The 250,768-nt window shown below is 31.0% G+C and overlaps 6 protein-coding genes and 1 pseudogene across 30 annotated transcripts; 4 read left to right on the top strand and 3 right to left on the bottom strand.

Moving 5' to 3' along the window:
- The first annotated feature begins 10,640 nt into the window (after positions 1-10,640).
- LOC130895608 (acetylcholine receptor subunit beta-like 1) lies at positions 10,641-30,229 on the top strand. Its single transcript, XM_057803013.1, has 10 exons — positions 10,641-10,966; positions 17,334-17,470; positions 18,594-18,638; positions 18,693-18,802; positions 19,471-19,561; positions 21,620-21,967; positions 23,683-23,876; positions 26,526-26,687; positions 26,864-27,104; positions 27,786-30,229. Exons 1-10 carry the CDS (start codon positions 10,891-10,893, stop codon positions 27,948-27,950), a joined length of 1,569 nt encoding a protein of 522 aa, XP_057658996.1. The 5' UTR covers positions 10,641-10,890; the 3' UTR covers positions 27,951-30,229.
- A 14,005-nt stretch (positions 30,230-44,234) lies between these two features.
- On the top strand, positions 44,235-82,560 carry LOC130895442 (putative autophagy-related protein 11). Its single transcript, XM_057802723.1, has 16 exons — positions 44,235-44,630; positions 45,052-45,317; positions 45,499-45,614; positions 67,662-67,846; positions 68,514-68,611; positions 69,219-69,332; positions 69,681-69,943; positions 70,228-70,654; positions 70,710-70,781; positions 70,861-70,937; positions 73,376-73,461; positions 74,095-74,475; positions 76,529-76,676; positions 78,677-79,237; positions 81,054-81,755; positions 82,126-82,560. Exons 1-16 carry the CDS (start codon positions 44,430-44,432, stop codon positions 82,302-82,304), a joined length of 3,876 nt encoding a protein of 1,291 aa, XP_057658706.1. The 5' UTR covers positions 44,235-44,429; the 3' UTR covers positions 82,305-82,560.
- A 3,921-nt stretch (positions 82,561-86,481) lies between these two features.
- On the bottom strand, positions 86,482-114,710 carry LOC130890674 (uncharacterized). Its single transcript, XM_057794892.1, has 3 exons — positions 114,465-114,710; positions 91,286-91,372; positions 86,482-89,779 (listed from the first exon to the last, which is right to left on the bottom strand). The coding sequence occupies exons 2-3, from the start codon at positions 91,361-91,363 to the stop codon at positions 87,983-87,985; spliced, it is 1,875 nt and encodes a 624-aa protein (XP_057650875.1). The 5' UTR covers positions 91,364-91,372; positions 114,465-114,710; the 3' UTR covers positions 86,482-87,982.
- An 11,032-nt stretch (positions 114,711-125,742) lies between these two features.
- Positions 125,743-168,111, bottom strand: LOC130900911 (actin depolymerising venom protein gelsolin 1-like). Of its 4 annotated transcripts, none has more exons than XM_057811906.1 (9): positions 168,043-168,111; positions 158,006-158,128; positions 143,037-143,280; positions 132,924-132,998; positions 132,795-132,863; positions 128,862-129,279; positions 127,114-127,525; positions 126,224-126,470; positions 125,743-126,127 (listed from the first exon to the last, which is right to left on the bottom strand). In XM_057811906.1, the coding sequence occupies exons 3-9, from the start codon at positions 143,268-143,270 to the stop codon at positions 125,969-125,971; spliced, it is 1,614 nt and encodes a 537-aa protein (XP_057667889.1). In that variant the 5' UTR covers positions 143,271-143,280; positions 158,006-158,128; positions 168,043-168,111; the 3' UTR covers positions 125,743-125,968. The 4 variants fall into 4 exon arrangements, with proteins under 4 accessions (XP_057667889.1, XP_057667855.1, XP_057667878.1 ...); XM_057811872.1 differs by lacking the exon at positions 168,043-168,111 and adding an exon at positions 164,978-165,179; XM_057811895.1 differs by lacking the exon at positions 168,043-168,111 and adding an exon at positions 161,434-161,574.
- Positions 154,397-158,223, top strand: LOC130900909 (polynucleotide 5'-hydroxyl-kinase NOL9-like). The gene is made up of 3 exons (XM_057811856.1): positions 154,397-156,212; positions 157,279-157,722; positions 157,778-158,223. The coding sequence occupies exons 1-3, from the start codon at positions 154,813-154,815 to the stop codon at positions 158,139-158,141; spliced, it is 2,208 nt and encodes a 735-aa protein (XP_057667839.1). The 5' UTR covers positions 154,397-154,812; the 3' UTR covers positions 158,142-158,223.
- LOC130894662 (uncharacterized) lies at positions 161,228-162,953 on the top strand (annotated as a pseudogene).
- Positions 168,112-168,402: 291 nt separating the features above from the next.
- On the bottom strand, positions 168,403-250,366 carry LOC130900794 (twitchin). Of its 22 annotated transcripts, XM_057811843.1 has the most exons (60): positions 250,132-250,316; positions 242,882-243,237; positions 239,739-239,760; positions 238,371-238,533; positions 230,668-230,809; positions 229,609-229,747; positions 229,273-229,476; positions 228,916-229,217; positions 228,471-228,694; positions 226,622-227,200; positions 226,341-226,520; positions 225,832-226,113; positions 225,648-225,779; positions 225,385-225,435; positions 225,275-225,325; positions 224,124-224,285; positions 223,292-223,333; positions 222,630-223,208; positions 221,501-221,536; positions 217,754-217,888; positions 217,076-217,249; positions 216,208-216,456; positions 216,035-216,079; positions 213,962-214,000; positions 209,237-209,387; positions 208,845-208,909; positions 207,490-207,661; positions 205,971-206,107; positions 199,563-199,688; positions 198,186-199,236; positions 196,915-197,262; positions 196,561-196,728; positions 191,866-193,062; positions 190,837-191,445; positions 190,466-190,768; positions 189,661-190,409; positions 189,451-189,586; positions 188,506-189,393; positions 187,830-188,411; positions 187,464-187,766; positions 185,625-187,394; positions 184,306-184,587; positions 183,925-184,230; positions 183,568-183,870; positions 181,739-183,511; positions 180,967-181,684; positions 180,165-180,910; positions 179,806-180,108; positions 179,409-179,687; positions 179,101-179,206; positions 178,670-178,875; positions 178,151-178,611; positions 173,450-178,019; positions 171,726-173,199; positions 171,434-171,660; positions 170,947-171,237; positions 170,203-170,871; positions 169,839-170,138; positions 169,324-169,700; positions 168,403-169,135 (listed from the first exon to the last, which is right to left on the bottom strand). In XM_057811843.1, exons 2-60 carry the CDS (start codon positions 243,192-243,194, stop codon positions 168,878-168,880), a joined length of 26,649 nt encoding a protein of 8,882 aa, XP_057667826.1. In that variant the 5' UTR covers positions 243,195-243,237; positions 250,132-250,316; the 3' UTR covers positions 168,403-168,877. The 22 variants fall into 22 exon arrangements, with proteins under 22 accessions (XP_057667826.1, XP_057667652.1, XP_057667669.1 ...); XM_057811669.1 differs by lacking the exon at positions 213,962-214,000 and having other exon boundaries at positions 250,132-250,366; XM_057811686.1 differs by lacking the exon at positions 216,035-216,079.
- Between the last annotated feature and the right edge of the window lie 402 nt (positions 250,367-250,768).

Genomic DNA, 250,768 nt, shown 5'->3' with positions numbered 1-250,768 from the left:
TTTTTTGTTCTAAAATATTTGGAATAGAACGATTTCAATATTTGCAAATAAAATATCTTCTCAACAATATCGTTAATTTATCAAGTACAATAGCGTAAAATGAAATCTCATATTACGAATAATCTTTTTTTAGATTGGATTATGTTTCAGAATATATATATATATATATATATATATAATTTTTTTTAATTTCTTATTTATATATATATATATATACCAGCATCTCAAACAATTATGGAATAAAAATTATCCAGACCATCAATGTAAAACTGTTTTCTATAAATTTATGAAAGTCTGGGAATACCGATAATTCTATCCTGAAATCCAAAGCAAAAATGATTTTTGGAGTTATTATGTTTCCACACGAATCCCCACTTCCTATTACTCCAACTATCATATCTGATCTGGACTCAATTTCAAATCTATATAAAGCATCCACAGATCTCCACTCATATCGTCACTTTTCTTTAACATTCATAATTTGTAACCTAATGGATAAAATTATCAATGAAAGGATACGTTGGTATATATGAAGACACAAAATAATCTATCTAGCTCAGTCATTGCAGATTCCTTCTTCCTCTCCTGCTGTAATCCATGAGAATGAACTGCCAGATAATATTGCAAAAGAATCTATGACAATTAACCTCTACAGTGAGTCAATACAAATTAACAATAGCCTGATAACCAAGAGAAGACGATCCATACGCAACCGTTATGCAAATCACTGGGCAAATTGGAACAATAAACTAAACTAACTCATCATTGATATTGTTAAATAGTCATTTGGTGCGATATAGATTGCGAAGAAAAAATAATGTACAATTTTTGTAAATGGTGAAGAGTTTGGATTTTAATCTTCAAATATTCTGATGTAAGTGTTATATTCAAAATGCAATGAAGAAAATGTCGGTGGAATCTATTTAGAAAATAGCAGATTATTTAATTTTTGATGAAAAATATATCCAAAATTTCATCAATAGATAAACCTGCATAGTTTTCTTGGATAGTCGTTTATATTTAGCTGCAATAATAATCTCATTCATTTTTCTTTGGATATAGATAGTGTTAAACAAGTTTATTTCATTTTTTAGATCATCACTATCAAAGCCAATTCTTTGTATAATATATATAATTTTTTAACGTTTTTCCAAAAAGCGATATTTGAACGTTGAGCTGTAGCCTTCTTAGAATAAAAATGATTGAACTTTGTTACGAGGATGAGGAAAATCAATTGGGGCCCCTTGAATTATTCTCCATAATTCCGTTTCAAATAATAATGTCCGTTTTCATATGCCTATGATAGTCAGTCAGTGCTGGATACACATCAAAAACGACTTGCCAGCGAATGCTCCACATGTTCCCGATCGCTGCCGCTATTGGTAGGTAGTATCAGCGCTAAGCGCTTCGTCCGCTGATTGCGACCAACGAATATGATAACCACGGTTACCAATCATCCCGGATTTCTCGGGTCAGTCCCTATTTCCTTTCCCTTGTTCTGTGTCTCCTTTGTCTTCCCCTGGGACACGGATTGTTCCGGATTTGGGAGTTAAACAGCAAAAATGTAATAGAAGAATTGATGCTTTGTTACTAAATCGAAATCACTTTCAACAAACTGCCCTCTAGAGGGAAAGTTTGAAAAAGTTCGTAGAGGAAGCCGAAATACAAAGGCAAGAGCTTGTTAAACATATACCAACTAAATAGTTGTTATTAGGCTCAGCCCTTGAGAAGATTATAAAATTTTATTCTGCTCTTGTTTCGTATTTTCTCGCTTTTGGAAGACTATTGCCCAAATGCGTTGAAACGCTTCTGGGCTTAGAAGATTTGGTTTTAGATCAACCAGAAACATTTGAACACTTGAAGCTGCCAAGACTTCTCCAGAAAACTCAACCAAGCGCTACTGAACTCTTTGCAACTATGAACAAGAACAAATTATTGCTGGGAAAGAAAAACATTTTTTGTTCCAATCTGAGAATGACCAAGAATCTAGCAGATGTGCAGTTTCCGATTTCCAAGTCAGTCAACATTCAATATTCGTTCAGGAGAAATCGAGTCAGTGCCAATCGCTAGTGCCAAAAAAGCAAATTTTTAAGCACTAAAAAGGCTGTTCAAATGGTCTAGACACTACTAAACATATTATTTATAGATAAGTTGAACTGATTTTTTATCTAATTCTAAACAAGATAAGATCTCGATAACAGCTGCAAAAAAATATCATTTGAAAAAAATAGTGGTAGATGAAGAATAAAGAAAATACTACACTTAATCCTTTTTTTTTTGTGTTTATAAAAACTTATTTATTGATTTATTGTCTCGGAGTTGGCAACCATGACGATAACAGTTTACATTCAGTACTGAAATTGTATGATAATCGTTATACCATTCCATATTTTTGCTAGATATCTAGTTTAAGGGATTTTTAAAATGTTTGTAAGTGTCCAAATATCAATACATGACATTTCCCAATTAGATTTTCCTTGAAATTTGAGGAGTGAAAGTTGGATAATTGACAGTCAGAAAAATAGCTATTAAAATGACCATTTGGCTATTTAACAAAATCAATAATGACGTAATAACATCATATATATTAGATAGTAATATTACTTCGTTTTCAGGGTAAACCTTGCTTATATTAAAATTCCACCTAATTGCATTCAGTAGTCTAATTCGATGGAAGAAAACACTACCAATTCCTATTAACACCAACAAACCATATTTTTATTGTTAGACCTTTTCATAAAAATTTTGTTATGCAAATTTTCTTTATGTTGTTGTACTTGGAAATATTTTCGACTTTTCATTTTAGAAGAATTAGCTTGATTTATTAGCTTTATAAATGACTCAACTCAACCGTGTCATCATAAACATTCAACCAAATATTGAGAAAACAAAAAATTCGAATTCATTTGAGGAAAACTTTGGATATCATAATTTTGTAAGGATTTTATATGTAGTACTTACTAGTTATTTTCATACGATTTACCGGGCCGAATTATCAATATTAGAAAGTATTTTATATTTTGTAATAAATTGTGGGTTAGTTCGCGAACAATTTTGAACGTGGTCTGAATACAATTTGTTTATTTATATTTAAGGCTGGATTTAGAAGATAAACAATGAAATAAAACAATTTTAAAACGTGTCGGATATAGTCCAGCATTATTTCTTGTTACTTAGTGAATAAATATTCTTAAAATAATAGAGATAAAAAATTTCTGGTAAAAATAAATAAAAGTCACACAGTGTTTATAGTGACGTTATATCTAAAAAACTATATCTAAAATTTATGACGCTCTGTAGCGTCCATTAAAGTAAAAAATTTACCTTACTGTTATTTAGTCTATAAATTAGAAATAGATTTTTAATCGATATCCAAGTGAATGGTAAATGAGAGTAATCTTATCAAATATATTTGACAAGAAAAATAAGCGGTAGGAATTATTTTAAATATGTCAATAGTATGTCTTGATCAGTTTTTTGCTAAATAATATTAAGATGAAAGTATAACGTCTATTGCACTTTACTTTACGCTGTTTTAAATCCAGACCTGAGTAAATGAATTATCTAAACTAAATACGGGTAATTCTAGTAGTGAACTTACCAATTTTTTGTTAAAACAATGCAATTGAAAATAATGTATGTGAACATATAAGCGCTTAGTGCAGTATCTCCTAATGACTGAGAGTAAAAGGTACTAACGCTTGTCGATTTGACAAAATTTCTTCTATAATGAACGCGATTTGATTGTAAGTTTTTCGATAATGTTCGTAAATTATAAGAGTTATTTTATGAAATACTTCTTCCAATAATATTAATATTAACTTAAAGATGATCGGATTAATAAAAAAATCTTTGAATATGACAATCCACTACTGGTCTCTAACCAATAACTTATAAACATAGTTTGAACTGAGTTGTTGAAATTTTAAGCGTGTGTCAACATCTAATCAACAGGGACAATACACTTTCAGCGAACCATGAACAATTGGAAGAAACGATTGTCTGCTTCAGCTTCTTATAAATTAATGAACCTTTCAATATTACATTCGAAGTGGACATAATTATCCAATCATATTTGTTTAATTTTTTAGTGGTTGACGCTGCCAGTTTAATATCCTTTTTGCATAGATTCATAAATCCGCTCTTGGCTAGAATAGGTTACGGTTAGCGATATAGGTCTAAGAAAAAATGACGACGAGAAAGAATCGTTAATTTCAGCATAGTTATACATCACTACAGAAATGTTGTAAACTTCATAACATAGATTGAACTTTGTTAAATGATTTCAATTAAAGACTCAGAAGGAAATTGATTGTTTTATTTAAATATCTATGATTAAATAACTCCTTATACAAATACACTTTGATATTCATTCAAAAATAGCGACCCCAATCCAGAAGCAGAATAACAAATATCATCTAAAAGAATGATAAGAACAAATTGGTCCCAATTAGCAACATATGTGTCGTCTTTACATATTTTCTGCATGAGGCCAATATGTCTTTATATCAAATATGTACCTACTCATATTTCATTTGAGTGGCATTAAAAACGGTCAATACAATAATGGAATAGATCAAATAAAATGTACAAAAAACAAATCACAAATAATGCCGTTTGTGAAGTTCATTTAATTGGAAAATGAAATTTGAGATATACATTACATCGTTCGTCGCATCTATACCATTGTTAAACACATGAAATAAGTTACCAGATAATCCAATTAGTATCGAAATCAGAATGATCAATTTATTTTACTGTTCTTACATACATAAATTACTGCGTGCTATTATGAATATATTATAGCAGCTATAATAAATAAAAATATTTCTAGACACAATACGTGGTGTGGTCAGTTATACGCTCATGATAATTTCTAATTAACGACTTACCAGTTTCAAATTTGTGTATAAAATTGTTCTATTATTAGATAAACATAATTTAAAACTATATAAGTATGAAAATTTTATTTATTCAACATTCAAAAATGTTGATATGAGTAGTAATGAAATTGTGATAAGTAATGTTTTGCCATATTAGAAGTAGACTGCGATAGTAATTTCCAAATATATGCGAAGAGGTAATAATTAAACGCTATAGAAATTTTGAATATAAACACTTTATGGAAATTCCTTGAAAAAGATAAGGTACTATATGTTTATATAATCAATAACATTGGAATCCTAAGATACAGTAAAAACTATATTATTTCTTTCATAATATGTAAATAAATGGAATTTCACTCCAGTCAGGTAAGGATCATCATTATTTCTACCAATGGCTGAAGCCCCAAAACTTCTTATACAATCCCTTATGGATATAGGCATAATTGAATGTATCTCATTCAATAAGACCTCCATTTCATGTGGAGGAGTCAGCAGTGTTTGAGGATGTCGCTGTAAGTTTCTCAATTTTCTACCGATTATATGTGCCATTGTGTAGAAGATTGAGTTGACCCTCGTCTGATTATATGTGATCAAGCGTCATCTTATTGAAAAAATGTATTTTGAAATATCGGGAAATGAAAAATCATAACGATAGTGTTCCATTCCTAATTCAATGCTAGTCGTTCTTGGCACCACTGAAGTCACGTAAACAACCATTCAATGGACACTAATAGTGGTGGTGTCAATCTTTCTATTAGGAGTCATCTCATTAACAAAATATCGCTTGTCTATTGAATGTAACGAAGAACCGAACCGATATTTCTTCTATGACAATTTTGAATTGCATGCTTTGTCCAGGCATTTACTGGTAATTTTTGAAGAAAGCGGCTATGGATGTATTTTCCATGACTACTCGTACAATCGATAAAAGATCGTGTTTGTTTAGAATGTTTTCAAACCTTTCTTCACCCACCGACGACTTCAGCTCTTCTTGATATCCTTTTTATTCAGATACTAGAAGGTTGCTATAAATAAATCAGTGAAATGAAATAAACCAACCTTCCATAAACACTTTTTATGTTCTTGGTTGCCAATCTTGGAAAAGGGTATGGCTTTCGTTTAAACAAGTTCTATCCAAATGTATATTTGCTTTCCTTCCCACCGGAATGTTACTACTGATCGAATATAATTTCTCGGCCAACAGATAATTTTCATGTGGGAATATTGACTGCAAAAATCCTTGTTATTTAAGATATTATACTTCTACATTTTTTTGCCTAATATTTTTTTAGAAGTAGTTTTTTATTTTAATAACATCTGGGAAACACATTTTCAACCTTGTGAAAGAATATATTTCAGTATTTCCTAAAAATAAAGATCAAGGTGTTCGAGCTACAAATCATAAAACCAGGTATACGGTAAATATAGACTAGATAATAAAAACCTAAAATATATTAAGTTGAGCGTTAACCATAGTACAATAATTGTGAGTAGTCGGTGATCTCCGATCCTTAGCATTGTAAGGACATACCTTCGAAACTCTAATAAAAATAAAATAATCTTTCTTATTAACGTATTTAATTATTTTTCATAAATACACCGTTACCGAATCCATAATTCCAACAGGTTATGGGCGCAGTTTACGTTTTTGATTAATGAAAAAATATTAAAATACAAATTAAATTTCAAAGTGCAATTGATAATCAGTGGTTAGGTGATTCTCAGTGAAAATAACTGTTTCCAATTATTAAAATTATTGTTTAATACACGGTATGAAAGATTTTAAATCGAAATGAAACATACAATATTTATAACAAATGGTATAGAATCGGACTTCTTATAATGGTGTGAAACGCCTATCCAAACTTAATCGGAAGACAATATCACGTTGAAATTCATAAAATTGAGATTATTAGATCAAGAAATTAAGCTAGTGAATGAAAATATTCATACAAGTAAAAAGTTTCTTTATGTGGAGCAGAAACTGACATCAAACGGAATAATATTGATTTTAGAAAACCGTGGAAAAATAATCGTGGAATCATCAAGTCAAAGGGACATGGTGCAAATAACAAGAAGAGTTCGAAGTATCATCATTGCAGAAGGAGAGGTAATTATAAAAATGAATGTCGTTACTACTTGCAAATTTTAAAGCATAAACCAAATAAAGAAAAACCGAAGACATTTGAAACCATCCAAGCTGATCCACAGAAAGGAGATGATATGATAAATCGCGAGGACCTAGGTCTAACCTTTTCTGACCTGAAGACACCCATCAACATTTCTATTGCATACAATGGTGCTTCCATTACTGCAATTAAGATGGGAACCATCGCACTGACGAGCAATACAAGTGTTCAAGGAACAATCGAGAATGTACTGTACAGTCCAGATGTACCGTATAATTTGTTGTCAGTGTAAAAGATGCAACAAGCAGGGTACTTGGTAAACTTCAATGAATCTGAAGTAACAGTAAGCCGTAATGGTAAGACGGTAATGACTTGTAAGCCAAAGAAAATTCTATTTACTCGGGAATTTTCTGTAAGTGAATACTTTAAATTATTTAAATAATGTATCTAATTCTGATTACAAATTATAGCATCAGCGATTTGGCCATATCGGAAAAGATTAATTTAATGAAATAAACAATAAGTGAATGATGTTGAAAAATTAAATATTATAATACGTTATAATTATTTAGGAGAAGCTAGCATAAATGGTGAACAAGCGTTCCTAAAAATAAATATTGAATTACTTTGTATTGTTCGTTGATGAATTTAGTCATTACTTTTTAATTAGACATAAATCTGTTGTATTTGCAAGTTTTAAAGATTATACAGCAATGAGTGAATCCAGGTTTAATTTAAAAATAGTAAGTAAATTTATATTCAGATAATAGTGGAGAATATTTATCTAACGAGATGAATGATTATTGTGGGCAAAAAGGTATAAGTAATCATCTCACAATACCCCGAATTCCTCAGTTAAATGGTGTATCTGAAAGGATGGTCAGGACCATGCCAGAGAAAGCGCGAACAATGATATCTGGTGCGAAATTGTATAACATATTTTGGGGCGATGCAGTTTAATATGACATCAACTAAATCATTGATGAAACATCACATGAAATGTGACATAATAAGAAACCGCAATTAAAATATCTAAAGGTTTCTAGTTCAATCGTATATTTAAAACCAGTAAAAATAAATTTGATGAAAAGTCATCGAAGATAATACTGGTAGGTTACGAGCCAAATGTATATAAAATGTATGAAGTGGAAAATGACAAATATGTGGTAGAGATGTAATTGTAGATGAGGCAAATTTTGTTGAGTCAAAATAAAGATTAAAAGTAGTTGAAGGTGAGGTCGATCCAGGTAGGAAAACTGTGGTCCCTAATGATGCGTTAACCTCAAGAGACGACTTTTGTAATAAACTTGACAATAGTGAGACAGACCGTAATAGTAGTAGGGAAAATACACAAAATTCAGTAACTCAATTTAACGACAAATAGATAAAGTTGAAAAACAAACCGATAATTATTTATGTCAAGATAATGGTAGTGTAGTTTTTGGCATTGTGTTATCGCATAGCCGCTCTATTACTATAGCTATTTCATCTGCTAGTTTTTATTTCCTCCGCCGGCTAGTTAGGTTAGCCGGGATATTGGTCATTGGAGCCGGTGCAGCCATTATTTTATCAGAGAATTTCTGTAGGTCTAATTTTTTAAGGCTCCATCGCGGTATCTGTTGGGTCCTCGTTCCTCGCATTGTCGTTGTACTGCGTTCGTACACAGTACAACGATCATGTTTGAGCCACAGTGGGTACTGTCACTTACGTCAGTGTTTACCTGACCCTATAGTAGAATAATTGTAAGTAATCAGTTCTCTCCGATACTTAGCATTGTAAGGAATCTCTTAAACCATAATAGAAATAAAATAATCTTCCATTATTTTTCATAAATACGCCGTTAAATAATCAATAATCCCAATATTCTATTCTATATTCTATCCACCCTAATAAAAAATGAACTTTTGAATTCGTCAAAGTATTTTTGATCCATATTTGGCATATCAGTCTCTTGAATTAGTATCTCCGCGTAGTTTAAACAGTTTGCTCATTCTAACGTTGGATGTAATTCTTTATAGAGCATCATTTCGAACCTCTCCAATTTCCAAGTCACCATATTATTCAAACTGCTCAGCATACTTGGTTGAATTTATTTTCATTTTTGTTCAACTTTAATGCTTCGTATGCATTCAAATTTCTCGACCATTTAACTCCATTTTCTGCAGATTTTTGATGCAATAGAAATGAATCTACATATTTAAGATAAATGAGTGGAAATGTTATTAGATAGTATTAATCATCCTATGAAACGAAGTATGTATTTAGAAATCTTTAACATTTATTTGTTGAATTGGACCACGGGGTACTTGTATTTTTTAAAAGTATTTCTTTTGTTTATTTTATAAGTTTTTGATATGAAATAATATCAGAAAGTAAGATATTTAATTAAAAGTGAGAAAATAATATCTAAATATAGGTGATTTAGTCGTGGTATTTTTACATCCTGGCACAAAACACGATTTATATAGTTTAATAATAATGGTTATTTTAGAATAACCCAGAGAATAACTGATGTATTTACTTTGTATCATATGTTTATGTATTTATTTTATACCTATTATACTGCAATATGGCGTCCTTACTAAAACGTTTGAAATACTTACAAAATATTTGAGTTTTCAATAATTTTTTTCGCTATGAATGTTAATCAAACAATTTAAAAAATATATAATAAAAGTTGTATATAAATTATCCAAAACTATTTTTTTCTCAAACTATGCAAGTACCCTATTTCAACGTCAGCGTACTACACATAAGGACTTCGCATATATGTTAGGTATTTTTAGGATAGTTCTGATTTAGTCTTTCATACATACTCCTAGAGACAAAATTACAGAAAATCTATACATACGATTCATCTTCTAGCTGTTCGTTTCAAACAAAAAAAAGTTTTCATTAACCGGAATAAAATATTTTTATTACTATCTAACAAATAAACAAATAAAAGTCATATTTTGAAATTTTTCCAGAAAGTAAATTTTCCGAATCTATTACTTATACGTGTATTCTAATATCAATACAACGCGCAGGATCCCTTGGAACAATCAGTCGATCAATATTGTTTTAAATCGCTGCGCTGCGTTGCGCTACGCTGGGAGGACAGGTGTAGGGGTGCACCTTGGGGTGCCGTCTTGTGTTTCGGTGGTGCCATCTAGTACAAAACTAAGCATAGTATAAATCAGAGCGGACTTCATTCTGGATTTTTTTGATTTGGCAAGTAGATCTCACTTAGCCACAAACAATGATTCTGGATTAAGAAGGTTTAATGAAGTTGAATTGAATGTAGCATTATTTATAATAAAAACATAAAAAATTATATTAAAAATGTGAGAAAAAATTTAAAAAAACTAAAAAAAGAGTTTTTCAATCATTATATCACAAACATATTGTTTGGTATTTTAATATATCACTATTACTTTTGGAGATATTAGTTACTATAACTTTTAGTTACATTTACACAGATCTTTTACTTTCATGTTTGGATGATATTCAGTATCGATAATTATATGAAAGTGATTTGGATTAGAGAAAACTGAAAATATTCTATTGAATTTTGTTAGGCTAACATGACGTATCGATTGGCTAGTTCAGCCCTCTATCGCGAAAGCAGTATAACTTCGACGTTAATATCCTGAATCACGTTCTTCTCTCATAATAACAAGGAGGGTGTGAAACTTTGCCCTTGAGTTCCAAGAAATGTTGTTACGGCTCTATTAACATGTCGAAATTAAACTTGCGAGAAATAAGTGCGGAATGTTTGCAGCTTAGCTTACAGTTTGAACTGTTGAATGCCGGTGACTACCATGAATTTAATAATCGCGCTCAAGTAATGGATTTGAGATATAGAGGCCGATGTCGATGATCCTGTGAAAATCATGTGTCTCATTTTATGGAAGGCTGTGGTGGCCCGTCTTCGAGTTTTGTTGATAATTTCTTGTCTTATTATTGTAGGTAAGTAAATACGAGAGAGCACACCCACTGTCATGTTGAAGTTAATTTGTAAACATAGCCCCTCCCCTTTCACACTTACTTTTAAACAAAGGATGTATACAAATATAAAATTAACGTTCAATAAAAATTATAACCATTACTAAGAATTTTTTTAAACTGTCCACTCACTCTCACAGTTATAGATTTAATGGTTAGTGTATATAGTATTTCATAAGTTGTATTAAAAAATAACACATAAAAATATATCTTTTCCATATATTTTCACACACTTGTTAAGTAATAGATTACGTAGGTATATTCTCTGGTATTTGCGTGCAATGAGGATTTATATGTCTTGTCAGCATCACCATACTTTTTTAACATTCATGTTAAATATGCAAAAAAATTGGTTTGTTCTAGCAATAACTACTTTGGAACATAATATTTTACTTTGAATATTTTCTCATTTGCAAATAAAGGGTCATAATTCGGTAAATGAATCCAAGAGATCCATTGTATAACAAAAAGAAAGAATTGAATTTCAAATTTGTAAAAATATTTATTTTAGCTCATCCTAACTTATATAATGCATACCATTAGTTATATTTTTTAATGGGAATTATATATATATATTTAAGTTTTGAAACTTTATTTTTAAAAATTTTATTCACAATTAAAACACAAGTTACAATTTTACAAAATGAAGTTAATTAATCTCGACAGTCGAATTAATAAAATTCGTTGAAAGGTGTTTACAACAATTCCTTATAATAAAATAAATGCTGATCAAGTGTTAATGAAATATAATCATTTTACATTTTACTTCTTAAAATAGCCCAGAATTTTCTAGATATAACTTCTCAATCCCTAAAAATGAAAAATAATGAGGTTATTTTTCAGGTTCTATTTTCCTTCTTCAATTTCGAATTTTTGTTTTCTTCAATCTTCTGGTTTCCTAAAAATCTTCCTTTGAACCAAAATATTAAAATAACTGCAAACTATTATTATTACTGAAAATAGTTCATTTATCATATGGCTTTGTGGATTTCCTAGTTCTTGAATTGGTTTTATAATTTAAACAATTTTATCAATTTCATAAAGTTTTTCAAAATATATTTTACTTAAATTTGGTTACTTGACATTTGACTATTTAAAAATTTAAAATTCCATTTCGACAAATTTATTGATTTTCCTTTTTAATTTGTACTTTAGTTGAAAAAATTTCGTTTTCTATTTGAATTAGGAATCACTAAAATTTGTTAGTCACTTATTCTACTATAGTTTCTTGAAGGTTCACATCACTAATATAATAGCTTTTAGGAGAGCGGCCATTTAACAGTTCTAAAGTATCTAAAATTGTCTTGACAAAAATAGGACATTCTCCTTTAATTAATCTAGCTTCTTCTGGAGTCTTGGTCAAATAGGGATGTGAAGGAATAAATATTTTTTGATTTTGGATAATAGGTTATAAATGAAAAATTCGGTAATTTGCGGTTTTATTATAGGTACATGGGTAGCAAATATTATTTTAGATTTCGATAAGGTTACTTGACAGCCCACAAAAAGATAAAATGTCAAAATATTGCCGAATCTTGTAATTTGTTCTTTTTTATAAATAGTTTGTAATTATCTTATTATTTCTGAAATTTCTTGACTCGAGTTACTGAACTATGAATTGTATTAAATTAGGAAAATGTAATTGCATTTTTAATATTATCAATTAATGTGATTAGATTTTGACAATCCAGATTAGTTTTTGAAATTGTGCTACAAAATATAATGAAATTATTTTCATTATATAGTTTTTGTTGGTTAAGCCATAAGTCGTTATTGATTTATTATAATGATCTATTAATTTTCTATATAATGATATTTGCATATTTACTTCTTAAATTATTTGTTTTTGATTTTGTTGTAAAATATTTATTGCATTATTATATCTTTTTTCATCATCTGAATCAAGAGTTCCAAAAAGCCATTTATCTATTTTTCCTACAGCATTTATTAATCCTCTTTTTGACCTAATATGTTCGTTACATCATTTATTCAGCTAGGTTATGGTACGAAAGCATATTTTTATATACTATATAGATCTAAGTGTAGTAGTAGTAGTAAGCAAATAGGAAATTTAAAGCAATATTTTTATAATTTAAAAAATAGTTTAACATAACAAATGCAACAAAGCCTATGCTTAGAATATATAAGTTTGCATAATCTTAGATTAATTGGTAATAATAGATTATTTACTTGTGTAATTTGTATATATTCTGCCTTGGTGGTCTGGTAAATCATTAGGAGTATTATTAACGTTGTCAATTTCATTTTTCTGTAACAATTTTCCTTTATTAACTTCAAGTTTTCTAATTTTGTTTTTGTGATAAATTCCTTTGTCTGTTTCTAAAATTATATCCAGGTCTTTTATAAAATCAGCTTTTTTACATTTAGGTAATTTTGTTCTAATTTATGCTACATCTTTGTTTGAATATGAAGGCGAAACTTCTTTTCTCGTATCTTTTATTAATTATTTTTCTTTAACTTCAGCATTTTTATCTCTAATTTTATCCAAGTGATCATCTAAATCAAAAGGATCTGGATTATTTATATGTCCTTTAATTATTTCATAAAGTGTAAATTGAGTAACAGAATAAATAGAATTATTGTATGAAAGAATTGAATATTTCATAAGTTAATTGGGTGTTCAATCTTTATTGGTTTCATTCAAACAACTAAAATGCTCAATTAAACTGGAAATCTTTCATCATATAATTTATTAGGTAATCTACAACAGAAACACCATTTATACTTGAAATCGGATATGCTTGATACTAATGTGAGATAGGCGCATTTTCACATTGGTTAGTAATGTCGTAATAATCTCCAGTTATTCTTCTACCCTTATCCAAAAAATCAATCATGATTACCCCATGGCAATACCAAAAAACTAAAGCAAGAACATTCCATCGATTGCTGCTTTGTTTCTGGATCTTAGAAATATATCCAAGTCTCATCCATAGTAACAATTCGGTTTAAGAAGTCTACATCGTTTTCAAATCGAGCACAGATCGAACACGATGCTTCTACCCTTGCACGCTTTCAAACATTTGGGGATCCATTTTGCAGCAATTTTTCTCATGTCCAAATTGACATGAACTATATGATGAAGGCGTTCGTATGAAATATTCAGTGCTTCAGATATCAGTTTTAGCCCAATTCGGCGGTCTGATAAAATCATGTTATGAACTGCAAAGATATTTTCAGGGACTGACACAAAAACTAGCCTTCCCGATCGGTCATCATCTTCGATGGAAAATTTACCTCTTTTGAAGCTTCCCCTCCAATTTTTCACGGTCGCATACGAAGGACCATGATCACCAAGGGTATTAAGCATATCTTCGTAAATCTGCTTACCTCTTAACCCTTTTAAATACAGGTACTTGATGATGGCTCGATACTCCAATTTTTCGATTTTCACAATTTTGGTGGACATCTTTTTTTCGTTTAATTTATTGCGTAGCTCTGGTTTACTTTTTTGACGTCAAACTTCACACTGACACTTCTAATAAGTTATTGTTCATTGCTATGGTAACGAAAGATTTTGTTTACACATGGATCTGGTCTAGGCTAACTAGATATCAATACATCATCAAGCTTATTTAATTTAAATGCAGAATTTCTAAAATATTTTTGTACAGTAGTACAAATATAATGCATATATGTAATTGTCCAGGGTCAATAAATTCTTGTATAAAATGAATTATGTTTTGTTCTGATTAATTTACTTAAGTATGACGCAGTTTAATATTTTTTTTATTCTTACTTCAGTTAAATAAACAAATTTATGAATTTCTTATATACTCTAATCAATAATAATTTCTTTACATTAAGTATTTGAACTATTTTACGTATTATACTTAATTTGATTCCTATTAATTATAAATCTAATCTATTCTTATAACATAATAAACAAAAATGAAAAGTCTTATTATAAAAATCCATTTAATAATTTCTTGAACTGTGTACCACTTCAAATAACGATACTATCTATGTTTCCAAAATAGTTCTTCTATTATCTTCACGTATGCCATAAGACTTTTTATTGAAATATTTTAGACTTATTTTATCATATTTCTTATCAAATTCTTTGTTAATTGTTTCGTAATTTTCTTATTTGCATCGTTCATTTCTCTATTATCAATCATATAATTTCGATTCTGTATATTCAATATATTTGTATTTAATTCAGGTTCTATAATATCAAATTCATTCTCTAATATTTCATTATCCATTTTGATCACTTCATTCTCTTCCAGTATTGTATCATTATTCATTTCAATTATTTTTCTGTCTAATTTCATTGCATTTTCTTTCACTTAAATTTCTGTATCATTTTCATTTATATTTAATTCATCTAAAACTGTATACTGTAATTCTGGGTCTAGCTTCCCTTTTTCAAATAATTCTATTTCCTTTTATGTATATTGATACATTCCTTTTTCCTTTATAATCTTTTCCTCCAAGTTCTTTTCTGTTACATTCAATATATCATCTTCAAATAATCTACAGAGATCTTTCGTTTTTGTTTTCATAATGATTTAATTCAACAAAATTTTCAAAACATCTAGTATTTCTTCTATTTCCTCATTTTTGTCATCATAGTTATTATTATACAATTTTTCTGATATTAAATTTGGTTTTTGTTTTTGCCCTTAGAAATATCCATTATTTTTGGTATTGTTATTTCTAATAGTTATATGTACCAGTAAAATTTCTCGATGTCGTAGACATCGGTTCCGGTTTAGGTAATTTATGCGCAGGTATTAATTTTTCACATTGGTTAATAAGCTTGCTTATAGTGTTACTATCTCCGTCATAAGGTTTAATGTGCTCTAAATTTAATTTAAACATTTTCCAATTCAGGCATTTGAGACTTACTGTAGCTGTTTTAAATGAATCTGAATTATTATTTTCTTTAATATTTAACTTATTATATGTATTTAATAAATTTTCTAATTCGTTCATAAAAATTCAATATCAATAAATTATCTCTTTCCCACTCTTATGATAGATAAGGATAGAGTAAAATACAAGAAATAAGAAACTTAGCACTTACAGAGATTTGAAGGTCTGAGTCCTATTCTTTGTCCCTCGTAGATCGTAGGTCTTTGTACTATGTATTAAAAGTCGAGTTTTTATCTAGGTAGATCGTAAAATAACACGATCGGACGAATCCTACAACTGCGCCAATTATATATTTAACTTTCCAAACTTTATTTTTAAAAATTTTAATCACAATAAAAACACAAGTTACAATTTTACAGAATGTTGAACTTAATTAATCTCAACGATCGAATTAACAAAATTCGTTGAAAGGTGTTTAAAACAATTCCTATTAAAAATAAAATCAAGTGTTTATGAAATAAATTTTTTTACGTTTTACTTTTTAAAATAGCCTGGATTTTTCTAGATATGACTCAGGTATATATTAGTGATTTATTTGTAAAAGTAACAGTTTGATTTTGTACAGAAAAACAATATTTTCTACATCACAATCTAAGGGCACTTTTGGGAAATTTCATACATCTTATGGTTTCTCCTTCCATTTCGTATTCAGTACTCTATCTTAGCGTGTCCACAATTTAATTATTTACGTAAATCAACACACAGAATCTATTATTTCATTTGTTTATTATTTATTACATTTCTCATCATCTTCATAGTAAACACTAAAAACGCTAAAAAATAAAAGTTGTATCACTCTCATTAGCATATTCCTCTAGCTACAGACAGTCTATTTAAGAGAATATTTTGTACAATAATATTTGCAATACCTATTGAATAATATATGAAAATACTAAAAGGTAATTCTGATATTTAAAGTCAACGAGAACATTTTGATCTTTTCATATTTGGGTCTACCCAGGATTTATAATAAAAAACGATTCTTTGTTATGGCGTTCCCAACATATAGTAGATATATTGTGTTAATACATTCACATTATTTGATTTTCACACACAATGAGAACCACGTTGTTTCTTTAAAGACGTTAAAGACATTAACAATTGTAGTAAATTAAGTTTTAAACTTTTCATTTTGTCATATATTCTAATTTAAATGTTATAAATATCCTAAGAATTTGTTAACTAGGGATTAAAAAACTGAAAATACAATAGTTATTTCATAATTTTATACTATAAAATTTCGTTTGTCTGAGAAAAATCTAAGTCTAATCAGATTTGGTTCGATCTAAAACCTCACAAAAAATATGAAGGTACAGTACTTCTAGATATTACGTTGTATTTAGTATAAAATAAGAGTATCAATATAATATAAGCAATATTTAATAGTATAGTCGCTAAATATTCAAATTGATCAATTATTTTGATTTAGGAAGTTGTTCTGAAGATGAAGAGCGGTTAGTTCGTGATCTCTTTAGAGGTTATAATAAACTTATTCGACCTGTACAGAATATAACTGAGAAAGTGGATGTCAGATTTGGTCTAGCATTCGTGCAACTTATCAATGTCGTAAGTACTAAAATTGTTTAAAGTCTTGTCCTTCAGTTGAAATCAAATACATAACATTCTAAATAAAAATAACATTATACTCGTTAATACGATAAAATAAAAGAATTGGGGAAATTTAAATATCAATTTATGATAGTATTAAAATAGGTTAGAATGGTTAGAAACCTTTTAAACAGTGTCTCTAAAGTAATATGCTTCGAGACCAAGTATAAAGTCAACTCAAGAGAACATTGTCAAAATGCATAAATGTATGTGACAGAGTTTAAGTAGTTTTAAGAGTTATATATATATATATATATATATATATATATATATATATATATATATATATATATATAAATATTATGATAAAGAATTTTTAAAATAATAAAGATTTCATCTAAAAAAAAAATAATGAAATAAGCAAGTTTCGAATTAACAGGCAATCTTTTGATACAAAATTGCTCTAATGTCAAAAGATGGAAGTCATCTTTCATATACGAATCAGCCTTCATTTCTAGAAACTTTCCTGAACCACTTCTGGTAACTGTAACATATCGACAACAAATGGATTTCTTGTCATGTGCCATATTGGTGACTCGGAATTTATGTTTCGATAGTATTCAAGGCACCAAATATGTCACTTAAATAGTTGGGAACTCCTGCTCTAAATGTTCTTGATTTTAAGCCTCTTCTGTTTTAAAATTAGATTTAGATTTTTTTTATAATTTTTGAAAGAAAGATAAAATTTGACGTTTCCCCTTTTTTTCAGTCTTCATCAAAATATAATATTGACACCATCAATAGATCCCCTACATCATGAATATCAAAATAAGAATAAACCAAAATAGAAATTTGTTCTAATAAGAAAAATTATTTTTTCCTCAGCCCTTAAATCTCAAATATATAGCAGTAATCAATTAAATTCATTAGAATTAACAAAATATAACTGTAAATTATAATTGAATTATTTAGGTCTTTTTTATCATTTATAGTTTTTTTGTTTTTATGAATGTGAACCATTCCAATTAACCACATATACAGTAATATATAAATGTCAACTGACAAATAAGGAAAAATGGAAAAAATAATTGCATAATTTATCAAAATATTCAGAATAATTTCTGATATACTTTTTTTGTAGAACGAGAAAAATCAAATTATGAAATCAAACGTCTGGCTGCGATTGGTAAAGTGGATGTTTTTAATGTTCAGTCCCTCCATACTCATGATATTATTACAGGTTTGGAATGATTATCAGTTGCAATGGGATGAAGCTGACTATGGAGGAATTGCTGTTCTTAGGTTACCGCCTGACAAAGTCTGGAAACCGGATATAGTCTTATTTAACAAGTGAGTAATTTCCTACTAAGTTAATAAGAAATACCATATACTCGTAGTTTCGGTTGATACCAATACTTTAAAAGTGCGTCTATGGAACAATTCAAATAATATGCTGCTGAATTCGTTCGTTCCACTTAGTCCAGAGCGTTGTAATTGTAAACCCAAGTGGGATGGATTATGCAGCGTTTTGAGCGTTGGGGTAAATAATAACAAATGGCAAAAAAGAAAAAATAAAGTGAAAGCTTTTAGAGGTATGTTAGAATTTTTCATTGTCATTAAATTTTATAGTGGAGTGTTTTACTAATTGACATTAGTAAGATTTGGTGATATGTCACAAGAATGCTTCAAAAATACTTGTAATATCCTTTACCGCATAATGAGGTTAATTCTCATGGTTGCAATATTTGTTGCTTTCAGCTTTGAAAATTCCACTAACAACGCTCACTTCGACCCACCTCTTGACATAGGTCATAATGAGCATAAGTTATGATGTCATTAGTGACGTTTCCGCCGCGACCACAATGATCGTAGTCGCCACGTGAACGTCCAAAAGAGTATTTCAGGCGCTGTGAACGCTTAGTGGAGTGCGCCTTTTTATGTCTTAATGGCAACTTTTGTGAAACTCGAAATAGTTATTTTATAAATATGCTTAAATATAAATGAATCATTATTTTTAGTGCTGATGGTAACTACGAAGTTAGATATAAATCGAATGTATTAATTTATCCTAACGGTGAAGTATTATGGGTTCCACCTGCGATATACCAGGTATGTATGGAAAAATATGAAAATGAATATAAAAAAAAACACGTTATACTACAGACGGTCGGTCATAAGTAGTGTCAGTTTTCATAATATATGGTGAAAATTCCTTCGCCTCAATTTAAACATGTCATAAATTGTTAAATTAGTCTTTAATTCTATGAAAAGTATAATGGCTTTGCCTTCTTTTAATCATTCTCTCTTTGTTTATTAACGACAAAATACATTTATATGAAATTGAAGGGGATGACACAGGTAATGAGCGAATGACACAACGTTAGTTTAATCGTTTTGATAGTGGAGATCTGATGCTTGAAGATCGTTCACGCTAAGGTCGTCCACTTGCGTGAGATATTGAGGTTGCAAGGGAGGCAGCAGAAAACCATCCCAGTACAAGCACTTGCTGATTTTTGGACTACTTTGTATCTTCTAAAGATACCTTCTCCTATCAAAAAATTATCGTTTTATTAGACGCTTTGTTATTTGCGATAAAAATGGATTAATCTAAACAACCCGAACATGAAAAATTAGAGGTTAGACAAAGGAAAATTACCAGAACTTGTCACAAAGAGAGGTCGATTGGAGCGGAAAGTTATTGTGTACCTGGTAGAATTATGAAGGTTTATCGTACTTCCAAATCATTGCAGATGGTTGAGTTAACAATGCTGAAGTATATAGTGGACAGATACGAATGTATGAAGTTTTATTAGAGAAATTAATAAAATAAAATTATAAACTTCAATTAATTTGTTTAGGTCTTCTTTATTATTTCCAGCTTTCTTGTTACTACAGATGTGAACCATTTCTAAAAGAGACCTCGGGCACTGAAATTATAATTTTTTGACACCAAAGGCTTTGCACCTCAGACCTAATAAAGGTATCGCTATACTAAAAAAAAATTAAACTACTTAGTAGGTATAATAGATATAAATATGTATACATCGAAGTATAAAGATATAAATTACTTATAGACATACTTACATTAAAATGATCTTCACAGATTTTTAGCTCAAAATGAATCCCACCTCTTCAAAGCTTTTATCAATTTCTGCATTTGAGCAATCTTTGGAACGTGGAAAAACAACTTTTTAGATGTCTTGGTGATTGTAATTATATATTTTCGCACAACACCATCTTGATTTTCTAGCAAGTAGATTAGAAATTTTTAAACTTGCTAGAAGTATGGGCGACGCAGCCTTACCGGGGCGAGCGAGAGGACTGATCGAGTGTTACGATGTGCTGTGACGTCATCTTGTCGAGCGCCGACCTGGTGAAGTCCTGAATCGCACACGTATCTTAAAATTGAATATTTTTCCACTCATGTTTTTTTTATTTCCAACAGAGCTTACAAAGAGCTAGAATATAAAATTCTTCATTGGCGTAAAAAAATTATAATACAATATTAAATATGAAAATTACAAATAAACATCTTACTTGCTGAACACATATGATATGAGACCATTTGTATGCATTATCAATTTGCCAGAATTTTAACTGAGGAAAATAACTACCAAAAACAACATATATTGCCTTAGATATATCAACATTAATAATGATTGCATTAATGAAAAATTGATTTAAATAACTTGAGTGCAATCTATCCATATTTTTTGGACTTTTAAAAAACAAATATAAAAAAATTCAACGTCATTCGTATCCACCTGTTTTATACATGCATTTGATTATAACAAGAATACTTGCTGAAAGCTTGTAATTACAATTTAATAAAGTGTACGGCCAAATTTGCTGCAATGCCCAAAAGTTCAATTGTGGGATTGAAGCAAATCAAATACCCAAGTGTACTTTTATAATATAAACCTATTAGGTAAATATATCTTTCTTAATTAAAACTTCTTGAGCTTTTGGGTTAATTTTTATTTGGATTTTATTTTATCTTCTGACTAGCATTATTAAAAGAATTATAATTAAAATATTTAAAAGATAATTAAAAATGTGATATAAATTGGATAAAATATGAAATCAAATGTTTGTCTCATGGTTCGTTAATGCAGTTCTATTTTTTTTATCGTATTTGTTGCCATTTTTATTTTTCCTATGTTTCAGAGCTCCTGTACTATAGATGTAACATATTTTCCTTTCGATCAACAAACATGTATTATGAAATTTGGATCCTGGACATTTAACGGAGACCAGGTTTCATTAGCCCTGTACAATAATAAAAACTTTGTAGACTTATCAGACTATTGGAAGTCTGGAACCTGGGACATAATCGAAGTGCCAGCCTACCTCAATATTTATGAAGGAAATCATCCTACTGAAACAGACATCACTTTTTATATTATTATTCGTCGGAAAACGTTATTTTACACCGTAAATTTGATACTTCCTACTGTACTAATATCTTTTCTTTGTGTGCTTGTCTTCTATTTACCAGCTGAAGCCGGAGAAAAGGTATGTTCATTTATTTTTCACTTTATAAATATAAAATATATATTTCTTAAGTCTACGATCTTTCTATAGGTTTTCGTTAATAAATGATCTTGAATTTGGATCTCCATTGATCAATAATCTATTTTTTTTTTCAAATGTTTTTGACGTTTCAGCATTGAAGACTTGTATAATTATATCAATCAATGTATGCAGCAACATGAATATCAAAATAAAATATTTTTCAATGATATAAAAAAATTTATCCTTAGTTTCACATATAGTTTATAGTTTAGTTATATTGATTTATAAAATATAATTATAAATTTTGTTAAAATTATTTATCCCCGAGTATACATAAATTTCTTACTTCCTAGAGCCTTTTATATGTTTTTGTTGTTAAATTGTTTTTAGTTAAGGGTCTCTTTTGATGAACAATCAGTTAATAAAAACAAGTAAAAATGATGTTTTGACATATTTTGATATCTATCAAAATATACATAAATTTTTTACTTCTTAGAGCCTTAAATATGTTTTTGTTTTTAAATTGTTTTTAGTTAAAGGTTTCTTTTGATGGACAGTCAGTTTTTAAAAACAAGTAAAAATGACGTTTTGACATATTTTGATCTCTATCAAAATATATTTTGATAAACGAACATATTTATAAAGGTTGTTAAACAGGCTCTTATGCTAAATCCTAAACGTTGCATTATTTTCTATCTGACTACGCTCGTTATTACCTGCTCATTATACAACACGAATATTTTATTATTTCCCTTCATCTGTTTTTGTATTAGTATATTTCTATTGACGATTTATTCTACTTTTCAATCACATCTTCTAAGGCCGCCCATGGTGGATAGCGGATCTCTTTGTCTCGCTTTATCTCCAATTTTCTTTATTCTCCAACATATCTAATAACATTTTTGTGTCCCTATGTGTTGTTGGTATTTTCCTAAAAGGATTTCTCATTTGAACTTTAATAATATTTTAGTTTGGTTGTGAACTAAAGTTGTCCTCCTTATTTTTCATATTAGGTAAGGAACTTTTTCTCTTCTTTGCTGTAGTATGATTATTGTCTAGATTTTTGGTATTTTTCTTATTATCGTTTTTCCTGAATCCTTCCACTTCTCTATTTCATATTTCAAATATCTTTTCATGTTCATTATACTCCCAAGATAATAAGAAATAAACATAATATTCAGTTAAAATTTATTATTTGAAAGAATGTAATTAATCTGAACTAACTCAACATATTCTGTAGTACCTTATAGCGTAGGAAAAAGACTCCAGGTTTAGAATTCTTCAGATTTTTGATAAAATTTATTTTATTTATCATTCCCCATACCATTACTTCATAGTAATATTAATTTTGCGAGTTTTATGAATAATAATTTTGTGCTTTTATGAATTCTACTAACAAATCAAAGAACTGAAATTATTCTTACTTATGGGAAATATGGAAGATGCGCAAGGAAAACATCAACAATATTAAATGAAATATGTCCAAATAGTAAATTAAATCCTAAATATATACTAAAATTAAAGAAACCTCTATACAAGTTTCACTGAACAACGATTGATATGCACTTAAAAACATAAAAGTACCGTAAAAAGCAGACTTGTATTCAAATAATTCTGTCGTTTTCTCAAAACTTGAAAAAGAACTGCGCATTTGTTCTCATATTCGAAATAGAAATAGACCTGTTATCTGTGTTAATTGTTTCAATTGTTTTCAGGTAACACTGGGTATCAGTATTTTGTTGTCACTGGTTGTATTTCTTTTGTTGGTATCAAAAATTCTTCCGCCAACATCACTTGTATTGCCACTTATAGCAAAATACCTTCTCTTCACTTTTATAATGAACACTGTCAGTATTTTAGTAACAGTCGTGATAATAAATTGGAATTTCCGAGGACCTCGAACACATAGGTAACTTTTTATTAGCACTCACCTAGATGAATAATTTTGTATATTAAGCTTAGCTTTTTCAGTAGAATAGTTTACTCATTATATAAGTAATTCAATAATCATATAATATCAGTGAAATATGCTGAAAAGAAAATTAACATATTTAAAAGAGACATGGGCATTACGTTGTATTAATCAAGCATAGTAACTTTCCGTTATGAATAAAATATTTTACAAACAGGTAACGTTAACGATAAATGTGTGCTAACTAGCAAACTTTCTGTGCCATTTTTGAGTGTTTTCTTTAATTTTACATAGAGAGAAGTCAAGGAAAGAATTATAAATTCGAAGGTTAGTTCATGATAACAAATATTTATAAAGATATATTTATTATTATTATATGCTTCAATGCCATGGTAGCTTTGTCAGACTAAAATTAATTAAACCAAAAGATATAGGAATAATGTTTTTTACATTTCTGAAAATTGAAAAAACCTGTTAATTTTCCTGATATGTTCGTCAAATCAAATCAAAAATTATTTTTGTTCAAGGTTTATGAACAAGTGTCTGTTTCTTTAGGCATTAGTTCTGTAGTGCATTGTTAAGGAGAAAAAATGTCCTCAAAAAAGAGGCCTAAAAGTTGGAGTTTCACGTTTCTGAAAAAATGTTACTTTGAAACATATTCACGGAAAATTCCAATCTGAGCTAAGGAAGGAATGCTCAACAACGATAAATATGTGTACTTCAAAAAGGGCAATTGTCTCAAATGATCATCATAGGTTGAGCTATATCAATAAATAATGTACATTAAATATTAATTTTCAAAACAACACTCTTTTTACCAAATATTTTTTAATTGGATAATATATTCGGTTATTAAACCATTTAACTACGTTGGAAATGAAATGAGTGAGAAACTAATAATTAGAAAAAAGTTAAACAATTTGTGTTACTGATTATCACTTTTGGCAAATACATTAAAACCATGTTAAATTCACACATTATCTTTTAAAACTAGGTTTGGTCCTTCGCCTTTTGAAATGAATTATTAGAAATTGTTAAAAGATTCATTTATTAGAATCTTCACTATAAATATAAAAATGCTTTGTTTGTAAATAATAAATTTGATTTTATGTACCATCGTGTTTCTCGATTGTTGATTTTTAGCTTGAAATTAAGAATTTTTGTTTAATCTAGGTTGTCATATTTCTTATGATAGAATTGATTATTTGAATTATTGAAGTAAAAAACACCAATTAATATCAAATTTACAGGGGCGGTCTCACAAATTACGGATTGATAAAGTGGAGTTGATAAATATGGAATAAGAGTGAATTGTTAAAATATTTGCTATTATAGATAGAGAACAATGAAAAACAAAAGCAATCAGATTTTGTGATTGTTGGTATAGTGGTAGTAGTAAATAAGTGTTTCTAGGGGAGAGTTGGATAAAATGGGGTACTTATTATATCGTGTTTGTTAATTTAAAAAGTAGTGAGAATACATTCATGTTTCTAATATCAAGGTACACAGTTATATGAGTGGATTAATAACGAAAACGAATTATTCTTAGATTTCAATACTTTTGTGAAAAGAAAATGTGTTATAAAAAAACGTAAGCCAAATTAATATGAATTACGAACAATTTCAAATGTTAATTTTTGTCTTTTTTGTCCATAAAAACTTGAATTTATTAAAATTTCCCTCTTTCAATCACGCATACATATTTAAAACAACACGATGATAATAAATATTCAAATATTTGTGTTGTACTGTAGCAAAAGATTTCTGCTATAAATCTTCTCGAACTGTCGTTTCAAAGAACTTAATAAATATTTCCTTTTATTGGTTTTATCTATTAGACGTACTCGTCGTTCTGCAAATAGTTTCAACCAAACTAATAAAATTTGTGCTCTGCACACGAAAAATTGGTAACAAGAAAAAATGTTATCAAGCAATTTATCTATACATGGTGTATTCCACATAGTCGTTCATGACCACGGTATTTACAGTTCTACTTAGTCCAGAGCGTTATAATAAATTAAAAAACAGAAAAAATAAAGCAAAAGCCTTAAGAAGTTACAATTTATAAATCTTTGAATTTTTTAGTGAAGTGTTCAACTATTTCCATTCAAATAAAATCAAACATCTTTTGCAGCGATATTGGGACTTTTTCAAAGTTGTTCCAATTAAATATTTTCCTTGCCAGTTTGATGCAGCATTGCTAACTAGGACGAGTACAGGTGTATCTTTCCAAATATTTCCAAACTAGTATTCTGAGAATGATGCGATATAACAATTTACTTAATAAAAGAGAACAATTTTATTGTGGGCCCAGAAATTTTAGAATCTCGCAATTCAGCTCTCTTTTATGTCATTACATTGAATTTAGATATGCTATATATAACCGTGTTGTGACATTTGTTTTGGATTGACATAGAGTAGGTGCCAGTAGTAAATGAAAAATATCTAAATCCATTTTGAGTAATGAAAATAGATGTTATATGACTGTTTGGGGTAGAATGTCATTTACCTATTATTGTTAAATTGGATAATTAGTTTCAATTATTGACAAATACGAACAATGTATTTAAAACGAAATTAATTATTCATTTTTATACTTCTAATAAAAATTTAAGTATTACAATAAAAATGTGCATGTTCTTGCAGAATGCCTTCGTGGATTAGGTCCGTTTTCCTTAATTATCTCCCAGCAATATTACTTATGAAACGACCTCGCAAAACCAGATTACGTTGGATGATGGAGATGCCGGGTATGGGTGTGCCGCCACATCCATATGGATCGCCTACAGACATTCCCAAAAATATAAGGTGAGTAACGCGAGACTCCACATAAACATCATTTATTTCTTTTGTCTTCATCAGTATACCAAAAACAAACTTATTAGGTTTTAAAACTGGAAACAAACCAAGAAAAATTTTTTAAAATTCATTCATTAAATCTAGCTTCGTAACCACAGTGTAAATCAATTTTTCATTATTTTTAGTTCCATAGAATCTCAAAGTAAAGTGGAAGTAATGGAATTGTCAGATCTACATCATCATCCTAATTGTAAAATCAATAGAAAACCGACCGCAGCTGACTTAAGCGTGGGAGCTGGGGGTGACAGTTGTAGAAGAGAGAGTGAAAGCTCTGATTCTATTTTATTGTCTCCAGAAGCATCGAAAGCAACAGAAGCTGTAGAATTTATAGCAGAGCATTTACGCAACGAAGATTTATATATACAGGTAAACACCTTAGCTAAAACTGATTATTTCACCTGCTCTATCAAAAAACATACAACAATTCAATTATAAATTGTACTTACAAATCTCATACACAACTACCTGACATTTGAACAGTTTACTTCTCTACACCTACCAAATGTTAACAGTACAGTACAGAGTAACAGAAAAAGTTGCTTTAAACTTGCATAATATTTCAATTTACTGTAACGGACATTAATTTTTCCTCGAAGAATTGAACTGTTTAACATCATGCTGCGTTGCATATTGTAATGCCATAGTATCTGTTGTTAACAAAGTTTAAAAATACAAATATTTAGAATCGGGAAATATTCGAAAAGTTCTGCACATAAATAAATAACTACAATAGCATAATTAACACATACCTAATAAAAAATATAATCTGCAGAAATATGACTAAAAACCAAACGAAAAATAAAAATACCAAATACCGTGTATGTAAGATGTTTCTGCGGCGTTCCAGTCTACTGAAAACTAATAATTAAGTAGTAGTAGTAGTAGTAGTAGTAGTAGTAGTAGTAGTAGTAGTAGTAATGTTTTTCGTGAAACTGTTCGTATTGTATTGGTTATATAACAAAAAATCCTTAAGTTCAACACAGGTATACAACAAACTTATAGTCATCTTACCAGACTGTATGTTGTTATCATTATATAATTTTTCAGACTAGAGAAGATTGGAAATATGTGGCGATGGTGATAGACAGACTTCAGTTGTACATGTTTTTCATAGTAACTACAGCAGGAACTGTAGGTATCTTAATGGATGCTCCTCATATCTTTGAGTATGTTGATCAAGATAGGATAATAGAGATATATCGTGGTAAATAAGATAATCACCTTGGCTAATGAATAATGTGGATTCCACAAAATGGCCTACGAAGCTATACTAGAAAGTGATTAAAATATATATAGTTTGTGCATAAGAGACAGTTTCCTACTAGTAATTGAATAGAAACTAAAAGATTAATAAAACTGACGAAAAATTCGAGGAAAATAGTATAGTTAAATCAAAATAACTTTTAACCAAATTAGGAGCTCTTGATGTTATCCATGATATTTTCTTTTTAAATAAAATTAGCATCATCCCATTGTACAATACAGTATTATGCAAAATATGTTACTATTGTTGAACCTCAAGTATTTCAATCAGGATAAAATCATGTGTTCTCTACTTCCAGCTCAACTTTTAATATAAATATTTTCATTTCATTAATTGAAATTATATTTTTAAGAAACACTTTTTTCTTAATAACTTTTTTTTGTTATCTTGGTACGAAATGAATAATTTCAAATTGTTACTAAATTTATCATTGAGATTAGCAAAATATAAAGTTAATTCAAATATTTTTGGCAAATGAGATTATTATTTGCTTTGTTTCTTTTTTAATATATTTTAGCTTTCAGTTGAAAATGACACATTGCCTATCACATGGAAAACTCGCTTGCATACCCAGCTATAGTATCAAAGTTATAATTTACAAATTGCACAATTAACTTTATCAATCTTAAATTCGAAAATATACTTAGATATTCAAGGGAGGTTTTTTCAGTGGTAAAGCAATGTTTGTGAACCGTTTTGTACTTTTGTACCGAAAATAATATAATTGCTTGCACACTACGCTTTAGAGACAACTAATCATTCGAGTCATAACCAGCTTTTTTTCTTAATTCAAATATATTTGGATGACATAAAGGTCGGACTTACGGTTCATTATATTTCAAATATATGTACGAGGGCGGTTTGATGGAAATGTAAATTTTCAAAGATTGACAATAGTTTCGCTAGAGTGATTTAATTATTAGTTTCTGCTATGTTTCTAAAATCATCTGTCAAGATTTCACATGGATCATTGATAGTCAAATAGAATATAAAACTATTGAAGAAACCAAGGGAGAGTCACGTAAATATTGTCCTATTAACACAGACGATGTTTAATACCTTCATATGCTATAACTACTCCAAAAATGCTTAAAAAATTCCCTACCTTGTATTTGGCGATCGTGGTATAAAAGTATATAAAATTATGCATGAAAAGTTACATATAAAAAAGTTATTTAGAAAGTGTGTGCCGCGATTGCTTGATGCTGATGAAAAGATTACTCGCATTAAAAATTCAAGTATTTAGATATCTTGAAACGTAATCAGTCCATAGATCACAGTAAATGAAGCTTTGCGGATGGTTTTTGGAATGCCTGGAAATCCGTTGGAATAGAATATTTTTCACATTCATTTTTCTCATGGAAACCTCACAAATTCTCATGAAGGCAAACTTTATATATAAAAGTTATAGAAAGATAACTCGAGTTGATTCTAGTTTATACATTATCCAATATTTTTTCTAACCATAAAGTTTTGATATCTTCCAAAGAGGATGAAATAAATGGTTGCAAGCTGATACAAGAGTAGCCTACATCGAATGTTTAATGTTCCCCTATATAAATTATTATGGGAATGATCTTATGTTTTAGTCAATTTTTAATCACGTACAGGTGTCAGCTAATGTAGATTATACAATAGGTCAATTTATTCGCATTTATGTATGTATGGTTCTATATTAATATCTAGCACTATATAAGTATGCCTACAGTAAAATATTGCAACGGCAGTAAGTTAGTGTATAGTTGTTAATACTAAATTTAAACACAAAGAAGAGAATGAAATTCATATAATCCCAGGTAGAGTAACAGTAAATCAAATTTATCTCATTATAATACCCAAGAAAAGAAACAGAATGATCCGCGAGGTAGGTTTATACAGATATATCACATTCTGGTGCTAGCATAGCTATGCCTAAACGTGATAGAAAAACAAAATAAACAGGAAAAGACGAACATATGCAGATGTTTCACGATGTTGACAATATACTTAAAAATATTTATCCAAAATTTCTGTCAAGTGACACGTTCACATTTGGGTTGCTTCGCTCTCGTTGGAGAACCAACCGTTGAAAGTACTTTATTCACATTTTTGGCCAGGGACACATCTATACTGATGCTGCTTCCTAGACGTTCCTCTAGATCTGCACGAGATATTTTACTCTATGTAATCAAATAGTTTAATTCCCGTATTATATATATATATATATATATATATATATATATATATATATATATATATATATATATATATATATATATATACATATATATATATATATATATATATATATATATATATATATATACATATATATATATATATATATATATATATATATATATATATATATATATATATATATATATATCAAAATAAAGAATTTCTACTATTCCGCCGTTCTTCAAAGGGGAAAACAAATACTTTCCTGGCTAATGCCTCGACGAATATTGAATTACAACCCCCCTGAAGAGCGTGACATCCCCAACGGCTCGCAATTGCGAGGAGAGGGTGTAACAACTGACTAGTTTCGACGTTATTTTGTTAACTATTATGTCTAACTACATGTACCAAATGCGACTCTCTTTAACGTTGTTTCAAGCCCGATCAAAGGGTGTTAAAATGCTCTGATGAGACGTAATAACGTCGGAACTAGACAGTAGTTACACCCTCTCCTTGCAATTACGAGGCACTGTGGATGCTAATATCAACAAAACGGTCTATTTACATCACGCTCTTCAGGGGGGGTTGTAATTCAGTATTCATCGATGTATCAGCCAGGAAATTAGTTGTTTTCCCCTTTGAAGAACGGCGGAATACATTTTCGAAATATTGTATTCGAAATTATTTTAGAGGTTAATAGTAGAAATCCTTTATTCAGATATTAGCCATCTGAATTTAATGAATTTACATTTGTTGAAACCAATAACACAAACTATTTATGCCTATGCCAACAGTTTACAATTGTTATTTTAACTGGCACTATTGGTTACCATGTTTTTTATTGTAAGCGAGAATTACAGAGCCCCTTTTCCTGGGAAAAGAATATTGTAGATATTTTCCGACCCATCATAACAGGCTGAAGTGCACTGTATTTCTAAGAAATCCGACAAGAAGCGACGATAATTTATTGCATTTTCATCAATTTGACGTATTAAATTATGTATTGGATAATATATCAGATTAACAAAATGTTTCTATTGAATTTTAATTTTGTATTCACAATATTACTCAATTTATTATGTAAATAATGTATTAAATTGAACTTGGATGAGATTCCTAATAGATTAATTTTATTGGTAGCCGCCTTATAAAATTTATGAATAAATTACTCTGTAACATTTTTGTGAATTTCATAAGAAATCAGAATAATCACATCCAAGGAGCATTACAATTGATTTTAATAAAATTTTTAGTAAACACAATTCTAAAGTTTTTTCAAGTCCTTTTTTACTAATCAATGGAAATATAGAGAAAATTAGACATGGTAGACATAACTATCGGGATGAAAAATATCTAGGTACTACAACATTTATTTTATAAAAATATACATATCAAAAATTTGATACATAAGTTATTTACCTAATTTTTACCTTTCCTCATTTTTATCCATTGTGAATCTTAGAGCGAGAAAAGTGTGAACTTCAAATCATACATAATATAAAATGACAATTCACAAATGAACTATGAAAGTTTCTGCACAAGTAGCGCTGGTCAGTGTTATATTTAGTTCGAATTCGAGATGCTGAACGAGAAAGTTTGGATCGCTTTTATGACAATAAAATAAATCGAAATCGATTAGAGATTTTGATTCCTCTCTGCATGCCATTGTGAGCCATAAGAATATTGATATATTTGACTTCAACATGAGACAAGTTTGCAATCTGGGGATACTATATCTAATAATACTATACATATTTCCTATTCAGATTTTTTTACCATATATAAAATCGGTAATACAAATTTTCCGGAATCTTGTTGAGGAAATAATTTGAATCGAATCTAGTTTCTACATTGTTCGATATTTTGTTTCAATCATATATGATTAAATACCTTCTATTGGTGCTGAAATAAGTAGTTGTCAGCTGATACAAGGGTAGCCGTGGTTGATCTGTGGGTAGCCTACATCGAATCTTTAGTAAACCGCAAAGTACGTTCACCTAAATAAATAATGTATGTTTAAATTACTTACAGGTGTTTGTTATTAATGTAGTTTGTATTTAGGTCACTTTATTTGCATATAAGTAAATATGGTATGCCTACAGTAAAATACTGCAACAGCAATAAGTTAGTGAGTATTTGTTGGTACTAAATTGGAATGGAAAAAAAAGTAACATAAAAATTGCGACCCAATAATACCTTACAATCCATACTAAACACACGCTACACTACATCAACAGCATTATTTCGGTAATTATTATCGACTTCAGAGACGGGAGGTAAACCGCTTAACATTCTCTATAAATATAAGATCAAGATGCCTAATGTAATATTGTGGTTATTGCTATAACTATTTTTAATAGACTACAGGTGTGTTGACGTCACACACTGTCATTATTAGGGCAGTCAGGGATCTCTTTCCAAACTAAGTTTTAACTGCGTTGACGATCGTATATGTACCTTCTGGAACAAAACACATTACCATCTTATACTACAGTTAACTAATTACAGTCTATTTATAGAAGAAAAATAGTGAACCAAAACAATGATCAGTGCATGACCATCATGTAAATATCCTAGGCAAAACGGGGCGCAACATCGTTATTGGTCCACATCAAAGGCACCATAATATACCACAAATAAAAAGCCGCGTGAGAGGGGCCACTAGATCGGGTGTAGTACAGGGACGGAATTCGACATCGCATTATCGGAATGCAGTGAGATTGTTTACTTTTGTCTGTTGTTTAATTTTTTGAACATGTCTGATACAGACACAACTGATGAAGTTGTTTATATTAGCTATACTCCGCCCAAGAAAAGAGCTAAAAAGTTTCATTTTAACGCTAGTAATAAAGAAATGATTATGAATATTAAAAAAAAATGAAATGCAAGAGAATGATGACAGACTGCTGATGACATTATTTCCAAAGCGGCAAATATTTCGGGAGTACCTTTTTCAAGTGTCTACCGAATCGTTGGTGAGTACAGAGCTAATTATTCAGCCTCCGACCCAAAAAGTATCTATTAAGAAAAAAATTAACATTTCAATTGATGATTTCGACAGGAGTGCCATCAGAAGAATTATGTACAATTTTTTCTTTCAAAATAAGTTACTTACAGTGGATAAAGTTCTGAGAGTAGTTAATGAAGAAAAGATCAACATTTTATAATTCATTAAAAGAAATAGGATTTTGATACAAGAAACGAGAGAGGAACAGTTTATTATTAGAAAAAGCAAAAATAATTGCTGAAGGCGAGAATATAATAAAGAAATTTCGTGAAGAAAATAGAAAAATGTACTACCTATATGAGACATGGGTAAACGCTGGACATACTAGGGATAAAGTTTGGGCGGACTTTTCCATATAATCCTGAAACAAGCATTCTTTGAAGGACTTTCCACCGGATTAAAAAAAACCATCAGGTAGGTAGGTAATATTTCAAAAAACTATTTTACAAGCGTATTTATTTCTTTATTTATCTGTTAATTTTGATTGACATATAGAGGAAATTTAATTTTAGAAAAAGGACAGAGACTAATTGTCAGATCGGTAGTGAAGATGGTTTTCTGCCAGATGCTTTATGGGTATTTGAATAAAAAAAACCGGAGACTATTGCGAGGAATTGGAACGGGTCTCTTTAGAAAATTGATTCTTGACAGCTTTTTCGAAGCTTGAAGAGAATGGTGTTGTCGTATTAGAAAATGCTTCATATCAAACATATCACAAACTTGAGAAAACTCCAACAATAGAAATAAGTAAAGCAGGTATTCAAGAATGGCTTACTTCTAAAAATATCAATTTTGATGAAACGATGGTTAAGGCAGAGCCTTTAGAAATTGTCAAAACCATATAAATAAATATAATTGAAACATTATTGGTGAAATGGCCAAAAAACAAAATAAAACCTTTTTACGATTACCGCCCTACCATTGTGAACTCAATCTCCTTGAATTAATCTGGGCAGATGTGAAACAATATGTTATAGCAGAAAATGAAACTTTTAAATTTTTTGACGTTAAAAATATTTTTCACGAAGCTATTCAGAGAATTACATCTGATAAATAGAAAAAGTGTATGAAACATGTTCAGGAAAAGATTTAAACCAAAATGTGGGATATAGACACTGTCATTGATTTGCAAGTTGAGTCCCTTATTATAAATGTTGACTGCAGTGGAAGCTCAATATAATTACGAAACCACAAATTTTTTCTCAAATGCGGTCCTGTTAATTTCTCTGCTTTGGCGTTTTTGACTCTCATCTCGTGCACTATGCGTGAATATGTTTTGATTTAATATTTTTCTTCGATAAATAGAATATAAATACTTAAAAGAACACACACCACCTCACAAAGTTTGATTGGAAAGTGAACTATAACAATATGACGACCGTGACGTCACGCGCCGATTGTTTATTTGACTATACATTACACCTAGCTTTCCAGCTAGAATCAAGCTTGTAGTGAGAGTATTTTTGTACATAGCTTTCCTTCTCGATGGAATTTCAGGGAATCAACCGGGGATGAGTAAGCAAGTTCAGACCACAGAATCGGGTTAATCCATTACTCCCATTCACTTTTGATTTGGCTTCAAAGTGAAAATAGATACGTCTTGAAAAATTCTCCTTATTTTTGGTCTATTCCAATAAACATGCTAATTTTAAAGAGAAAGTTCACAAACCAGAAACAGTAAAGGTACATGACTTCAGCTTCAAAGTAGTCCACACCATTAATGCATGCAAGATATGGTGAATATAGTGAAATAAAATTGCTAAAAAAACCCAAATTAAAACTAAAAGTGCAATAAAACTATGGAACTAACAAACAAATGACGATATGACCTCTCACACAAACAGTATAACCTGTATATACATGATGTCAACTGTCTATGAAAACAGTTTCATCTGGTGCCCTATTATTTTAATTTATGTTACCAGTTCTGCAACTACTCATGTCCACCGCTACTAAGTAGCTGATGGTCGATTTACTTATTAGTTATATAAGATCAATATGAAAATTAGCTGGATTACAATGACTTTTTCATTTGTCTTGTGTCCCTCAAGCACATTTTCACGGACTATAGACAATACTCTACTATATATCACAGTTTCATCTCAACGCCTTTTGTATAAACTATTCTGTAATTTCCATATTTTTTGGCATATTTTTTACAAAAAAAAATAATTACTAGCGTTTTGTCTGTCCCTTCCAGGAAAACAAAAAATTTATTTATCAGAATCACACAACAAATGTATTTTTGACAAAAAATAGTAGGTTTGTGGTTATATACTCTGTATATTGGCCTCAGTTGATTAATAACTCCTTGCATTATGCATTTTGAATCACACTATTCGAAATGTTTTTGAAAATTTTCCGGGAGTTTTTCGTAGGCAGAAGTGGAAGATACGGGAGTTTCCTCTTTGGTTTAAAAGAAAAGGGTCTTCTAGTGGTAATCGACGGGGTGAGTGTCGTTGGTAGAGGTTGAGTTCGTTCGAATTTTCCACCGAGTGCCTTGATGAAACCGATCCACCTACGTGCTCTTTTCAGAGTATCATTCAGATCGAACCAGCTGAGAGTGTGAGTGAATCGCACCACCAAATAGACGGCTTCTCTACGGGACTCGAGGAGTTCTCCTCAAAGTCCTAAATGGAAACCTTCCGCTCACGATATTGTGATGTCTAAAGAAGATGGCTTGAGTTTTCTGAGAATTAAGAGTTACCCTCCATTTCCTGTGCAGCTCCGAACATTTTGTCAGAAGATTTATCTCACATTTTTCGTGTAATTAGAGTGAAAAAATTTAATCAATAACTGAAAATTTTACAGGTAAAAATGAAAAAACTCGGTTTTTTTAATTTTTCTCATAAATTTTGAGATTGTATGAAAAAAGTGATAATACCAAAGCCGTAGATCTTATTACCTAAAACTTTGCTATTTCACTATTTTCCATAACACTTGTAGTTTCACGGAAAATTGAAATAAACTAATTTTTATTCTGAAACACTCAACCCCTTTCCGTTCCCCACCTCAGATCGCCCGTAAATTATTTTTTCTTCCATTTTTATTATATTTCCCTGCTTTTCCAATAGGTTTCAGCCTACTATAATTTTTTGTCACTTTCTATTATTTTTAAAGGCTTCTACCCTGGTCTATGAAAAGGGAAAATATTTATAAATAGAAATGCCCGGAAAAAAGCAGATCTTCGTAGCCCCTAAAAAATTCCCGAACACTTTTTATGGCACTGTTCACAGGAGTTCACAAAATTCTTTTCTTGGAATATGTGAAGTGAGATCTAATTTGGTGTCAAGTTAAATGGTCGGTCTTGAATTTTTTTTATAACAACATAAAATATAATTTCTTCTTATAACTCAGGATAATATATTTGGCTAGTTTTCATATACGAATACGAATACTGTTACTTGTCGGTTCTTATTTCATTATTCCGAAAATTTGTTTTGCTGGTAGAAACTAGCCATCGAATATAATAATGTGAATATGAGAACTAGCCAAATCAGATCTTAGGCCACAATATATTATAGTTATATGAAGAAATGATATTTTATATTTTTATAAATAAATTTCAGGACTGACCATTGAACTTCGCACTCATTTAGATCTTATTTTTTTTGTCGTTAAAGTCAACAACCAAGATATATATCATAGTATTAAACTTCACTGCGTAGGTATTTACAAAATTAATAACAAATGATGACGGATGACCCTACTCAGTACAGATCTATCACGTGCCTACCCACTTTATATAAAATACTTACAGCTTGAATCACTAACAGAATTTATCTATTCTTATTATTCTTATTCTTATTATTATTATATATTTATTTATTCCTCTTAGCAGAGGAATAGAAAGGTTGCAGAAGAGATCATCAAGGACGCAAAGAACAGCTTATCATGGACTCAGTGATACATCGGCAAGCACAGAAAGATCGCCGGAATATACACACTCCTTTCATGGACTATAAGAAAGCGTTTGATAGTGTACCTCATTCCTGGCTTGTGGAGGTCTTGCGGATTTACAAAGTTCACCCAACTATTGTGAGCTTTCTTTCAACAACGATGAGGAAATGGCGAACGAATCTACATCTTCAAATCGGTCCAAATTCCCTCAGTACTGATGAAATACCCATTCGTAGGGGAATATACCTAAGCGACTCCCTGAGTCCGTTGTGGTTCTGCCTTGCAATGAATCCCCTATGTACCATGCTCATTGATACAAAGTACGGATTCAACATTAAAGCGAACAGAGACACCAACTGTACCATCTCCCATCTTCTCTATATGGAATTTGGACTGTCTAAGTGCAAGACTACATATCGAGAAAGGTATTATCATGAACGGAGATGTGCAACTTCCCAACGGAGATATCGTACAGGCAATGGAAAACGAAGAAATCTACAAATACCTAGGATTTCAATAGGCTAAGCTGCTGGACCACAAGCAGGCAAAACCTAGAATCCAGGATCAATAGACCAAAAGACTGAAGTCACTTATGCAATACGAATTAAATGCAGGCAAATTAGTCCAGGCAATCAACACCTATGCCATACCTGTTTTAACGTACTCTTTTGGAATCCTGAAGTCGACGAAAACAGAGCTATAGGGTATTCAAAGGTTGACACGAACAATGATGACGGAGTACAACAACCACCACCCGAAGTCATCCACTATTAGAACAACATTATCCCGAAAGGAGGGTGGAAAAGGCTTGATCGACCTTATCAACCTGCACTCTCGACAGGTAATGGAACTACATGAATTATTTCATATTAAATCGGAAGTCTCAGCTCTACACCGGATTATATCCAAAGCGGATAAGAATTATTCACCTCTCAACCTCGCATCGCCAGAATCTGACTTAAATATAGTATTGGACACCGAGAAGCTGGAACAGTGGTCACGAAAGGCACTACACGGTAGACATCATCATGACCTCAACCAACCGCATGTTGACAAGGAAGCTTCAAACAGATGGCTTACTAGCGGCAATCTCTTTCCAGAGACTGGAGGCTTCATGATGGCTATCCAGGATCAAGTTATTAACACAAATAACTACAAGAAAAATATTATTAAGGATCCGAACACTCAATCTGACAAATGCAGAAAGTGTCAACAAACATCAGAGACCATCCAACATATATCATCTGCTTATAGTGTGTTAGCTAATATCGACTATCTACACCGGCATAACCAAGTGTGCAACATCATCCATCAGAAACTGGCCAACAAGTTCGGTCTTCTTAATATGTATACACTGTATTACAAGTACCAGCCGCAGAAGGTGCTCTGCACGATAGCATAGTCAAACTGGGATTACCAAAAAATACCTTCGCCGACATCCAGAAGCCTGTATCATTGAATACTAGCCACACAGTGCGCAAGTTCATTATGTGAACCGAGCCTAATCCTTTTGATACTTTGTATCCGGGATAGGTATAATAATCTTTCAAACTTTCAAAATGTCAATTCAATCAATACCTCGAAACAGAAGAACCATCGCTTGTCAAAATCCCAAAAAACTGCGAATTATGGATCAATAATTAACGATACATCAATGACGACGAAATCAGTTATGGTAAACTATTTGTCTCGCCTAAATTGGAAACAAACAAATTATCAACTTCAAAATACTACGAAAAATATAACAACAGATTTCAATATCGATTACCTTTTCCAAATCAACGAATTGTCAAGAAAATTGAAGTCGATCCAAGAAATTTCCAATACACAGAGTCATACATCAATAATCGAAAGCCTTTCAACTTGTAATTGATTTAATAAATAAACTTCTTGAAACGAATTTTTTTAAGAAAAATAAAATTCAGGAATATCGTTTCACAGGTAATTAATACACAAAGTATGCATCCTTAGATTATAGGTAACCTTTTATTTCATTGTTTGAAAATTATTTGAACTGTGACAAAAATATATTATACCTACTAAACATATGAAGATATTGAAGCTACTTTCATTTCATTCAATAATATTAATTCAGATCTTTATATTTATCTTGTGGCATTAAAGAAGTATACCGGTGGCGTAGACACAAGTCGTATCCTCATTGCATAAAATACTATTATTATTTTGTATTTGTAATTGTACCTGTTGCAGTTTATGGTGAGTTATATAAATAATAATGTATATTATTACTTTTAAAAATATCTTATAATGAATGTGATATCTCATTTTAACATTATTTAAATGTTACAGCTGTCCTGAAGATTTGGAAATAAAAAAAAACGTATCCAACGGTAGATTGTAGAATATACTTAAAGCATTTTGACCAAATGTGATTCTACAATACAATACTACTTTGTCAAACGTTGTTTAGTCAATGAAGCAGTCCCCACTATTTTTTCTGAACTGAATAAATATGTTCAACCACCAGTGGTACGTAATTACTTATAAAATTCTAATAATTTATTGCACTGAGGTTTCGATAAAAATGTATGTTGAAATCAATAAAATTCTTTACACTTCAGGCTCCTTAAATAAAACGATCTATTTCTTAGGAGCCTGGATATCTTCAACATCACCCTCAACTGTAGTGATATCCCCAGAAACCCCTGAAAAAAGATTTGGAGGAGAAAAGACTCAAAAAAATTATTAGAAAAAGAAAAGGGGATGCTACTGTACAGGAGATTCCTGATTACGTTATTTTTTAGTTCATTTGTAATGGCAAATAAAACACTAAACTTTCTTCTTATTCACCTTTACTACATCATTAAACTATAAACCAATAAGTAGTGGACTGTATTTACTGTTTATCTAAATTGTACATTGAAACTAAAACATTTATACACTCTTGCTAATTGACATAAACCAAAATACATAATATATAAATATATTATATAGATAGTAGCGCGATAATAATCACACGCACACTACCAATGCCAAAAAAGCAAGTGTTACATTTCTTTTTCTATTTATCTTACGGCCTAGCGTTAGCCGACTAGACAAGCAAAAAAAGGTCTAAAAATAGAAACCATAATACGGCTTGTTGCCACGGAAACAAAATTCAGTATATGCGGCGAACAGATTAATAACACGAAAGAAATATACATATATACGAGATGCGTTCACAACAGCTACTAAACATTATGTGTATCGTCAATAAAGAAATTCTTCATAGATGATGGGAAAGCGAAAAAAATATCCACCAACGTAGCATAATGAGAAGAGCTAAACGTGTTAAGCTAGTGTTGTAGTGAAAAATCTGAGCGCTCTGCGTTATGTAGTGTAACAGAAAGAAAAACTAAAAACATAATTAACTAGTAATATTTTCGTTTCCAATTGTAATGCCTTGATACGCTACTGCACTCGCACTCGCTTTGGGCTAAATAAAAAAGGCAAGCTTTGAAGGATACGTGTCCTCTTGTTTTTCCTAATCAAAGGTAAGAATGCAACAGAGTTACAAATAATAATAAGGATCGGTTTTTGAAAATGCCGGTACTACGAAATCAATTCCCTATAAGTAATACACTATAGCGATAATTCGATCATTGATATAATTACTGCATAAGTCAAGCTACAGTGCGTCGAAGACAGGTAGAAAGCGATATAACTCCACTAATTATGAGTTGGAAATGTTTGTGATATTCATTCTGGACGAAACCAGTAGTATTAGTATATATAGAGCAGCAACTGGTCCTCTTTTGACTGTAAACCATCGCAGGCAACGTCTTCAGATGTAATGTTTAGACTACGGATGAGTCACGATTCTGTTTGTTTTATGATCGTCGCACATACGTAGATTTCTAGGAATTAGGAGGCCATAAGTCGAAATTCCAATAATCGACTAATGACAAACAATTTTTTTCCTGGAATAGTAGACTACCTGACGAACAATAGCCAACCCCACACACATCCCTAGACTGCGCGAGCGCGCCGCATTACTAGTCGAAACTTGATTGTCGCACTTACTGCACGTGAAAGTTCTTGAAGCCCTTTTCGTATATCATTTTCTTCGGTGAATATTTTATGTGTCGTGTCATATTTGCTTGTTTAAGTGATGGATACCAATAATACAGATAAGCCTTTATTAAATTAATATGAAATTGTATTAAATATATCGTCAATAAATGACTTAATGAGCCGTCAATAATACCCTTTTTTAGAAATGTTTTTTCTTTATTTTTCAATTTCAATCGAGAATAACTTTACTTCCGCATCTTTCCGAGTTACATTTTTGATTTCATTATATAGTATAAAGTCTTATAAAGAAAACTGCTTAAAATCAGCTGCTAGTTTTAAAAATAAACGAGTTTGAAATTTTTTTGACAAAAGTAGGAAAAAATCGGATTTTATGTTTTTGTGTTAATATTATTTTTTTATTGTTATAGGTTCACCTGGCTGCTCAAGGATGGAAATTTTGACTCGTAAATACCTCTTCGATAAAATGAACGTGCAACATTCATTACCGATAAATAAAAAAATTAAATATTTAGAAAATTATTTACTCGTGTGTTATGGGGACACAGAAGAACATAAAAGTGTGATAAAAAAGAAGTTTTCGTATTTTAAATGTGATTTGATTAAGAGGTGGTCTCGGGCGCATAGAATACTTGAAAACTTTTTGGCGGCCAATAATTCTTGGTTGGAAGGAACATTTGAGATCCCCGTAGACACGCATCAAAGGCCAGGACGACCTACCAAATCTTTTACCGAATCTAGCGAAAGAACAGAGAGAAGAAAAACTGAAGGAGTCCGCTCATCTTAAGCCGAAGAAGTAATTGTTCACGCGGCACAAGTAATTTTACAAACAGAAGGAAAAGGAAACGCGTCTACTGTTTTAAAAGACATTACAAATTCTTCTGCGTCTGCCAGTGATTGTAAAAACAGACATTCAAAGCCTAAAGAAATAGAGCCCCTTACTCCTCTGTAAGCACTGACAATGTTTGTTGAAGCCGATATGACCAGAAGACAGTACGAAATTATTCGAACAAAGAACAAAAGATTCTATCCACATTATGAATTATTATTGAAGGCCAAAGAAGAAGGAAACCTACAATCTTTGTTGGATCATAATGTAACCAGATTATCCCTCTTCTTAGAAGAAGTCTTACTCACACTTGATGCCGTTGAAAGGAACTCGTTACTGTTAATCTGCAAATGGGGTTGTGACGCCTCTCAAAAAGCCCAGTTTAAACAAAGACTCTTAAACGAAGATGAATCTGATGCTAATATTTGCAACCCTGAATTGGCTGCAGAAATCACTGGGATAAGTTATGACTTGATTATTAGATTAAAAGTGATATTAGAAGCCATATCAAGCGGCCATAAGATTGACGTAGCAAAATATGATAAATACGCCATGGAAACTGCGAAACTATATGTTGAGTTATATGGCTGGCATCCTATGACTCAAACGATGCATAAGGTCTTAATTCACGGAGCTTCAATAATAGAAAATTCGTTGTTGCCGATAGGGCAACTTTTGGAAGAAGCTGCTGAGGCCCGCAATAAACATTTTAGGTCTTATCGCCTAAACTTTGCCCTTTCGAGGGAAGAATGCAACTTAGATATTTATCATAGGTTACTATTAACATCCGACCCATTTATTAGTTCCATGAGAAAGACCAAAAAAACCGCTTCAAAATTATTTTCCCCTGAGACCATGCAGCTAGTAATTCCTGCTGAGCCAAACCGACCAATGGAAATTGATGAAAGCGGCGAAAATTTAAATGTAGATGAATAAGTCTCCAATGTATGATTGATTATTTTTAGTGATTATCTATTTAGCTTATGTATCTTTAATATTGTATAACGAATGTAAAGATCCTTTTAATAATATAATATATTCACTTACTTATTAGAACAAAATAAACTTTGTTTTATTTAATAATACATACCTGAAAGTATTACTAAAACGTAGACAGCTGTCCCTCCTTGGGGAAAGCCGTGAGTATGTCATATGTATTTTCAATATAATATTAAAAAACACTTTGAAATCAACTATGATCTCGAATAAAATATTTTTTGATAAAAAAATCACAAGTAGGTGCGCCTAACCACCGTGCACCAACAAATAATTTCGATAAGTTATTCCAAACACAGAATTCTTTTTATGTAATTATTTTGTAATATGAATATCACATAAAATAATTTTGGCCACCTAAATCCTGAAAAACAATCTATGTGCGTCGTGCGATAAGATCCATGTAATAATACAGAAAATGTCAGCTATGCTGTGGGCCTGTCATACCACAGGGTGGCAATACTTTGGAGACTCATACATACCACCTTTTAGAACCTTATGTAGTAAATAAAACATAGTAAATAAATAAAAAATAGTAAATAAAATTACCTTCAAGACCTAGATAACGATATTTTTGGTTGACCAGTCGAGTACTCATCGAATTGAACATTTATGGGACAATTTAAGTCAACAGGCTAGAACTGTACAAGATCCACCTAGAAGTCTAGGTGAACTGTCATTCAGACTAACCGGAATATGGTATCAAATGGATCAAATTGCAATCAGAAACATAAATTAAAGTATGCAAAAAGATGTACAGCAATAATCCAAGACAGAGGACGTAAATAAGTGTTATTTTTTGAGGTTGGTTAACACATTATTCAATAAGAGTTTGGCTTGAGGCTTCGTTCATCCAGTACTTTTTATTAAAAGTTATTAAAGAATTATCATATCACCGATTTGCATAAATTTCACTACGAGGTATTTAAAATTTTCCATAAACATCGTAACAAGTTCAAATAACCTGTAAAATGTAAGATAAATTCGAGGATCAAGATCCATTGCGCGGCCTAAGCTTTAGAATAGTAGTAAAAAATCTGGAAATTTATTTATTTCGTTAATATTCATTCAATCTGATACAGAGTGAATTAAAATACTAATACATTATTTTCTCGGTTGTTTGAAATGAATCATCCTATATTTTATGTACGTATCGAAAAGTACTACCATTGTATAAAGAATAGGATTCTTTATACAATGGTATCACATATATGATTTATTTATATATAAATACTTCTTCCAACCAAAAGATAGCGCTCTTTTGAGCTAAAAGTTGTGATGAAAAACTTCTATGAAATAGATTTTCTCTATATCTGAGGGAGACGTTGACAAATGAAGTATGAAAAAAAAATAACTTAAGCCTAACGCTAAACTTTAGTACAGTGTGTTTTAATATCAAAAGAATACTTCAATTTGAAGAAACTATATGTTATGATGTGTTAAGTTAAACACTGGTGAAAATTCATTATTATAATTGACCAATCCGATACTTGAAAGAACATCATGAGCTCATTTTCATCTTTTATAGAACTTTTAGTTAAACAAACGTGTCGTCGAGCTTCACATGAATTTGAAATGGGATCAAAACATTCATCAACACCACAAATTGTTACCAATGAGGGAGATGCCACTGGAATATATTCCCTAGAATTCCTTAAATGTCTTTATGATAAGCCTAGAGACAACATTTTTAAGCTATTGAAGGTATTTGCTCTTGCATTACAACAACACATTTACAGATTGATATAACTTGTTAGCGATATTCTGTATACTGTGCTATCGAAATCTCGTTTTTAATGAATTATTACAGTTACGATTAGACAAAACTTGATATAACTGTGTATTTATGGTTTCAACTTTAATAGAGTGTCAAAACTTCTAAATTGTCTCAATAATAAGTATGCCATGAATTTTTAGTATTTCATTTCTTATCTGTCTTCATATCGTGAAAATAATACACCATAATTATATTAGTAATGAAAAATTAGAATAATTAATTTATATGTACTATGATTATTGAAACCTAGGTATAGATATTGAATAACCGTTCAATTTAATAGAATATTATAAAGCTGTATATTGCTTTAGTTGAAAGTGCTAAATATAAAAATTGAATTTGTTTTAGTCAATAGATAATAATGATCCAAATAACATGAAATGTAATGGTTTAAACTGGTTAAATAGCAAAGAATTTTCAAATGCCGAGAGAAGAACTCTGTTAGAATTCCTTTCCAAGGTGAAAGATATGTCACCGTGTAATTCAAAAAAATGGATAGATTTACACCATTATATGCATTATGTGTATAGAAACTTTGCTAGTATAAATCCTGATCCATCTACAGAAATATTATCACCCCTTTTTATTGGGGAAATGAGAGACTTAGTTAAAACGTAAGTTGCCTACAATATCTCCAAAAATTATAGTTAACATAAACATCAATAGTATTTTTTGGGGGTAATAATTAAATTGTTAATATTATAAATCCTGTAGACTTCCATAACCCAAACAATAAGTTGACTATATTATGACATATTTTAAAAGTTTCTGTCATTTTATCCTCAACTCTTGCAGGTTGTTAGAAGAGGACGAAAGCCAACTATACCTAAGGGTATTAGCTCTACTAAGGGAATATTGTATTTTTGCACAATGGAATTACAGTAAATCAGAAGGGAAACGCCTTATAACCAGTAAGTTTAATATGTTTTTACCCCAGCCTGATAATAATAATTTTAAAAATATCTAAGTAGCTTCTTTTCTATTCTTTTGCTGCTCACTGTTTTAGGTATGAAATAATTGTGTTTCCTTTTAGAAAATTAATATTTTTTATATGCACATGCATTATCACTCTTGAAATACAAATTATTCAATTTCCAATGTAAGGGTGTTCATAAAGTAATATTGATAATACTTGTATTGCTATTATGTTTACAAAAAAAATATCAGTCAATTAAAAGTATATAAGATGCACTGTTATTCCAAAACAACCTATTCACTTATTTTTTTCTCACAACACTACAGCTTGATTAAATTTTAAGTTTTCCATAATATATTAAATTATATGTTAAATCTGCCTAATACTACCTTTAATGGTTCCAGAATTACGGTCATTTCAAATTGAAAACTAAAAAATTGTATATTTCAAAAAAGTTGTAGGTTTTTCTGTTATTAATTTTGAATATTTCTATTATATTTCTTATTGTCATTTGTGAAAGTTGTTTACCTTTGAATTTAACTATGTTTATTGAACAGGAAAAAATAACAATTCTTATAGTGAGAGGCTACGTCGTGTTTCTAAAAAATGTATGATGATATATCTCACTTATTTAATGACAGTTACCCAAATTGCAACTGAAATTAGTATGGACAGTTACTGATAATGAAAAATCATTGGTATAGGATTCATCCATAACATCATTAAGAAGATAAGTTCCATCCTTAAAGAAAAGAATTATTTGAAGATGATAATTACTGCAAAATTGTGAAATCATACAAAAAAGAGTAAAGCTCTTATTTCACAGTAAGACTTTGCTAATGAATCTAAGTTTATTTTAGATGGTACTGTCAAACGACAAAAAGGAAGAAACTGCAGTGATACTAATCTTAGATGGATGGAGAAACACAACTTTGGAAGGTAATGTTTGGGCAGGTATTGGTACCACTGTTATTGGTCCAATTGTTGTAAAAAGCAATTGAAGCGAACAAAAGTATTTGCATTTGTTGAGAAATAAAATAGTTCCTGCAGTAAGAAGTGCAGTTGGAAATAATTTGAATATTTTTCAAAGACATATTATTGAAAGAAGGAACCCAATAGAGTGACCAGCCATATCTTTTTCAAACTACTTTCTGATGATATCTAAAAAACAATTATGTTCAAGACACCACCTGATAATGGTATGAAATGATAAATAGAATTCTGATAACAGCCTGTTAAATCACAAATCAGCAATAATATAATTCCATGACAGCTTCTTATAATAGACTTACTGCCAAATAGAAGGAGGAAAAAAATTAGAACAACTCATTGAATAATATTAATAAGTTAATTATTTCTGTTGAGCATTTCTGTAAAAGCCGTTTTTATAAATTATTATTTCCAATAAAAGAAAGAAGAATATTAAGAATTGCATGCAATAAACTTTTAATAGATCTCTCTTTATAACACTTAGAAATGATCGATTGTTAACTTTGCAGTTGGACAGAGGAAAAATAATAAATGAAATTCAGCATCAACTTAAAAAAGACAAATCATTATAGACACTTTAGTTATGACAAAGTCTAAGATATCATACAATTGACAGTTTAATAAATATATATTGAAAATGTATATGTACAAGCTAATTTGAAATTTATATTTGAAGGAGTATACATAAATTGGAACGAAGTCTTTGCCAAATTGATTAGTTGAAAATTGTGGTGTTTTAAATTTTGTAGTTTCTTTTAAAAATGATTAAATTCATCGATTTTTGAAATAGATGAATGTATATAAACTATATATAATGTCTTAGACCTTTTAATATATTATTGCATCTAAATGTTCTTGATTTTAGGTTTGTTTTGTTTTAAAATTAGTTTTTTTTTGATAATTTTTAAAAGAAAGATAAATTTTGACGTTTCGACTTTTCTTTGAGTCTTTATCAAAATATGATATTGACAATGTGCTTATTTATATTGAGCTATAGATCACCACTATCATGAATATCAAAATAAGGATAAAATCAACTTAGAACTTTGTTCTAATAAGAAAAATTAATTTTTTCTTGTTCCCTACATCTCAAATATATAGCAGTAATCAATTAAATTATTTCTAGTTTTATTAGAATTTACAAAATAGAGCTATAAATTTTATTAAATTATTTAGATCTTTTTTATCATTTATAGCTTTTTCTTTCTTATGAATGTGAACCATTTCTAAAAATTTCCTTTTTTGTGTATTAGATTCTGTTTCAAGAAGTTTTGAATCTTTATAATTGAATTTATGTTTTTTTGATATTTGATGGTTCGTTAATGCAGTTCTATTTTTTTTATCATATTGATGACCTCAGTTTATTTTCTAAATACTGAGATGTTTGCCCTATGTGGACAGTGTCACAATTAGTACAAGGCACTTGATATATAATATTACTTCTTTTGTTTTTTTTGGTGTTTTAGATTTCAATTTAGTCAAATATTTGGATAACGTATTATGCCCTTTATGACTTACTTATACTAATGTCATATTTGAAATAATTTGATAGTTGTTGAGAAAGTCCTTGTACATATGGTAAGGAAAATGTTTTATGTTTTGTTTCTGTTCTGTTTTTTAATTGATTGTTGTATCTGCTCATCCTTTTATTGAAAATTTACTTCTTTTGAAGCTTGCAGTCGAATTTGTCACGGTCGAATATGAAAGACATTGATCACCAAGGGTATTAAGCATATCTTCGTAAATCTGCTTACCTCTTAAAGCTTTTAAATACAGGTACTAAACGATGGCTCGATACTCCAATTTTTCGATTTTCACAATTTCGGTGAACATTTTTTTTTCTTTCAATTTATTACGTAACTTTGGTTTACTTTTTTGACGTAAAACTTTACACTGACACTTCTAATAATTTATTGTTATTTTATTTATGTGTTATGTTATTATTTTGTTTATGCATGGAATACATCCTCGTATATAAATGCATCTAAATGTTCTTGATTTTAGGACTCTTCTGTTTCAAAATTAGTTTTTTTTGATACTTTTTAAAAGAAAGATAAATTTTGATTCGACTTTTCTTCAAGTCTTTATAAAGAAGATTTATTTTTTATCTTATTAATTATAAGATATATTAATTATATCTTATATTGATTTATCTTTCTTTTAAAAACTATAAAAAAAAATATGAAACAGAAGAGACCTAAAATCAAGAACATTTAGATGCATTAATATATCAAAAGGTTTAAGAAATAAGAATTTGAAGAAATTTATATATATATATATATATATATATATATATATATATATACATATATACATATATACAGGGTGTTTCATTAAGAATGTCAAATCTCTGAACTGTAGATTCTAGACCTCAAAATTTGATGCCTCAACATGCCTTATGCTAGTTTCCGAGATATCGGAATAATTTTTTATGTTTTCATAATTTCTCTTTGAAAATTGGCAATTTTACGTTTTTTGTCATGAGGATTCATAATTTGCACTCTAATTCAACATTGCTAATAGAGGGCGCTAGTTACACTTTTTTGTGTTAATTAAATCAAAGTAAACTTTTTTTGGGCTAAACTTACAACTAAAATAATGAAAAAATATTAAAAAGCGTTAAATTCCACAAAAAAAGTTACTCTTCTTTGATTCGTGTAACTCAATCGGTTATCGAGTTATTTGCTTCTAAAAAGTTCAATAAATTTTAATTTTTCCATAAAAAAATTATTATTCCTTAAATATGTAACAATAACAAATTTGTAAACAAAAATAAAAAACTTCAAAGCAAATGCTCAAAATGCTAACCATTTACTTCAATACACTTTATGATCCGCTTTCGTAAAGATCTCTTAATATCAAATAATCCTTGTATATTATTTTTAATTACATCCGCGACTTCTTCTATTTTCCGTCGCAGTTGTGGAAGAGAAGTAATTTTTTCTTTGTAAACTAATGCCTTCATTTGCGACCAAATTGAAAAATCCAAAGGATTTAAATCAGGGCCCCTTCCACGACCAATCCATCGATGCGGAAACTGTCCGTTTAAGTAATGACGAACCTGTAAAGAATAATGTGGTGGTGCTCCATCGTGCAAAAACCATATAATTTGTCTTAAAGCTAGAGGTATATCCTCTAGTAATTCGTGTAAATGTTCTTGAAGAAAATCTAAATAAAGAGGTCCATTTAAATTGGTTCGCAGTTCAAAAGGACCTATTAAATAACCACATATTACACCACACCAAATTTTAACCTTAAACTCGTGCTGAAAATGTGTTTTTCTCATAGCATGTGGATTTTCAGAGTCCCACAAATGATTATTTTTATAATTAAATATTCCTCGTCTGGTAAATGTTGCCTCATCAGTAAAAAAAATTGTATCCGGAAAATCTGGGTTAACATTTTATTTACATTGCAAAAAATGGGCAAATTGTAGACGCTTAGGTAAATCTTGAGGTAATAAATTCTGAACAGGAGTGTAATGATATGGATGCAATTTTTCCCTCTTCAATATTCTAAAAATAGATGATTGGCTTATACCTGTTTGCAGACTTAATCGGCGAGCTCTGATATCTGGATTCTCCGTGATACAAATTAAAATTTCATCTCCTTCATCGGCAGTGATGTTTTTCGTAGTACCGTGCTCAGTATTAGAGCGTAAAGACCCCGTTTCACCTAAGCGGTTGTAAAGATTTCGGTACAGTTTGTAATTGGGTTGCCTTCGATTTGGGTATAATTGTGAATATCTTCTAGCCGCAGCTGGATCACTATAATTTGACTGAGCAAACACACAAATCATATCGCGCATCTCATTATTGGAAAAATCGTTATTCCTAGGCATTATTTGATAAATAACTTTTACACTTGTTAATTACTAAATTGTTAATAAATGGTATGTATACTAATGTATTACTTATTCTTATTATTATCCAATTTTTGCTTCTACACAAACTGTCTAATAGCGACAAAAGCCTACTGGAAAAGAAAACGAAAAATTAAACCGCGGCTTAATTCACGAATGTGATTTTGATATTAAGAGATCTTCACGAAAGCGGATCATAAAGTGTACTGAAGTAAATGGTGGGCATTTTGAGCATTTGTTTTGAAGTTTTTATTTGTGTTTACAAATTTGTTATTGTTACATATTTAAGGAATAATAAAATTATTTTATGAAGAAATTAAAGTTTATTGAACTTTTTAGAAGCAAATAACTCGATAACCGATTGAGTTACACGAATCAAAGAAGAGTAACTTTTTTTTGTAGAATTTAATGCTTTTTAATATTTTTTATTATTTTATTTATAGAGAGAAAGAGAAATTGTGAAAACATAAAAAAATATTGCGAAAATTTAAATTTAAACTTTGAACACCCCGTATCTCGGAAACTAGCAATATTTGCATAAGGCATGTTGAGCAGAATCATCATAATTTGAAGACTAGAATCTACAGTTCAGAGATTAGACATTCTTGATGAATCACCCTGTATATATATATATAAATTTGGGGTTTTGATTTTTCTTTACATCTTTATCAAAATATGATATTGACACTGACAATCCATAGAACATGAATATCAAAATGAAAATAGGAAATGATCTAATAAGAAAAATTAATTTTTCCTTAGTCCTTACATCTTAAATATGTAGCAGTACTTGATCAAACAAATTATTTGTAGTTTTATTAGAATTTACAAAATAGTGCTATAAATTTTACTCCAATTTTTTAGTTTTTTTATCATTTATAGCTTTTTCGTTTTTATGAATGTGAACCATTTCTAAAAATTCTCTTTTTCGTGTATTAGATTCCGTTCCAAGAATTTTTGATTATTTATAATTGAATTTATGATTTTTTCATATTTCATGGTTCGTTAACGCAGTTTTATTTTTTTTATTGTATTGATTTCCTTTAAGTCTATTTTTTAAATACTGAGATGTCTGCCCTATGTAGACAGCGTCACAATTAGTACAAGGCACTTGTTATATAATATTACTTCTTTTGTTTTTTGAGTGTTTTAGATATCAATTTAGTGAAATATTTGGATAATGTATTATGTCCTTTATGACTTATACTAATATCATATTTATTAAAATAATTATATATTATATTAAAATCAAGAATAAAATAAAAACTAAATACAGTAAAAGCTCTTTATTCGCGGGTTATATGCTCCAAAAATATGCCGCGAATATAGAAATCGTGAATACGGAATGGTAATTTGTATGGGATTATGGGGGATATGTTCCTAGGCGACAAAATAAATAAATAAATACATAAAAAACAAATATATAAAAAAATCAATTTTATTTAAGTTTTTGAACATTTTGATTAAATATCTTTGGGCTTAGGCAATGGTTTGAAGAATTTTGTAATTTTCTCTTGCTTGGCAGTTTTTAAAAGCTCCTTCAATTCAGACTGATACGGAGCAGTCGTATTAGCAAGAAATCGCAAAGCTCATTTGTCATTCTTAAACCTTCACTAAGATTTTTCAAATTAAATGTCACGTTTCCAGTACTTGTTGAAGCCTCTTCTTCAATAGGCTGTGAATTTAACATTTCCTCCCAAGTCGGTTTCAGTCAAATCTTCATTTTGCAATTCAAGTAATTCCTGAATGTCACTTGATTCTATCTGCTCGAACCCACCTCGTCCTCGATCACAATTTTTATTACGAATGTGAAAAAGGAAAAAATAAAACACGCAAAGCGACTTCTACAATAGAACGTTACAGCAACATTTAAAATATGTATATGTACTTTATCATTGAATAATAAAGTTGCTTTCATTCTGTTTATTTACGTTCTAAAAAACTCCGATTGCGGCGAAGGCGGCTTATGTCAAAGTCGTCGGCAATATCATTTAACAACATACTTTAGGCAAAGTTTTTATAAGATCTATTTTACTTTTTTCTAGTCCATTTGACGGCATTTACAAAGGATATTGGGTTGGATACCTATTGAAATCCTTTTATTATTATGTACTTATTAGATCCGCGAATGAAGAAATTTTTAGCCGCGAATATAGGAATTGGGTAACATTTTGTTACTCCGCGAATAGTTAAAACGCGAATGAAGGAAGCGCGAATAAGGAACTTTTACTGTATTATAAAAAAATAGCCTGGAAGATATCTTACTATAACTCATGCCATCCCAAATCATAAAAAACAGCGTCGTTATAGGATCAACAAATAGAGCATTAAAATAAAATCTCCAGAATATCACCCAGAAGTGATAAAGAAAATCATAAAAACTTTGAAAAATAATCAATATCCAGAAAATAAAATTAGTAAAATCATCCGACAACGTAGTACACAATAAGAACAATATAAATCCAACTACACAATTAAATTCAAGTAAAGAAATACAGAAATATAACACATTATCATAATCTCTATTCACTACACTAAAAAACAAAACTAAAGACTCTAATAAATCAAATATTATATATATCATACAATTTCTAAATTGTTCTAAAAATTAAATAGGAATAACTACACAATACTTGAAAATACACCAAAAATGCATCGACTGCTCTACACATGAAAAAAAGTAACATCATGAATTTGATTTTAAAAAAACAAAAATCTCAGGCCAACACACGAACTACCAAAAATTATTAATCAAAGAAATGATATACATCAAACAAGATGAATGTTCAGTGAATTATAGACAACATATAAAAAACTCCATAAATTTATTAATTAGTTTATTTCAATCTACCTGGTATAATACCATTTTATTGAAATTTCGAAATTTCCGCACATTTATTACCCCTCCCGACAATAATATACTTCCCATGCGTGCCAAAACCCCCAAATCCGCCAACAGGTCCCCTATAATTACGAAGTACAGGCGACTAGCTTTCCAGTTAGCTCAAGACCAGCACTGAGTGTTACTGCCAACAGTGTTCTTGATGCTTTCCATTTCCTCGGTGAAATTCAAAGGAGTAGGTAGATTGAGGCCTTGGAATCAACCCAAAAATGGGGTGATTTGTTGTTTGGAGTAGATATATTGAGACCACGGAATCAGATCACTTACCAATGAACGAATAACCATCCTATCCCTACCCTTCTCTTGATAAAGGAATAAATTAGTTATTTCGTAGACCGGCGACGTTAAGGAAAAATCCTGAAACCCGTCGATTTTTATTTTAAAAAGGGCTATTCGTAAGGATACCTTTTTATTTTTGACGACATCTGTGCGAGCGTGATGACGTCATAGCTAAAATCTTTAAATGGAAATATGGGAGTAATACATATTTAATATGTATTACTCATTAATTACAACGAAACTTAAATTAAATACTCAAATTGTTTACCTTCAGCTAAAATACAATGATAAAGACGTGCCGCGAACTCTTCTCGAACCTCTATGACTTCCGGAGTTATTTGTGCAATCTCAATACGTATCCTTTGGGTTCGTTGATATGGTGTAGTCTATTTTTGTACACTTTACTTTTCAAGTATCCCCATGACAAGAAATCAAGAGGAGGCGGCCATTTTATTGTTCCTGTTCAACCTATCCACCGATTTGGAAAGACGTTGTTCAAATAGTTGCGCACTAATACAGCATAGTATGGAGGCGCACCATCTTGCTGCAGCCATAAATCATTTCTGTTTGGAAACAGCCGGTTCAATTCAGTTAGGAAGAAGTTTTGAAGAAATTCTAAATATCGAGAACCTGTTAAGGTTTCTTCGAAAAAGTATGGCCCAATAATCCTATTATCTATTATTTCCGCCCAAACATTAACTTTATCTGGGTATTGAGTACGGTACTTCCAGTGCATCCAGTGTGGATTTTCTGTAGCCCAGTACCGATAAGTTTGACGATTGACATGACCGTTTAGTAGAAATGTAGCTTCATCCTAGAAAAGAACCTTTTTTAAAAATATCGGATCTCTGTTATTTTGTTCTATCAAAATTTCACAAAACTCAATTCGTCTATCAAAATCATTTTCCATAAGCTCTTGTACCAAACTTACTTTGTAGTGATGCCACTTTTCCTTCTTTAGCTTTCTAAAAACTGTTGAATGGTCCATGCCATTATCTAATTATCTAATGCTACTTGCCGTGAACTGGTATGGGGATTATCTTGAAAGGCTAACAGAACATCTAGTTGTTTGTTTTCTGATATTGGTTTTCTACTACCTTTAGGGAGGTCTTTGACATGACCCTTTTCTCTGAATTTCTTCTCAATTTTGTTTATAGTGGATTGTGAAATTGGTTCTCGGTTGGGGTTTTATTATCAAATAACGTACATACTTCTTTCTGCGTACGTCCTTATCTCCGCAACCAATCATTATTAGAATTTCAATTCTTTGCATTTCAGTCAGCTTCATGTTGATAGATACAAAGACTTTTTGAATTCGTCTAATACAATAATACAATCAATCATTTGACAGAAAGTTAATTATGTCCAAGTGTTAATGTTGATGTTGATAATGTAACTAGATTTTTAAAAAAGGTAAAAAGTAGGTAGATAAGACATTTCGTTACCAATAACGGCCTTTACAAAATTTATTTTTGTGTGTCAAAAAATACATCATGCCAATACTTAATACATTTTATTTAGAAATCTGTTGAAATTTCATAAATAATATTTGTGACAATACGCAAATCAATTACTGTAAATATTGATATGGCTGAATAGGTATTTAAAAGACCTTTCAAATAATGTATTATAACACCCACATTTCCATTTAAAAATTTTAGCGTTCATATAGATGACGTCAAAAATAAAAAGGTATCCTTACGAATAGTCTGTTTAAAAATAAAAATCGACGGGTTTCCTTTCATTTGCACCATACTGTATATATATATATATATATATATATATATATATATATATATATATATATATATATATATATATATATGAATTTTAAAGAAGCTATATTATGAGTAGTTAATATAACAAAAAACTACTAATAGTAATTCCATTTGACATTAGCGTTATGATGGAGAAACAACAATATTTAGATTTATCCAGAAAATTAATTGACAATTATACATGGTATAAAAAACTTACCATTGATCCAACACTAGAAACAACTGTAATAAATTTATAAAAAAATGTTTAACAAAAAAACAAAGAAACCAAAGAGAAAGTAACGAACTATAATGGTATTTCTGCTAAATTCTACTGTTTACCAAAAATTCATAAATCTACTCTTATCAGCTAGACCAGTGGTCGGCAAAATTATTTTCCAGAGATATGAACATTATAACAATGTTAAAAAAAAATTGGAGCCGAAACGCTTATTTAGTAAAATTTTATTACACCAAATAAAACTAAATTTAATTCTTATTAAATATTTGTGTGAACAATGTGCTTGCATCCTCCTTGGAAAGTTTGAGTAAGTAAGGTTTGTATGTTTTGTTTTTAATTTTAGGTATGATTCTAAGCTCTTATCAATAAGGCGATTTCTGAGTTTAGTCTTGATAATATTCATGCTTTAAAAAAATGTTCGCATATACGAGGGCCGTTTTTTTTAAACTGATCGCTTTGTGCAGACGCTACGCGAGATGAAGAAAGCGGGCATGCACTGTAGGCGACTGCGATGCTCTCGCACTACACACTCAGCCATTATTGACATTCAGGCGTCAGTTGGCATTGTGCTACATCAACGTGAACATGTCCGCTATTATTGATGCTTCTGCCAAGTGTGATTCGTTTTCTACAGGCTGAAGGCCATACTGCTGCAGAAATTCATCTTTGTTTACGGAATTTCCAGAAGTTTTGTTTGGTACTCTACCTGAATTCATTGATGGCAAGTTTCTTTGAACAGGGTATTGAAAAGCTTGTCCACAGATATGACAAATGTCTCAATCTCTTCGGTGATTATGTCAAAAAGTGACCGTAAGTTAACTAATTTTTTGGCAATAAAATTATTATTTTCTATGAATTTGTCTTTTATTTATAGCCTATCGGAGGTTTAAAAAACGGCCCCTTGTATATGTAGAACTGAAAAGGGAAGAACAGCAATCGTAAGTTTTTTCAGCTGATCGTAAGAGTCAGGAATATTATTCCAAGAGTTGAAAATGATCATTTCTTCCTTCTTCAGGTCATTCAAAAATGAATTGTGAACTAAGATCACATTTTTTCTTCTCCATTATTTCCAATTAATCAATGTATGCACTGAACGACTCAAATGGTAACTGCACTAAAAAATTTTTATTTTCCATCATCAGAAAACCAAAACTTGATATGACCAAAAATGGGAGAAAACTTTTGGACAAATAGAAGTTATCGAAAAATGTATTACAAATTTTGTACCGAATCCACAAACATACATCATATAATAATACTTGTAAGATGTGCAGCTAGATTAAAAAGTAAAAGTTTTAAATAAGACAATAAAAGGAAAGATACGGTAGATAAGAGTAAACTGTTCACACTACAACTGCTAGTCTGTGATGCCAATTAATACCCAATTACTTTAGAAAGAGTATGCGCGCGAATGCTTGTGGTACCTTTGAAACACACCGGAGTATGCCGAAAACAGACGAACAATTTCAGATGGTAGCTAGTACATGATTTGGGTTTACGTTTACAAAAATTAATAAAATCATACTCGATGTTAGTCGTGTATCTTTACAACAATTTGAATTTTTAATTACTATCTATCTTTCAATTGAACAAAAAATTATACATGTTCTCGATTTATAGAAGAATATTAATTTATCAAAATAAGATGTAACTATTTTTTTAGCAAGTATTTTTAAATGAAACTATTATTGCGCCTTCCATGGCAGAGCCTCACTTAATGATACAGAGAGCCACATGTGGCTCTGGAGCCGCACTTTGCTGACCACTTAGCTAGACCTATTGTAGTATCAATTAACACTCCAATTGAACCTCTCAATAATTGGTAAACTGAAATTTTGATAAAATCTTATGATTTTAACAACTTTTATCATATCAAAGACTTTGAAGTTAATGAAACTTTTGATTATATGATATTACCACAGAATTAAGTTTTATTCGGATCATAAGTTATATGCCTCTTTAGTAATTTCCACTTAAATATGTCTTACAGCTCTACAACTTAAATGGAGTGATGAATGAAGTAAACATCACAAACTTAATAAAGAAACTCTATTAAAATTAATAAAATTCATTTTTAATTATACATATTTCTCTTATAATTATAAAAATTACCAATTACCAACAAAAACAAATTACACTAAGGTTATTTAAATCAGGTAAACTTATTAAAAATTGAATGCACCCTATTAACCTGATTTAAATAACCTGTAATTTATGCATATCTTTTAGATTTTGAGAAAACAAATTCTATAGAAAAATTCAACGCCAATAACAACTAACTAACCTCACCTAACCTATTTTATATTAATTATAAATTAATTTTACCTTAGTTTCTACATCCCTAAAATATGTATTTATTTCATTAGATGTAATTTCTCTAACTACAAAGGATACGATAACGAATTCATAAAGCTATAGAACTAATACTTACAATAACATACTTCAAATATGAAAATGACATATATAAAAAAAATGATGGTTGCTTAATGGGAGCTGCCATTTCAAGTGTTATAGCATAATTAGTAAAGGAAGTCTTGAAGAAACTGTCTTATGCATAAGTTTGCTGATAGATCTATCCAACTATCAGATATTTTATTTAAAAGCTTAGCCATTCAAGAAGCAAAAACTGAATTGAAAGAAAATAATTATTTCCAAAAAAAAGTTAAAAAACATATTCAAGAAAAGGACTAACAGATTCTATAATCAATATAGAAACAAAATATAAAACATTTTTTTTTCACTATATGTACAAGGATTTTCCTGACAACTATCGAATTATTCTAATAAATATTATATTAGTATAAGTCATAAAGGATATAATTCATTATCCAAATATCTCACTAAGTTAAAATCTAAAAAACCCAAACACAAGAGAAGTAATATTATATATAAAGTTCCTTGCACTGATCGTGACGCTGTCTGCATAGGGCAAACATCTCAGTATTTAGAAAATAGACTAATAGGTCATCAATTTGATAAAAAAAATAAAATTGCATTAACAAACCATGAAATATAAAAAAAAATCATTGACCTTTCTTTTATAATGGATGACACTTATATGATTTCCGAATTGCAAAATGCATCTCCGCATATACTCCTAACTCAAGAAGAAACTGGCAAATTTCGCACTTTTGTACTTTATTTTTATTAAACGTTGTATCCTAAGAATTTTTTTAAATTCCCTCAAAATTTACAAAATAATTTTCCCTTGTTTCTCCGTTCTCAATAAATTCCCAACTTTTTTTTGTTTTTCCAACAAGCACAGTTTCCAAGCTTATTTTTCCAGAAATCTAGAAATAAATTATAGGTTTATGATTTATAAGATTCATTGTCTTTCTCTATAGTTCACATATTACATAGTTACTTATACTTATAATAAAATAAAATACTTATTATATTTTGATTGATTTAAAGTCGATATTAGTTCATATTCATTCTAATAACTACATTTCTACAACTACTCAATTTTTACACATTAATATAAATTATTGTAAATAAACTCCTATTTAATACGTTTCTTTGAAATTATGAAACTTCTTTAAACAAAAGGCACTATCAAAATCCTGACTGTTTATTAAAGGCAATAAAAAAACTAATATTTTCCTTTTTTTTAAGTTATACATTTAACTTAATGCATATATGGAGGCTGATCATGATAATGATTACCACAGACCTAATAACACAATTGTGTTATTCGGTCTATGATGATTACCTGTTTTGGGTATTATCAGTTTGTGTTGAAAATATTCTATTATATATTTACGGGTTCAAAGCATATAAATTGATTAAAAAAATTTTAAAGTTTGAAGTGTCTTTCTCTATTAAAAGGCGGCAATACTAAAGATACAATGCCTCTATTATCGAATATAAAAAATCGTACTCCATATATTATACCATCGCCTGATTTATTGGATATTTGCAAAACTTGCGAACATATACGAAAATACCAATCAGAACTAACTAAAGAACCAAAAATCAAACAGTTTTTGATAAATAAATTTTTTAACCATATTGGAATGTAATTTGATAATAAAGTTATGAATGATCAAATTTTGGCAAAGGATATTTTGGATAACAAAGTTATGAATGATCAAATTTTGGCAAAGGATATTTTGGATAACCATCGAGTTTTATTCAAATACACGATTACATTACGAATTTGAAAATGTCTGTAAAAATGTTTTTATTAGGCAAAAACATACAAAAATTTTATTATTAAAACATCAATAACAATTGTAATGTGTATTTTTTACTGTCATACCTATGTATATAATAAATTGATTTTTCTAAATATATTCCATGCTTCAGCCTATTACTTTGTAATCTTGATGTAATAATTATTATACCCTATTTTTAAACTAGGAAGACCGTTTCAGGAAACCTGAATCACACCACTAGAAATTACTAGAAAAGTTACTAGATTGGAAGCGATGACATAAAATACTAGTCATACTAAAATTATACGGCTTGGAAATAATTAACCACAAACTAAATTGGTAAAAGAGCGAATGCATATTGAAAACAAAAAAATACAACGAATTGTGAAATGAAATCTTTAAAGAATTTCAAATTCTACGTTTGTAATAAGGTCAATAATAGTAGTCAAATTGGGTGGCACAAGAAATTTTGTATATATTATTGACACAAATTTTCAAACGATGATAAGATAGTGAGTTATTTCTGATCAAATGTAAAAATTCAGAATGAAGGTTAGTTTGTTTTTCAAAAATTGAGCTATATGAGAAATGAAGATCAGTTGAATAAAAATTTGGTTGAGTATGAAATATAAGAAAATGTTTGCAATTACAAGAACTTATTTGATTTAAAAATACCTGAAATATTTTTTTATTCTATATAGAAAGAAATCAAAAATATCTTAATGAGATACACTTTAGCAGAACAATGTATTTGTCATCACTTCTTTCATAGATTTCCCTTTTGGACCATTTAGTAGTAGAAAATGAAAATTTTATGGGATTCGATTCATAATAATTTGGTGGCAGTCTAAGAACAATTTTATTATTTTGTTGGGCCATTTTATCAATAACATGAATTATATTTAAACTCAAAATATCAATTATTGTACAGAATCCATAGAGTTAATATTAAAGTTAAAGTGTATCACCATTTTCTATCTCTCTCTACTCGCTATTAATTTTTATTTTCCTCCTTTGCCGATTTCACCATTTCAAACCTTCATTTAAGAGTTTCTTATTTTAAACAAAATAATACTCGTACAACTTAACTGTTATTTTATTTGCCACTAGTTACATTCGACTTGTATCTTGTCAAGAACTAAAATTCTTCTTTTTTTTTACAACTTAACTAGTAAAGTTTCTAAAACGAACATTTTAATCTTCTTCTTTTTCCTCTTTAACCGAGGCTACGGTACATTGACAATCAGGGCCTTCGTAGCAATCAACTGCCAATCCTTTCTATCCTGAATATGGTGCCTCCAACTTCGAACCCCTAGCTGGATTAGGTCCGTCCCAACGTCCTCCAATCAGCGAAAGCGGTGTCTTACTTTCAGTCGCCGTCCTTCAGGAACTCCATATATGACTATGCGTGAATATCGATCAGAAGAAATCCTCTCAACCTGTCCCAGTCACCTAAGACGCGCCAGCCGGATGAATGCCACCAAATGTGTCTCAGCTCAGCATTTCTTCGGATCCTCCACGCATCGTTGTCTTTAACAGGGCCAAAAATCTCTTGTATGTGACTACGGGATGCATGCTCTGACCTTTGTGAGAGCCCTCTAAACTTGAGCGATCTCTGAACTGCCCAGAAACATCTGTTCCCCCTAGCAACTCTTGCCTTGTCATTATCTTCAGTTATCAAGGCCCCAAGGTATTTGAATTGGTGGCACACAGGGAAGCGATGTTTTCTGACTTGGAACGTAGTTTGGGAGGTCGGGGTTTTACTTGAGGTTCTCATGTACACGATTTTCTGTTCATTGATTTTGAGTCCTCTTGCTTCAGCTGCTCGCTCGAACTCCCCAACCGTTTTTGAAAGAGCCGAACTGATTCGTGCAATGATATCAACATCACCGTATTTATAGAGTTCGGTAGTATCCTAGGGTACTTGTTTTTCAGTTTTTTGATGATGCCATTTGTGGGCTGCTTAAAATTTATTTCTCTTTATGTAATGATGAAAGAGAAATGTATAATAAATCTGGGCATTTTTCTATTTCAGTTAAAATTTTATTCAAAGTTGGTGCTTCATTTTTAAAAAAGAAACTGTGTACAATGCATCGAATTATATTTTTTTGTATATCGTTGATTGATTCTACAACTCCTAGACGACCTTCTTAATGGTTAGAAAAGACAATTATTCCAGTGTCTCTATATTCTTCAATAATTCGGAACACAATGGATCTAGCAACTCCTAAAAAATTAAATTTGGATCTGGATGTTTCATACCAAAGAGCTATTTTGATAACTTACCCAACGTTCATACAATTTTAAAAATAATGGCATTCACCTTTATCTCTGGTTCATGATTTGAGATTTGTTTATACTGCTTCTGTGTAGATCAGGGGTAGGCAACGCGGAGCCCACGAGCGCCATGGGGCCCCCGATCGGTTTTAATGCGCCTTCGCTGAACTAATGTAATTGTATGATAGCCAGAGCGATTCACTTACTCTTGTCAAACGGCGTTAAACAGCAAGTAGTCAGTTGAGTTTAGGATTGTGCATAGATAAGCAGTTTGCTAACCTTGAGCGTATCTAATAACACGCACGTATTTTTTGTTAGTGTGTGATCGTATCTCGAATAGACCACGCGTAGACCGTGCATTTAAAATTACCAAGTAAACCGAAATGATTATTTTCTTTCAAAACCCTCCATGGATAAATGTAAAAGAAAAGAACATATTATTTTAACGATGAATGGGAACATCTATATTGTTTCGTTGATAACAAAGTGTATTTGTTTGTTGTGTAATAATAGTGTTGCGATTCCCCAGAAAAGTAATATTGAATGACATTTTAAGACCGTTCATACCAATTTTGATAGTGACTATCTAATGAACTCTGAAGTTAGAAGAAAAAAAATTATTTATTTAAAATATTCAATAACTAACCAAAGTTTTTTTACTAAACCACTGCATTTGCTAGCTAAGAATAAAAAAACATTTACAGATGGAGAATTAGTGCCTTGTTGAAGAATTTAAAAATAAAAAGGAAACAGTTTCAGCTATAAATTCGTTGCAATTATCAGCACAAACTGTTACTAGAAGAATTGCAGTAATGATGCCGAAAATTATATTTTCTTTTCGCTACAGATGGATGAATCGACAGATGTGACCAATATATCACAATTGGCAATTTTCGTGAAGATGGTATTTTCTGATTTTACAACAAGAAGAATTCCTTAAAGTTCTGCCATTAAAAGGAAGCACCAGAGGTGTAGATATCTTTTCTACTTTTAAAAAGTATATAACAGATGTAAAATTATCTGTACAAAAGTTATCGTCAATTAAAACAGACGGGGCACCAGCGCTGACGGGTAATAAAAAAGGATTTATTGCCTTATGTAGACAGGATTCCTTATTCCCGAAATTTATTTCTTATCATTGCCTCATACATCAGGAAATATGCTCAAAAACAATCGTATTTACGATAGTAACAAAAATTATTAATTCCGTAAGATCGGGAGCTATGCGACACAAATTGTTTAAATTACTTTTAGAAGATGAGGACGTTCAGTTAAGATATTCTTTTACATACTGAAGTGAGGTAGCTGAGAAGAGGTACAATACTTGAGCAGTTTATCATGCTTTTGCAACAAATAAAGGAATTTATTGCATCAAGCGGCGAATTTTACGAGCAATTAGAAAATATGGATTGGTTAATCAACCTCGGCTTTCTGACTGATATAACAGCAATTGAATGAATTAAATTCAAAAATACAAGGGAAAATCAGCATATCGCTGACATGAATAGTGCAGTAAATTTATTCAAATGTAGGTTAGTGATGTTGAAATCCCATATATTGGAAAAATCATTATCACATTTCCCAAATATAAAATATACTGTTGAGAGTTAAAATTTGAATATTTAAAATTTTACTGCTACATCATATTTAGAAATTATAGATAAGCTAATAGAAAAGTTTTCTTCTAGATTTAAAGATTTTGCAGCATTAGAACCCGTTCTAATATTTTTAATAAATCCATTCAATATTACTGAAGATGATGTCCTTCAAAGAGTTTCAGTGTATTTCAAGCTTCATAATATCGAAGACCTATAATTAGAAATAATAAAATTGCAAAGTGATATTATTTTAAAAGCCCATAGTAATGATAAAATGTTTTGGAACTTAGTCGATGAAAATAAACGTCCTATTTTAAGGAAATGTTCGCTAAAAATTTATTCAACAACATACAATAGCGAGTCTTTGACCAATCTGGAATATACAGAATTGCCAATTTAAATTAAAATCAGTCCTCCTAGCTTAATATAGTCGACTATGTAATAACTTCTCAGAAGCTTTAAGAATACTCATGAATTAATTCAAGAAATATTTGTTATCTTCATTTGACTCAAAATGCTCATTTTTAATTGAAACATTGATATTTTCATAATTTTATGTTTATTATGTTTTTCATTTAAATTATTAAGCAAAGCTCAGTTCCACAATGCATTCATAAATAATGGTATTATATATTATATAAATTAAATTTAAAAATTTTAAGCTGCAATAGAGAAGTGGCTTATCCTTCTCTACTTGCAATTATATTCGCGACGCTTGCGCACAATACTTACTTATTGAATATTCTTATTATGTATCGAGTTATTTCAAAATGATATATGTGAAGAACAGGCAAACATCTATTATATTGTATTATCAATGTTAAAATTTATGGTAATTATGCATCATTTTATTAACAAATCAAGCTAATCTATAGTTTCTAAAAGCCCCTATCATTACAATATATATTCAGCAATTATGAAAGTTGTCATTTTGATAAATACTGAAATGAGTCAAAACGTCAATTATTTACCTGTTCTAAAAACTAATTTTCAACCAACAACGATTTGCTTACAAAAGATAGAAGCAATTACTCATTCAAATCTTGGATGATTATAGAATAGACGGTATTAAAAATACGAAAAAAAGCTTACTTGTCGCTTTAAGTAAAGAATTTTAAATATTAAAATAACGTGTACTAATGTAATTTTGAAATAAGAATATCAATTTAATTTTAATAGACTAAATAAACTGGAAAGTTTTTAAATTGAGATTTTTGTTTATTGTGTCTCTTCAGAGAGAGAGAGAGAGAAGAGACCTAAAATCAAGAACATTTAGAAGAATAAACATATATAAAAGAAATAAGAAATTAAATATATATATATATATATATATTTGATTTTTTATCTTTCAATTGAAACTTCCTTAACGTTTCCATCGATTGAGGTCTTTATTTTATAATTTTTTATACATTTTTATAATTGTACAATATATATATATATATATATATATATATATATATATATATATATATATATATATATATATATATATATATATAATTGTACAAGATTTTTAAAATAAAAATTATTTGTTACTTAAAATAAGTAGTTACGTTGGCATTTGTAAAATAGAATTGTAAATGTCATTTGAATTGTTTAGGTTTTTTTTAATTCTATGTATGTGTAACATTTCTTAAAGTTCTTTTTTTCTTGTATTTGAATATGTTTAAAAAAATTTCGAACTAATATAGATTAGAGTTAGTACACCAAAGTGTACTATACACTTTGGTGTACTAACTCTAATATATTCCGAACTTTTGAATACTTATGTATCCATTGTCTGAGAATTAATTAGTTAATAATGTATGTGTGAGTGTGTGTGTGTTTTCATTTAAAGGGTAGGAAAATACTTCTACCTATCCTAAGGACCTGCTGTTCTGCCTGGTATGTCGAACTCGGAATCCTTCTTCCACTATCTACTTCCACTGTCCCGATTTTATTCCTTCTTTATTTTTTTATTTTTTTCTCCAGCGCGGAGTTCTTTCAGCACCTCAGCTGCGAACGTGCTCGTTGCTGTCCACACAGTTCCTGATAAGAGAATAGCTTCCAACATATTTTCAGGCGTGATCTCTCCTCGAAGTGCTATTTCCCAGTTACGACGAAGCATGCCGAAGCGCATGTGAAGAAAATGTGCTCCGCATTTTCTTCGACTCCTGCACAGGTTGGGCGGTTTGGGCAATCTGTTTCAACCTCTAAAGAATCAATGTCTGAAGAGCATTTTGGTCAGATAATATTTAACCTTTCTATCGGGTTGAGCTAGATATATATATAACAGCGGGATAAGATGGTGAGTCCATCTTCCCTTGATCGAGACGTCCTATAACATTTGCCAACAATCTATGCTATTTTTCCGCTCATTTCTCGTAACCTCTGTCGGGCTCAGTGTGGTCGATCCTCTCTGCCGATAAAGGGATCTCCTATCTTCCGCCAACACTCCAATGGGCAGCATTCCTACAATGACACATACTGCATCCTCGCACACTGCGCGAAATGCGCTGGCAACTCTTAGGGCACTCAGCCGATACACCGATGCTACTTTCCGTCGTGATTCCTACCTCTGCAATACGTCGGCCCATATAGCAATGCCATACGTGATCACCCATGTGACTACTATTGACAACAAAGCTCCATTTATCTGTTTTGGACGTTCGGTGTAAGTCGAGATAATATGTTTCTCACTCCAGAAGCCTTTATACATACGAACCTTGCTGCTTGATGTTCATCGATGATGTGGCATCGATAATCACTCCCAAGTTACGAATGAACGGTTGGGATGTGATCTCGTATTCCCCAATTTCCTGCTTGTAATTAGCACCGCCTCTGTTTTGTACTGTGCTAGTATCAGGCCAACTGAGTTCATCCACCTACAAATCTTCTGGAGAACCTTATCAAAAGTAAAATTGATTCAGGTGCTCCTTTACTCCTGTTTATGGATAACTCCAAGAGTATCGTGCTATGATCAATGGTAGTATACATATCAGACCCCTATCAGGATTAGTTACCTCTAACGAGGCTGCTGCTCACGAAAGTGGGGTCCACTATTGAGCTCGCCTATCTTCTGATAAATATATCGGATATTGCTTTTTTCAATTCGTGGCCTGTGTCAATACTCCCTTTAGTTAGGGTGATTAACATATTCCCTGTGCTTTCCTGCGGATTTTGTCCACGCAAGACCTGCTCAACAGAAACATCCTACTTTACTGAACTAAGTACCTTAGAATACTAATCCTTTTCCTTCGGGCGAATAATAATTGCGTTTGGTTGTGTTGCTATTTTCTTCGGCTCTATCTTTTGCGGCTTTTTTTATACCTAGTCTCCAGTTAGAGGTATTATTTAGCTCCGCCTTTTTGATTGGTGGAGTTGTGGTTTTTTCGACTATTTGGCCGTTTTGCTGTCCAGCTCAAATAAGTTTCGCTTTCTTCCTGCGTACGTTCATATCCGCTGACCTCCATTGGATGGCACCTCCTCATCATCGATCTCCGTGACCTCTTCTGTTGTTTCAGAATAAGTTCGGATATGCGCGGTTAAAAGGTTTGCACCAGTAATGTTGGCGTGGATGTGGAAACTCACCTCACTCTGTGTACATTAATTTTGAGTTGAACGAACTCATGCAACTCATTTATAAGCTTCTCGAGTCTGTCCCAATATTTCGTTCTCGTTATCTCCTTATTTTCTTTTGGAAGGAGTACAGCCATTCTCTATGCGGTAGACGCGTCCTGGCGATCTTTGGCCTTCTCGCGTAGATGTTTTCGTCTCTAGTTGCTTCCCACAGAATGGGGCAGCCTCCCTACCTTAGCAGGAAGGGATTATCCAACTAACGTGGGACCCTCCTGAGGTAATATATTTTTACTTTCCGACATTTTATATTTTTTACATTTTTTACAATGGTTTGTTCGAGAGTGTGTGTGTGTCTATGTAAAATATTTAGTGCTTTAGATCTGTACACAAGCATTATATCTAAAACCTCATATTTTTTTAGGATTATTCTACTATTACGAGGCTATGTTATCAGCTGCCAAAAATCTAAGTACAGTATTCACTGAGTTTGAAGTAATAATTTATAAAAATTATTCGGTATGCTGGATAGACTTCAACACTTGTGTTTTCATAAGATATTTTTTTGATACAGATTATGTTCAAGACAGAATTCACCAATGTTTAGAGGTAAGCTATTCAGTCTGAAATTTTATTATGAAAAATTTCTACATTCATACGATTTAAATGATATACCACATTACTTTTTGAAATCAATAAATTCTTCTCATTTGCTGACTAAAGCCTTTCACTTCATTTAATATATATTTTTTTCCAACTCCTATTATTTTTATTATTAAACATCTGCTATCTCCTCGATTTAAATTCAAAAATTGATATTCATAGTTTATGCACTTTATCTAAAATACCTAGTCTTCATTAGATGCTAGAGAGAGAGAAACCATGACTAAGTATTGTAGATAACGAAAGTGCTTGCATGCAAAGATAGATAAATAAGCTGTTGCAAAAGATACTGAGACTTCTACTTATACTTGCTACTAAAATGGTTTATTCAGCTAAAATGCCAATTTAAAACACTACAGAATAATTGAACATCTGTACTGCCCCTCTGTTGTATGACATTTTCAATGAAATTTCTAACTTCACTCCAACAAAAGATGAGTTCACGTAACATCATGTTATTAACCAAGATCTGGAGTCATATTAGTTAATACTTTATGTTGTGGTTTATAATGTTTCCAATATTTCTGTTATTGTGGTAATTTTATAATTCAATGAATGTAAGAGGCTTATTTTAAGAAGTGTATACGATTATTATAGATAACAAATTTTCTAGACTCAAATTAGTCCCGGTGATACACCTGCCATGTTTGGACTCCTAGACGATTTAAAGAATTTGTGGATAAGGGAACAAAAAAGGATCAGAAAAATTAAGTAAGTCAGTTTTTTAAATTGGTAACCTCTTGTTATTTTCTTTGACCATTTTCAGTTAAGGTCTCTAGTTTCTCTTGAACCCATTTCCTTTTACATTTTCAGATGTCAGTTGGAGGGTCTAGGCACTCACGCATCCATTACAACCGCTCTCTTTTGCCATCTTCTAAACTCCAGTTTTTCTTGTTTTTGGCCCCAGTGTTTTTTATTTGGTCTATCTATTACTTTATTGCTCTTTTTCTGTATTGTTACTATATCTTGTGCAACTTTTTTTCTTTAGTGGTCCATTTCCATTGGGCTTATTCTGTAGTTTACTTTTCTCTTAATTTCACAATGTTTTGCCCCCTATATTATAATTGGCAGATGATATATTTTTTTCATTTTAACATCCATCTGCATATATTCTTAACCCCATATTGTTTTATTTAAAGCATAGTAAATTCTTGTAATGGTTTAACTGTCTTCTTGTTATTTGACTGTCCATTATAGAAATCTTCGAAATTTGTCTTGTTAAATGTTGTGGCGAATTTTATTACATTGTAATATGTGAATAAAATATACAATTTATCTAATTTTGTTAGAATAATCTTGAAGTAAAAAAATATTTTAGCGATGATCATAGTTTGGTAGAGGGCACTGTTGCATATTATATTGAAGAAGCTATGATTGGAAATCATAAAAAAGTATTAACTAGCAACTTTTGGATGGAAAGATCCCAACAAGAGTAAGTAATAATGTTGCTTCATTCAAGTTATTCCATAACTCCATATAAATTTTATTGTTATTTTTTGTTAAAAAATTGCCAAAAAGCTTCTCAACAAACAGACAAATGACTCACAAATTATTTTCAAAGAAACTTGGAGTGATTTTGGAGAAAAACTTTTATTAAAAAATGTTAATGTTTAATCAAAATTTTCAATAGCTTAAATTAAATCAAGAAATGATTATCCACATTGTAAACCATTAAGTGAGAGTTTTGTAAATTAACAAAAAATATGTATCCTCCAAAAATTATTTATTGAATAGGATTACCCTCTCACTTTATTATCAACTTTACTGTGACAATTTTTAGGAAGAACGACTTAGATCTAAAACGGCTGGATCATCACTTTTTTCGATTATTAGGAGATCCATTTTTTCATCCAGCTGGTCCTATATTGGATAGAAATGGACAATGTATCTGTGAGGAATGTCTAATTGCAAAGTATGAATGTATGCTAGACGCAAATGGAGATCAAGTAAATGAGATGGTTTTGAAAAGTTCAAATCGTTTAACATATTGCAGAAGGTGTAGATGCCTTGTGGACCTGAACTATTTTCATCGACATATCAACAGTTAGTTTTAAATTTCTATGATAGTGTTAATAAAGTTAATACAGTAACAGTCATTATCAAGTGAAAAAAAATAATCATTTTATTTTCACTTCATTTTTTAATATATTGTTATGTTTGATATATAGAAAGTTTTGAATTTAAATATTTTGTGTTCTACACGTTTGTCTGATCCTTATTATTTTTGACTTCCAGTCTATATGTCCATATGTCATATACTTCAGTGTTGTTGACCCTACTCCCATTGGTGTTTGCTTTAATAATTAATTTAATTATACTACTTTTAGATCACGCCAATACTGATGATAACAATAAGTTAATGGTCAATGGCATCCATAGTTCTAGGATACTAACAGAAAAAACTAATTGTACAAAACTGAAGAATGGTGGTGTAGCTATTTATGAAGATATTTCTAAAAAGAATATTGATGAAAAAATATCTACTCCCAAGGTTACAAGTAATGCACAGAGTTTTAGAAATACATGTGACATACATTTTTCTAAACCTTTACATGATCCAAATGATCTGAATTGTACTAAATTGGCATTTGAAGAATTTCTTAAACAAAGAAATAATGAAAACTCCAAAGATGACCCAATATTTAATAAAAATGTCAGGAACTTCATAAAAATTAAAAAAGATATATTTAATAATACCACTAATATGTCTGGAAAGGTTGTCTTTGATAATAGTATTTTAAAGTCTCCTAGTTCGTAAGTGAGTACATATATGTTCTTACACCATTTTTGTTATGACTTTTATTTTCAGATTATCTAAAAAGAACGGTGAAGTCGATGATAAATTCCAAGATAACCCAAACATTCCAAATAAATGCGAAAAGTAAGATTATTTTGTCTTGATACTTTATGTCATTTGCCATATTTTTTTCAGTTCTACATTTATTTTTGGTACATTTTAGGCCTCTAATAGCAAGTACAAAATCGACAATAGCGAAAAATACATGTGACACTCCATGTAAACATGATGAAACGACTAGTAAGTAAATTGATGATAATTTCAAGAAATTTACATGTAATATCTTGTAATAACTCAATTAAATTAGTTCTTATTGAATAAATTAACGAAATTTTGTAAATTGTATAGTTCTTCAAATATCAATTGCAAATTACAAAAACCTTTACCGATATTTTTGTTTGATCTATCTACCATAGGCATAGATAGCTCGTTTTATAAATAAATTATTTTTATACTTTTAAAAATATATATATCTTATGCGAGAAATTATTCATTAATAGGTAATTGAATCATTATAAACTGGATAGTATTATTCGCCGTCATTTAGACAGATGCACTTAATTGTAGTCCTACTTGGAACTTAGAAAAAAATCATCATTATACCTCGTTCACTTGCTACAACTGAATATTAAATTATAAAACGTAAATAGACAAGTAAAATGTATCTGCCTGTAATGGAGTTTTGTTTAAAAAGGGTACCAGACGTGAACTGGGCCATTTTTATACCCCATCCATCCGTTTTTTTTTTCTGGAAAATGAAATTTCAAAGCAAAAACCATAAAGGAAAATAAATTCTTTGCAAATAAAACAAAAAAAAATACATTTCAATTCTAAAATATCATTATAAATAATAATGGTAGACAGAATCGTTGATACCACCTTCTTTGAAAACATGTTCAACGCAGTTTTTCCAAAGCTTTTGGCGGTCTGCTGTTGCTGCTTTCTTTGCCAGTTCTACAAACTCTTTACTCAGTTCTGGAGACTGATTATATTATATTTATACTGAGAAGAGTATGACCCTGTTCTTTGCACAGCTTGTCAATATAATAAATTGCCTCTAATTTTAGACCTTTAACAACAGTAAGCAATTCTTTGTTTATTGGGCATTTTTACAATCGCTGACAGGAATAGGAATATTTTATTCAGACTTAAATGCTAAAATTTGAGCTTTGTTACTACTACTATTTGGTATCTCAAGAATTTGTCGCCAGTGGTAGGATGCGTTCTCCATAACGATTACTGGTGTCCATTAAACCACTTTTCAAATAATTCTGCTGTCATATCTTCATGATAATCAGCTGCACAGTTTTTAATTTTTTGAGCAGATATTAATGAAGCATTAGGCACGAAACCGACTTTGCTTCCAGCGTGTAATATTATAATGCGTTTCTCTTTATAAAATGGCCCATTCAAACAGCAATTTTTACTATTGTCAACCCAACCAAAATTTATTACATCGTGATTGTCAAACCATGTTTCATCTAGATAAGTTATGTGTCTATTAGAACTTCGGTAGTTTTTTATCTTACGCAAATAATCTTGTCATCATCGAACGATCCTTGACAATTCGGTTATTGTCATCCGTTTATTTAGTTTTTTGTGTTTAAAACCACATGCTGACAAAACTTGACGCAATGTTTCTAAGCTGGTATAATTGTATTCTAAATAATTTGCTATATTTTTCTGCATTACTTCTAATGTCGCAACCCTGTTCTCCTTATATAGACTATAAATTGTCCTACGTATAAAATCTAGAGTAACTTTGTCAACTGATTCGTGACTACTCGATAAATGAAAAATTTATTTACTCTAGTTAATTCAGCAATTCTTATTACGATTGCATTATCAGATTGCTGAATATTCTCCTTTTTAAAACATTCAAATATATTTAAAATAACTTGATGCGTTTGTAGAACTAAATCTTTATTATTAAATTCATACCTGTTTTTATTATCACTACATTGTGCAATTTCATTGTCTTTATTCGCCCATGGTCTAAAGAACCTCTAAATTTCTATTTATTTAAATAAATTTATTAATTAAATCAATCTCGCCAAGCGACGCCAATGTCTGTACGTTGTGTACATACAGCTTCGACCAATATTAAGATTCGTTGTTTTCGTTGGTAAACAATTCCATGTGGACGGACGGTTTGCTAGATATTTACTGAATTTTATATGGTGAGTAAACATTATTTTTCATTCTTCAATTTGGTACGAGTGCTGTGTTTATTCATGAAATATTGATTGATCCTCGCATAACTGTCTTCTGCAATTGATATTGAAAGAACTATATATTCATAATATATATTTTATTATTATAAAAATTGACACAACTTTATAGTCAATTCAATTAATCTTATGTTAACATAATTAGATAATTAGGACTGATCTTGGAAAAAGGGTGTGTATATAACAATTAATGATACAATAAAAATTGGACTGCAAATAAATCGAGAACATAAAATTATTACCTAAAGGTAAAGTTTCTAGGAAAGATTGGCAGTAATAAAGTGCAAGAGGTATGAGATAGAAGATCGAATCGAGAGAGAGAATAAAATTCAGAATAATTACCAAATGTATCACAGAAATAATATAACATTAAAATCATGAAATATATTTTAAGAACTAATATAATAACTATACTGTTGGTTATTATACTGATATTTCTTTGTCTAGATATCTGCCAAGGACATGATGAAGTGTGTGACCATCAAAAAGAAGCCAAAAAATGTGACTGCACTTACTGTGAAGTTTTTGGATCGGTAATCTATTATTTTATCAATTTTTCATTTAATTACAATCTCGCACTATAAATGGGTAGTAGTAGGAGCTTATTAAAATTAAGCAGTTATTATAAATTGAAAATACAAATATAATTAGCATTTTACTATAGAGATAGATTGTTCTCTGCAGAGGTGAATTTTCCCGTAATCTTTATTTCAAATAAGACTTGTGATCTGCATATGCAGTTAGGCATATAAAACATCTGAGCAAAGATCATTATTTGTTTAATAATTGTTGTTTCAGTTGATTGGAATATTGATTGAGGTTTGATTTTTTCCTTTCAATTATGCAAATAAAAGAAATTGTAAATATGTTTTCTCCAAACATGAAGTTGATAATATTTATCAGCTCTATCAAATGTTCAATCTTTTGAATTATGTGTTCCTGCGCAAAGATATATTGCAATCTAAATCTTTGTTATTATTCACAAAACTATAATATTCAAGAATTCAAGATTATATTAAAGATGTTTCGTTTATTTTTTCCCTATTCCTTTGAGCATAGAAACAAATGATAAATTTAATTTTTTTTAAATTATTTTATGAATAAGATGGTATACAATTTTAGTTTTTATTTTATTGTATCAATTAATTCAAACATTTATATATTAGACCGTAGGAAATTATACACATAAAAACAATGAACTAAGGAATAGACTACGAATACGACTACACCAGAGACGAGAGAAAAGAACAAAAGACACTTGCAAAAATCCTCCTACCAATACAAATGTCAGTGCTACTAATTCGGCCAAAATAAAGACTGCTATTAGTAAATTAGAAGAAAGAGTACCGTTACCCTCTTCACCAACAAATATACCTCCTACTCCTTCCATCAAATCATCTGACTCCTCCATTGCAACATCCTCGTCAACTTCTGCAACAGATGATATACATGGATTGGTTAATTATATTGAAGGAAACTCCGCTTTAAATAAAATAGAGTTAGCTCAAAAAAAGGCCGCTAAAAAGGCTCGACAACGACAAAAAAAGGTATTTTCCAAATTCACTAAACTATACTATAAAGACATTATATGAAAGTTGAATAAATAATTTCGCAATGCGATCTAAGTTCCTTCAAATACTTGCATAATTTCTTGTATAGTATCTAAATATTTATACCTAATATGAACTTATTACTTATATATTTTTCACACATTTATAAATACAGTCCGTTTAGTCCGACAGTACATCCCTTTAATACGACTGTGCTTACAATGACCGACCGCTTTTAACGACGGAATTTCAAATATAATTGTCTGGTTACAACTACGTGCGTTGACGTGTTTATAAATGAATCGTAGGTATTTCTGATTTAAATGCAACTGTTTATTTTATGGCAATAATTAATTTGCGAGTAACAAGTGAGTACGCGCACAAAAATGACTTCTACTAAACCAAAAAATTTATTGAAGAAAATAGTGTAATAATACAATGAATACAAGCTGCTGGCAAGTCGAATGTAACGATTGCGAAGAAAAATAAAGACAAGATAGAACATTTGTCCAATGCGAATGTTTTTAAACCGGAACGCATGAGGGTGTCGACTCACGAATACGTGAACGTGGCACTATTACAATTGTTTAAGCTACAAAGTAATCGAGAAATACCTCATGCGTCAACAAAAGGCACATTTTTTTTTGACACCTAAACATTCTCAATTTTAATTGTTGGGCGAGTTAGATTAATTGTTTCCAGAGAAGACAGAATATTGTCGCTAGAAAAATTGCTGTACAGTCGTTGTCGGTTGCACCAAGCGATGTGACCGAGTGTCAAATAAAAGTGAGGACTGATTTGAGAGCAAAATTTATTGACAATGAAATATTAAATTCAGACGGAACTGGATTATTCTATAAACTAACGCCAGATAAAACTCTAAAGTTTAGAGGTAACAAATGGTCGGGAGGAAAACTTTTGAAAGGCAGCATAACTGTGATGGTTGCAGCTGACATGAGAAAACAATAAAAAAAAGTTATAACTATCGGCAAATCAAAGAACCCAAGATGTTTAAAAAATGTACGATCTCTGTCGGTAGGTATGAGAGCAATCGCAAGGCTTAGATAACATCTGATATTTTCAGCAAATGGGTACGCGAGTGTAATCGTTAACTGGATCAAGAAATACTTGGAGCTTTAAAATCAAAATTTCGTAAAAACCCGGTTCTAGAAATTGCCACCAGTCTTGATACAAATGAAGACACCGACAGTTGTAAACATCCGCAGATTACAGTACTGGATGCCATTCTAAAAATTTAAGACGCCTGGAACAAGCTTACGACAGTTATAAACACGCTGGATTTATTCCAGGGAGCCCTAGTACTTCCGTTGCTGCCTATATGGGCGAGATCTGAATATAGGACTGCTCATAGAAAATGGAGAACTTGCATAATATTCTCTGATGATGATTTCGCAACGTGTGAGGAGCCAATTGACGAAAATATTTTACAAAATATTATCGTCAACAGTCAAGATAGCGACGATAATAATGACGACGACCAGGAAGAAAATTGTACCACTCTGAGTGTCTATAAAGCTATAAAAGCTACAGAAGTGCTAAATGTTTGTTTGCATAATGCCGTACTTATTTTTTACTATAGAAACAAAAATGGAAACCAATGAAAAATTGAAGACTTTTTGCACTAGGTGCTTCGTTATTAGTTAGGTACATGTAATATATATGTGTATGTAGATCATAAAGACCGGCACATTATGTAGTACATATGTTGATTTTTGAAAGTGATACTAGCTTTTTTCATTCTTTGTTATGTGCATACGTATGTGAAATAAATGAATATTTTAATTCAAATATTTTTATTTGCTAGTCGCCCAAATTTTAATAAACACATTAAAATGAGATTGATAAAAAAGAAAAATGTCTTTTCGTTTAGTATGGCATCCGATTAGTAAGAATTAATATCACTCACACAGTCACTTGGCCGTCGTTATAACCGGTTTTTAGTGTACTATTTTAAAACCAAAATATATCTTATAATTTTTACAAATATTCTACTATATTACTTTAAATAATTTTGTATTGAATTTTCGAGGAGGAAGAAAGGATTAAAGCTGAAGAAGAACAAAAGAGACATGAGCAAGAAATTAAATGGAAAGAAGCTGAGAGAAAGAGGGAGCATGCAAGGAAACAAGCTGAGAAGGAAACATCTAAGGCTGCCGCGGAAGCTGCTGCTACTAAAGGTAAAAAGTATTTATGATGAAATGTTTTTGTTAATGAGTATTTAAAAACTTCAAAACTTGTATATTGACAGATAAATGTATATATTTTTCTCAAATATCTCATTAATTAAGTACTTGTTTTATATGATCAAGAAGTGATCCGATTCCGTGGTCTCATTCTGCCTACTCCAAGCAACAAATCACCTCTTTTTAGTGATTTCAATGCCTAAATCTGCCTACTACTTGGCATTTCACCAAGGAAATGAAAAGCTAAAAAAATTATTACCAAAGCATAATTACTTTTCAACTTTTGTTTAGTAGTAGGCTGACCACGGAATGGGATCTCTTACAAATGAATGAATAACTACCCTATCCCCACGACTCTCTTCATAATGGCTTCAAAGTGGTAGACGAAACTTTCAAAATCAAATATATATTAAATGTTCTTGATTATAGGTCTCTTCTTCTGTTTTAAATATAGTTTTTTTAAATAATATTCGAAAGATTGATAAAAAATTGGCATTTTGACTAATTTTGAGTCTTTATCAAAATATGATATTGATATGTTGTTGTAAGTGTGAGTTGTATAGCTTTTATAAATTTATTTAAAGGTATTTCTGAATATTCTTTTGTCCCATTTTTTCATTAATATAATTTTCACAATTGTAATAGAAATATTTGTATATAAAGAAACTACATCTAACGAAATAAATACATATTCATACAAAGAAACCTGACATTCCCCTTCGACCGATTGTTTCAAGTATTCAAACTCCTCTCACCCCATTATCTAATTATTTGAAAAAAATTTTATGTCAAAACAAATACTATATCAAAAACGCATAGGATTTCAAAGAAAAAAATTAAAAGTATCAAAATTCCTAATGAATATGTATTTATTTCGTTAGATTCAAAAATTCTTGAAACGGAATTCTATAAACGGAAAAGAGAATTTTTATAAATGGTTCACATTCGTAAGAACGAAAAAGCTATAAATGATAAAAAAGATCTAAATAATGTAGGTAATACTTTATAGCTCTATTTTGTAAATTCTAATAAAACTACAAATAATTTAATTGATTAGTGCTATATATTTGAGATGTAATGACCAAGATAAAATTAATTTTTCTCATTAGAACAAAGTTCTAATTTTGATATTCATGATGAATGGGATCTATTGATCAATATAAATACGCAAATTGTCAATGTCAATATCATATTTAGATAGAGACTTAAAATTAGTCGAAACGTCAATTTTTATCTATCTTTCAAAAATAATTAAAAAAACTAATTGTGAAACAGAAGAGACCTAAAATCAAGAATATTTAGAAACATAAACATATCAAAAGGTCTAAGAAATAAGAGGAAAGATAAAATTTTACGTTTCGACTTTTCTTTATCAAAATATGATATTGACACTGACAATTTGGGTATTTGTATTAATCATGAGATTATCTACATCATGAACATCAAAATAAGAATAAAATGAAAATAGAAATTTGTTATAATGAGAAAAATTAATTTTTCCCCAATCCTTACATCTCAATATGTAGCAGTCTTAATCAATCAAATTATATAAGAACAAAAAAGCTATAAATTATAAAAAAGACCTAAATAATCAGTAGTAGTAGTAAAATTTATAGCTCTATTAAAATTAATCAATATTGCTCTTTAATACATTTTGTTATATTTTTTCTTTGTTATCCTTCATTATTTCTTTTAATTAATGAATTATCCTAGTATTTGGCAATATTCTCAATGTTTGCAAGAATTATATGATGAGATATTTGGTAATAATTAAATTTTTATTCATGCAAAGTACGCTATCTTTTGATAAATTAATTAAATTTGATTCAATGTCTGTCTATTTGTATGAATAGAGTTTATCAACTTTCAAACTACTAATTAGTGCTGGTTTTACTTTAATACTGCTATTTATCAATTAGAGTTATATAATATGTACTATTGCTCATTACTTTATTGAATCAATTTGTAATCAAATTTCTTTTTTGTTTTTTTAGCTCTAAAAGAACTAAAGAAGAAGTCTAAAAAAGAAAGACAAACTGAAAAAAGGAAATTGGCACAACAACAAAGACTCGAAGTTGAATCACCAGAAGAAAAATCACGCGTGATCGAGGAAACCATACCAGCCATGGTAACAATTAAAAGAGTAGTTGAAAATGGTTGTAGCACTCCAACAGTAACAATTACTTTGAAGGGCTCCACTCCAGATCAAGACAAACTTCTTTATACTCTTGTCAATGGAGCCGACAATACTAGTAATAAATCAAATGAAGTGGTTGATACCAAAACAAATAAGGCACTTAAAAAAAGGAAGACGCAAAAAAAGCAACCAAAACAAAAATCTACAGAGCCAGCAGCACCAGAAGTTGTTTCAAAAGAACTTAAAGTAACAGTCTCTGTCGAAATGAATAAAAATCAACAAAGCAATAACGCAGCTAACAAAAAATCTCTAGAAAATAACTCTAAGAAAGTAGATGACAAGATTATGAAACAAAGTAATACAAATCCCAGTCTCCATCAGAATGATATGCCTCTGCCTATTTTATGTTTACCACCAGGTAAATGCTCTTTTCACGTTATAACCATTTTTTAATTTGATACTTCGCATATTTTTTTTCCTGCTGATTACCCAAAATATTTCATCCTAGATAGATATTAGTCCAACAATTATATAAATAATTTATGTCCTAGCCGAGGATAGTTACATTTTAATATATTAGAGACACGTTGTATAATGAGCCCTAGTGTGTCTGCTGGTTCTTATTCAATTACACTAACCAAATTTCCTTGGTAGCTGGCTGGTGTATTCTTCAGTTCAAATTAAAGCCTGCAAATAAGATAGTGAGATGGTGAGATCAACAAAAAGGTCAATAGATGTCACGTTCTTCGTAAGATATGTAATTCGATATTCGTCAGAGCACTGGCCAGGAAAATAGCTACTTCCTCTTTCAAATAATAACCATATTTTGAATAACTCATAAAGAACTTAATACACTACCATAATATTTCAGCAGTCTTAATTGGCGAAGACTTCATGACCAGTAAAAGGCAAAAATTCAAGCTGATGTAATATTCACACAAAAGTAGGTCCAATAAATTTTTTGTTTCATGTTTGATCATTTTGTTATCATCTTTTTCTTTATTATTTAAAGTTTAATTGAAACAAAATACAAATAAATAAACAATACTGGTGTAACAGCTTCTTCTAAATTATATGAAAATCAAATTTTCGTTATTCGAGTATTGTTTATTTATTTGTATTTTGTTTCAATTAAATTCCAAATAAAAAAAAACACAAAAAAGACAGCTTGAATTTTTGCCTTTTTACAGGCCATGAAAGGTCTCTTGGATTCGTATTTTCATGACGTATCTTGTTGTTTGTGGAATTTGGGATTATATTTTTCAACCTGTCCCATAGATAGAAGTACAAACATGTGATGTTTGAGGATTAGGATAACTAAGGAATCAGACCGTCTTGTTGCAAAAATATATTATGCCGCATTCGTAATAGCACATAAAAACCTATCTATGATCATTTAAAATGTTTAGATAGTGGTACCTGATATACTCAATCGGCAAGACATTTCTCTCTTCACAACAAGGTAGCTTTATCATTTGCAAAAGGGGTTTTTATAGTTTTGAAGCATCACTTTTTAAGTAACGAACATGAATCATACTATATCAGTTTTATTTTGGTGATTGATTTTCAGGCGTTTGTGTTTCTTCTACATCCTACTCTTTACTAAATTGCATTTGCGTATTATTATTGATTGTTATGCTCTTACACGATTTTATTTCAATTATATGTAACTAAGAATGCATTTATTTTTTTAAAATTATATAATTCTATAAACAAATTTTGACAAAATAGTTTAAAGTTGACGATAATCTGAGAAATCTAAAAATAAGTAGTAAGTAAGTAAGTCTCCCTTGAATAAATGCTTTAAATATACAGCACTCCGCATACTTATCTGGCCACGTGCAAGAACTAAAATCTGATGTAGGTACCAAAAAAGAAAAGATTAAATATTATCTCAAGATTTAGAAACGAGATGAAACGAGTCGAATACTAGAAAAATGAAATCATTGGCAATAGTTCATGTACATAAAAATGAGAAATATCTAAATGATACAAAAGATCTATACAATTTGAACCAAATTTATAATTATATTTTTCAAATTTCGATCTAACTAGTGAATTTTGCTGCAAGTCTTTATGATTAATAGTATCCATGAAACAGGAAAGGTATTTCACGGATCCTTAGCATCAAAATGTTATTTATTTAAATGCATCTAAAATTAAGAGAATATATGTATGTAGTTCCAATATGTTAATTACTTAATATTAATTTATATTCTCTTGATATATTATAGGTATCACAATAACAAAAGTAGAAGCACCAGTATTAGGTTATAATAATAAAGCAGAAAATAAGGAGGGCCAAAATGGACCCACAATAAATGTTGGAAAGTCAGGAGTTATAGTAGTAGATACTGAAAAATTAATTCAACAAAAACCGAATACAGTGATATCAAAATTGAGTAAAAATGCGAAGAAGAAGAAAAAGAAGAATAAGAAACTTGAGGGTACTTCTTGTACACCTCCAAATGATGATAAAAAAATGATAACATTAAAGAATCCGATATTTCAGTCATATCAGCAACCTCAACAAAACCAATGTTTTGATAAAAATGTGGACAATTGTACGCCTGCTGCAATTTTTACTAATGAAAATGGTATGGTAACTATTCGAAGTACTCGTTTACATCAGTCTCTATCCAATGGAAGATCTGTAAATCCCACACCTTTGACTTCAATCCCTCAATTTCAAGAATCTTCTGTTAGATCCCATGTGCTCAATCAATCGCAAGGATCGGCAGATGATGTAATCTCTGCCTTTAATGCTCAAGAAATTCTTTCTGGATTACCTGGAATAGAAATAACCAAAGTAGATAAGAAGAGTAAAAAATCTGAACCTGAAGTGAGTAAATCTTGTGAAACTGCCCAAGTTTCCATCATACCAGCATCAAATGGTGGTGATAAATTCAGTTTAGACAAGGATGATTGGCTATATGGTTAGTAAAGCTACATATTATATTTTATGTGTGTGTAATTTTGAAAAGAAAATTTTCCATGAAAACTTAAGTGAAGATATATGTTGCCGCAATTTTAGATATTTGTTGTTTGAACTATAAGAACATGTTTAAATTCTATTGATTAAAAATAATGTTATTTCCGTATAATTTAATAACAATTATGAACAAATTATTCAATTTTTTTCTTTATTTTGCACTATGCCTTCCAAGTAATTTTAGTTGATATTATAAATTTGATGGGAAGCGTAGTTCCCATTATACGTTGTTTAATATTCCCCTTAGAAGACATTTAACATATGTTGTGTTAACAAACCACACATCACATTATTATATGCTTAACTTTTTCCAGAAAGTGTTTTTACGCCCAAAGATGTATTAGAAGATGATATGGATGCAGAAGAATTGGAATTAGAAGCGTTTAAGCGCTTTTGTCAGCAATCTGTGCCGCCTAAAAGGAAAGAAAAAGTTGCTCATTTGAATGTGGCTGATATAGTGGTGAAGAAAAAAACTGATGCTAATTTTATTTGAGTTGCCTTGAGTGACAAAGGAAAGTTTTTTATCAAGAAGATGTGATAATTTATTATTTTATTTTTTGGTTATTTGCTGTATTTATATTATTAATATGAAAATCTTGTATTGAATATCTGATGTAATTATTTTTAGTTAGATTTTTACTTCTTTCTCGTTTCTTGGACCCACATGCTTTAAGCAAAATTATATCACTGAAAGTTGTTGTATTTCATCTTTTATTTTCAAAATGAAATAAAAATATTTATTATAAAAATGATGAAAATTTTCATGTTCAAACTATTTTTTATTATATAAAACTATATTTGTTATATGACCTGTTTCTATATAATAACGTTTTTATCATTTTTTATCAATTTGTTGATAATGTCTACATAAAAAACAATCAAAAACTGTATGTGTGCATGTGTGTATTTGTTTACATAATTTAGAAGTTCTTTTCTTTCTTCAGGATAACAAAACAAAATTCTACAATTTTCTCATCCGAATACCAGTATTCTACATGTTTGTGGAAAATTATTAATACATTAAAATTTCCTAATGGAACAAATTCTTTAATAAATAAATGAGGATGTGATTGGAAAAACGTTTGGACACGTCGATTTTTATTTCTAAAAGCACATTTCAAAAAAATCATACAGTTTGTTTCTTATGACAGGGGCAAATACCATCTTTCTTAATTTGAATGCAATCCCCTATTCATTTTTTAGTTTCTTCAGAATATTCTAGATATAATTCATGTTCAATGTTGTATACCTATTTTTAACTGTTTCGGAAATATTAAGTATTTTCATAAGCATTACCAAAATCGACATTAAGAAAAGAAAATTATTTTATTTCAAACCTAATAAAGAAAAATTGGTTTATCTGTATCGCAGTAGTGATCAGTGTCATTGCTATTGTTGTTTAGAATTTGGTATTTGTACATAATAATATTAGAAAAATGGTTCATTTAACAGAAATGCACAAAATAACTATTCTGCTAATGATTGGTTGTGGAGATAACACACGGGCACAAATGGAAGTTGCTTGTTTATTTCACAAAATATTTTCAAATTTGCCGCCTATATCGCAAGGAACAATAGCAGAATAAAACAGCAGTTTCGCGAGCTTGGTCGGGTTACACAAATAGAAAAGTGACTGCCAATGCAGAAGTTATGATACCAAATTGGATATTATACTTGAGTTTCAAGAAAACTCACAAATTCTGGTCGTTATCCACCTATCGTTTATTAGAATATTAAAAGAAAATAAAAATGATGGCAAATGATAACAATATGATCCAATTAGAAGAGACCTCAGTTTTTTGTCTGAAATTCCTCACTGGATAGAAAAAGAACATACGCAATATCCTGAGAAGTCAATGTGTCGACAGGAATTGTTGAAATCATATCTTAGATACCTTTTCCATTGATAACAACTTGAATGGAGATAAATATTTGGAACTGTTTCAAAATAATGTTTCAACTTTGCCAAATTTATATACTATTCCCGTATACTGAACTTAACCAAATTTTTCTAAACCGGTAGATAGGGAGACGTGGATCGATGGAATAATCAGTAAAATCTGATCTGATGAAATTAGACTTCTTTTTATGGTGATATGTCCAAAGTATTGTATATAATACTAAACCTTTCAACTTAGATTACTTAAAAAGACGAGTCACGCTTGAGATTAGATCAGTCACGCCTCAGATTTTAGGTATTGTTAGAGGACATTTCTATTCTGCATATTGCTGAAACGTTTTTGGCGTGCATTTTAAATATTTCCTACATATTTAAATGTTTTTTTACTTATTTGTTTTTTAGTGTAATGTAGTGTATTTGTGAAATAAAATAATTTTTTTTTCATGGTAATTTTTATAATAAATATGAAAACTCTATTTCCGAAACAATGCAATATAGTTTGTACATGAATTCTATTTAGAATTTTCTGAAGAATCCAGAAAATAAAAAATATAGAGGAAGTTGCATTTAAAATAAGAAAGTATAGGTATTTATCTTCTAAATGTTCTTGATTTAAAGGTTTCGGAAATAAGTCAAAACGTCAATTTTTATCTTTCTTTTAAAGACCTAAAATAACATTTATTATTTCTTAGACCTCATGATTATGTTTCTAAAACGTCTTGATTTTAGGTCTCCCTTGATAAAAATTTTATGTTTCGACTACTTTCAGTGTTTATCAAAATATGATTTGAAACTGTATTAATTGCTACTTAGACATTTTATTGACGTTTCGGTTTTTTTTCAAAACTAAAAGTAATATCTTATAAAACAATGAGTAAAAGTACAATTCGTTCAAGTATATTGCACCTTCTATTTTAAAAAAAATGAGAAACCTACTTGATGATAAAAAACCTACATACTAAGGAAATCAGATCCAACAAAAAGAATAATAAATTAATAGATTCATGGGAAAAAATGAATATATAGCTCCAGACATTGCAAAAATACTCAAAATTCGTAATGCCTTATCACCAAAAATGTCTGGTTTGCCAAAGCTTCATGAAGAAAATATTCCACTAAGACCAACAATTTCATGTATTATATTTATCTAGCATTTTGAAAAAAATCGCAAATAAGACGCTATATAAAAGATTCTTTCCATTTTGAAGAAGAGATAAAAAACGTACAAATCCCGGAAGATTATATATTAATTTCTCTGGATGTTGTCTCTCTATACATAAATATACCCACTTCTTTAGCTTCAAAAATAATAAAAACAAAATGGAATGATATTAAAAAATATACTGATATCCCTCTAGATGGAACTAACCCTTAATTCTATTTATTTCTTACATGAAAATCAAATTGTTAAACAAAACAAATCCAGCAATGTAGCGCAGATGGGATAACTTGAAGAGCAAACAATAAAAATTTTTAAATATGAAGTCACATTTTTTCATAAACTTTATTGGTGTTTTATTTATTTTTATTGTGTTTGGTGGTGGTGGTGATGGTGTTTTATTTTAGTAAAAATATATTGAATATTAACGATTTGACTTTAGGCTATCTTAGTATTATGTTGTTTAAAGATTTCGAAAATTTTAGAAGTAACTGATTTGATGTGGTAAAGGTATATAAATAGGTAAGATAAAAATGACTGGATTGACGTTTGAAGGTGATCGGCATGATGTCGAAACGACTGTCATATGTGTTTTATAGAACTCGTTTCAGAATATATGTATGATATGAGTTCTCATAAGATGAAAAATTGGATTTGTGATTTGAAGGACCCTTTCATCTGTTTTATTAAATTAATCTTAGTGTGATGTGAGTGATATGAATGATAATATATCTTCCAAACTTTTAGGTTTCCTATACCAGTTAATTAAAATTGTATACCTTAGGTATTTCTGTATATGAAAAATTATCTATTAATTTGTTTTAGGTTTTAAGAACTGAATTTAAATATTTGAACATGTCAATATGTCCCATTTCAACTCTATATATTAATATTTCTTCAATTTCTTATACCTTTGGATATATTAATGCTTCTTATTGTTCTTGATTTTAGGTCTCTTCTGTTTTAAAATTAGTTTCTTTTTTAATAATCAATCTTTCAAAAATTATTTAAAAAAACTAATTTTAAAACAGAAGAGACCTAAAATCAAGAATATTTAGAAGCATTTATATATTAAGATAGTGGAAACTTATTTTTTTTTAACATTCATTAATATATCTATATATTTGTATAGTTCATGGATATGGTGTAAGAATACAATGCCTATATTCACATTTACTTCTAAGTGATGATGATTGAGCTCAGAGAAATACAAACCCAAAGAATATTCCTATAAATGGTATCCAACATTTTGTCACCTACTTCGATTATAAATATTTATCAATAACTAATTTAAATTAAAATAATTGTAGTTATTGATAACATAATCATTATTTTCTAATAATGATTAATACATTAGTGAACGCGTTTATTTCTCAACTTTTAAATTGATGGGAATGTAAATGATTATAATTATTTTGGTTATCAGAGGTCGAATATTGATACAATCAGCATATTCAAAGTCGAGAGTTTATAATTAATCTGAGAACGATTTGCAAGAAATTTCCTTGTGTGGTTTAAATGAATTTGTTGTTCACTATTTGTATTAACAATATAGTACACCATGTAGTTATGTTATAAATGAATGAAAGGGATTCAATGAATAGAATTTGATTTAACTTAACAATTTATTCCACTTAAATATTTTATACTCTAAAAATTTTCAGACAACCAAAATTGCAGATTTTTCGAAGTCAGTTTCTCTAAGTTAACAATTTCTATAAACTTTCAAAATAGAAAAGTACATTATGACACTTAAAAAAGACGGGAAATATAAATGTTCCAAATACCTTTTAATTAATCATATATTATCCCATCTTGAAAATCAAATAGTTTTGTTACATATAGTAGATGGTACACAAATAATATTGTTGACGAAGGGCTAAATGCTTTTCCCAACTAGAGGGTGGTAAACTTACCATATGAGAGAAAATAACCTTAAAAAATCTGGTAAAATAGAATAAAAAATATTCACACTTCTGTTTTGAGTATATAGTTGAATTTTTATTTGTAACATGTACTATGAGCTATAAGACTAGGATGTTCTATGAAATTGGTTAGCTTTTGTGAACGGACGACAACATATTAAAGCAGGGCTAACATTCGAATTGTCATGTAACAAACCCTTATATTTTAGTGGGCGCAAATATTATGATTGATTGATTTTTATTACATAAATACTACTTAATATAATATAAATAATTTACTACAACTAGAAATAGTTCATGTTGCCAAGAGCAGATTATTAATGCTCTTGCTAACACAAATGATTTTAGAACATGATAGAAATAACAATGGGACTTGATTTATTCGCATGTTTTTTTTATCATGTACCATTTAGAAAATGAGATGAATAAATATTGATAATAAAATGGCTATATGGTGGGAGGAAAAGTTACCTATTTCGTACCTAAAATCAATTCGTGAGAAAACATATTGAGCATTAACTGCTTGATAAGTACGTAGGATTCTGAAATAGGTTACCATTCAAAGCCAATACTGATGTCCAAATCGATACTCTTATTTTTCTCTTCAAAAACTAATTTTTTCAAGCACTGTTCATCTGTCTCCATCTAATTCTATGTACAGGTCTTTAAAACGGAACCAAATAAAAAGAGTTGTTTCTCACGACTTGGAATTTAACAAAAGAGAAATTTATTTTCTTGTTTTTGATTTTTCAACAAAGTTTCTCATTTGAATTGTAAATGTGTATGAAAATGAAAAGTGTATATTTATTATGTATACTTTAATTGAGTTAATTTAAGTTGATGTAAATGCTTCATAAGAACCAGGAATTTTTAATGAAATTGCGACTTAAAAAAGATTGTCACACTGCATCTACTTTAACTTTTCATGTTTTATCACGTGATAAATCTTTGGAAATTTTAAAACACAGCAATTACAAATCTAATAATTAAATATTTGAGGTCTCTAATCTGAATATAAATGACAAACTAATAGCTCAGAATAAGTTATCCTTTAAACAAAACAAACTTATTTAAAAATTATTGTTTGACCCCAGCAGTTTGATATTTTTATTTTACAATATTACATTTCTAGGATTTCTTTTGTACCCGAAGAACTTTTCTTGTTGATTTACTTACAAGATCTGTTTTCAATTAGAGACTTTCACAAACTCCGCATTGTCATATCCTCCACTAAAATATTGACCAATTCCTTTTTTGTCGATTGCACGTACCCGTACAAATAAGAAAGCTGCGACAAGACTAGCCACAATAAGAGCAAGCAACAACATTACCAATCCTGCAACAAAGCTTGGAACAGACATGCATATGGTCTCGGAATCTTGAGACGAAGTAGATTGTATTACTACCGTTTCGTTGCTTTGTGCAGAATTCAGAGCAAAATTCACGTCTCCTGGTGCCACTACTTGAATTATTCGACTAGTATTAACGTCAGTCATCTCTTGAGCTTCACGTTTGTATACGTGGCTCACAATAACAGATAATGTTTCTGGACTGCGCCGTTTTCTCACTCCTTGAAGTTCACTAGGTGGATTCTCAATCAATCTAGGCCTGCCTCCCAATGTAGCCAAATTACCTTCAAATTCCTCAGCAATGCTACTCTTTCTCTTCACTGTATTGTAAATACCGTGATGCCCTAGAGGTGGAGGAGGTAAGTGAAAATCTGCACCAGTTTGTCCTAGAACTTGAGGTGCAGGTGAAGAAAGATTTGGTGGATTAGAAGTCGATGAGGAAGATGTTTGAGCTTGTGGAGGCGGCACTACATCTGTATTTTGTTCAGAATAAGCACCAGTAGGGCCAGCTGGGTGCCTAGGATCTGGGAAAGCAGGAGGTAATCCGTATTCACTAGGTGGTGGAGATTCATATTCGTTATTCAATCCAGAATGAGTTCCAAAATCTCCACCTAAGGCGTTTGATACAGGAGGAGGACCATATTCAGTGCTTAAACCTAAACCATATCCGCATTTTGGCTCAGGACAACTATGTCTACATACTTGGATAACACACTGGAAATGTACATTCATAGAGTCAGGAAATTTAAATGCTTGGAAATAAGCAAACGATACAACAGAAGCAGATGGCCCAAAGTTCTTGATTTTTTGGAATTTACTCATAATTTTAGGTCTTACTACACATCCATATTGGTCAACAAGTTGAATAGGCGCTCTTTTTCCATCATGAGCTACGCAGTTTCTTACTAACATATCAAATTTATTTTCATCATCTTTTATCGCTAATACCATCGTCATGGTTTGTCCAATTTTAACAATACCAGATACTTCTGACGCCCAAGGCCCTTTTCCTACTTGAATTTGCATCCAACACTGTAAGTTGTCACCCAGAAAATTAGCGGTAATTGCATGTAACACGTCAACTTGAAACGGTCTAAACGTAACAGCTTTTTCATAAAAATCATACCACGTACATCTCAATTTACGAGCCTGATCCCAGACTTCCTGTACGTAAGGATCGTACTGAATAATTATTGTATTTTCTACATAACTGCCACTAGGCGTAGCACCACCGTAACTAGCAGCATTATGATTGACCGAAGAGCTCATGCCACAACTATTTAAAAAGATTTCGAATGTAGCACTTAAATGACCTGTGCCTGGTTTCAAATGAACACAATGAGAATCGCTATAAAAACCTTTAGAGAAAATCATTCCATAAAAAGGACGGTCGAATTCCATATTTACACGCATATGAGTTTTTTCGCACTGCACTTGTAAATGTTTTATTTGGGGTTTTTCCGGTGTAGTTAATGGCCATGGGTCCTCATTTGGATCTCCTCCACCCCCTCCTCCCCCCGGACTCAACAATCCTGTAGGAAGGTAACCGGGACCAGACAAAGGTGGGCCGTAGACGGCTCTATGTTCAAGAGGTAATGATGCCGAATCCGAAAGTGGAGCATCACAATGAATTTCCTAGAAATTAATAATATATTCATTAGTGAAAATTTCTATTTCATAACATGCATAACAAAAAATAAGCGGGTACCAGTATATAAACGAGTAATAAAATGGAAATCATTAATATAACTCATCAATTTTACACTAGAATTTGAAGTATATATTATGAAGATAAAAACGTATTGTGTAACAACAAATTATTATTTACAAATAACCCGTTTGAATTTTAAATAAAATTTTCACTTATTAGTAAAAATATTTTATGAAAATATATTTTTTAAGTAGAAATACAAGACGTTTTCAAGTATGTACTACTTATCATTAATCTACTACGCATTTTAGTAAAACATGAAATGCATATATTATTTATCCAAATGTATTGTATACGTTCAAAATCGTCCCTGTTTGAAATAAAATTTTCATGTCAACTAATAATGTATTAATCAGAACGTTTTTTATAATAATTTTTCGGAAATAGTACTAGAATTCTATTTATATCATCTGTCGGCTGAAATACCCGTGAATTGCCAGCTGAATGTTTTATTGTTGTTAAATACACCCTAAATTATCGGATATTCTAATTTCACCCTGATATCTATTATTTTAATGTATGTATTTATTTTTTTCGTTCACGGGTAGAAAGTATTTCAGTTATGCGATCAACGCTGATACCAATGTACCTACGCGCGCGTATCAGCTGAAGGACTTTCCTTCACCCTACATGCAGCTGAAGGCTTTTTTTGTTCAATATACAATATAATCTACCATATTATTCAGTTTGAGCCATCCCATAATGAGTTAAATTTACGGAGTTTATTACACCTGGATCAAACGGACCCGTAACTACCTCACCAGCTGAACGTCATTACGATCACTCCTAAGGTGAGTTCTGTCAGCACAAGCAGAATTGGATGCAATGGTATGACTATTCAAAATATGCAGCTGGCTCCCGGACTATAACAGGTTTTGTGTCTTTTACTTTTCAAAGTATCTCATCAAACCCACTAACCTACCTAACCTGTGTAACCTAATTCCAGTAAAACATCTTCTGATTGTTAACACCCTTACGCTTTCATCTTCTGGTGCATATTGAGCTGAATTGAAATGAATTGTTTATCAAAAAAACAGGAATTTACAGAATTAAGTTCGATGAAAACAGGAAGATGATATTCAAATTTATACCATTTTTCTTGTAGTTTCCTAGTTTTGTGTATTTTTATTATTCGCATCTATGTTAAATAGCTAGTACATCTAGCCACAATGCAGGATAATATATGGGTCTAAAGAAAGTAAGAAAGGGATAATTATACTCAAAAAATATGGTTTACAAACTTCAAAAAGATCTGAGGAATATGGTGGTCAAGGACTTATAAATAAACAAAACAGCGAGGACTGTGGAAAATATGGAAGTGAGAGATCTCGAAGGCCACTAGGTTTGCCGTGTGTATATGTATATACAGTGTGATTTATGGTTATATCAACAATAGCTATTGATCACATTGATATTGAAAAATATCTTACTCTCAGTGTAAGTAGAACTACCAGGAATCCTAGAATGTTTGGTGATCTTGACATGATGTTTATTGTAGCAGCGTTCATAGAGATTTTCTGTAACGAATAATATAAAAATAAGAAATTAAAGAAATTTATAAAAATATATATTATTTCATTCGGTAGTACTATGGTATTTATAGATATGAATTGGATAACGAAATCAAATAATATCAATATTTTAGCATTTTAGCATAAATTGTTTTTTAATCACATTCGTGTAAAAATACTATATATAATGAATCTTTAATCATTAAAACTTATATAGAAATTTATTCACTATCAGTTACTTCCTAACAATTTTATTGGAAAAGCCGCAGACGTTTCTTATGCTGATGCCAATATTCTATTCACTTTGTATTTTTTTATTCTATTTTATCATTTTTAACTAAGCTATACTTTTGTTATCATTAAAAAAATAATTTTGCTTAAATTTGATTTTGCACTTATGTACGTCTGAAATATGAGATTAATAGAATTTCCTGATTTTGTAAATTTACTTCTATAATTGGTTCATTTATTATACAAATAATTGTTTGATTATCCATCTCTACAAATATTCAGCTGACATAATTGTGTGCATAATTGTAAATAAGCAAAATGCATCATTTAATGGAGTAGTTTTCCATTTTATATGCTCCATATTGGAGTAGAAGTATAATTTTTATTTCATATCAAATATTAAAACGCAACAATACCTAACAATAGGCGATAGTTTTTAAATTATGTATTAAATGAGTTAAAAATTCTTGTCTCTTAACATTATTTTGGAAAATGCAGTATTTATCATTTTATGCTCTATGCTTGTTTCATTATTACCAGGTGCTTTTCCACTTTATTTATGATTTCCTTAACTTCTTCTATTGTCATTTCTTTTGATAAGGTTCCTTAATCATTCTCCTCCTGTTCCTCGTCCTCTTCTGTGCTTGGTTTAGTTAGCAAGTCCTTGAAGTAATCTATTATGTAGTTTGTCCGCACATGCTGCTCTGTACGATCTGATATCTTACTGATTTGTGTTTTGTTCTATTCACAATCACGTGATCTATTTGTGAGCATGTATTTTGACCTATTGATACCCAGGTAATTCTGTGATTTTTGTGGTGCCAAAACTTAGTACTCCTGATAATCATTTTTACTTGTGGTACTAGATTACATAATCATGTATGTTTTTTTTTCTTCTATTTGGTTTAGATATTCCTCCTTCCCTATTCAAGCATTGACATCTCCTAAAATTAATATTGTATCTTGTTTTTGAATATTCTCTATTCTACTTTTATTTTTTCATAAAATTTTTCTTTATCCTCCTTTTTACTGTTGTCAGTTACGCTCCGTATACATTTATTTCCGAGAGATCGGATGGTTTTGCTAAAATTTTTAAATATGCCAGCCTTCCATTTATTAGCCTGAATTTCAGTACTTTTTGTCTTAATTACCCAAAAACAATGAAACTTACTCAATACTAGCCTTGCATTTCATTACCTGAGTATTGGAAAAGCTACATTGTTCATTTTCTATAATTCCTTATTACTTCCATCTTGTTGCCTGTACTCCGCATACTTTCTTAATTCCAAGCCAACCCCTTACAGCTTTCCTATTCTTAGCATTATTCTAATGTTTTATGTACATATTTCCATAACTTTTCCGTGTTATGTCCTTTATTTAGTTTTTTGTGTGTTTTTATGTTGTTTTTCTTTGTTAGTTATTGATAATTTATTCCCTTCTTCATTCTGGGTCGTTAACCTTTTTTATACATTGTTTTTCACATAATCTGCAACTACTTTTTTTTCGTGTTTTTCTTCTCCGTTGTTCCACTTCCACTTCTCTCCATTCACCATTCTTTGTTGTATACAACTTTGTGTTTCCCTTTTTTTCTGTCTTGGCCAAGTCTCTTATTAGCTTCTGTACTTTTTCACTATCTTCGTTAAGTTTTCATTAATATATATTCTATCTCGAGCCAAATTATTTAGTTTAGTATTATTCTCCAAAAATTTTTTTTGTCCTCTTCTAGCTGTATAAGGCGGGTTTTGGGACCTATCTTTTTAGCCGACTCAATGTTTCAAGAATTTTTCAATACGATCCCTTAACAATTTTTCAATATCTGTATCTATAATTAATAACTATTTTTTCCCTGTCTTTTTCTATCCATTCTATGCCTCTTTATTACTATTTATTATTTTCTTATTTTAATTTGTAGTTTTGGTTCTTAAAGTATTTTTGAGACTTCTATTATATTAGCTTATATTCGTACAGTTGATTTTCCGAGTAACTTGATTTTTCTCAATTCTTTTTTCTTCCTCAAAGGAGTTATCTCTCTGGCTTTTCTCTTTAACAACTCATCCAGCAAGCCCAATGTTCTACATGTATTTTTAATGCTGCAAGCCTACTCTGTTCAACTCGCAACCCACACCCAGACACAAACTCACTACGAGTATTAAAAAGGGGTTAATATTATTACTACTGATCCATTAATAATCACCTATTATTTATCAGTTATCTCTTAATTATTTTTGTTGATTGTAAATTACCAATATGTGACGCCTGTGATTGTATTTTTATACCCTTATCTACTATAATTCTGTATTTCTGTTTTTATGTTTTGAATTTGATTTATTACTCACTGAGTTCCGTTGGTATATTAGTTAGTTGGTGGAGTTTCTTATGCAGTTTAAACGACTTAATTTTTCACATTCCATAAAGACCGATAAAATCACGCGTTACTTAAAATAAATAACAGACAGTTGTAGTAAATGATAAAAAAGGTGAACATAATAGTTAAGAGTGGAATAATTGTCAGCTTAATCTTACATTTGACTGCCTGAACCTGAGATTGAATCGCGACTCCGCAGCCTTTACACCCCTGCTGACAATCTTATCACCATTAATTGAATTGCAGACATTTTTTTATGAATTGATTGATAAAAGGAGTCATCTGTATTAATTTCACACTACCTGAAATGAATCGGAGGTAATTTTTTTTAAATCAGTTGTATATCGACTATAATGCATTGTTCTACGCTGCTGACTATCTTTATCTATACTTATCTAAACAATCACTCAATAAATTATTGAGCGACCTGAAAAGTTTTGTAATTCTCCCGGACTATAAAGAGGGACACTAAATATGAAAAATAACGTTTATAAATTTCTCTTTATGATATATATATATATATATATATATATATATATATATATATATATATATATATATATATATATATAAAGAGGGACTCTTCATATGAAAAATAACGTTTATATTTTTCTTAGGGATGTGAAGGTATATTACATACATAAACCCAAGAATCACACAGCATTGTCTTTATGTCAACATTTAAATACATTCGTTGTTGATTTATTGATTTATTTTATCTGAAGCTTCTTGTATATTAGAAAGTTTCAATGAATAATAAATCGTCGTCGGCATAAATGTGTTATTCATAATATGTAAAGTAAGCATGAATGTTTGAAATGTATAATTTATCTAAATATATTATACACTTCAAAGGGGAGGGGACCTAAAAGAATCCCTTGTGGTATCGTCAAATTTTTAGACATGACATTATCTAACTTAACCTTATCAATCTATAAGGTAGGAGTTAAGAAATCAATGGATACAAGTACACTCCCTTTACTTTTATCCATTGATTAAAATATATAATCAGTGATAGCCGCCACACATAGATCGTTTTTCAGGATTTAGGTGGCCAAAATTATTTTATGTTATATTCATATTACAAAATAGTTACATAAAAAGAATTCTGTGTTTGGAATAACTTATCGAAATAATTTGTTGGTGCACGGTGGTTAGGCGCACCTACTTGTGATTTTTTATCAAAAAATATTTTATTCGAGATCATAGTTGATTTCAAAGTGTTTTTTAATATTATATTGAAAATACATATGACATACTCACGGCTTTCCCCAAGGAGGGACAGCTGTCTACGTTTTAGTAATACTTTCATTTATGTATTATTAAATAAAACAAAGTTTATTTTGTTCTAATAAGTAAGTGAATATATTATATTATTAAAAGGATCTTTACATTCGTTATACAATATTAAAGTTACATAAGCTAAATAGATAATCACTAAAAATAATCAATCATACATTGGAGACTTATTCATCTACATTTAAATTTTCGCCGCTTTCATCAATTTCCATTGGTCGGTTTGGCTCAGCAGGAATTACTAGCTGCATTGTCTCAGGCAAAAATAATTTTGAAGCGGTTTTTTTATCTTTCTCATGGAACTAATAAATGGGTCGGATGTTAATAGTAACCTATGATAAATATCTAAGTTGCATTCTTCCCTCGAAAACTTGCGAGCAAAGTTTAGGCGATAAGACCTAAAATGTTTATTGCGGGCCTCAGCAACTTCTTCCGAAAGTTGCCCTATCAGCAACAACGAATTTTCTATTATTGAAGCTCCGTGAATTATGGCCGCTTGATATGGCTTCTAATATCACTTTTAATCTAATAATCAAGTCATAACTTATCCCAGTGATTTTTTTCTTCTTCGGTTCGTCTCTCGCGAAATTTTTTCACGGGCAATTTATATGCTAAATGCAGCACACTTCCGAATATCCGGATTCTTGCATGTAATACGGAAAGGCCAAATTCAAGAGCTCCAGGGCATACATCATTTTTTTTTTGTTAAATCATTAAAATCTTTTGATGTAGCTCCACATATATAACATCTGTTGGTCGATTTAGTGTTTGTAGCTGCATTGCAGACCTTTCCGTCAACCGTCATTTTAAAACTATGTTGAAAAAAAAATTGTCTCCATTGAGGTCAACTTTCGTCAAGTTTAATGAGTTTACACTATTCTTTACATAATTGATTTCTTCTTTTGTGATGTCCGTAGATTCTTTTACGAATCTACGGACGAAATCTTATTGGACGGCAGTATCTAGGTGAAGATGGAGTTGGATTTTGCCACACGATTTTACTTTTATCCTCACCACAAACAATTCGTAGAGGCACAAATGAGCTTATAAAAATATTAGCATCAGATTCATCTTCGTTTGAGAGTCTTTGTTTAAACTGGGCTTGTTGAGAGCCGTCACAACCCCATTTGCAGATTAGCAGTAACGAGTTCCTTTTAACGGCATCAAGTCTAAGTAAGACTTCTCCTAAGAATAGGGATAATCTGGTTACAGTGTGATCCAACAAAGATTGTAGGTTTCCTTCTGCGCAGGTAGACGTCACTCGTAATGACTCCTTGGGTGGGTAGCAATCTTCTTTGGCCTTCAATAATAATTCATAATGTGGATAGAATCTTTTGTTCGTTGCTCGAATAATTTCGTACTGTCTTCTGGTCAAATCGGCTTCAACAAACATTGTCAGTGCTTGCAGAGGAGTAAGGGGCTCTATTTCTTTAGACTTTAGACTAGACTGAATGTCTGTTTTCACAATCATTGGCAGACGCAGAAGAATTTGTAATGTCTTTTAAAACAGTAGACGCGTTTCTTTTTCCTTCTGTTTGTAAAATTACTTGTGCCGCGTGAACAATTACTTCTTCGTGTTAAGATGCGCGGACTCCTTCAGTTTTTCTTCTCTTTGTTCTTTCGCTAGATTCGGTAAAAGATTTGGTAGGTCGTCCTGGCCTTTGATGCGTGTCTACGGGGATCTCAAATGTTCCTTCCAACCAAGAATTATTGGCCGCCAAAAAGTTTTTAAGTATTCTATGCGCCCGAGACCACCTCTTAATCAAATCACATTTAAAATACGAAAACTTCTTTTTTATCACATGTTCTTCTGTGTCCCCATAACACACGAGTAAATAATTTTCTAAATATTTAATTTTTTTATTTATCGGTAATGAATGTTGCTCATTCATTCTATTGAAGAGGTATTTACAAGTCAACATTTCCACCCCCGAGCAGCCAGGTGAACCTATAACAATAAAAAAATAATATTAACACAAAAGCATAAAATCCGATTTTTACCTATTTTTGTCAAAAAAATTTCAAACTCATTTATTTTTAAAACTAGTAGCTGATTTTAAGGTGATTTAACTCAGAAAGGTGCGGAAGTAAAGTTTTTTTTCGATTGAAATTGAAAAATAAAGAAAAAACATTTCTAAGAAAGGGTATTATTGACGGCTCATTAAGTCATTTATTGACGATATATTTAATACAATTTCATATTAATTTAATAAAGGCTTACCTATATTATTGGTGTCCATCACTTAAACAAGCAAATATGACACGACACATAAAATATTCACCGAAGAAAATGATATACGAAAAGGGCTTCAAGAACTTTCACGTGCAGTAAGTACGACAATCAAGTTTCGACTAGTAATGCGGCGCGCTCGCGCAGTCTAGGGATGTGTGTGGGGTTGGCTATTGTTCGTCAGGTAGTCGATTATTCCAGGAAAAAAATTGTTTGTCATTAGTCGATTATTGGAATTTCGACTTATGGCCGCCTAATTCCTAGAAATCTACATACGTGCGCCAGTGCTGTTTAGCCACTATATCCAGATATGAATCCAGACTGATTTGGAGAAAGTATTATTTACTTTCCTAGAATTTTCTCTAAAATTTTAAACATTGAGGGGAGAAGACCTATGCCTCGTATGTGAATTTTAGGTAATAGAACTCCTAAGGTGTGTTTCCAGATATTTGTAAAGTTACTCGTATATCGATGAATACATTCATTAAATATGTGTTTAAAGTATTCTATAATGTTTGTACAAGACAGAATAATGAGCTGTATATTCAGGCTGTCACTATTATTATATACTATACTATATATTGTTTCGATGTTCTTAATTATGTCTAAAACTAAACTAAAACATTATTTGTTGAATGAAACTATAATTAACGAGTTTACAGATTAACTAACGTTGTTATCATAAAACTTTAAAATATCATTATTTGGATGAGAATCACTTTTCAATTCGTTAACAAAGAAGTTATTAATTTGATTTTAGCAAGTGATAAGTGCAATATAGTACTAGAGGCTTTTGTGATACTTATGTGATGATATTTTTTATGAGATTTGCCAACGCACAATTTGAAGATTTAAATTGTATACCTTTCTCTCGCGGACGATCTGTAATTCCTTAGTTCCTTATAGTAATTATAATATCCTATCAATTTTATTTAATTATATTTCCTTAGAGCTTCATCCCTTAATTTTGCATAAGTTTAATATTTTGTGTTATCCGCGGTTGTTTAAGACGAGAAAGTAATGATTTTTTCTTTAATGAAGTATGATTATCTATCAATGTTATAATGTTTTGATTTGGAACATTAATTTTTTTATCTATTGGCTCGATTTCATAAATGTAGGCCTAAGCTATATCTTGGAGATTACCTTGAAATGTATTCAGTTTAATTCTAGACAAATTTCTAATATTTACAGTGTTATTTTTTGTTCAATTTTAATAAATTGAACAACACAATAAATCAAAACAACAACTCCAAATCAAAATCAATAACTCCAGATTCGAAAGTTTCACAGTTAGTATAAACATGTTCTATTGCTAGAGATATGACTTGGTTCAAATATTATTTGTCTTAAACAGAATACATCAGTAATTTTCAAAAGATTTCTACTTAAAGTGGCATTAATATTCAACAAATTCACATTTAAATCTCCCAGACAAAAAATATTGTCAAATCTTTGTGAAAATTTATCAGATTATTCTAAAAGTTACGAAGGAATTCATTTTGATAAGAATTAGGAGGGCGGTATAATAGACCAGTTTGTTTACTTATATTAATACTAATCCAAAGTTGTTCAACAAATTTCAAACTTTCTTTTAAATGTACCCATGAATTATTATTAATAAAGATCCCCACACGTCCTAGTTTTCAAGTAGTCATTTCTGATGAAAGCAAATACTTCAATATTTAACCTATGCTCATGTATTCCTGGATGCAACTAGGTCTCTGTCACACCAAATATATGAGACTTTTTCCAAGTAATTGTATTTTTTATGTCATTAATCCTCGCCAACAGTGAACAGGGATGTATATGCTCTATCCAATATACTCGTAATATACAACTAAAATAATAACTTTTATTACTAGCCACTTTATTTAATTTGAACTTTAAATCTAAATTTTTGGTATATAAAAAGTGCAAATATCTGAATTATATTTTGCTTATTATGACTCATGACTTCGAGTGCAGATAGAAACCTTAGATTTAGGACTATAAAAGTCTTTGGTTCTGTTGCGTTTATGATTTGTCAATTTATCCAATATATTGTCTTCCTTCTGACAAATCTGTGTCTTCAGTATTGACTCCCTTCACAACAGTTTTTAGGTTATGTTCCATTGCTCTTGTCTGATGTCTTCTTAAATTTCTTCGTTCTCCACGATTTTCGTAGTACTTCCTTTCATAATCGATATTTGCATGAGTAAGTATTATCTCTTTAATCCTTTAATTTTATTCTGAATAACATCAATTCTATTTTGAAGACCAGTTACTCTATATTGAAACTCTATTTTTTAATCATTGTTTATTAACGGTTGAGTTTGGAGCTCATTAGTATGTTTATTAACTTTATTAATTTTTTTTCAAACTTATTTTAATACTATTAATTTTAAAATTTTATTGCGAGGACTGGCTATGACCAACAGAAATATCGCAAATAGATCAAGAAATAGAGCAAAAACAATTATTATCAAAACATTACTGGTGTCGATAGATTATATATGCTGTAAAAATGTTGAAAATGCTTTTTATTGCTACCACAACTACAAATTATAAATTTTGCTTAACACAAACATCTTTAAACGCAGAATATTTCACTCTTCACTACTGTTTAATGCTTCAGTGGGGAACTTACGTTCAGAAATTACAAAAAGTTTGTAGTTAAGAATCGAAACTCCTGGATTTAGACACGTTCATTTTGAGTTGAACGTTTTGTCAGCTATTTCAAAAGGAGTAATGAAGATCCAATGTACTTACTACATGTCCATTATCTCTGGTAACTAAATATGGCGAGAATTACGCGGTCTCAATTCAAAAGCTACTTGATTCATTCTCTTATGACATACACTGGTTTGCTCTGCAATGAAGTATTTTACATATATTTATGAGTATAATCCCCTATATGGGCAGTTTATAAGTTTATAATAAAAATGACAAAGTAGGTACACCAACGATGTATATATATATATATATATATATATATATATATATATATATATATATATATATATATATATATATACATATATATACATATATACATATAATTCTAGTTTTTAAAAGAAAGATAAATTTTGACGTTTCGACTTACCTTTAAGTCGTTTAAATATGATATTGACAGTGACAATTTGCTTATTTATACTGATCTATAGATCACCTTCATCATGAATATCAAAATAAGGATAAAATCAACTTAGAACTTTGTTCCAATAAGAAAAATTAATTTTTCCTTGGTTTCCACATATCAAATAAATAGCAGTAATCAATTAAATTTATTAGAATTTACAAAATAGAACTACAAATTTGACTTAAATTATTTAGATCTATTTTATCATTTATAGCTTTTTCGTTCTTATGAATGTGAACCATTTCTAAAAATTCTCTTTTTCGTGTATTAGATTCCGTTTCAAGAATTTTTGAATCTTTATAATTGAATTTAGGTTTTTTTTATATTACATGGTTAGTTAATGCAGTTCTATTTTTTTATCGTATTGATGACCTCTTAGTCTATTTTCTAAATACTGAGATGTTTGCACTATGTGGACAGCGTCACAATTGGTAGAAGGCACTTAATATACAATATCACTTCTTTTGTTTTTTGTTGTTTTAGATTTTAATTTAGTGAAATATTTGGATAATATATTAGTATACTAAAATCATATTTATTGAAATAATTCGATAATTGTTGGGAAAATCCTTGTATATATCGTAAAGAAAAATGTTTTATGTTTTGATGTTTCGTTTCAGTTTTGTTTTTAAATTGATTGTAGTATCTGTTTATTCTTTTCTTGAATATGTTATTTATCATTTTTTCCGGATAATTATTTTATTTCAATGCAGTTTTTGCTTTTTGAATAGCTAAGCATCTAAAATCAGGATCTGACAGTTGGATAGATCTATCAACCAAACTTATTATTACTTATCTTTTTTGTCACATAAGATGACACTAATTGAAGTTTAAATATCTTGAGGACCAAGTTGGTTTCGTATACCATTCTGTTCTTATGTTATTGTTAATTTTATATAATGTGACATCAAGAAAATAGTTTAATATATTTGAGATGAGGAAACCAAGGAAAAATTGATCAGTTGATTTTATCCTTATTTTGATACTCATGATGAAGGTGATCTATAGATCAATATAAATAAGCAAATTGTCAGTGTCAATATCATATTTTGATAAAGACTTAAAGAAAAGTCGAAACGTTAAAATTTATCTTTCTTTTAAAAACTATCAAAAAAAACTAATTCTAAAACAGAAGAGACTTAAAATCAAGAAAATTTATATATATATATATATATATATATATATATATATATATATATATATATATATATATATATATATATATATATATATGTATGTGTTGCCTACGAGGGTTGCTACTCAGTTTTGAAATAAAAAAATAAAATGATTGGATCTGGATTCATTGTTTTTCAAAATAATCTCTATTAAGATCAATACACTTTTGCATGCGTGTGAACCAATTGTCAAAGCATTTTTTCCATTCCGGTTGAGGTACCTCCAAAACATGTGATTTGAATACAACAAACGCTTCTTGTGAAAAAAAAGGTTAGCTTCGCGATTTATTCACGATATGCGGGAATAAGATATAATATAATAAAAAATATTTTTCTTTGAACTGATGTGTGACAGTTCGCATTGTCGTGGTGGAGAATGATTCGTCTTCTACAATTAGTTTTCCTGATTTTTTCGAACTATTCTGGCAAATAAAAGTTGGTGTACCATTGGCCGTTCAACGCTACTCTAATGGAACGAGGGCGACGTGTCCAGTTATTCCAAAAAATAGGCGACCATTTTTTCGGCATTTCTTCACATCAATCGACACTAGCAATTATCAAATTATGTGGTATCCAACGCGAATAAATCTTTTTGACAGTCAAATGCTCATGCAATTTTGAATTTATGCGAGTGGCATTAATGCCCAAGTATGCCTCAATCTCACGGTATGGCACATGATGACCTTGTAATATTAGTTTACGCACAGCATCGATGTTTTCTAGCCTAACAGCTGATTTCGGAGCCTTCAAGAAATTTATTATGTAGCGAAGTGCCATCACGACTGACTTCGGAAAACCAGCGAAAAACACAGTGGCTGCTGAGATGGTGCTTAATCATCAAAAGTCGAAGCGAGTAGATTGGCACACTGCTGTTGTTTTAATCCATGTCAAAAGTCATAAAATTCATCACACGAAAATGTTCGCGATTTAATTCCATATTATAACCAGGATAAATGTTCCAAGTATTTGCTAACAATTCAAATAGCACTCATATGACAATACGTTCTGAGCATCTTCATGTCCAACATAATAATGGCAATGTCATATTCACGTCAGTGTTGCCATATCTCAAACCATAAGTAGCTACCCTCGTACAGTAATTTGCTAGCACGCTGTTGTGGTAATAGTAGTTGTAAACCAATGATGCGGAATTTTGTAAAAATCAAGTGTTGAAAATTATTACGAATAAAAGCAGGCTAGTAATTTAGTGACAAGTGCTGTAAGTAGTTGATGAGATTGTAGTTTTGAAATAAATGTGGATTCATCATTGAGCTTAAGCTCTTGTAAGTATGCCTTACAGTTCATATAAAGTATACGGTAATTTAGTTACTTGAAAATGGCATTATTTTATTTGTGGTGGACACGTGAGTTAGAGATTATAAACACTCCATTAACTGGATTTATACGAGAAAGACGACACGAACTTCTTTGATCATTCGAATAAATATGAAGATATACCTGGAGGACTAAGATCAATTAATAAAAAAAATTAATACAAATACTAGTTGACATAAACTAGAACATTTACAATGATCGATAAAGGCTTTTTCGAGATCCAGGATCCTTTCAATTTCAAATATAATTTTCAGATAAGCGAATGCATATTGGTAGGGAATTGGAAAAGTTTCTAAAACCAGAGAATTGATTACTATAAAAATTTTCCAATACTATCGAAAATATCTGAAAACGAGTTTCAGCAAACTATTAAAGAACAAAAGTAAACATTCGAAAAATCATGCAATAGGAATTCAACAAATGCAAATCATGATAGCTAGTGTCATCAGTCACATCTCCATCTATACAGCTCTGATAATTATCAAACATTGAGGAAATGATGGAAATTACACAAGAACGAAAGGAACAACACTAAAGTGTGAGATAATAAAATCCAAACTAATTTGCCCAACAGTGAATTGTATCACCTGACCTCAAGGCCAAAGCAAAAGAGCGATTGATAGATTAGTAAATATTAAAATACTAGAAGTAATGACATCAAAGAAAGGTCAATGGAAAGAACGGAAAGCGACAAGGACTGAGACTTGGTGAACTAAGTCAAATTCATTGAAGCTATAAAAAGCAGTCGAGAGGATAGAATGTGTTGATATAAAGGAGCTAGACATTAGGCAGCTATACTTGCAGTTATCAAAACTGTAGAGTCTAAATATTAATGAGAAATTGTACAGATTACGGTATGTTGTTTCTATAAAAAATGAGACCAGAAGACGATATACTACGATTTATTAATAAAGGGAACCTATTGAGCTGATTTGAATTACCTTTTCCGACTTCTATCGTGCATAGGAAGTATCTAAAAAGACTTAAAAATTCAAAATGCAGTGCAAAGTATCAAGATCCGACCGGTAGAACTACCCAGACACAGAAAAAACCAACTAATACTAGAAAATTCTCGATGTCGGTTTTCAAATAAATTTACAGTTAAGGAAAAATGGAAATGATCAATACGTTAATAATGTTGATTGAATATTCTTATTGGTATTCAATGTAAAATTTATTCATTTCAAAATGCCGTATTCAAATATCCCCGACAACTGTTGTATAATGCGCTGGAAAACTATTATACCTCTATATTTTTTCTTTCAAAATAATTTCAGTTAAAATGGGTATCATTTAAAATCTCACACCAATCTTGTTACACTCCAATATTTAATTTCCCTTTACTATGTTCGTATCTGAATAGTAGCAGCTGTTGTGCAGATTCAATATATCGTTATTGGATAATGTGGTTTCATGAATTTTCAATGGTATAAAGATAATGCAGATTATCATTTCAGATAATAATGGATCAAATTTTTTTCTCCAATTCCTGGCGTGAAGCAAAATTTCACTTTTGTTCACTAAGATTAATGCTAAATTCTCAGAAACAATTTATAAGCTCACTTCAATACCAGTTCCCAATTTTACAATGCAACAAATATGAACCTTGCCGATTGCTTGAAATCTACCATCTTCTGAATATTTTCTTACAATGTTTAATATATGGTACATTGAGGAATTTCTGCAAAACCATTAAAATGGATAAAATGACTACAGAAACTAAAAAGTAAATACCTTCAGAAGATTTGTGATTAAGACTTTTTGAATACAGAAGTTTGAAGGTAGACATAAGAAATAATGACAACCATTTTGAATATTTGAAATAATTAAGTTGTAGGTAATTTTTGTCCCTCTTTCAATTTCTAATAGTGATAAGATAATGGTTTACTACAAGAATTTGGACTTTACCAGAAAAATCATAGGTTGCACTAATAAGCAGAAAAACATTTTTGTGCTAAAGTTTTCTTCTAGGACATGTGGTTTATAAGATATGGTCAGTCGCTCGTAAATGGATCATACTCTATTTGTAAATAAATACGTCACCTTCATTTATTTCCATTTTATTTACAATGAATTCAACTTCATCTTATTTATGAAGTCTCTTGTTTATAAATAAAATATTAATATTAAACTGCTCATTAACAACTTTCTTATGATCGCGAAATGTTAGTTACACTACTACTTGATGAATGATAGTTCTACTTTGCTAATATTCTTGCTCTACGGCCTTACATTAGTAGCCGGTTGAATGAATAATAATAAGAGAAAATGCTGGTGCCAAAGAAGTCGAGCAAAGTTATTTACAGTACCGAACTATTACTTCCGGCCCACTTCTGTGTATACGTGCACATGAAATCTTAATAGATATGAACACAAATTCAATTATTAATTTTTATTAACACAAATAATTGATGCGCATTATTGTTAACAAGAGAGTATTATCTATTTAAAAAAGTATGAATAAAAGTTAAAGAAAGTGTACAAGAAAAGTTGCGCATTTTCAATTGTTCTCTTCCAGTAAAAAACTATGAATACAATCTAATTGTTTGTAAAAAAGGAAGTCGCCATAATAGCATAATTACTATATTTCCTCTTGAAAATTCTTTCTTAGTAGTAAAAAAATGAAATTGGTTTAGCATTAATCTCAACGGTATCAATGGCATATCGATTCTTAACACAATTTAAGAAACAGTACGATTTGAAAGATTCTGGGGAGATATTTTCATCATGCTCAAATAAATAATTAACACGAATAAAAACGAATTTCCCGTGTTCAATGAAATTTTTCTCGTTATATATGAAGAGGAAGAAAGAGAGAGAGAGTAAGAGGAAGAGAAATACTCTATTGTGAACAAATTATAGACAAAAATTAGAAACAAACATACAAATAACTAATTAAAGACACAAATAAAATAAAATCTATATAAGAAAATTATAATGAATAACAAAACTACTTTTGAAAATATACGTGTGAAAAATTTATATTTAATGGGCATCACATGTATGAATGCAGTTTATCTTAATACGTACTAATGAATGAACTGTATGAAAATGTTTTAAATAAGAATTTACTGGATAGTATAATTTGATATAACAACCCATACACAAGAGTAGTCTTATGCGAGAAACTGAATTTTACAATACAATAAGATATGTCAGAAGTGTTATTGATAATCAAATGCAAAGGATATTTATATTATTATATTTATATTATTTTGTTGTTACCTCAATAATTATTAGAAATTTACAAACAGTCCTTGTTTGTGTGCAAGTAACCTAAAAATAAGCAATCTAACGAGCTAAGTAGAAAGGAGGCAACTACTCTGGTAGGCTTAATCACAGGGTACGCAGAAGTCGTCATCACAGATTAAACATGGTAGAACCTTTGGCCAGGGCTGCGGCTACTATGTAATAGAGATCTTATTAACATAAATAGGAAAGCACAAAGATATAATCTGGTTAAGAAGCCTTAATTTAAAGCCAGTGACGCCCGGAGGATTCCTTAATTTTGGAGAGCATCCATGAATTAGGATGAGGGCGACAAACAAGTCTGCAAAAGGACTACCCAGGCAATTAGAACCGACAACACTTTCCCATTCTATCCTAATAGTAGGAAATAATAAAATACAAGATCGATTACAGCATAAATATCAAAATATAATATACTTACATTTATACAATATTTTCAATCCGTAACTACCGGAAATTCCTCTTCATCATCAGATTGACCATTCATAAATGCGTGAATAAAATGAAGATGAACTAGTTATTTTGGCAAAATATTGTTGGTATTTATAAGTAGGTAAGATACACCTTGTTCAAGGTATACACAATAACAGAGAAACCTGAAATATCAGTGAAAATTCTTTCATTTTGGTGAATGGATTGAGATATAAAAGTTTACAATTTCTCTGCTCACAAACTTTAATAACGTTCACTAATGGGTCTATGCATAATGATTATCAGGTTATAAGCATCCTCCTGTAATATCTCAGTATTGGAGGAGAACACTGTACATTTTTCGTCATGTCCTCACCTGTTAAATCAAGGCCATTTACGCTGATCATGTGAGCCTAAATAGACAAGGAATTTAAACCTAGTGGAGGAATAGTCCAACGTTCGTCCGGCTATGTGTAACCTATCATTATTTTTCTGAAAAGATGGATTTTGTAGTATTCTAAGTAAAGGAATCAGTTAGAGTTCCTGTGCATTTCTTCAATGATCCAGATTTGAAGATAACACCAGCCTGAGGTCGGTACGAAGAAATTCCACACCTTCCTACATGCATGTAAACACATTTCACACACACACACACACACACACACACACACACACACACACACACACACACACACACGTGTGCGCGCACGCATTTTAAAAATGCTTTTAGATTCTGCATATCACTAAGTGGTTATTTCCCATGTCGATCTCTTAGAACTAATAACATTAGATGTCGATCTTGGCTCACTGTTGTTCTGCTCACTAGTCTTGTGCCTTTGGTTGTTAGTATTCGGTCGTCCTGGCCATAATTTCTTGAACTTCATCAGCTGCCGCTAATTAGTATTCTTCGCGTTCTAGGCATGATAAACTTGTGAATTCTTCTATGGCAACGTCTAGTACTTACAGCGTGAAAATAATTAAATTAAAATATGCATATTTTGCATTCAGACTTTTATGACAACCACACAATGTAAAAAAATTTTGAAATAATGTAATATTTACTGGATTTTAGGGGTTCTATATCACTGATTCAAAATTTTCTAGTGTATCATTAATTTCACTTACATCTGTGTCTAATTCTATTGCCACAGAATAGTAATAATCTCGTATAATTTTTTAAAATAATCTATCGGTCCATTATCATGGCAAAAAATACATCTGTTGACTTACTACATATTGTGCGACAAATTGTCTTTGTGAATAAATGCATAAAACTACGATATTCTTTATATACTCTGTTCTTAATCTAAAACGAATATATTGTGATACGCGAAAAAGAACCACTTTTACTTTTGATCTACTTTGGTTGTTGGCTCTGGTTTGCATAGTTTGCATACTCTAAACTTATTTCTTATCGCCTTTAACAATGCATTTTATGACTGTGGGATTATAATTGTCTTATTTTTTTAGCATACTAACCAAAGCTTGATTGGGATTTAGCAAACTAAAGTTCATTCATTATCTATTTTATTTTAAGGAAAATATCATATTATAACATATTTCTACAAGATCTATCAGAATTACGTATTTATATTTTCTCAAAAAGAATAAATTGCGAATTACTGAATTTTTATTATTCATTAAACTGAATAGATACAAGTTTATTGATTCAATTCACCAACAAATACCCATCAAAATTAGGTACTAACACATTTATAGAATAGGCTAATACGCATAAACGTGAAAATAAAGATATGAAAGAATACAGTGAATTTTAAAGAAAAAAAAGGGGGTCGATTTTTGAAGTTCCTCCCCGTGAAAAAGTGGGGTGAGCAATATCGACGTTCTTAAGGCCGATTTTACATATTTGGACCCTCCTGAACATGAATATGTCATTCCTTTCAAGATCCGACCTCCAGAAATGCTCCAAATTTCAAATTGAAAATTTCCCCATTTTTTGAATTTTTGTGAAAATACAGGTCAAATATAACATTTTAACGTAAATATGAGCTCGATATGTCGAGGTGGGGGGAAACAGGAGGTACCGCAAGTTACCTAGTTTCGAGGATTTTTAATGTTTTTTATACGTTTTTTGAATATTTTCTTCTCTGTACAAAATGTGAGGAATTTTGAAGCATTACAAATAGTAGATATGGTGACTAGAGCCAATTCGTTATTGAGCCTTTTACTACATGTTGCTTAGCATTTAAAAAGCCGAATACCGAAGAAACAAGGTTTATCATGAGGTTTGGGAGTCGCCCTCCCTTCTCCCATCATTCCTTATTCAAGACAAGAAATGAACGCGGTTGCTCTGTATTGTACCTGTATGTAAGAATAATCTGTATTGTACCACTCTTTGTGCAATTTGCCAATTCCGGTTGTATATGAAAAATAAAGTATGTTTCAAAATTATATTCGTATACTTAAAAGGATTTTCATTTTATGAAGGAATGATGGGGGGTTTCTTCGGAATTTACATGAAAAATATTACCTACATATATCTTTATATTCAGGGAATTTATTTCATCCAAATGCAATGTCTCAAGCTTGTAAGTGTGAAGCTTTCAAACTTGGGGATGGACGCAGGGGTCAATTTTCTGTAAGGGAGGGGAATAAATTTGAATAAACTTAACGTATCTCCCAATTATTCAAAAAAACGTATAAAAAAATAGATCAAAATTCGATAGAAATAAGTTAAGTTATTTTCTACTAGAAAAAAATTCAAATTTTTTTCCCAAATTTGTTTTCTCCGCGCCCCTGCAAGGCGCCCCTTCAGAAGGATTTCGCTTCAGTATAATACTACACATCCACAATGAATTATTGTCTGAAGAATCTTCGAATGACCCCCAATTTTTTAAAATTGTATCTATATGTGATATATCACAATATCGTCTGATGGGTCTCTTCATTCTCTATTGAAAAATGTTATTGTTTTCAAGTTTATTGCAACAATTGATATAGAATATAGTAAAATCAGATACAAATTTCCTACAATACAATAAAAAACTAAAATATAATGCGAGGTTTAGTGAAATGAACACTACAAAGAACTCTCAATGAAGTAGATGATTATTTAACATATATCAAGCCTGATTGACCTTATCGCAAGTGTTATTCGTTTATAAGTCATTTAAATTAAAGGTTTAGTTTTGTGCATAATGCCTTTAAGAGGAAGAAATCTAATAATGTAAGATCAGGTAGTCGCACTGGCCATTCTATCGATCCTCACCTTCCTATCTACCGATTCGGAAATATTGCATGAGGTACAGGTAATGTGGAGGTGCTCCATTTTGCTGAAACCATATCGCATTCATTGGAAATTGAGGGTTACCTGGATCACGATATAAGTATGAATTAGTTTCGAAATGCTTATACAAACATTAACAACTCGAGGGTATAGCATTGACCAGTAGCGGTAAATTTGCTAGTCCATCAAGTGTAAATGTGCACTCATTAGGAAACATAAAGTCTTATTTAAATAATTTTTCTCAAAATCGCCTTCCATGAGCTGAATAGATATCATTTTATAGGCATAACTAAAAATCTGAGTATGTTATATCGAAATTATCCATTCATATGATTCCTTTTTCTTTTTAGCTTGATCCCTTCAATAAACTTGAAAACGATAATATCTTTGAATAGAGAATGAAGAGACCTTTCAAACGATATATCGCAAGCCTATACTTCTCTTGAAGAGAGTTGAAAGTAGGGATCGCATTTTAACAATGAAGAATACCAATTTAAATTTGGCATATTTCAGGATTTTTCAGGATTTTTATATGTACACTATGTGTACATACAGAATATAAGTATGGGTATCGAAATAAGGAATTCATTCCATTCGACATTTACACACTGTATATTGTGTAAATAAAATACACTGGAGAATTCATATTCAAGCAAATATCACTTATTGATTCATTAATATGAGATTCCAAGTTCTATTTATTAGAACCTCATGAGGAATTTGAAATAGAACGGTACAAGTTCTTTAAATAGCACGATATAAACTTACATTTTCAACAGTAATCCACTACTCACAAGACAAAAAATAATTGCATTGAATGTGTTAAGTGTACCATGCAAGGCAGAAGAGAAAGTGGGTGAATTTTATATTATAAGCTTTCCATGTTGACAAATAGAGCACGGAAAATAGAAACGAATAAAAATTAGAAATTTTATTCGTTATTTACAATAAATTTCGAAATCAAATTATTTTTGACATTCAATCTCTGTAGGATTAAGCTATATAGTAGATATATAACGAATCGATTGTTAAATAATTGAATGATTTTAAATTCATTTTTTCAATTATACTACTGATATCTTCTTGGCAGATGAGGCAATTTTTCAGAATAAATTTTACGAATTATATTTTTATAGCGAAATTGTTTCATTACAATATTGATGTGCATACAACTAAGTATGTAAAATATATGGATGTTAATCTAGATATTCTGAAAAAATAAAAACTTTGGAAAATAATTGTGCTAAAGCGAATCGACACAAGTCTTGATACTATGGCTATTAATAAAAACGAATAGATAAAATGTACACCATTACCACATTCCTATTCTTCACTATGAAAAAAGTTGATTAATTTATGATTTAGTAACGATACTCCTAGATTGCAATATTTGCATCATTCTTCAACCTCTTTAGGGTAGTTGGCCCAGTAGAACCTTTCCTGAAGCGAACTAGTGTCTTTTTTATGTTACCTCCAGCTGGCTCTACCGAATTCTTCAAGCTTGTTTCCGTGGTACCGTTTGGATTCTTTTGAATTGGAATACTTCGCATAATAAATAACTAAAAAATGCGGGAGATCATTCTCGTAGTCTTCACATTTATGTAATTCTCTATATATCCACTGTTTTCTGTCAAATCTAGTTTGATAGTCATTATATTTATAAGTCAAATTTTGAAAAGATAAATCCATTAATTTCATCATCCACTTCGAATTTAAAAATCATACTGTAAAAGAGTGTTAGCCATTTGTCTTCTAGTCATTATTGTCAGTATGCATAGCACAATATATACCATATAGGAACGTATGAATTATGCTAATAGTTGTTTTCTTGCAATAAAACACAATAGGTCTATAGTGAAGATTGTACTATATCCAATGACCATGTTGTCGGGCATCCCAATTATCAAATAAACTTTCTTTTTACGCAAAAAAGGCAAATTTATTTTCATGTCCGGTTCAAGCTTGTAAATTAGGAGTAGAGTGTTGGATGATTCTTCATTTATATTGTTTTTCAAAATGTATTTTTATTTTTATTTTGCAAAAGGTAATTTCCTTCGATGTTTGTGAATTGAATGAGGTTAGTGGTGTTACACTATATTCGTTGTACGAATAAATTTTTCTTCAGAACAGATGTCTTAACATTGCGAAAATAATTCTAAGACTATCTGGAAATATTCTGAGAGTTTATATATTAAGGTACATTCATTATAGTATACTTGGTGAACGCTTTCACCTATAGGTTAGTAATATATTAGTAAGTAGTAGTAGTTATTTTTCTTCAAATTTATTGGACTATCGGAAACTTCAGGAAATGTGACGGGTATTCGGCAAGTAGTCGTCCCGAGACCTCTTGCTGAAACCAATCTTAATGTGTACAGACAGTTTGTGAACTATAATCCATCTCACATCTTTTGGAAAATAAACTGTTCCTAGAAGAATTAAGAATAAACAATCGAAATGGAACAGGTGAAGAATAAAAGTTCATTTTTTTTTAATTGTCACTATTGTGATAAGCAAGGAAGTATTAAGTAGTGAATGAAGTGAAATAAAGAGACATTTGTGACGAATTCAGATTAATAACAGAAACGGCAAAGGAACATTTCAAAAACCTGAGTCACATTACATTTATTATTAATACCGGAACAATAAAACTGTTTTAGTGAAAGTTATGCTAATCATTTGAAACAGATGAGAAATTTCCCATTCAATAAAAATGGTTAAAAAGGTCAAATAATACAGGCCTGTGAAGCCTGTAACAATATATTTCTTACATTATTATGAGTAGTCTTACACCCGTAAGGGTAGATATACATAAGGATTAAGAAAGTATTATGAGTAAGTGAAGTGAAAGATACCGGCTTTCATTAAAGACTAAGACAGGAGGATAACCATAAAAGTTAAAAAAATATAGAAATTTCAACAAAAGTTTCTTGTTTGTATTTTATTATTTCATATTATGGTTTGAGTTTTGTATGTCATCAATTTGCACGAATATATAAGATGGCTACATCTATTAAAAAAAAAATAATAGGTATTTCTAAAATAATAATTTAGAGCAACCTTTTCTAATTAAAAGAAAGTAACTGAAGATCCGTAATTACAATAAAATTTTCAATCAAAGAAAAAGTAGTTGTAGAATCATTTCAAGACCCTAAGGCAACGCTAAATAAGGTGTGTATCTACTCGTAATTATCACTGCAATATTTATTTATTTATATGGTGCGCGATGTGAGTACGCGCAAAGAAAGCTCATGACACACTGCCTTGCTTTCATTTCAACTGTGTGCTCAATACCGTATCTTATACACAGAGATAAAACAGCTGGTAGCTATATTAATATTTTCTTGATAGGTTTATCAACCGTAGTTGCCAGATCAATAAAATTAAGCACTTGACAATCAGTAAATAAATGAACAACACTGTTGGCAATTTAATTAAAATCCTGTTTCAAAATATACCGTATTAACATAAATATAAAGTTATAGGATGCTTTCATTCTAACATAGTAGTAATTTTATGTTATTATTCGAAAATTATAATGATTTTTTCTAACTTTTTAAAATAATAAAGTGTTCATATGTGTAACATTTTCCGGTGAGATCTCTAATTTTTATTTTATTATATACCTTTGAATTATGGAATCTAGTTCTTGAATTTGTGAGAAAATCCAAATTTCATTTCAAAAGTAGGTTGACCAAAAAATCACTTTCACAAGTGACATAGATTTGTGTCTGTGAAAGACTATGCAAGACAATAAGTGTGAAATAAAGAATTTTTCATTGCAAAGCTAGGTATTTTCAACATACTAAACTACACGAATGTATATCGCTATGATGTATAATAACGGTTATAAATATAAAAACTGCATATACATATATTTGTTTAAACATTATTTAATTTGAACTCACGAATGGATTAAAAATAAAGATTTTAAAATATACTTTAAATATAGATAGAATATTCAAATGACGCTTATAAAAATGTTTTCTATATTTTATTCTACAAAAGTTAAATTTATCCGGTTTTTCAGAATATCTATTATTTCAATAGAATGGCATAAGCTGGCAACTGTGGATCGATACCCCATAATTATGTTAAGCTCCCAAAACAATGAAATATGAATTCGCAATGTGAGCGCTACAAAACATTGTTTTCGTAACTTGATTTTTGTAATGTCAACCGTTAAAAACTATAAAATGCAGATGATACTTGACGCATGTGAAAGTCTAGCTACGTCTTTTACGTTCCAGTAAATATGTTTTAAATTTCTAGTTGGCTGCTCAATGGCCTTGACAAAGTAGGTGAGTACTGCACTAGGTGAAGGCCGGTCACATTTATCTCGATTGATTGACACTAATCACGATAAACTTGATCATATAATCACTCTCACTGTGCTTACAAGTAATATTTTCGAGTTTTCATATTTTTAGGTACTTACTCTAGTTATAGTCGAATACAGCCTATCAAAAATCTGCACAAAATAATGTTAATCCTTAACTGCACTTGTCCATACACATAACACAACACTACCTATCCGTGACCGTCACAGTTAAAAAAAATAAGAACAAAACTCATTAATGTGTGGCTGAATGAAAAGTAATCCACCTAAAATGTTCCGTTGGTTTTATATCGACGTGAAAGTTTAGCCCCTCTCTCTTGGAGAAGAGTTACTAGTGGAACAATGATTAAAGCTTTCTGAAAAGTCCGGATCCAAATTCATTGTATAGCGATTCAGGAATTTTCACGCTTTTGATTCACTTTCTTTTCGTTGACGCATTATTTCATTGCACAATAGATCCGTTTTGACAACCTTTTAACTTTCGATTGTTGGTGTTTTACTTCATCATTCTACGGACGTACATAATTCACGTTTTTAAATGACTTAAATATTTGTGATACCTCTGAAGTTGGTGAATATTTCACAACCAAAAATAATATCGAAGGATAAAAAACATTTGTATAAAATAGATTAGAAGTAAAAATAGACGGAAAAATGCAGTAGACGTCAAATTTCTATGTATATAATTTTTTAAATTAAAACATTTAAAAATAATTTAAAACCATTGAAAAATATTCCACTTTATATCAGTGCTTGTTCAATTCTGGGAATATTTCTATAAAAATTAATTACTCTATAAAACGGTAATAATATATGTATGATGATGTGACTTCCGAATATCCTATTTATTCTAACTTCTGTCACGAGTTTAAGGTTTTTATTGAGGTATAGTTTTTCGTATTTTTGGTTTCCAATTATTCCATTTTCTTTATTACAACAAGGTACAACAATTATAATCGTGTGTAATTTTAGTGTTCAATGATATCTGATTATTTAGATTGTTTGATATATGGATTTAATTTGAATTCAATAAAATAATGGCGTCATCGTAATGTTTGCTGTCTACTATTAAATATTGTTCCAAAACCAGACAAAATTCCTCTCTTCATTCTTCTGTTGCCGAGTATTAAATTTCATTTTTCTTTGTATTGCTTGATTTGAGATGTTATTAAGTTCAGTAAAATAATTAGAAATTTTTAATAAAAACTTATTAATCTATCTGCAATAGATTTTTGTCATATTTGGTTTTAGTTTATTTCAGAAAGGTATAGAGTAATAAACCTCGTTAGGTATATAAAGGGACCACAGAGTGACTCAACGAATATTTAAGCCACTTTCATAGTTTGGTATTGATTTCATTGCAAAATTCTTTCCTTGTATCAAGTGCAGGTAGTACCACCCGGATTGGGGTCAATATATGGGTTTAGCCTATTGTTGTCCATTCACAATCACTGAAAATATTGTGCCAAAGGCGTACCGGTAGGATACTCGTAAAAAGGAAAGAATTTTATTTTAATAGAATAAAAATTAGGCATTATGTACATAGTATTAGGTATACTTATTTTTTATTGAACATTATACAAAAGATATATTATACAGAAATTAAATTATAAAAAATCATAATATTCTTCATCATCTGAGAAACTGTCATCTCCTCTTGACTTTGAATTAACGGGTCGACAGTCCGATCGATCAAGTAGTCAAGATCCCACATTTTCTCCTCTTCTCTAATGACATGCTGGACTGCTTATCGCCAGTTCTCTTGTGTCACCTCCTTAATGGCTTGATCAAATAGTAGCTTAACGTCTTTCATTTTGAATGTCGTGTTGTGTCTTGCTATAAATCCTTTCACTTGCGCCCATATAAGTTCTATAGGATTTAATTCGCAATGATATGTCGGTGTGCGCAGCACAGTTACACTATGTTTTTCCGCTATATCTTCCACGGCGTATTCCATAAAACGATGTTTGTGTAAATTTGCTATAGCTAATAGTCCTTTTTTTATCAAATTATCTTCAAATTCAATACTTTTGGTGGTTAACTAATCAATAATTTCTTGTTTTCTCCAAGATGAAGTTGGAGTCTTTTTTATGCGTCGAGAATAATAATTTGCGTTATCTATAACTACTACTGAATCAGCCGGAATATATTTTATCATTTCACCAAAATAGTCTTCAAAAACATCCGAATCCATGTCCTCGTGGTAATCTCCCGTATGGCACAACTGAAAGGTTAGCAAACCTTCTTTTAAAAATTTCTTGTCACTTTCAATATGGACGATTACTAGTCTTTTTCCTTTACCTGAAGACACCTTAATACATTTTTGGTACTGTATAACCTTCATTAATTCACGTCTCATCAAGATAAAAGATTTTCTTCTTCTCTGTTCTGTACTGATTTATACTTCTTAAATATTTTCGTCGCCAGCAAACAATTTCATCGCTTTCGAGTAAAAGTGCTTTACGGTTATACTTTTCCCAGGCAAAATCCATGTTTCTCAAAGTGGTTCATAGAAGTTTTTTAGTTATCAACGGAATACTGTCATACTGACCAAGTTCCATTGACATCTTGTCTATGGTGGGTATTTCTTTTTAAAATAAAAGAGTGAACTTTTCTTCGAATTATACTTTTGGTGTCTTCATCAAGGACTTTTACTGGTCTGCCTGGAACTTTTTTGGGAGGTTCCACTTGACCTGCTATCTTTCTTCCCCGCAATTATTTAAAAACGGTGGACTTTCCAACTCCAGTCATTCGGAAACATCGCTCGACAGTTTCTTGTACAGTAAATTTCGGGTAATCGTATTTTATGTAATCATGTACATTTAAAATAATAAGTTTTTCATTCACTGATAGTGGAGAATCATTGGAACATCTTTTCGTTGGTGTAAATGTCGCCATTTTATTACTAATTTTAAAATACTGTCAACACTATTTACGGCTTAACAACAAATACTGATAAGTTAAACTAAACAAATATAAAGGTCTAAAAATTTTCGGTAAGGCGGAACCATTGCCGTTACGGCGCATGGTTAAGCCGAATCTGAAATAGGTTGGAATTAGGCAGAGGCACTAATAGGCGGTTAAGCGGTATAAACGTAACTGTATAATCTACTACTTAAGTAATCCCTACACCTTTGGCCGACACACCGAAATTGAACCGAACTGGACGGAATTCCCCATTTTATTACCTATACCTTTCTGAAATAGACTATAGTAGGGTTTTGATTAATGTAATAGTTAGAAGAATGGTTGGTTCGACCTAAATGTTATAGGAGATATAGTTTGATAAATACTGGTTATAATACACACTTGAATTTCTCATCCGGTACCTCCCCTTTCAATGATCTCAGTTTTAGTTATATCAAACTTGCTCCCTCACTAAATTGGCATACTGCTAATGGTCTTTATGATAATAATCACTATCCCATTATTATATTCCGTAATACTCCTAGTCAAAATCATACTTTACTCAAGTGGTATTGACGCTTGACCGACGCCGACTAGACTAGTTATTCCTTCCAAACAGAAACCGATTTATCTGTAATACCTCTCTTATTCAATATGAATATTGTTCTGGAAATTATATATGCTATACTATCAGCTGCCAATCTGCACATATTGGCAAAATATTTGAATCAAAGTTCAAAACTAAAGCCGATCTTACCTCGTATGCCTCTGATGAAGCTTTCTGTCCAAAATTTTTGATAAAATTGCAAGGTATTACATCTTTTAACTGCCCTTTTTCCTATTTAGAATTATCCTCAACTCTATATACCTGCAAAAATACTGCCTTCGTGCCTGATGATCTTTCGTGTATATCTCTTAAAAAACTTTCCCATTAAAAAGCCGAACATAGCTGCCATTTCTCCCAACTTTTTCTGCCCTATATCACTACCCTAACTAGAATACCTCAAGACATATATCTGTGGAACTAATCAAAATAAGAAGCGGAATTCTATATTGTTGGTGCTTTCGTTAGAATTACTAGACAATCAATCTCAAACAAACTAACGTCACTTAATATCCACGGTCACATATTTCATTCTATTTAGAATTTCTTAACTATTAGTGTTTCATAGTCAGGGACACGTATATGCATTATCTATTCATGATAGCTCATCAAATTATGTCACTAGTATCCCTATACCCGATAAAACAGCAAAAACCGTAGCGAAAGTATAAGTCTAAAAATTCATAGTACTTGAGAGGGTGTATAAACTATTTGAAACTAATCAAGTGAATCAACACCTTATCACTCTCAATCGTTAGAAACAGCGGAACAGAATCATCGTGTATTAAACGAATATCTTCGCACATATTCTAGTGATTACCAAAACAATTGGGATTCTTTGACATCTTATTACATCTTCACATACAACAAACACAACACCATCAGTTATTCATGATTATACATCGTCTTAACGTATTTTTGAAAAAAATGTTTAATTAGCACACAAATTGACCAACGAAATTGATATGGCCGATCCACACTCGCACGCGAACCACGGCGTTAATAGCAGCGCGAAGCGCGACGCGAATCGTGGATAAGATTGCCAACAGTCTACACTCGCAGTTCGCGTTCTTGACGCGTATGCACGTCTTGTAATTTTGTCAATTAAAGTTTATTTTTAGTAGGTATGAACAGTGAAAACACTACACCAGGTGCTTTACTATTTCTCTTTAGCAATTTATAGTCTATGATAATTACAACTGAGCGACTGAGCAATCCGCGAATGTGGAATCTTGTGTTCGCGTGCGCTTTGTGCCTGCGAGCGGGACAGAGAACTGACAATTTCCGGGGACCGAGCCTTGAATTGCGCTCGTTTACGGTTGCGACTATACGATTTATAATCTTGACTCATATGAAACCAAATTTAAATGTCGTTTACAAGTAGTACATAAACGATTTCCCGACATAATAGAAAAGAAAAAATTAGAAAGAAAATTTATAATGAAAAATATCGAAACACAATTTCCTATGTGGAATATGTATCTTACAGTTACGTTGACGTAGAGAAAATCGAACGAAATGTAACTCATGATATTGTAGTGTTTTTTTATTTATTTATACTTTTTCTATGGGTGGGGTAATCTTATACACACTGTCTTTCACTTACTTAATTTATTTAAATACGAACACCAGACTTACCTAACTTATACAATTAATTAATTTTTCACTAATACTTAACTAACATATATAATAATTAACTTATCACTACTTGTATAATTACTTTTCCAATTTATTTAAATTCACTAGTTACTCTTCTATTTCATTCTGTTCACTATCTGTTAACATGACTATCTATTACAAACTAAGTAACTCCGGAAAAAATCTCGTTTATAAATCAAAAACAAACAAAAAGTCCATCCTAGAAAATAGTTAAAATAAAACAACATAAACAACTCGCCGCTGTTTATAAAAATATATATAAAAACAAACTTCAAACGAATTCCGTTTTTGCCAAATTTTAGAGTTCTGTTATAACCAGACATGACCGGCTTCACGGCCCAGATCGTGGACTTGTTCGTATCAGTATAAAGGACCATATGTAATAATGAAAATAGAAAAACCCAATTCGACACTTAACACATATTTGATCAAAGAAAAAGTGGTTTAAAAAAAGTGTAAATCACGTATAAACGTACATAAAAGTAATAAAAAACTTTTTCCATCAACCGTGTATTTACGTCCGTTATAAACATTTCAAAATCATACATTAATAACCCTTAATATTGCATGATTTTTTGAAATAATGAATGTATTTGATGGTTTGCATGGTAACCAAGGAAATCAGCAATATAAAACGTCAAGCTAAAACGCTGTTCGCTGTCATTATAAGTGTCTTCTGTTTATAATTGTGAAATTTGGTGGTTATTAGTGTTGTAACAAATAGAGGTGGATAAAAATTTTACATAAACTCCGCGGGAACTGACAGAAAGTGCTAATTCAGAATCATCAAGTTCACTACCAGAAAAGTGCAGAAGTGTATGAAAAAACGTATATCGATATTATATTTTGGTGCAATAAGAAATAAGTAGAGCATTATTCAGAGACGCTTTTGTTGAAATATTTCTCAGATATTGCAGAGGACGGTCTACTTGCAAGTTTATGGCCAAAATACGTAATACTTAAATCGACACTGAATTTGAAAAATAACAAAGACATCAACAAATGTAATAAATTAATAATGTTTATCAAGTGAAAAAAAAAGAAGGATATATACTGAAGAAGTCGAAAGTGTGACAAAGAGCGTTCAACTATTTATTTCAATAGTTATGAAATAAATCATTATGTGGGTTACATTGATTTTCGGATTATCTGAAGCAATGAGAATAGATGAATTGTTTGAATTATATTAAGATATTAAAATATCTTGTAACAGTTAAAGCATTTAAACCCGCAAAAAGGATATTCACCATAGTGGACAATGAACAAAAAACCCTTCTCAGTTCAATTAAACGCTATATCTCATTGAGGTCAGTACATACCTAACACAAAAGCTTTTTTATTTTTTTATAAAAATGGTAAATGTTTTACGCAGGATATTATTTCTGGCGTTCTTCTGCCTGGATACATTCAGACAGAGGTTCAGATTTTTCAGTTTGGTGGTTGGTAATCCACTGCTGTGACAGAAGGATATATTGAGAATTAGTTACAAAATAAAGTTAATAGGCACACATACACACACGTACGCACGCACACGTACACAAGCAGACACACACTTTTATATCGATCAACGCAGAACTTCAGAAATTAAGGTTATTTCCCTTGTGGTGGGGGTGTAGCATACGTATTATGCATGCTATAATTAATAAGCATAAATTCCAAATAGTCTGTTATAACCTTCTCAATATATTAATAGCATGCAATTAACTTAATCCTCTCCGATATATATGTTACACCTTTTAAGTAACCTAACATAACTACATCCCTTTTCCTTCTACATTATTCATGGCACTCCTTATTTTCATGAACCCGGCCATTTTGGATTGAAGTAAAGTTTACTCTTTCTCAGAACAGCTAAGCGAGCAAATCTCTAACGCCTAGATGTCACTCGGCACTTATATTTTGTGAATATTTTTGCGTATATTGTTATTGGTGTATATATATATATATATATATATATATATATATATATATATATATATATATATAGTATTTTGAGTATATTGATCGTGAAGCTGGTACTTCTGGTTACCTCCATACGCCTTCGAGGACAGGGTCAGGCTCTTGCAACTGGTTCACTGCTTCATGTAGGTAATGGTCTCCTTGTCTCCTTCGAACGGCGTTAGTCGATTTTGGTGGACTACTTTCGGTTTTCTATTGGGGATCTTGCTTATGCGATAGATGACATCATTTTTGTAATTTTTGAGAAAATCCCTTTCTCCTCGTCGTGTTGCTGCTATCGCTATATATATATATATATATATATATATATATATATATATATATATATATATATATATATATATATATATATATATTATATATATATATATAATTATATTCCAGTTCTTATTGACAACATTGTAATAATATTTGCCGTTCTCTTGGAAAACGTTATCTTTACTGTCATGAACTTGTTCTATAGATATATAATGTCTCTGGAGACCTCTTTTTGAGATTATTGTACATAATTTCTAATGTATTTAAATATTACTATGTTCTCAATGTAGGTGAATTTTAACTGTTGTCTGGATTGGTTGAATATGGAGATGATATCCCTATTTTATGTTACTTTAATAATATTCCGATTTATGTAATTTTCAAAAAATTTGAAAATTTATACTAAGAATTTGGTAAAGAGTGTAACGCAGTTGTTCATTTTATTTGATTCATTTTCTGCACTATTTAATTGGTATACATTTTTAAGCAAATTTTCAAAATTTTATGTGATATGGGTAAATATACCGATTTGAATTGCATCTGTTTCATTCTTTACAGCTAATCTTGAACTTTCTTTACTATCTACTGAACTATAAACTAAGTCATATTAATAAGCACTTACCTAAATATTAACACACCGTTTACCCGATGTGTTCGGGATCAGTTTATCTACTGACTTTTCGCTGATAAATTTGAGAGTATTTATACAAAAAATGTCTCGATAATTCGGTTACAGAAAGTAAATAAACAAATAAGGAGACTTTCCTAGAAATTAATTCTATAAAAATAATAAATAAACAAATCGCTGTAAGTAAGAAACGAAACATTACTGTTCAGCTTTTTTGAAGAAATATTCATTGAAATTTTCAATGTAATAAACCCTCGTTTATATTCCATCTTATAATCAAATTCTTCTGCCTTGTTGGGCTAGTTCACAAACTTAATTTGGCTCAAACAAATTGAAAATTCTTGTGGCTTATGGCCAGTTGTGAGTTTGAATCATCTCCCACATGGACAAGATTTAAAATATTTTATAGCCCATACTATACAAAGCAATTTATAGTACTATACTTTTATCTGACTGATTAAGCATCAGCAATGGGTATATCACTTTTAACAGAACCTTATGATAATAATGCATTCAAAGCAATATTTCCAGCTTATGTAATCAAAATAAACTCTCTATCAAAATCCAGGTACTGTAAAATTTGTTCATTCTCTAGGTTTTTACAACCATGACTTGAATTTATGTTTTTCTGATATTTCTTGGTTCGTTATTGCAGTTCTATTTTTTTTAACGTATTTAGTCTATTTTTTAAATACTGAGATGTCTGCCCTATGTAGACAGCGTCACAATTATTACAAGGCAATTGATATATAATATTACTTCTTTTTTTTTTTGGTGTTTTAGATTTTAATTTAGTGAAATATTTGGATAATGTACTATGTCCTTTATAATTTAAACTAATGTCATATTTATTGAAATAATTCGATAATTGTTGGGAAATTCCTTGTACATATGGTAAGGAAAAATGTTTTATGTTTTGATGTTTCGTTTCTATTTTGTTTTTTAATGATTGTAGTATCTGTTTATCCTTTTCTTGAATATGGTATTTATCATTTTTTCCGGATAATTATTTTTTTTTCAATGCAGTGTCAATATCATATTTTGATAGAAATAGATAGAAAAGTCGAAACGTCAATTTTTATCTATCTTTCATAAATTATTAAAAGCACTAATTTTGAAACAGAAGAGACTTAAAATCGAAAATATTTAGAAACATAAACATATCAAAAGGTCTAAGAAATAAGAAATTAAAAAAATTTATACCGGCATGGATGAAATCATGCCTACCTACCGTAACATTGAACTTCTATATGGAACTGAAGCCAAACAGAATCTGAAAAATTTCAAAAATATCCTCCACAAAATTGCAAAACTTAGAAACCGAAGAATTTTTCTACAGAGGTGCAAAAAAGATAAGTTGATACCTACATTTCTAAATTTAAAATTATCCCATATAAAATTTACTAACAGTCGCCTGCAGAATGAATATTAAAATCACGTTTTATCTATCATACAACTATCTATTACCGAATCAACTATTCTAATAAGAAAATTATAAAATGATTTAAAAAACATAACAGTTAAAACAAATGAAGTAATTCCTATTAATATTTTCCAAAAATCTGAGGAAAAATGTCCAGAAAGAACTAAATCACTTTTCAATAAATGCAAAGAAAAAAATATTGAGAAAATTGTTAACCTAATATTAAAACAACAACCTATTGCTGAAAATACAAATGAAATAAAATCAAAATGGATCGAAAATTTAACTGATGCTGTCATACCAGATGAAGTGAAAGAAGTTTTATCTTTCATATCATATCTAAATATTTCTAGTGACAAAGAATTACCTGTAACAAATATCTTATGTAATAGTGAATGCAACACCAATCATTTAAATAACGAAATTCCAAATAAAATAAGATCTGATACTCGTAATATTATCACAAATTTCAAAAATAAATTGAAAAACAAACAACAACAGCAATATCAAATTTCAAACTAAAAAACCAAAAAATTCATGAATAAAAATAGAAGTCTCAAAATTTTAAGGAGCAGATAAATCTAATAAAACTGTTATCATGAAATCATTATAATAATAAAATGATGAAATTATTGAACAATAAGACAACAAACAAAATTAAACAAGACCCCACGAATTCTTATCAAAAACAAAATGATGTCCTAATTCGATCTTGGGAAGAACAACTTTTTGTTTCGTCATCAGATGCAAAAAACTGGGTGCCCCAGGTCCAAGAGGGCCCCATCATTTGGAAATCATTCTGTATTTTTTGATGTGTTGATACCACAAATCTAACGTATTGATATTATTTTGTGAATTTTTCCGGGTTTTCGAATTCCTTAAGGGGGCCTCGTCATTATTTTAGCCCCGGGTCTTATAAATCTTAATCCGGCCCTGCCTTACCCTCTAAAATATACTCCATATAATACTAATATCATATTTATTGAAATAATTCGATAATTGTTGGGAAAGTCCTTGTACATATGGTAAGGGAAAATGTTTAGTTTCTATTTTGTTTTTTATTGATTGTAGTATCTGTTTATCCTTTTCTTGAATATGTTATTCATCATTTTTTACGTATAATTATTTTCTTCCAATTCAGCTTTTGCTTTTTGAATAGCTAAGCATCTAAATTCGGGATCCGATAGTTGGATAGATCTATCGGCCAAACTTTTATCACTGATCTTTTTTGTGACATAGGATGACATGACTTGAAGTTCAAATATCTTGATGACTAAGTTGGTTTCGTATACCGTTCTGTTCTTATTTTATTGCTAATTTATATAATGTGACATCAAGAAAAGTGATTGTACTATTTTGCTAGATTTCAATTCTGTATTGAAGTTTTTTATGATAAGAATTGAATTTTTTATTTATGTTTTCAATTTGATTCTTTGGTACAGCAGTAATGCAATCATGTACATATCGGAAAAATAATATCAAGTTTGCTTAGGTCCGTTACCTCAAGATCTTCTATTACCAATTGTGGTATAACCCTTGAAATGGAAGCCTCCTTAGCACAACCATCAATTTGTTTCTATATTTCATTTTCATATTTGAAATATGTTGTTGTAATTGTGAGTTCTATAAACTTTTATAAATTCGTTGAGGTATTTCTATAGATTCTTTAATTTTGTCCCATTTTTTTTATCAATATATTTTTCACAATGGTAATAGGAATATTTGTATATAAAGAAACCACATCTAACGAAATTATAATAAATTTTTTCCCCACTGATATTGTCGTCGTTTTCGATTTTTCTATCAGCCTTGATAAGAGATTCCTTGGAATTCTCATGAGGTCGCCTTGCTGTGAATTCAATTTCATGTAGGAAAACACTTTTTGTTAATTTCGAATGATAGGAAAATATTGTTCGTGATAAAAAATACATTTTAAAAATCATTTCATATAGCTTTTTATAAGTATTAATCGCTTTAAAATTTTACAAACTAAATACATATACCTATACAAAATATTATCAATAATATAGTGTTAAGAACCAGTAAATATATAATGTATCCATTATTATTTCAAATAAAGCCCTTAAATTATCATTGTCGTTGATGATAAATATCTTCAGTTATTATCAACACTCAGTTAGTAGGTACACAAAATAATTATGAGTCTAGTCTCCCTCATTTTTGATGAAACTCCTTACATCAGGCATATTATCCCAATAATCTGGTGCCCAGGCTGGAAAATGTTTGATAAACTCCTCAGGTTCATCACCTTGGTTAATTTCTTTTATGGGAATATCCTCACGACCTTGCCGGGACAACATTTTCTAAAAAATAACCCACTTTTATTTTCTAAAACATCATAAATAAACGATGAAAATTGAATTAAGTAGATAGTTATCCAAAACAAATGAAATACTCACATGTGCATATTTGGGTCCCTTAGCACGTTCTTCATCACTAGCACCTTTTCCTATCCAGACGAAAATAATATCGTTGGCATCCAGTATCATAATATCATCATCATAAAGATCTTCTTGTTCGTAGCGTTTAATTTCTTCAACTTTCAACCTGTGGGATCTAGAACGAATTTGACAATGATACAGACGTGCAGAAGAGCTTATAGAACGTAGCAATCTTGGATGTGTCTCCCCAAATCCTTGCCATGACCTATGTAGAAAAAAATAAAAATTGTACATTGTAAATTGAATATCGGACAATATAAAGAGCGCGATAAGTTTTTGGAATAAGTTCATTATTTTGCCACCAATTTATTATTGATAAAAATCCTGGTATAGGTCAATTTATTAATTTTAAATATCGTTTTTTCATTAGTGTACGAAACCAATTTTGACTTCGAAACGTAATCATTAATTGTTTTAAATTGAAATGTGGGTATTTTATACCTTATTCTTCAAAAAATCATCTATTCAGAAAATAATTTCACAATACAAAAATTGTCATTTTAAATTAATTAATACAGAATATTATTTAACTCCATCTCTAATTCGGTCTAGTAATTCCTATAGATTTTGCGGTTTATCTAAAGGTGTAAGATCTATCAATCCTAGAGGCCACTCAATAGGTACTCGTATAACATTCCACCTCCCAGGAAAACAGAGATTAAAAAATTGCGAACATCACGTGTAACGACAGTGCACATTCGTGTTGTAACCAAATACTATCAACTGGTAAGTATCTCTAAATTTTTTCTATAGGTAGTTACTTTGGATTAAACAAATTTATATATATATATATATATATATATATATATATATATATATATATATATATAATACAAATGTTAAGGTACCTGAAATATTGTGTGAAAGCAACAGGCTCAGCTCCTTGCACGATCCTTTCAACGTGTGTCCATTTTGGATGGCTGTGTAAATTGAGAAATCCATCTGCCTTACTCATTGCCTCTTTTTTTTCTCTAGCATCACATTGGCTTCCGATCCATACATACAACAACGCATCTGTTGTGTCCAAAATATAGCAGTCATTGGGGTCCAATAAGTTCGGTGATAAAGGTTTTTGTGCAATTTTAGTAACTTGTAAAGATCCAGTAGCGTCAGAAACTTTATAAAGAGTAGCAAGTGCTTCTTCTGTTCTCTCAAAACTTTCATCATCACTGCTTGTGGTATTATCCGGTACCTCGTCTTTGGAGCCTTCTCCTAAAGCTTCAAAGAAATGGATGTAGTCACTCTCTGGACTATACAGATCTAAAACAACACCAAATCACATCTATGATTGGAAGTTTTCAAACATGATACTAATCAATTACTTATTTTTAAAAAGGCGTCGACGAAGATAAAGTTATCATTAAAAAAATAATGGAAAATCTATTATTCTCCAAGAAATATGAGCAAAAACGTGAAAATCAGTGTAATGACCCTATTTATTGTAGGATAAACGGTTAAAGTATAGAAGGAATACATTTAATGGAAGCGGGCAAATGAAAATCGAATATATATGTCTGAGGGTCCAGATTGTCATTTGTAAAACTGCCAATTACCATAATATTTAATCAATGTTATGAAAGAATCAATATCTAATTTATATTAACATAAATTGAATGTAACCCGGCATCTGTGTAGTTTATAAATTTGTTATTTTTGAGAAGCCGTCTTTTGAAAAATGTAACGTATATTGCGGATGTGGATAGATATGCACACTTTTTGCTATCATAAACTCTTGGATAAAATGCTACTTTTGTCACGGCGTGTTGTTATATTGGAAATGAGAGTTGTCAGCTCATTTTTAAGATCCTTTTATTCGCACATCGTTTCGTAAACGTTCTAATAAGCTCTCAAATAGTGTTTCAACTATTTGATGAATAAGTTCTCTATTTTTTGTACATTTTCATTTGTTTGTGTGTTCCTTATCTCTAACTGACTCGTTTCAATTTCAATTGAAGCCACATCTATATAATATTTATAGTTGCTACGTTATCATCATAGGCGATTACGTAACCTTCATTTGGACTTTTTTAAGGAAACTTGATATTATTGCAATGTTCAAGATCCCTTTTTCAATTCCCATTCCACCACCCTCCTTCGTGTAGATAATCAAATAAAAATATTCCTTTCTTACATTGAAGGTTGAATACATAATTTTCAATCTTCAAACCTTACGGTATTCATACAATCTTTAAGCTACGAGTACAACAGACATACTCCCACCTAATCAGATTTGTCAAAGCTAAACTTATAACTGAGCACCATGTGGTATATGAACCCCTTACTTAGACTATGCCTGTAAGATAGTCCAACCAACCGACGTATCTCAATCAGGATAAAGTTACAATCGGTAGCTGTTAGAAATTACAAATATTAAAAACTTCCAACATCGAGTCCAAACTAAATTGAAAACATCATCCTAATCCGCTCTATCAAATTATACTAATTCGAGAAACTCTCGAGAAATAAAATCATCCAAAGTATTCAAACACAAGATACGACATTAACATCCACTTGGGACATCTTCATGGGCCTCCATAATTTATTTATTCCTTAGTTAGAAATTAATAATAATCAAATATTCTGAATATTTACTTACCAACTATAGTTACTTTAGCTTTGCCTGCATGATCTTGATCTCTAATTTGATTGGCCGCGTTAATAGCTTTTAATTGTTCTACTCTTCTAGCTTTAGTTCCCACGTAAACATAAATATCTTTTCCAACATCAAGAATGAAGCAGTCACCGGTGTTCATCGAAGCAATTGTAGGAGTGACTTGTTTAACTCTAATATTTCTGGAGCCTTTAACATGGAAAAGTCTTTTTTCAACGGCATTAGGATCAACATGGTGGAAACCAGAGTTAACACCTCCCGGTAAATATCTAATCCCACCATTCTTGAAATACGATAAGAACAATTGAGACTCATGATCTTGAATTTCTCGATGCTGAATGGGCTCTCCATTGAGTTGTTCATCTAACTGTACAGTATATATGGCGGCAGAACCTTGTTCATCCTAATTAAACAGAAATTTCTATACATCTCATCAAATACTGAAATTAATTGTTTTGTTAATTTTAGTTACGTGGAAAACTACCAGATAAATCTAGAGATTCAATTTATCAGAAATAGACTATTGTTCATACATTGTATTGAACTTGGAACTGTCATAACAAACATAAGTTGATGATCTACAATATAATAAGTATTTTATTGAATTGATGATTTTGCTGAATTAAATATTTCTAGTTTATAATTGCATTAATTTTTTGTTAATCAATAACCGATATTGTACACTGTAAATTTAGTTGTTAATAGTGTCGTTTTGCTGTTTCAATGAAGTATCTTTCTTAAGAATGACTTTTGTTTATGAATATTACTTCCTATTCCAATAATTTCACAAATAAAAATAATTGAAATTGATTTTACGCGAAAATGGTGTATAGCTTATTGGAACAATAGAACTTTTTTCTTGCAAATACCTTATAGTTTTAGAACACACAAGATTTTACGAAAGCTACTCATTGCCCACTCACTTTGAACACTTGTGACAGCGGTAAATTATGAGAGTTTATAGTAAACAAATTATAATTGCACGAATCTACCAAATTTGAAGTTTATAGGTACCGGCTTTTTTTCATCTAAGTTAGAATTTTTGTAACTATTGGTGATATTCATACTGTTTGCACTGTTTACACTATCACTTTAATAATCCCGATTACACTGTCTGACGCGCGTTTCGATAACCAAGTTATCGTCCTCAGAGACTGAAGGTACACTAAAACCTATTAACTTGACTTACCTGTTTAATACTAAATTTTAAATGAATAGATCATCAAAAGGAGAACAATCAATTGGCGAAGTTGAATATTATCCTTTTTGAACCTAATGATTGTCATAGCTTCAGAGACTCTTGGTTATCAAAACGCGCACCTGTTCTATAAAGTGTGCCGGTGTGATGGTAGTAAAAACTCCCTCCTCACAAACATTTTTAATAACATTTCTCCCATATATTGTCCTGCATCATCTTAATTTATAGACGTCACCCACTGCATCATGACAAGAGTATCCCATTTTCTTTGGGTTTCACAGTTACTATCGATTGCGATCTTGGCGAAATGATTAAATATATTGAAACCTCCTTTCAGTATCTTCTGCATGACGCTAGGATTTCGACCGGAAAGCATGCAGAAATCAGAAATCAGGTCTATTAAGGATAAAAATCCATTAGTCAGAAAAATAGATTTGAATACTGTCAGGAGTTTGAGAAGGAAAAATTGTTTTCACTTAAAAGTGGACAGATTAATCGAAACAGGACCTTACCAAAATCTCAAAGAATATGCTGAATAAAATGATCACAAATGTGAAATAAACACTTAAAAATTGTAAGAACCTTGTCACGGGTACACTCAAATATAAGTTATCTATAAGTAACCCAACACTGTCAAAGCTCTATTGCCTTTCCAAAGGCAATGAGATCTATTGTTTCAACAATTTGTATAGCTATAATATTTCCAGATGATTAATGAAGAAGTTTGAAAGCCTATTCATCAAACCAAAGAGTTTCTCAGTGAAGACTTCATTAGAATTTATCAACAAAGTGAACAGTACAATGAAAATGGTGTAATTTTAATCTCCTTTGATGTAAGTTCATTATGTCCCAGCGTGTCGAGGGGAGTATCTTGAGGACTTACTGAGATCTAATAATTTGAGAGCTGATGTAATAGAGAAATAGTTAACAAAAATATGTACGGGGCAAGACTATTTTCAGTACAACAATGAATTCTACAAAGAAAACGAAGGAACAACAATAGACATTGCCTATCACCGTTTTTGGCTAAATTGTTCAAGAGTCTTTTGAAAAGCAAATAAGTCAAGAGTTTCAATATTTTCCTAGGGTATGGTACAGGTATGTGGATTATTTTTGCTATATTCAATACGAAAAAGGTAAATGTAGAAGAATTCATTTTGGAGCTCAATTCAAAATTCGGATACTATGCTAAATATAACTTCGGTATAAAATATTAAATTTATATGACTCAAAAGACAACTTTTAAAATGACAATAGGCATGAATACAGAATTTGTTATATTTCAATTAATTCAAAGTGAGGTTAGATCGTTACGAACGACGTTGCATTTTTATTGATTGGTTATACCAAATTATTTTTTTTCATAATTTCTACTCTCTACTATCAACCTCTGAAAGCCAGTGCCGCTATTCGTAGTATACCGTGTAATTAAATAGTCTCCTTGGTATTGTCTTCAGATTAGATTAGAAACCAGTCAACGGTTATTCCTCTCTCCTCGCAGTTGAATTCCATTAGGGATGTAGATATCGACAGAAAGGTCGATAAATGTCACGTTCTTCGAAGAAGATGTAATTCAATGTTTGTCAAGGTATTCATTAGGGGAGTATTTGTTTCCTCCTTTGAAGAAGAGCAGCTTATAACACACCTAACTATAGGTCCACCTTGTATATCTGTATTAAATTATAATAATTTGTTCATATTCTGTCAAAAGTAGGTCTTTAACGAACCAACGAAGACGTGCAAAAAAATTGATCTCGCTTTATCTAAATTCCTTTTTTTAATAAATGAATTAATACACACGAAAGGAATCAAACAATAAAGAAAATAAATCTACAATAATGGTTTCAGCACAAATTAACAAAAATTTTATTCCCCAGTTGTCTTTATGAGGATATTGTATTTGAGTCAATGTACAATGTTTTATCAATTTTCAAAGCACATATCAAGAAAATTCTTTCTTCTTATTATGTAGAAAGTTAATTATATTTTATTATCATAGATTAAAATATTAATAATCAGATACAGTAAATATGCCGACATCCACAGAATGTTTTCTTTCTTGTGATTAATAATAAATTATTTTATTTCTCCAACTATAAGTGTAATCTGCAAATTCTGTTGTGCAGAGGACGAAACCTTTATCCACGTTCTCTAGAAGTGTGAGACACTACGGAACTCCAGAGCACTACACCTGGGAGCGTATGAAACGAAGATATCTGGCAGCTACAGCCATCCCACATTCTGAACTTTCTAAGAGAATAGATCCTAAAAGTCTATATCAGTTAATCATGAAGCATCAGGAAGATTAATAGCCGTTTTCCTTAGGCTCTAACTATATTTATTGTTAAAATATAAATTACTGTTTATCTCCTTGTTTAAGATAAGCACACTCGTGTCCTCACAATTGATTAACCGAAAAAACTTTCATACTTTTTCCTTCTTTTGCCAATAAATTCCCACGCTAACGTTCGCTTTCTTTTTATCTATTCTTCAATTGTTTTCACAAGTATCACTGAATGACAGTCTATCATCACTCGATTTAATAATGCACAAATTAAACAATAAAACTTAATTTGTAAAACAGGTGTGTCCTTAATATATATATATATATATATATATATATATATATATATATATATATATATATATATATATATATATATATATGTATATATGTATATTTAATTTAAGATACATCCGTATGCAGATAAGAACATTACCTGACTAGTTTCGGAGCCTAACCAAAAGTGTAGATCGTATTCCTTGGCACCATTATTTCGTATTTTTGTCTGTAAAGAATATTTATTTATAATCTAGAATTCCAGGAATTGCTTCCATTTAGTACCTACATTTAGAATAATATATGAGTCTCCTGTGTAGAATTTCCCATATTGATTTTTAGGATAAGCAACTGGTTTGAAATTCTGCAAAAGAAATTTAGAATTAGAACATTAAAAACTAAACTTCTTTTCATACATAGGTATCAATTCTCCAATCAACTTCTTGTTATTTCCAAATTGATTTCATTTTTTATCCAATTTCAAAATTATTAAATACCACTGAACTTTTAAATTTCCTTAGAATACACATATAGAAACTTATATGGAATCATTGAGTATTTGCGATAGAAATGGTCTCTTCTGTTTCAAAATTAGTTTTAAAATATATTAAATTTATTAAATTTATTAGAATTTGCAAAATAGAGCTATAAATTTTACTTTAGTTTTTTTTATCATTTATAGCTGTTTCATTCTTATGAAAGTGAACCATTTCTAAAAATTCTCTTTTTCGTGTATTAGATTCCGTTTCAAGAATTTTTGAATCTTTATAATTGAATTTATGTTTTTCTGATATTTCATGGTTCGTTAATACAGTTCTATTTTTTTCATCGTATTGATGACCTTTTAGTCTATTTTCTAAATACAGAGATGTTTGCCCTATATAGACAGCGTTACAATGAGTACGAGGCACTTGATATATAATATTACTCCTTTTGTTTCTTGTTGTTTTAGATTTTAATTTAGTGAAATATTTGGATAATGTATTATGTCCTCTATGACTTATACTAATATCATATTTATTGAAATAATTCGATAATTGTTGGGAACGTCCTTGTACATATGGTAAGGAAAAATGTTTTATGTTTTGATGTTTCGTTTCAGTTTTGATACTTTTAATTTTTTCTTTGAAATCCCATGTGTTTTTGATATAGTATTTGTTTTGACTGAAATTTTTTTCAAATAATTAGATAATGGGGTGAGAGAAGTATGAATACTTGAAACAATCGGTCGAAGGGGAATGTCAGATTTGTGGAGTTTATATGGAGTATATTTTAGGGGGTAAGGCATTATGAATTTTCTTTTTTTTGCGTCTGATGGCGAAATAAAAAGTTCTTATTTTGTTTTTGATAAGCATTCGTAGGGTCTTGTTTAATTTTTTTTGTAAGTTGTCTTATCGTTTGATAATTTCATCATTTTATTATTATAATCTTCTGATTTCATGATAACAGTTTTATCAGATTTTTCTGCTTTCAAAATTTTGAGATCTCTGTTTTGATTGACAAATTTTTTTGTTTTAGTTATATTTTGGGGTTCGATATAGCTCTGTTACTATTTATTAATTTGCGATAACTACGTACTATATTTAAAAGAACAATAATATATTGGATGAAATATTTGTTAGAATAAAATAATAGTGTTTCTAATAATGTAACAAAATTTTCTAACAAAAATATTTAGTAGTCGTGGATAAAGTAAAGTATTCTATTCGCGTATAACGAGTTATTATTAACTCGTGAATAATATACTATTAGACTTCATATTTTTGACATGAAATTTACATTCCAGTAGTTCGAGTGGTACCTGCCGTATGGAGATGCTTGTTAATATTGATCTTGAACTTTTGTATGTTGTAGTGATTGGGAAAGATGTGCTTTGGTAGCTGATTCAACAGCACTTCTCTAAAAAAAGGAGTCCCGATAAATTGACTTCTGGGCATCTGTAGACGAAATCGGTATTCATGAGATACGTCTGCATGTCAAGTAATCTTGCAGATACTGCTATAGGTGGGATTATGTTGGACAATTCGGAAAAGCATTTGTCTTGATATTATCAATAAAACAGAGTCAACGACATGTCTTCTATGCTCTGAACTGTCAAATTTTCTGGTTAACTTTGGATCGCCTATAAGTCGAATTGCTCTCATCTGTCGAGTCGAGTATCCCCAGGGTATTCTTGGGAACCTAGCTCCAAATGTGAGAGCGATACTCCAAATATGGGCAAATATGTGCCTTGATGAGGATTGCTCCCAACCTCAACACCCAACAAATGAATTTCCAGGACCAAATCCTGAGCCGTAGCACAAGCCTTCTTTGTAAGGATTTGGATATTAGCCGAGTTTATTGGGGCGGCTGATAACAAAGTCACCTGTGTGCTATCATCGGCAAAGATTTCGATCGGGTATCAATTTTGTCGAGTAGATCGTTAATGTAGAGGTGAAATAGAGTCAGTCACATGGTGCATCCCTGGGGAACACCAGCGTTGACCTCAAACCTTCCTGAGTTGTGACCATCGAATCAATAAATGAGGATGCCTTCGATATGTCCAGTGCGATTGCTCGATTTTCCCCATATTTCTCTATAGCTTCAGTCGATACATAGGTGACATAGGCCAGGAGATCCCCGGTTAATCTATCTGTTCGAAAGCCGTATGGATAGATATAGATAAGATTTGCTGGCTTCTTTTCCTTTTTTTGATATGGGTTGAACCCGAGCAAGTTTCCAATCTGCAGGGATTCTATATAAGTCCGTTGAAAAACTATAACTAGAAGAATTTTACTACAAAATTGTTTAAAACAAGGTAAATTAAAGACAGACGCTTTAAGCAGGATAGATATTGACCCTATTCATTTAACGGCACATATATGAACAAATTCGATGAAAATCTCAACCAAAACTTAATTGAACCATTCTTCTTCCACTACCCAAATGGAGGTCTACCGAAAAAATATATCTCACCAAACATGCTTTGGTATGACATACATAATGAAAGTGAAATTTAACACACGAGTGGGTATGTCACGCAAATGTGTTTATCACATTGTACATTAAAGCAATTTATGAACAATATTTTCACCACATCCCCTCAACGCAATAAACTTTTTTTTTAATTTACATATATCCAACTTATAAATTCATTTTATTTAGAAATGTTTCACACATTTAAGAATAACTTCAAAAAAAAACTTTATTATCTACACAATGACAAGAAATTGAACTTTCTTACAATTTTCTGTTAATGATAGTTAAAACTTTGCGTAGATGAGTAAAAAAGAACAAGAATAATTTAATTATGCTGATGTCGCACCTTCGCATCATTCTTGACGTAACGTTAACATTTCTATATTATTTACATAATTCTTTTTATTTATAATGGTTAAAAAAATTTCTAGTAATACTAGCGTACCCGGCAGACGTTTTATGACAAATATTTTTGGATATTCGGTAATGCGCAGTCTGTCGGATCCAATGCCAAATAATTCAAGATCAACAATTTCTTATTAATTAAGTTTAAGAACAAGATATTCAAAATTGGTTTAGATTATCACGATAAATATGAGGGGATGAATGCAGAGATGTTTGAATACATTCAACTTTTCGAACCAGAGTTTGCAGTCTTGCAGTGTAAAATAACTTCATTTCTAAACTGTTGACCTGTTACTTTTTTCAACGCGTTACACGTATCCTTTCTAAACTCCGGTTATTATATGGAGTATTAATCATGAGTACTTCGGTTCCAAAACTTTGATACCGTCGATCTTCTACTTCGAATAACGATTTTGATATATTTTTTATGAATTTTGTGATCTCTGCAAATTTTGAATTTAGGTTGTCTATCAAATTTATTTTATTTGCGTGGGTATGCAGGTGATTTCTATGATAGATAAACTTTCATTTTGTGGAGAAAAATAACATTATCTTGTTTTATATCCTGGTATATAAGTTTATATTATTCTGAAAGTTGTTCCATTCTAGTATCATTGTAATAAATCCGTTATTTCAGCTTCTGCTTACTGAGCTTTCACTACTGCTAATTTATATTTTTAAGGGGTTTGTTCATGATATTCCATATTAAATAATTATAAAATTCATGAGTTATTCTTGTTTAAAGCGATTTGTTTCTCATATCCTTTTCATTTACTATGTAATTAATTTTATTTTGAGATTTATTTTCGACAACAAATTTTTTATGGATATCTCAATAGATTATTTCGTTTAATGAATTGACACATCAAGAGATGATTATGAATACTCACATGGTGTGTTAATATAATTTTAGTTTTATAATAATAGTTCCTGCATATGTATACAAACATTCTAGTTTTTAGAGATATATTATTTTTAAACAGTTTTCATTTCTTTTTTATTATCTACGTTACTGCTGACTGTTCCAGAATACTAAACTTATCAATCGATTGTTTTCCCTAATATGCTCCAGATAATGAACTAAAATTACTTTAGTATTGATCCATCGAAAATACGTTTTTTATATTAGTTATGACTACAGTGGTCAGGAATGTATTGATATCATGGAAATAAACTCTAAAATCTTCCATGTTTGCTTCTTCGTTTTTTTGAAAGTTCGCTGAAAACATAAATTTTTTTGTTACTAATTACTTCATATCAATTGATATTGTTTCGTATAAAACACTGACAATAAATATATAATCCTTCATTATCTAGAATATCAAAATATACTCTTTTTTTCTTGAAGTGCTTCTACACTCCAAAAATTTTCAGGCGAGGACAACTCACTAGTGATTTGACTTTATTGTTTTTCAAAATATTCTCCATTTAGATCAATACACTTTCACATGCTTTTTAACCTATTTAAACTATTCCGATTAAGGTGATCTTACAAGTGATTTGAACGCATCAACCGCTTCTTCAGGTGTAGAAAAACATTAACCTCGCAATTTATTTTTGATCTGCGGGAATAAAAAGAAATCATTGTGTGCCAAACAAGGACTGTACGGTCATCAATTCGATGTTTTGACGTTTTTGTTCAAACTGATGTGTGAGAGTTCGCATTCTCGTGGTGGAAAATGATTTGTCTTCTGCGGCTTGTTTTAGAACACTTCTGGCAAACAAATGCTGGTATACCGTTTATAATTGACAGTTCTAGTTGCTCTGATTGAACGGTGACAACATGTCCAGTTATTCCGAAAAAACAGACGATCATTTGCTTCAAAGTGCTTCTGTGCGCGAACAATTTTAGTTGGATTTGGATCGTCTTGAATAACCCATACAGTCGATTGCTGTTCAGTTTCATAGTTCATATGCATAGTGGAACTAACGCCAAGTATGCCTCAATCTCATGGTATGCTAGATGAAGATATTGCAATATCAGTTTACGCACAGCATCGATGTTTTATAGCACATCAGCCGATTTTGAATCCTGTAGTGAAGTGCGACCACGATTGAATTCAGAAAACAAGCGAATTGGTGCTTCATCACCAAAAGTCGAAGCGAGTTGATCGGCACACTTTGTATAATCCACGTCGAAAGTCATAGAAAATCATCGCTTGAAAATGTTATCGATTAATTCCATTGTTTGCCCGAGATTAATCTTTCAAGTATCTGGAAACAACTCGAATAGCACGTTCGAGTACGTTCACCACTAAAAATGTCAAACTTTATGATGGCAAGGTCAGATCTGACATTCACATCAGTGTTGCCATATCTCAAAACTTGAGTAGCCACCTTTGTAAATAAATAAAAATTTTGGTATGAAATTTGAGCAATGTTTTCGTTCAGTTCATTTTATTTTTATTTCACAAATTTAATTCAAATATTTGCTGATTTTGCTTTAAAATCGAAGTAATACACTTGTTGTTAAATCACGCAATGTTTACATCTGGCAATCTAGCAAAACGATTTAGTTTGTTTCTTTTAATATGAAAGAGTCAGTATCAGTGCTACTATTATTGATCCCAACATGAATAACAACTAGTTCGATTGTAATCATATAACTTTATATATTACAGTAAATAGCAAATGCTTCGCGTCTGCAATCTTAAAAATTACATGTTTTTACGGTTAGGTTCGCAATTATTAGATGGACATTGTAAAATATCGAGATCGTATTGAATATAATTGGCTCGTTCTAATTTAATAATTACTATTAACTTAGCTTTAATTGCAATATCATCGTATCCATTTTCACGTGTAGCCATTTCAGCTTTTCGAATGAGAATACTTCCTGTCTGGTGACTATTATAGGAAGCTTCGACACGTTACAGAATGGACCTAAATCACAGTTTGAAGGGATCTGCGTTCACGTCCCCGTAATAGTCGCCATTTATTAGATAAAAAAATTCTATTTTCCTCCATAAATGCAATGTCCCTTTTTAGATGAGTTCAATAAGTATCTGTCATTTGCCTATTGGTACTGGAAAATCTGTCACAAAACTTCAAAAATAGCTTTTCGATTGCTTATGATGGTTGTGTCGACCCATACTTTTTTACCGTATGCCAAAAATTTGCATATGTTTCGTATACGAATATATATTGAATTTTTCAATTATCTTAAATGTATCTAATAATTTACGGAGGCAATTTCCTTGCAAGATGATTATTTTCTATCTATCAACGACGATTTTATGTATCTGAAATTATTTGTTAGGAATTAAGTCGTTGTAGTTTATTGGAACAAACATCATGTTACATGAATGTCTTTATTCAACTGAAAATTATGTACAGATCATGCCCTCTTAATAATCTCATCATATCAATAGATATTTGTCCTCGTAAATGTATTGGTGAATTTCACCGTAACGTTTGTTTTAATGTAAAATTCTATAAATAGTGGGTGATGATACTCCTGTGTTAGTTTCACAACGACGTAGTGAAATTGTCTTTTTCAAATATTCACAAGCGTAACATACTCTCTGATGTGAAGTCGTAGATATATTTTTTAGTCACTGATTGTATGGAATTGAGGTTCTATCTTTGTTGGAATTTTATATTCACTATTTTTTTGTATTACTTTTAATATAAATATCTACCTTCCTACGTTTCCTTTTATTTTTTAAATTTTAGTAGAAAACACAACCCAACATTTTTCTTCTTATCTCATCATTAAGCCTCTTCTACCCATTTCATCATACTTCTCTATTCCTCCATATTTTCTTAATTTGGTCAATTCCTTATCTTCTTGTTCACATTCTGCGATTTTTCCTTGGTTTCCCTTCCTCCGTCATATTCAATTCTTTGTTGACTTCTAGTTATTGACTTTGTTGTACCTCATTTAACCGTTTCTCTTTTATTTTTGATTGATTATTTTCCCTCCAATGTTTAATTTCAATTGCCTCTAGTTTGTTTCTACACAGTTAAGGTGCAAATAATACTTACTCCCACGTAGGTACACTCAATCGGATAGAATGAAGGGTTACACTACCAAACCAGGCGCAAATTCATTGCAATAATTTGAAAATTTCAAATTTTCATATCAACGTCAAATCTCTAGTTAGTACAAAATAAGTGTGATTTTCATCATATAATAATAGTAAAAACGTCATTACATCATCGTCGCATATAACGTCCTGAAACCTTTTAACGTACTCACTGACCAACCTGTTTACATTACCACTGACGCGCGTTTCAATAACCAAGTTATCGTCTTCAGAGATTGAAGGTAAACTAAAACCTATAAACTTGACCTACCCATTTATACTAAATTTTCACACTAATGAACTTCCTCATCTTTGATGTATTTAGGAAAAGCACTGCCATGTGCAGGTACAGGCTGACTCTTTCCAGTGTATCCAACATAAGGTGGCTAGTCTTCATTTACTGGTACATAGTCAGATTCATTCTCCACTTAATATCGGAAGATACAATAAGGAGAGAATTTTTATTGAGGATGCGGCTGTACTTGAGGATTATGATAAGAAAATTGTAGATAGATGGTATTAGAAAGTATTTTTATCACAATGGGGTTGAAATTGTTTGATAAATACTGCAATACATTAAAACAAATGTTGGGTAAGCCCAATGATAACATACCAGACTTGGAAAAGAGTGGTATGTATAAAGTTAGCTGTGATCATGGTGGCAAAAAGTATGTTGGCAGGCTAAGAAGTCGGTTGATGTTAAATCTGAAGGGCACGTAGCTCATTTAAAGTACGGACGGATCGAAAATATAGTATTACCGAGCACGTTGTCAGTCATAATCATGGAAGAAATATAAATAATGTGAAATTGTTAAAAAATGTATCCAACAATAAATTGGATATATTTGAAAGCATTGAGATTGTAAAATGTACGCTGATTAATTAAAATAAGGACAAAGGGCCTAATCCTTAGAGTACACTCTATAGTTTACTAGTTGAGAAATGAATGTGAAATTTCGAGCCGATGTGGTTTATCCCGCTGTAATTGGTTTTTTGCGGCAGGAAATTCATTTGTAGAAAAATTTAGTATAAATAGTTAGGTCAAGTTGATAGGTTTTAGTTTATCTGCATTCTCTGAAGATGATAACCTGAATATCGAAACGAGCGTCAAAAAGTGTGATTGTGAGTGTCGGTGTAGTGGTAGTGTAAACAATGTGTACAGTATGAATATCACCAACGATTTCAGAAATTTTAACTTAACTGCAACTTAGTTTTCAAATATATTCATATTGTCAAATGTTAGTAAAACTATATTTGTATTATAATACCACAACCATAATCCCACGAATAATCAAACATAATATACTGATAAATGCCTTTTATCTTCCAAATGATAACAGTCACTTCCTGAGAAACATTGCTTTATATTTAGGTTAATACGATACATAAATTTCTTTTGATATAATGATATTCTTGTAATGGTATTATGGAAACTATTATTTTATACCTGGTTTCTATTGAAATCGTCAAGTTACAATAGCATGAAGGCCTGTACAAATCCAATTTTTGTTTGGTTTATAACCAAAGATTTTTTTATTTTGTAAATAAAATTAATCAGTTTTATTCCAATATTAACTAGTGAATATAATTATGCTGGATTTATTTTATTAAAGGAAAAGACAATTCAAATTACTTAATTTCTTTTCAAAATTATCAATAGTCATCAGAACTAAAAAAAGCCTTTTTTGAAATGACAAAAGTTATCAGGTTGCGGTAAAGACAGATCAATGAATAATGGGTGAATCGCAAGGCATTTTTAATTACAAAGCCGATGAGGAGGTCACACCTCCCCTAATGGTGGGTCCACATGATACAGACTTTTGTTTGTACAGATATCTGTACAGACTATGAAGTCGGAGTAAAAAAATTTACCCAAACATCTGGACAGAATATCTACAGACTTTTCATTACCTAGTCAAATAAAATATTTTCCAATATTTTATTGATTATTAAATAATTTTTTGGATCTAATAAAAATCACGGTTGCAGAAAGATACTCCAATTCCGATAGATCTCTGTGGTTATGTACATTAAATTTAATCAGAGAGTTGTGGATTTTTATTTAGTAATAAAATTTCAAACAATAGTCAAATAAAATATTTTATGGATCTTTGATGATAAAATCTTGCGCACCGACATTTGTCTGTACTGACTACTTTACACAGACTAAATTCTATAGAATTTTATGGAAGTCTGTATCGTGTGGACCCACCATTACACCTAGCCGAGTATATAATCTAGCCACGCCACAGTACTAATTAATTAATAAAATTACGTCTGAAGGAATTACAACTGCGGATTAGACAAAAAGTTTCCCTTTAAAAGTGCGTAGGTATTACCTGGTAGGAGCATTGTAGCATATCTTTACGGAGTACACACAGATATCAACATCATAATTATTCCCTATTAGAAAAGAAAAAACAAAATTCCCCTTAGACATGACGTGCGCCTCACATATTCTAATGGAATATTTATAGTATGCAATGTAGTATGATACCATCTATAATTTTTGAATGTAATGTTACCTTCATTTCATAAAAATATTGAAACTTTCAAAAAATAATATTTAGGAATTTTAATGTATAGACATATACTTACTATAATCCAAATATTTCGGTTTTTTGTTATTTATTTGAAAATTGAATTGGAAAACACTGTATAACGAACAAAATGAGCATCCCATTCAACCTTTTATGATTATTATGATTTATGACATATTTGAATGTGTTGATCTCTGTATATTATTATTATTAAAGATATCGAATTTTTATTTTAACATTACATTTATACAGTCAACAAATATGCTAATTCAAATCACATAATAGAACATATAGCAAATCTATAAACTCCTAATTTTTGAATACAATTTACGTTATTTACATACAAAAATACATAACTAGATAAATCCTTTGAGTTTCAACAATGACTCACTCATATAACAATACAGTTAATTCATAAATTTGAGAATCACATAATATATTAAGTCGCGAGGTGCTCTAGTTGAAACTCACCTCGATTCTCCAGATTTCAAGGCCAGCTTGTTGGCCGGCATTTTCAAAAGCGGGGTCCATCAATTTCACTTTTTTGCCGGTCTGTTGATTAGGTCTGTTAGTGAATCCGGTTGGCTGTGAGAACTGCTGTCTTCTATTTGTTGTTGCACAGTCACAACCTTGTAGATAAACTAAAAACGCGATACACAGAAATACACCGCTACAAATCGCACCCAATTTCAACATTTTGGGCATGCGTGGATATCTGTAACAATAAATAGGGGAACAAATGTTTGATATTGAGTATCATGTAAAGATGTTACCTATATTTTATGGCAGTAATATTATATTTGTCATAATATTAAAAACTATTTTCGTTTAGCTTCCAATTTTATATTGATTGGGATTAGATATTTAAAAATTCGGAAAAATAATAAAATTCTTATAGTTGATGCTGTTATCGATACTCTGCTATTTAAAACGCTTCATTTACGATCAAACTTATAGCTTAATCAATATTTCAATTTTTATTTCAAACATTACCTTTCTAATGTCTATCGACAGTTTTTAACATTTTTTTTACTTCGAATGAGTGTAAAATTAAAATGTTTGTTCTGAGATTTGAAAAATTGAAATTCCTTTTTAAAGAGAAATTTATATTTTAATTACAATAGAGGTAGTCTTACTATAAGGGTTAGACAGAAACTGAAAAAATGTTTTTTAAAAGCTAACATAAAGGTGTCAGTTCTAAGTATGATAATATATTTTATAGTTAATTTCGTATAGATTGTCGAGTTTTATTTCCACTAGGTTTGATGCTTGATAGTTTTTTTTTGAAAAACGAATACTTCTTTGTCCAATTTCCCTAAAATTAGAGATTTTTCTTTTTGAATTTCTTTCGTGAATGAATATTTTAATTTATTAATTGATGATTTGCAATTTTCTGGAATAATTATCAACGAAGGCGATTGAACTTGAAATATTATGCGAGTTAAAACACTCCGATACAACATCTTGGGATTCTACAGGAATTATTATTAGTTCGTTGTTTGTAATTTGATCGATGATTGGATTTTGGTTATCTATTTCATTCGCGTAACATCCAGTTTGCGATTGTCCGTTCAACAGTTGCAGCGTGCAATTGTCGGCAGGTAGGAATTCTTGAACACAGTAGTGGATATACTCCACCTTTGGACATTATTCTTTCTCCAAACGGGTTTCTTCATAATTAACTGCCAAGTAGAGGTAAGTGAGAGTGAACACAATATTCTTTTGGATAACAGGCGTAAAATTTTTTTGGTTTTAGGATATGGACATGGATTGCGAAAATTAATTTAGAGCTGGAAAAGGTCACTTGGGTTCCAAAAAATGTATAATATGTTAAGATATTATTGAGTTCAGAAATTTGATATTTGATTCAAATGTTTAATCAAACTTAAAAGCTCGTGACTTGGTATTATAGAACTATGAAGAGTATTTAACTTTGAAAATAGGATAGCGTTTTCAATATTATCTATAAATGATATTATATTTTGGCAATCAAGATTATTTTGACTTATTGAAATGTAATGAATCTACTTAACGAATCGATTTGGTTTAGAATGGACGCTTGAAACTTTCCTAGATTGTTGTGTAGGTTTTGTTGGTTTTGCCAAAGTGTTGTCTGTGATTGATTATAATAGTCAATTAATTTCTCAAACAAAGAGGTTTGTGAATTTAATTCATCTGTAAAATGCTTTTGATTTTCCTGTGAAAGTTTCATTGCATTGTCATAACGCTCACCGTCATCTGAGTATAAATTACCAAATAACCATTTGGTAACTTTGCTTTCTAGCTTCTTTGTGATTTTAGATTTAATAAGTCATTTCAACTTGTGCTTGTAGAAGGATTTGTCTTTTGCCTTAAAATAGGCTTCAATTTTAGCAAGTGCTTCTTCATTTGAGCTAAATTTCTTACCGGCGAGAATGTTTTGAGATAAGCGAATAGCCAGTAGTCACTGGAGCCCAGATCTGGACTACGGTGAATGAGGAAGCAATTCGAAGTGTAATTTGTTCAATTTAACTATCGTTGTCATCGAATTGTGAGTCGGTGCATTTTCTTGGTGCAACAGTGGTTTTTTCTCCGACATATAAGACCGTTTTTCCTTGATTCTTGCATTCAAGCGATCCAACAATTCTATGTAGTATTTGCTCTTGATTGATTTGATTTCCCATTTGGAGATGGCCGAGGAACAATATTTCATACGCATCCCAAAATACTGAAGCCATAACCTTCTCTTCTGACTGTTATGCCTTATGACGCTTCGGGCGTGGTTCACCGGTTGCAGTTCACTCAGATGATGATCATTTTGATTCCGAAGTGAAGTGATAGATCCATGTTTCATCCATTGTCACATATCGACGCCAAAAATCTGATTTGTTACGTATAAACATGGCCACTTATTCATCAACATGTTGTTTTTGATCGACTGTGAGTAAGCGCGGCATCCATTATGAAAAAAGCTTTTTCATGGTCCAATGTTCATTCATAATTGTAAACACACTGCCTTCAAATATCTTTATGGCATCCGCAATTTCAATTTACGGTTAGATATAGCCAGTTTGTGAACTTTTTTGATGTTTTCTGAAGTAACCACCTCAATTGGACGACCAGAATGTTCACCATCTTCGGTGTCCGACCACGTTTAAATTCAGTAAACCAATAACAAATGGTTCTTTTCGATAGAGCAGAGTTCGGATTACATTTTAAATGTCATTTAGAAAATTGTACAGTATTTATTTTCATCAAGAACTTTTTTCTGAATAATCGAAATGTCATGAAATTTTACACATAGTCTTTTGAAAGTTGGTACTCCATAAACGTCATATGGATTTGATAATGACAGCGCCATCTATGCATTAGACACACGACTTATTGAGTGATGTAATATATATCACCATTTAATATCTCTCTCATAAAAAAAGGTCCAGTTATTATTCTAAACTATTTTACACCACACGTTCAGGTTTTGTGGATACTAAGTATGACCTTCCATCTAATGCGAATTGTTATCCGACCAATACTCGTAATTACGACTATTTACAAATCCGTTCAAGCATAACGTTGCTTAATCAAAAAACAGAATGTTGTTCATAAAAGAATTATTCATAAATGCTTCGCAAAACAAATCGTTGAGCAGGATCATCTCCATTTAGTGCTCGGTGTAATTACGCTATAAGAATAAAATTTATTTGTTTAAGTATCCTTGTTAAAGATCTCTCAATAATATCGTAATTTTTTATATGTTTTGATATTGAATGTTCAGGTTAATCCAGTACATTTATAATTACACTGAATTCATATCTTCATTTTTGGCTGTTTATTTCATTAACAACCGGGAGTATCTTTACACTGCCATTTCATTGAGTTTCAACAAATTTCTAGACACTGTAGACTGGGAAATATGAGAAATTCTATTAACATATGCATTATTAAACAAATTGGCGGCTTTTTATATTGATCTCTTTGTATCTCTAAAATAAGCAACCATAAATAGTCATCCTTCCTCTTCTGACATAATTAGCTAATAGTGCATTAATTTCAAATATCTTATAACATCGAATGTCATGAAACAATTGAAACAAACTGAAGTTTCACTTAATTGTATTATTAGAATGTACGTGTTTACAACAACACATTGGAAATAAATGTCATTTGACACAAACGTCAAAATGAATGAAAATTTTTTGGCATACTGCAATGATTACTTGGGATATTAATATTAGTACTGAACTTTATGTTGTTGAACCATAATTCAAAATTCAGCAACATTATATCTACTCATAAAAATTATGCATATAGGGTGATGTATTTGAAATATTACCGATGACATCATATCTCAAAAAATGTAACATAAACAGAAAATATACAATTGTTAGATAGTAAAGAAGATAGTTTTTCATGAAAGTCATTAAATCACAGATCCAGTGTTCCACCCATTTTGCTTCACCTTTTATGTTTGGGGATGGAGAATTATAGTAATCAGCGTACGAGAGAGGATCATAGTTTGTTCTGAGTTCAATTTCAGTCTGATAGAATATTAACAAGTAAAACATTTGTGCGCACTCATTCTATCCGTACCGATATATAGGATATTTCAGTTGAAGGAAGGAAGAAAGTGGAAGGTTCTATTTTCAGTCCGCCCTATATGCAAAAGAGAAAACAATTGTAATTTCATTCAATACGAAGTTATTTCATGATATAATGGGCATATGTTAGGTAGAATAGAATATTTTTCTCCAACAATCAACGTCTTTGGCAAAAAAGCATTCCTACAATGTCGCATCAAACCTATTTTACCGATATTGTCCCCTATGACTTTTTATTTTCTAAGATGAAATCACACCCCAAAACAACTTATGATGGTGGAGTAGAGGCAGTCAAGGAAGCTGTAACCCTGGTTCTAAGAGTGTAAACTTCAGGCAATTACCAAGGTTTCGAATCGTGGGAGCACCGTTGGATCAATTGTGTAAAATTGACGCAGACAATAATAAAATATTGTGTAGAATTTTTCATTGATAAATTTCCAGTACATAATTACCTTTTAAATAAATAATTTGACAGTTTCTAGCATTTATAAGCTCAAACTATAATATAATGTATTGTCTTCTCTTTATCGACGGTCCTTCATTAACATTCCAAAAACATAATACTGAGAATATAAATAGTTACTTGGTAAAAATTAGATTCAATTTTAAGTGATGCTCTTTTACTATCGGAGACAAAATTTTGAAAATAACTACGTCAATTGTATTGAAAAATGTGCTAATTGATATATGAAAACCAAAAATGTTACGCTATATCACAACAGCAATTTATGAATTTTTAAGATGATTTATTTTTAGTAAAATAAAATGTCGAAACTAACTATAAATAACGGAATTCTTTAATATGATCTAAAGTCCACTGGCGTACAAATTTCAGGTAAAAATGATATTTGTGAGATATCTCAACATGATGATATAAGATTTAATCGTTGAAATTATAATTTTAGAAATTTTCTACTCGTTTTCTACTTTTATTACCTACACTTTTATAAACAATACGTCTAATAAAACGCAAAATAACTGCTCAAGTAAATTTACATAATAACAATGTTAACACATCAGTCATAAGAAGCTGAAAAAGAAATATTGTTAAAAAATTATCGAAATTTGAAAATCATATTCTAGAATTTGATACTGCTATCAATTATGTTTCAGTACTTGGAAACCAGAAGTCTTCCGAAATAAATAAGAATAAAACTATGTACTGTATGAAATATTTTTTATTTTATGGTTATCTATGTAAAAGGGGAATTACTTTTGAAAAATCACTCAATACAAATGAGCTCTATTTCGTTCTTGGCATACTTATGAAGGTGACTAAAATTTCCCATCAGTGCGCGGCAAATAAGATATGTAAGGTTTGACATTTCTTGTAGAATATTTTCATTCAGTTCATCAATTGATCGCCAATTCATTTCATAAACTATAATCTAAAGGTAGCCTCTTAAGAAAAAGTTTATTGAACATAGGTCTTAACTTCATGGCGGTTTCCTCTTTGACTTCACTTTGTTAGGAAAAAGTTGACGGACATGGCAGTGTATGGTATAAGTATTTACGCCATCCTATTAAAACCAGGTGCGGGTATAGAAGCCTGGAAAAGTCTGTAACTTTGGTGTAAAAAAGTCCTCGATCATTACCACAAACCACTCCAAAGTAATAGTAACCGAGCGACAATGTTCGTTCTCAAAAAATTATGAGCCTATGATGCCATGCGATGATATAACTGTGACTTTACAGCTATTCAAGAGCCTTTCATGTTTGCTTCATGGTTTTCTGCTACTCCAGTAACGACAATTTTGCCTGTTGTCATTGCCGTTTATGTGGAAGTGAGTCTGATCAGTGAATAACACGTTGTTAAACGAAATAAATTGGTCAAACATTTCATTCATGAAACTTAGTCTACTGGTAGAATCCATATGTTTCAGTTCCTGTAGTAACTGAATTCAATATGAATGAAATTTCTTCTTTTTTTAAAATCCACTGTCCTGCTGTTCTGTGAATATAGAACCCTATAGAACGCTGACGAAGAGACTGGGTAGAATTTTCACGATCTGATCCTTAATAATTATAATCGAATAACCTATCTTCTTACATTTTTTGTGATTCGTGCAAAACACTGGTAATTATTAAAACATAACATGCCTTGAGCAGATTTCAAGAAATTATTATTCTAACCAATAGATTTATTGAATACCACTTTTTGAATATGCATATTATTTCATACTTTTTGGAAATATGTAAAAGTGAAAGGCAAAACATCGAATAGGTACTCATTACTCAATCTAAATTTGTTATGGTCATGGATCAATAGATATAAGTATTATACAATAAATAAACTATATTAATTCTATATATTTATATTAGAAAATAAGAAATTTTCAATTGTTTGTACAACATATTCACAATTTACAACAAATATTTCAATTACTTGTTAATCCGTTTGCAGACTGAGTACCTGTTACTTGTAACAATTCTAATAAGATATGTACGAAGTATGTGTATTATTAAAAAGAATAACGTAAAAATAAAAATTACTTACAAAAGTTTTATATTAAACACCTGTTACTCTCCTCTACTTAGGTACTGAATATGAATAGAACATAAACCTAGTATTATATAGCATTGACCTCTATATATAGGAGGTCATCATATCAATTAGATTAGTGTAGGTTTCTTGAGAAAACATTGTTTTGAATAGAGATAATTTGATAGTATTCCGTTTAAACATGTCAGTAACAACCAACATTTACTTACCAGAATAACTTTCGTAAATTAATGAAATTCTGTGAATTTGAATCAATTAATTACAGAATAAATCTAGAATAATTTTCCTGTGCTTCCTTGAAATAAACTGAATGTTATATTGATAATATCTTGGAATTAAATTAGAATTATTTGAACAATTTGTAATGCCAAAAAATAATTTCTGCATAAATGCATTCTCCATCAATTTCATGAATATTAAGACATTTGAACACACTAGTCCTGTAACACTCATATTCAACCCAAACTTCTGGAACAAGTACAAGTGACGAGTTGTGACCAATATATAACAAGGCAAAACATTTTTACTATGATATAAAATTTGAAATTGAAATATCTGAACACAGATGGCGCTGCCAAGCATTTCTACAAAAATATAGATGCCGATGCAATATATAAAGTTTTTTCAACTCGGTGATGATCTCCCATATAAAATTTTGATCTTTGATCTTTCTTACAACGAAATGTCCCTAGTTAATCTCCTTCATGGATATCATCTCTAAAATGTGGTGTGTAAAGATGACCTCTAATTTTTGGAGTGTGAAAAGAAAAACTTGTAATTTAATGATTTCTGTCTACTCTTACAATACTTATACTATAGTTATACTATAAGAAGATGGAATTACTATCCTCTAAGTCATTTAACAACAAAGATATTTTTGAAAATTTAAGTTTTTGGTATAAAAATATTACTTAGAATCCTAGTGTATTGAACATTTATCAGTCTTGTAGTTTATTTCCTTCAACCAATGGATTCAGAGCTTCATTATATTAATTCTTGACAACAGCAATGGAATAATGTATCAGTTGTTCTCAACATAAATCAGTCTATTTTTAATTTTTTGTTGCGAAAACACATTTACATAGTAATTTTTGTTTGATACAGAAAACTGTTTATCATTGTTGTTTTTTGATGTGAGATTTTTGGCAGATATATGAATGTGCAAGTTTTTTCGACTCAGAGTGATATCTATGTATCTACAGTTTATTTTAATCTCATACGTCTGAAAGACCAAGTATTTTTCTCTTTATTTAAAAATACAAGTTCTGTATTCAATCTGTATTCAAAGCTCGACCACCTAGCAAACATTATTTTATTTCGGTAATATTCGGCAAACGTATCACAGAATTCGTAATTTGTGAATGATTCAAATTTCCCTTCATTCATGTTAGTTTCTGATCATAGTCTTTAAATAAAATGGGTTCAAGCTATACTCCATTTCTTACACTTTCCATAATGTGCATATTTATGATCAGGTAATCAGTATCATTGTGGGTGTCTCATTCCATGATTTCTTTATCTCATATCAAAGATCCATGAATGTTTGAGGAAGACACTGGAAATTTATCAATATTCTATTGATTATGTAGGAGATAAATTTGAGCCTGGTAGGTAAGATTACACTGCTGTCAACAAACATGTAATTTGTATCAGTCTATGTGGATTAAGATTTAAAACTATAAGTTTATAAAATGTTGTTTACGCATTTAGATAAATGCGATATGTTAAATATGTAGAATATGTGTAGAAAAAATAGTTTTCAAGCATTGGAACGATATGGTCAAAAGTTATCCCGAATGTGATCAGCCAGACAGAAGATATTTTCTTAAGTTGTATAGAAAATTCAGAAATAACGAATTTGTTTTTGTAAAGGTGAGAGCTAACAAACAATTCATAATAAGTGAACAAGTAGAAGTAAATGTATTGGCATATTTTGAAGCCTACAAAAATGGTTCAACCAGATATTTGGCAAGGGATAGCGGTTTAGGTTTATCTACAATTTGGACAATTCTCACAAAATTTAAGATTGTGACCTACAAGTACCGACCAATGCAAACATTACTACCCGGTGATAATGAAAGAAGATTGATCTTTTCTCAATGGTTTGTAAAAATGTGTAAGCAGAATTTTTTAAAATTTAAAATTTAAAATAGGGGTATGTTTAATCGTAAGAATATGCACTACTGGTATCGAGAAAATTTATTTATTGCTCATCCAAGAAATCCGCAAAGACAATTCAGTATTAATATATGGTGTGGTTTAATTGGCAGCAAAATAGTTGGGCCAGTTTTTTATGAAGGTACTTTGACAGGCAGGAGATACGTTGATATACTATCAGAGGTACTGGAAGTATATTTGGATGATCTCAATTTAGAAGCACGTAACCAAATTTATTTTCAACAAGATGAAGCTCCTCCCCTTCAGGTACGCGAAGTCAGAACATTGTTGGAAAGACTTTTCCAAGATAGGTGGATTGCTACAAATGGTCCTTCACGTTGGCCTCCTAGATCTCCTGACATAATTCCGCTAGACTTTTACTTTTGGGGTTATGTCAAGAACGAGATCTATAAAGAAGATATACGAATCTGGCCGAACTTCAAGATAATATCAGATAGTATCATTATAGCATCCATCGACGGCAGAACCGTGTTAAAAGCTACGCAACGAGTACTAAAGAATACTCAGAAATTTATTGAACGAAACGGCGATATTTTTGCACATTTAATCTAGTTTGTAATTGTTTTATAAACTGTAACAAAATATTGAGATTATACTTGAGTTTTATCTCAGCAAACTTGTTAAAAACATAAATATCCACAACTTTTAATAAAATCGAATTTAAAAATAAAGTTATTGGAACATCTTCGCGTTCGACAAATAGCTGCTATTTCTAACCTAAAATTTTGTCTTTTTTATGAAGTAGTTATAATTAATTTTTATTTTTTTCCTTAATAAATCATGAGTGTTAACTATGGGTTTCATTGAACACGACTTTCTTTGAAACTATAGTTTTAGAAAAAACTGAAAAATACGCTTTTAAAGCACATCAAACTAAAAAAATAAAAACATTTTTTTAAATTAGCTTAAAACAATAATGAATGAGAATACTTTTAGTTCGATTTAATGTCAAAAATAAAATTTTTCTTTGAGTTTCGGTTATTATTAATGTAAATTTCCTGCAGAGGGTGCACGGACGTAAATTCTTCTCGAACAACATCAAAAAATTGAAGTTGTAGGATTCTAAAGTAATACTGTTGCAGATAGTATACTAAATTTCCAATAGAGGGCAGACAGATGTAAAATTTGGTGAGAAACAAAATTACTCACAAGAAAAGTTTATTTTATTAAAATCGCCGTTCCCATACTTCCCTAATAATGTATATTTTTACTTTTAAAAATATCTTATATTGGATATATTTCATTTTATCATTATTTGAATGTTACAGCGTTCCTAAAAATTTAGAAAGAAGAAAGACGTAGATAAAGAATATGAAAATTAATAATTGGGAACCAACAATAAATTATCCAATATGTTCAAATTATTTTGATCAAATGTGGTTCTACCTAATGAGGCAGCCCAATCCAGTTTTTCTGAACTGCCTTAATATGTGTAAGTAATTACTTTTAAAATAATTCTAATACGAAATGTATTGCACTGAGGATTCAATAAGAATGTATGTTGAAATCAATAGAACTTCATTAGATAGAACTAGATAGCAGATTATATCCTGATAGATGATCATTAGCGACTCATGTCTATCATGAAGGACACAATATGAATTGGGATTCTGTCAAAGTTTTGAAAACCCAGGAAAACTACAGAAAACGTCCATTTTAAGAAACAACATATATTGCCCAAAATAATCAATGCATTAATAAGAAAACTGATTTAAGTAACCTTGTATAATTTATGCATATCTCTTAGTTTTTGTAAAAACAAATTCTATGAAAATTCAACGCCATTAACAACCAACTAACCTCACCTAACCTATAAAACTTATTGTCATTTATATTCACTAAAACTCATCCTTATCTAACCTATAAACATTCAACGTTATTCAAAATCAAACCAATCAAAAATTAATAAAAATTCCTATAGTAACCAGAATAAATATTTCTATCAAAGTCAATTTGAATATTGAATTCCATGAGATTAAAAATTTTTACAAGCTTTAATAATATCAAAATAAAATTGTTTGAAGATTAATAAAAAAATTATTAGAAAATTTAATTTTAAAACAGAAGTGATCTAAAATCAAGAACAATTAGAAGCTTTAATATATCAAAAGGTCTAAGAAATTGAAGATATATATATATATATATATATATATATATATATATATATATATATATATTCAATGTTTTAGTCAATCTGCGAATAAGCTTTAAAGCAATATACAATAATTAGAAAGCTAGTATCTGTTTTATGCTTAAATTAAAACAGTAGTTTTTTCCACATTAAATTTAACTGTTGCGTTCAAGTTTAGACATTAAGTTCATTAAAAATGATTAACTCTTTAAGGTGGCAGTGGTATCTGAATGGTATAAAAAAAATTTTACAGCTTTAGATGGAGTTGACATATGACTGTGATGAATATTTCAATCCTATTTTATTAATTGTAAAGATGTTTATTTTAGCAAGCAAGTATACATTATGTAAGAGACAAATAAAAGCGGTAAGATAAAATATCTAGCTTCTTAGTAATAGGCAACTAGTAATACTTCCATAGAGCAGTGTAAACCTATATGTCAGTGTTGTGTGAGGGGACTAAGGAATTGGTTGATTGTCACCTGTCGTTACGATGTGAGGCCTTTTTTAACTTTTGTTACTGTATTTAATTTAAATAATTAACACATAATTAATTAATTATGTTATTCTACAACAGTTTATCATAACATAACGAAAGTTCTATATAGTATTTTATTTTATTCAATGTGCTTTTAACTAATATTTAAATTAATTTTTGGAAAAAATCTGGAACGTTCTTAAAATAGGTGTGACACAAGATATTCTATTCCATGAGAAAATGTTGATGTAAGTGTTGATAGTTGTCAAATAAAATCTGATTTTGATTAATGACATTTGACAATAAACAAAAAAAAGAAGAATAATGTGGAACGTTTAATAAAATTAATACTTTAATGAAAAAGTTTTGAATATTTACAAATGAATGAAAATTATTTAGATAGTGTGAGGCAGTCGCTTTACGATCGTATGAATTACAGAAAAGATTCAAACGAAGAGGAATTACGAATAAAATCGAAAAAGAAGCGAATACATTATGGAGGTCATTTTTTGAAATGTAAATCGAAAAAAAATGTAAAGTTAAACAACACCGAAAGTGAAGATTTGTTCGAGGTATCTGATAAACATGGTGCTAAAAAGAAAAAAAAAGGCAGAAAAAATACTATTATAGATTTCAATGTATCACCTTCAACGTCGGGAAATTCCGTTGTTTCTGAAAAAAAAATTAAAATCAGTTCAAAAAAACGGAGAAAAGCAACGAAAACCGAATTTAATTCAGATGAATGTTTCGATTTTAATACATATTGTAGTTCAAGAGAGCATAGTTTTAATGAATCCTTAATAGAACCACAGAGTGGAATAGATTATGAATTTCCAAAATCTAGTGAAACTCTTGGAAAAATAAACAGTAAAAAGATAAACGAGAAAAAGAAAGCGAAAAAAATTGAAAAAATTATCAAGTCTACTAAATTGATTAAAAAAACGTCTAACAAAAAAAAAGATTCTACTGATTTTTGTATAGAAAATAATGATGGGGCTTGTACAAGTAATTTAATGTTACTAAATGAACCGATTGAGATTGTCGAATCACCTGAAATGATACAAAATAAGGTACAAGAAACACCAAAAGCGAATTTTTTATGTTGTGATAGCGAAGAAAAGAAAATAGTGATTCTTGAAGAAAACCACTCAATTGCATGTTACGGTTTCTGTTTATTAAAAGTTTTACATGGAAATTTGGAAATTTTGGGTTATAATTTGCCAAAAAACCGCGAAATTCCCTTATTTTCTCCACGAGGATCCTCCCTGTTAGTTATTACAAACATTACGGATGAAAAATCAAATGATACTATAGAAAACATTGAAAAAACACTGGAAAAAGTGAATTATCTCAAAGATATGCAAATTAAGGAGACTACTGCAGTTTTTATTTGCACCAAAGTAAAATATTACGATATAGAATTTATAGAAAACCATATATCTCAACAGATATTCCCTAAATCAGATAATTTGATTTCACCCCGAATTATACTTGATCCTAAAGAACAGTTAAATGTTATAAATATCAACCCTGAATGGGCGAATATCGTCGATTCAGTAAATACCCTAACGAAATTGCTTATAATTGGTGGTAAAGGTGTTGGAAAAAGTACGTTTTTACGTTATACTATAAACAAGCTTTTAAATAGATTTGATAGAATAAACATCATCGATTTGGACCCTGGACAATCGGAATTCAATCTACCAGGATGTATTTCTATTGTAAATATTACAGAACCTGTTCTAGGACCTAATTATACCCATCTTCAACGACCGGAAAGGTAAATTAATAATTTGGGTAACTTTGTAATGTCGTTTTTTTTGGTTTTACAAAAAAATACTAGGTTTTTTATGATATTCCAAAAACTAGAAATTTATTGGAAATTCTAACTTATTTTCATAGTTTTTAACGAGATTTCACCAAAAGTTGAGAATTTATTCTCTTAGTTTTAGTGAAATTCCACCTAAAATTTAAAAAAAAAAATTATAATTCAATAGGTTTTTATTATCATTTTAATGAAATCCACCAAAAATCAAAGAATTAGTAAAAATTCAATTAATTTTCATAGTTTCCATGACATCCCACCAAAAATTGTCAAAAATTCAACTCTTTATAGTAGCTTTAGTGATATTCCACCAAAAATTGAGAAGTAAATGATATTTTGAATTGTGTTTATCATTATTTTAGTGAAATTACACCAAAAACCGAGAAATATATAAAAATTCAAATTAACAACTACAACTATTTAAGTAAAATTCCACGAAAAACTGAAAAACTATCGAAAATTCAATTCATGTCATCTGTTTTAACCAAATTCTCCAAAAATAGACCTGTCATCAGTAATCTATAGGAAAAAAAACAAACAAAATTTAAAAAAAAAAGATGATTTTTCATGTTTTTACATCTTAAAATAAATCACATACTAACAATTTCATTAAATCGAACATAAACTGAAATTTGAGCAGCGTTTCTTAATTTTTGGTGGAATATCATGAAAACCACGAAACAAAATTGAATTTTCAATAAGTTTTCAATTTTTGGTGGAATTTTACCGAAATATTGATAAACAACGAATCTTCTTATATTTCTCAGTTTTTAGTGGAATGTCATGAAATAAAAAACAAAATAAATATTTTTTTTTGCAAAATGCACGTTTTCTAGTGTAGATTAACAAAAAAATATATGTACAACAATTTAAAATCATATGGAATCTTAAAGTAAGATGTGTCCCATATATTTTTCCATGATACCAACAAAGTTATAAAAGAATTATTGAAATCGGATATTTTCAAACCAAAAAAAACGAACTTACCTAAATTTGGATCTAAATTAATAAAATGTTCCAGATCGTATCTATCCAACATCAACATCGGACATAACCCGAAAAATTACATAAAATGCATCAAACTATTCATGGAAAATGTAGTACAAGATGCACCTATAGTGATTAACTACATGGGATTTGTACACGGTATAGGGATAAACATAGTTTCGTCCGCTATAACCTTCATCAGACCAACCGACGTAGTACAAATCGATAGTGTCAGTGGTAAAAAAAATTTTATAACCGACATTAACCCTCGGAGTGTACAAACGCATTGCAGTTTATTCGGTGGGGATTCCACAGGGTTGGATTTCAAAACTTTCAAAATAAACTCGTCGTCGGATGGTATCAGAGGATGGTCACTGGAACCTAGACAAGTACGGGATATGTGCGTTTTGTCTTACTTCGGAAAACTAATTAACCAACAAACCGATTGTTTAACTAGCGAAAATGTTCCTGTTTACAAGTAAGTATTGAAATTTCATTCTAATTTTATCGATTTTTCCTTTTTTTTATTTTAGAATAAGTTTATTGAATATAAAAATCGTTGATGCTCAAGGGAACGAGATACCTGCGGCTGCCGTTAACGCGAATCTCGTCACTTTGTCAACCCAAAAACAAAATAATGAATTTTTCGAAATAGTCGGTTACGGTATTGTTAAAGGTATCGATAATAAAACGAAAATTTTATATTTAATAACCCCGGAAACGTTCGATGTATTAAAAAATGTTTTTTATCTTGTACTTACCAGTTTGTATTTACCACCTTCTGTTTACATGACCTCCAAAGATGTTAATGGGTGTATACCTTACGTAATGGACGGGGAATACGAGTCGTTAGGACGAATTACCAAACGATCTTACATACCAATCTATAAAAAATAAATGTAAAATGTTTATCGACATATTTTTTTATTATATGTTAAATAAATATTAAAATTTCATCATGAAATTTCATTTTTTTATTATTTAATGTCGGTTCAACTACAAGATTATTAGCGACATGTCAGTTGTTCATAATTCATGATACAGTTAAGTGTCTTTTAAATATTTGATTAAGTCTGCGGTATTACAATTATTGTTCAGTAGAGCGATCATGGTGTTTGGGAAGTTGTTAATTAGCCTTTGATTTTTGTACTTTTGACAGTTTGAAAGTGTTTCACGTTTAGATTTTCGTTACAAGTTTCACATATTGGTGTGTTCTCTCGGTTAAATAAATGTGAGTGTGTCAATTTGGTGTGCCTCAGCCTAAAACGATCGATTTTTATCATTCGTACGATTTTTGAAGCTGTTTTTCCATGGAAAGACGGATGGTTTTATAGATTTTAATATCGACTGCGATCTGTTCCACTCACTTTGCCACTGGCACTGTACTTTTGTTTTTATTGTCTCTTTATAGTCGTTTGCTATCACTTCCCGTACAATTGTTGCTTCGTTACTATCTGCTGCATCTTTGGCACATTTGTCTGCTTTTTTCATTTCCTGGGATTCCTGTGTGTGATGGGACCCAAATAATTGATACATTTGCTTTGGTTTGGTGGATAAGGTGTAGTTGAATTTTAATAAGGATACCTATAGGGGGTTTGGGAAAGAGTTGTTGGATGGTTTGTATTGAGCTCATGGAGTCTGTGATTATGGCTATTCTATTGTATTGATTTCTTCTAGCGATGATTAGTGCCTGTAATATGGCATAGAGTTCTCCAGTGTGGACGCTGTTATGTGAAGATAGTTTAAATGTGTGTATTTCGTTCTCTACTACTATGCGGCTCCTAGGCCATTAGGTGTTTTGGAAGCTTCGGTGTACAGAAAATGATATTCTTTGAAGCTTTTTTCCGTTAAGAGTACGGAACGATTGTGTTATTAGAGAACGGTTTGTTTCTTCTTTTTTAGAGGAGTTCATGTCTACGTTGATGGTGGGGATAGGGATTGTCCAAGGAGGGGGAATACTGGAATTGGCGAATTCTTTCATAGAACGGAATATTTGTTAGTTTTCGAATAGGTGTTTGACGCGATCTGTGTTAATTTTTTGATTAACGGTTATTTTTATTTGACAAGACTGAAGTTGCATAGTTCATACTTAGTTGAATTCTTCGGAGTCGGAGGGGTGCGATTCCGATGAGACAGTAAAAGCATTCGATCAGTGTTATTCGGAATGCACCGGTAGCGATTCTTAGTGCAGTACTTTGCAAGGTGTCAAGTTGTTTAATATATGTTTTTTCACATGATGCATAGGCGATTGAGCCGTAGTCGATTCTTGATCTTATGAGTGTCTTATATAGGTTTGTCAAACATGTAGAATCGGCGCCCCATTTATGGCTGGCTATTGTTTTTAATACATTGATGCCGTTTTGGCAGACTTTCTTGAGGTGATTAATGTATTGTTTCCAAGTAAGTTTTTTATCGAAGATAATGCTCAGAAACTTTATGCTTTCCACAAATTCCAAATTTTTTCCTTTCAAGGTCAGTACGGGCGTTTCTTGTATATATTTTCTGGAGAAGTTGATACACTTTGTTTTGGTTTCGGAGAATTTCAATCCGCTATTGTTAGACCAGTTGTTTAATTCGTCTAGTGCAGATTGTATATGTGTTTGAATAGTAGTCAGGCTTTTACCTTTTGCAAACAGTATCAGGTCATCGGCATACAATCTTCCTTTGACTAACGGAGAGCATCTATCGAGTATATCGGAGATCTCGATAAGAAAGAGGGTGGAGCTTATTGTGGACCCTTGTGGTATCCCATTCTTCTGTATTTTTTTAACAGAGAGGTTTGAGTCTATTCTTACTTGGAAGTATCTATATGTGAGAAAATTGTTGATGAAGTGTAAAATGTTTCCTCTTAGGCCCCAATGATGTAATTTTGAGATTATGTTGGGTCTCCAGATCATGTCGTACGATTTAGAGATATCGATGAATACTGCTATGCATTCTTGTTTATTGGCCAGTCCTTCGTTTATTTCAGATTCGAGATCTATGAGGTTATCGGCTGTGCATCTGTTTTGGCGAAATCCGCTTTGCTCTGGTATTAATAAATCGTTCTCTTCTAGTACCCAGAGAAGTTTACGATTGATCATTTGTTTGAGAAAGCCTTTTGTGTCTTCTGTATATGTTTTTGATATACTAAATGGGTCTTTTGATCTTATTGCGTTTTCGAAGAAATCGACTGTTTCCGCGTAACTTAAAATTTGCGTTTCTTCTTCGAATAATGGTTGTACTGACTCCATTAGTTTATTGTAATCACTTTTTTGTGTGTCCGTTTTGTTATCTCTTACTTCCTTCGCTTTTTCGTTATTTGTTCGTTTGGTTTGCGAAACGTGTCTATTTTTTGTGGTGCAGGTGAGGGTGGAGTGGTGATATCAGATAGGGTGCGTTTTGAATTCATTGTGTCTGCGTTCGTATGAATTTCGGCTGATACTGTCAGTTTTATTGCGTTTTTATTGTTGTTTGTGGATTGGATATCATGTTCTGGATTGATAGAAATAATGTGTGATGGTTTGTCTTTTGTTTGGTTGTTTATATTTGTTAGATTAGTTAACGTCGAGTTGGTGGAGAGTGGTGTATTGGTTGTTTGATTGGAGATTTTTGTTGAGCTTGACGTAATGGGTTCTATTTTTGATGGTGTTTGATAATTTGGTGAGATATAGTTGGGCAAACGTTGGACAAAAGCAATCTTTTGGAAGGTGTTACAAGTCTACGTCTAAGAAGAATCTCGTTATTGACTTCAATCGTACCATTGCATTTTGTTAGGAGCTCGTTTACCTCTTCTTTTGTTGATAGGTATACGCATATTCTATTGTTGGTTATTCTTGATGAAAATATGATTTTATTGGGGTTGATGATAGCGCCTGTGGCTATTAGGTATTCTTCTAGTTTTACTCTGTTTAGTGAGCTAATTACTATTGCTTGATGTTTTGTTGGAAATTTTGTTTTTTGTTGTTTAGTAATAGATGAGTAAGTTTGTGAGGGGTTGTTTGGTGGGGTAGTATAATGATAGTTTGTGTTGTTTTCATCCATCTTCTTTCATTTGGATTACCATATTTTGTACTTAAACCGGTGCTGTTTACTGATAAATGATTTGCTATCGAGATACCAGTTTTGTGTCTCGAATAAAAACTATCGAGTTTGATTTATACTGTTGTGCAAATGTTAAATTCGTTATGATGATTTGAGATTTGCTTACTTTGATGTGGATATATGAGGTTGTCGATTTTCACTAGTGTTTGTAGTTTTTTACTATCACTATGTTTGCACTTATGAAAATTCTGATGACTTCTGATTGGCTAGATGGCAGCCAGTTTCATACGATACTCTACACATCTGTGACAAAATACTTGTCAATACCTAACCTAAAAATATTTTGTACTTGTCTTCCGTAAACTTTGTTTATTCGTTATTTCTTGTTATTGTGCATAGCTTTCAACTTAAAAAAATAGCTCTTATCAGAACTCATTGTATAACTTTTTGATTAAATATGGATGCTACTCCAAGTACCAGCGGTCTTTCTTTTCCACCAAAAACAAATTTTAACTGATCAACCAAAAATCAAGTTTACTGCTGTCGTGTCTAAAATTGTTACAACGATGGGTGAGTTGTAGAAAAATTACATTTTTGTATGAAATTAACTTAAAACATTTTCACTTTTTAGGGATTGCGAAATCGACTGTATATCGTACGATAAAAGAATATCGAAGTACGGGAACAGTTGTTAGTCCAAAACATTCTGGAGGTCGTCCAGGCCTTGTTAAAACATTTGATGAAACTAGTAAAAATATCATTCGACGAATTGTACATAGTTTCTTTTTTAAAAACGAGATCCCCACATTGAACAAAATTTTAAATGAAATTAAGAAAAATACGGATTTACAAAATGTCTCTCGTTCATCATTATACTAACTTATGAAAGAAATCAATTTCAAGTAAGTAATTTTGTCATGTTTTATATAAAGGACATCATTATTTTATCATTGCCCACTTTTTTGTTGTAGCTTATGATTTTTTTAACCAACCTAAATAATCTATTTAGTCAAAAAATAATTATTTGTCATACAGGTACTATTATCTCCAATTAAAAAGTGTATCATATTCATACATTAATGTGGATAAAATTAATAAAACTGAAAATAAGTTTCAATTAAAGACAAGCCTATTAAGATGTTAACAAATAATCTTGCATAAGTATAGGAAATTTTAATGGACTTTCCCTTATACAATCTGCAGGCCATTATATTTAAATATACCTATGTTTATCAAATATGGAAATAAAAGTAGGTAGTGTGTGGGTGTCCCTTATTATTTTCTCTTATTTATTTAGTGTGTATTAAATATTCATGTAATATGTATAAATTTTTAGATATTTGAAAAGAAACCGTAAGAGTGTTTTAATAGAACGTGATGATATTGTAAGGTGGAGACTACAATACTTAACATCTATCAAACGTTACAGGTCAGAAGGTAGACCAATTTATTATTTAGGTGAAACCTGGCTAAATGAAAGTCACACAAAAGCAAAAGTTTGGATAGATACAAATATCAAAAATAAAACCCAAGCTTTTAACGAAGGATTATCTACAGGTCTTAAAAGCCCATCAGGAAAAGGTTAGACGTCTTATAATTCTTCATGCTGGATGTGAACAAGGATTTGTTAAAGATGCATTACTCGTTTTTGGACAGTGTTTGAACAATGGTTTTCTGAATTTCTAAAAAATTGCCAGATGGTGCTGTAATTGTAATGGACAATGCATTCTACCATAGCCGTTGAATAGAAAAGGTTCCCACAACATGTTCATGTTTTACATAGTAAGTAGTACTAGTTTTTATTTTGGTATTATAATTTGAAGCATGTCTTTTCAAAACGTAAGTACAATTTTGCCCTAAATTTAGTTTTGTGGTTTTTGAGGAAGTGTCATGCACATGCCCAGAAAAGTTTACAATAGGTGAGGCATGGCACTCCCTACTGAAAAAACAAATATTCAATTTAGAGTGCAATGGCACTTAACAACTTTTTGGAAAAGCAGAAATTGATAAATATAAAATTTGAAATAATCATTAATGCTATAGTTACATGTTCTATTTTATTTTCTTTTGAAACTTGTTTATTGAACATCCCTGGGTATTGCATTGAAAAATGAAATCCTTATACTTTTCGTTTAATATGTTTCTTAATTATTGTTAATAAACAACATTATAGTTTAATATTGCACTTTTTAGTTATTACATTATAAAAGAAATTTTACATTAACAAACAAAACCAAAGAGTTAAAAAAGTTTTATATATTGGTATTAGAACGGATATTTTAAATTGATTTGGGCAAATACATTTTTCAAATATTTTGTTTTTGAACAAACTAATAAATGGGGCAATTTCATTCTTCACATTTTTTTATATTTCCGTTTTTATCTTATCAAATCCGGGTGATTTATTTGTCTTTAAAGAGTTAATAATTAATTTTACTTCATTATCTGTTACAGGCGTCAGATAAAAGGATTTATTAGATATATTTCAATGAGAACTTGGAGTTTTTGGTTTACCCACATTTTTGGAATATTGTTCACCTATTTTCGTAAAAAATCTATTAAATAATTGTGCTTTTTGTTAAGTATCAGAAATTACTTCTTAATATTTTGGAAAATTGTATCGGATAAGGTTTTTATAATTTCTTCAGTAATTAGGTTAACGTCATCAAGTTCATATATGTATGACCAATTTTTATTTATTTTGATTATAATAAAAAAATTCAATTTTTAATTTTTTATATTCAATTTTCTAATATATGTTTTAGTAGTTGGAATAATATATAAATAATTTTTTTTCAAAGCAACAGAAGGTAGCTTTATGATCGTGACATTTATATCTATTACTGCTGCAATTAAGTTATTTTCTAAATGGTTATTTGTTTTAATTACTATATGATCTATGCAACTACGAGAACTTCCGTGTATACGCGGGTTTTTGTTGATTGCACACATAAAATCAAATTTGCCTTTTCTAGATTGATTTTCCAAACCTATAGACAATCCTTTAAAAAAACATCTATTTTGGAGTTTGTATTCAGCCAGGTTTTATCAAGTTAATGAATGGGTATCTGTTCTTGCATATACTCTTTGATGTATTTATTTACTTTTCAGACTAAATAAACAATTTTTTTTTGCTTTCTTTCACATTCAATTAGGAGTATTGAATTTAAGTGTGATTATTGTCAAAAGACCGTCTTAGAAAATGAGATATGTATAACTCCACTGTAGTGAGGAGTGTCTCAGAAATTGCATTAGTTGTACTGTACTGGACAAGACCGTAACAGAGTACCACAATAGTGGTACACAATGGTTGAAGTAACTCAAGGATATAACGCCACGAGAAACAAATACTGTGTTTAACAGTAAACTGAAATGGACAGTGTGAAGAAAGAATCTAGCTTTATTCGAAGACACTGAAGGAGGTCAAAACTGTTAAAATAAAGTGGATGCAATGTATTGGCAAGGCTGAGGGATCCCACAATCTTTAAAACACTCCCTAGCGACGTAGATTCTTTGCGTGAGTTATATTATCGCTTCCACAACGCGTATGGTATTGGTTCAGCCAAAGTTCGTATTCCTATATCAAAATAAATCATTTATTGAGATCTCTCTGTGATAGAGTGTTATCGGTCGAATATAGAAACACCCTGTATATTAACAAATATGTTATATACATAGTTAAAATTTTCTAAAAAAAGATTTATTTTTACCTCTCCACTTATATTGTAGTTTCCCTGATGATGGGAAAACACTTCCCGAAAGCTTGGATTTTTAGTTTAATAAAGTACACAATTTCCAAAATAGGTTTTAATCGTAACTAACAATACTATCTGAAATGAAGATTTTATATGTTACACTGAAAAAACGTCAGCATTTATTTCATGAATTTTGCAATGTAGTATTGTTCCCACGAAAGTATGGAAGTCGTTATATTGCATAACTTAACTTGATTAAAATTGTTGCTAAATAAACAACAATTTTGAAATAATAATAAAAATAAACGATAAAATACAGAGTGAATGATAAAATATAATGTAAACGAAATTGTAAATTAACATGAACAAAAAAAAAGCAAAAAAGATATAATTTCAAGATGTGCAGATAAAAAAGTATGAGTGTATCGAAAACGGTGATAAATTGATATGTACTTGTACAGATATAATTATCGCCAGGACTTATGATATTGAGCGACACTTTAAAAAAAAAATAAAAAGATGTGAGTGAAATGGCAAAAGAAGATAAATCTGAATACATTGCTAAACGTGTATTTAAGCTTTGGAAAACAAATTAAAATTATTAATAAATTCTTGAAGAGTTTTGTTACCAGCAACAATCATGCTACGTCTGCTATATATATATATATATATATATATATATATATATATATATATATATACATATATATATATATATATATATATATATATATACATATATATATATATATATATATATATATATATATATATATATATACATATATATATATATATATATATATATATATATATATATATATATATATATATATATATATTGGAATTTAGCAATTTCTTTTAGGGATGATATTATTAACATGCATTTTTTAATAGTTATTATTTTCAAAGAGAAGGAAGAATTAGGTAAAATTTTTGCCCACATGCAGAAATCAATACTAATATCGCAATATAAAGTTTGAATAAGTTTTTAAATTATTTTTTCATCAAGTGGAGAATTTAATTTTAGTATTTAGTTTATTATATCAGATACAAACCAAAAACATATTTTAATTTGTTTTGTTTTTACAGGGTCGTTAGATGTAGTGGAAGAATATGTAGATATTAAGATGTGGTAGAAAATTATTGATCCCGAAAGAGTGAGTATCAATAATGACCACAGAAAAGTTACTTCACCGATAACTTTTGGTTTCCACCACAAGCACCACTTCAACAAGAGGTTGAAACCCCAGAAAAAAATTAAAGGTAAGTATAATAGATTTACTTACAAGGTCTTAGTAAAAAGGGTCTATCTTTAATATTTGTATCTACCCACAGTACGTTGGGCACGCAATTACGAAAATTCAAGTTATGCCCCCCCCCCGGCGCTTTAGTCTTATTGTACTCCGCTTACATACAGATTTCTGGTCAAGTTTTTCGGATTATCAAGACGGAAGTTTTAATTCAATGTCTGGAAGCAGCCAGTGTTTTTCGGGTTTCGCCGATGCACAACAGAAAGTTATTGGCCAGTTGAAAGCTATAGGACTTGTAGTAATTGAAACACTATGTGACCAAGGGTCTACAGATGTAGCTTCCATCAACGGTTTGAGAAAAAGCAAAGTCGAAAGGCCAATATGTTCACAGTACGGGGGCAGGAGATCGTTCACATCAATCACTTTCCTCATTTATTGAAGAAGGTCTTGGTCTCATATTTTGCAGTCCTACATTATAGATTAGCAACAAGCACCTTTTGTGTAATGTTTCAAGCTAACTGATGAACACGTTTTACCTTCCAAAATCCAAAAAATGAAGGTGAAACATGCTTCACAGGTGTTCAGTCATATCTGTGCTAGCGATATGTACGTCTGGACTGATATGGCACGTAGACATGTTGGATTTGGCCGATCTTGGCCTTATGAAACAGCTACCCTCCTCCTGGCAAACCATTGTGTCATGTAGTAACTAAATCATCTGGCCATAAAGATGATAATCTCTTGTGTAAAATGGCATACAAAAATTCAATAACATACAAAAAAAATTGTATAATGGTAGTTTCATAATAATTATGTATTTATTCTGTTTATTCTATCCACATTCTTTTAAAGTGTGAGACACTACGGAACTCCAGAACACTACACCTAAGAGCGCATGAAATAGAAGCGAAGATATCTGACAGATACAGCAATCTCACATTATGAACTTTCCAAAAGGAGTAAGATTAATAGTTCAGCTGCAAGCACTGAGGATCCCCGGTATTGTAGCAATAAAAGGGGACATAATAGATACTTTGGGTCACGGTGTATATAATTCTCTAATATATATATGTGCGTACATGTTTTTATCTATATGTTTATTTTGAATTTGAGTGTAATAAAAAACTGTCGTTTGTCTCATTTTGTTTTGTTTCATTTATGAAATCCCATTCTCTTCATTAGTAAAAATGAAAGGATACATCATATTTAAAACCAATTTTAGACCAGTTAATTTTCGAAGCAATTCAATAGATTTATATCAACCAAAAATATCACGATCGTTTTAGTTGATACTGGATGAAATATTTGAATTTGAAATATGCCCTCAAAAAAAGTAAGGAAACTGTTTCCATGTATGTTTAGTACTGATAATGAAACAGGAGATGGCGCTAAAACGGGAACTCGAATTGGCTATTTAAAGTATGTGGTTAACCTGGGCGTTCAACACGTTCCCGATCGCTACCGGTAGGTAGCAGTAGCCCCACGCAGTAGCGTGATAGACAAAATGTTCTGTGTATTGTGTTTTTTTATAAATAGAAGTTGTCACAAATAAGTGGATTAATTTATTGTTAATACCTATTTTACATTTTTACTTAATGCTTTCTGTTACAGGTATTGGTTGTTCCTACATATTTCCTCTTCAATATAATGTTAGTTTAGATGCTTGATATCATCCTAATTTTTTAAAGTAAAATGAAATTATATTGATATTTACAAAGCTTCTCATTGGAAATAATCATTGCTGTATGGTTACAGTTTAAAATAAACAATCTTGTTCATCCATATTCTATTGTTTGGTATTTGGATTGATTTGTAGATCATACTTACTTAATATGATTTTTTTTAGAACAAAACCATTTCATATCTTTAAATTCATCGGAGTTCACTGACAACTACTTAATGTTTTGTGAATAATTTGGTAATTATATCAGGTATTTAATAGATGCAACATCGATAAGATTTTAAGTAAACAAGAATTAATTAGCCAAATATTTATCCATGTCCTCACCCGTTTATAGTTATTATTTTTGCTCTCCGAGAAACTACCTTTCGCCACGTTTAACGCTTGAAAATTGGTTATTATATTAAATATTTTAAATTATGTATGAAATCAATACTCTGGTGACGGGTTTTCGTTGTTTTTTCTACATCTATATTAAAAATTAGCTATGGCCAAGAAGTCCAACATGGTTCAAAAAATAACATTTATTTTTCTTGTTTACATAATATGGTACAATTTTGATTGAGCATGGCTTAAGCAATATGTATATTTTCAATGATACTTAAATTATAACGATGATGTCATGAAAAAATAGCTGAAGCTCTTTCACACTAATTAAAATAAATATTCACATTACATACTGATAAATTGAAAGTCGATAATTCTGCTCCTTTTAAAAATGAAAATGAGAAAGTCGCTTGATCTGAATTACTAATTACCTAATTTAAAACTTAGTACCGATTAGGTAGATTGATAAAGTTGATAAAGTAGAGGATGCTAGTAGTAAACGAAGTAAAAATTAGGTAACTACCAATATCTATTAATTTTCATATAAAACACTTAGTATACTATTATTACATAAATGTTACGTGAACATAATTTGGAGCAAGTCGTTCGTTAGTCAGCGTTATTATAGCGCATAGAGCTTTGAATTCTTGAATTTTAAACTTCGCTAGATGATACGACGTTAAGTGAGAAGGCAGCAAAAGTTTCTCCTTTCTTTCCAATTGCTTTTGCTTGGTATTGTCCAATGTCATTGGAATTGCATGATAATATTTGTAAAGTGTAGCGTTTTCCGTCAGCGGTAAAGTTGTATTTAGCGCTGCTTGCCTTTATGGCTTTTCCATCTTTCAACCAGTTTATCTGCAATGGTTCATCTTCTGTCTCAGCTACAAAGGTTGCTGATTCACCTTCAGATACCTTTAAATATAAAAGATTTTGAATAGAAAACATAATATCTGTCAGTACTTAATATTATAGGTAGATTACATTTCGGTTTTCATAGTAGAACATGGTAAATTCGACCCAATACTAGGTATATTATACGCAAAAAAATGATTTCTGAATTTACACCACTAAGATTATATCAACGGAAGCACAAAACTTACCGTGGCGGAAATCGGGAATGTTTTGAAAACGGGGCTTTTGGGTTGTTCCCCTGGAACAAGAACATTTAGTGTACAACTGCTGAAACTTTCTCCAGCATCATTAAAGGCTTCACAAGTGTAGACGCCAGCATCTTCAGGAAAGATTTCGGCGATTATTAATTTATAGATATTAGCTTCATTTGTGTATTGGAAATCTTTGGATGGTTTGATTTCTTTGTTGTTATGCAACCAGACAACATCAAATTTGTTTGCTCCTATAATACGACAAGATAATGTTACTGGTTTCCCATCATCTACAAAAGCAGATTTGAAGTGGTCCACTATTCTTGGTGGTTTATCTTCAGACTTTTTCTTGCCATTTTCTGCATTTACCATTGCTGAAAATAAAAATATATTTTTGCTTAAACTGAATCGGTATATATATATATATATATATATATATATATATATATATATATATATATATATATATATATATATATTTATATAATAGAGAAATTATATCTCGAACTTACGTTTAATTTTAAGCTTGCACTTCGTTTCGGCAACTCCTACGGAATTGGTAGCTTGGCAAACGTACTCTCCTTCATCTTCTGGATATACTTCATTGATATGTAATTTTGCGATTCCGTTCTTGTATTTAAGGTCAACAACTTCGGAAGAACTTAAAACTTTACCATTTTTAGTCCAAACAATTTGAGGTTCTGGGTCTCCTTTCACATGTGCTGTGAGTGTTAAGCTGTCTCCATCAGTAATTGTCAAATCAGATAAACTTCTAGTAAATTGTGGGATATACATGGTTGAATCGTCAGGCACTGAAAAATTTTTGAACACAAATAAATATATCGTTCAATAAATTTAAGTTGGAAATCAACTTACATGCTAATTCCTTCGTTGCATTTCTAGATCTGTTTGGACTTCCCGTAGAATCCAATCTGCCATATTTTCTAGACGTCCTTTTATCTCCATCTCCGACGCTAAGATTAGATGAAGAATGTGCTAAACTATTCATACTAGGATTATTCGATTTGGGCTGCAATGGATTAATTGAAGGAATGAGTTTCTTTACAGTTACCGAAACTGGAGCTGGTTTTATGGGTTGTTCTATATGCTTTCTGTCACCAGAGTATAATATTTTGTTGGCCAACTCTGTTTGTTCTGGAGTACTTGATGCACCTTCTACTATTACTACACAAGAAGTTTCGTCAACTCCATGCTGGTTAGTAGCTATACATGTGTATTTTCCTGAATCAGAAGGTCTACATCCCACTATTTCCATGGTTATAACACCATCAGAATGGGTCATTGAATATTCGTATTTACTAAGTTCTCTTTTGTCTTTATACCATTTAACAGTTGGGAAAGGTTTTCCACTCAAACAACACAGCAATTTGCATGTATCACGTTCTTGCATAACACGAGGTCTAAGTAAGAATGTGAAGCTTGGGGCACATTCTTTTTCTTCTCTCCACAAGGTATATGGTAGTGCTTCTCGTTTGCGTATAACTGGCGCTTCTGATTTGTATTCAGGTATAACTTTAGGAAGTGCTGCAAAAATAGTAAATGTTAAAACGGGTATTTGAAATGTTTGGCATATAACAAAATAATATGATGATAACTCACGTTGAACATTAAGGAATACTACTTCTTCTCTAGCACCATAGTGATTTTCAGCTCTAATAATATATTCTCCTCTATCTTGTAGTTTAGCTCGGTTTATCACAAAATAATAATCATCACCAGCGTACCTCTTCATGAATTTGACACTTTGTCTTAATTCTACGTTATTATGGTACCAACTAACCGTAGGAGTAGCAACACCAATAACCCTACAGTAGAATTTAACACTTTGTCCTTCATAACAGAAAGCACTTTGAGGTTTGATGACAAATCTTGGTGCAGCTTGTCTGCGATCTATAGTGGAAGGAATGAAAAATTTGCATTAAATTCATATTGTGAAGGATATCTGACAGTTGTTATAAGAGATAAACTGGTTGTAAATAACAACTTTAGTGTAATCAATGAGATTATAAAATTATATAATACTACTTAATTAATCATATAAGAACTGTTTCATTGTACAGAACATTTGATTTATCTGCGAACTTACCAAAGTAGGCATCATGTATTTTATATTTCTCTATTAATAGTTTTCTTAGAGATGAGTACTCTGAAAGTCTTCCAATAGGTAGTGCAAATGAATTCCAAGCATCATATTTAGAACGAATCTTGTCTCGTATATGAATATATCTGGATTGGTCGATGACATCAGTCCAATCACTATGGTCTCCACTGAGCCATGCATGTAAGAGACATTCTTGAGCAGTCATTCGTTTTCTACAATTAAAAATGGAATAAGATAAATAGCATATGTTGAAATAAAATTGAAGTAAGTCACTTACTCTTTATTTTTAAGTAGTAATCTACGAATAAAGTCTTTGCCTTCTTCAGAAACATTGGCAAACGCTTCTTCATCGAAGTCCCAATCACAAGCCTTAACATTTTTCAATGTTTCGATGTCGTTTTCACCAGCAAATGGCGATAATCCACTTAACAGAACATATCCTAACACACCAACTGCCCACATATCTGTATAAAATCCTACAGGTTCCCTCTCAACAATTTCAGGTGCTGCAAATTCAGCAGTACCAGTAGAAATCTTAACGATCTCATTAGGATCTAGTTTAGTAGCTAATCCAAAATCGATTAATTTGATATTTGTGCTTTTTCGTGTTTGGCACATAATGTTTTCTGGTTTGATATCAAGATGGATGATATTTCTCTCATGCATATGCTTGATACCTTCACAAATTTGTCTCATGTAGTTAATTACTTCAGCTTCAGACATTTGATACCCTTCTGCAGTTATTCTTTCGAAGAGTTCACCTCCTGATAAGAATTCATAGATTAATACCATCTCGTCATCATCTTCGAATGCGTCGTGCAAATTAATTAGTTTAGGATGATGTAACTGATTCATAATATCAATTTCTTTTCTAATAAGTTCTTTCTCCATTGCATGGGAAACTGGAATGAATTTTGCAGCGAAAATGTTACCCGTCTTCCGTTCTCGGCATCTGTGTACAACACCAAATGCACCAGTCCCGATTTCTTCCAAAATATCGTAGTCATCATACACTGATCTAGTTTTAATTTCAACGGGCTGTGGAACAAATTTTGAATAAATATCAAATACATAATTATCATAGTCTTTAACTTGCTCTTTATGAGATTCGCGAATCTTTTTACCATTTTCATCAACCTTGTATTTTCTCTTTTCTACTTGTTTCTTTATAGTATCCTTCATTGTTACGAGATTACTAAGATCTGACGGATCAGATCGCCCATAAATGTTTTCAGCATATACTCTGAATTCATATTGATGTCCTGGAGTTAACCCACTTACTGCGATAGTGGTTAATCGTGTGTTTCCCACTCTTATCCAAGTCGATAACGGATGCTCTCTCCTTTCAACGAGATAGTTCGTGATATTGCTACCACCATCCCATACAGGAGCTTTCCAGGTTAGTGCTAAAGAGTCATGGCCAATATTATCAGCAGCTGGAAAACGGGGTGGATCAGGACGATCAGCAATTTGAATCTTTATAATAGTGGTATCTTGTCCCAGTTCATTTTCGGCTGTGATTCTGTATGGTCCACTATCTAGTTTGCTAGCATCACGAATAGTAAGAATAGCGTGTCTATCTTTAACTTCTACGTGGTAATGACCTCCTGATTCAATCAATTCACCTTCTCTTATCCACGTGATTTTTGGTCTGGGAAAACCAGTGAATGGAATTTTAATAACAACATTTTCACCTTTGTCAAAGTATGCAGAGTCACGGAAACGTGGAGGAATGTTCAGTTTTGGAGCAGCTAAAAAACAGTCAAATTAGGATTATTTCTTGATAAATCCTCTTGATTCTAGGTCTTTTCTTATAGAAAATTGGTTTCAAGGAACAGGTTAAATTTTAAAGTTTCGGTGTTTCGGTGTTTTTAGGTTTTTTATCTGTTCTTTGAAACTAATTCTATCAAAACAGACCTAAAATCAAGGAGATTTATCAAGAAAAACATATAGAAAGGTCTAAGAAGTAGAAAATTTAAGGAAATTAATTGAATAACTTACTCATTATCAATAATTCAGCACGTGTAGATTTGATTCCAGCTTTGTTACTAGCTCTGCATACATATTCATCGGCATCTTCACCAAAAACATCGTGAATTATAAGATGATGTACTTCTCCTTCGCTATAAATATGGTATCTTGAACCACTGGTAATTTCTCTAGCTCCTTTATACCAAGTAATGTGAGGTGTAGGATTTCCAGTAATTGTACATTCGAATTTTGCATTATGATTCTGAATGCATTGAGCATTCTTAAGAGGTTTGATAATTTCTGGAGGTGTAGCCGCTAATGGATCTTTGATTTCAACACTATTAGAGGCACTAGACGGTGACGAAATACCAGCTTTATTCTGAGCAAATACTCTGAATTCATACTTACGACCCTCAATCAGATTGGAAATATTAATTTGTGTTGGTAAGCAAAGTGAAACATTCACTCGTTGCCATGTTGCACTGCCAACTTCACATTTATCGATCCAATAACCTTGAATTCTAGCTCCTCCATCAATTTCAGGTTTGGACCATTCAAGATTAACAAAGTCTCCTCCCACTTGGGTAACTTTAGGTATTCCAGGGGGCCCAGGTGGATCAAATGGAGCTCTGACTTTAACTGGATTGACACCATCAAGTGGCGGCCCTGCACCATTGTCGTTAACAGCCATTATTCGGAATAAATATTCTTGTCCCTCTGTTAGTCCTTGTACAGTGAAGTTAGTATCCCTACAAGAGCTAGAAACAGTTATCCAGTGGGTTCCTAGGACATCTTTCCTTTCAACTATGTAGTGGGTCACCCTTAAACCACCATCATAACTGGGTGGTTTCCATGCCAAACTGCAAGTATGTTTTGTAATTTCAGTCGTTTCCAGTGGGCCATTTGGTGGACCAGGTAAACCAGTAATATATACATTAAAGCTACCTGATGCACTTCCACTATCATTTTTCACAGTTAAGTTGTAATTTCCGGCATCATTTTTATTAATATCTTTTATAAATATAATAATATAATCATCGAATACTGTATATCTGATGTGTGTAGAGTCATCGACAGCCTGTCCATTCTTCAATAAGATAACATCAAGAGGTTGGTCACCTGAGTAGTAAATTTTGATCTTAGTGTTATCTCCTTCAGCTAAATATAAATCATCTGGTAGACGTTCAATTCTTGGAGGTGTTCCAATTTTTAAACGAGCTGTGGTTGTTACTGCTCCAAGAGTGTTACTAGCTTCGCAAGTATAATCACCTTCGTCAATCCCAAGAAGGTCTAAAATGTGAAGGAATGCAGTTCCTCCTTTGATTTCGGTTCTAAATCTACCAGAAATTTTAATTTCACGACCATTTTTAATCCATCTGAAGCATGGTTCAGGTTTTCCTGCAGATTCACATTCTAGAGTGACCGATTTACCAAGAGGTGCTAATGTGTTGTTAAGACGACGTATCCAGTACGGTTTTTCACCTCCAAGAACTTCACAAACTTTAACAGGTGTGGTACAATTACTAGGTTCACTCTTTCCAGCAGTGTTTATGGCGAAAATTCTAAATTCATATTCAGATTTATCCATGAGACTTAGAACTGTATAATTATTATCAGTAACATTGTAATCATTACATTTTGTCCACAACGGAGAACCAATTTCGCGTTTTTCAATAATGTAACCTGTAATACGGGACCCTCCGTCACTGACTGGTGGCTCCCAAGTTAAATCTACGTAACCTTTACCGACGTTAATTACTTTAGGGTTTCTTGGAGGAGATGGGACATTATATTTGCCTTTCAGTTTGAATGAAGTCGATGAGGCTGAAGGTTTACTAAAACCTGCAGCATTCTTTGCGCGTACTCTAAATTCATACTCATGTCCGCTTGTTAAATTGAATAAGTCAAAATGGGTGTCTTTGATTAGATAATCGCTTGCACTTTGCCAATGTGTATCATGAACTATATCACGGTATTCAAGTTTATAGCCTTGAATGCGTGAACCTCCATCATTATTAGGTTTATCCCAACTCAAATATATTGTAGATAAATCCCAGTCAGTGACGCGAGGAGCACCTGGTGGCTCAGGAACTGTAAATGGATATTTAGCAGTAACAGGTTCTGTGCTCTCTAGTGGTGCACTCACACCATATTGATTTTCTGCTCTAATTCTGAAGCTATATTTTTTATTCGGTTCTAAACTCATTACATCGTAATGCGTATTACGTACAAAACTGCTAACTTTCACCCAAATACCGCTTGTGTCAAGTTTTTCGACAATGTAGTTTGTTATTGGTGAACCACCGTCATCTGTTGGTGGCCTCCACGCTAATGAACAATTATCAGGAGTCACATCGGATATATCAAGTGGACCTTGAGGTGGTAGAGGCTTATCCACAACTAATACTCTGCATGAAGCAGAATCTGAACCTTCAGAATTGGTCAATTTAATTGTATAACTACCAGTGTCAGATCGCTTAGCGCATTTGTTGACAAACATACATGCAGTGTCAGTGGTATCCATTTTAATTCTACTATCAGACAGAACTTCATCTCCATTAATACACCAAGATGCTTTAGGCTTAGGTGTAGCTGTGAATGGTACAGTGATTTTGAGCTCTTCTCCAGCAATCACAATCATGTCCCGAATACTTAAATCTGAAGTTATTTTTGGTGCACTGGGAGCTGCTCTAGCACATATAGCATCAGATGCTGAACTCCAAGGTCCTTGTCCAGCAGCGTTTATTGCCGCTACTCTAAACTCGTATTCGTGATTTTCGATCAAATTAATGACTTTAAAAGTTGTGTCTGGAACTTGAGCATGGCATGCTTTAGTCCATTTATCTTCAGTAATTAGTCGTTTTTCTATTACATAACCGGTAATTGGAGAACCACCATCATGTCTTGGTTTAGCCCAAGTTATCGTAATGGAATCTTCAGTAGTTTCAATACTTCTAGGTACCCCAGGAGCCCCAGGAGGATCAAACGGATGTCTAGCTTTAATAGGTTCAGATGTAACAGCCGGTTCTGATTGTCCATATTGATTCTCGGCCATAACTCTAAAATCATATTCTTTTCCAAGCGTAAGATTACGTATTCTAACAAATGGAACTGTAACATAACTACTAACTTTAGTCCAAGTTTGTGATTTAGCTTCTTTTTTTTCTATGTTATAATTCGTAATTTCGGCGCCACCGTTATCTTTAGGCGGTTGCCAATAAAGTGTAAGTGCATCTCCTGCAAATTCATCGGTCCGTAGGTTCTCAGGTTTTCCAGGTCGGTCTAATACTTTAACATTTATGGTAGCAGTATCAAAACCGGATGGATTCTTTAATTGTAATCTGTACTGACCACTGTCAGACCTTTTAGAATTCTTTACTATAATACTAGCATAATCATCTGCCAATTGTGGGAATACCCGACTATCAGATTCATCAAGAAGTTTGTCGTTAGCAAACCATGATGCTGTGGGCTTAGGAAAGCCAACGTATGGTACGTGGATACTAAAATCTTCCCCAGCTCGAACAGTAATATCCCTAACGCCTGCTAAATCCATACGAGGTTTATTCGGCTGTTCTTCCACTTTTATGTTGCTACTGGGTTTACTAGGACCTGATTTACCTACATCGTTGACTGCTACAAGTCTAAATTGATATGTTTCACCTTCAATTAGATTTGGTACTGTATAAATCGTATCATTAACTGGTGTAGAATTAACATCGTCCCATTTATCACTGGTAACAAGTCGTTTTTGTACAATATAACCTCTAATTTTAGATCCACCGTCATTTCTTGGTGTTCTCCAGGACAGAGTAACACTGTCTTTTGTGATGCGGTCAGCTTTTGGTGGCTCAGGAGCATCTGGTGCGAATTTTTGAGTTTGAGCAGTAATTGGTTCAGTTGGTTTACTTGGCTCTCCAGGACCAGCCTCATTGACAGCCACAACACGAAATTCATATTTATTATCTTCTCGCAAATCTTGTACAGTATATTGGACATTAGGAGTCGGATATGTATTAACCTTTATCCAATCCCCTCCTCTTTCACGTTTTTCTATGTAATAACCAGTAATTGGTTTACCGCCTGTTGCAGTCGGTGGCTTCCATTTAAGTGAACAAGTAGATGAAGAATAGCCAGTAACTTCTGGTTGACTTGGTGGACCAGGTGGATCAAATGGACTTTTGGCCACAACTGGCTTACCTTCCAGTGGTTCAGAAACACCATAAATATTTTCAGCTCGAACTCTAAATACATATTTTTTTCTCTCAGTTAAACCACGTGCAGTGAATGATGGTTTGGGACAAAAGCCTGGACATGGACGCCAGCTATCTGTGCCGAATTCGCTAACTTCTACAATATATCCAGTAAGATCACCACCACCATCATCATTTGGTGGATTCCAAGATAACGATATTGTATCTTGAGTTGTTGCTGTGTATTGTAACGGTCCTTTGGGAATTCCAGGTTTATCAACAACAATAACTTCAATATCTGCCTCATCAGTACCATATTCATTGGATGCTTTAATTGTGTAAGTACCAGTATCGTCTCTATTTGATGATTCAACACGAAGTCTACTATTTTCACTTGTAGTTTCAGTCTGAAATTCGAATATTATATTACATAATAACAAAGCAAAAAGAGTGTAAGATACAATATAGTAACTATTAAATTTTCAATTATAAACGTACAGGTTCATACGTTGGCAAGAAACACTTTTCGTTTACTTACATATACTCTGTTAGATTCGGGAATGTTAATTTTGTTTTTAGTCCATTCACATTTTGGAGCTGGTGCACCAGAAAGTGGAATGTTGATGTTGATTGGTTCTCCAGCACGAACTTTAATTTTACGGCCGACAATTCCATCAAGCCAGAGTTTGGGCTTTTCTTTCATTGGTTTAGCAGTAAATATGCTAGAAACATCGCTCGGTTTTCCGGCACCGGCAGCATTGACTGCCGATACTCTGTATTCGTATTGATGTCCTTCTTGAACTCTGTCATCATAAAATTCTGTATTTCTATTGGGCTCTTTGTTCAGATTAACCCATCTTCCAGTCGCCCTATCACGACGTTCTATATCATAACCTATGATTGGTGAACCTCCGTTGCTTATAGGAGCAGTCCATTTTATTCTGATATGGTCTTTGTCACTATCAACTAATTCTGGTTTGCCAGGTTTTCCAGGTACGTCTAAAATAATTATATGAAAAATAAAAATTGTGTATGTATGTTGCAATAAATAAATTACCATATTGGTTTCTAACAACAATGGGCTTCTCAGTCTCCAATGGATCTGAACGTCCTTGCATATTTTCTGCAAATACTCGGAATTCGTATTTGGTTCCTTCTAATAATCTGGGTACAACTGCATGTGTGTATTTAGGGTTAATGTAGTTAACTGCTGGTACCCAGCCACCGCCATGTGTCAAGTCGCGTTTTTCAATAACGTAGCCACTGAAATAGTTTGTAATATTATATAGTTGATTACATGAGTTTACTTTTATTTTTCGTAGGACACGGAACCAGACAATCAATCGACGGCACTCTTTCCATACAGTTTTACAAAAACAATCAAAGCAACATAAAAATAGCAAAGGTAGGAATGTTATTTACATACATACAATTTTTTCTGTCATAATGTTTATATAATGAATAGAAATAAATCCATGATATACTTACGTAATCTCACTACCACCATTATCTTTAGGTGGTTTCCATGATATTGTTACACTTTGAGCTGTAACTTCTTCATATTCAATTGGTTTTTGTGGAGGTCCAGGACGATCTAAAATTTTATTTAAGAGATTTTTCATTATCATCATAAAAGAACCATTTCAAAATATAATAACATACCCTTTTAATCTGCAAATGAGTGACATGTAGTGAAAAAGTAATTATTACTATAAAAAAGGAATTATATGTCTATTACAGTTGCTTACCAGACTATGGCGATTTGTTTTCCTATGTATGACTTTATTGAAACTTACCTAGTACAGTTACATGGAACGATCCTTCATCAATTCCCGAATTGTTTTTTAGCAATATGTGATATAAACCACTATCTGAACGTTTAACGTTCACAGTATGTATAGTTGTGTGATAGCCAATTGATGTAACAGTAGTACGTTCATCTGCTATCAATGGCTTACTTCCAACGCTCCATGTAACTAAAGGACATGGTTCACCAATGAAGTCCACATCAATATGTAAAATAAGTCCAGCTTTGATTCGAATATCGTTGAGAGGTGTTTTAATCTTTGGTGCCACTAAGAAAATAAATCAACTTTAAATTGTTAATTAATGTCAATGAGATCTGGTTTGATTGAAAAGTTTAAAAAAAGTCGAATTGAAATTTATGATAAATTGAAACTTTGTACAACTTACGAAATCGAGCTTTCGCTGTAACTAAATCAGATGGTTCCGATGGTTCACTCTGTCCAGCAGTATTAGAGGCAATTACTCTAAATTCGTAGTCTTGTCCTTCTGTTAAATCAGGTACTGTAGCAATATTTTTGCTCGCTGGAACATGCACAGCATTTGTCCAGTAAGGACTGCCTTTTTCTTTTTTCTGAATAATATATCCAGTAATCGGAGAACCACCGTCACTTTTCGGTGGAGTCCATTCAAGGTCAACATGATCTTTATCCCAATCAGTAACAGCTGGTTTGCCAGGAGCAGAAGGTTCATCTAAAATATGATTTCATGTTATTGGTAACTATTTTTCACTACAATATTCGCCTTACCAAATTCATTTTTGGCAATAATACTTTTTGGTGTTTCTAATGGTTCTGATTCACCTACTGCGTTTACAGCTTTTACTCGGAAGTAATATTCCTTACGATGAATCAATCTTGTGATGTCGTGCGAGGTGATAGTTGCCATGCCAGCATCTGACCATGTTCCCCGTGATACATCCATTTTTTCAATAATATAATGTAAAATAGGTGATCCTCCATCATCCATTGGTACCTTCCAGGAAATTCTAGCGCTGTCTTTCGTAACACTAGTGATGTCTAGAGGTGGTTGTGGTGGAGTAGGTTTATCTATTACAGTGACTTGGGCAGATGCTGTGAAGCTTCCCAAATCATTAGTTAGTGTCAATGTATATCTTCCTGCGTCCGATCTCAAAGAAGAAGAAACATCGAAGGACACTTTATTGTTGTAGACAGCCATATCAATTCTGTCACTTGAATTAATTTGTTTACCATTTACGGTCCATTTAGCAACAGGTTTAGGTGATGCTTCGATAGGAATGGTCCATCCAAAACGCTGCCCCGCTTTAACAGTAATATCCTCCAACAAATTTTTGTTAAATATGGGAGCTTGGAATCTGGGTTTAGCTGTAATGGGAAGACTTGCTTCACTAGGCTCACTGTGGCCTCCTTTATTCACGGCTATAACTCTGAATTCATATTCCTCTCCTTCAATTAAATTGGGTACTGTTGCTTTAGTTGTTTTACCAGGTACTTCACAAACTCTTTCCCATGTTCTGAAATAAATAGATATCTTATCGAGTAATCTTTGCATGTACATTAAATTACTTACCCATGTCTAGGTCGCTTTTCAATAATGTATTCAGTTATAGGAGCACCACCATCTTTCTTAGGGGCTGTCCATTCAATGTCTACATGATCTTTATCCCAGTCTGTGGCTTGTGGAGCACCGGGTCTGTCTGGTTTATTAAAGGGATCTTTAGCTGTGATAGATTCAGTTGTCTGCAAGGGAGCCGAATCTCCTTCTTTATTGACCGCTTTCACCCTAAACTGATAGTCGTGTCCTTCACTTAAATGGTCAACACGCATAGATGTACCTACGGCCTCTCCACATGGTACCCATCTCATGTTCTCCGTATCTAGTTTTTCTACAGTGTAATGTGTAATTTCTGATCCACCATTGTCTTTTGGTGGTTTCCAGTGGAGAGTTATAGAGCTTTTAGTAATATTATCAGCTTTGAGAGGACCTTCTGGAGGAGTAGGAATGTCGAGTACAGTAACTTTAACTGTCGCTACATCTTTACCATTAATATTTTTCGCAGTAAGAGTATATGATCCACTATCAGATCTCTTGGCATCTATAATCTTTATATTCGTTTTGTAATCTTCATTTATAATTTTAACGCGCTCATTGTTGAATAAGAGATCATCTTTATGTTTCCATTCTTTTGATGGAGGAGGTTCTCCGATAACAGGAACATTGAATTCGATGGAGGATCCAACTTTAATTTTAAGATCTGTGAAGTAGTTTCTATCAATTTTAGGGGCAACTGCAAAAAAATATAAATTTAATGCTTTATATTAATCACTCCCACTATACTTACGGTTTTTAGGTCTGGCAACATGCACCTTTGATGCATCACTTGCATCCCCAGGTCCGGCTTTATTTACAGCTCTAACTCTAAATTCATATGGAGTTCCTTCTATAAGATCCTTAACTTTCCCCTTAGGAATATCTCCTTCAGTTTCAGCACATTTTTCCCAATTAGGATTATATTTATCACGTTTTTCAATTATATATCCAGTGATGGGCGAGCCTCCATCATTTTCTGGCTTGTTCCACTTAAGTTCAACAAAATCTTTGTCATAGTCAATAATTTCAGGTGCACTTGTTTTACCAGGCTCGTCATAGGGATTCTTGGCTTCTACAGCTTGACTTGTTTGTACGGGTTCTGATTTACCCTGTCTATTAACAGCTCTGACTCTAAATTTATATTTATGACCCGATACTAAAGCTTCAATAGCTAAAGATGTTTCTGGTCCATCAGTTTCTCCAGCTTGTACCCAGCGGCCTAAAGCTTCATCCATTTTTTCTACAATGTATCTTTCAACGGGTTGCCCACCGTCGTCAGCAGGTGGTTTCCAGCTGAGTTTAGCCCCATTAGCATGGATATCAGACACTTTTAGTGGCCCACCAGGTGGACTAGGTACATCAAGTATAATTACTTCAACATCAGCAATATCTTTACCATTAACATTTTCTGCCGTTATGGTATATGTTCCCGAATCAGCACGTGTTGCATTCCGTACACTTATTTTTGAAATATATTCTCCATGTTGTACCTTCATTCCATCACCAGATTTTAATTCTCTGTTTTTATTTAACCATTTAGTAGTAGGCATTGGTTCTCCAGAAACTTTGACATCGAAGCTAAAGTTTTGTCCCGCACGAATTTTAAGTTTATTAAGATTAGTTCTATCAATCATTGGTGCCATATTACGAGGCTTAGCTATGATAATTGGAGTTTCATTACTTGGTTCACCGGGCCCTGCTGCATTGACGGCTTTCACTCGGAATTGATAAGGCTGTCCTTCTATAAGATCTGCTACAGTAGCTTTAAGTTGATCAGCTGGCACTTCAATAGCTTTTTCCCAGTCGCCAAACTTATCTTTCTTTTCAATGATATATCCAGTGATAGGTGAACCACCATCATCTTTTGGGGAAGTCCAAGCCAAATCAACGTGGTCTTTATCCCAATCAGTAGCTTTGAGGTGACCTGGGGCACCAGGTTCGTCAAATGGATTTTTAGCAAGTATAGTTTGTTCACTTTCTAATGGTTTAGATTCTCCTTCAGAATTCACAGCTGTCACTCTAAATTTATATTCATGGTTTGGAGTAAGACCAGTTACTTCAAAATTAGGTTCTGTAGCTCTTCCACATGGAACCCAGCAACCCGTTTCCGGATCCATTCGATCGATTTGATAATATTCTATTGGGACACCACCATCATCTTTAGGTCTCTTCCATTTAAGTTTACATCCGTTTTTGTTAACATCAGATATTTGTAATGGTCCTTGGGGTGGAGTAGGTTTGTCGGTAACCGTAACATTGATTACATGTGTATCTTTTCCAGAACTATTAGAAGCTGTAATTTTGTATTCACCAGTGTCATCACGATTAACAGGACGAATAGCCATTTTGGTGTTATAGTCCACATTGTCAATTGTTGTACGATTATCATTCTTTAGAACAGTACCTTGGAAGCGCCATTCAACTGATGGAGGTGGTTCACCAATAATGTTTGCTTCAAATTTAAGTGGTGATCCTACAGAAAGAGTGACATCGTGAAGATATCGTCTGTCAATTTTCGGTGCCACTGTAAATAAAACAAAATAATATATTTTTTGAGTCTACTTTGTAAAATTTACTTACAGAACCGTGGTTTAGCAATAAATATTTTACTTGCATCAGAAGGCATACTTAACCCAGCTTCATTTATTGCTATCACTCTGAATTGATATTCATTTCCTTCGATTAGGCCTGAAATAGTTGCTGTAGGTATGGAACTAGTAGTTTCAAGAGCTTTTTCCCAAATGGGACTATATTTATCTTTCATTTCAATTATGTAACCTGTAATAGGTGATCCACCATCTGAAACTGGTTCGATCCATTTGAGATCGACATGATTAGCTGACCAATCTGTTGGTTCTGGGGTTCCAGGTCTACCAGCAATTGCTGTGATAAGAAAAGTTGTAATAATACTATGTTTACATTTATCTAAATACTTACTGTAAGGATCTTTAGCAACAATAGAACCGAGCGTTTCAAGCGGCTCAGATTCACCTTCTTTATTAACGGCTTTTACTCTGAATTTATATTCATGTCCAGGTGTTAAGCCGTCTACCTTCATTTCCGGTACAGCACCGGAAACTTTACCAACTGGCAGCCATATTCCTGTTTCAGTATCGAACTTTTCCACTACGTAGCTTTCAATTGGCTCACCTCCATCATCTTTTGGTTTTTTCCACTTCAAAGTGCACTTATCCTTATGGATATCTGACACTTCTAAAGGACCCTCAGGTTGTCCTGGTTTTGCTGATGACAAATTGGATTACAAATATGAAAACAAATGAAATATAAAAAATGACTGAATATGTATAATATACTTACAAACCACAGTGATTTCGATTTCAGCCTGATCTTGTCCATATTTGTTCATTGCAACAATTTTATAAACTCCAGAATCCTTGCGTTCGGGTTTATCGTTAAATAGTTTGGAGTTATATGGAATATTATCAACGTGTTTATAAGAGGTTTGACATAACGTTTTGCCATCTTGATACCATGAAACTTCAGGTGCTGGTTCGCCACTAATTTTAACATCAATGTAGATAGGTTCCCCTTCTTTTACTGTTATATTAAACAAGTTGCGTTGATCAATCTTTGGAGCCACTGTAACACAAAAACTATGAATGAATTTAATTAATCAATGGTGGCATTCAGCAAACGAAACCATACGTCCCAAACTCAACACGTTTTGTAGCGAACGCCACGTTAATGAGCGCTTTTAATTGATGCAGCGGTAGTGGAAGTGACAAGTGAAAAAGAGAACAAAAACTGAGACAAAGCCAGGGCTCCTTGGATTATTCTTCATAACATCGTTTTGAATTATAATGTCCACTTTTTATACATATGAGACTGGCTGAGCGATGGATACATCTCGTAATTAAAAAAAAACTAGATAAAGTACCATCACATTTATCACTTATAATATAATACTTCTTATATTAAAAAAAAAATTATTTTTTTTTGAATAAACTAAACTAACAATTGATAGAAATGAAAAATGACTTGACAGCGAGCGTTCAACAGTTCTCGAGCACTACTGCATGTGACCAATAATAAATAAATCTTTGATTCCAATAAAATAATACTAAGTTAAAAAACAAAATTTAACATTTAAAACATATTTAGCAGTTTTCACAGAAAATAAATTTTTTGGTTTTCATCAGCAATATGTGACTCGCGTCTTGTATATGGTATTGGTAGATATTAAGTAAATGTCTTTGTCTCTATGATAATGTTCTTCTCTTACCAAACATTTGAAAGATGACTAGCCAATATTTATTTATTATAATTTGAATTGATTCCAGTAGATCTTATAGCTCAATTACATAACTGTCAATAATTCTTTGGAGAAAAGTTATTTTGAAAATTTATATCAGACAAAAAGGTATTCTGAAAATATACATCAGACATCTTACAAAAAGTGAATATTAGAAATTGAACTAATTTTGATCACTTTGAGGCTAATGAATCAAGTCTGAAGCCAACAAAGTTCATACTTTCCTCGACTCTTGCTTCTCTACTAATTCATTTTTAGGGAATTTAGTTCAATTCATTATCATATTATACGAGTAATATGATTTTCAAACTAAATTAAGCTTATTAATTATAGTCCTACTAAATTCTCAACTAGTTTTACTTACATCGTCTAGGCTTCGTAATCACTGATTGAGATGGTTGACTTGGCTCGCCAGGACCTGCAGCATTTACAGCACGTACTCTGAATTCATATTCAACACCTTCATCCAAAGTGTCTGCAGTGCCTTTTGTTTCATATGGTCCGGTTTCACCTACTTTTATCCATTTTGGAGTTCCTTTTTCTCTTTTTTCAATAATATATCCAGTGATAGGAGATCCACCATCATTCACAGGTGGAGTCCATCTTAGATCTACCCGGTCCTTATCCCAATCTGTTACTTCACACTTGCCAGGAGCACCAGGTTCGTCAAATGGATTCTTAGCCACTATTGTTTGATCTGCTTCCAACGGTTCAGATTCACCTTCCGCATTGACGGCAGAAACTCTAAATTTGTATTCTTGTCCAGGCTCTAGGTTGTTTAGTTCAATTTTAGGATCTTTAGCCCTTCCAGCTGATACCCATCGGCCGGTAGATGTATCCATTTTTTCAACAGAATAATATTCAATTGGAACTCCTCCATCATCTTGTGGGGGATTCCATTTAAGAGTACATCCTTCTTTATGAACATCGCTAATTTTCAGAGGTCCTTCTGGCTTAGAAGGTTTGTCCAAAACTTTAATCTCAATGCTTGCTTCATCTCTTCCTGAATCATTTTCTGCTTTAAGGGTTAATGTACCAGTGTGTACTCTTTTAGCCACCCCGATCACTAGTTTTGTTTTATAATCCTCCAAATCTATAGTAATATCATCTCGATTTTCAATACGAGCTTTGTTGAGAAACCAGGTTTTTATTGGTGGTGGTTCACCACTAACTTTAACATCTAATCGAATATGCTGACCAGCTTTAATTGTAAGGTCTCTAAGATTGGTACGATCGATTTTAGGTGCAACAAATCTGTCTTTAGCTGTAATTGTTTCAGAAGGTTGTGAAGGCTTACTCTCACCTCCTTTGTTAACAGCTTTAACTCTGAACTGGTATTTCTGTCCTTCCTGTAAATCAGGTACCCTAGCTTCAGTTTTGTTACCAGGTACTTCAAGAGCTTTTTGCCATTTACCTGTAACAGGATCTTTCTTTTCTACAATATACTTTTCAATCTGTGCACCTCCGTCATTCTTAGGAGGAGTCCATTTGAGGTCAGCGTGGTGTTTAGTCCAATCCTTAATGTCTGGTTTACCAGGAGCATTAGGTTCGGTGTACGGATTCTTAGCAGTTGTTGGTACATCAGTAACTAAAGGATCTGATTCACCTTCAGAATTTATTGCCTTGACCCTGAATTGGTAATCTTTTCCTTCGTTAAGCCCAATAACGTCAGCTTCGGGTGTTTTTGTAGTAGTAACTGGTATCCACCGTCCACTTTCAACATCCATTCTTTCAACGACATATCCGCTAATTGGTTCTCCTCCGTCGTCTTCAGGTGCTTCCCATTTGAGTTTACAACCTTCTGCAGTAACATCAGATACTTTAAGAGGCCCTTTGGGCTTAGAAGGTTTAGCGATAATCTGAAGTTCAACATCGACTGTGTCTACGCCTGAATCATTTCTTGCTGTTACAGTATAAATACCAGTATCACTTCTTTGTACATTCTTGAATATGAAACTGGTATGATATTCCTCATTATCTATTTTAATTCTATCATTATTTCTTAGAGTTTGATCTTTCAATGTCCAAACAACAACTGGAGCTGGTTCACCTTTGACATCAGCTTCCAAACGTAATAATTGACCAGTGCGTAAAACTTTTTTCCCCAGATTTTTGCGATCAATTTTGGGAGCCACTACAAATAAAATTAATCAAGTTTTGACCACGTTGTCGTAAACTATATTCTATTAATCAATATACTTACAAAATCTTGGTTTAGCTATAACTGGTTTAGACGGATCACTTGGCTCACTAGGTCCAGCTTTGTTAACTGCAACAATACGAAATTCATATTCATGACCTTCTTCTACAGTTTCTACTCTTCCAATCGTTTTATCTCCGGGCACAGACGCTGCGTCGATCCATCCACGACCAGCCTTATCATGCATTTGAATAATATATTTTTGAATTGGCGCTCCTCCATCACTAACTGGAGGTTTCCATGACAGTTCGACGAAATCTTTGTCCCAGTCTTTAAGATCTGGACGACCTGGTTTACTAGGTTCATCTTTAATAAATAATTAATTATCATTATTATTTTTGAAGGAATGTAATCTACTTTCGAACTTACCAAATGGATTTTTGGCAATGATGGTTTTTTCGGTTTCAAGAGGTTCTGATTCACCTTCCTTATTTACAGCTTTAACTCTGAATTTATAAGGTTTACCTTCTTGTAATCCAGTGATATTTGCTTCGGGTTCTGTACTTCTTCCACATGGAATCCATTGACCAGTAAGTGGATCAAGTTTTTCAATTTCATAATGGTCAATAGGAGAACCACCATCATCATCTGGTTTGTTCCATTTGAGTTTACACTTATTTTTGGTAATATCACTAACTTCGAGGGGTCCTTTAGGTGCTTTAGGTTTACCAAGAACAGATATTTCAATTTCAGCTTCATCTATACCTACTTCATTTTTAGCAATAATGGTGTATTTTCCTGAATGCACACGTTTTCCTTTAAGTACAAAAAATTTAGTGTTGTAGTCTACATTAGTGATTCGAATTTCTTCAGTTGATTGTATTTCTTGACCATTAAATAGCCAAGTGACAGTTGGTGGAGGTTCACCTTGAATATTAATGTCCAAACTTATTGACAGGCCTGCTTTTATTGCTAGGGGCACTAAGTTTGTTCGATCTATGAGAGGTTTCACTAAAAATAAAATCAAATTTATTAGATATAAATAATAAAACACATGACTAGGTTCATAATATTTTCAAATCGTTTGTTGAAAATTCCTACTTACAGAATCTGGGTTTGGCTGTATGCCAGTTGGTTTGTTCAGAAGGATCAGATATACCAGCTTTGTTGACAGCTCTTATTCGGAATTTGTATTGATTGCCTTCTTCAAGTTTAGGTACAGTTCCATTACATTGCGGTCCAGTTTCAGCTACTTTCACAAATTGTCCTCCAAATTTATCCATTGCTTCGATAATATATCCAGTGATAGGGGATCCTCCATCTCTAACTGGTTTATCCCATTTAAGTTTAACAGACTTCTCATCCCAGTCGACTATTTCTGGAAGACCAGGTGGAGCCGAGATATCATATGGATTTTTGGCAACAATTGCTGTATCGTTCTCAAGAGGTTCTGATTCACCTTCTTCATTGACGGCTTTAACTCTAAAGTTGTATTTTTTGTTTGGTTCCAGCCCAGTAATTTCATGATCTAGTTTATCAGCATCAACAAAGCCTGCTGGTAACCAACGTCCTGTTTGAATATCCTGTTTCTCAATAACATAGCCAGTTATGGGTAAACCACCATCATCTTTAGGTTTATTCCATTTAAGTTTGCATCCTTCTTTGTGGACTTCTGTTACGTCAAGTGGTCCTTCTGGTTTTTCGGGCTTGTCTAATATAATAACTTCTACAGTAGCTTCATCAAAACCAGAATCATTTTCTGCTTTGAGAGTGTAAGTTCCCGTATCTTTTCTTTTTGTATCACTAAGAGTAAGTTTGGTGTTATAATCTTCGTTCTCAATTTTAACAGGACCGATGTTTTCAAGTGGTTTATGAGAAAAACTCCAAGTGCAAATTGGTGGAGGTTCACCTTTAACATCGACATCGTATTTAACGAGCTGTCCAGCTCGCACTTTGACTGTGTGCATTTTTTCACGATTAATTTGTGGACGTACTAAAAAAGGAATTGATTAAATTAATGAAAAAACAAACAAATTATATGAAAACTTACAATGTCTGGCTTTAGCTACATGAGGATTCGTAGCATCGCTAGGTTCACCTGGACCAGCTTTGTTAATCGCTCGAACACGAAACTGGTATGTGTTTCTTTCTTTTAGACCGGGTACACGTGCTTCACATGCTGGTGACTGATAGAAGGAATGAAATGAATAAATAAAATTTATCTTATACTGGCAATAATGAAATTTCAAAAATTACTTACATCTGTAGTATGAATTTCATCCCACGATGTAGAAAATTTCTCTTTCTTTTCAATAACATATCCAATAATTGGAGCACCTCCAGTATTTTTAGGTGGAGTCCATTTCAAATCTACTCGATCAACATCCCAGTCTATAATTTCAGGTACTCCGGGCTTACCCGGAATATCGTATGGATTCTTAGCAATAATAGAACCATCAGTTTCGAGTGGTTCAGATTCTCCTTCATCATTAATAGCTTTAACACGAAAATCATATTCATGTCCTTCTTGCAAACCTTTAACATCCATTTCGGTATCATTCGTTCTTCCAACTGGGACCCATCGACCAGTTTGTTTATCATATTTCTCTACTTGATAACCAGTTATAGGTTTACCACCATCATCTTCAGGTTTTTCCCATGTAAGTTTGCAACCACCTCTAGTAACATCGGTAACCTTAAGTGGACCTTTTGGTTTTGAGGGAGATGACAACACAGTCACCTCAACTTCAGCTTCATCAAATCCGTGTTCATTAACAGCTTTGATTTTGTATAGACCCGTATTTTTTCTAATAGAATTAGTAATATTAATTTTGGTATTATAATCGACATTTATAATTTCAATATTTCCTTCCGATTTGACCTCTTCATCATTGTGAAACCAAGTGCAAGTGGGAATCGGTTCACCTTTGATATCAATATCATACTTAATAGGTTTTCCAGCTCGCACGATTATGGGCTTAAGATTAGTTCTATCAATTCTAGGTTTAACTACAAAAGACAAAATATAATATTTAGTTTAACCTGAATGAAAAACATCAACTTACGTGCTCGGTGTTTTATAATTTGCATTTGAGATGCATCTGATGGAGTTCCTGGTCCAGCCTTGTTAACTGCTATCACACGAAACTGGTATTCACCACGTTCTTTTAAATCATCAACACGAGCTTCCAATTGGTCGGCGGGTACTTCAGTTGCTTTTTCCCAGTCAGGTTTGAATTTGTCTTTTTTTTCTATAATATATTTTTCAATTGGCGCTCCCCCATCGTTTTTGGGAGGAGTCCATTTAAGATTTACACCTTTGTTATCATAATCAATGATTTCTGGAGTACCCGGCTTACCAGAAGCATCTGAGAAAAAATTTTAAAAATACAGTTATCAGATCAAAAACTTTTATTTTTTAATTAATAGACCTTACCGAATGGATTCTTTGCTAGTACTGGCTTTTCAGATATAAGAGGATCAGAATCACCCTCTGCATTTACAGCTGTTACTTTAAATTTGTATTCAGAGCCTGGAATGAGTCCTGCAACCTCAAATTCTCCTTTACCATCAGGTGAAATTCTGTCTGCAGGCAAACGACCAACTCGTATCCATTTTCCAGTGGATACATCCATCTTTTCAATTTCATATTCTTTAATTGGACTACCTCCATCGTCTTCCGGTTTCTTCCAGCTAACTTTACATTTTTCTGCAGTCACATCAGATACTTCTAAAGGTCCTTCTGGAGCTGCTGGTTTACTTAGAACAGTCAGTTCAACAGTTTCCGTGTCTTTTCCGTTAACGTTTTCAATGATGAGTGTATATTTTCCCGAATCTTTACGAACGGTATTAATGAGTGTGAAATCTGTGTGGTAGTCAGAATTTTCAATTTTTATGCGCTCACTATTTGATAATGGAATGTCATCTCTCCACACCCATTTAACAGACGGTGGAGGTTCTCCCATAAAGTCAACTGCCCATTTGTGGGTACGACCAGCTTTGATAGTAATAGCTTTAAATGTTTCACGATCAATTCTTGGTTTTACTGTAAAATAAAACGATATATTTAGCTGGCACTTTTTCGAGAATTAAAATCCGTACGATATGTTGAAACGTCTCAATTCCAAAATATTTATGGAATAAACTTTGAAATCAGATTAAACTCCTGAAAATAGTCAATAAAATATAGAAAATAATCGAACCTAAACCTTTTTTTATTGTAGAGTTTCTCCTGGAATTTAAAATGAATATGAAAATCTAGTGATCAAATCAACTATCACTCCAACATAATTTCACCTAAGAAATGAGGCAAACAACTTTATATTGAAAATAATTGAGCAGAAAACAAAAATCGTTATTCTAAAATAATCGTAATTTCATAAGAAGCAATCTATTAGTATTTGAAGCATCAAAATATGCTTTAGGAATATTAACAACTCAAGCAAATCAAGCAAAAAATTCTTACAGTTTTTGTGTTTGCAGAGATGATTAGCGGTTGGTGCTGAAGGTACACTAGGCCCAGCTTTATTGTGTGCCCTGACACGGAACTGGTATACCATGTTTTCTTTCAAGCCAGAAACAACGATTTCAGGGGTATTGTCAGGAGTTTGAGCAACTTCAGACCAATCAACAGCAAATTTGTCTTTCATTTCTACTGTGTAGTGGGTAATTGGACGACCTCCATCACTATCAGGCTTGGACCATTTGAGACTTGCACTCTTGTTATCATAATCAAATATCTCAGGTTGTCCAGGAGCTCCGGGTTCATCATAAGGATTCTTTGCTAAGATGAAATCGTCAGTTTCCAGAGGTTCTGACTCTCCTTCTTTATTTTTAGCCCGAACTCTGAATTTATATTTTTTCTTAGGAGTCAAATTTTTGAATGTAAAATTGTTTTCATCGGGACCTACTTCCCCAGCAGGTATCCACCGTCCGGTATCCATATCCATTTTTTCCAGTACATAACCAGTGAGATCAGTACCGCCCATATCCTCTGGTTTTTGCCAAGCAACAGTAACATGGTCAGCACGAATTTCTTCAATTTTCATTGTTTTTGGAGGTGTAGGTTTGTCTAGTACTATGACCTCTGCAATACCTTCACAAGTCCCAGAACTATTGCTGAGTACTAGTCGGTATTTTCCACTATCTGCTCTTGTACATCTACGTACTGTAATAATGGTGTTTTTATCATACTTATCAATAGTAATTCTTTCTTCAAGATCTGGTTTTATTTCTTTTTTATCTAAAAACCATTGTACTTCTGGTTCTGGCTCTCCACCAAATTTAATATCGTATTTAACTACTTGTCCTTTCTTGATAATAATGTTATTTAGATCATTGCCAATGATGAATGGTTTGACGAATCTGCATTTAGCTATAATAGGCTTAGTAGGATCGCTCGGTTCGCCTGGTCCAGCTTTATTTATAGCCCTTACTCTAAATTCATACTGACTATTCTCTTTTAGTTTAGGTACTGTGCCTTTAAGTTGATCACCAGGTACTTCAACGCCAGATTTCCAATCCTTAGCGAATTTTTCTTTGTACTCAATAACGTAGCCAGTAATGGGAACTCCTCCATCACTATCTGGTACTTTCCAAGTTAAATCTGCATGATCAACATCCCAATCAACAACTTCTACATCTTTAGGTTTGCTTGCTTCATCTGAAATATTCCTTAGTTGATAAGTAACTATTTGTTTCAACTTAGGTGTTGCTAACACTTTTCTAATATAATAATGGATTTTTCATATATTTTTGATTCGTTCAAAGCTATATAAGAATATGATGTTTTGATATGTTTCAACATATTTATAAAATTTAATAAATCTACAGTAAGTAAATCTATTTAACTGAACAATATCAAAAGCTATAGTCGTATTAATAACGACGAATTAATGTATCACAAATTTAAATGAAAAAATTTTCCGTGAAATAAATTGAGACATTTATTGGAAAGTAGAAATAGATAACAACAAAGTAATCTTGTATCTGTAATAGGTGGCCGCTGACATTGCAGTAACTCACTAATCATTTCGTATAATTTCAAACGATAACTGTGTTTCCACAAGAACTCACCATCTCACAAAAAAATCATTGTGAATGCATGAATGAGTTAAACATTGTCTTTTACACCAAATACACTCCGATTCAGTTTCTACATCTAAATAGTTAATTTTGCTTAATAATTTGAATAACCTACAAAACAATCTTTTTTCAATTTTCAATTTCCAATAGTTTAATATATTTCTTAAATTTATTTTTATAGTCTTACAAGATGTATTAAATTATCAAATCAGCAATGGAACAAATAATTAGTTATCAAATATCACAAATTAATTAAGGTAAATACGCAAAACTAACATAACGAAAATATTAACAGTTACAAATATTATATCATTTAGGAATTATCTATGAAAATTTATTAAACTTCATGAAAATTCAGAAAATACAAGAAATACTAGTTCGCATTACAGTCCCAACAAATTGGAGTGAGAAAATAACAATGTTTTGGATTTTGTCCTGTCATCCAAATTTAAGGTGTTAGCAACACTTAAGACAACAATATAACAAATAAAATTAACAAATGGTGACTAGAATCGAAATACAAGGGTTTAAGAATTGTATTTTATAGATTGGATGTACATTAAAATGCAGTAGTAACTCACATACAAGATGATCACAATGATATATCGTTTTTTTTAAATACGAATATCCATATCAGACGATAATATTTCAAATTTCAAGTTGCCAAATAATTAATTTTTGGTTATACAATGCGGTCCATATGTATGGAATAAATTCAAATTTAGCGTTATTATGTGAAAAGAACCAAAAACATGTCAATTTTTATTTTTAAATTGACAATTTACAGTATAAAAATATCATTTTCCTCTAGCATCCCCTTGAAACTTTTGAATAAAAAAGCAGGTCGTGTGGTACCTTGTTGGAAAGGGATGTTAGTCCTCTGTACGGCAATATAAAACTTTTCAAATTTAGTGCAATCATAACTGAGAAAATTTTTGCGATGTAAAATTTTGAAAATGTCCAAAATGACCACCATTCACTTCTTGACAATAAACGAGGCGATTTTGGAATTCTCGTACATTTTGTATGACCTCAGGGGTTATTCTGTTAAATTCTTCGGTTATCCTAACTTTTAAATCAGAAATATTGTCTGGTCTATTAAAATATACTTAAGAAACGATCAGGTATTTTCGTATCTGTTCTGCTAAACATCAGGAAAAAAATGTTTAGCGGGCTGCGGTCAGTTACTTATTTAAAGTTACTAAAAGACGTCAGTATAATATTTGTGCGCGTATTAAATTTAATTATGGTTCATTTGTTCGAGACTCAAAGTATATACATTTTAATTATGATTGTTTGTAGTATGTGTGTATGTGAATTTTTTAATAATAAATACCCTTGTCAACACGTTTCGCAGCCTACAGTTTACAAAATTGATATAAAGTTTCGTGAAAGTGTAAGAAATATTGAAATTTTGAGAGTTTTGCATAAAGAAAAATATCACCTTTACACAGTTTAGTTGGTTCAGTTCAGTTGAATGAAGATGATCCTGATGAAAGGCAAGAATTCTGTGAATTGATGATAGACAGAATGAACGCAGATTTGTAGCTTATAAACAAAATATTTTTTTCTGATGAAGCGATGTTTCATTTAAACTAAACGTATAATAACTAAAATTTTTGATATTGGAGCATAGAAAATCCTCACTGGATGTGTGAGGCTCACACTCAATATCCTAAAAAAGTGAACGTTTGGGCTGGTATCATCAACAATAAAATTATTGGGCTCAATTTTTTGACAGCACAGTTAATTATATAAAGTTATATAAAGTATATTTCAATAGACCAGACAATATTGCTAATTTCAAAGTTAGGATAACGGAAGAATTTAACAAAAACTCCTGAGGTCATATAAAATGTATGAGAATTCCAAAATGGTTGTCATTTTAAACATTCAATTTAATTGTGAAGTAAATTATAAACATTATGCGACATTATTATCTTCTTCTAGACACATTATCAAAAATTAATTTTCTTAGTTATGATTGGACCAAATAGCTGAACAGAGGACCTAAAATCCCTTTTCAACAAAGTGCCCAAAACCCTGTTCTTATTTAAAATTTTCGAGAGAGTACTTATAATTCAGAGGGGGTACTGAAGGGGCATATTATTTTCATACTGTAAATTGTCAATTTCAGAATAAAAATTGACCTGTTTTAGGTTTTTTTCACTTCGTACATAATACGCTAAAATTGAGTTTATTCCATACATATGGATCGCATTGTATGTTTCAACAATTGCCATATATATTATTTTTAAATATGTGAAAAAATAATAGCATAAAGTAGGTATTTGCCATCAAAAACTATCTGAAATAATAACAGGGCTCAATATAATTTTTTTCATATTATCATGAGCGGTGTAATAATTTTTATAATCCCTGTGGCCTGTTTGGATAAAAAAAGAGTAATTTCTAATCTTGAGAATGACATTAAGCAATGTGCAGTGGGTTATAATTGAAAAATTAAACTATAATAAAAAATCAAGAGGAAACTACATTTTTTGCAAATTCTATTAATTATTTAGTTATTTGCTTGAAAGTTTTTTGTCATGTCATACTAAAAATAACGTATTAATGTTTGTTTTTGACCTTCCAGAACAAAATAACTGAAAAAAAAAATGATGAAAAAGATGAAAAAAACAAAGAGAATCTTAGTATTTTCAAGGATGATTCTGTATTTTTGTATTTGCTTCCATCTCAATTTTTTATTATCATAACTAAATCTATATTTAAATAAGATTAATTTTCTTGATGTAACACTAAAAAAATTAAGAATAACGTTAACATGAAGTTTAGTCTTAGAAAAGGTCAGCGATTATAAATTTGGTCGATAAACCAATTTAGGTGTACAGCTATTGAAAAAGCAAACAATTAATGAAAAAAGTGTCTATCTTCACTATATGTACGAGTACAAAGATTTTCTTAGTTTAGTAGTCTTAAATCTAAAGACAACAAAAACAAAAAATAATATTATATCGGAAGTTATTGTAAAAATATAAAAATCCTTGAAACCGAATCAAGTTCAATAAAGAAAATTGTTTTGAGTTTATGTACATAAAAAGGAAAAAATACTTACCCCAAGGGTCTTTAGCTAATACTGGTTTACCGAAAGTAGCAGGTTCACTAGGACCAAGCGCATTTACAGCCCTGATTCTGAATTTATATTCCTTCTTAGGAGTCAGTTTCTCTACTTTGTATGTGGTTAGCTCGTTAGCTTTCACTTCACCAACATTTTCCCAACCACCTGTAATGAAATTAAGATTTTCACGGCTCTTAGAGTTAATAAATGGGACAAGACTGGTTTAATAAAGGAGACTAATTAAAAGCTACGAGCAACGAGTAACTATACTCCCGCAAAATTAAACAAAGCACCTTGTAAAAAAGCTATTGTAGCTACTAAATTTTTGTATTAAACTTTAGTGGAACTTACTTTTGAGAGATAAATCTTGTCTTTCAACGATGTAATGTAAAAGAGGAGATCCGCCGTTATCTTTTGGTGTTTTCCACGATACCTTACAGTTATCTTGAAAGACATCGGTTACGTTAACATCTTCTGGTGGAGTGGGCACATCTTGCATTATAATGTTCACATCTTTAATGTCTTCTCCTTGTCCATTAGAAAGTTTAATTTGGTAAGGGCCAGATTGATTTCTTGTAGGTTTCTTAATTTTGAACGTTACTTTATCATCTGTGATTACAGTCTCTACATCTTTTACTGGAAGTACCTTTCCATCCTTGATTAATTTAGCCTCCAAAAGAGTTTGTCTTGTTCCCTCAACTACAAAAGAAATCAGTGGAAAATAGCCATAAAAGAAGAACTATAAGTATTATCAAGGGATGAAACATGAGAACAGGTAGAACTATCAGAGGACAAGAAATCAATTGAGTAAAAATGGATTTCTAGAAATAAATCTTACTAGCTATGGTAATTTATGTAAGTTGATCAAAACAGCGATTTTAAATGAAAGCCTTGATGAATATATTTATATGTGAGAAAAGAACTTATCTGAATTGTTAAAATTGTACTTCTTGCTGTTGGTACAGAGAATTTAACTCGATCATAGTTTAAAAAAAACATCTAATCATTGCATTTATGAAGGTTATGTAAATAAAAATGCTATTTGATTTATTTACAGTGATAGACGCCAAGTATTTTGTTGCTCTAGAAATTTTAAGGATTCTAAAACTGGAAAGATGTTTTTAATTCAAATAAGTTCTAAACAAGTCTAAATAGTGGTTCTGGACCACAAATAATGAACTCAATTGTACACTGGTACACAACTGGTACACTAGCAGATCCAAATGATATAATATCAGGTGAACAATTGGATTATAATTTTTTTCAGCAGTAGTTTAAAGACCAGATATTTCACATTTGGAGGGAGTAGCTAGTCACATGATGATTACTCTATAAAGTAATTTTATCAAAAGAAATTTTTTAATCTAAATGCAACAATGAACTATGTATATGGACTTGGATAACAAAAATAAATACGTTGTTATTTCATATCATCAGCACGAACTTATTATTAACAACCAGTGAGTGATTAAATCAAACAAATTTCAAGAGTTCTATCAAAGAATTAAGCATATGAGGTCACATGGTATAGAATAATATACAGAACAAATAATAACAATATTGGTGGTGAAAGTAATTTATGACATAAATAATGAAAAATTGATACAATTCGCTTCACTTACTTTTGTATGGTACTTCGAGAACAATAGGTTTGCTAATAGGAGCGGCAAACTCTGATGGAAAGTCGATTTGAGGTTTGCTTTCACCTTTTTTCACACTCAGTTGCATAGCAGATTCGAGTTTTCCAGATACACATTTAATTTCACCATTGTCCTCCATATCAAGATTATTGAAGACCAGCTGATGTTTACCTCCTCCTAAATTCTTGATTTCAACTCTATCAGAAGGTGTAATTGGTTTGCCGTTGAAAAGCCATTCACAAGGTGCGGTTTGGTCTTGTAGTTCAACATCTATAACTAATTTCTCTCTTTCAACAGCAACTGTGTCTTTAAGTTTCTTGTTAAAACGATTCAAATAATTAACAATAATTTCAGCCTCAGTTTTGTCTGCATTCGTTGTACAAGAAAACATACCAGCATCTGTAACCTTAGCATCTTTAATAACAAGTTTTCTTTTACGTCCATCTTTACTGATAACTAGTCTTTTATCAGGTTTAATCTCTTCTCCATTCTTGAACCACTTAACATCGCCCCCGGCGTCGTTAAGTTCACAAACAAGTGTTATATTTTCTTTTTCTACATGCTGCTGATGTTTAAGTACCTTTACAAATTTGTATGGATACTCAACAATGTTGACTTTAGTTTGTGTTTTTTCAGTTTGTTTCTCAAGCTTACATGTATATTCACCAATATCTTCAAATACAGCGTCTTTAATAGTGAGACGGCATACCCCGTTAATGTCTTTAGAGATACTGTATTTGTCATTATCCTCAAGTTTCTTGTCTCCTTTGTACCATCCTACGATAGCCAAACTACTGCTAACTGTACAAGCAAGTTCTAACTCGTGTTTAGTATAGCCATCATATTTCTTTTTAAGTGGTTTGGTAAAAGTGTAGCTTGGATCTGGTTCATCTACTGTGAGAAATGCAGTCGAGCTGACACCCCCTATTTCAATTGTATATTTTCCAGTATCCTCCACTTTCGGGTTATTAATAATCAGTTGATATACGTCACCATCATTTTTAAATTTATATTTGGAGCCTGGAAACAGCTCCTAAAACAATTTAACTAATGAGTTGTATATTCTAATTTATATTATCATTCAAAGGCAAATAGAAGGAAAATTGTTTCATCAAATTAATTTTTGAACTGAAATAAAATATCTGGGAAAATATAAATTGAAAATAATTTCAGCATATCGGTTGCAATTTTAGTTATTATTGAGTATAATTTGGAAGTTATATACCTAGAAACCTCAATATATAACTCTGAAGAGTAAGAAAAGGAACTACCAAAATTTTATTAATATATACATATATTCTAAATTTAAAGGAATGTTACTATATTTTTATGTTCTCAGATGCATATGGCAGAACTTACATCTTTCCTAAACATCCATTTCGGTTTACAATTTGTTTTTGTAAAAGCAGCATCAAATACTACTTTCTTATCCTTGCCCTCTTTGGCAAATTGATCCACCAGTGGTTTTAGGAAACTTTCTTGTTTCTATAAAAAAATTAGATATATTATACTTCAAGTTGGTTATTTCATGTTAACTGCTATTATGTACAAAAATATATTGAATGTTTTGTGTGTACAAAAAATGAGAAAAATATGTGAGAACACCAATATCTACAGAACATAAATGAACGAGACACAACATTGATACTAGGAAAGGGGTTAACTCAACTTCACACAAAAGTATTATGTGAGGCCTTTTATTAATAAAACTCCAAAGCTTTTGTTTTCCAGAACAATTTTGACGTGAAGCTACATATATGCACGAGCGAATATTTTTAATGTAAAAGATTGGAGTTTTATAAGATATCGGCCGCAAGTGTATTGATCTATGATATATGTACAAAAAATTATATACTATCAACCATATATAATTTGGTGGATAGTCAAAATAACATTTTTCCAAAAATTGGAAAAGATTCAGACATCACTTGAGAGATATATACAAGGTGAACGTGCATAATGTTACATCAAAAATGGTAAATAAGGATTATTTTGATTAATATCTCGTCTCGTTTTCATTCTATTCAGAATAAATGTTTATTTTATCTATTTCAATAACCAATGCCTAACTGTTCACTAACATTATTGATAATCACATATACCATTTTGATTAAGCAACAAAAAATATTGAGGTTTTTTATGATTTTGATTTTATTATTTATATTAGTATTATCTTTTGGTAATACGAGTATATATTCATTTGGCAGAAGTAATATTTCAAATATAATTATATTATCATTATTCTTTCATCCAAATTTAAATCAAGTGTTGATTAATAAATAGATATTGTGTAAATTTGAATCACCTCCGAAGAAATTAATCATTGTTCAAACGGAACCTCAGCTCAAGTGTTTTGGTGCCTTTGTCCTACTTTAAATTAATAAAAATATTGAATGGTAACACTACCTGTAACAACCAAGCTAAGTGTCTACCTATCAGTTCATCAAACTATTCAATACAACACACTGATACAGAGTTAATAGCAGATAATAAATCGTTACTTGGATTTGGTTCTAATACATCACGTGTGTTTGCCACATTCACTAGAATTTGAGTACTACTGAACCTTTTTTAACGGACAATAATATCAATGAGTCAAGAATTTGTTTGTCTAGAAAGACGTTATTAAATTAATTAAAATTACATTTAAGCCAAATTTTATATCTAGTTATATCATTTTTGACGAGATAGTTCTATTGCAGACCCTTTACTGTGTCAAAATGGTACTAATTTTTTGACCTAGGTATTTATATTGCTGTTTCTAGCTTTTAGCCATTGTTTTTTATTATCTATAATCTTAGGTAGCTATTGATATTGGAGATATTCAAATAGTTTGTTTTCTGCAATTACTGATAAAAAGCAATTTTGAAAAAACGTAGCTATACATCTAACACATATTATAATTAACAGTTTAGTTCCATTTTGCGTTCATGTAACTATACAATTCTCTGATCACCTGAGTAGTTGAAGTCATTTCATATTATTGGTCAGGTAGAAATTAGTGTTTTAAAACCAATGAGAATTTGTTGTTATGACATACTTTTACCAATATGTTGAGCTTGTCATACCATTACAATAATAATATTATTTTTCATATATATTCATATTCATTCATATATAAAAAAGAACATGAATTTTCTACTTGGAATATTAATAATTATATTAAGTTCTTTAGATAGTTGTTACTATTCAATAATCATGAATTAGTTATTGGTTAGTTAATAAACCTGTGTAACGAGAAAACGAGACGAGTATAATAACCCTTGAGTTATTGATTGAACAACAAGAAAAGAGAGGAGTGTTTCATCCGACCTCCTTTTTTTCAAAGTGGTGTAGTATTGGCCAGTCTGGTATTAATTCAGCCAATGAAGGCCTTCTGGAAGGAACGGAATTCTACAAAAAGAAAATTGTAGGTAAAGTACACCATCTTGACAAAGTGCAGAAATTTGGTGACGAGATGGTTCATAACAGACATTTTAAGGATAACATATTAGTTATTTTGGGAGGTAGTGATATTGTTATATTTAACATAACAAAAAGATCAATAGGTATGACGCCTGGAAATTGTTATGAAAAAATTAATGTGCTCGTTTAGATAATTTTGTGTAAGTTTGTTGATTCGTTACTTAATCGAAGATAGCAACTCCGAAATCAGTATTTCACATTGGGCAAAAAATCAGAATTAAAGAAATTGTTCTCTGATTCAGAAAATATAAAAAGTTACTTGGGAGTCACTGTATATGAAGATATTACTCAAAGAGATGGAAAATGTGCAAGAAACTACATTTTAAAACTGTGACGAAAACTAATGAAATTATTATATTATTTTATTCCCAATAGATTTTTGTAAAATTGAAATTGATAGAAGGAAGTTAAAATTAAAGGCTTACTATAAACGATTTCACGCATATTGACTATTAGTTGATGTCAATTATGCCAAGGATTTCTAAAGATAAAATCAGAATTGAGATAAAAGTCTTGTAAGGTGAACCTAGTACAACAAACAATACTTAAGTCGATTTCGGAGACGAAACCAACAAAATATATGAGAGTGTAGTGAACAAGACGACAAACTTAATCAGAGATTTTATGGAACATCAATCAGTAAAGGCACAATCTTAGAACTTAGGGTAAAACTAGAAATCAAGTTAAAATATAAACTCTGGATTTATATCTAGAACTTAGAATAAACAAGGGTCCTCCATTTTACAGGTCACAGTTAAACATACATTTTTCTGTCAGTTATTACTCGCTTGGGAATATGACCCAACTTTATTATATATCAATATTCGGCTTATACTGGTTTTAAAATGTAATTGTTTAAGAAAAACATAAACAAAAATGGACAAATAATAAAAGATATCTTGCAACTTCTTTAACAATGAGTTAGGTAGTGCTTTTGGTCAACCAAAAGGAGTCGAATCCAAAAAAGTGATGTAATGGCATGGAGAATGAAACAGACTAGAAGTAGTTGGCAAGGAAATTCAATTACAAGAATAAATAATTGGTAATGTCTTTGTTAGAACCATTACACATTCAGACAAATTAAAAAAAACCACCTGTAAAATGTTTGCAACTGAAAAGAAAGTTTTTATGGAGCTGGTGGAAAACCTTGCCTCTCTTCAATTACTGTGATGGATAAAGCAATCAAAGACTTCATTGGGATCTCATATATAGGCCTAGAAAACTTTTCAGATAGTGAAAGATTGAAATGTGATAGTAGAGTTAACAACATCCTCGTAACCGAATAAGGCCGTTGTTACAATATAGTTTGATCCAACTAAATACTGTCATATGCTTTTGTTGATGAAAGTTCTCAATTATAGGACGAATAACCGTTTGTCTTGGCGCGTTAATTAATAATGGTAATAATTTAACCAACCAAAACACTTTATTCAAAAGAATATCGTGAAAACATTAACATTTTTAAAAAGCATGAATGGACTCCTGAGTTTCATGTTTCATTAAAGTTTAAACTACCTTCGAACCACCGGTAACGTTTTAGGCATGGTTTGTTGGTAAATGCCGTCTATAAAACGGAGAAAAGTATCTGTGATTTGAATTGATGTTTGAGGTTTAAATTTTACTTTTAAAACTGCATTTTAATCTGAAGGAAAAGAGAAAGACAAAGTTTGAAATAATTGAAATATGCGTTATGAGTTTATATCTAAGTAACGAAATTTTATCCATGAATTTAGCTTGTATTCCGAAATATTCCACTATCCTGGCCAATGGTAATGAAATCATATTCTACTGGCGAGAAAAGTACGAAGACACCAAAGATAATACTTATAAGGGTAGTAACTATTTTGCCGGATAATATAATTGTGATTTTTTGTAATTTCTTTTCTGTCGTTTTCATATCATTACCAGAATTGCTATATGAGTCAAGTTGTGTTTTAAGAATAGCACAAATTTTGTTATTGTCATTAGTTGAAACTTTTTTTAATTAAATTTATAACTTTTCTAATCAATGAATACGTTACATTTCTATAAATATATTACAATTTTGGGAACGTCAAAATTGTAAACCAACAGAAACACTATTTTAAATATACTCTATAATTTTTCATATTGCCATTATCAAGGAAATTTGACAATTTGCAATTCAGTTCTTCTAGTAATTGAATTATTATAATGTTATATGTTATCGGTGTCAGGGTTTTGTAAAGGAAACTGTAGAAGGAGTCTGAAAGAATATCGGAGGAGGTTTTCCAATCGCGTGATTCCACACAGAGAAATATTTTGTTTCAAATGAGTGTCCGAGATGAAGAACTTATTTTGAATACCATTGACGAACAACGACATATTAGTATTAAAACCGGATAAACAGAACTTGTAATCTAGTGGTTCCAACATCATTTGTAACATGCCATTCGGTTTGTTACGTTTTTCTTCAAACATTTTGAATATTCCTTTGTTCACGTATTGTGGCACAGTAGTCACTTCGGATTTATTTATTAAAAATTGATTCGAATTTTTCTTCTACCTATCTACACTTCAAGTAAAAGTGAATTTCAATAAATTTATGGTGATTATGTTCTCTATGTTTGCTGGTAAGTTTTTCTTTGCTTTTTTTTATTGCGCTAACAAAAATTTCAGATATCTTTATGGATTTCCTTTTGTATTAAGCAAATTTTGTACGATAGTTTTCATATGAATTCCTATTTTCTATTTATTTGCGGAACAGAACGAATAGAATAGAACAAAATCCTGTTTGGATATATTTTAAAAAATTTAAATTTAGTTTTTTCATATGCTAGAACATATGGAGCAAATTTGTTCTTTTATCCGTCTATTTCCGTAATTTTCATCTGTGCTCCCGTTTCCTTTCTCATTATATTTTTTACCGCAGTTCTACAGCTGCCAAGCTGGGAGGTTCCACAATAAGGATACAATCACCAGACTACAAACTCAACCTCAACTCTAAAACCTCTTGTTAAAACCACGTGTTATAGCGTATATATAAAAAAAGAAAGATTTTGATAAAGAGCTAAAAAATAAAATGACATTTGTACATGACGGACTGTTGCTGATAATTGAAGCCGAAAATTGTGGAAGCTAAAAGGGCATTTTGGGTCGTAGATTTTATTTTCAGTTCTATTAGAAGTTGACTAGCAGAAGACATAATTTATTTCTCATATATAATGAGTTAATGGATATTTAGGCAATTATTACTAAAAATAATTATTTATTGTTGATTAAACTAAAGAGTAGTAATTATACCTGATACAAACTCATTATTGTGATAATTATGACATTCATTAGACAGATTCATCAAATCATGATAGTGCTCGTTGTGTAATCTTAACGTTGGATTGGAAATAATTTCCATTTTTTATACCTATATGTTTCATTAACTTAATTAAGTTACTAACAATTTTTTTGAATCGAAAAGGGAAAATCAGTCTGATTTGATCAATCCGGATGGATCCGATCCGGCCGGATCAATGAGAAAAGAATTTAATGAGTTACAAAGAAATCATTTTTTTGGCCTTTCTTTAATGCCTTATAACTACTCATATATGCAATTTGGAATAAAGGTAAATTGTACTTAATCCTCATATTATGGGCTCCCGTACAGTAAAAAATACGAAATAGATTAAGTGCGAAATTATTATTTCCCCGAGGAGCAGATAACAGCAAGGTTAAATTGAATCTATTAATTGTGAATGTATTGTTTATAAATATGATTCTAATATATAATGAACACTATTATTATATCCATATAATAATAAAACAAACGATAAAATGAGCAATAGTTAGGGGTATTTTACATAAGTTTGTTCAACAGTTTTATCTATATCATCAATGTAAGTCCATTTTAAAATTAATAAATATGTGACTTCCAAATTTCTTCCTCCTATGCTGAGATCCTGAATTTCTTATTACTCATACCTTCTTTTTATTTTGACAAATAACAAGAATATGAATTTTTTTATTTAAGAATATTACAAGAATTTTTACGTTGCTATGATAAAAGCAGGAAATTATAATCTTTTAATTATTCATAATTAAATCAAACAACATTTACAATTTCATCAATAGTCATTCTTCAATGAAATAAGTTGTTTATTATGGAGTTTTTGCTATTTGTATGCTATTTTACATACATGTATTCTTGCACATAGATTTCTAAATAAAAATATGAAATAACACAACGTATTAATATACGAGAATCATAATCTCAAAAATTGACGCTAAAATAAAATGTATTGATTGAAAGATAAAGGAAATAAATTGGTTACGAAATAATAAATACTTCACCTTTTCAACCTTCTTCAGTGCAGGCATAGGTTTTTCCACTTCCTTTAGATCTCCCCAATCTGGATCTTCTTTGCCTTTATCCCATTTGGCATACTTTCTCTTCATAAGCATAGAGCGGAAATCAACACCTCCGGCACCTGAATATTAATAAATAGTACAAACTAAAAATCTTTGAAATAACCTTAATTTTGCTGTATAGCTGGTTAATGAACAAACATATGCATTTGACATGAAAGGATCCAAATATAATTTAAATGGAGAATGTAGCACAGCGAAGAGGATTAGGATAGAAGAGGGTACCAAACAAGAGAGTATGGTTAGAAGAGGCGGGTGAAATAAAATCAAATATTGACATTGGAATCTCCAAAAAGCAGGAGAAAATATTCGGAGGTCAGAAAAGCAACCATAAACTTTGTCAGACAAAAAAGAACAAACAAATTATAAAGTTTTGAAAAACGCAAGCATAAAGTAGAAGACAGAATAAATAGAAGAAGAGACGCAAAATGAAGAACTGGTAGAGGAACTAACAGAAAAGGAAAAGGGGGAAGATAAACGTAAGTGCAAAGATTATAGAGGCAACATCACTTTTAGATGTGGTATACAAGCAGATATTTTCCGTAAAAGAATAATAGATAGATGCTACGGACATAAGCTAGGACTACACGGCATATTTATTATTTATATACTTTACATAGGTATATGATACGAAAGGTATAAAGCCTGGACGCGAAGAGTCTAACAATGTTAGGTGATTCAGATTTTAGTGATGGAACACCAAAAAAATGTCATTATTAAAAATCAAAATATCTTGAAAAAGAGTGAAATAAGTAGAAACCTCAATTTTTATCTTTCTTTTAAAAAATTATGAAAAACAACTAATTCTACAATAGAAGAGAAGATTGTTAAATTTCTTTATCGAGGCTATAAAAATTCATACAGTTTAGTTGTTACAGTTATTTTTTTTAAATCAAGGTAAAATTTTAGATGTAGAGTTCAATGTGAAATTGTGAATGTGAACCATATGTAATGATAAAAGTATGTAACCATACTTTTATCATAAATATTTATCATATATCATTTTAATTGAAATACAAGAAACATTCTTGCCATTTCAACCTAATCATAATATCAAATAAAGCATATCCCTAAACAATTACATTAATAAAAATAAAAACTCAAAGAATGAGGAAAAAATGAGGAAAAATGAGGAACTAAGCTAATAGTAAGTTTTACCTTAATTAAAAAAGTGGCTGTAACAACTAAACTGTAACAATTTTTGTATCCTTGATAAAGAAATAAAACTTTATGTTTTATTATGTTTATGTATTAATGTTTTACGAATATATATATATATATATATATATATATATATATATATATATATATATATAGGATTTTAGGTCTCTTGATATAAAAAATTAGTAAAACAGGTTAAAATTAAAGTTTCGAGCTAATTCGGTTTTTATAAAAATACAGTTGAAGTTCATATTAATTTATTTACTTGTCTAACCGTACTTACCAGCAACAAAAAGTGTCATTTCAGCAGAATCTTCACCGTGAATATTCGAAATAATTATTTTGTAGGTACCTTCATCATTGGGCTTCACTTTTCTGATACATAGGGTGATCAAGTTTGTTTCGCCATCGGTTACGTATTTGAATCGACCACCTTCAATAATTTCAGTCATTCCCTAAAAAATAGGAAAATGTGACCATTTCAAATGGAATCAAGGTATTGAAACCTCTAAATTGTCTATATTGTTGACAAGTTATGAACAAATGAAAATCAAATATTATAAATTGTTATTAGACATTGAAAATGTACGGAGACGTACCCCAAAAATATAAGAGAACTTCGCGACATAGAGAAGGAATGAGACAATGTTCCATAAGTTGCCACTGCCAAAGCAATACTGGTTAAGAAAGAATAATGATGTTAAATTGTCGGTTTAAGGAATTGGGGAATACCAAATAGCTGTTTTAGATGCCAAGAACACATAAAAGAATAATTTCAAAATGGGATGGGATATGCTGTCTGCAATAGATGCTGCTCGGAATGAAGATGGGCTTTCTGGAAGAAACGACACTTAAAAATAACATACTCAAAAAAAAGCTGCATTTGTTACAATTAGTCGTAATATTTTACAGTCTTATATTTATCACTAGAGTGCTGTTTATCGTACATCGGAATATTCACCAAAAATTTAATAAGAAAAACATCAGCAATGACTTGATGTAGTAATGTATGAGCTCTGAGCTCTGATTTTGAAAGCTATCAGTAGTTAATGGAATTCAAGCCTTCACCCGTAACCGACAGAGTTGGAGTTGTAACTATCGGAGAATAAAAAAAATAATAGTGTATGAAAACTAGTGATTATTTGTCTCTTAAATTAAGCAAGAATACGTATAGATCCTTTTTTGAAATGGCTAACAGATTCTATTGTCATGTATACTAAAGCGGAAGAAATATTTATTATTTGATCGAAACATTCTTCAAAACTCCAATTTTAAACAATCACATTGTCACATATCTTTACCAATCTACTTATTTTGTATAGACAGTATAATTCATATGTTATCCATACTTCTTCATACATCCCATCGTAATCAATCACTGGATCTGATTTTTATTCCCCGCTTAAAAGAGTTTATGGAATATTTATCAAAACCTATATTACGGTATTTAACGCTAAAGCTATTAAAGGCTTCGAAAAGTCTGGGATGACTCCTATCTTGGCATATTTTGCCAGGAGAATATGTATCCAATACGACAAGTAAACGACACAAAAAAGTTTTATATTCAGCAGAACGTCTCGTTATTTTTATAATAACTAATAATTTTTCAATTTATAATAATTTCCATATAGACTATACCTTATAGAACTTGAAAGTTGGTGCTGGATCACCCTCAACTTGAACTGTCATGTAGGCTGTTTGATCTAGAATAAAAAGTATGATGTTATAAAATGAAAGTATGCGAAACTCTCAAATTATAGGAAAACGTATAGGTTTTTACTGATTGTCAACTCTATTTATACATTACTTGAAGTGCATTGTTTTCAGTAGTTGAAGTGTAACTCGATGAAAATCATTTTTATTTATAATTTTTGAATCTAGCTGGACCAAAGTTTTATTTTCAATTAAGTTCACTTGTCCCATTTTATCCAACATAGTAATTGTACATAACGATGACATATCAACAAAAATATTTTATTTCAATTTCAATATATCAAATATTTACTATATAAGAATTACACCGTTCTAACCTTCTACTGAGGAATAGTTTTCTTGGACATCGATTATTTGAGGTGCTGCTCCTTTATTTCCTCTAGGCGTGAGTGGAGTTGAAGCTTTGTTTACAAGATCCTCTAACTCAGCTAAACTTGGACGACGTACATCTGAGCTTGGTCGCCGACGCTATATCATAAAAATAGCATTACATTTGGTATAAACGATATTAATAAGCGAATTTTTGTAGGATGGATAATCTTATTCATTGTTGGATATCTAGCTTATGTTTCTACATCATTTCATATAATTCAATTGTACAATGAAAATAATCAATTGATAAAGAGGTCACATGTTATTGTTATGCTTAATATTTATTATATATAACAATATTTTTTTTATCTTTCTGCAAATATAGACAGGTGAAACTTAAATAACCTAGAATCACTAATTTGGAAGACTATTTTATTTTTGCAAATTATTAGTCTTCATAATATATAGTGAAAGAGTATATTGTAATGCCGCAATTATCAATATTTATCAGTTCCCCGATAATGAATATCTACATAGGTATTTGAAATTTCGGAATATATATTAAAACGAGTATACTTTGTTATTTCATTACCACATCCTCACAACGCTTACATTTATATACCTACATGGCGTTTAAAAAAAGGTGACCCCGTCTCTAGGATAGGTAGAGAACTGAGTTCTGTTAAAAATTTACTGTAACTTCATCTGTATTCAAGATGAGAGATGTTGAAAATAAAAAAATGTATACATATTTTTTACGATTTTACCGAAGCTACTAGCAACATTGCAATAAAATTTTCAATGATTATCTTTTGAAAGGTGATACATTCCATGAATTTTTTTTTCATATCTGACTATCTGACTATATGTTTGTTAATTACATGCATTGCACAAATAGTATTGAACATATTTTTTTGAAACTAGATTGATTAATGAAAATTTTGAGTGAACTTGAACATCACTTAATTCTACACCAAAAAGGTAATCTTTGTACAACTCGGTACTCTCCATCGTTTTCTGAATATTTTCATTTAGATATTATGAAGTAACAATTGCTGCTGGTATGAAGTAATGATAAAGCCAACAATTAATAAAAAATCACAAGGTTTCCACGGAGGATATTCTAAGGAATCCATCAATTTTCTAAACGATTACGGACCAGATATGAGATAATTTAAGTGACGTCAAATTTTTTATGTGAATTTACCTCTATAGTATTGAGTTTTTCCTTAAGATACGACCAATCTGTGTAGTCCAAAGAATTAAAATCACATAGGATGCCAATGAATCGGAACATCTGCATCTCTACCAATGTATCGATGATTCGGAAACTGATTTCTCAACCGATTTCAACATCTTCTATTAAATTACGGTTCACACGTGCATAAAACTCGTTTAGTGTCAAATCTCCCAATATCTTTTGATATAATTGTTTAAAAAATCCATTAAAATTTCCAGATAGATTTATTTATTTGTTATCTTGAGTGGCTGCTCAAACATTAACTTTAAACGAGTATTGGTAATGTGATACCCTCTTTAGTTCTCATTTTTTCCTTCAACGCACTTTATTTTGAATACGGATGGCGTAAAACAATTTTTACCAAGCAAAACCCAATTGTTTTTCAGTTTTGAACCTATTATAGAAACATGGTCACCTTTTTTAAAAACACCCTATAAACATACATATAAATTTCTTTAACTTCTTACTTCTTAGACCTCTTTTATATGGTTTTGTTGATGAATTATCTCTAGAACTCTAAATCTAGAAATCAAGATAAGATACGTATTCAGGTCTCTGAGCTCTTGGCCTCAATAGTAAATAGAGTGCATTATGCAAGAGTCAGTGACAAGTCTCAACAAGCTTTACACAAAGTTCCAATTTTCTGCTTTTCTATTTTATTATGATAGAGCTCGAACGAACACTCAGTTGTTTTGATAAATGTCTCAAATTGAATTGGGCGTTGTTATGAAATTTTTGACTAAAGAAGGATTAAGATCAACAGAAATCAAAAACAGAATGGGAATTGTTTACGTGTGACTTTACTGTGATATAAGGAGCATTTAAATTTGAACATTAGTGACATGTGTGGGCCTCGAATTCTCAGCGCACTGCAAAAGCAGCGTCGAGTAGAATATTGTGAGACTTCTAGAGCTTAGCGAGTACCTTGAAAGTATAATCCAATCATTTTTAACAGGTGATGAAACTATGGTTTTTTAATATGATCCAATATCCAAAAGAGATTCCACGGAGTGACATCGGAAAGAGAGTCCATGTCAAAAAAGCGTCACGAAAAGCACTAAAAAATGGCTGCAATATTTTGGGACTGCAGGAATATCTTTGGATTGAATCGAATACCATTGTGAACGTAGCATATTACTCTGAATAACTAAGGCAATTGCTTCAAAACATTATTTAGAAAGGACGCGGCAAATTTAGCCGAAGTGTGTGCTTGCTTCAGGACTTCAGGCTACTGTACACGTATGAGGCTTTACAGAAATTGAACGCCCACCAAATATATTGAAAAATTATCATGGCGTTTTATTTATAACCTTTCTTTTTATGTTAGGCAGAACTCATGGACCGTATTACGTATACTTCAAGCTATCGAATATTTATTGTATTCATTATCAGGACTGAATGACAATCCCACTAGGAGAACCCCCATAATCTAGCTGGCAAAGACTTCGTTCCAATTTATATATGTATTACATTTTTTCTTATTTCTTCCTATTTAGACTTTTTTTGTATAGTTTTGATGATAAATTGTCGTGAGTTTTGGTGTCTTAATATTTCGACTTGTGATCTGTATCAAAATTTAATTATATTTTTAGTTCAAGTTTCAATTTAAGGAGACCTAAAATCAGACAATTTATAAACATAACTCAATTTGCACAATAAAATCCATCCTACAAGCAATGAAATATGCACATTTAAAATTACGTTTAGCGTAGCTAAGGCTATTAATATCTTTAATTAAAAAAGCGCATATTTGTTAACGCACATTTAGCGATTTATTAGAACACGTAATGCGAGTATATACACTAAGAAAAATGTACATATGATCGCTATATATCCATATATGCCATTTTTTGTAATAACTATTCTAAACAGGTTTTAATGTTTAAAAAAACCCCTTGCAAAACACTTGATTAGCACACTGAATAAAAATGACCACAAAAATATTGAGAGCCACTGAAGGTTGTATACAATATTAGAGATATATAATCATATATATAGATATGGAGGAAAATATATATGACAAGTTTCCCAACAGGACTGGGATGGGACCTTGAGTTTTAAAGGGGTCAAGAGAAAATTTCAAAAATTGGTGATCACTTAAGGGCCCCACAAACGTATATTTTCAAAGAGTTTAAGTTTCACAATGATGAATTTCTAAGGGCGTGTTCATCCCAAAATGTTCGTGTATCACTCCGTTTAAAAGAAAAGATCCTTAAATCTTAGTTTCTTTGAGAAAGAAGAAATTCTCGGGTTTATTAGAATTTTAATTATAAAATTAAAATTGTCAACCGTCGTCAATTTCGCAAAGTTCTCCAAGGGAATTTCGAACTTTCCAGAGCATATCCCTGGGGATACTGATGGTTTATATGATTAAGCAGATTATTTGTTGTTTGTAAATTTGCTGGGTGCATTAGATAACCCTCAAAAGTAAATAGTGGTGGCCACGCAATTTAATTTCTTCTTTTAATCCAATTTTCTGCAGTGTCGACATATGACCTTTTGTTATTAATTTCCATTAATCACTTCAATTTCTGGGAAAACTTACGGAGGAAATATTTTTCCTCAACAGTTTTCCAGTTCTTGTTTCACACAATTAGTGCCCTATCCATGTAGCCAGAAATTATCAGAGAAATTTGAGCAGTTTGGCACCCGTTTTTCTAGCTTATTTCAACTTCAGAGTCTGTGTGAAATTATTTTCGAATAAAAAATAATATCAAACGGCTTAATGAACCCAAGAAGTATAACATTTTGTTATAGTCAACGTGTTTCAATATCAGCTTTTGCGGAATTTCCTTTCCTAACTATCTTTATAATAAGGCGAAATCCAACAGAAAATTTTGCTAAAAAAACTTACTAGGTGTATGGAAATTTCAAACTATCTCAAATTGTAGTTTTCAAGTCCCGTTGTGATTTAGAAATTTTCAGCATATATACGACTTTTTCGAAACTTTCAATTCTAAGATCTGTTAAGATAGGTATTCTTGATCAAATACTAATGGTTTGTCAACTATTTTATTATTATAATATATTTTTTTAATTGAATCATGAAAACGATATATGGCAAACTAATTTCTGATAAGATACAAACAAGTGATAATTGAATATAATTTATAAATTATGGAAATGATTGACCTTCAGGATGTCTCTCTTCAACATAAATTGTTTTATTCACATTTTTTAAATCTATACATGAAAATTAGAACATTGTTCGAGAAGTTCAACAGAAGTTTGTATCTACGTTAGACACAAACATATAAACATTATTGACGTTGGGAAAAAGTCAAATCGAAAGTTATGTTAAACCCTAACCTGGTCCTCAATAACTCCTGGACGTCTTCCGGTTTTTTTCTTTAAATAAAAAACAGAGAGCTCAATACATGAACAAAACAGAAAAACAAGCCAATAAACAAGTAAAGACATTCTGTTAAGTTGTTTAATTGTTTCCCACCCAAGGTCAGTTTTGTGTTTTTATCTTTGACACAAATCTCACCTTTGGATCTAGCACTTCCCCAGGTCGCAACTTTCCTCCCTGTGGGCATAACAATAAAAATGATTCTCTAACTATTTCAAAATCATAATATAATCATAGAAATTTCTTGGTATGCAGACATATAGGAAGAGGAAAATAGGCGTTCTTGGCAAAAAAATTGATAATTCATTATTTAACCTTAATAATTGGTATTGAGAGATATAGAGATGTAAATAATTGATTGTTTTGGAAGTAGTTGAAAATACCCAATTCCACTCCCATCATTATGTCTACATATGACAAATTACACGGTATATGTTCAATATAGTGATATATACTCGATGGCCTGCAAAATAAGTGTTTGGTGGCTGCTGACGGCTGGTGTTCTGTAGCAATTCATGCGAGTTGCTTATTTGAAACAGTCGATCACATAATGCATTAGTTCCGTGCAATCGCCACAGCTTGATTTCGTGACTTAGAATATATTTTCAATTAGAAAACTCTGCAATACACTTACAAACCTCAGTTTCTTATTAATAACGAAATATAGGACTTTATAACATCAAATAGAATCAAGGTAATAGTTCATGTTATTATATCAAGGAATACATGTATTTTCTTTCAAGTTTCAATTCCATTTTCGAATTATTGTCCCTGAAATATATACGATGGCTTCGCTGCGCACCTGACCAACTTACAATTAAAAATTGGTAAAGATATCACTTTTATTTCCAATATAGTTTCTAAACCTGTTTGAGTTATTGCGGCTGTTGCAATGGTGAAATATGAACCATTTTCACCCGAATATATTTTTCTTTTATTGCCTCACTAAATTGGTACAATAATCACCTGTAGCTTTGGCTTTTCTTCACAGGAAATCTAGTAAAATTACGCCTTCAGTATACCAAACTATGGTTAACATAACTTTCCCTGTGGCAGGTTGTATCTTGAATTTTTTTGGCAGTAGTTTCGCATGTGTAAGCGATTGTGGGGGCTCCACTTGCATGTTTATCTATACACGACTGTCTACTACTACTAACTCTTTTAAAGTAAAGTATTTAATTACCGCGTGCTACTCGACACGATTCATTTTGACACTGAGACGTAGTCCTCTCGAAATCGTGCTTCTACCATAGGCACGCTTCAATACGTTCAGTTTTTTGCATGAGTCTATACATAATTTGATGTGAGGATAAAAGTTGAATCTTAGGTGGAGCAAATGTATCAGCCCAGTTAGAGGGTAGTCATTAATTTCTAGAGCTGATAGGACGTCCAGAAATAAAGTTATTGTTTTAAGTACATCTTTAATTTGAACTGAACAATAAGGGAAATACAATTCTGAATATGTGATTTGCGACAAACATTTTTAATTTCCAAAATGGTATTGATTAGGTAGGTTATATTTTGGGCATGATTATATGTATCAGGATTCCATTCCAAATGGATACCGAGTAGTTTTGTGGGTGTTATTACAGCACATTTTAGAAAATTATAAGTATGTGAAAATTATTTTATTTTATTAGTATTTTATTGTAATCGTTATATTTCTGCAATACATCAAATATATAATAATAGAAATTAATAGAAAACTAATCATCATTGATCACTGGAAAAGATACATAAACTATTTCTTTTATTTATGAACTACCTTGTATTCATAAAGAAACGGCAAGGAGGGTGACAACCTGAAACCGTTTATCCTAATGTTTTATAATAATCCCCAAAATATGAATTCCCTATAAGAAACCATTTGGCAGATATATTAGGAAGTAAGATTGTCATTTTATCATTTTAAAGGGTTAATCAAATATTCTTTATTATTCAAATTTAGAAAAAAGTGTGTATGAAACAATAAACCTTATTTTTTAGGCGTACTAGCATCTCTAGAAATTAATATTCACAATATGGACTACCTAGTATGAATCGAATATTATAAGATTTGAAACTATAATATATTTGAACCAAATTTAGTGGATATTGCAGAGTTACTAAAAAGCCTTAGAGAAGATATTCTTCTTTACACTTCCACGTCAGATGTGAATAGTAAATTAAATAAGGCGCAGGCATACGTTGTATATTATATCAGGTTGTTACCTTTTTCTCTTCTAAAACCTCTCCTGGACGAAGTTTCCTACGTTCCTAGGACATAAAATTGTAAACATAAATATAAAAAAGATGGGACTTTTCCACGACTGGACACCAACAATCACAGCTAGATAAATTGAAAAAAAAAACGTTTAATGTTAGAAATAAATGCGACAAATTACCTCGTCTGAGATGATGAGACTGGCACGTCGTCCCATTGCCTCTGGTGGTATAAGAGAGCCTCTGCGACTTCCTGGCCCAGAGCCAGGCTCGAGAGATTTTTTTCTGGGTTCAGGAGTTTTCTCTCTACTCACTTCAATTTTAGGAGCATCAGGAGTTTTTATTTGAGGGAGGCTAGGTCTAGGTTGTTCAAGTGTTGAGGCTTGGTCGGGAGCTTTTTCTTTACTTTCGAATGCTAAGCTTGGTTTTTCCTATAGTAAATAATTTTTTGGGATTTATTTCTAAATCAAAAACGCCAAATAAGCACGAGCAAGCAGCTTTTATTTGAATAATTAAGGTGAAATTAAGTGAAATAGGTGAGTCAATACGTAAATAAAGTGATACTACTATTTAAAGATTGAACAATTTAAGATCATTTACACTTATGTGGATCCATATCGCCAAAAATACTCATTTTTGATAATGTAGGCCAAACATTACCAATTATACATCGCCTTCCGTCTACGTCGAAAAATATAAATATAATGGGCGATTATTCTTTACAAATTCCGCATAATAGTGTAATACTTGATCCCATTTAGAGAACCCAAAACAAACTATAGATAACTAGAACTTGATCGACTCCAAAGGGGAACTCGTAGGGAATGGGAGAAACAACATAACTAATAATAACATAATAACTAATACATATGACATATTTTTGCAAATATAAAATAATAACTAGTAGTGGTATTTTTAAGAGTGAATATGTTTTGAATTTACGAATATTTATAGTTAATAATTGATTGTATTATTGTGGATACCACTATTCTTAATTAATGGTGTATATAGCAAAAGTTTTTCTAAGCACAAGCTTGAATATAAAAGTACCTTAGATAATTTGGTTTTTTCTCTACCAGCGTATTCGGGTTTCTCATGTTTTTCGAATGTCTCCAAGACAGGTCTTTCATAGTCAGGTATATTTTCCCACTCATTATAATCATATTTCTCTTCTTTTTTAACAGATTTTTTAGCTGAAGTTTTCTCTTTATCAGCTCCAGTTTTCTGTTTCAAACATTATGGAAGAATGTTAATATTTAATATTATGATAGATTATATATAAAAGAAAAATAATAGTTATAACCAGAGAAGTAAGAAGATAGATGAATGATGAAACAAACAATTCTACATTTTCAAAGAAAAACATTTATCGGATTGATAAATCGAATGTAGAATTACTTATTGTCATAAACATTTTATTAGACTTATATCTACATACAGAATTTCGTTTACGGCAAGTCAAGAAGGATGTAGAAGCGATATATATTTTGACATTTCAAAAGTTAGTTGGAAGAGTCCAATAAGCTTCATAGAATAATTAAGAAATAGTATGTAAGAATGGTTAATTGAGATGACAGATATAGAAAGAGAAAGTAAGAAAGTTATTAGTTACAAATAAGACGATAGAAAAATAATTATAAGAAGAACAACGTATATTCAACATAAATAGGAACATTTACAAAATAGCTGATAGAAGAGTGAAGAAAAAAAGATATGCCTGTAAGTTACCTTCAAATCTACTTCGAGTGTTTCGGCTTTTTTAGCTTTTTTACCATTTGATTGCACGGGTTTCAATTGTACATTTAAAAATGAACCCGTTTGAGTAGCTGCTTTCGGAGGGATAATCCGTTTGGGTTTGTCATGCTGAATAATTGAAATAATATTCATTATTATGAGCGTTGTTGTAGTGAAATCGTGGCAAAATTAACACCAAAGTGTACTAATCTTAATATATTGTCCAACTTCCGAATTCTAATAAATTCATCATACAATACATACAATAACAATGTTTTTAAGTACTTTTTATTATTATTCTCTTATAGATATTCTTACATTGCGCTTTGAACATAATTTCAGTCCTTGATGATGAATACATAAGTATTCTAGGAAATATATTAGATATAGTACACTCTGATATTCAATTGCCACATTTCCACCACGAAAACGCTTATATATGTATATATATTTATAGACTAATTATCTGAAAACACCAGCAGTGATAGTGTTATTGTCCTCGGTATTCTCGACGCTCAGCATATTACCGTCGAGATTACATTTTAGCTTCGATTTTAACTATTTTATTAATGGCTCCAAAGTGGGAGCCGAACGTCGAGAATTTTCCACTCACCTATTTTTTTGGTCATATATATATATATATATATATATATATATATATATATATATATATACAGGGTGTGGCTTAGAGATTTGATCAAAGGTAATGGCGGATCGGATAGAATTATGTGAAAAATGTAGGCTCAATCTTGCTCACTTTAAATAGAAACTATATATAAATAGCAAATATTCCCTATTCCTATATACGTGAAATTCTGAATTATTCGTAATTTTTTTCAAGTGGAATATTAATTGGATCATTAAAATTCTTTAAAAAATAAAAAAAGACATTAAGATTGCGTTAAGGAAAACAGACAATAGACCACTTGGCTATAACCGTGACAATTAGAATAATAAATTGCGGATCATACAAAATATGGACAATTAAAATTAGTATTATATACATTTTATAGTAAGTACTATTGAATGCACATAAGTTAAAGTAATTTTTAATATTAACGTATAACAGATAAAAAGAAATGATGACACAATAAATTGGACCTTCAAAAGAGCGTTTATATTTCTGTTAATATTTAGAAATTTCAAAATTGTTTATACATATATTCTCTAGCTGTAGGAGATGTTTTATCTCTTATTTAACAAGTTGCAAATTTCAATTTAGTTGTGATGACTCCACGATCAAAGGAACAGAATAGGTTTGTAAAACTTAGTCTTAAAATTAGATTGGTAGGTGCTGATATTGGGTTTGGTTAAGTGATATTTCCAGCTTTTCAACGTGGACGTAACAAGAATATGATTAGGATGGAGTTCGTGAGTTAGTTGGTTGAATCTAGAAATTAGATACATGTACGGTAAACGAAGTACCCTTGAATTAGAAATATACGAACTTCAAAGAAACAGACATACATTAACCAATTTAGTTTGAAATTCTACCTATCAAACTAGAGAGTTTTTAGTCAAGAATTCGCTAGAATTTAGCAATAAAGTAAAGAATAGAGAAATTAAAGATAGGTAAATTTTAATCCCCTTTGATGTAAGTTCATTATTTCCCAGCGTGTCCACCCCGTAGACTTTAAGGTACCTAGAAAGTTTACTGAACTCTAATAATTTGGGAGCTGATACAATAGAAGAATATCTACAATTAACGAAAATATGTATGGACAAAAACTATTTCCAGTAGAACAATAAATTTTACGAACAATACTCTGAGCTATTCATGAGTCACTTTGTAAAGAAGATTAGTGAAGATTTTAGTATTTTTCCAGGGTAGGGTACAGGTATTTGGACGATAATTTCGCTATACTTGATAGGAAAAAGGTGAACTAGAAGACTTCATTTCAAAACTGATTTCAAAATGCTCATTTATCAAGTTTACTTATGAAATGGAAGATACAGAACAGTTACCATTTTCAAATACCTAAGATGATAATTAACAATAGAAATAGCCTAGAATTTGATGTATTTAAGAAAACTACCGCTACGGGTACATCCAGTCCAGGTTGATTATTTCTATTGAATCCAACATCAGACGGTGAGTTTCCATTTTCTGGTACATCGGTCGATTCATTCCACTTAATATCGAAAGATACAATAAGGAAAGAACTTTTCTAGAGGATGTGCTGTAATCAACGGTTATGATAAGAGAATTGTAGATAGATTAATTAACCTTCATGGCATTGAGAAATTTCTCTGGTAAACCACCTTTTTCCAAAATCAAAATGAAATTGTGTATAAATCCAGCAATACATTAAAACAATTATTGGATAATACCAATGATGAAATACCCGATTAGGAAAAAATAGTATTTATGAATTTAACTGTAATGAGTGTAATAAAAAATATGTTGGGCAGATTGTTGATGTCAGGTTTAAAAAGCACATAGCTCATTTAAAATATAGATAGACCCAAAAATCGAGTATTGTCGAGTACGCTGCCAGTCGTTATCAAGGAATAAATATAAATAATGTGAAATTGTTGAAAAATTGCTGCATACATTTGAAAGGATTGAGATTGTTAAATGTTAGAATAAATTAAATAGGGACACAACGCCTGTTCCTTGCAGCTTTTTTTATAGTTTATTTTTTTAAACGTTGGACTTATTTTTCGCGAGAAGAAGTTCATTTATAGGAACATTTAGTGTAAATAAGTAGATCAATTTAATAGGTTTTAGTTTACCTTCAATCTCTAAAGACAATAACTTGGTTATCGAAACGCGTATGAGACAGTGAAATTGTAAGTTTTGGTGTAGTGGTTAGTTCAAACAGTGTCTAATTTTATTGAATTACAGAGGCCATGCTAGTTACCTGATAAGACCCTTCTTATCAAATTGATAAGAAAATATTGTTTAAATGTTCGGGTCTCGAAAATATAATTACATTTTTCGTTTAGATATATATCACAAGTCTGTTCCACTAACATATTTCAGAATAATTGTCCTAATTTTTGGAAAATCTATTTAGGTTAAATAAATTGCATGGTCAATACAATAAAATTTCATAATGAATATCTCAGAATAAATTAATATATCTAGGTATAGAGAATGATTAATAAATGATAACGATAACGACGATGAAACGATATTATTACAATAATAAAATAATGGGAGTTTCAATTGAGAAGATTGTCAAGCCAAGTTTCTACTAACCCTTTATAAATAACAACAATGAGCGGTACTAGAAAAAACCTCTCACAAGTATTTTCAAAAGTTTTTGCCGCTAAACTATCCTCGATAATTTTGTCAGGCAGTCTCCAATTTTATCATGAATGCAAATATGATACAAAATTTTGCATGATAAATAGGATTTCTGCTAATCGCAATACTAATGTCTCTAAAAATTATTTTCTAATGAATATTTCAATCGTTGTTGTAAGTATGAGATGTCGGATGATACCTATTTGGAATGCGTCGCAGCTCTATTAACCAATTCCAGTTAGTTTTGTGGTATTGTGATTTACAGATAATCGTTAATAAAATGTGAAGTAGGTGAATAAATAATTTGAACAATGAATTAGTAGGTGAACCAATGTGAAGACTTGTAATTGGGTTTTATCAAAACCAACTCCAGTTTCGCTAAAATTTCTGATATTCGTAGTAAATGGATATTTTATATATTTGGGATACTGGTAAGATATTTGTGATTTGTTTAAATAATAATCGTCGGCTCAGATTTTTATACCTACCTTTTTAATGCCAGGAATTTCTTGCTTTTCTTCAGACTGTTGATTTCACAGTTGTGGGAAATAAGACATGGATTAACATGAAACAAACGATGTCATATTAGTTAATTTGGAAAATGAACAAATAACTCATTATTAAATTCTTTGAAATTCCAGTACCTTTTCAAAAAAATATATGCTTGTGTAATAATCAAAAACTACCAATACTTTAATTTTTTTTAAATTATTTTAAGTTTCTCTTCTCTGATAAACATGAGTAGAAATATTGATAATGATATAAATATTCTTACCTGTTGGAAATAAGTATAATTGCATTGTGAGTGAAGTTTACTAGCAGTTTCCTTGGTGCTTTTTTGTCGCTTTCTTACTAACGTACAAGCAATTTATGTTTATATTAATGAAAATTGCGTTGTAGATATGTCAAAAATTTTGTTGAGTATTCCGTAAAATATTAAAAAATAGTAAGGAGTGGAGTAAGCGTTTCTCCACTGTTAATTGTGAATAGTATCAAAACACGTTTGCAACATATAAAAACTTAACTGTTACAATCAAATATATTATACTCGGCATCATAAATCTCATTTAATGAAAAAATAACATGGATAGTATTTCAGAGTTTTTGATTACTACGTAGAAATAGTTAAAAATTTAGGATCGTGCATTATATAAGCTACATAAAATAATCATAATAAATTTATAGTAAAGCAGTTCCTCCAATAAATTAGAAGACTTTAAACGAATCAAGAGAAATTCTTTAAATCATGAGTCTAAATCATCGAGACTTTTGGCTAAGAGATTGAACCAACAACAAGAATCGAAACTAAGAAGCCCGTACGATATAAAGAAGCATTTTTACTAAAAAAGTTTCTGACATACATTAACAAAAATTCCAAATACTAAAATATTGTTGCGCTTGTTCTAACTGAGGTAAATATTTATTTAGATAAACTGACCCGCAGAATATTTTTAAAAATCAGTATTGCTTTTTATATGTAACAAGATGTCATCTTGGAAAATTTTTAATGTACCTAACATACAAAGTACATAAAACTGAGTTTTAATGTAGTGCAGTGCAGATGCATGATTGCGTAGTGTGTGAGTGCAAAAAAGTACCAAATTACTTTTCGAGTACCTTTTTAAGAGACAAACGCCTCGCCTCAAGATCTGGAACGGCCAGTTCAGTTTTCTGAGGATCAGATTTCTTATCGAATGGGCGAGAAGTTGAGAGCTTATTTTCTTCTTTTGGTTTTTCCATAGTCTCTGAAAGTGTAGATCTCTCTGCAGCTTTTTGAGGTTCTGGAGTCAACGACTTACGTGTAATTTGGTTAGAAGATAAAGTGTCTTCTTTTGGTTTGAGTTTGGAGGGTTCTGGTGTGAGAGACTTATGGGCGGGTTTATTAATAAGAGCAGAATTTTCATTAAGCTTAGTTGTAGCCTGTGTCGATTTTTCAGGTTCATGTGTTAAAGATTTACGAGTAGTATTTTCGATAGTAGATAGCTTATCGTCTTTAGATTTCTCAGGATCAGATGCCAAAGGTTTACGAGTGTCAGTTACATTAGAGGTTAGTTTATCGTCTTGTTGTTTTTCGGCTTTAGATTCTTTAGGTTTTATAGATTCCACATCCTTGGGTTCTCGGTTTTTAGCTGTTTTACTGTCCAGTTCTGGTTTAAAACCACCTTCTATGTGATTGGTGGAAGTGTCAGGAGTTTTCTGTGTATAAATAAATCATTGGTAAAATTATGTGTTTGTGTAGCTACTATCAGAAAATGATTAAATAAAGATAAAATACTCACCGCTTCTTTTGTAGTTTCCAGTTTTTTTGTATCTTTTGTGATCTGTGGAAGATGGTTTCTTCTTTAGGATTTGTATTTTATTATAAATTAGTTTAAAATAATTTTAATATAAATACTAACAATTGAAAACCTTTTAAGGAGGAAAATATTAATATAAACATAATAAATCGTTGCTGTAAGCTATCAAAAAAAGGTTACGCCTTACGAACAAAAAATGGTTTTTTCTAGGAATTCTAGTTCTAAGATTTCTGCTACTCCCGTAAATATTTTTTGAAAAATCAATTCCAATATCCTTCAAGTAAAACCATGTAATGTCCACTTAAGTTCAAATTCATAAATTATCAATTATGTGCAAATGCTAATGAGGTTATTTGACAATAACATTTTTGAGAAAATTCTCGTTCTTCTGATATCCAATGTATGGGATTGAAGCTACATATAATATTATCTTCCTATACAACTTATAATGCGGCTTAACCAGTACTATGCTATGGCTAATACACCAGAATAAGGGGATTTGTTTTTTATGATGGTCTTACCTAATAGTATTTAGAACAGTTCAAGGTGTGAATTTTAAATATAAAAAATTGACTCATATTGAACGTAATGAAATGAATATGAAAAAAAATAAACAAACTTAATCGGAGTAGATTTTAACATCACCTCTAAAAAATCAAAAATTCTAAATGTAATTATAAACTAAATATTGTAATGTTTTGTAATTGTAAATTATCGATAATGTGTGTATAAAATTATACTACTCATCAATCATCCCGTTTTCAATTGTTGAACAAATTAAGCATACTTTTATACATTGAAAGTTCTTTATTACCTTTTTCTTATCATCTACGAATGATGTACGCCTGGATTCTGTCTTTATTTCCTCATTGACATTTGAGACTGAAGATTTTCGACTGACTTTTCCATCTTTAAGCGTTTTTTCTTCAGTTTCAATTATTGAACTCCTACGTGATTCTATCTTAACTTCTTTGTTCTGTACAATGAAGTTAACGAATTTATTGATGTGTCAAGGACACGGTATAACAATATTAATAGTAAAAAACCATTTATAATGCAGTAGTTTCTTGAATTGTTCAGTACGATAATAAATGTGAGTCAAATAATGGAAATTACATTCCAGATTTTCCTTATAAGTTCACGGAAAATTTAAAAACTCTAAACTAGAAATATATGCTTGAAGGTAATTTAGTTTCAAGCTTCATATATGTGCATATGGTTAATATAAATTCTAATGAGCACTTATAATTTATTTTTTATTGGAAAAACCACACTTATTTGGACTACGCTAATGTATTTATATTAAAGAAAATTTTCATATAATCATCATCGGCTTCTGTGTTTATTTCAAATTATACAATTTTATACTTTGTTGCGTTGAGAAAAAAATGATGTGTTGATGCTTAGTTGCCAATCTAAGTCAGCTTAACATTTGTGATTAGCTCTGTCAATGTGTACAATTATTAGTAGAAGTACAATTTTATATATTTATTGCTCGAAAAATGAAATTTCAGTATTATGATTAAGAATGTAATGTGAGTATAATACCAGTATACCAAGGAGATAAATACAAGTAGATTAAGATCAATTTTTATGGAGTTCTTGGTAAAAAAGATAACTCTAAATCGGTTGGGAGACTATATTTTGCTGCTTTGATATTTATGGATATTTGCATTAAAGTAGGAGGCTATTTGTGAGCACACCATGCATAATTTTTTGAACGTATAATTCTTACTCTCACGATTCAATCTGTTTCAGTTCCCCAAATCATAACCCCAAGAACCACCAAGAGCCTCTAGGGATATTTGAGATAAAAGGTTTACTTAGGATCTGTTGCGAATCTAGACATAGTAGCAAGCATTCACGCTGCTGTTATATCTCTAGACTAGACCATATTATAGAGGGTTCGAGATTCAAGGACAAATTGTGTAAATATAAGCATAAAAGTAGGGGGTATGCTCTTACCTGTTGTGTTGAAGTCCGTCTTGTACTTTTCTTTTCAACGCCTTTTTTTTCCTAAAGACAAACACCTACATGTAAGACAAAGACAGTAAAAAAATAACATTTATACTAACCTCTTCCTTTTGGGCAACGATTTTTTCGATTGCCTTCTTCTCTTCGTCCTTCTATTGAAAAAATGATTGTTAATAAATTGTCAGATATAAATCATAGAAAGCTTATTTGAAAAACTTTGAAGAACTAATATTGTCGTTACCCCTTTAATAAGTTCACTTAAGCTGATATTAACAAATAATATTAATGCTCCTCATAATGCGTTAACTTAGTAATAATAATATGAATATATATGAATATATATGAATAGAGATGTAACAGATACCTTGCCAATAAACTTCTCTTCTACCTTCTTTTCCTCCGTTTTTTCTATCTTCTTTTTTTTTGTCTCCTCTTTTTTCTCTTCTATATTCTTCTCCTCTTTTTTTGCCTCTTTTTTCTGTTCAGTTAATACTTCCTAAAATTAGAATAGTCATAAAACACCGATTGATTGAATTAGTATTATTCACCTCTTCTGATTCCTCTTCTTCTTCCTCTTTAACTTCTTTTACTTGTAGTGTAGCACTTGTTTCATCCTCACCAAATTCATTTTTAGCTACACATTTATATGTAGCAGAATGTGATGTTTTACATTTGCTTATACTTAATTTTGTTACAGTGCCATCAAAAGTTATTTTTATGTCAGAAAAGTCTGTAATTACAGTCGTATTCTTGTACCATAATATTTTCACAGTTTTATCCTCTATTTTTAATGAAGTTATGAAATCGACAGATTTTCCTTCTTCAATTACCTATAATAATAAAATTTTATAATTAACCTTGAAGGTTATATATATATGGGGTGATTGGTAATCACTGGGTTGTTGTGGTAAAGAATAATTAGAAGAACATATATTTTTAATTTCTAAATTTTCTAATAATAAAACATTGAGGATGGGGCATTAATTAATTAAATTAAGTAATTAAAAAAAATATGAGAGGAAGTATATTTTATTCAAATGTGCAAACGAATACTTACGATGTTTGTCAATCTGGTCAATTTCGGTTTTTCGCCTTTCGGTTTTTCATCAGGAGGTAATTCAGTAACTTCAACAACTTGTGAAGTAGCTACCCCTTTTTCGTTCTTAGCTACCAATTTGTACAGACCTTTGTCGTTCTTTTGAACATCATTAATTTCGAGTTTGATATTAAATTCGCCCTGTAATTATAAAATACTTGAAATTATTCTCTCTAAACGTATTTGATATTACAGAACAGTTGAATAAGTAATATAACAAATTTTATAAGAAACAAGCTTACATCTTTGATCTGGTCAACGTGTACAGTACGTCTGTGATCTTCTTTAATAGCTTCATCTTCTTTAAACCAGGTACAGTCAGGAGCGAATTTACTAAGTACCTTACATTCTACAATAATTGTTTTCTTTTTAATAATCTTTATAACTTTAGGCTTTTCTTTGATAACAGGAATGATTTCGATGCTTAAACTGAGGTTGGCATTGAGTTCACCAAGTGAATTTCTAATATTGCACTTATACAAGCCAGAATCATCAATTCCCGGATCTTTCAATTCTAATTTAACAAAGTAAAGATCTTCTTCCGTTTCTTTGATACTAATTTTAATCTTGGTTGATTCTGTGACTTGTTTGTTTTCTCGGTACCAAACTATACTTGGTTTAGGATTAGCACGGACTTTACACTCCATGACAACAAGTTTCCCACCGTCATGTGAGGTGATTTTTGGTTTTTCCACAAACGTTGGTCCTTCTCCTTCCGGCTCCGATTCCGCTTCAATGTTTAAATTTAAGTTTGCGTTACTTTCACCATATTCATTCTTGACATGACATCTATAAGTACCGCCATCTGCTGCTGCAGGATCCTATAAAAAGAGTAACATTACGTCAAAACGTTAAAAATCATTTGTTATTTATTGTAATAAACCAAAAATCGAGTACAATTATTCAAACAAATATATAAAGCGAGTCTCCAGTATTTATAGGGTCTGTAGTGAACAAAAGTTTTTCAATTCTAACAAATATACATAATAATATCAGTTATCCCTGCAATCTAAAATTACTTATTGCCATACATTCCATTCAAATCTCGGATTTTTTTAAAACGCCGAAATATTTCATCAAATTTTTAAATTTACTTGGAGCAATAGGTGAATTTTAAATATTTCAATTATTTGTAAAATGGAGCTTGAAGAGTCAATATACAATGAACTATCGTCTGAATTGTGGTTCCATAATTTTATATAATACAGTGTTCAAATACTAACTCTGACAAAATTTGAACATCAATCAATTTATTATTTTAAAAGGAAGCTCGTGTAAATGGAATAGCATTCTAGTGTTTTCATAGTGCATGAGGATTCCTTACAGTTAGCTCTACCCGTTATGAAGTTATCAATAGGTATTTATGGGAGACCCGAAAAAAGAACATCAACAATGTCTTGAAAGATATCCGAATAGTAATTTAAAAAATGAATCTAACCTGAACCTAACTTGAAATTGATTGCTTATAATTTAAAACCAAAAAATTTTGCGAAATATTTGCGTTACTAACTAAGGTACGTTTTCTAATGGCCATTTTAGCAAACGTAATTGTCACTACTGAAGCAATAAAAAATCCCAATTCATTATGAAGGGTCTTACACAGGATCTATATAAAGTGGGAGAATAGTAACATTTATCGAGCTGGTGAACTCTTTTTAAGCTTGCTTCCAGAAATAATAGATCTTCTGGTTTTGAGAATAAAATTGATGTGACTGGTAACATAATTTTCCAAGAGTATCTTATTCATTCTTAATAAGATTGAGACATTTCGAAAATTTAATACTGAATTACTTTTTATTGATGTTCTATTGCAAAACGTGAAATACATTCACTAGTATATTTGATCTATCCAAAAGTAATAAAAAGAAAGTATTAGTTTTTAAAAAGGTGTTGAACTTTAACATGAAATATTAAAAAAGAAATTGACCTTTTTTTAAATTTTTTCTGAATATGGATATGGTACGTTTTCAAATTGACTCTCTGATTCACTTTTTCGTCACTTCATTCTTGGTAATACAATTGATAAAATATATAATGAGAAGAGAAAATATTTTGTTTTGCATGCATAACTGATCTGTGTATTATCTTTACCTTGATTTCGAGTGACAAGTCATATTTGTCTTCTTCAATATCAACAATTTGGATTTTAATTTTTGAAGATTCCTTGACGACTGTGGTTCCTCGGAACCACGTGACGTCAGGTTTCGGTTTAGCTTTACATTTACATTTCATAGTAATGAGAGTACCGCTCTCATTAGGTATAATTTTTGGTTTTTCAAGAAAAGATGGCGCAAAACCGTCAGCGCTATCTCCACCTGTAACACAAACATATTAGAAATGTTCTTAATGAGACGTATCTATCAAAGGCCATGCTCATGCAAAATGACAATAACACAGGTTCGAAGACAGAGTGTTGTTGGCAAGACGTCACTGGAACAAAGTGGAAATGAGTTACGGAATTGGACGTTTCACAAACATATAATACAGATGTACATAATAATTATACATTTTGATCGATTTTGTGAGTGCATCATACCTTGGAAGTTTAATGCAATGTTAGCGTTGCTTTCACCGAATTCATTGAATGCATTACATCTGTAATGACCACCATCTTCGCGGGTGGGATTCGCGATTTCTAAAGTAAGAAGATATGTATCTTTACTAGTGGTTTTTCGGAGCATACGCACACGCGCACTGTCCGCAATGCTTTTCTCGCTTTGAAACCAAGATATATCTGGATCAGGATAAGCCTCGAGGAGACATTCCATGATAAGAACATCTCCCTCTTGTTTAATTGTGGGCTTTTTGGGAAACCTTGGTGCCTTGCCATCAGGTATTCTATAAGAAAAAATAATCGTAGGAATTTTATTGATATATGTTCGGTCAGTCTTACTTGGGCTTTTCTATACCCTCAAAATTTAAATTTATGGTAGCGACGCCGGTACCATATCGATTAATCGCAACGGCGCGGTACTCTCCACGATCGTTTCTTTTGACGTTGGCTATTTCGAGTCGTGCTATGTAATAAATCTTCTCGTCAACTTCCATTGACATTGAGTACCTACTGTTTTGTTTGATTTCCTCCTTTCCGTGGAACCTAATGAAGTGCGGAAATACATGTTTCAATTTCAAATGCAAGTGCAAATATTTTTTTATATTTTCTTATTCATTCACTGATAATTGAGTTTATTTCTATATTTAAAAAAATGATATATTGATGTATACATACCACTGAATTTCTGGCTTCGGCTCTCCGACGCATCGACACAGGAAGGTTATGGTAGATCCGTCGTCCGTCTGCCGAATGAGTGGACGCTCCGTGAAGGTTGGCTTGATACCCTCTTTTTCGGGTACTGGTGCCTCATCGCCTAGTGAGCAGAAACTCTTCTAAACTGGCTGTATCAAGGTATATGACAGCCAGCAACACTCGCGCAACTTACAATGCTTACCGAAAAGGAAAAGCTCAGCTTTTAATCATTCAGTTGTGTTAAAGAGTGAAAGAATATTTTTTATTGTGTAATACAACTCTGAAAAAAAGTGTCACATTTGCAAGAACATGGCCTTAATCTTAGTATTAAATGTTGTTATCAAACAAGTGTTGTTGGTGCAGGTAGTAGGTTCCTCTTAGTTTGGCCTAAAAAAACTTAAAACTCAGCCTATGTGCCTGCCAGGAATTTAATAGGTGGTATCTATATTACTTTCATAGATTGCGATCAGTTACACTCAATCTAATCTAAGCTTCAACTCACACAAAACTAGAACCATGTTTTTAATGTACATATTAGAAATTATTTGTTAAAACTGCATATTAAAAGCTGAGCTGAGATTAAGCATCGGTTAGTTCATTGTACTGTGCACGAGTGCCGTGGCTTACTTGTCCATGAATTGCTGCTATTAGAGTTAATTAAGGAAGAAACTGACTGCTTGTGACTATGTATAAATTTTTAGTGAGTGAGTGAGAGTTTTACAAATACATTTTTAATCGATAACTGTAGGTGTAATTGGCAAGCTGAAGAAGCTACACTATCGAATTTGTATTAAAAAGGTGGAAGTTTTTTCACAGGTTTTTGATATTATTGGTTGTGTATTACTAGTTGCCTTAAGTGTCTGTTATGGACTTGCTTCTCTATTTCTTTGTGAGAGAAGATAGAGTCAAGATTCTCCTAATTAATTTTTAAGGTTATTGCCAAAATTTGCTTGTTGCTTCCGAATTTAAATCAGTACTAGACAGCTGAGGCTGACAAAAAGACACACCAAGCAGAAACAAGAAGCGATACAAAAAACTTACTGTCGAAGTTAAGGCTGATTGTTGCATTACTTTCTCCCAAATCATTTTTTGCGGTAACCTTATATTTGCCAGCATCCTCTACCGTGACATCAACTATTTCAAGGGTCGCAAAATATGAGTGGCCATCTTTATCTATCTTCAACTGAAATTAAAGTAAACAATACATCTGAATTCTTCATATTTTTTAGAAATACAATTGGAGAGAAATAATTGAGCAACATTCCATTGACGCCTTTCATTGTTTTAAATTTTTGGTTTCCAGCAGCGAATTAAATAATTTATGAAAAAATAAAGGATTTTATCAAGAGTATTGATATTTCTAGAAATTTTGATAATAATAAAATCAAATTAAAGTACAATATGTGATATTAAAAATTGTAGTGGAAAGTTATTAATTGTAAATAATTTGTGTGAATAAATGTAAATACATTTTGAGCTTTATTATATTAACAAGATTATAATGCATCTTTATTATCATCAAAATAGGAAAAATAAAATAGGAAAAAATATTGACAGCTTTGAGACATCTTTTCAACAGCATCGAAGTAATTATCATAAAAGAAAAGAATTTTGAATAAAATTTTTGGAACGTTTTGAAATCAATTCTGAGAATTTGTGAGTGATGATATTTGGTACATCCAACAATTATATTATCTCTTTATGAAAATACCTTGTGAGGTGCAATATCCGCAAATGTGAAGTTGTATTGTTTCATGAATCTTTTAAAGGCTTTTAATATCAACATTTGCTTTATTTGAAATTCTAATAAATGGACTGGATGTGAAGCGAAGAAAAAACTTTGAGCGCTATTCCTCTGTAAATATCACAAGACTTGCTTTTGGTTTTCTCCTAACTAAAAACTTTTCATATTATTCGACATATTGGTAACCCTACTATTGTATTTTCTTCCCGACTAACATAAATTAGTGATTTTTCATTTGCAGGTAAATACATTCCAATTGCAAAGTCATTGTCCAGTTTTCCTTCAATTCACATTGATTTTTAGTAATTAAATTTCTGCCAATATTCCATCCGAAGATTTAGAAAAATTTTTGAAATATATGGTTCGAAAGCATACTTTTGATTACAAAGTTATGTGTCTGTTCTTCCTTGGACAATCTCTAACCTTTGTAACACTTTTCATTTTTATTGCATTCTGTAAACTCCCATGTTGTTTTTGATTTATCTTGTTACTGATTCTAATTGCTTTTGCTGAATCTGCGGCATTTCACTACCAATAACTAAAATAATTTGAAAGTGACAGGTTCAAATAGAGAATATTCAACACTTCCTTAAAAGGCTAATTGGATATTTTCCGAATTATCCACATTGAGGAACCTTATATTTCAGAGATTTTGTTCTTTGGTTTCCTCGTCCGCCTCCATAATTTTGGTTCTGATAGCGGTCATTGTGGTCACGGATCTTGTAGCAACGGCTGTTGTTTGACTGCTAGTCACTTTGATTTCTGTAGTAATTTTTGTAAAAATTGACTCTCTTGATAATATTCTCTATTATCATTATACTTAATTTCTTGCAAATGATACTGTTATATTGGTTACATCGGTTACATCGGTTATTTATTTTAACTTCTCATTAACATTAACTACTTTCCAATGAAAAAATATTATTTTTTATACAATGTATTTTGGAACGTTGTGTTTGCTATGGTTTACATTTACTGATATCTTTGCAATCGCCTTATATTCTTTTTACGTCACACTTGGTTAAACATTTATTAACTCTTCTTAGAATAAATATTTTTCCCTCCTTTCTTCCCCCTGTTGTTTAATTGCAACGCAGTCAAATTGTAATTGAAGAATACAGTCGCTTATTATACTCATTAATTTTGCCTTATTTTTCATTAATTAATTTTTTCCTTTTTGTTATCAAACTTTGCTTTTATTTTGAATCCATGCAATCCTCTATTTTCTTCCATTTCCAATGTCCAATTCGATTGTATTGGAAGGACCGATTTGTTGAAATGATATGGACTCTATTCAGTTTATATTTTGTTACATAATCTTAAATATAATTGAATAAAGGAATAAAGCAAATAAAATAAATAATTCCAATAATACAAAAGGTAAAATATGTGATTAATAAAATTCATAGATTGATTCCAACATTAATTCGGATCAATATCCATAGGTTTAAATGGAAATTACGATATAATTATTAAATTAGATTTAAATTGTTCAAAATTCTAAGGTAAATGTTGTGATCTTTCTTTAATTATTCCTGGTTGTAGGTAAAACACACACTTTTTTTGACAGCGCGTTTACAATCACTATTGATTAATGTTATCGAAATTGTACGTTCTATACCGTCACTACCTTGATGAGTGGGCACAATTTCCATTTTAAAGTTGGCAGATTTTCTTGGTTGTTGTTTTTGATAGGTACCCTTTAGGTCTTGTTTGTAACAGATTTAAATATTCCATCTCGCCAAAAAATATTGCCGGATCTGTAGAATAGGATTCCAGCTAGATAATCTCCGATAAGATATATAGTGCAAATCGATTAGAAAGTCACCTGGGATTAGTGTCTCCCGGATCATTCCGATCCTGAGATACGGGAAACATTGGTCTGGAATTAAGACAAGCTTCAATGTATGTTAGCAATGTATGAAATTCTCTATGTTAGAGAAGCGTCTTCAACTACACGGCGAAGATGATGTTTAACCCTTCTAACCGCTCTTCTCCATAACCCACAAATGGGAAGATTTTGGTAGTATGAAATTAAAATTCGTGTTTTGATTTGAAAATTTATCTTTAATATTGTTTTGAATGTTTTGTGACCGAAAAACTCTCGTTCGGCGCCTACAAAGTTAGTTCCGTTATCCGAATAAATCTCAGCGAAATTATCTCTTCACGAAATAAAATGTTTCATTGAAGATAAAAATGCCTCTGTTGTTAATTCCTTCACTAATTCTAGATATATTGCTATAGTTTGGAAACAAATAGAAATAGCGATATATGCCTTCATTTTGCGTGCATTCCAACAACGACTTTTTTTTATTAAGATAGAGCCGGTGTAATTAACCCCTGAAACGTAAAACGCATGCAATGACTGAACTCTTTGATTTGGCACCCATTTTTTGGATTAAATGTTTAGTGTTTACTCGGGAACATTTAATACAAGAATGTACAAAGGCCAAAACTGTTGGCGTAATGCTGCTAGCGTGGCCTCATTTCCTCAATACATTTATCTTCCATGAATATGTTTCATTATTAATTGTGTAATACGATGTTTTTCGGCAAAAGAATAGGAAATTTTTTTTCTTAACTTTGGGAGCATTTTTAATCGTTCAACTAAACCAATAAATCTATTATTATCAATAAATAGATTTCATTTGGACAATATTTTGGATTATAACTTATAATTGATTTTGTTCATTTCATGGCCTATTTTGAATGTGTCTAAATATAGCCGTACTCGCATTTTCCAGCTCGTAAGTTGTTAATGAATTTACTTGTTTTGTTTTTACAATTGTTTATGAATCGAAAACAATAAGCTACAATACGTTTTAATTTGAAGAATGACGAAAATTTAGAAATAATTGGTAATTCTGGTTCAATAGCAATAAAGTTTGTTGAAAATAAGTGTTTTCTTTCTAGAGTCAATGAATTTTCGGTAGCTCGTTGCGTATTCAATTTAGACAATTGTCCAAATTTTGTATAATCCAATCCGGTCCATTACACCATAGATTGGAATTTTTTGTTGAGCGAACATAACTCTAGTGACTGTATCGGCTGGATTATGCCTTGAAAGGACGTGATGCCATTCGTTCTGGGTAGTTACAGTTTGTATTTGTGCAACTTTATTGTCACATATTGATGCCAGTGAACGATTCTGATAACCAAGCTGAAGTTTTTTTATATTTAAACTGACTATGATATTAGACATTAATTTGCTTAAAAGTGGTGCAGCATTAAGTTCCAAACTGGGTAGAGTAATTGTTTTCTTTGTGCGATTCAACTTTTTGAGCATAATAAATTTGATATGTTACCCGAATATCTTTTACACTCAAATAAATACTGCACGGCACACCTTTGCAGAACTGTCCACAAAACCTTAATTTTCTATTGACTTAGGTAGGTAGCATGTAATTATTTTGCGAGGAATGCTATAAGTGTTTAACATATCTAATTAATAGTAATTAATAATAATAGGTTTTCATATGAAATGGTTGGCAGATTGACCTTATACCTAAGTTCGTCACTAGGGTAATTCCAAAAAAATCCAAGAAGCTTGACTTCATCGTTTTTATCGAAACCAACTGATGCAACACTATCAGTGATTTCTGGTGAAATTTATGAATTATTACTTGCACATTTACATGAATTAGATTCACCCGATAATAAAATAGAAGAAAAAAGGAGCACGTTAAACCGTATGATACCTTTTTTAGGCGAAAAATTTTGATTTTTTTGGGTTAAATCGATATAAAATTCGTTGATAACTTTGGTCGATTTGGTTTATTAGTACCATTCTGTACATTTCAGTAATATCAGCAGATAAAGCAAATTGTTGTGTTCTAAACCTACAAATGATTGAGAGGTCATTTTGAATATCTGGACCGATTATTAGGCAATCCTTTAGTTTAAACCACCCGCAGTTGGGTCCGCTTACAGTTTGTTTAAATACACGATGAAGGGGTAGGTACTAACATCTAACAACAACTAACCTTTCTAATTCTCTGTCTGCAGCAACCTCCTGGTCTAACTGTAAATCTTCCCCTAAGAATTCTTGATAAGACGCTTTTAATGATGTATTGCTTTCTAATATTTTTTCAAGGTATTTGCAAAAAGGCATTTTAAAAAGAAATTTTCCATCTGAATTTGATGGGATGCTTTTACAAAAATTTTTCTCACAATCTAAATTGGATTCTAAATAAATCTTTATAGAGATAAGTCACCATCTAAGATCCAGCTTAGTTTAGTGCCTTGAATATAGGGTTGGTTTTGATTTAATTGAATCGGACAGTCCACTTTTTTAGTCACGAAAAATTGTTCATCATCGAAATTTATATTGGACGGGAGCTCGATCCAAGTTTTATTAAAGGTTATGGAATTTCTTGATGTTGTGATTTGTTTTGAAATTATGCAACTCGGATATATCCCGAAATTTGTGAAACAAGATTTAATAGTTATGTTAACCTTTTCGGAAACTTAAGGTCAGATTATCGCCAGTTGTACTGTTGGTTTTGTTCTCTTTTAGGCTTAGTTCTTTACAAACAAACAAACAAACAAAACCATCCATTATTAATACAATTGGGGTATATAGGATAACTCTATTTGGATAAGTGCCATGTAAAGTATTTACTAGTGGAACATAATTATTAATGTGCAGTAGTGTATGATGTTTGCTTGCGTTCCTTATAAAACGAAATTTATTTACATTGATCTGTAGTGCGGTTGGAAGTTAAACAAGTACCACCAACCGTTTTAAAGTTACTGCCAAACCCCTAATTGCAAAATTTCGTTGCACTGATAACTGCTCTGTGATTTTTTACAAAACACGCAATTATTTTCTGTAATTAAATTTGTGAAAAATCTGTTATGATTATTATTGTTATTGTGGTTGTTAGTTATTTTGAGTTGATGGTAAGTTTGATTTGGAACTGTGAAATTAGCGGGTTCTAAATTTTGAGGAATATTTTTCTCTATGTTAGTGACGCTAATATTTGATAACGTTCTTCTAAAAAGTCATTTAACGAATGAAGGTAAATCCTTTTGAAGAGTAGATTATCATTCCTGTTTGGTAGTATAGTCGAGTTTTTCGGTAATAATTGCTATTAATAATGCATCCCATGAATCTACTGGTAGATTTAATACACTTATTATTATTGATTATATTCAATAAGTAATATAATTTGATGTATGGGGATTTACTTAGAGGTTGAGTATTTGAAATGTTTAATACATGTTGATGTACTATCAGTAATTTATTCTCAAACCGTTTTTCCAACTAACTAATGGCGTTTTCGTAATTATTATTAGAAATAGTTAAAGATTCGATGTATGCGATTTGGTCATTTAAACGATCGCAAAGATAATGAAATTTGCGTATTTGTGACAGATTTGTAACGTCGTGTACTAACGCCTTGGAAGAATCATAAAAAGAGAACCAATCGCTATAATTACCAGAGAAGGTTGGTAGAGTTAAAGGTTTCAAGAATGTACTGCTTTCTGGATCCGTACTGTTTTTGTTTATATTTATAACGGTTGAATTTTGATGCGACGTTAGAATTATTTCGAGAGAAAATCGACTTTATGTTTCAAACGATTCTATAATATTGGTAATGGTTTCATCTTGTTTTTATGTGGGTGTAAACATTAACGTTTCAATATCAGTTTGTACCAAAAAAGTTCAAAAAATTTCGTTAAGATCTAAAATTCGCGATTCAAATGAAAAGGTATTGTTGCTGTCCATAAATTCGTTAACAACTGTTTGATGTCGAGTATTAGAACCTTTAAGAGCTTGTCTTTTGTTCTTAAGTTCTTTGAAACTCATTTTTAGTTTAATTTGACATAAAAATGAGAGTAAATTTACGCGATGAAGCTTATCCTAGTAGGAAAGAATAAGAAAGGAAATGAGCTACTAACTTTAACTTGAATTCCGTCGTCTTCTTGGTCAGGAAGCTGCTTAACTATTGATTTTGGGGTAGATGTCCAAAATGCTCGTCTTTTGATTTTTCAGAAGAGATGTTCGAACAAATTGTCGATAGCGTTGTTTTCACTGATTTTACTGATATGTTCCACTTTCACTCGTGAGTTGATTCCATCGATTTATTAAAATGATAACGGCTGTTTTTAGTTCATATTTTGTTTATTCGTGTATATTTCTAACGATCGAACTAAGACTGGTTAGGTTCTCGTTTATACGACTACCCTAATTTAATGAGGCCCTCTCCTATATCTAAGGGTGGGAGATGCAATACCCATTTCTTATATATTACAAGAATTTTGTACATATCTCTTATATCTCAGCTCATCTTCTACTTCGGCAGTCTCCTTCTTTATATCAATTTTCTCTTTTTCTCTGAAAATTGATCTTCCAGTTTTAGTCCATCATTAATACCTACTGTTCGATATTATAATTTCAGTTTATTCGATTTTCATATCTTCATAGTTCACGCCAATTTCTTTCAGCATCGCCATAATTAGGCCCAATTTATATTCCTGCTTTGGTTTTTCTGGCGTTTTAAATATTTTTAATCCATTTTAGTCCATAGTTATTTGTGTTTTACTTCGTCACTATCTGTTGTGAACAGTAGCCATAAGAGAAGCACTCAACCGAATCAACTAAACTCTCTTGTGATTCTTCTATTTGTATGAACTATGCTCTATATTTTTAATTTTTGAATATTCATTTTCGCCTAATAAGAAGTCTGGCAAGGCCGGAATGACTTCTATGTTATAAGCTACGCCATTTCGCTAGTTACAGTTGTATTTTGTTTCAATAAGACTATATTACAAATATATTCAAAATTTGGCTTCAAATTATTTCGAATCAATTGATTTTCATTACATATTACGAAAATACAACGAATGAAATGAGCTTAGTTGACAATTCAAGTTATTTTATTATTTTATTTATTATTTCGTATTAACCAAATTTCTCGTTAACGTAAACATCTATACATTGTAAATGGGTATTAATAACTAATATTAATAAATACAGAAAAAGTTATTTTTGTACCTTGTGTCGTAGACCTTCGCTGACTGCCTTGCCATTATGACACCAGCTGACGGTTGGACGGGGATCTGCCTGTATTCGACATTCGAATAGTAATTTTTTGCCATCATCTTCTTGTCGAATCGCTGGTTTTTTAGCAAAAGTGGGTGCTAAGCCGTCTATTTGTCTATAAGATAATATAAGTTAATTTCTTATTTCTTGGCACTGACAATTTGCGTATTTATATTAATCAATAGATCATCTACATCATGAATATCGAAATAAAAATAAAATAAAGATCTCTTTTAACGGAAATAAAAATGTTTCCTTATTTTTTACATTTTACAAAATAGAGCTGTAAATTTTACTTAAATTATTTTGGTTTTTTTCATCATTGATAGCTTTCTTGTTCTTATGAATGTTTACCATTTCTAAAAATTCTCTCGTGTATTTAATTTTTTTATGGCCTTTGTTGTTGATCTTTTAGTCTATTTTCCAAATACTGTAATGTCTGTCCTTTGTAGACACAATTATTATTACAAGATATTATTTTGTTTTTGGATGTTTTTGTGAAGATTTTAGTTTAGTGAAATATTTAGATAATGTATTATGTCCTTAATGACTTATACTAATATAATATTATAATGCTCATCCATTAAAATAATCATTTTCAATTCAAAGATAATTTCTATCAATAGCTGAATGATTGCACAACTGGATTTCTAATTTCTTCCTACATCCCACTACAAATTGTAATGGAATATATAGAAGAAAAAGTATTGAAAACATAAAATTGAGTAATTTATTGATTAAAATCCAACAATGTATTTTAATGAATTGATAACATATAAGATAGAAACTATATCAATTGTCTTTGATATTTGTTTTGCAATTTAGATGAAAAATTCGCTTGAAAATTAATCAAAATATCAAAGTAAATGTTTACAAATTGTTGGGAATAAGAAACATTTAACACGAATGTATCTGTTCAAGAGAGTATTAATAATTGAAACAATTATAATATAGAGTCTCAGAGATAATTGAAGAAATATTATAATATTTGCATAAAAAAACTTTGATGAAACATTGTTGGATTCAAATTTCATTTTTACGATTAATCAAATATCAAACTCAATTATCTTAATAATATGAGAATTTTAAAGGAAAATATACTTTTAATTGATTGAGAAATTGATTAAATCTATTTTCAACCAATATATAAAATAATATCTCTAAGATCATTTTATTTGAAAGTATTCCTCTTGATCACATTGAGTTATTATTATTTTGGAGAAAATTAATTTGATGGAAAGTAGTGAATAATTTTACTTCATTACCATTCAATATTCTTTTGTGGGATTAATCAGAATTATATTTGTTCTCACTACTTACTTTTCTTTTGGTTCATCCATTGCTGAAAATAAAAAACAATTAATAGTACATTATTCCGAAAAAAAATAAGCATTGTTGGTAAGACATCTAGTTATCTAATTATATGAAGTATATTGTTGGCAGTTCTAGGGAATTGAATAGGAAGAAATCTAACGTTCATAAAAAACATTAATGTTTCTAATAATTTCTACAGCATATAGATACCCCTACAATAATATAGGAAATACCATAACCTTCATATGTCTGAACTGATTTTACTAATGTTAGTTTCAAAGAGTCATTAGGATAGATTCCATAATAAACTTGATTTTCATTAAAAAGAAGAAAGCTTTTAACACTTCCAATTCCAAACTCACTCAATGCGCAAAGTTTTAAGAAAAATCATGTTACTCAAGTTGTTAATAAGTAAAAATAATCTTCATTAACAATTAGGGAGGTTTCAAGATCCAGCTTTATAATTTTTTCTGTGAAATTTCAAACAAAGTGCAAAATTTAAGAGAAATTATTTCACTCAAGATGTAGAAAGTAAAGTAAAAACATCGCAATAATTTCAATAACATAGATCAACATTTCCAAACATTTTTCATTCAATAGTTCTCAGAAAATCAATTACCATTCAATTTACATAATAATGAAAACACCAAAAAGTTTTGGTTAATGTATTTACGTTAAAGAAGGCAAAACCTAAAACTGTCATATGCCTGTACTATAATGAGCAACCATGAACATCCAAACTACAATAGCACAGTTATGAATAGATATAAAAACATGTTCGAACTCTCAGAAAAAGTTTCTAAATACATCAAAGTACTAGATCTGCAGATTCCTCCCATAGTTCAATTAAATATTCATATACCACTACCATGGCTACCACTTTCACTCGAAACTCTCCATCTATTCTTACTTCTATAAAATATTCATATATCCAAAACCTCAAATGATATTGAGAATGCTGTTATCACTTCTCATAATTATCCCTTGAAATATAAATTACCTTACGTAAGTTCTGTATACACAACAGAAAGCTTTGGTCGAAATTCAATCGTCAAACCCACGAAAAACTACTAAATTTGATTCCTTAAATGCCCTAAATACTTTGAGCTCCTTAAAAAGTATTTACACAAACAACCCTCTTGAAGTATAAATTATTCGACCGCATCCAGTACAAAACAACAACTTTGATGTCAGTTTTGTAAAAGACGCTACGGTATGCAGCGATGTTTATATAATGAATAGTGTGGTTCATAGTGACTTGAAAGTCTACATCAAATTGAAAACTAATCTTCACTAGCAAGCAGAGTGGTAACTTTTATGTCAGAAATTGAGACAAATAAAGGAAAGTGTTGAACAGAGGCCGCAAATATGCAGTAATCGCCCAAAACAACTCATAGTAACCAGAATAAGAATAAGTTACACTAAAATTACACACGAATATTAATTATGTAGCAGTAGCAAACCTATATACAGCTTGTAACCAAGAAGTAACTGTAAAACACATACTATTAGAATTTACATTATACAAATCACAAAGGAAACAATGTAATTCTCCAAATGACATGTGAAAACCCTACTAGGAAATAACTGCGATGTGAATAACATCTATAAGTATATGTTAAATACATCTTTACTTAATAGTATTGATTATACTATCTAATCCATTGCTAATACGCAACATCGTAGATGCGTGAAATTGAAAAAAATAATTATAATTTTTCTGCAAACATCTCGGAATTGAGCCAATTTACATAAATGATACGGAAAATTTACTTTGAACATGATTTTTGCGCTTTCTAACTCTCTTGTTACTTTCCGGACAATTTTGGATATCTATTTAGCCAGTTTTGATAATTAAATGAATTTTCTATTTCAAGTAAAATTAGTATGCATTTTTTAGCTTAAAAAATAAAAAAAAATGTAATCCGTAGTGAAATCGTTTACTTATGGATCATTGCTTGTTAAATCAAGAGAGATGTATGAAATGGTCTGTATTATGAATTAACAAGTAATTCTAGCTTATGTAATAGAGAAAACTGAAATAATCTGAAGTCATCAAGCCTCTGGAGGAATTATTCAATGCTTAAGCCCACAAGTAATATTAATATTTCTCGAACCGTTAGTTATATTTATTAAGAGCACACTGTTTATGCTACCACTACAATAACATTCGCAATTACACTGTTTGACGTAGGTTTCCATAATTTATCGTTTCCATCAATCGATTTTTTTGTAATGGTATTAATCGATAGGTATCAGTAACATATGTTACTGAAGTGATCAGCATGCTTATTGCCTTCGCCTACAGTTCAATTAGCCCTCAGCGATCCGAGATTCATTGGTTAAGTAACTCTGACATAGGTAATGGAACTTGTTACTATTGAAAAAATATAGAAATTGCCAGATATTCACACCTCCTATCTAAATAGTTTCAATATCTTAAATATTGCAAATACCTACCCTCATATGTTACGAGTAAATACAAATTCAATTCTTGTCTTGGAGAATTATGACAGAATAAACCGCCAAGTTATCGAAATTGAGAAATGCCAAATTCATAGGGAAATTTTTCTCGCAGTCCTATTATCAATATGCCAAGCAATATTAAAATAAAAATATCATTGCAGGGATGTGATTTCTTATTCTACCACAATGTCAACTATGAGATGTAGAAAATAAATAGAGCATACAACAGAACTGATTTTAGACAAATTGTTTCATTTCCTTCTTACTTCAGATCTTTGGAAAATGATTGCAGCTTTTTTAAAATTGGATTAGTTGAAATGAAAGCTATTAGAAAAAAACCAAATTGCTATATTTTTTTGGTTCTTAATTGAATTTCAACTTCGTCTGCATTAGTGTTGTGAATATTGTGAATTGTGAAATACAAATTTGTTTGGTAATTGGTAGGTTGAATAACTTAAATTGATATTTTTCACTGCTAAACTTTGAATTGTCTCGAAAAATGTGACTGATTGAATAGTTATATATATAATCCACCAAAATTTGCACATTGTCATTGGTTGTGGTTAGCGCAGTGCTTGTCTAACTATATATGAATTCTCATTTCTAATGATCGATAATACTATATATTATCAATCTCATTAATGTATGCATGAAAAAAATATTTTAGACAAAATTAAACTTACGGCTAAAGTTGAGATTGATGGATGCCGCAACTTCTCCCATGCTATTTTTCGCTTTAACCTTATAAAGACCAGCATCTGTTTCAATAACATCATCTAATTCGAGTACAACTAAAAATTTATTTGTGCCTATTGACTGTATTTTAAAATTGGTCCTACTATCTTCCGTTAGAGGCACGTCACTGCGAAACCATTGGATTTCTGGTTTCGGTGCTGCCAGTAGCTGGCATTCAAATATAAGTTTGTTTCCATCGTCCTCCTGCCTCAATTGAGGCTTTTGCGTAAAGCTGGGAGCGAAATCTTCTGCCACTCCCATGCTATTGCTTTTCTATTTCGATATAGATGTCATGAAATCGGCCCTGTAAACAAATTATTGATTATTATTCGAACAACATCAAACAATAGTTATTTGATGAATTTCAAAGACGCACATAGTTTATTTTTAATCTTTGGATCATACCTGCATTTGTAACCATTTGGGTAGCTGAATATGTTTTAACATAAGTTTAATAAAGTTTTTGTTAAAATTAGAATAATAATTACAGAAATGGACGAATAAAGAAAATTAAAATAATCATCAACAAAGAAAATTTCCATTCAAGAAGTTTTCATCTAATCAAATGAAATTTCACTGCTTGCCAAAATATTCTTTAATGTAGCTTTCGAAAAAAGTCAAAATTATTTGGCCGAAGAGTAACGAAAAAAAGTCTAAAGTCAAAATAACCTTAAAACTTCATATGGAATCCATAAATACATCCAATATAAATGAAAATTTTTATTCTTGAAGCCATTGCCAGAATAATGGTAATGGTTATTCAACCATAAGTTTTTCAGGGCTGACACACTGTATGGAAAAATTTGGAATTATTTCTTGCACTTTAAGCTAACTAAGAGATGCTATTGTTAAAATTTGATTAAATGAGCGGTTTCGATGATATTTACAATTTTATCAAAGCATTACGCACTTTTTACCGATTTGCGTTTTCTCCATTTTGATAAGGATGTCATACGTAACGAGGTAATAGTGAATTATTGATACCATGCTCAAAATTTACCTACTAAAATATGTGACATTAAGAAATGAAAATATTAACAGCTCTTTTCATATAAATTACATACACACGCAAAGAATGTTATTAGTTGTTTCGAACAAACAAAAAGTTATTCAAACTTTGATAAAACATTGAAACATACAAATTATAAACTATTGGAGTAGAGCTAATTAATGACCAACAAAAAATTGGTTGGTCTGATAAATATCCAATATGAGCTCCTCCTCCTTTGACCGAAGGAAGATTGTTTGCTTGCACTTGAAAGAGCAATTCCATATTAGGTCTAATGGAATTGTAGTGTAACATAATTTTGTTGTCTTTCTCTTCACAATAGCCACTGAAGGATCTCTACAACCAATCCATCCGTTAAAAAATCTTGTGTTTCGAATATTGTCGTATATTTATAGATATTCGGAAAGGTTTTCGCGGTCAGGATTATGAACAAAAGAACGGCTCCCACTTTGGAGCCATTATCAAGAGGTTGGGTGTAGGATAGGGGGGTTATTCGTTCATTGGTAAAGAGTGTTGTTGGCCGGAGTGGCGTTGGAAAGAATTTTCATATTTCAAATTTGAATTGATGAAAAGAATGATAAAGTCAGTTCAAATCACGAATTCCTCATTTCTATAATTGTGTGGTATATGTGGCCCACTCGCATCGCCCAGTGAGATACCACCGCATTGGATCTACGCTACGTGAATTGGCCCTAAAGGCTCCAAGATTAATCGCTGTGCCGATGCGTCTGGTTTTCAAAATAAAGAAGAAAAGAATAACATGATTGCACCTCCTAGACCAAAATATTTCGAACTTCAAATAGCCTACTATTCGGATCTCTAGGTGGAGGCTGGCTTGGAGGATCTATCAGGCAAAAAACTGTTTAAGGTAAACTTCTGCAATATACGAAGTCGTAACTCAAATAGAAACAACTTATTTGTACAACAACATCAGATCACAAACTAATTACATCTGAATTATAAATCCGAACTCAGAATTCACCTAGACGACGTTAAGTTTGGCATTATAGATCGGCCAAATGGAGCATCTAAGGAATTTTGCTACTTTTCGTATTGTATAGAGAAATACCTGCAAGCAGACCATAGATGCTTGCAAGAAACGATATAATAAGAACTTTCCGATATGTAACAAAAGCGGTCAACCAAGGTTTGATTGATTGAATTTAGAAATCGAGATGTGGCAAAACTAATCGAATTGCAAACTATTTCCTCTCTCATATACAGATTGGAAGCTTGCTATCGATAGACACACCTCAGAAAGGTTTGAGGTGAACGCTGGTGTTCTGAAGGGATTGTTATCTACTCTCTTTTCCTATACATAAAAGATCTACTCGGCAAAACTGCAAAACCCAAATCCGTAGGAAACAACAGATCTCCACCATCAATACCGATTTTGTAAACATTCTAGAGTATGGTGGAAGCACTGATTGCTGGTACTGTAGCTCAAGATTTGGTCCTGCTTGGACATAAAATATCAACATTACCACAAATTCGCTTGTTGAATATTGAGGTTGGAAGTAATATGTCCTGGCATAGTCACAAAGACGAATTAACCAAAGCAACTTTGCAAAAACTAGAATAATATTTTTACCGATACTACCACGACAAATGCTCTTGCTCTGAGTTGTCCGACATAATCCCACCTAGAGCAGTTTTTGCAAGACCTACTCGACAGGCAGACGGGGTCCATGAGTTCGCATGCAGAAGCCCAGAACGTCAATTTATCGGAATTCCTTTCTTTAGAGAAGTGTAAGTCTATGGAATCAGCTACCAAGTCACGTCTTTTCCGAACACTAAAACCTACAGATGTTCAAGATTAATATCCACAGGTATTTCCACACGGGAGACACCACTCAAACTACTCGAGTGTTATAGGGTTTACCCTTTTACTTCTGCTTTTCGCGTAAAAAAATGAACCATTTATAAAAGTCTTTTGTGTTTGTCTCCAATGCGGTAAAAGCCAATTTATGTGCTTTGTAGTTCATCCGAAACGAATAGCTTTGTATTCTCTAGTGAGTCAAGGCACTCTTTAAGGTCTTTCAGAATTTGAATTACCAGAAGCAAGTCTTCGATGAAATCTACTTCTAAAACAACATTCAAGAAATCCCTTTAAAACGTGTTTTGACGGATAGAGAAGTTATGTTGGGGTTGCACAATACAAATTTTAACAAACTCTATGCTAAAAGCAGATAAAAACCTCGAGTTTAACGCTTCAGGGAAACTGGACAAAAAATTATATCGAGCGGTTTTCGCTATTTTGGGGTTAATTTAATTTACTTTTAAAAACCTACCCAAACTTTTATACTTCCATTTAAATTTGTCAAGAGAAATCACAATACCTAAAATATATTAGAATTTATATATTTTATATTTCTGGTAAAAAGTATTTCAAGCAACATCAATCGGCTAAGAAGAACCAGACTTACAAGCATTATTTCCAACAATGTCTCCCTCTTTTCACTAAAAATTGTTTAATGAAAAAAGCGCAGAGTTTGTTGAAGAATTCGATTACCGTATATTAAGTGCCATTTTGACATTTAATTGGGTAAATTTCAAAAAATTTTGCTTTTTCAATTTCATATTTTCCAATATGCCCTTTAGTGAATATTTGATGAGATAATGACAGCATTGAAGACGATGAAGGCAATGTAGGAAAACAACAAGATATACTAAACAGATAAGTAATTATAAAGATTATATAGTAAGAATAAAAGTAATTTATCAGCTATACTATTTCCCAGTTTTAATTACAATGAAAAGTATTTGGTAATTATGTAGAAAATATATTTTTCCAATTGAAATACTCCACTTCTTGTTGCAAGTTATTCTTGTATTAAACAATCCAGGCAGGTCAAATGGTTTCAAAAAAACATTGTGTTGACGGATTAATTACAAATGTCAGCAAGGTGAATAAGTACTCAGTGTGGCATTAAATTGATAATGATATGGTAGTCCTTGAACATTATTGAAATAGATTAGAATTGTGTTTATATGTCAATGTAAACGTCTCCTCTTGAGATGTGGTAAAAAAATACTTTCATTAGATGACTCTCGTTGTTAATATTTCAAAAAAGCTTAGACATTTCGATAGTTTTGTTTGCTGAAGTAACATGCAGAGTCTTCAAAGTTTTAATTGTTTTTTCACTATGTCATTATTTTCATTTTTCAATAAAAAAGCATTAAGTTTCATAGATATTTTTGTGGATGGTTCACAGAAGTATTGATTTAACATGTTTCATATTGTTACTTAAGTTTATTAGATTTGTGAGAATAATATTGAAGAAATGTAATTTATTTCCTGTTTAAGTAAACATTGCAACAAAAAATGGTAATTAAAAATCTGTTTTCACCAGATCCCTCATCATCTATCAGAAATATGGGTTAAAATTTTAAATAATAATAAAGATATGGCAATTCATCAAATAACAATAATTTTCCACTTTGAAAGGCGATGACAAAATTATTCGGTGAAAAAATTTTTTCCTAATTTTGTAGATTTTTTGGTAACAATGTTTGTTTTAAATTAAATTTTAAATTAAAATGTATGGGAATGACTTCACAAACTTATTTTACCAAATACTTTTTAATTCCAAAAATTTTATATATTGTACAATCTCACTGCAAAATGGTAAAATTGCAGTGTATTACATTAGAAATTTATCTATTATTTTCTTCAGATAGATTGGTTTAATACATTTTTATTAATTTGATGGTTTCAAATTATTTTAATACAGTTACCACTCTTGGATGAATATAGTTAATGTGAACAAAATAGTCTTTCATTTCGAATTTACGGTACAGTAGCAAACAATTCATTTTTTGTTAACATTTTTTTTTAATAATTATTGAATTTCTGTAAGTGAAAAGAACGAAAAAAAATTACTTTATATATGGATCCAAAAAAAAATATATTTCGATTATAGCTTTGCAAAAGCGTCTACACCAAAAACCTTGGTAATGAAGATTTGTGAAGAAAGTAACCCATTAGAATAATAGTTCTGTATATTTTTGCCTGATGTGAAGATGAATGTGCTTGCGTTGGCACTGAAGTGAGTAATTCTAGATCTTCTATTTTTGTGTGAGCCCAAAGTTTTTCTAGAACCGTTAAAAGGTTGGCGCTGAGAGTATTGAATACCCACTCTTCCAACAATATATCGCATAGGGATCGCCAGTAACGAAATTGCCTATCACCTCTCAAAAGGAACTGCTTTTACATCTTGATAAAATATCATCAAAATTTGTAAGTATTTCAAATCTAACAATAAATAGATACCAGAAATGTATGACAAGAATATTGGGAGGAAGCAACTCAACACTCCACATTACCCAACCCAAATTAGAACCATTTAAAATTCACTGTCTCTATACATATGAAATGGTCATAATAAGAACACTCAGCATTGACTACACTCGTTATGCTGTTATGGTTACCTCATATCCCCTAAGGTGAGATTCCAATATTACGAGATTCAAATTCATATCAACCGCATAGTTAGGAATTGCTCACTATTTGCTACCTAAAAACGTCATTTAGTCTGAAATTTAACATCCAACCAATGATACCAGAGGTACAGTTAATAGATAAATTATAGATTCAATGTGGTATCCCAAACTATAAACTTTAAGATGATTCAATGTATTTTCCATTGTTTTGTCTTATATAATGTATCTTAACTATTATCAATAATTATACCAACAAATGTAACCCGTGCCAATAACTACTATTTGTGCTGAATAAAAAAAGTTACATTGATTTGAAGTCTGAAGTCGATTAAATTGAGAGCTACTTTGACATTGTTAAAAGTTTATACTTGAACAAAATCGTTGAGAAAATTTTTAGAAAATTTTATCTTCAACTTTTAAGTAAAACAAAAGCAAAACAATTTTAATGAATGTTCTTTACTAATAGACCTTTTTACCAGAAGTGCTTTTATAAAGCTCATTTTTAACAGTTCAAATAAAAAAGTAAGTTTCTATAAATTTTCAACAACAAAAAGTATAATAATGAACGGTCTCCAGTAATAAATAATGCGAATGTTTGAAAAACTTTCTTACGGCAACTAATTCATTATTATCATTATTCGTCCAGCTATTTTGTGTTTTCGTTATATAAACAATATTTTATGATTATGTACAACTTCAAAATTCTAGATCATAAAATATTATAATTTAGTTGATAGTTTAGTTGGTTACAATGAAATTGATTCCAATACTTTCTAGTTACTCAAGCCTTCTTTAAGATATTCAATTAAATAGACATCCAATTGAATTTAATTTTACATTCTAAACTCACTTGCTGCAATGATTTCGATAATTAAACTTTTTTGAAATATAATAAATGTGCCTATTACACTTAACTATAAGTCACCTTATAATAGTTAATAACAAAACAGCAGTTAATAAATAATAATAACATTGTTTTTCGTACTATAAGAAGAATTTTACGAAATCCATTTTAACGCGTCAAAGCTAAATGGGTTAATGTGACAATCGGTTCAAAATTAGGTCTGTTCTCCACACAACACTCAATGCAAGCTAGTTTACTTTTAGAACGTATTGGATGTCCTACAAAGACCGATATTTCTCGAGTTCCAACATTTGGATCAAGATGGTCCAATGATAGCTTTGAATGCAGTCAAGGTTTTAATGCGCAAGTCAAACATTAATCGAATATCAAATTTCCACAGTTCTGGAAAATACTGAAAAACCAAATAGTTAAATAAACGGCCATCATCTTTTCAAAACAGTTTGTGGATAGTAAGAACGAAAACATTTAAATTATATTAATAGTTAAAAAATATACTATGATATTTGATACCTCTACTCTTGTAACTTGAGAATTTTTGATTATTATTCAATGATAGATTTTATTTGACAAAGTTTCTAAGTAAAAATGACATTATAAACGTTCATGCAACGGAAACTTTTATAACTAAAACCTTAGACGTTTAGAATTCGAATCAAAATGAGAGTGAATTTGTACAAAATGATTTTTGAAAAAATCTTACTCCATTTCAAAAGTTACATGAAGTTTATAAGGTTGGTGCAAATTTTGTTGATAAAACTGTGGAATTTGGAATCTTGGAGCATCAATTGTGGTTTTATAGAACATCCATTTTTAATGTAGGTGATATCCAAAGTTTTCTGAGCACAAGTGAACTGCACTTAAGAACACTCACATACACTTACTTCTTACAAAGGAGTTGTATTTTGAAGATTTTATAACACTTCACTTCACTGCACTCACTGACTAACGCGTGGTATTATAATTTTTGTCGTATGCGTCGCTGCGCGTCGTTGCGAGCGTCGTTCGTCTATCTCAGAAATTGCTTCGAGGCCTCTAAAGCACTGACTAAAGATGTCTAATGTTCACGAATCTAATCTAGAGTATGACGCATTCCCCGCCATCAAGAAAATTCCCCACTCTTAATTAAAAATAAATTTTCATATGTTGTTGAAAAATTCCACCCCCACCATATGCGCAATATATGTCTCCGTCTACTCTTGTGATTATGACTAAGAGTAAGAATATTTTTTAGGTGGTTGTAGGATCATTACCACATACGTTTTTAACACATTTCATTAGTTCTATTTCTACTACTTATTCTAGTTATTTTCTCACGCGAAATCTCAAGTACTATTTTCATGTAGATATAAATAAGTTTTCATTTTCACCTATCATGTTTGATGTTTTGGTTTGGGCAACATTTTGACATAGGCATAAAGCGAATGAAAAATTAGTTTATGTTTTCTATATTGAAAAAAGCCTATTTGTTTAATTTTATTTGCATAAAGATTACAAATACTCGAAAGATGCATAATTATA

Source organism: Diorhabda carinulata, chromosome 1 (genome assembly GCF_026250575.1).
Source record: "Diorhabda carinulata isolate Delta chromosome 1, icDioCari1.1, whole genome shotgun sequence".
In the NCBI taxonomy this organism is placed as follows: Eukaryota; Metazoa; Arthropoda; class Insecta; order Coleoptera; family Chrysomelidae; genus Diorhabda; species Diorhabda carinulata.
This window is presented reverse-complemented; position numbering and strand designations above follow the sequence as displayed.

What these genes read in the sequence shown, in the direction of transcription:
- LOC130895608 (XM_057803013.1), top strand. Translation starts at nt 10,891, where the DNA reads ATGTGTCTCATTTTATGGAAGGCTGTGGTGGCCCGTCTTCGAGTTTTG. An exon ending in GATATAGTCTTATTTAACAA is followed by an intron (nt 18,803 to 19,470) that starts GTGAGTAATTTC and finishes CATTATTTTTAG; the next exon opens with TGCTGATGGTAACTACGAAG. An exon ending in TTCCACCTGCGATATACCAG is followed by an intron (nt 19,562 to 21,619) that starts GTATGTATGGAA and finishes CCTATGTTTCAG; the next exon opens with AGCTCCTGTACTATAGATGT.
- LOC130895442 (XM_057802723.1), top strand. Translation starts at nt 44,430, where the DNA reads ATGAGCTCATTTTCATCTTTTATAGAACTTTTAGTTAAACAAACGTGT. An exon ending in ATGAGAGACTTAGTTAAAAC is followed by an intron (nt 45,318 to 45,498) that starts GTAAGTTGCCTA and finishes CAACTCTTGCAG; the next exon opens with GTTGTTAGAAGAGGACGAAA. An exon ending in TTTTCATCGACATATCAACA is followed by an intron (nt 69,944 to 70,227) that starts GTTAGTTTTAAA and finishes TACTACTTTTAG; the next exon opens with ATCACGCCAATACTGATGAT.
- LOC130890674 (XM_057794892.1), bottom strand. Translation starts at nt 91,363, where the DNA reads ATGAACGCTGCTACAATAAACATCATGTCAAGATCACCAAACATTCTA. An exon ending in TAGTTCTACTTACACTGAGA is followed by an intron (nt 89,780 to 91,285) that starts GTAAGATATTTT and finishes ATTAATTTCTAG; the next exon opens with GAAATTCATTGTGATGCTCC.
- LOC130900911 (XM_057811906.1), bottom strand. Translation starts at nt 143,270, where the DNA reads ATGCCCAAAATGTTGAAATTGGGTGCGATTTGTAGCGGTGTATTTCTG. An exon ending in GCTTTCACACAATATTTCAG is followed by an intron (nt 126,471 to 127,113) that starts GTACCTTAACAT and finishes TTTTCTACATAG; the next exon opens with GTCATGGCAAGGATTTGGGG. An exon ending in AGGGACCCAAATATGCACAT is followed by an intron (nt 126,128 to 126,223) that starts GTGAGTATTTCA and finishes GTTATTTTTTAG; the next exon opens with AAAATGTTGTCCCGGCAAGG.
- LOC130900909 (XM_057811856.1), top strand. Translation starts at nt 154,813, where the DNA reads ATGAATGAAAATTATTTAGATAGTGTGAGGCAGTCGCTTTACGATCGT. An exon ending in CATCTTCAACGACCGGAAAG is followed by an intron (nt 156,213 to 157,278) that starts GTAAATTAATAA and finishes AAAATGTTCCAG; the next exon opens with ATCGTATCTATCCAACATCA. An exon ending in GAAAATGTTCCTGTTTACAA is followed by an intron (nt 157,723 to 157,777) that starts GTAAGTATTGAA and finishes TTTTTATTTTAG; the next exon opens with AATAAGTTTATTGAATATAA.
- LOC130900794 (XM_057811843.1), bottom strand. Translation starts at nt 243,194, where the DNA reads ATGGGAGTGGCAGAAGATTTCGCTCCCAGCTTTACGCAAAAGCCTCAA. An exon ending in TATAGCTAAACCAAGATTTT is followed by an intron (nt 187,395 to 187,463) that starts GTAAGTATATTG and finishes TTTTATTTGTAG; the next exon opens with TGGCTCCCAAAATTGATCGC. An exon ending in TGTTGCTAAAGATCCTTACA is followed by an intron (nt 183,871 to 183,924) that starts GTAAGTATTTAG and finishes TTCTTATCACAG; the next exon opens with CAATTGCTGGTAGACCTGGA.